The 288,358-nt window shown below is 45.1% G+C and overlaps 3 protein-coding genes and 1 long non-coding RNA gene across 6 annotated transcripts; 1 reads left to right on the top strand and 3 right to left on the bottom strand.

Annotated features, from left to right (window-relative positions):
• Nucleotides 1–64,080: 64,080 nt before the first annotated feature.
• Ptcd2 (pentatricopeptide repeat domain 2) lies at nt 64,081–91,276 on the bottom strand. Of its 3 annotated transcripts, none has more exons than XM_038323594.1 (10): nt 91,143–91,276; nt 89,825–89,917; nt 88,112–88,241; nt 83,700–83,817; nt 79,965–80,043; nt 79,500–79,591; nt 76,814–76,927; nt 75,528–75,602; nt 70,305–70,418; nt 64,081–64,868 (listed from the first exon to the last, which is right to left on the bottom strand). In XM_038323594.1, the coding sequence occupies exons 1-10, from the start codon at nt 91,246–91,248 to the stop codon at nt 64,644–64,646; spliced, it is 1,146 nt and encodes a 381-aa protein (XP_038179522.1). In that variant the 5' UTR covers nt 91,249–91,276; the 3' UTR covers nt 64,081–64,643. The 3 variants fall into 3 exon arrangements, with proteins under 3 accessions (XP_038179522.1, XP_038179524.1, XP_038179523.1); XM_038323595.1 differs by having other exon boundaries at nt 64,661–64,914; XM_038323596.1 differs by lacking the exons at nt 83,700–83,817; nt 88,112–88,241; nt 89,825–89,917; nt 91,143–91,276 and having other exon boundaries at nt 79,500–79,668.
• An 88-nt stretch (nt 91,277–91,364) lies between these two features.
• On the top strand, nt 91,365–174,583 carry Mrps27 (mitochondrial ribosomal protein S27). The gene is made up of 11 exons (XM_038322975.1): nt 91,365–91,472; nt 97,652–97,729; nt 108,192–108,262; nt 110,117–110,175; nt 150,039–150,153; nt 153,599–153,677; nt 155,849–155,964; nt 160,380–160,482; nt 162,435–162,577; nt 164,724–164,897; nt 167,059–174,583. Exons 1-11 carry the CDS (start codon nt 91,400–91,402, stop codon nt 167,296–167,298), a joined length of 1,251 nt encoding a protein of 416 aa, XP_038178903.1. The 5' UTR covers nt 91,365–91,399; the 3' UTR covers nt 167,299–174,583.
• On the bottom strand, nt 138,366–145,481 carry LOC119809825. The gene is made up of 3 exons (XR_005284674.1): nt 145,436–145,481; nt 141,310–141,363; nt 138,366–138,651 (listed from the first exon to the last, which is right to left on the bottom strand). It is a non-coding gene; the product is annotated as an uncharacterized LOC119809825 (long non-coding RNA).
• Nucleotides 174,584–175,265: 682 nt separating the features above from the next.
• Map1b (microtubule associated protein 1B) lies at nt 175,266–268,003 on the bottom strand. The gene is made up of 7 exons (XM_038322857.1): nt 267,820–268,003; nt 259,763–259,864; nt 201,497–201,579; nt 199,076–199,216; nt 184,715–191,207; nt 181,134–181,372; nt 175,266–179,615 (listed from the first exon to the last, which is right to left on the bottom strand). Exons 1-7 carry the CDS (start codon nt 268,001–268,003, stop codon nt 179,460–179,462), a joined length of 7,398 nt encoding a protein of 2,465 aa, XP_038178785.1. The 3' UTR covers nt 175,266–179,459.
• Between the last annotated feature and the right edge of the window lie 20,355 nt (nt 268,004–288,358).

Here is a 288,358-nt window from a genome sequence, read left to right as displayed (position 1 = left end):
AAGAAATGCAAGAACATGCTCTGAGCTTGACCCAAACACGCCATCCAAGCTGAAGTCCTTGTAATTCACAATGCCCCTCGTTTCAAAGCAGGTGACAGGGTGAGGGGTTGGCGGAATTATCCATAAATGATAAAGGCCACGGCAGAGGGGAGGCTGTTCTGGCATTGTACCTAAGAATCCTTTCTAACTGATGCTTGGCATATGCAGCGAGTTTTTTTTTGCATAGCGGATCTTAATGAACGAACTGTCTTTGGAAGGGAAAGAGATACATTAAGAGGCATATGGAAAAAGCACAAGGCTATTGCTTCCAGGCCAGTGATCCCTCGTAGTAAGCTGACAAATAATTTTGTTTCTTCCTCTAGAAAGTGGGAAGAGTGAAATCAGTCTCCAACCTTGCAGCAGATGCGGGGACGGATGAGGAAAAGCCCATCCGTCATTCTAGACTTGCGGAGACAACCGTGTCACTCGGGGTCCACGGAGAGCCTCCCTTCCAACCTGGAGCAAGTCTAGTGAAGAAAATGGCTTCTCTTGGACTGGCAGGTTATTCAAGTCAGGATAATATGTAAAGCACCCAGCTGTCATTTTGCAAGACGGTGTACATACAGATTCGAGTCAATTGCCACTTCTGGCACTTTAAAAACCAATTAAAAATAAAAGCAATATGAATTCTTTGGCAGTGGAAAATTCCTTCTGGGAAGGAAAAGCAAAACTCAAGGCAAGGTTATGCAGAACTTTAGAAACGTCCTCAACTGACGATGCTGTGCTCTGAAGAGAGCACAGCTGACAGAGGCCAAGACCCTCAGCAGACACCCAAAACCCCCATCTGAAGATGCAGATAATTTCCTGGGTTGTCAAGGGCTTGGGTGTCTCCCACTGCCCATCTCCCCACTTAGCTGAAGGAACTCTGGACTTTTGATCTCAGGTTTATACTCAAATGTTTTGTTTTCCTCCAGAAGTCGGCTCACTGGGCAAAGGGCTGGGCCAGGTTTTAGAGCAATTGGACTTTGGCCACAGCCACTCTCTCTGAGTCTCCCTGGGGGCATTGCGAGAACACTGACAGAGGATTTACACAAAATACTGCTACTCAAAAATACACCCCCTTTCACAGTGGTAAGTTTTTGATACAGGGTCTATTGTAGCTCAGGTGGGCCTCGAACTTCCAAATAAAGCCAAGAATGGCCTTACACTCCTGATCCTCCCACGTCTACCCCATGAATGCTGACACTAGAGTCATGCTTTACCACGCCCAGCTTACGTGGTGCTAGGATCAGATTCAGGGCTAAGCAGGCACCCTACTACATCCTTAGTCCATCAGCATGGCGAATCCAGACTTTGTGGGGTTTGGGTAAAAATCCCAGAACACTGGTATGAGGAATCTAGAAACACTGCTCCTTCTGAGACATCAAATTAAATAGGGAAAAATTTGCACAGATGTTTCATTCAAAGATCCGGTGATTGACCAAAGGGCTGAGCATAGCGTAAGAGATAGGCTTTCAATAAAATCCCTATCAACCCAGTAGGAACAGTGGGAGGCTGACATGAAGCAAGGGTTGCCTGCTTCTCACCGATCATTTCAATATTATAGAAGATGGGTTCAGTGAGCCAAGAGATAGCTCCCATCTCCCAACTCCGTAAGGAAAAAAACAATATCATGATTGAGAAGCCAGACATTGGCATTAACACCCCATCTGAAGGCCTAGCTCAACAGGAAGGAGTTGACCTGGGCAGCTCCCACCTCACCTCATTGTTGGGAAAGGCAGGTATCCTAAGTGTTACCATGTATTTGTATTGAGTTACACACACTATATTGACCATTTTTAGTGAAGAGTTCACTAGCATCAAGTATATACAATAGTGTATAACCAACACTTCTATTCATTGCCAGGAAATTTGTATCATTCTAAAGAAAAACTTTATACCCATTTATTAAGCAGTTAACTACAGCAACAGAACTGGACCTTAAATAATGATATCTAGGTAGTTCAGCCTTAGCTATCTGCACCCCAAGGGGCTGAAAACCCGCGAGCCCCTCAGTCTAAGGACCAGATGCCTCAGAAGGGAGAGTCCACACAGGTCTGCCGCAGCTCTTTCTTGCCTTCTCCTCTCACTCTGAGCCGCAGGCCTCTCCCTGCAGCAGATCACTCTTCTGAGTGACGGCAACACAAGCCTTCTTCTGCCCTGAGCCCCGTCAGCAGTGGGAGATGGATTTCTGGCTGGGCTGGCTCCAATTTGCATTCATTCCTTCCCTTTGAGATGCATCAAAGGGCATCTGCGGGGCTCGCATTTCCCCAGCTGTGACAGATAATCAAGCAGAATGGCATCGCCAGGTGCCCTTGCTGATCCTCCCAGCACAATGCTGCCGCGCACGTGAGAAGGGAGAAAGCCTCAGGTAGAAGTTGCCTCCAGTACACTCGGTACCCTCGGGTGGAGAACTCTGAACCTTTAAAGGAAGAACAAATTTAGCAGGCAGATGGCGGAAGCTTTTTAAGGTTTTCAGTACATAGGCAAACACCTGGATTATATGTCAGGCCCGTGGGTGGCATAAATAGCAATGTTTTTTGAAACAATCCATGACTCATTAAAGGACCATGAAATCAAGTGGGCTGAGAGCAACATTTTTACAAAACAAAATAGACTGCAGGAGAAAATGCCAGAAAATACCATAAGCCAAGTATTCTCAATGATGTTTGGTTTTGGATATGTGGAAATGGAGATGGATAACATTGCCAAAGTTTTTTCTTATTGTTGGCTATGGTCAAAGCAGTTTGAAAGTCTCCTGAATGCTGGCCACAGAGAAGTACACGTGATATTTTTATTGAAGCAAACAAAACCCACTCGGGATTGCATGACCGTAAGAGGCAGCTGTCACTCAATGACTTCTGTTCATATTGTGTCACGATGTCACCACAAGGTTACCCGTTGCTGCACGAAGTGAGAGGAAGGACCTCTGAAGAGTGAAGATCAGACCTGTGTCCTACCCCAGCAAGAGTTGGGGCACTTCTATTGACCTGATGTCTGTGTGGCACAGCAGTGATGGAATGTTGAGACGGAGCTAGGCTAATGTTATGTAACTTACTTGGACTGCCTTTAGGTGTTTTCTCTGAGCTTCTGCTGGATGAGTAGAGTAAATTGTCTAGAAAACTGGTAGTGAAGTCTCAGGACTTAGTTGAGAAGCAGGGTTAGGTAGACGGTGGGTAAAAGATGTGCTAACTCCTAGACATTAGTACTAGATCATGGCTGGAAAGCCTGCAACCTACGATTCTAATTCTAGTGACTTCTTGAATGCTTTTAGACACACTGACACAGATGCATGTGTATACACGTGTACTTTGAAGCATACTTTGAAATACCAAAGTAATCTAACTGTCCATCCATGGGCAATTTTCTAAATGAATCATGATGCCTACCTGCTATAGTTTAGTTCTGGAATGTTCCCTATAAGGCCTGCATGTAAAAGGTTTAGTCCTCGCCCAAGGACCATGAGGAAACGGCGCTTTCAAGTGATGGAACTTAGTGGGATAACTTAGGTCATGATAAGGCATATTATCATGGGGACAACAGGACTCCAAACCTCTCATTTTTTCCCATCCCAGCTGTGTGGTAAGTAGCGTATGCACACAGGGGGATGATATAGCTACGTCATACACAGATGACAGAACTCACGCATACTCACAAGGGCTCATGTGGCTATGTCATACATAGGTGATGCAACCATGCTGCACGTAGGTCACCCCCGAAGGCTTGTCTGCACATGCGTGGCCCTGGAACCTGGAAGTGTCGGCCATGTTGGTTTGGCTGAAATCATAACATTGCAGCTATTAAGTGCTGCCTTGCCGACAATACCAATCAGCCTTGGATGGAAAGCTCCAGAACAATGCGCCAAGTGTCTTTAGCTTTCAGATTACCTCAGGTAGTTGTTCCAGAAAGGAAGCTGACTGGCACACTAGCTCCATTCGGTGAGACGCTTCCTATTACACTTGATGTGGAAAGACTGCGGAATAGCCCACTTGGAAAACAGTAAAGAGGCTCTTGCTGTACTCATGGAATGGACGCTCACAGGGTGTCTTAGTCAGTGTCCTATTGCTTTGAAGACACGCTATGACCATGGCAACTCTCATAAAAGAAAGCATTTAACTGGAGCTTCCTTACAGTTCCAGAGGATCAGTCCATTATCTTCATGACGGAAGCATGGCAGCAGGCAGGTAGATGTGGCAGCTGAGAGTTCTGTAGCCGGATCTGAAGGCAACAGGAAATGAGAGCCACTGGGCCTGGCTTGGACATTTGAAACCTCAATGTCCACCCCTTATGACACACTTCCTCCAAAAAGGCCACACCTCCTAATCCTTTCAATCCTTTCAAATAGTGCCACTCCCTGGTGATTAGGAATTTAAATACCTGAGCCTATGGGGTCCATTCTTATTCAAACCATCATACAGAGTGAAAAGATCAAACCACTGTAGTTCTTAGAAGGATAATTATGGCTCTCCCAGGCTAACACCCTCACAGGGTCACTGGAGACTATGTCAGAGCTCAACCACTCCTTATGTCAAAACCACTTTCCCCCTATGCTCCATGGGGGTCACATTATTTACTGATAACTGTATAAAATACCGTCACAGAAAGCATTATTCCTACTCTTGTGGACTAGGGATTACAGAGTGGATGATCTTAAGGTCTCTTGTCATTCTGGTCAAGATGTGGTGTGGGAGGTCCTTCTGTCTGTGTGTTGCTTTTCTTGGTTAATGAATAAAGAAGCTGCCTTGGTCTGTTGATAGGTCAGAACTTAGGTAGGTAGGGAAGATGGAACTGAATGCTGGGAGAAAGAAGGGCAGAGTCAGAGAAACACCATGGAGCCACCAGAGACAGATGCTGGGAATTTTACCTGGTAAGCCACTGCCACATGGTGATATACAGATTAATAGAAAGGGGTTAAATTAATATAAGAGTTAGCCAATAAGAAGCTAGAGCTAATGGGCCAAGCAGTATTTTCATTAGTACAGTTTCTGTGTGATTATTTCGGGTGTAAGCTAACCAGGTGGCCAGGAAGAACAAGCAGCCCCCTTCCTGTTACAACCCCTGGGCCTCAGACACCATGCACACCATCACCTGTCTTCACCAAACCTCCATCCACACTCCACCTAGTGTGTTGGGGACAGATCTAAAGGGCATCCATGGTGTTCCTTTCCCTCTGCCCTTCTTCCTTCCGGCATTCAGTTCCATCTTCCCCACCTACCTAAGTTCTGCCCTATCAAGAGGCCAAGGCAGTTTCTTTATTCATTAACCAAGAAAAACAATAGACAGAAGGCCCTCCCACACCAGGGGATAGTGCACACATTGTTGAGGATGGGTGAAGCTGCACCAGAGCCATCTCAGAGAAAGTCCGTCTCTTCTAATTGATCACCCCTGGGAAGAAGAGTCTGTGGCCTGGCTCTGTCATCTTCCCTGTGGGCTGACTGTAGTCTGTCTTCCCTCAGTAATTCCTCTCTGGGCATGGAGAATGAGCTTTAACTCCACTCTGGGCATGGAGAATGAGCTTGCCATTCTTTCCCCATATCCCTTTTAGAAGCACACAGCATTTAGTTCCTCTCCCCTTTTCTCAACCAAGTGGAGGGATCTCATTCCTATTTCTGTGCCCTCTTCACCACTCTTCTCATTAGTTTCTAATCTCAGAGATAAAAGTAGAAGTGCAGCCTGGAAACTGAAGGCATCCTCTGGGAATAATTTTTATCTATTTTTATATTAACTGGCATCAGGTATTATGACAATGTGTTCATTTGGTTCATCCTCCATTACTATCCCACCCACCCACCCCCCGAATAAACACCACATTTTCAGGGCCTTCTCTCCATTCTTCCCAGCATGCGTTACTCATGGTTGAAGAAAAGAATTCTATTGTGAAAAACAGTGGTACAGAAGGTGGATTAGAGAGGCCCTGGTCTCTCTCTAGCATCTGATCTAATTTTCTAACAAGTGTCAAGCCATCTTAAAATAAATGCACAGTCCACCTAAATCTACTTTTAAATGGACCCCCAAAATATTGTTATCCCAGTACCAACTTATAAAAATGTCAAAGATGGCTACTGATTTGGGCTTGCATTAAGGCAGACCATGCCATTGACTTCCACTTCTGCTCTAGAGAGCACTGCTCACTGAGATTTACTCTGCTGCAGATAAAGAATGTGGAGACTGTTTCTTTGTTTGGAAACAGTAGCACTTATGTAAATTACCTGGTACCTCTAATTGAGGCTGACCTAGTCCTGACCTGATGGTCATGAGAAGACACTGACATCCCCCAGTCCTGCTCATGGCAGAAATGGCATTTCCTTATTCCTGTCTTTTCTACTCTTATGTTGTTCTTGAATCGCTGGATCATAGATTCCCCCACAATGACACTTGGCACTCTCTTAAACTGTATTTTACCCTCAGCTTTCTGTGTACCTGTAGCCTAGCTGTTGCAAGATATTTGTTTACACTGTGTGAAGATGTGTCACTGTGATTGGTTTAATAAAGAGATGAATGGCCAATAGGTAGACAGGGGAGACTAGGTGGGACTTCCAGGCAGAGAGAGGAACTGGCGATGAATCTAGGTGTGTGAGAGATGCCAGACAGACATTAAAGAAGTCGGACAAATAGTACAGAGGAGAAGTAATCGAGCCACATGGCAAAATGTAGATTAATAAAAACAGGTTTATTTAAGAGCTAAATGGGGAAAAGCCTAAGCTAAGGCCAAGCTTTCATAATTAATAGTAAGTCTCTGTGTTGTTATTTGTGAGCTGGAGGTCCAAAACAAAAGTCCGACTACACCCAGCAGGTAAAAACTATTTTGCCTAGTGAGTGCCAAAGACCAGGACCCCATTGTTGGTCTCCTGCTTGGCCAGGATTGGATCTTATAACTTCATAATAGATGGTTGAGAATAAAAACTAAATGATGAGCAAGTCTCAGATGACCACATAAGATGACTTTGAAACTTAGTGACAAATCCCTGTGTCAAGAGACTCAACCCACCCTGACACTGTGGTTTAGCCTTTGTGGGGCTGAAGACTCCTGAATACGACACTTCGGACTATTTGTGTGCTCTGCCTCATCTTCAAACTAGTACCTGGAAATCAGAAAGCTTAAAAAAATGCTCTTGCTGTTCTGATTTGTAAAACAGTAGCTCTCAAAGATGATATGAGAAAACTCATTGATAGGAAAACGTGGGCCTTGAGAGATGGCTTATCAGTTAAGAGCAATGACAGTTTTCCAGAGGGCCTGAGTTCAATTCCCAGCATTGACATGGTGACTTACAACCAGTTCTAGGGGATCTAATGCTCTCTTCTGGCCTCTGTGACCCCAAATACTCACATGGCGCAAAGGCATACTTGCAGGCAAAACACCCCTACACATAAAATAATTTTTAAAAAAATAGGAAAATTTTCAAGTAATTTATTCTTTTCTGATAACATATTCTTCCATTAATTCCATGCTTTCTACCGCCATTCCCATTAAGTCCCATTTGACTTTGAATCAGTGGTTCTGATGAGAACCTATGGATTTCTTCCAGACTAATGTAGTTTGATGGACCAAGACCCCTCTAAACTCTAAAAGTCTCTGTGAACCCCCCAAAAGAAAGCACTTTGCCCAACAAAAAGCAGGAAGCAGTTTGGAGAGAACTATGCCCAAATTCCTTAAATACTGTTTATAAATGTTTCTTTACATTTAAATGGAGATATACTATAGATATGAATACTTTACATCTATATGGATCTTGGTCTACTGATTCAAATTTAAGGTCAATTTTATTATATGTATATTTCTACTCTTAATTAAGGTATTGTGTTTGTGCAACTCATTTAAAACTGTAGTGTATAATTAAGAAATACAGGTTAATAGATAGACATGTTAGGTTTTTTAGATATATATAGATATATTTCAGTTAGATAGTTATTCTTCAAACCCTTCAAAGACTACAGAATATGGCATTTAAATGTTCTAAAAACTTAAGACTTTTCATGACAGTGAGACACATCTGCTCCTGGCAGGACCAATCTACTTCAAGAGGATGATGGACATAGAAGAGGCCCCTTATGGAGTTTGCTAGACATTTGGGCAAGAAACTGCTCTTGCCTGGACTGTTTGATGTTATGCTGTGTGAAGTGGATATGCAGAACCAACAGAGAAATGGCTGATAAACCTGTCTAAAGGTGAGATGATCCTTCAGGGTTACTGCTTCATGAGTCTGCCAGACAGAAGGATGAGGGACACAGAAGAAGTGACTGACAAATTGCCAGTATAAGTGGAACTGTCTTTGAAATGTCCTGCTTCATGGAAAGATCTGCTGGATACTGTGGGCCTGTAGGCTGAAGACTGGATACCCCAACAATACAGAAGAACTTTGGGTGATTGTCTAAGTAGCAAGATGTCTCCGTCAATTCTAGAGTTTTGGAAGTTGCTTACAATGCACTTCCTATTTACTTAGGTAATATTATATCCTCCTGGAGTCTTTGATGGAGTTGAAGAATAGATATAAGTTATAATTATAGTTTTTCTTAGTTACAATAAAAGATAAAGTAGATATAAATATTCTAACTGTAATTCTTACTTGATATCTGTTTTGTTATATGTAATTTTTCTGTGCTAAAATTAAAACCTTCCTTTTTATTTAAACAGAAAAGGGGAAATGGTGTAGGAAGTCCTTCTGTATATGTGTTACTTTTATTGGTTAATGAATAAAGAAGATGCTTTCGGTGAATGGCTTAACAGGATATAGCCAGGCTGGAAGAAATATATATATAGAGAGAGTAGGCAGAGTCAGAGAGAGACACCATATAGTTGCCAGAGGGGAAAGACATGAGCTGTCAGCTGGAAACTTGCCGGTAGGCCACAAACCTCATGGTAAAATATAAAATAATAAAAATGGGTTAATTCTAGATGTAAAAGCTAGCGAGCAGTACGCTCAAGCTACTGGCCAAACAGTATTGCCATTAATACAGATTTCAGGAGTCAGGGCAATCAACAAGCTGCCTCCTCCAACCGTGCATTGTGTGTGTGCAGGTGGCCACATGATTCCAAGAGTCAGATCTCCTGGAACTGGAGCTACAGGCAATTGTGAGCTGAATGATGGGGCAGAGGGCGAGGAACCAAATCCAGGTCTACCACATGCTCTGAGCCACTGAGCCAATATGTCCATATGAGGTAAATGCATTTGTTTTTTGATGCTCAAGGCAATAGAATTACATACCTATTATTAGAATAGGAGCCGAAGTTCCTGGTACCTGAGATTTCTCCTAGTAAGATGCCTGCAGGAAGCCTCATTCTGATAAAGGAAGTACTCATAAACTTCGGGTCTCTCATTTGTAACACTTTTTCCCAGAAGCAAACGCGTCAATAAAAGCAATACAATCCACACTTAATTCTACACAAAAAGGTAGAATTTGATAGTAAGCCAGAAATGTAGTGAAGGGAACTCTGGAAATTGTAGTGAATGTCTCTGAGTCTACAATAGTCTATCATACATCCGCTCCACCAGGAGTAACTTTATCCCAGTTCCTCCCAGGAATATAAACACTCCTCCATCACAAGTAGTTTGGGTTTTTTTTTTTTCTCCATGCAAGTTAGGGTTCCCTGCTTTTCCCTGATCAAGGGACAAATATCAGAACTAAGTCTGACCATTCAGCCTCTGTCTCACTTAGGATTTCTAATCTTGGGTAGATTGGCATGAAGACAGATTATTGCCTGTCAGCGGAGTCCTGGAGCCGTCCCTGTTCTGCTGGTGCTTGGTTCTGAGGTTTGCCATCACCATGAGGTTTTTATCATTGTAGGCGACTGTTGGGAGCAGTGAGAACCCAGATCCTGAATTTCTTGTAATCCCCTGATCTGAGTGCCTACAGCTGCTCTGAGCACGAGACCTTCAGGAGTTCCTGATGGCAGGAGAGTGGTTTCTGGTGGGTTTGGCTGGGGCATAGCTATCTCTATATAATCTGCCCCTGAACACAATAAAGGAGGCATTTTTGGGGAATTCAAGGATGACCCATGTCACTGTCTCTCTGTCTGTGTGTATTTTAACCTCCAGCCCCCTTGCCCGAAGCTCGGTAAGTGGGTAATAGCACACAGAGCGCAGACACGGGGTGGGGGGGGGGAGAGGGGGGCGCGGTGCGCGGCAGGTGACAAGCAAATGCCATTTTGATTTATCCACACTTTGTTTCTGCTGCTGTGAACCTGGTCATGGAAGCCCTGCAGTGTTCCATGATGAGATAGCCAAGAGGAAAGTAGAGAGTTCTGAGAAAGAAGAAAGAATCGAAGTATATAGAAGCATCAAAATAATATTTGGCTAGAACCGTGCAGTGAGGCTGTTTCAGAAGCTGATGGATGGCAGGCGTGAGGGGGCAGGGGTGGGGTGGAATGGGTGGTTTTCTTATACCTCCCAGTTTCTGTCTGCTCTGTGGATGGGTAAAACAATCATCATGAAGTCTGAGAGAGCAGATAGGAAGAGAGCAGGATGCCCCTGTAAAGAGCTCAGTTCTTCAGACCTGGGTAAATTCCACCCTACGGTGCTGAGGGAATTAGCTGAAGACATGCAGAATCATTGCTCTCTGGAAAATAAGAAAGAATGGGGACAAGTGCCTCAAAACTGCGGTTGGAAAATGATTATTTCTGAAAGAATTAGGGTGGTGAATAGTAGGGGCTGGGATCTATAAATAACCAACATAACATCGAACCTGGTTAGGTGAGAGTTATGGCACCGAGGGTACCATATCTGCAGGCTTCACAGTGATTATCCTGATTTAAGCAGATAGAACCCCTTGTGATGCTTTTCAGACCAGCATGGAAAATGCCTGAGCACAGCTCTGTGCGGTTCTACCTGGCTGGTAACTCCCACCCAGTGAGTGTGATGAGTCAGTAGCCTCTGGAGGGTGGAAGGTGAGCTGTGCTGCAGGAGGCTGTGCTTACCCACCCCACACAATGTTTTATCAACAACTCTCAAAGAGCGCTGAGTCGCTCTGGGGCTGACTCAACCAGAAGGAACAGCCTGTACACTGGCTATACAAACGTCACGAAATGGCCTCTATGCGTCACCCATGCACAGAAATGAATCTATTTATGGGTTACTGGAAAGCTGTTTATTGAGGTTCTGGAAAGATGGAGCATCAAAGTGTTCGTAATGATCAACACTCAGTGGGTGGATTTATAGAAATTCTAATGTTCTTTCTGCTCATCTCTCCTTTATAAACTTGTAATGAACGTGTATTCCTCTCACAACAAGAGGATACTATTTAAAAAATATATTCAAAGGAAAAACACCTCCATTGGTTGAAATATTATAAAAATAAACCAGATGAACAGTGTGGACAGTCATAAGGTCCTGGCTCAGGCAGAGTGTACTCCCATAAACATGAGCGGGAGGTGAGGTGGGCCTGGGAGGAGCATTTGGAAGTCTTTAGCCCAGTTAGTGCTTTCTAAAGGGACAGATAGAAGCAGTCACACACTCAGCAAAGTGCTTGCCTTGCAAGCATGAAGGCCTGTGTTCCAGACTCAGAACCTGTGTTTTAAAAGGCAAGGCTTGGCTAGAGAGATGGCTCCGTGGGTGAAGACACTTGCAGGTGTGCCTGACTAGCGGGTTCAGTCCTTCCACAAGACAGAGGGAGGGAACTGATGGCTGGAGTTTTCCTTTGACCTCCACAGCGCTCTCTCTCTCTCTCTCTCTCTCTCTCTCTCTCTCTCTCTCTCTCTCTCTCTCTCTCTCTCTCTCCCCCTCTGGTCTGTATCCACAGAAACATGGTAACTAACATTCGGAGAAGCATCTTATGAAGCTGACCTCTTGCCTCTATATAGCATGTGCATGCCCATGTGTGTGCACACGCATACACTCATATGCAAAAGTTTTGAAGAAAGACTACAATGATTCAATGAGATGTGATCAGAACTCATATGGACCCCTGTGACCAGTTCTGAGTGCCATATACTAATAGGGGCATTGTCAGTTCAGGGAGGGAATAGAAGGGTCATCTAAAGAGAGGTAAGTTTGAAACCCCTGTCACCTGACAGTATATGTCTTAGATGAACTGTGGTGGGGCAGAGAAAACTGAAAAAAAAAGGAAAAAATATGTGATGGCTCTCATAGGACATACTGGCCAAAATGGAGAAGGACACAGTAGGAGCCGCAGACTCGATGGTCTCACGGTGAAGTTCCTAGCATCTGAAAGCCCGGGGAAGGTGGGTAGAAAACAGGACCAACCATCTTGAAAATGTCAACAGAAGTCATGAATGCCAACCCTATTAGGTACATCTGACAACAGAGTGGGGACCCAGAAACACTGTGGAAGATCTAAAAGTGAGAGGGAACCACCCTGCCCCTATGGAGTTGGGGTACCAAACGGGCAACAAAGGAGTCTATTAAGAAGTGGGGTTCAAAAGAAAGATCCAGTGTGAGCTTGGTGGCCACACACTTTTAATTGTAGTTCTTGAATTATGGTTTCCTAACTAATACCACCACCATCACATGGTGACTAGTCAGAAATGAAAATGCCCACCCCCTTCCTTATGACCTAGGAGCCAGAGACAGCCAGCAGTTTGTCTGAGCAGACCCTCTGAAATCCTAATGCACGCTCAAGTTTGAAGACCATCAGCTTGCAGGACTCTGTTAGCTACTTTTCCATTGCTATAAGATACCATGGCCATGGCAACTTAAGGAGGAAAGAGCCTATTTGAGGCTTTATAGTTTTGGAGGGTTAGAGTCCGTGACCGTAATGGTGGGAACATGGCAGCAGGCAGGCAGGAATGGCGCTAGAGCCATAGCTGGGAGCTCACATCTTGAGACACAACTATGAGAAAGGGAGGGAGGGAGGGAAGGAGATAGAGAGACACGAATGGTACAAGTCTTTTGAAATCTCAGTGCCCACCCCCAGGGGCGCACCTCCTTCCCCAAGACCACACCTCTTAAGCTTTTTCTAACAGTTCCATGGACTAGGAACCAAATAGTCAAGTATATGAACCTGTGGGAGCCTTTCCCATTTAAACCACCACGGGGACTAAGCTCAGGGACTCTACAGCCAAAACATCTAAGTTTAAATCTCAGCTCTGCTGGCTTTGTGTTCTCAGTTTGCACATCTGCAAAGCAGGGGTTCAAATGATACCCACTTAAAAGGATAGCTATAAGGATTATTCACACACACACACCTTTAAATGGTAAGTCTGACATGTGTATGTGTAAGCTAATATGTTTTGCACCATTAGTCATTAGGGCAAGAGTATATGGGTGAAATGGAGCCTCCTATAACACGGCTTGATGTGGAAGTACAGAAGTCTGAACTTAGAACCCTTTCATCTGTGTCCCTCAGGGAGGGGTCAGCAATTCCAGCTGGGAAGGATGCGTGCTTTGAGCCAGGAGGTTCAGCGCTTTGAATCCTCCAGCAAACTGGATGAGCTGCCTTCCGAAAAAGGAGATGATATCTAGGTGAGGTGATCACAGGCAGGGCAGGTTAGAAACAGGTCTCTGGCGGGGAAAGGTGTTAGAACCCTGCTGATTCTGTCCACCTGTCTGATGTTGTCCAGCTCTTAGCACTCGGGCTGGCAGCAGGCTTGCCACAGAACTGTGAAAGCCGTGTGCATATCTCCACCCACACAGATGTTTCCCTCTCCATGGCCACCCACCATTTCCTCTTGGACACCAGCCCCTCAGCTGGGAAATCCAGGTGAGACCTGGCTTTGAACCTGGAAATCATGCAGCAGATCTGTTCTTATAACAGTGTGGTCTTTTGTGTGTTTTCTTCCCCTTGTTCTACATTTTCCCAAGAAAACAAATGGGCTCTACTCTCTGCACACAGATAAAGGGAAGGCTATGAGGTATTTTATTCTTATATTAGCAGCAGGTTTATATGCTCCAATGAAATCACGCACACATGAATACATGCACGTACATGCACACCCAAGGAGAGCTGCAGACCCCAAGAGGCCTTATTTTCAAAGGACTTGGGATTGCCTCAGTATGGAGAAACGTTCCTATTTTGAATATAAAATAGGGGAGTGTTTCTCATACGATCCCTGGTTTCCAGAATTTTAGGAGAAAGAGAAAGCTTGTAGGCTCCTGAGATTTCAAACCTTGGGACCTATGGATTCACTTTAATTTCTGAATTTCAGACCTTGAGGCTATTCATGTTCTGCTGGTCATGAAGAGCATGTCACATGGTGTTGATGCTCTGGGAAAGGAAAAGCCAGGAAGACACTGCTGCTGTCTTCTAGCAATTCACTTTCTTCGCTTTGCCCTAAGGAAATCACCGAATGCATGCAACTGAATGCAGACACAAAGAAAGAGGTAGCGCTGAGGAATACCAATGTCATATTCAGTTGAGTAGATCGAGGTATCTTCAAATAAATGAGTGTTAGCTTTTAATAAAGGTGACAGTGTGTGTCTTGACATAAAAGGGTGTTCAGAATGTGATGTTCATGCAACTTGAACAACAAAGAGAAAAGTCTAGGAGGCTACATACCAAATGTTACAGAGGTCACACGTCATGTTAGGACTACAGATTTTTTTAGTAAATTTCTTGTTTCCCTTATCTGAATTTTTTTGATGTGGTTGTAATAAACATTTCTTCCACTTATGACAAAAATGAACACTATCTACAAGAAAAATAATAACAACTTCGCTTCATGAATACAAACTCCATGGCCCCATGTCATTTCTAGCTTGGCTCCACTTTGTTCTGGTCAAGAGCAAGCCTTTGCCTACTGTGTGTGCAGCCCTGCCTCTCCTTTCTCTGGAGCCTCCACCCTGCATGTCACCTCCCCATTCTTGGGCCTCACTGACTCTCTCCTCAGCACTGGCAGGTCACAGCCTCCAGTGTGAAACACACTGACTTTGTGTCAAATCTCTCTGTGTGCCCCTTCTCCCTCCTTCATGGATGACATGTTCTCTGTCTTCTCCCCTGGTCCCTTTCCCCCTGCTGACCTCTTGCTGTTAGGGATCCCCTACATTTAGTCTGATCTTTTGTGTGTGTGTGTGTGTGTGTGTGTGTGTGTGTGTGTGCGCGCGCGCGCGCGCGCGCGCGTGCATGCATGTGTGCGTGTGTGTGTGCGAGTGTGGTGTGTTTAAGATAGTCTCACTGCCTAGCTCTGGCTGGGCTGGAACTCGCTATGTAGACCAGGCTGGTCTTAAACTCACAGAAATTTTCCTGTCTTTACCTCCCTAGGGCTGGCATTAAAACTATATGTCGCCATGCCTGGTCTTAAATAAAATCCTATTTTTACACATACACCTTCAAGCCCCAGGCTAATATCTCCAGCCTTCTAAGGTCTACTTCCTTCTCCGCATGCCTGGTTGAAGATGTAAACAATATGTTGAAGAAGTATTTTGTATCTCAGACCTGTTCTTTTAAATGAGCAAATCTTGAAAGTTCTACCTTCAGATCCCCCTGTGAATCGGTCCCTGTCTCTGCCTCTCTTACTACTACTACCTCAGTTCAAACCAGCCCGTGCATCCCTGAGGAGAGCTGCCACAGACTGGCACATCTGTGAGTCCCACTCCCTCTGGCCTCCTTGCTGCTCCTCAAACTGGCCACACTTTACTCGAGACTCAGGATCCTTGTCCTTAACCCTCTCTCTACCTAGCATGCTCTCCCCTCAGATGCCCCATGACTCATTCTCCTGCTTTCTTTTGTTTTCTACTCAAATGTCATTTAACAGAGTCTTTCCCTGCCTGTGACATCCCATCACACCCACACATCCTCATCCCGACTTACCTTACCCACAGTGCTCACTGCCATCTCACAAGAGATGAGCAAGAGCCCCCGAAACACACGATCTCAAGAAGCTGCTCCTTTGCAAACATTGCGGAAAGGTTGATCCTCCCAAAGCACAGTCTGGCAAAGCTGTTTGCTCACTGCAGGGCAGTGGAGAAATACAATCTGCTGATTGACAAACTGTCTCTCTGACATGTTAAGTCTGAGTTGTAAGGAATTTGCGATGTTCACTCTTGCACCCTCAGTACCTGAATCAAACCCTGAGCTATAGTCAGACTTCAGTAAAGATTTGAGTGGCCTGCTTGTGTAGTCTAACACTGGATTTTTTTCCCTTGCAACTCTCTTAAGTCTCGAAGCTTGGGGTTGTAGAATCAGGTTAATAATAATAGTGTCCATATAGGACAGCATGAAGAAAGGAGCCGTAGCCCTCTTCTGGATGTCTCTGTCAGCGACCGTGTTGTGGTAACAGAACAGTGGGGGACAGTGGAAGTTGGCTTGGAAATACCCCAGCACTTCCAATCTGGGCTGGGGTCTCAGTTCGTTGTGATGGGGTTTCCTTCTGAGAAGTTTAGCTTAAAAACAGAAGGAAAGCCCACTCTGCAGCAACTAGCCCTAGACCAGACTGATTCCATCAAATTAGAACTCGAAACAAGAAGAGCCCAGCATGTGTGGCTGTCAAAAGCCTGCTCTTCCCCGGCCCTTGAGAAGAGCCACATCTCTGTACCCATATCTCTCACACCTGGTCTCTTAGCTCGGCCTTGGTCCTGCAGGTGTCCTGAGTCACCCCATGTCAACATTAGTGTCTATTACTGCGCATGTCATTCACACAATAGAATATTTACAAATGACCTGGTACCTACTCCCAGGCAAGTGTTAATTTGGGAACACAGATGTGTGTATATATGCGGAAGCCAGAACTCCACTTCAAGTGTTGTTGCTTGGAGGCTGTCCACCTTGGTTTTGAGGGAGAGTCTATCATTGGCCTGAGTTTCATCAGGTGGGCTAGGCTGACTGACCAGTAGGCCCCAGTGATATTCCTACCTCCAGCTCCTCGCTGCTGGGAATACAAGTGCGTGTCATCATGCCCAGCTTTTAAAGTAAACAAACAAACAAAAATAAAAAACTGACTTTTTCTGAGCATGTCATACATGAGTACTATATTTACGTAATTTTCACCCGACCCTCTTTATCCTCCAATTCCTCCTATGTCTCCTACATTTCCTCTCAAATTCATTACCTCTTTATTATCAGCATGTGTATGTGTGGGGGAGTGGAACTCAAACTTAGTCTTTGAGCTTGCTGACTGAACTGTCCTTCCAGCTTCAGCTTCATCTATAGACTACTAATTCCAGTGTAAAACAAGGGCTATATATAAGGCTGTCACACTGCATTGTTTAGTGCATAATGACAAGTGTGTGTGTGTGTGTGTGTGTGTGTGTGTGAGGGCGAGAGGGAGAGAAAGGAAGATCAGATTTTTGTGTGAGTTCTAGAACTCAAAGTCTCCGCATAGCAGCATAATGCCTCTGGCTCCTCACAGAGTCATCAATCCTGCAGTCTGGGGAAATGAAATACAAATCAAGAGTCCGGTGGCAGGGACTTCAGAGCAGTGTCCAGCTTTGATTTGCTAGGCCTCTGATGCTGTGCTCTAAGCTTGCCTGAGCCCAGGGACTGGGGCATGGGGACAGGCTGTCCCTAATTCACTGTCACGTATGGACATAAAACTGCTTCCCCTGCTTCCTTTCCACATGCTCCTAGAACTCTTTATTTACTTAAGATGACATAGTCTTTGGTCTGACTCTACCATGTGTTAATGGATGGCTTTGTTTGAAATGTGTTTAGACACGGACTTGGGAAGAAGTGTCCCCTGGGAAGAGCACGTGCCGGCATCTGTGGCAAATTTCAGAGCTTAAGACCTAGTGTGTGTTTACTTGTTTAGGAAACCCTGGGAAACAAAACAGTAAGCTAGGGGCTAGCAATTGTTTCTGAAGAACTAGACCAACCCCGAATATTCGTCTCTATAAATATAATCTGTCTAAATAATGACATATTAATGTTAATGGGAGAGCTTTTCTGACAGCACAGGTTCCCAGACCCTGTGGGGGCTATTCTGATGCATTAGCTCTGGTGGAGCTTCTGGGAGTGTCTTCTGGAAATCATGGTGTAGTGGGATTCTCAACATCCTAGCTGGTTTCAGTTTGAACTGGACCCTGATCTTATTACCTGAAATGGGAAGGGCTTAAATGGTTTAAGGAGAATGAGCAAGCCATTTCTCTTGGATTTCATTCTCAAGTAGTTTCAGACTTTAATTGGACTCTTAATTTCTAACTAACTGACCTGTCAATCTTTCTTAGAAGAAATTAGTTGTCTTCAAAGTTGAGAATATAGCATTGAAACCTGAAAAGGTATTTCCAGTTTCCTTGCTGTCTTGGACAAGGCTCTGCCAGTTTCAAATCATAGAACCAAAGTCATACGTTTAAGTTAGCTTAAATATAAACAAGTAGGTAAGAAAGGAAAAGATGAGCAACCAGCCCGCAAGATGGCTAGACACACGTCAGCCCCAGTCATTGGCAACAACTCCAACCCTGAACTTTACTCTGTATCTCTTATCTCAAACTTGAAAAATTCTTAGAGACAAACTTGATTGGCTCCATTTATGTCAGGGGTCTCCTGCCCAAGTCAACTATGCTTAAGAAAGAAGAGGGTCATGTGTCTCAGCACCGCAAGTGAGGGCCCTGGATGTGAAGGAAATCCAATTCTCTAAGAAGAGGTGAATTTCTTAGCTTTGTTTGACTATGACCAAAACAATTAACAGAAACCAATGTGAGGGGAGATTTAATTAGTTCAGGGGGTCTCTTAGTCCATCATGGTGAATGTATTAGTTACTTTTCTATTGCTATGATAAAACCCCATGACCAAGGCAACTTCTAGAAAAAAAACATTAAATTAGGGGTTATAGTTTCAGAGGGTTAGAGTCCATTGGGCAGAACAAAGGTAAGGCACCAGGTAAAGCTGAGAATTCACATCTCAAACCACAAGCAGGAGTTAGAGGGGACAACAGGAGGCTTTTGAAACTTCAAAGCCACTCCTGTGGTACACCTCCTCCCAGGCCACACCCCCTCATCCTTCCCAAACAGTTCTACCACCTGGGGATCAAGTAGTCAGTCATATGAGCCTATGGGGTCCATTAGCATCTAAACCACCACAGTGGAGAAGCTCATGAGAGAATCTGAGTTCATGGCAGTGGAAGCATGTGCCAGAGGCCATTCACAGCAGAGAAGTAGAAAAATGGAAGGGTCCTAACAGTGGCCAACAAAAGTGCAGATTCAAAGCGTCCTTGAAACCAAGAACACTCTCAGCCATGGGTCCCTTTAAAACAAAACACCATGCTGCATCCCTATAACACACAACAGCACGGGGGCTCCATTTTTCTCAGGGAAAGTCTTTCCAATGAATTTATAATTGCACACCTACGAGCCCAGGATACTCAGAGCTTTACGGACCTCATATGGAGTCCTTGGCTTCTGGAGTCAGTGGAACACATCTAACAGGCCTGTCCCTAGTCCACAGCTTTCAACTTGCTCCTGTCGTGGGCAGACTGAACTTTTGAAAATCCTCCTGCTGTTTACTCCTGGTCCTTACTGCACACCTGGCTAAAAGCAGCAAGGCAATAACTCTGCTGCAGTCTGAATGATGCGATGCCTTGAATTTCCACCTTAATTATTAATCATTAATTATCCCTTTGCTTTTGAGTTCAGCCACAGTCAAATCTTCAAGGGCATGGGTTTGTAATGTAGACTTTTTTTTTTTAAGGGAAAGTAATACGAATGGCTTCTAGTTCCCAGCAGAGTCCTTGTTTCCATCTGAAACCGTATGATTGTAGTCTTTACTGTCTGACATTTACCTTGTGCCTACCAGAGTTACCCATTCATTTCTGGTCATAGGATGCTATGGATTCTTCTGTTTACCTGTTGCAGGGGGGGCCGCTTGGTTGTTCCTGGCTGCTTAGCCCCAAAATAACCATACAGAAACTGTATTAATTAAATCACTGCTTCTTTATTCATTAATGGTAATCACAGCACACAGAGGGAAATACCACATCATTTACCTCTCCAACTTTTCCAAACTCTCTAACCAGTTGCCAAGGCTGGTGACTGCAATGGTCAGATTCCATCTCAGCAACCACCCTATTGACACCCTGGTGTCAATTTTCTGTGTTGGTTACTTTTACACAAGTGTGGCCCAAATGCCTGCCAGGAACGTGAGAGGAACGATTTACATTGGCTATGGTTTCTAAGTGTTTCCAAGCACAGCAGTGGGAAGCCAAGGGGAGCAGCTCACTTTGTGACACGGATACTGTCTGCATCATGGCACCATGGCCTGAAGCTCTGCACCAGGCAGGAATCAGGGGCCAGGCTGTAACTGCTACGAGTCTGCCCCTAGAGACTACTTCCAGAGGCTAGCCCTTGCCTCCTAAGGAGCCCACAGACCCCCAAGACAGCACCAGCTGGTGAACAACCATTCAAAGCACAAGTCTGTGGGAAAGAGTTCACATTCAAATCTCAATGAGGGGCCTCTACTCTCCTGATTCCTTTCCTTGAGGTCTAACCTGGGAACAGATCTTTTTTTTTGGGGGGGGGGGGGGTTTCTGATTTTTCAAGACAGAGTTTCTCTGCAGTTTTGGAGCCTGTCCTGGAACTCGCTCTGTAGATCAGGCTGGCCTAGAGCTCACAGAGATTGGCCTGCCTCTACTTCCCAAGTGCTGGGATTAAAGGTATGTGCCACCAAAACCCACTTTTGGGAACAGTTCTTAAACTCACTCCCAAAATAAGCCATTCCCATCTGTCCTTCTCCGTGCTCCCGCTCCTTTACAGACCAAACCACTGCTGAAAAGCTTCCTAGGTGCCTGTACCCACAGATCTCATCCACATGGCTCTCTGACTCTCATTTGTTTGACTCACGATTTCACTTCTGTGAAATTTCCATTCTGGAGAGAACACCTTTAGGATCAATGGGATGATACTGATTTTTGTACAAATAATGCTGAGAAATCAGCTAATACATCCTGCTTTGGATTATTTTTCTAACGACAGTGATGGATCAAGGTGAGTCACTCAAACTAGTTTCCTCTGTGGCTGCTATTACAGAGTGGGGAGCAAATGACTGATACCATGTACAGGTTAACTGCTAAAGAAGGCTCTTCCTGGTGGGAGGGGCTGGCTGGCTGGCACAGGGAGAGAAAAGTTATTCTTAATGAAATCTATACCCTAAATGGAATGATTTACCAGGTTTAAAAAATCAAAGCAGTTTCTTGGTCACCTTCCTATTTTATTCTTTCTCTGAAGAAATTACATTGGTGATCGCATCATCAAACACTAAATGCAATGACACATTTTTTTTTCTCACAAAGGTCATGAGAAGATGCCACAAAACTCAGACATATTTTCCTCTGAATTGAACTAAGAGAAAACCCCGACAGATACACTTAGCTTACAATGTGTGCCGTGAATGCCTGTTATACAGCCTCCGGGTGACTGCTGTCTCACTGCCTTCCCCTCCTCCCCAGGGAGATTTTCGAGAAGATTAAGTAAATATTTAAAAGAAGAACCTAGATTAGTGACTGCCATGTAGCAAACACTTAAGACAAGTTAGCCACCAGAAGCATTTGTGACAGCCGAGGGTAATGCTTGCAAACCTCTATAAAAGCTCCCTTCGCTGTACCGTGATCATTCTCCACCATTAGACAAGGGCACTCAACTGAAGCCCTTTGTACTGTATCTCTGGTACCCGATGTGATGCTGGGTATGTGCATGAATGCTTGCCAGAAAGCCAGCCGTGTAACAGGACCAGAATGGAACAAGGAACACATGACCTCTGAGATCCTCTGGTCTGTAAGAGCAGTAAGTGCATTAGCAGAAGGGGGTGCACAGAAGGGCGTGCACAAAGGTTACAAAGGGGCGGACAGAGCTAGTTAGGGGTTTTGCGTGAGTCTGGCAAGTTGCTTAGCACCTTTGTGGTTGTCTGCTGGCATTTTTGTTTTATCAGAGAGTGTCCTTTGCAGCCCAAGGATGGCTTTGAATTCCTGGTCCTCCTGCCTCTGCCTCCCAGGTGCTGGGAGTACAGGAATGGACCACCACTCGGCAGTACTTTAACCCTTCTTCTCCAGCTGGAACATGGATACTAAGACTTACTCCAGGCATTAAATGAGAGCCAGATATAGCAAGGAAAGTCTAGTGTTTGATGTATAACAAGCATAAATGATAACTATGCAATAAAAACATTAGCTGTGTCAGAACTTCCTTATCCCAAAGTAGAATAGCTCAGTGACAAAATCTGATAATATGAGCAAGTAATGCCTCTGGGTTTGTATTTCCCTCATCAAACACTCTCTAGATAGCAGTTTGTCTTCTATACAGACACCTACAGAGATGGGCGACAGTAGGAGTCCTGATTCTTTTGAGCCTTGTTTGAAATGGACAGGGATGGGACTGGAGAGATGGCTCAGCAGTTAAGAGTGCTGGCTGCTTTTCCATAGGACCCCGGCACTTTACAATTCTCAGCACCCATATGGTGCTGACCATTTGTCACTCTGCCCAGTTCCAGGACATCTGACACCCTCCTCTGGCCTCCGTGGCACTGAGTATGCAGGTCAGTATACAGGCATACCTGCAAGCGAAACATTCATACATATAAAAAATTTAAATTAAGTAACTCGACAGGCGCCTTTAATCCCAGCACTTGGGAGGCAGCAGTGAGGCAGGCAGATCTGAGTTCAAGGCCAGCCTGGTCTACAGAGAGAGTGCCAGGACAGCTAGGGCTACACAGAGAAACCCTGTCTCAAAAAAAATAAATAATAAGCAAATAAATAATAAAATGGGTAGATGCTTGTAATTTTTTTTCGGAGTCTCTCTGAGCTGGACCAATTCCTGGTAGAAAAAGATGCAGAGGGACCTAGATCTGATGCCAGCATATGGCAGCCCCTTCTTGTTCAGATGCTGGGCCTTCACCAAAGCGTGTCTTGCAGAGGCAGCTGCTCGGTGCCCTCTCGTCCTGAGCAGCAGAACCCGGATACCTACAGAGCAGTGCTGTGCAGAGACTCCTTCTCACATTCTGACCCCGGGAACACTGTTAGAAGAACTGGCTCACATTTTCATACTGAATACTTAATTTTAATGAACAGAGAGATGTATCATTAGGTTTAAGAAATGAGGCACAGACGACTCCAAGGTCTGCTGAAAATCATAGCAAATTGTCTGAATGTGTAGGGCAGAATGTCCCCAGGAAGAAATAGATGATAAGGTGATAGCCCCAGTGACCCGGGGAGAGAGAAGGTGGGTGGCCAAGGCCAGAGAGGGAGACTTTCATGTACCCCTCTGAACTTGACCATTTTTGAGCTATGTGAATATGGTCACTTGATCAAATCTACAGTTTTTGAATATGAAGAATTTAAAAGGAACGCCTACTCCTACCACATTAATTAAGTTTGACGCGTTAGCCGACGAGCTCAAAAATTACATTTTAGGTATTCCGCTCATGAGTTCTTTTAATGTTCTTTAAAGTGAACTTGTGCCTTTGATCACTGATCTCTGTGCTTACAGTTTTTAAACTTCAATTAACTTTTTGAGGGATGAACTCTTAGATTTGAAAGGAAGCCTGTCAGTTTCTCTGCTGACCTGATATTATAGGAAGGGTGATATTAAAAACATAAAGAAAAGGGCATTCTTGCTGTGTCTCTGCCCCCCCCCCCTCTCTCTCTCTCTCTCTCTCCTGTGTGTGTGTGTGTGTGTGTGTGTGCGCGTGCGCGCGCGCACGCGGGTGCTACTGTTTCCATTCAGTGTGACGCCATTATGATACTGGGTTAAACTTGGGGATCTGCCCCAAATCTCCTGTGACTAAAGGAAAAGATGGTTAATCTGGATGTGGGAGAAACTCCTTTCTTGGCATTCCTTCGCCCCTTGGCGTGGAGTGTGTGGACTAGAGCTTGATCCTGGATCCTTCCTGGAGCTGCCACCTCCCTCTTCACTCACGGTCTCTCTGCTCAGAGTGACTTCTGCTTTGTGTTGCTTCCCAGGATCTCCCCACCCCCACCCCTGCTACACACACAGCAAAGACACACACGCACCCCCTCAGCATCTCGAGTCCAGCTGCTGCCATCAGACATGAGCACGTATTGGAATCATATGGGAGTCTTACTGAGGCCCCTATTTCAGAGCTGTACACCCAGAGTTTATGATCCAGAAGGTCTGGGGTAGGACTCAAACGTGATCATTTCTAGCAAGCCTCTGCCATGATATCAAGGACTTGAGAGACCCACTTGAGACCCTCTTGTTTATGTAATTCTTTAATCTTTGAAAAATCTGAATAACCTTTTAGAAAGGCTCTGTGGGGCTAGTGAGATTGGCTCAGCAGTTAAGAGCACTGGCTGCTGTTGCAGAGGACCTGGGTTCAGTTCCCAGCACCCACACAGCAGCTCACAACCATCCACAGTTCCAGTTCCGGGGATCTGATGCCCTCTTCTGACCTCCTTGTCCATCAGACATACACGAGGTGCACATGCACACACACACACACACACACACACACACACACACACACACACACACATGCACACACACACATACACACACGCAGGAAAGTATTCATACCCATAAATCAATCTTTTTTAAAAAAATCAGAAGGGCTCCTTATCTTATCAATAAGTTATTTCTAGAAAGTGGAAAGAGCTTGGATATTTGGGACAAGTAAAATGGGTTCACAGACAGACCTTGCCATTTGTTGCCTTGTTCAGCTGATGATAGGGAACAAGGGTTTCAGCTTCCCTCCCTCAGCCTCGCTTCCAGTTTCCTCACCTGTAAAATGGGGGCACTGGTAACGACTTCATATAATTAACACAGCAAGGGCAGAGGGTGTGGACTGTTTCTTTAGCCCTCCATTCTTTCCTGATGAGCAACAGACTGTGCTACCATTGGAATGTTTCCCCAAATTTCACATCTTGGAAACTTAACCCAAAGTCACATATTAAAGGTCTCTGAGAAGCAGGGCCTGTGGAAGGTGATTGTCAAAGTCCTCGTTGAATGGGTTAATCTCTGTTTGAGCTACTGGAATGATGGTTATATAGAGTGGATTTGTAAAAGAAGCGAAGGCCTCTGGCAGCTTGCTCCAGCTCACTCTCTGCAAAGAGGCTCCAGCAGAAGGGAGACCTCATCAGAGGACACCCTGTCCTCTAAAACTGTGACAGACAAACTTCTCTTCCTTATAAATATCTCAGGTACTCTGTTATATGAACAGAAGACAGACAAAACTGAGACACTCACCACTCAAACTATTAATCAGTCCAGGAATACCCCAATGAGAGAATTATTCAGGCATCTACACCTCTGTGCACTTACAGAAGAAGCTTGTCTACACTATTGTGTGGAGGAAATCTAATAATTAACACCTTTAATGAACCCCCAGGGTAATGTGTATATGTGTGGAGCTTGGAAGCAACTAACATCTCATCTAAAGTTCACAATGACCTGAAGAAGGGTATTATAAATCAGATTGTATGCATGAGAAAGAGATATTTGACTTGCCATATTTGCAAAGCAGGTTCCCAAGCCTCTGGCTTGTGAATTTGACTCTTCAATATGAATACAGAAATGCATAATGATGGTATTTTGAGCATGAGAGACGGGAAAGAGGGGTGGATATTTCTGCCTCCAAAGCTATTCTTGGAGTCACCTGATGATGCCCCCGCGGGTGATTTGCGGGGAAATTGGGAAGCTGTTGAGAGCGGCTTAGTATGTGACTCCTGGAGCACTATCAGCTCAGGAAGGATGCACCTGAGCAGGTGTCTTACGGCCTTTCCACTCTGAAGGGCCAACCTAATGCCAGCTGGCTCTCTGGAGTGGAACATTCAGTGATCCTGCTGACAGATAAGCTTCCCGCCCCCCTTTCCCTTCTTTCCTTTATAGTTCAAGCCTTTATAAGGGAAGAAGGCATTACTCCTAAACACGGTTTTGGAAAAATCTTAACCAAGGGAAGAGCAAATCTTGGCTTGGACCTTTGTGAGTGGAGCTGGCCCCCAGCCATCATGCTACCAGTTGGGTTATTTATACTATAAAAGGAAATCATTTAATTGCAAGCTACCCCTTTTCATCTTTTGTCAAATCCCAAACAAGCGTGTATCTGTAAACCAAAAGCAGAGGTTGAAATTAATAAAACAAAATACTTAGTGGCTAGCCACATAGCTTCCTATCCTAAACAGAAGGTCCCGTGTAATTATCTCTTTCTTCGGCTTACTGTCTAACTGGCTTGATCCTGTCTCTGTTCTGCCCACCCCAGGATGATATTTGCTTCTTAGAGATTTCCTAGCACATATGTAAGAGTGTTCATCAGGCTTCCACGGAGTTTGCTTTTTTAATTTTATTTTGAGTTAAGAGATGATTGAGTGAGAAATAGAACCTGTGGTCACGAGCATTGAAACTAGCCGAGGGAGAAATGAACTCAAGACGGCGCAGAGTTCAGCAACTGGAAATGGACCTGAGGGATAGTGACACCAAATCACGTGAGCTAAAAATGTGCATCTCCTTTCCCATCTCCAGCCTGAGACAGACCACAACTTTCCTTGATGCCAGCACGCCTAGAATGCGTAATAAGTCCCCCTGGGACTGTGACAGCTGGGATCAGGAATGAGATCTGATTAGAGAAGTGGGCTTGAATGGGGCCCGTGAAATATGCCAGGTTCGAAACCACCGTTTGCCCTCTTTCTGCAAGTGAGCGTGAGCCTCATTTGAAGTGAAAAGAAATGAACTCTTGGGGGAACCAATAACTGTGAAATGGACCATTTTTTTAGATCGTGAACATAGGGCAATTTGTGGTGCTCACAGACCGTGATTAAGTCAAATCAGAGATATTAAAACCAATTTCTGAAGTCTCATTGAAGAGCTGAGGTGAAACCCAAGTTTGTGAGGACTGTTGAAAGAATGACATGAATGGGTCTCTGGAAAAATTCCTAAGGTCATAAAAATATGAATCACAGACATTGCTGTCTCCATGTTACGATTTTCTCCAGTTGAGAGTGAGTGTTTTGGGGGAGAAAGACTGACCAGTTGAGTCATGGACATCCAAAGCACAACTTGTCTCCCGGGAATGTACAAAGCCAATTTTGTGAGCTGTCTCTAAAAGCCTGCTGTTTCCCAGCCAACTGGGATAGCATCTGCCTCTGGAATCCTCGGTCAGTAATCCACGACAAGAAATGAGCCAGACACTTCTCCGTGGCTCCGATTTTCAGTTATTGCTGGACACGCAGTGATTTGCTCTACAGAGTTCTGAACTTCAACTCTGTCTAGACTCAAACAAATCTGACACATGCCATAAATAAGGAAGACAAATGAGAGACAAACAGTACAAACAACAGGCTTGTAACACAGAATGTGGATAGCAGAGTCAAGTGGTCACGCATTCATTCATTCAGTAAACAGGGGCTCTGCGCCACCCTGGGGTATGCCTTTCACAGTGTATAAAATGCAGGAATACAAAGGACAGTCCCTGCCTTGGGGAGGGGGCACCATGAGGCAATTACAGAATAGAAACACTCAGGATGGAATGTTGGCCACCAGTGGTCCTGAGAGCTCCAGTATCCTCCCATTCTCGGGGAATCTGCATGAAAGATGCTGCACCTAAGAGAGGGACCTGGGATTTAGGAGAAAAGGGAACAGCCCAAGATCAGCTGCAGCCCATGCAAAGGAAGATGGGAGAAGAGGTGGGGTATCCAGAGCTATCCAGGGTATTTGGGACCAGCTGAATAGACAAAGGAGGGAAGAGAATTCCAAGAAAGTGAGAAGAGGAGGTTAGCTGGTCAGGAAGAGGAGGAAGGAACTGAGGAGAGCAAGCCACAGGCCCAGCTGTCTTGTTCCTCACCTCCCCTTGGCCTGGCAACCAGACTGCTAGGGTTGTTTGTGGCCTCGCTGTTCCTTACTAGGTCCAACTCCAACAGGGACTCTTGGTGTTCAACAGGCTGAAAGGCAAGTGGGCCCTTAAAAAAATCATTTAAAATGCATTTGAGAGGGGCATTGGTGACCTGTGCCTGCAGTCCTGGCTACTCAACAGGCGGGGGAGGAGTCCTTGAGCCCAGGAATTCAAGGCTAGCCTTAGCCTAAATAACTGGAAAGCAAAAATAAGATAAGATAATGAGGAATGTGGTTTGTACCCAGTAGATCAATTGGCCTTCACCACCTGCTAGTCTGAGTCCGTGTAAGTCACAGAGGACTGAAGTGGAAACAGCTCATTTTGGCCCACCACGTTACAGTATGTAGTATCCCTGTTCACTGGCCTGCATCTGCTCATTTGAGGAACGCTCGCTCTGCATTCCTGGAGTTAGCTGCTCCTTGGTGGAGCATCTATTTATAGGATAATTAGAGGAAAATGCCGACTGGTAACTTTCCTAAGCACAGTTTTAACCCAATGTTGAGATGCATTTTAGCGAAGAAAGTGTTACAAAAGAAGTCAGACAAAACAACCACGAGGACCTATGTTCTCCCAGATACTAGGCCTTTTGGTTTTACACTTGAGTGCGGGGAATGGAAATCCGGTGTGGGAAAGTCCTGGGATGGAGAAAGGAGGCCGGTTCTCTTGGCAGCTCAAAAGTCAGCTGTTAACCATTTAACAAGTCCTCTTTGCTGCAAAGTGTGAAATGAATCAGGGGAGCAGCCTGGAGCCTGTAGCTGTGGAGTCATCGCTGATCCAGCAGCAGGGTCTTCCAGCCGCCTCAAAGCCGCCTCGACTGACACCAGTAAATAGAATTAATTATCCATTCGGGGGGGCCCCCAGCTAACAAAGGCTAAACTGTAAAGTCGTGGTAGCAAACGAGATCGACTATCACAGAACAGCTGTTAGCCAGCTGCAAAGTTAAAACTGATAGCGCCAGAGCATGGTTAATAACTTCTTCCTAGGTTGGCCCAGGGAAGTGGAACAAAATGTACATGTCCGAGGATCACATGGTTCCAGGCAGAATGTGCCCAGGTCAGTAAAAGCTCTGTGGACACAGGCAATTAATTCTTTGTTAATTTTCTAGTTCACCTACCCTCCTTCCTCTTGTAAAGCGAGCTGTCATTTTCCTAGTTTCATTAAGATCCCCTTTAACATTATTCTGGTCTTCTTTGGTGTCTGGAAGGTGCTTGGAGGGTACCCCTAACCTAACCCAAGCAGGTGATCTTCCAATTTTTAGCAATACTAGTTCAGTTTGGTAGGGTTTTGTTTGTTGGGGTTTGGTTTAGTAGGGGTGGGACATGTGGCTTATGCTGTATGTGTATGGTGTACATGAGTGTTAGTGTGTGTGAATGTATGTGTAAGTGCAGATATACACATTCGTGTGCATACAGTCATGTAGAGGGGTAGAGGTCAACTCCAGGTGTCTTTCCTCAATCATTCTCCATGTTTATTTCTTGAGGCAGGGTCTCTCATGGGACCTGAAGCTCACGGACTCAGCTAGGCTGGCTGGCTAATAAGCTTCATGGATTTGCTGGTCTTCCATGTCATTGAGCTCTGCATCGCTGGGGATACTGCTTGCATTGCCAGGTCCAGCTTTTTACATGGGTTCTGGGTCTCTGAAACTCAGGTCTGAATGCACGTGGCGCTCTATCAACTCAGCCGTCTTCAAGCCTGAATAATAACTATGTAATAGCAATGGTAACGAAATAGCGAGAATCCATCTTTTCTCTCCCCCGACTTCTTCCTACTTGCTCACCACCTATCAAATTTTTTAACGCACTCAGAAACCAATAATGCAAAGTTAACCAACATAAACATCTCTCCTCTACCTCTTTCTTGCAGTTTTGTTCCTCATTTTTCTTCCCACTTCCCCTTAAAGAAGATTTCTCTGTCTCTCCTACATGGGCTGCAGCCCATAATATGAAAGTGAGCAGGACCTTGGTATCTTCTTTGCTCATGCAAATTGGCTGTAGGGCCCCAATCCCAATGCAATGCTCTCTAAAAGTACTTTTAGCTTTGGTAATCTGGGGGAAGAAGTTCAAAGAAGCCTAGTTATGAATCCCCTTAGAAGATATAACCCATGAGAAGTTGTACCCATAAATTTGAACAGTAAAAATTCCATGTGTGCAGTACTTGATAAGCATCTTGGTCTTTCTTAGCCACACCTTGTAAACATAATCATCATCTTCAACTATTAAACAGCAGCAATGTACCGTGGAAGCCATCAGCATTGCCTCTCAGGATGTTTTCTTGTCTGCCTAACATCTTGTTACTGATAGTTTTCAGCCTGTCCCACTCTTCCCTTTCCGACACTGAATAGACTGTGCCCGGCTGTGGTTACAATCCAGTACCCAGCAATGAGATCCAGCCCTTGTCCCACTGCCAGCCACAGGAGACCCTATCATGTCCAGCAGAAGCCCTCCCGGTCCCATGTGACGTGAACCACACTCTGTCTCTACTTCTCTCTGGAAGTTTCAATTCTTAAAACTTGGTAATATTGAGTCTCTTCTTAGTTTCCCCCAGCAAGTTGAATTCCTCTCTGTGGGTGCATTTCCTCTGTCCTGTTCTTCTAACCTCACCTCCTTTCCTTTCTGCTTCCCATTTTGTGAGCATCGTTCTGCATTTCAGTCCATTTTGTTTAGGTGCTATCTCTTTCTGTTCATTTTAATTGGGCAAGATATAGGTTGGCTCTCTCTCTCTCTCTCTCTCTCTCTCTCTCACACACACACACACACACACACACACACAGAAAGGAAGAGAGACAGACAGAGACACACACACAAAAAAAACCACAGAGACAGACACACAGACACACAGATAGACAGACACTCACTCACACTTTAAAAACAATGTCTTACTTATTTAGTTCTTTTTATTATATGTTTAAACAATGATTACTCTTTAGGAATGGGATTAGGATGATTTGGGGTTAAGGACTGGGAGAACTAGGGTGTTTTTACTTTCATTTAAACTATTTTTCTATTGTTTAAAGTGTTCTGTTTGTGTGTGCCTATGCAAAAACCACAGCTTTCTTCTTCTTTTTTTTTTCTTGTTTTTCAAGACAGGGTTTCCCTGTAGTTTCTAGAGCCTGTCCTGGAACTAGCTTTTGTAGACCAAGCTGGCCTCGAACTCAGAGATCTGCCTGCCTCTGCCTCCCGAGTGCTGGGATTAAAGGCGTGCGCCACCACCGCCCGTCTCACAGCTCTTTTCTTAAAGGGAACAAGACACAGTTTATTCTGGAGTCATTTTGAGTGACCATGGCCCAGGAACACAGATTTAGCTAACCCACAAATTCCATGTCCCAAAGTGGAAGCAGTTTTGGGAGGTTTCATAGTTTTATAGAACAAAGAAAGCCATAAATCAAGGCATATTTAGAAGACCCTGGTGGGTGCATCAGAGAGATGGAGGCAGTGGGACGGGGGAAGTTTCCCTACAGGCCCAAGATGCCATCTCATGCCATTCTTAGCTTTGGAGTGGGACATACTGGTCAGCTAAACCAATAGATTGCAAAACACTTTTGTTGTTGTTGTTTTTAATCTATCACAAGATGTTAATTCTGACACAGAGAGGGGCAAGGATGGCTGTTCCAGAAGGCTAGAATAACCCAAAATAAGGTGGTTAGCCTCTAACCCTGTAACACCTCTCCAGGTACTGAAGGTTTAACCAGTAGTTATCTCTCTGTGGACACAGCTGTAACGCTCCCAACTCCCCTGGTACTGAGGTTTAACCAGTAGTTATCTCTCTGCGGACACAGCTTCTTTCCAGGGATTATCATTCACATTTGGTGGGCTTGTTTTGAAATAAGACTCATACGGGCCAGACTCGTCTTGACTGACCAGCCTACATAGCTGAGCTTCCGGTCCGTCTACCTCTGCCTGCCAAGTGCCCAAGTGCTGGTGTTACAGGTCTGTGTCACCACACCTGGCATGCTTGAAGTTTTCATGGTTATGTGTTCCTCTTGTGGTGGAAGCAGTATTTTTCTTCAAGAATCCTTTTAAAGTCTTTAGAAAAGAAAGGAATTCCTGGCCAGTGCTGTAAGAACTCCTTTGAAAGTAGGCTTTTCTTTAGTAATACCTCGCTGAAGAGATGTGGGTAGACACAGACACACAGTAGTGTGTGTGTGTGTGTGTGTGTGTGTGTGTGCACTATGCCCAAGTCCTGTGACTATTACCCTTTGAAAGCTGAGTATAGAAGTAACTTAGGTTATTATGAAATAAGACAAGTTATATTACTTTGAACTGTACATGGTGGTTCAAACTTATAATTCCAGAACCAGGGAAGCTGAAGCAGGAAGATCCTGAGTTTGGGACTAGCCTTGGCAACATAACGTGATACTCCATCTTAAAAACAAACAAAACAAAACAAAAACCAAATAGGCAGTTATATTGATGAAAGACAAAGGAAAATTCTGGTTCCTAATTGCCCCCTCACACATATAGAACATTTTCAAAACCTGCATATGTTGTTATTGTAGTTACACATTCATACACACACACACACACAAAGATGAGAAGGGGAGTCTAGGATGCATTTCCAAGTGTCAACTCTGGTTTCCGGTTATCATAAGGAGTTTCCATCTTATTCAGATATGTTACCACTTGTTTCTGTGCAGACTCTTTGCAGTTTGTATATATTACACTTACTAGAATATACAACAAGACTCATTACACATGGAGAATAATCTGCAGGCAAAGAGCCATGTATGTAACACACAATACACACACACACACACAGTCACATCTGCAAACCATGTAAGACTCCTGTCCTCCTTGGAGGCTGATGAGTTTAATTGGGGTCCTTTGCTCATGCCTCTCACTAAAGTGTTGGGGACATCCCAGTCCTCACAGGAATCGAGGGGTCAATGGGTGGGCTAATGCCATCATCTCTGCAGGCCTCTTTTCTAGGGTGAGCAATAAGTGGAAGAGACAGAAAAGAAAGATCCAGCACAGGCATAGACGTCCAAGTTATTTTAGCTGCTGCTTTTTAATACACTACCGCACACGAGGATTGAAGCGTGCACTTTTAAAACTCATTGACAGCCATTGTGTATCCTCACAATAAACCTGTCTGCTGGGTCTAAGCTGGTGGGGGGCTAACAACTAGATTTGCGGGACTGGAAAATTGGAGAGGAAGCTGCTAGTGTCTAGAGATATTCTTTCAGTGGCATTTGCTCAATCATAACACGTGTGGGTCGTGGGATTGCTCCAAGCTCAGATGTCAACCCAGGGCAAGTGATCAGTTTTTCAGTCTACTTCCTGATTCTAACAAACGATTTACAATCCCTTTCTGCACTCTGCCACCTTGTATGACTTGGCCATGAAAGTTATCTGCCCCTCGCAGCTTCTACTGGGTTTCTATTTCCTTGTTCGTTTGTTTCTAACTAGGTCTCTGTAAAAGCTGTCTGCCTTCATCGTTAATTTTGTCTTTAACATTTTTTAGTGTGAGCTAGGCATGATGGCACACACCTTTCGTCCCAGTACTCAGGAGGCAGAGACAGGCGAATCTCTGAAAGCCGAGGCCAGCCTGGTCTACACAGCTAATTCCAGGACAGCCAGGTATACACAGAGACACCCTGTCTCAAAAAATCCCAACAATGACAGCAAAAATTTAATATGCGCTTTTCAGTCTGGTGGGGTCTTCAGATGGGAATTCTTTATTCCTCCTTTCTTATTTACATCACTCAACAGGCCTTCGCTCCCAGGTGCAATTTGAGCAACTTTGAATGGACAACACTGTATCTCATTAGTCACTTTTTAGTCTTTCTTAGACACTCTCCTGGTGAGGAGAGCTGTGGAATGAAATCACCCTTGTGGTGGGATCGTAAATATGAAACAGGGAGATCTCCTAGCAATGCCTTCATTTGACAAATAAAACTCTTCCAGGTTTTTTCTATTTTAATAATAGTCCCCAAATTTAAATTAACCTCTTCTGTTTGCTTCCTAGTATCCTTCTCCTTTCAACAGCTAAACTTAAAATAGGAGCAAAGCCATTCTTTCCCCCGCCCCAGCACCCCCTTGCCTCCACTCCCGATGTCACATGGTGCTGGGGTTGCCAGGATCTGGTTGCCAGGTCATTGTTTTCGTGCAAGTCTTCTGGAACCAGATGCCAGCACAAGGTAAAGCCACCTGCAGGCGCTCTAGTACAGAACTTTCCTGAATCTGTGTGGTGGATCTGCTAGATTCTTAATATGTAGCAGTACGTCAGAAGTCTCCGCTCCTGCTCCCGGTGTGAAACCGCAGTACATCAGAAGTCTCTCTCTGCGCCTGCTCCTGGTGTGGTACCGCTGTGAACCTCGGTGTGTGGAAGCCCGGGGAAGGCGTGGCAGCAGGAGCAGAAATCTGGCTGCTCTTATTTTCATCCACACACGGGATGAGCGAGAACAGGAAGTGGGGCCAGGCTCTCAGTGTTATTCTTACTCCATCAAGGTTCCACCTCCTAACCGTCCCAAGCAGTGCCAGCGACTAAGAAGGAAGTGCTTGAATAGAGGAGCCTAATGGGAGTATATTTCTCCTTCGAACACCACAAGGATGATTTGAGTGCCACCCAATAATGTGTGTGTAAAACTCCAACCCCTGTTGAGAAGCAGGCAGAGGGTGGAAATGTAACCTGAATGTGATGTTTGGAAATGGGGCTTCTGGGAGAAGATTACGATTAAATGCATTCATTGAGTGGAGACAGAATCCTGGCTTTAGCAGCTAAGGGAAAATCACTGCCATGTGAAACTGCTGCTGTCTTGGGGCACTGGACACAAGGAGTGACCACCCAGTGTAGCCGCTCTCCCTTGCACTTCCAGAACCAGGGATGACCAAACAAACCTCTTTTCTTTACAGAGTCACCCATCCCCATGTGTTTTGTTATAGCGGCAAAACCCAGACTAATACACACATCAGTGCTTGCTTTATATCACACCAAGGGTCATGGTTTTCCTCCCGTTTTATAATTTATGAACCATTCTCATTCCATACAACCTGGGGGATATAAGAATGACAGGGCCTAGGTGAGGAAATTGCAATCTGTCAACCCTCTTGGACTCAAGGTCTCCCACAAGGCAGCTGATATTTTTCAGTTATCCCCAGAAAGAACCAATAATGCTAAATGTTAGCCACATCTGTCCTTCATATGCTTGTTGGTATTAATTGAATTTTACGTTTGGGGCAGTGTTCCTTTCATAATAAATTTCATGCTGTGTTTTGGCTCCCCTGATCCCTTATCCAAAGTGAATTCTTGTCTTGTGACATCTGAAACTCTATTTTTCTTCAGCAAAATACTTTTGAGCAGCTTTGGAGATTTTTAAATCATTCATCTGGTGCTGAAACCAAGCATCAGCACATATGAGTTCCTTACCAAGGAACAGCCCCACTGGACCCAGCTTCTGATCTGACTCTCCTAATGTGTGGATGGGTCATCTGTTTCCATCGGCTCCCGCCATCCATCAAATTTGACCCCAAGTTCTAGAGTCCACCTTCTCAGCTATTTCTCACTTCCACAGGCACTAACCATTTCTCTTTCTGTCTATTCCAAAAGTGTCTCTTGACTTCCAGAGCCTTCTACACCCTCCCAAGGCACACACCTGGACACTCGTCTCACATCGTTTGGCTTTGGCCTGCTACTCCCATTTGGGTATCTCTACTAAAGACATTCACCATCTCCCCTCTGCCCTGTTCTCTCATCTCTGACTACTGGATCAGCATCACCCAGAGACCCCTGCTTTGTCAGCTGTTGCTACCAGAGCCACACTAGTGTGCCAGGAAGCTCCTCTTGCCCTACTTGGGCCCTGGTCACATGGGAAAGAAACCTTTCCTCATGATTTGGAACATTTTTCTCCTTGACAAGTCTCCCATTCTGCTTGGGGATGCTCTGGATGGAAACTCTTGTCACGAGGACACTTTACCCCCCTCAGCTCAGCCTTCTTTTTCTCGCCTCCCCCTAGGAACTGCGGTCCTACTATGCTACCTCTCTGCGCCCATCTGTAGTCCTACTATGTGACCTCTTGGCTCCCACCTGCAGGCCCCAAACCTCTGCTCTCAGCTCCCTCCTAAAGTTTCCTCTCTACCCTTGAAGCTGCCTGTTCTGCTCCCTTCCCTCCAGCAGAGTTCATTTCTGCCTTTCGTCTAGGCTCAAGCCTGTCTGGGCCACTACCCATTCTTTCTCGCTCAGCTCCCTCTTGGAACTTACAGAAATTCTCCCTTGAAGAATTTTGCTTTTCAACCCTTTCTCTCTTCCTCCATGGACTCAGATTTTATTAGTACAAACAGCTTGACCTTAACACAGATCAACAGCCAGAGATTGGCACATTCAATTTTCAGATTCTTTCATATGGTAACAACCTCTGGCACTGCACAAACAAAGGATCCCCAAATCTCTTCATCTAAACTTGCTCTGCACTCCATGTCCTCTGCTTCCCCAGTCTTAAAGTCTTTTGTCTACAGTTTCTCTGTGCTCTGCTAATAAAAATGTATAACAAAAAATTGGCTTAAAAATCTATACATAGGTAATCTTAATTTGCTACAACACACTATATATGTGATTCAATTCTTGTTTAGAATATACTGAGCCAGGTGTGGTGGCACCTCAAGAGGCAGAGGCAGGCATATCTCTGAGTTTGAGGTCAGCCCCATCTACACAGTGACTTTGAGGGTAGCCAGGGCTACAGAGCAAAACCCTGTATAGGAAAAACTGGGGGAGGTGGGAGAAAATAGGTCTACGAAGAATAGATATTTTAAAGAATAGCCACATGGCTGGCAGCTATCTTTATCAAGGTTAAAGGGTACATGCCATGCGATTTAACCATTATCTTATGATAACCACTTAGGATAAATCAACTAAGGTAACACCTATATCACTTTTCAGTCCTATTGAGCCCTCTGCCTCTCCTTTTGGACTAAGTACACAACAACAGGTCTCCAAAATATTTCAGATTGGTATGGATTTTTGTATGATGATAAAAAATTAAAGATTATAAAGGTCTACTCTGGTTAACAAAAACTGGCTTGGACATTTACACCTAACTACTTATATCTTTGCTAACTGTTCGACACCAGGCTTCTAGAAAATTTAGATCACTAACAATATATGTTGCTAAATAAGGTATATTTGATAAATAAGGTTTATAAGTTCCTAAGACTTATTCAGGCTCACAGTAATATTTGTATAGCATCTTTGTCTTTGCTCACTTTGTTAAGTTCCAGCTATTTGGATAAACTGAGTTACACAAGAAACTGAGATATTCTGTAATGGTGCACTATAAAAAGATCAGTGGACTGCTTTATGGTTTAAATTTGACTATATTTATGGTTTAAAGTTTTATTTTTATGCTAAAGGATCGTCAATTAAATCTTCAACTCAAAATTAAAAGCTCAAACCTAACAGGGACAAAGCTGTAAAATTCTTGTCTTATAAAAGCTACCAACTTGAACTGTTAAAGATAAGTAACAGATGGCCCTCAGATGCGCAGAGAGACGCTGATATGGCATTTAAAATGTTTAATAAAAGAACAATAGACAGAAATGGTCCTGGTGAGAACCCTAAGGTCTCCAAAGAAGGTAGAAGGGTAAAGCCACTCCACCTAAATTACGGTAACACTAACCACTCGGCAAAACTGTTCTGTGCTTCGCCTATTGCAGGGCTCTGCCCAAGTTGTGGCACTTTTGGGTTGACTGCCCTGCTCTGCCTCGTCCCAAGGCATTCTCCACAGGAAAATCTCTCCATATGGGGTCTGGCAGCCAAAGGCTGGTACTGCTGTATCTATGTGACGGCTGAAGACTAAACGCTATCCTGTATGAGAGCTGAAGACCTATGACCCTGGCCCCAACAAAGCCATCAAGAGCACAGGAGCCTGGGGCAACCATCTAGGGAATGGGTAAGTCTCTGCCATTTTAATTGATACGTATGCTATTTGGATTATACCACCTGCTGTAATTTATCCTTCTCAGGTCTCTGATGATATTGACTGACTGTAACTTTAACAAAGGCAAGCACACCACCAACTCCTCCCCCAAAGCTGCAGCGCCTTTTCTTTATAAGCAAAAAGCAGGCCTAATCCTCACTTTCAACGATCTCCAGCAGAGAAATTGACCTTGCTGCCAGACTCTGAAAAGAGATAAACTCACAGATTCTTCTAACCCCAAGTCATTTTGGGGTTTCCAAGCTTTTAGTATGAATCCAAGGCATGAGTCTACCGCCTTTTCTACAATATGGATTTTAGTGCAGATCACAAACAGTGAGAATGCAAACATACCTAAAACTCTTTTTGTAAATGTAAAAAAAAAACCCTGTAAGCTTCATGGAATTGATCTGAATCCATCTCTCACAGATCAAACTGACTCCAGATAAAGACTCCTGCCAACCAACAGACTGAATTTCCTGTCTACTGCTTATTCCTGAGAATGGGATTTCTCCCCCTTTCCCTGGTCTTGGGACTCCTTTCCCCCAATTACCATGGGCTTGGAAGTTTCAAACGTATACCCTAGATAAAAAAATTTTACTATAAACTCCTAAACTTTACCTTCTGTCCCTAACCTCTATCTGTTCCAACAGATTAACAACCAACCAAATACTGCAAACTGTTCCAAACTGACCGAATTCCCAACCAGCCTGAGCCCCTGCATCCTAGAGGGCCCCAGAGGGGGAGGCCAATCTCATGGTCCAGCCTGACAGACTGTTCCAGTAATCATCCCTAGCCCCAGAAGGTCCTCAGAGCCTGAACCTGGACAGCGAGTGAAACAGCCTCCTCTTCCTGGCCTTGGCCAGCATTTCAGTTTCTTGGGTTCCCAACAACTACTCCCCAGTGTCAGCAGGGAGTAGTCATAGAAAGGATTGTGTTGCCCCTTATCATTTATTATCAACAAAAAGGCTGAGACATAGGTCTCTAATCCAGGATGAATGGCTGAGGTGCCTATTTAACATATCAAAGCAGGCCTGGCTGCCAGGTTCTCCCAGGATCCCTCCTCAGTCCCTATCTGTTAAAGGGTACTACTGGCATCCCCCTGTCCTAGTACCCTAAACTTCTCCAGCCCAGTCAGACTGGGATGCCCTTCCCTCAGTTTCTATTCCCTATATAATTCAGCCCTTTTGGCTGTTTGGATACCCATCCTTTTGTCTACCCTTTACTCTCCTGGCTCTCCCTTTCCCCTCCCCTCTTCTTCTCACATGACCTGGCTCAGGGTCACGTTCCCTCTGGACTTTCCCAGATGTCCCTGCCTCTGACTGTTGTGGGAGGGGCTACTTATTCATTTCCTGGCTGCTCACCCCTGAAATAATCACACAGAAACTATATTATTTAAATCACTGCTTGGCCCATTAGTTCTAGATTCTTATTTGCTAACTCTTACATCTTAATTTAACCCATTCCTATTAATCTGTGTATTGCCACAAGGCTGTGGTTTACCAGGTAAAGTTCCAGCATCTGTGTCTGATGGAGCTACATGGCTTCTCTCTGACTCCACATTTCTTTCTCCCAGCATTCAGTTTAGTTTTCCCTGCCTACCTCTATTTCCTACGCAGGCCCAAAACAGTTTCTTTATTAACCAATGGTATTTACAGCATACAGAAGGGAATCCCACATCATCTGAATATGCTCCCTTTTATCTACAATAAACTTTGTTCTCCACCATATCTAGGAGCAGTTATGTCCTCCTTTTTTCTTTTTTTCCTTTTTTGTTTTTTCATTCAGAGATGGAACAAAGAAGACAGAGGAGAATGTCACAGCTCATGGGAGAATGGCTAGAACCATGGGTAGCTGGTCACATCAAGAGAAAATCCATAAAATGGAAATAATATTTTTAAAAATCTTTTGCATTTTAAGAGACCCTGCTAATAAAATGAAAATTCATATACTGGGAGAAAATATCTCCAAATTATATATCTAATAAGGGGCTGGTTTCAACAACATTTAAAGAACTCATAACTCAACTGTAGAAGGAATGGTGGGCTGTGTCCCACCACCCGGCTAGCTTTACCCAAAATAATTACATGGAAACTGTATTTATTTAAACACTGCCTGGCCCATTAGTTTCAGTCTCTTATTGGCTAATTCTCATATCTTGCTTTAACCTATATTTAGTAATCTGTATAGCACCACAAGGTGGTCGCTTACCAGAACAGATCTTAACCTGCATCCGACTCAGAGAGGAGAGGCATGGCGACTACCTATGGCGACTGCCTGAAGCGTCTGCCTCACTTCCCTCTTCCCAGCATTCTGTTCTGTCTACTCCGCCCACCTATGTTCTAACCTATAGGGCCAAGCAGTTTCTTTATTAATAAACCAATGAAAGTAACACATAGACACTCCTCCATCACTCAACAATAAGAAAAATACTCCAATCAAAAAGTGATCAACAGATCTAAATAAATATTTCAGTAAATAAGACATGGGAATTCCTAATAATCATAAGAACATGTACACTGAAAAATGCAAGCTAAAGTCATGACTATCTCTTTAAAAGCATTGCTTTATTTTCGTGTATATGAGGGTTTTGTCTGCATGAATATTTGTGCATTACCTGTTGCCTCTAGAGGTCAGAAGAGGTCGTCTGATTTCCTGAAACCAGAGTTATGGATGGTTGTGAGCCACCATGTGCGTGCTGGGAACTGAACTGAACGGGGTCCTCTGTAAGGGCAACAAGTGCTCCTAACCACTGGGTTACCGCTCCAGCCTCACTCATACCCATTAGCATGACCGAAGCAAAGCCATAAGAAGGCAATAGCAAGTGCTGAACAGGACTTGGAAAGAGGACAACTTCTGGACCATGTTGGTGGGGATGGAAATGGTACAACACTTGGAAAACAGTTTGAGAGTTTACAAAACAGACTAAACAAGTGCCATCCATTCTGAAGTAGCAAGAGCCTCCAAGAAATAAAACTGAGCTGCTGGGCAAGGCCTTGTATGCAGTGCACACAGAAGCCAAACACCATGCTGACTGGAAGAAGCTCAATCATAGCGGAGGCTATTGCACATTGTGTTCCATTTACATGTATGGAGACAGATACTAGACTAGTGGTTGCCTAGAGCTAAGGGTCAAATGGGAATTCACTATCAAAGAGAGGAGGTAGTTTTTATAAGTAATGATATGTTCTTAAAATCTGGCTGTGGTGCTGGCTACATAACCCTGCTATTTATTAAAAGTAGTTGAAGTAGTTAGACTTAATGTTGCATACCTTTAATCGACCTTGGGTGGCAGAGGCTCATTTTGTGAGTTCAAGACCAGCTCAGTTTACATAGTGAGTTCCAACGTAGTCGAGGCTACGTCATAAGACCCTGTCTTAAAATATAAAATAACTAAAGGGTTAGAGAGGTAACAATTGGTTAACAATGCTTGCTGCTCTTCCAGAGGACCTGCATTCACATCCGGTCAGTCACAACCCCTGGAACTCCAGCTTCAGGGGATCTGACACTCTCAGTTGGTCTCCTCAAGCACCTGCACACACATGTACATATATGCACAGGCACATTTGCATACACATAGGACACACCTGAATACATATAAATAAAAATAAAAATTTAAAAAATAATTGGACATTTACAATGGACATACAACATGTTCAAGAGCTTTTAAGTTTTACCTCTGCAGAGTATTTATCTTTAACTTGTTGAATGATGCCTGGACCTATGAGCCCACCTGAGTTTGTTACACAGGTCTTTATTTCTGAGAAAGCTCGCATCATGAAGGATAGTGTTGAAACCCTACCACTGCTTTACCCCTGACATCATTTACCCTCAATCAACAACTGAGCACCTAAAACTATGAATAGACTTTAAAGTATATACTGGCTTCCATCAGTGTCCAGCCTTAAGCTGGGCAACATTAGGCAATGTCTTCAGACTCTCATATTTCACAGGCAGATCTGGTTGAAAGGCTAACCCTTAAGCCCAAAAGAATGGCTCACTTTGGTCATTCAGTTAAAAGCTAAGTGCTAAAAAGAGATCATATATTTTAATTTTATTGTGGTCAACTTTTGCCACCAAAGCCTGGGTCCTTTTTGTCCCAGCAGAATGGGCTTCTTCCTACTAAGGGGGGCATTAGCAGACTCTGGGTTCATGTTGGCAGCAGGTCAGCAACGTCTCCCATTTGCCCTAAGACCACCCAGACATCATGTGGCCCACGGAGGGCTGTGCTATTTTAGTAATGAGAATTACCCACCTAGAAAAAGAGCCACAGTGACAAGTGACAAAGAGATAAACATCTTCCTGCGTAGGTTTCAGTAATTGGAATGAAGCTACATCCCCTTCTCAGGCTATTTACACAATTGTCTTTTCTGCACAGCCCTTCACTGAGCTCTGTGCACACGAGTATGATGAGTTTGTCCTAAGTATCTATTTCAGTCTCTCCTTTGTCGAAAAACTGAGAACAATTATTTTCAGATTCTTTTCATATGGGATCCCAGATGCAAATTAGAGCTGAAGACAACTGAGAAAGATTTGGAAATAGAGTGAGTTAGGGACCCCAAAGTCCAGCTGTGCAAAACCAACCCCTTCCTTTGCAACACGCCTTTTTATTCTGATCTGAATCCTGTCACTTCTGAGTTCATCTCCAGGACTTAATCATAGTTCACAATGTCTTTCCTATGTGGAAACTTTCTGGATTAGCCTTAAAATTGTATTCTGGCAACAAAGTATTCTTGGGGGAAAAATTGGGCCTCATGATCTCATGCATGGCCTGGAGCTCAGAGTGCTCCATGCCCCAGTGGCTTCCTCCGTGGAGACAGAGGTGCCTCCTGTTAAATGTTCCACTCACTTATTCTTGCCTCTTCCCCTGTGGATTGTCACTTTCCTGCCTCTTTTCCTTCCATTATTTTCTCCACGACAAGTTTCTTCCTCCTCCTGATGCCCTTGCCGTCCCCAGGGGACTGGAGCACTCCCTGCCTGGATCGTGAGGGGATACACCAGACTGAGAAGCGAGCGGGCCAAGCTTGATGACTTTCTTCGTGTTTCAGGCCTCTGCTCTCTACAAACCCAGGGCTTATCATTCTTTCTAAAGCATCCAAATGAAGCCTACCATAGCACACTCTGTGCATTTAAAATAACTTTCTCTGTGTTTACTCACAGGATCGTGAATGGTAAAATAAATACATTCAAAGCTTGATGGTGGTTTTATTAAAAAGCATGAGGTAGCGCCTTAATTACTGACATAGAACAATAGCCACACGATAAAGCCATTTTGTAGAACAAGATGGCCAGAGTAATCCACAGTTTTTGAACTATATGCTGTTTGACTATTGTTAAGAAAGAATCTGGAATAATTTAAGTGGCACACGGAAGCATTTGCCTTGGGAGGGAGGCAAGCTCTCCTCTGGTGTTCTGGACAGGACAACGGCTCAGCACCTCAGAGTTCCTATGTTTAGGTTTAGGGTAAGCATCCTCCCTGTCCAGATGTGGTGAGCCAGTGGAAAATGCACGTTCCATCTACGAGCCTCTGAAAGAGTGAGCCATTATTTATTCTACAGCAAGTGTGCTTCCTGGAAACAGTATGGGCCCCCAAACACTCAGTTCTCATAAATCAGAAAATGTTGGTCTCACTATGAGACATTTTTATTTATGTCTCTCCAGGTTTATCCCACCTTTCCTCCTGGGAGCTCTGCTGCTACCGGTTCCACGAAGCCATCTCCATCTTACTTTCTTTGACACTGTTTCCTGATCTGTCTCCTGCTGCATTGGCCCCTCTATACCCATGCAGATCCAATCCTAAACTTCCCATTGAGCCTCTTTGGTTATGCTCCCACCATGGACTCCCCTGCCCTGCCAGTGCCCTGACACTGTCCCTGTGCATCAGGTACCACATCCCAGCTAGACTTTCAAGACCACGCCTTGCTCACCTGCCTTGGCCCTTTGCCATGCTCTCCCTCCACCTCCTGTCAGACTTAATGTCCAGGGCTCTTCCTGGGACCTGCTTCTCTGTGATCCTCAAGTTCTCTGAGGTCCCTCCTCTCGCCACTTACGGCTCATGCTTATCATCCCTACAGGTGTTTAGCTCTGTCTCCTGTGGAGGCGGGCTCAAGGCTGGACCCCACGGAAGCCCTTCCAGCCTAGAGAGTATACCCTATCGCCAGGGCAAGTTATCATGAGTGACTTTTCAATATAGATAGTTTTCTGTTTATCTAACATACAGAAAGCAGTGGGCCTTGAGAAAAGAGGGGGAGCAGCGAACTGTCCACCAGTTTGAAGAGTACGTTACAAGCCAAGCTTTATGATGGGGAAAGAATCAGATACAATTTTAGGGCAGGGTGTAGAAGGCTCACTCCCTTCTCCCAAATCACACTATAAAAACATCATGGTGACCTCACTACTTCATTTGAAACCGTGAGAGTTCCAGCATCACCCAGAAATAGTGAGAACACTTTGATCTCTTAAACTCATTGTATAACCACACGCTTCCCTTTATATAAGAAACCAAAGTTATTTTTTTTAGTTTAGTTTAGTTTAGTTAGTTAGTTAGTTAGGTTGGTTGGTTTTTGGTTTCTCTCTGTAGCCTTGGTTGTCCTGGTGTTTGCTTTGTAGACCAGGCTGGCCTCGAACTCACAAACACCCGCCTACCTCTGCCTCCTGAGTGCTGGGATTAAAGGCATGCACCACCACAGCCCAAGCAGTTTTTAATAATAAGGATTATTTACATATTTGTGAAAATTTAATCAAATCCAGAGCTGGGACTGTTCTATGGGGACCAGGGTTTAAATCTAAGAGCTCAACGTGAAACTATTACTAGACATATTTTACTTTGGCCAAACAGTCTTGATTGCTACAGACAAAAGGGAAGGCTAGTTCAGACAGAGGCCTATCATGAATCCCGCTGCACTATCCAGACGAGCTGGCACAGGCCCTGAACCTCTGCACTGCCATAGGAAACATAGGACATGCCTCAGCCTAAAAAAAGCGCTAAATTTGGGGAAAGAGCAGCACAGGGGCTAATATGTTTTGCTCTCGTTACATTAAGCGTCTTCTGGCATTTATTGGGTGCTTACCAGTGCCAATCTTTCTGCTAGAACTCTGAGTATATATTTTGATTTCATCCTTATGACACCACTGGGTGCTTTGACTACGTGGTGATTTAACATTTCAAATAACCAAGGCTCAGAGCAGCACATGGATTGTTCCACCCATACCCAGCTGGTTAAGAGGGAGAGTTTAGGTTCTACCCAGACCTGCCTGACTGAAGGGCTTATTGCGATTCAAGCTTGATTCATTCTTCTCACCATATCCGAGGCGGGTTGTGTGGCTTTTCTCCTGCAGAGGATACACGGACTTGGGTGCCTGTCAATACAAGGCTCCACCACCTTGGAGACTTCCATCTTCAGGCATGTAAATGAGGGAGAAGTGGACAGGGAGGCTGGAGGGGCTGTTATAGGACCTCATTTCCACCTACGTCCCATTGGAGAGTCCTCAGTCATCCGCCATCATCCATCTGCAAGGGTGACAGAGAAAGAGCATCTTCCTTTTTGCCCAGGAAAGAAGCGGCCACCATGCTGGTCCATGTTAGACATCTCATGTTCACACTGCTCTCATCCCAGGAAAGTCCTTGGTCCCAGACCAACCATGATGACTAATCACCCTAGCTTCGGTGAAGAAGCAAAGGTGACAAGGGCAGACAGAGAGCCACAAGAGCCACCTTCTCCCCCATGAAGTTGGCTCCAAGAACAAAGCCTTGATCCATATCTAGTGAGGCAGAGGACACTGTCAACGCAGTGAGCCTGACTTTGGGACTCGAGAAAACCTCATTTTCTGTAAGCAGATCTGCCTCCAACAAGGAAACCGGAGCTGATCTTCCCACATTTGCTTATTTTCTCCACGTTGGCCAACAGAGAAGCCTGTCTCCCTGAGGGGAGAAACGGGAGGGTTATGAGGGTAAAGGGGTGGGCATGAAGGAAAGGCCAGGGCAGTGTACCAATGGATCTTCCCTCACAGAGAAAGAAACACCATGCAAAACAGGGTTGGGGGCAAAGCATTTTTTTATCAGCACATACTAATTACAAAAAAAGCAGGTTTGGGGGCTGGAGAGATGGCTCAGAGGTTAAGAGAACTAACTGCTGTTCTGGAGGTCCTGAGTTCAATTCGCAGCAACCACATGATGGCTCACACCCATCTATAATGAGATCTGGTGCCCAGAACACTATATACATACTAAATAAATTTTTAAAAAAAAGCAGGTTTTATTTTAACAATTCCATACATTTATCAATTTGAAAACATATATCTATATTCCATACATATATATGGTATATTTTCATGGTAAAGAATTTTAAGCACAGATGTAAAAAGTCATTGGCAGCATAGACTGTGAGGTGTATAAAGGTCTTTTTAAAAAATCACACAATTTGTAATGGAAATGTCCTTGTGACAAGAATAAATCATACTCTCTGTTTCATGAGTTCATCCCAGATAGGCAAGCGAGCTGCTGTGCTGGCCTGGCTAGCAGTGCGTGGCTGAGCTCAAACTCAGGATTCCTGACTCTGGACCCACCGTCTTCCTCCTTCTAGGTTGCCTCCTTTTCTAAACTAACTGGAAGAAGAACTTTCCTTAGAAGATCATGTTTTGGGGGTTTGTTGGGTCTTTGTTTGTTTTGTTTTTTTGTATTGTTTTAAATCCCGAAAGTGTCTTTAGTCACTGTACTCGTCAAATCCCCTACAATGAAACACCTGAAGCCGGACACTTTGAAAGCCAAGAGACTTTAGCTCAGAGTTTGAGAGGCTAAAAGTTCAAACAGCCAACTTTAGTGAGGCTGACAGCCCCAGCTGATCACCTCACAGTAGACAGTCTCCCAAGGACGGGAGAAAGTCAGCCACATGGTGGGAACAGAAGCTATGGTGCACAGAGGACACAGGAACAGCTTGATCTTTCTAGAGCTAACTTGGGGTCTCAAGAGAACTACAATAACCGCCTGCCCTCCCTGCACCCCCATGACATACTAGCAGACACCTGCGAACCTTCCCTAGGCCCTCCTTTTTACAGTAGGTTCTCACCACTGCATTAAGACCCACGCTTCCCGCACACAAACACTCAAATCAGGCATCTAGAAGGAGGAACTGAGTCTGGGGAAGATTACATTATTTGGTTGGGTGCATAGGGATAAAAGGCACATGCCAATCACAGGGCTGTCTCCCTACCCAGGCAGGCTCTTTCCGGCACATCTCTTTGAATTCCTCCCCCAAGGATGGCTGGAAGCATCCCTAAGCGTCACTGTGGACACTCTGAACAAGAGTTCCCCTCATTCCACTACAGTGTTGGTGTTCTCTGAGCTGGTAGAAGTGTCTCTAAGTGACACTGATCCCTGCACCCAGAGAAAGTGTTAGTTTGTCCTTTAAAGTAGTCTCATCATGAGTTTTTTGAATGATGGAAAAAGGTGACCCTTTGGTGCTACACGGTCTGCGAGTTCTGAAATCTTATAAAATGTTTTCAAAGTAGTTACATTTCCCCAGTGCTAAAGTTTCTCTGCTTCTCTACTGTTTCAAGTGTGAGGAACACTGACATAATTTTGTTGGAGACAGGGGCTTTTGCCTTAGAAACTGAGACAATCCAGGGCTTAGGGAACTGGTTAAATACAAGACCTGCTACCCATCTCTTTCTCAATGCTTCTTGCTTCCCATGCTGCTTCTGCTCAGTTTCCTCTCTCTGCTACCTCGTTGAGGCTGCGTGTTCGAGGTTTCTAAACTTCCTGGACTGTGGCTTTGCATAGGTTCAGCTTGCCATGTCCCCAACTGTCCCTTAGAGCACCTCCAAGGATACAGGGCAAACCAAAATGCCTCCTCTACTGTATTCCCACAACACAGCCCTCTGCCCTAATCAAATGTATAGGGGCAAGGGGTGTTGCCTTGCAATCTAACAAGCAATCAGCACGGAGGCAGGCATCAGCTCAGTTCTGATATTGTGCATGTGGACAAACCATCAGATCCCAGGCAGAAAGCACAGTCCCAAAGGACAGTCCCTTCTTTGGATGCCAGTTTTAAACCCTAGGCTGTTATGGTTGTGCTTTCAGTGGGCTATAAGTCAGCACTGGGGTTGAATATGTGCTAGAGTGGCTTACAGAACTCAGGGAAACATCTCCACTCACTGTCTGAATTGCAGAACATACCACAGAGGATGCAGATGTGGGGATGCACAGGACAAGGCAGATGGGAAGGAGCATTGAGCCCCTGGCCCTCCTTGGGGATGGGGAATGGAGGTTGACCGTTCCAATGCACTGGTCCTAAGTTGGTTTGACCTATGACTAATCCCCATCCTGAAGCTTGCTAGAAGCTGCTAGCCTATCAGTCATTTCATCAACATATAAAAGACATCACTTTGGAGAGGTCAGGATCTAAGGGGTTGGTATACCAGGAAACAAGGCTGGAGAACAAATATATGCTTCATAACATCACAGCATAGCACGTTCCTACTCCTGGTGCTATGGGCTCGTTCTTTCTTGTTTCCTTATCCCAGTTTTTGAAAGACAGGGAATCTGATTGGCTCCACTCATTGTTTTCAACAATGCATGTCATCCACGCCCTTTGGCTGCCTGTCAGTCAAGTGTCCACCTTATACCAGTCAAAGACAGTTTCCATCACACAGTAAATTAAGGGTCTACTGCCGGGGTGATTTCTTGAAAAGGGAGCAGAGACATTGTATGTACAAAGCATCTGGTTTGTTTATTTTGCTTTAATCTTCTGCATTTCTAAATTGGCATCTTTTTAACTTCTCCTGATTTTTTATACAAATGTTATTCAGGAACCCTTTATTTATTTAACCATGAGTTCCAGCAATGCTGCTCCCATCTGCGAGCTGGTTGGCACTTTCCCAAGAATCTATATTGGCTTCCACTCCCTCATGCTGCAATTTCAGTGTGACTCTGGTAGGGAGTGAATCCATGTGCTCTGGCCTCTGAGCTTTGTACTGAGGTCTGGGGACCTCTAATTTCCTATCCTGGGCCATTCTTTGATGACCTCTTTCATAGAGTCCCTTAAATATGAGCCCTAACCTTCATTCTCATGTACAAACCCTATCCGATGGCCCCTGATAGAGGCTGGTTGATTTAGGATCTTGGGGGAACACATAGAAGGTAGCAAGAGAAACAAAGGAAGGGATTTAGTATTCACTAAGCATCAACAATGGTATGAGATTCTCATCCCACAGATGGGGAAGATGAGGCCTGGAGAAGATATGGCAGTGTCCAGCAATACGCAAAGGGTACTAACTTAGATCTATCCAACTCCCAATTCCATTCTTTGCATCTTCTCTCAGACTGGATAGCAGAGAAGGGGTAAACATTCCAGGTGAAGTAAATGTAGAGTGTATCAGGCCAAGGTGCAGCGACAAGCAAATAGGAAGTGCGCAGTGACCTCTGAAGGACCAGATTCTCATTGAGGACACGGAGAGGTTAAACATCTGTGCTAGGCAGATTCTTACACAACCGACGGGACAGGCTAGAGAGTCACTGGCAGATTTGGAGGTCATGCGCAGTCACAGAAGGCAAGGCAAGAATGATGTCTCCGAGACAGCTGTTCAGATGAAAAGATTAGCCTGGCGACAGGTGTCACAAGGGTTGGGCTAGGGAAAAGCTAAAGGTGATTTTGACACGCAGTTCTGGGGGCCTTGTGATCTCAGGATGTCCCATGACTGTCTTCACACTCCCAAGCATGAAACCTGTTCCAAATCTCTTCTCTGTAACACTCATGAGCTTGGAGGTGTCAATTCTCTGGGTTAAAAAACAGAATTCTGCTAGACGGTATCACCTTTGCTAAAGAGAAATGCTGGTAATTAGTGGTGGTAGCCCACACACCTTTAAACCCAGCTCTCGGGAGGCAGAGGCAGGCAGATCTCTGAATTCGAAGCCAGCCTGGTCTACAGAGTGAGTTCCAGGACAGCCAGAGCTACACAGAGAAATCCTGACTCAACCTCCCTCCCCACCCCACCAAAATTTTTTTGATAATTTCTTATAATAAATCCTACCATATTGAGGTTTGGAAGGATATGTGGTGTGTGTGTGTGTGTGTGTGTGTGTACACGTGCGCGCATGTGTATGTACACATGTGACACTGGCGTATGTACATATGTGACCATGGAGGTCAAAGGTCAGCTAGGGATATTAATTTCTCAGGATACAACCTACCTTGTTTTTCTGGCAGTCTCTCACTGGCAAGCAGGCTGGGCTGAGGGCCAGTGAGCTCAGCCAACTGCCTGTCCCTGTCTCCCCAGAGTTGGAAGGACAGGCGAGGGCTGCCACTCCCGGCTTTTTACTTAGGATCTGGGGATCACACTCAGGTCCTCCTAGTGCCTGCATGTCAGAGATTTACCTATGGAGTCATCTCCCCAGCACCCCTCCCCACAATTGAGTTTTTGATTTTTAAAAACAGAACTATTGGGAGGGTAGCGAGTACTGAGAAGCTGAGCCTGTGGTCTAAATTTCCCCTGAAAGTCTTAACCACCAGTGTGATGCTGTCTCTGTATCAATCACACCATTTCCATCCCTGCTCTCTGTTCCTGTCACCCGTGTGAGAAGAGCGATGATTAAGCAAAGGAGAAGTTCCTAGGACTCTACCTTCTAGTTCTCCTTTTTCCTTCCAGAGTAAGATGACCAAGGAATTGTAAGAAGTTGTAGGCAGTGGCGACAGTACTTGTGGATTTGTTTAGGGATGAATGAAAGAAGCAAATTCAGGTTTGTTATTTTTCTTTCTCCATGCATTTTGCAGCTACTGAAGCTATTCATATAGTTTGGGTACGGTACACCAATAACTGAGTTAGAAGCAATATTTCTGTCATATGAGACTAAGTATGAAGTTTGGAGGTGAGTTAGTCAGCTTTCTTAGTGAGAAGAAAAAGATTTTTAACCCCAAGACCCTGAGGAAATCAATAATTATGTACCAGCAAAGCCAGTAAGTCAATGGTGACAGATTCATGTGTCCTTTCCTTCCATCCTAGGTAAAATTTGGAGCCTTTCTTCCTTGATGTATTTTAATAAACCAAACTTACAGCTTTGACAAAACCACAGGGAGGAAAAGTCTTTTGTATACAAGTTAGCTTCCACCCAATGAAGTAGTTTAATAAGACCAAACTAGAAGCCTTAATCAGCTGTCCTCAATGTGGGAGCCGCTGGGCTAGAAGCAAGCACTGCAGAATCTTTCCTAAGGAGCTCGATGCCAGTGATAACCAAACCCTGCACAGGTTACAATTTCCAACCCCATCTGAAGACTCCAAGGACACAGGCTGCCCAGTCCTTCCTTGGCAGAGTTCTAAAACCAACTCTTAGCATTCCCAGTGCCCGAAGCCTGGGCTATTATGACTCTGCATATGGGGACTCATAGGAAGGACACATGTCCAGGGACTGAGTGGATGTAAACACAAGCCCTAGCTGACAAGTTGGAGGCTCTACTGCCGGGGGGGCACATGAAGATCTGCTGTTAGTGTGCCCCATCCTGTAGCTCTGAGTGGCTTGATGATTAAGGTCATCATGTCTTCCTCTTGGCCCTGTCATGGCAGGGTTTAGCAGGCATAAGGTTTTGGAGTCTTCCGTAGGAGTTGCAGGAAACAGTAACACAGGACAGAACTGACTTGGTCAGAGTAAACTCTGCATTGTCTAGTGGTAACGAGTTCACACCCAGGAGGTTCAGCTGGGGTCTTGTGCATGCATTTGCACGACTTAGAACTTTAGAATCCAGGCAGACTAGCCCTAGGAGAACTAATAGGTATTGGTATTTAAACTCCTTGAGGGAGAAAACAAGTAAGTGACAGGAACTTAGTGATTCTTGAACAAGGAGAGGAGGTTTAGGTCTGTGTCAATCTCTCAGAGGAGGAGGAGCCCCCAGTGAGCATGGAATTCTCCCACTGGAGTAAAGAAGGGACACGGTTTATAGTATCCATACTGAAACATTTTTTTTCTCTTGACAACGAAGAGCTATATCTCTCTTCCCAGGGACTACCTATGTGATTTCCAATAAATTCCTATGTGGTGACTATGTCAAGGGACCTTAAAATTTATGGTTACTCAGGGGTCAGACAATTCAAGATTATCTACAGGAACCAAAACTGTTTGGGGTCGGCCCAGGGTCCAAGCCTTCTAGTTCTGAAAGGAATAAGGCATGTAAGGAACAGAAGGATAACTGGGGACAGCAGTCAAGAATGAAAGCAATTGTTGAGGAATAGAACACCCCAGAAGCAGTAGCAGACAGAGGTGGGTCAAGGAGTTGAGAGGAGGTGACAGCAGAGGCCGGTGAGGGAAAGGAGACATGGGTTTTAGTTACAGAAACAGCCCAGTGGGGATTCAGAGCCCAGAGCGTCAGTGCCCATCAACCAGGCTTTGAAAATCAGTACGGGATACATAGCGCCCACAGAAAAGGCTTCCTCTGAATCGCTGCTCAAATATAGGTTCCTGTGAACACACCACCATTTCCACCCGTTTGGGGACGTGAAAGGTTTGGTATGGTGAACTCAAACACGGTTAGCCTGGGAAGTCTGGCAGCTGTTGTGGTGAGGGCACACAGGGGGCACTCCAAAATGAGCTGTTGAGATCAGAACCGTCCTACTGGGTTGAGAAATTACCTACATGCCGGTCACAGCTACATAACATCAAAATGTATGATTTAGTGCTTTCTGATTCTGTCCCGTGTGGCACACAGCACTGAGCGGGTCTTCTGGCCACCCTCGGGTCAGGTCAGGAACTAGAGAAGCTATGTGACTGCAAATGTCTTCTTTAGCTACTGCTGCACACTTGAGGTTAGGAAGGTCCTAATTTGGTCACTGGCTCTCTCACCCCATAGCTTTTGTGACCTAAGACAAAACCTAGAACTTCACGGGCAAGGTCGGTCTTCTCACTGAGAGCTATCTAGTCATTCAGAATAACACAGCCACTCTTGCTTTGAAACAACTTTCATTCAAAATGAGTGACTTAAGACAAAGTAAACGTGTATCTCATACAGGTTTTGTAGGTCAGAAGTTCAGGAGGGGCTAGCTTGTGAGGTAGCAGTCGAGATATCAGCCAGGGCTACATCACTTGCAAGCCGAACTGGGACTAGAGGGGTGGCCCCCAGCATGGTATACTTACGTGCTGCTCAGCATGGTGACAAGATGCTGGCTGTGGGAGGAAACCCCCGACATGTGGAATTCTTTATAGGGCTGCTGAAGTGTCATGATATCTGGCCACCCCATATCATGGGATACCAAGAGAGAGTAAGATAGACATTTAGAAGATTTCAGGCTCTTGTCTCAGAAGCCACACTCTGGCATTTCTTCTATTGGTCACAAGGTTAGCCCCATCTGGTGTTAGGAGGGAACTACCCAAAGATATGGATGCCAGGAGGCCAAGGTTGTTGTTGGCCATCCTGAAAGCTGTCTTCCACAATCTGAAGAGCTACAGTCTTCTGGGGGGTGCGAGGCAAGTACCTTGCAATCACTGTATGTACCTTGGTTGATGTGATCTTACCATTGTAGCTTAAATGGGAAATGTCCCCCATAGGCTCATATGCTGGAGGCATGGTCCCCAGCTGCTGGAGCTATTTTGAGAAGTTCTGGAAGTTTCTAAAGATGGGACCTAGCTGAAAGAAGTAGATCACTGGGATGGGGCCCTTGGTCACTGGTGTCTTCCTGTCTCTTTCTTTGTAGTGAAGAAAACCATGCCCTCCTGCCACCATGGAGTTCTGTCCAAGCGTATGGGGTCAAGAAAATATCAAATGATCCTTTAGAAACCATGAGACAAAATAAATCCCTCCTCTCTTGATCTCCAGGGCAGGAGTAGGGAGTCCCACCAGAATCGCCAGGCATGCAGAAAACTCCCACCGGCAAGTCTAAGCTCTCAGTCTATTTGGTGAGGTCAAGTGGTACCTTACCACAGGTGGCTGAATGAAAGTGTGGGCTCTGTGATCAGAAGGCTCTGGTCCCTTCCACTCCACTCCATACACAGACTATGGCTATGGCTTCCGGAACGAGGATTAAACAAACTTGCCTGTTGTGGGAGGCGGGGAGCAGGCTGGCTGTGAGGATCAAACACGGTAACGCACGAGGACTACTGCGTTCAGAGCTTTCGCTCTGAGACGAACTGTCTCCACAGGGCCATCGCCCTGCTGCTCGTCCTTGCTCCTCTACCCACTCTCCCACAACACAGGAGAGCTGCGCTGCCGATTTCATTTTCGCGGCATATGCTCACAAAACGGGGACCGTGCCAACAGCTCCTGAGGATGCCAACGTACCAGGCTACCTCCGAGAAGTTCAGGGATGCTTCGGCTGCCCCTTTGAAACTGGGCTACTAAAAATGCTTGCACATTTTCACACAGGAAAAGAGAAAGAAGCACATTGCTCCCAGCTGGGACGTGGTGTGTGCTTTGGGTAGCTCTTTCAGGACAGCTATGGAGGGATGACACTTTAAGCCTCGGCGCTGTCCTTCAGTTTGTGCTCTGAGAAGTCAGGCGCATTCTTTTCTGAGTCGATAGTGCTATAATTCATAAGTTATTGCATAAGCAAATAAGTGGTGATTTTCTTGTAAACCGTGCTTTCTTTCATGTATGTGTAACCACAGCCTGTAGTTCCCGGGGAGACTGGAGGTCGGGGGAGGAAGTGTTTTTGTAAGATGATGAGTATATGCAAATGCCAGGTAGAGATAATAGATCCCTCCTCACCCCAGTGTTCTCACTAGCATCAGAGCAGATAACAGACGGGTGAGAGGCAAATCCCCAGGTATACCTATCAGCCTGGGACTGATGGCAGGGCTCATAGAACAATAGGTACAGGATACTGCGCTCCTGCAGCCAAGCCCCATCCTTCTGCTCTCTTACATTCCTGGTGTTCCCAGGAGCGGCAGCACCACAGGCTCCAACAGGCTCTTCCTTACCAGAGCCACAAGCCCCCTCCACCTCTACAAGAGCACCGGATGAGATCCTGAGATCCTGGCACACCTCCGAGGACCCTGGCTCAAGTGCTCCAGTGACCTCCACGTTCTGGAAATGTTTTCTCTTTTTGGGCAAGGAGGCCAAGATGGTTCTGGGGTGAAACTTGGTAACCCCGGATTGAGAAGTGAAGATCACCTTGTTCTATGGAAAGTGAAAGAGGAATTGAAGCCGGGAAACTAATGCTCTCCGTTTAGCCCCAGAATCTCAGCTTTCTTCTTCTCTTTCCTTGAGGGCCACAGTTATGGTGCAGGCCTGCAACTCTGGGTTTGGGCGATTTGTTGTGTCCAGTAGAAGACACTCGATTACTCAAAGCCCATCACCCTCTTAAAGACTACTTGGGCAGAGGGGGGGGAGGAATTGTCAATTAAAATATAGTAAAAATTAATTTTGGTGTGCATTTTGAATTTTACCCATGTATGGATTCATGAAACCAACAATACAATCAGGGTGCCCAACAGTTCTGACCACAAAGTATAGTCATGCTAATAATAATATGTTCTCTTGTAATAATATGTTCTCCTCTTATAGCCCAACCTCAGAATGCTCTTGTCTTTTCTGGGACGTTCCAGAAATGGAATCCAAGAGTCTGCATCTTCTAAGACTGCCTCCCTTTCCTTGCTGCCATGCCTCTGAGAGTCAGACATGCTTCTGTGTCTATCAATGGCTAGCTAGCTCTTTTTGATTGCTAAGTAATATTCTACTGTTCTAATATATATTTAAGATGGCATGTCTCAGTAGAACACAGATCCCATGATTCCTAGGAAGAAATAGTGCAGGGGTCACCAACTGAGGAAGTAGCTAAGGTTTGTTCTTCAGATTCTCTGGTTACTTGTCATTGTGGTGTTGGGTGATCATGTGGGGATAAAGGGGGAACAGCAGTTTTTGGCCAAGGACAAAGGAGTGCAAGAGAGCAGAGGCTGCACACTCTGGGCTCCCCACAGCCCCCTCTAGTCAGCATGTGATAATAGCAACTCCACCCGCAGGTGGCCAGTGTGGGTTTGGTGGCACTCTCTGAAGTAATGGTGCTCTGCACAGGGTGGGTGATATTGCTCCCCCACGTGACACATGACAAAGCCTGGAGAGCCTATTGGCCACGACTAAGGGATGCTACTAGCATCCAGTGGGTAGAGGCCAGGGATGCCTCTATATGAGCCACACACAACATGATCTCTTCCAGCAAAGGTTCATCTGGCCCCAAATGATAGGATACGCTACCCTATCAAAGGACACTTGGCAAAGGTCTTGTGTTGGAACTAAAGAGCCTGGTAGGAAAAAAAAAGCTGCCTTTCTGTGAAAACCTGTTTGCTTTTAAAACGAAACTGACAGTGTGTGAGGGAGAGACAGAAGATGAACTTAGGGACCACTCAAATCCCGTGACTCGTCCCAAGCCCCCTTTTCCACAACTTCCATGCTCCTCTTGTTCTCCATTGTTGCTCCCCAGAGCACTGCAGCTGCCCGCTCAGGGTGAGCAACTTTCCACTCCACCTGTAGCTTCTGCATCCTTCTCTGTCTGCCAGGCCACCATTTTAGCATGCCTGGGATAGAATCTTTCCTTATGGCTTACACTGTTGCTGACCCATACTTGTAATGTGGTGTTCTTGACCTTGTCTTGAATCTGATGTCTCTCCTACTGTGTTGTCTTCTGTCCAGAGTACAATGGTTGGCATAAAATGATGCTCGATAAGTTGTTACTGAATTAAGAAAAGCACTTTCTAGAACTATTTGACTGGATTATATGTTCATCTATTTGCTTGTTCATTTAATACATATTTATTCAACACTTACTGAATTCCAGACAACTACTTATGTGCTCGAGGTGGAAGAAGGCAAACAGAGCTTCCAGTCCAGAGGACAAACTTCATCTGTCAGATGCCAAAGACTTACAGCTTTGTGGACTGAGATAGTTATTACATGACTCAATCCTGCCTTGTACTGGTGACACCAGAGACAAGATAGTAGCTGCTGCCAGGGAAGACTTCTCTCACAAAAACAGGCAAGTGGAATTCTGAATACAGGTGGCAATAGTTCAAACCTTTTCTAGAGGAATGGCTATGAAGTTACCAGAGAGAAAATTTGAGAAACAAGTGTGATTTGATTAAGGGAGAAATAAGCAACAAAGAGTGGAGGGCAATGGAGAGCAATTGACATGGGAAGGCCTCTTGAAGAGTAAAACAAGGACAGAGGCTTGGGCATGCATGTGCTGGGGTCTTACAGGACCTGGCAGAAGGTGCCTGTGTGGTTAAAAGAAGCTGCCAAGATCAGAGAGGCCGCCTGCCTACGATATGGTCTTTGGAGTCACTGCTCAGTATGATGGAAGTCTTTGGAGGTTTTGCAAGAGTGAACAGCATGTTCCAAACATTCTCTGAGCTGGTTGATTTTTGCCAACTTGACACAAACCTAGGCATATCTGGGAAAAGGGAATTTTTTTTTTTTTTTGAGACAGGGTTTCTCTGTAGCTTTGGAGCCTGTCCTGGAACTCACTCTGTAGACCAAGCTGGCCTCAAACTTACAAAGATCCCCTTGCTTCTGCCTCCCAAGTGCTGGGATTAAAAGCGTGGGCAAAGGAATCTTAATTGAGAAAATGCTTGCATAAGCTTGTTCCATAGGCAAATCTGTAGGGCACTTTTTTTAAATTAATGATTGATGTGGAAGGATCCCACCCACTATAGGCAGTGCCATCCCTGGTCAGGTAGTCTTGAATGGTAAAGAAAGCAGGCTGAGCAAATCAGTAAGTAGTGGTCCTCCATGACCTCTGCTTCAGTTCCTGCCTTCAGGATCCTGCCTTGACTTCCCCCAGCGATGGAGTGTGACCTGAGAGCTGTAGATTGGAACAAACCCTGTCTTTTCCAAGTAGCTTTTGGTCATGGTGTTTTATCACAGCTTTAGAAACCCTGGACATACTCCATCAAATGAGACAGGAGAGGGTGGCAGTTCACAACCCCTGTGGTCTACATAGTGGATCTGGGTGACTAAGAAAGCTGCATCATGTTTTAGGTGTGGCCGTGGCTCTCAGCCTCCCCTCCTCTGCTCTGACAAATGCCCTTGGATGGGAAACACACTATACAGCTGTGCACCGTGGCCTGTGGTCTTCAGGGCTGCCAAGGTCAAACCATTCTAATGGTATTCCCAGCACCCTCTAGGGCTTTGCAATCGTGGCTTACAAACTATTGTACTATAAAGAGACTTCAGGGGTTCCAAATTAGTAGCTGAGGAAAGATGGAAAGGGATTACATCTTAGGGGTGTCCCTCACTCTGGGCCCTGAGAAGAGCTGTCAGCCCATTCCTGAGACTTTCAGCCATTAGGAACAGAGGTGTCTCTCCCACGTATAGAAACTCATGAAAAGGAACCTTACGGTGGTCATGGTGGTTTTCATTTTTATTCTTTGTGAAACTCCTGGTTACCGGGAAAACGCTGCCACAAGCTTGCAGGCAGGTTAGGTTTCTCCAGCTCCCAGCCACTGAGGTTACTAAGAGTGTGGGTAGGAAAGAGGCCTGCCCTGCGTGTCACCAGTCTGCTGTGGTCACTGCCATGGTAGCTGCTGGCACTGACAGGAATCAACCAAGTTATGAGCTCTTTCTCCATTAGTTGTTGAAGCCTTTTATTGTTTTAGATGTGTAGTATAACTAAGAGGAAAGAACGGAAGGGACTGTCACTGCTATCACGAAATCCCCATGTTTGGTGGTGAGAATGCTTCCAAAACCACTCTAGACAAGGGTGACCCTACGTGTTGTGCTTTGTTCCCTTGGGAGACATGAGCAAATATCTTCTCACCCCAGAAAGGGCACCGTCAACAGAGCTAGGAAATGATTACCCCAGGGCTAGCTTGCTGAACCAATAAGTTGGTTGCTGCATGAGCAAGGGCAAGGAGATACCTACAGGAACATGGGCACCAAGTCGGACACCAACAAAGAAAAGTCCCCTCCCCAGTCACCACCAGGCACTTCCATATTACAGATACTCGGGGAGTGGTGGGGTCCTCTTGAACAGTCCTCTGTGCCACTCATGGGCCTCTTGTAGACACACAGCGAGTCTGCTCCTTCCATCAGAGAATGTTGGTAGGCCTGACCTGGGCTCTAGTTTTGAGACAGCGATGGACATGACTAGAGGACAGCATTCCACAACACCCACACTGTCTCAGTGTGCTGTGGGAGATGGTGATACCTGCTTTCCCGGCAGTGAAGGCTTTCCCCGGAAGTGGGACCCACTGAGTCACAGTAAGTATGGACTTCATTTCTTCCCCATTATCTATAGTCTTCATTAGCTCTGCAATTTGCCCTAATCTCAGGAGCATACATTCTCCACTTCCTGCCACAGTGTGACTGAGTATCCTCTATCCATTTGCCAATTTTGAGAGCAAGTTGGATCAATTTAAAAATGGAAATTCCTCACCACCAATATAGTAATATTAATTAGGTGAAATATGAATAAGGGCAAAAGCAATCAGATAGTATGAGTGTAGATGTAAGTCAGGAGCATCTCTGAAGCTGTAAGATAGGGCACAGCCCAGAGCTGGGCACTGAATCAAGGTCTGGGGTTGTTTTGAGGAATCTGAACATCAGGCGTGGGGATGCAGGACCAACAGACACATTTCACTGTGTTTTAAATCTGTTCTTGGTGTGGTTTCCAGGTAAAAGATTGTTAAATATTCTTTGTTGAACAAATTGGGAAAGCAGAAATGTACCTCAGGTTGCAATAAAAAATAGGGGTTAGCTTTTCTTGCCTATGCCTTCCTCTGAGAGGTATAACTCATGTCACAGGGTGCACAAGATGCTGGCCTGCGAGACAGTGCTGAGGAGAAATGTGCAGCTCCAGATGGCCCTGCTACTGTCCACGGGCAGCTGGGGCGGAAGAACGGCTTTCCAGGATGTCACTTTTCTCATCTTGACCTGTTCCCTTCTTCTTTCTAATAAAGTTAGGCTAGGGGGAACACAGGGCTAAAGCAAACCTTGGGTTTCTACTAATTTCCAGTAAAGTGGCCTCTTCTCTGAGTCAGGAGAGGATGAGAACATAGGAAGCCAAGCCCTGTCACAAAACACCCCAAAAGGGGACCTAACAATGTTCTTTTTTTTTTCCCCTTAAAGACGGAAGCATTTACAAAATGATGGGAAGACAGAAAATAGAACAGAAAAAGAGAAAAGAGGAAGTAGAATTCAAGGACAAAGGAATCCAAAGAAATCTATTGACATGTAACAAGTTTCACCTGATATGCTTTAGACTGGCTTGTCACCAACCCTGCAGCTTAAAGACATAGGAGCTCATATCACCCACTGACTTAAGAGCCATCACCATGGGAGAAACTGGCACTGTGAGGGTGGCAGTGTGTTGGCCCCTTTGAGTCCCACCCTCCACCTCTCTACAGAGATCCTGCACAAGAGCATATCAGTGAAATTAGATAACTGATAACCTGAAGACCAGGTCCTTATTTGGACACTGAAATACTTAGAGAGGCAAAAAAAAAAAAAAAAATGTTTAAAAGGCTGAGGCAGGAGGATCATGAGTTAAGAGGCCGGCATGGGCTGCATAGTGAGTTGCAAGCCAGTACGGGCTACAAAGCAAGACCCTGCCTTAAAAATAAAACAGAAAAATAAATGCAGATCTGAGTACTCTACATGGAAAATAGTTTTGTGTCACTGGGCTACACCTGTGGTTCACAGAGCTCACTATTCAGTTCTGAGCAGGTGGCAAAGGCTGTGGGACCCACAGGACTAGATTTGTTTCTCTCCTTGTTCCTTTTTCAGTCCATCACAGTAGGGAAGGCACCGCGGGGCAGGGGCAGCTCTCACCTTCCCCTGGCAGTGGGACAGGGAGTAAAGAATGCAGATAGGAACTGGGGACAGGTTAACCCTCAAGTCTGGCTTAATGACCTATGTCTGCCAGACAGGCCACACCTCCTACAGGCTCTCCAGCCTTCAAAGTCCTGCTACCAGCTCAGGGCCAAATAGTCACAACAAGATTAAGGTCATTTTGAGGTGTGGGAGCCCAGAGCTGCTACTCACTCAGTGAGGTTACTGATTCTAATCTGTTCCTTTGTCAAGGAAGACCTTGGGCAAGCAGAGTGGTAGACACCTGCAATCCTGGAACTGGGCAGGCTAAGGCAGGATGACCCTGAGTTCAGACAGAGTTATAAAGGAAGACCCCCTTCTACTCCACACCCACAGAACATGTATCTTGTAGAAGTAAGCTTCATGCTACGGATCGTTACAAGAGGCCATGGGCTCAAAAAGTGACCTTCTCTCTGCACAGCACAGGAAACTTTAGGCACTCTCTTTCTCTACCTCAAGCCCTAAATACAAAAGCCTATGTAAAGCCTGCTTAACATCATATTCAAAGAGAAATAATTCTGACTTCAAATTTAATTTCAGAATTCTATAGGAGTTGGGGCAGGTGGCTATCAAACATGTGAGATTGTGAGCAACGGAGGAAGCCTCAAGTGAGTGAAGTCCTGAGTGAATGTGTATTGTTGACATGGGCACAGCCATGTCAAGAACCAAAGCCTCAGGCCCATGCGAAATGGCAGAGCCTTCCTGGGCTAGGCTCAAGGAAAGGGCGAGGCCTTCTCTCCTGGTCTGAATGCCAGTGTTGATGGTGTGTGCAGAAAATGCTCACCGTAGCTTTCTCCCTGAGGGGTTTACAGCCTTAAGACTGCTCCTTTGGAGTTAGCTGAATCTGTCTCCTTGTCAGCTTTAGAGCCTCCTTCTGGTGCATGGAAGGATTTTGAGAATTGCTCACTGATTTCTCAGTAAGTCCTCTTGATCAACAGCCTTTGTCCTTTTGCTCCTCCCTGGCATTCTGGTCTCTGGCAGGAATGCATTTCACTTGAATCCCAGTCTCATTATAATCAATATTCTACGAAGACTCAGTAAATGAGTTGGATTCATGGAATACAAACGTGACCTCTGAACAATTCTTTGAATTGGGCAGTGCTAAATTCTCCAGGATACCATGATGTTTCTCCCGTAAGTATGGAATATTCCAGGAGTGTTCCAGTGAGTCACCTAGTGTTTTCAAGTATATGAAGTGTATGAAGGCTCTCACACGCTTGCACTCATGTGTTTTCTGTGAAGGACCAACCCCAAAGGTTTCTCTCTTCTACAAACGTCCTCTCCACATTAGACAACTCTTAACCTAAATGAAAACAACATTCTGCACCTCCTAAGGTACGTGGATACCTTACCTGTGTAGCCTGCAGTGTGAATCTCTGTCTTCCAGAAGTGGAAGACATTTTTGAAAACTGGTACCCCCCAAAAAGCAAAACAAGAGACTTGGGGCGCCCTCTGCTGTCTCTGCTAAGTTCTTCTGCTGTAGGTTGGAAAAGAACAAAGCATGAATAAGTCAGCCCCCCCCCCCACTCAAGCACGCGTGAGCACACACACATGCACACACATGTGCAGGCAGTACAGACATGTAATTAAAACCATTGTTTCCCAACTGCCTTCTTCAAAATGCCATTGTCTTCCACTTGCTGGTGTCTAAAGCTCTGTGAACTCGAGCTTCTCCCAAGTAGTGGGGTCATAACTATCTCAGAGGGTTCCCCTGAGGATTCAATGAGACACCTACCCAAGGTTCTGCAGGAACCTGACAAACAGTAACCCCTGCTATATGGTGGCCACTCCTTTATTTTAATTAACTTTGGCATAAGTGGTCCTGCCTCTGTTGAATTCCCCATCACCCACATACCTAAAGAGCAGTGGTTCTCAGCCCTCCTGATGCCTTAGCCCTTTAGTGCAGTTCCTATGTGGTGGTGACCCAACCATAACATTATTTTTGTTGCTACTTCATAACTGTAATTTTGCTACTGTTATGAACCACAGCGTAAATATCTGATAGACAAAAACCTCTGTGGTCCCTGTGAAAGGTTGTTTGATCGCCATAGGGGTTGTGACCCACAGGTTGAGAACTGCTGCTATAGCTCAAAGGAACAATCCTGCTTTTTAAATTTTTAAATTTCTAATTAACACATTTTAAAGAAGTGCCCAATTATAGCAGTGCGCGTTAGTTGCCTGGGCACTAAGACTTTAAACAGTCTCACAGCTGTCTGCCAACAGTAGAGCACCAGCTGCCCCCCTCCTGCTCTCAGGGGAGAAGGGGCTAGGGAAGGTTGCTATTTATTGCCCACAAAGTTGTTTGTATTTCTTCCTTCTTGTTTTGTTAATGAACGGTTGTGACCTAGCAATCTTCACCACATTTATGTAAGACGTTACAGCCATTTAAATGCTCAGCAAGAAAAGACACAAGGTTAAGTTAGAGGACAGGAGGCAAGGTCTATTCTCAAGGCTCTGAAGGTTAGAGAAACTGCAAAGTTTTGTTGTTGTTTACAAAACACCACAAACAGAGATGTCAGTAAGCCATTGTTTTCTTTTCTTGTTTAAGATGGGGTTTCTCTGTGTAACAGCTCTGGTTGCCTGAAACTCAGACACTCGTGTTGCAGACCAGGCTGGCCTTGAACTCAGAGAGATCCACGTGCCTCTGCCGCCCGAGTGTTGGGATTAAAGATGGCCACCACAACACCTGGCTTCATTATCGTCTATGAAGACAGAGATTTTTGGGTTTTGTTTTTAAATGAGGATGTCTAATGCTTCATAGAACACAGGCAAAATCCTTCTGACAGCTGAGACGGGTTCCTGCGCACTGTCAGAGCAGGAGGAAGGGCCCCACTTGTTCACGCATTTCCTCAGAAGGTGGGGCTGCTCTGCCACCCACTAAGGTGGTAACCGATGATGTGGTACAGTGTGGTACAGTGCTTACTCTGCCGGCACAGCCTGCCTGCTTTATGTTCTCGGTGAGTTCACACTTACTCTAAGCCAGTGTGCCTGAGTTAGCCCAACTTAACCAAATGAGCCAACTGACAGCCTGAGGCCATGCAATAAGTCACGGAGTCCTTAATAGTCTGCTAAGATCTTAGGAGGAACTGTTTCAGTCAGAAGAGATAATAATATGACTCCGTGGGGAGGATACCAGACCAGGAATCTAGTGCCCTACCCTAATTAGTTCTGCCAGTAAGGCCATTTCCTTAACCTGAAAGGGAGTTAGAAGATGTGGGAAGTTTCTCTGACTCTAAAATGCCTGATTCTACAGACAATGCTTGCCTGAGAAGAACAACAAGGTGAACAGACTTTATTCTGGAAATGGCCTCAAGGACAAGTCTGAAGCCCACTGGGTCTCTGCTGCTGGGTTCGACACCTGGTTGGGCCTTCGAAAGAAGAATGAGTGAGGTGGCTCCTGGCTACCTTTTGGAAACGATCACACGTGCACAGTTCATCCAAAGCTGCATTTCAAACTGTCATAGAAACGGCCCACTGTCAAGAAAGTTTTATAATAATGGTAATGATCAAACAACAAAAATAATGTGCACAAAGAGAAGGTGCATAGCAAACACAGTGACATGCAGGATCAAGTATTTATGATATTAAATAGAAAACTAAGCATCCCATGGTTTTTTAAAATCAGAATTTGCCAATGACAAAGACAATAATCATTTTAATTCAGCATACTCAGCAATTCTGAAAGCTAAATTCTGGTTTTGTTTACATGCTGAGGAAAGAAAAACACAAGCTCGAGTCTGTGCAGGTTCCTTTTATTTCTTGTTTTGGAGAAAAATTAACTCTACCGAACCCTGAATGAAAGTGTCAGATCATCCAAGCACACACGGGCAATATTACTTTGTAGATGGGAAAATGACGGCAGAGATGAGAGAAGGCCTTGACCGTTTCCCCACATGGTAGAAGAGGGTTTCAGATCTCTCAAATTCAGCGAGGACATCGCTTGCAAGGCATCTCTCCTGTGAAGGTCACTCAAGGTTGACGAGACCACAGGAAATTCCTCCTGCAGGTACTTTCTGAGTGTCGCTCTGGTGCTGGGCTGCATTAGTGGCTGTGGCCCTTACTCTGGTGTGGCTGACATAGGGGAAGCTGCCTTTCTGTGGCAACGGTGCTTCCCTTGCTTTCCCTTGCTTGAGCTAGCTCTTCACATCTCTTTGATTGGCAAGTCACCACCCAGGGGCCTTGGACGTAGGGAGACCAGGTGTTGGCACAGTGCCACTGAAGTGAGATGCCTGGCATCTCGGAGAAGCCAATGATTCACCCATGGCAGCTCCTCCAGACCTGGGAGGTTGAAAACACAGTTACTCAGTCAGCAGGGACTGGCTGAGAGGTTGTAAGGTCCGTCGGCTGACTGTCCTCTTTTTTAATAGCACTGTGTTGGATTTCTTGTCCCGGGGGACATGGCAGAGCAGAGCATCCAGTGTGTAAGTGGTGACCAGGCCGTTAACATGCAGCATCCCATAGACCTCATCAAATCTGGCCGCGAGCGTGGGGCTGTCCTTCAGTTTGCCCCTCACCTTGGCCAGCTGGAAGAAGAGTAGTCATTACATCACTGTGAGGTCTTCCTATCCTCTAAGAAGCAGAAACAGACATGCAGAAATGTCCTGTGTACACACAAAGATGAACACCAGGGCACACAGGCAGGGTGACTGTTAAGAGCCTGTGGAAGCCACAGAGTTCAGAACTTCATAAAAGGAAGCAAAAGCATACGCAACTGGGAGAGTTCGAGTGCCAGCAGAATCAACAAAGCGTGGGTGGGAGCAGGGGGTCAGATCACACGGACTTTACATACAGTCCTGGGAAAGATGCTTGGAAAGCCAGGGGACGACAAGGGCTATGGTCTGATCGAGACTTAACAAGCTGCCCAGAGAATAAATGGAGGGGGGAACCCCCATCATAGCCCAGAGGAGGAAAAGATGGTGGTGACTGGGAAACACAGGAAAGATGGAGAGGCGAGGGTAGGTGAGGTGCACTGTGGGTGTTAGCGAGGGACTCGAGCTGAAGGAAAGGAGGTCAGCGTCACTTTCCTAACTGGGATCTTAGGATGATGGACACTGCCATTTACTGAGACAGGGAGGACAGCGAGGTCCAGAATTGGAGGGGAAATCCAGAATCTCTTCTGGAAGTGAACATCAAGGTAGGCATGCCAAGAAGACCACTGCCAGAGAGGTCTGAGACAGAGTAGAAGACCAGTTGTAGAAAAAGCAGTCACAAGTCCACGGTACTAACCCTACAAAAGCAGGTCAGCTCAGAATCAGGATCTGCACAAAGCTTACCTTTTACATAGTTCAGTTCCAACTGAGGACTCAGCCTAGCATCCCAAGGCAAGTTAAATGGGATCAAGCTTCCTAACATCCTTTGGACATCTTCTAAATAAATCCTTCCAAACATGGGCTCCTGACTGAACTGTAGATAATCAGTTTCATGTTCTGTGGAAAAGGTTTCCTTAGCACTCAAGTTCATGGTAGATGATGGCCACATTCATGTTGGGTATGGGAGGATGCTCTTGTACACTGACTACAAAGATTTGTCACTAGTATTGGTTTAATAAAATGCTGATTGGCCAGTAGCCAAGCAGGAAATATAGGTGGGGTACCAGACTAAGAGAATTCTGGGAAGAGGAAGGGCTGAGATGCAGTTGTCACCTGGACGCAGAAGAAGCAAGATGAAAATGCTGCACTGAAGCCATGTGACTAAACATAGATAAGAATTATGGGTTAATTTAAGTTGTAAGAGCTAGTTAATAATAAGCCTGAGCTAATATTCCAAATAGTTTATAATTAATATAAGCCTCTGTGTGTCTTTGGGACTGAACGGCTGCAGGACTAGGTGGGACAGAAACTTCTGTCTACAGCACAGGCTTCCCAGAGAAGCACAGCATAACAGACTGGAGGGACATTCACCCAGCTGCATAGGCCACAGTGGGTTCATCACTGAAGAAACCTTCATCAGCATCCCAACAGCCATGGGATGCAGGTAAGAAATCACATCATATTGCTGTTACTCAGTTTTCAAAAGCCAATGGGAAAACAGCTAATATTGGATCACGTTCACTAACATTACTGCAGGAAACCAGAAGCTCTTTCCTATACTCCTCTGTGGTATTCTATCTACAATAGTTGACAGACTCAACATACTTTTAATAACTATTGATATAAACATCAAGTACAGTGTTTTCAAAATATAGAGTTTGGGGCCTGGGAAGATGGCTCAGCAGTAACAAGCACTGGCTGCTTTCCAGAGGACCCAGTTTTGGTTCCCAGCACCCACATGCTGGCTCACAGCCTATCTGTAACCCCAGATTCAGAGGATCTGGCACCCTCTTCAGGCTTCCAAAGCCACCCCATGCAACAGGTGAACAGACATACATGTAGGCAAAAAACTCAAGACATGCAAAATTTAGAAAATAAAATAAAATCTTCAAAAATATAGTTTTGTAATATTAGAGTCTATATATAGTCTCTCTCTCTCTCTCTCTCTCTCTCTCTCTCTCACACACACACACACACACATACACACACACACACACACACACACACACACACACACACACAGACCTAGCTAAGCCAGGCACACGCCTGCATTTGGTGGAAATGCCAGCTCCTAAGAGGGTGATGTAGGCAGTTCCTGGGTTTCAGACCAGCCTGAACTGCATAGCAGGACCCTGCCTCAGAAAACGACAACACAACAAGAGACCAAAGAAACACATGAAAAAAAAAAAAAAAACAACTAGCTCAAAAGGTATGGAGTTGTATGATTCATTTCTCAATAAGCAATTCCCTGAAAGTCTCAGGTAATCAGGGGGACCAGGCTGGAGCCCAGGGCGAGTTTTCTAAGTGAAAGAGTCTTACGTCAGAATTTTCAGTGTGAGGCTGGTCTGTGTGCTTTAGACATAAATGGGCAACAACAGGCCATAATGATTTATTACAATTAACTACTGAGAGAAACAAAAGTTGCATCAGTATTGTTATCACATACACATATGTGTGCACATACAAGCATGCATGTGTGTATACACATGATCTCCAGCACACACAAGCACATCTGTGTACTCTAGAATCTGTTCATATCTCCATGTCCTCTGCTTTTAAAACTTAACTCCAACATGATCTGGAAAAATCACAACCCAGGCAGAGTAAAGCCCTCTAGTAGGAAGAAACTAATCCTGCCGGTAAGATTCCTGATAACTCCTTTGCCATCAGGAAGAAGCAGAAGCAAGGAAACAGGTGAGACAGCTGGGATGCGGCATGATGAAGAAAGCGGTACCTGCTCCCTGGTGCCCATCCGGCCACCTCAGCCAACAGCAGAACTGGCAAAGCACAGGAAAGTGGAACAAGGAAGGAGGACCAACCCACAGGTCACTTGGTCAGAACAAATGACAGGGTGGGCATGATTGCTAATGGCAGGGCCGCCTGGTGCTAACACATTTTCTTAGTTCTTCGCTCCCTCCCCAACCACTGCACATGTTATTGGAGGTATACAGGACTACAGTTCAGACTGGAGAGACGGCTCAGTGGTTAAGGTGCTTACTGCTCTTGAAGGGGAGCTAGCTTAAAATCTCCTCTAACTCCTTTACCAGGAGACCTGATGTCCTCTGGCCTCTGCAGGCACCTGGACACACATGACACAAAAACTCAGAGGCACACACAGGTACACATAAGTAATAAAGAAGGCTTCGAAAACAGTGACTGCATTTCAAGAGGGCAGCGGTAACTTCTGCCATGTCTCACGCCCTCGGGAGGCACAGGAGCTTACCTCTTCCACTCTGTTTCCAATTTTAGGAATTGCCGTTTCCTCTTCATTTATATTCAATTTAATTTTAATGTTTGGGAAGCACACTCAAGGAAATCCTACTTCTATTCTTTAGCCACTTTTTCATAGCTGTTTTGGTTTTCTACATTAATTTAAATGTAAATATATGAATGTATCTGGCCATGTATCTCACTTCATGATGGGGGTTCTGGGAAATTCACTGTTAAGGCTCAGAGTCTTCCCAAGGGTTCAAAGCATTCCAAGTCCTAAGTGAACCCCATCTTTGTTCAGCATTGGCTATTGGTTCTTTTCTTGTAATTTTCAAAAAAAACCTCTCCACATTAGAATTGGTCAGCTCTTTGTTGTATGAGTAAAAACCTCAAAGTATTTTCTTCAAGATTATTTACCTTTTTATTTGATATAGCGTTTCTGTCACACAAAAACACATTTTTAGGGCAAGATGACTCAACAGGCCAGGGTGCTTGCCACCAAGCCTGAGAACCTGGACTCAAAACTACATGGTGGAAGGCGAGAACCATCTTTCGAAAAAGTCTTCTGACTTCCGCATGTACTGTGGCACGTTCGTGTTCACCACACATACATCCGTCCGAATACGCACACATGCATGTACATGTACACACACCATATCTTAACACAAAATAAAGAAATATAAAAAAACAGATAAATGTGAAGACTTTATGTACAGGCTTGGGGAGACAACTTTGTCAAGTAAATATCTGTTTTGCAAAAATAAGAACTTAAAATTTGATTTCTAGAACCCATGTAAAAAGCCAAAATGATCAAAGAAGGCGGGTTTTTAATCTGGAAGCTGGGGAGGGAGAGGCAGAGCTCTGGTGCTCACTGGTCCCCACCTAGCGGGATCCATGAGTCCAGGACCTTGTGGGAGATAAGTACAGCCTCTGAGGGCTGGAGAGAGAACCACTAAGCTGCATCTTGAAGTCATTCCTTCCTTTAAAGAAGCTATTTTTCTTACTTGTTTTAAGCCAAGCCACAGAAAAAGTATAGTGGTATACTTCCTGAGGTCATTCCCTTATCACATTAACTTAGTTTTCCTAGCTAAACCCATTTGTAGGGTAACTGTTTCCTTTAGATGACAGATAGTATACACAATAATGCTGACAGGACTGGTCACAAGGAAGGACATTCTGACGAGACGTAAGTGTGACAACGTCCAGTAGCAGTGGAGATGCTAGAGAGACACATGCAGTCACCTTGGACATACAACCACAGCCAGCAGCTGACAGTGTATTAGCCATTCTCTTCCTCCCCCAAACAGGAAGCAAGGGTTAGCAGAGAGTGAGGAGCAAGGAGAAGGTACTGGATGCTACAGTGGTATATTATCTGTGTGTGTGGTTTTTTTGTTTTGTTTTGTTTTTTTGTTTTTTTGTTTTTTGTTTTTCGAGACAGAGTTTCTCTGTGGCTTTGGAGCCTGTCCTGGAACTAGCTCTTGTAGACCAGGCTGGCCTCGAACTCACAGAGATCCGTCTGCCTCTGCCTCCCAAGTGCTGGGATATTATCTGTGTTTTAATAAATAAAGCTTGCCTAAAGATCAGAGGACAAAGCAGCCACACCAGTCAGTCATATAGGCCAGGGAGTGGTGGCACACACGTTTAATCCCAGGACTTGGGAAACACAAGATTGACTCCGTCTAAAAGAGAAACAGCTCACACAAAGGTGATCCCAGCACTTGGGATCACACGCTTTTAATCCCAACACTAGGGAGGTTGAGTCAGGAGCGATAAGGCTGGGCAGAGAGAGGAATATAAAGGGGAAGAGTATGGAGTCTAAGGATTTGTGGAGACAGGCTCTCGCCCTTTCGGTCTGAAGACTTGGTAAAGGTACGAACTCTCTAGTAGTTGGCTGCTTTGCTTTTCTGATCTTCAGGTTGAACCCCAATATCTGTCTCTGGGTTTATATTATTCGTGCTATGGGAGACTTGAGAGAAAAAAGGAAAAGTACCTACAGAATAGTAGAGGGGAAGAGCAACACAAAGGAGATGGCTCCCTGGGAACCCAAAGCCATAGTACGCCAGGAGGAAGTAGTCTTCGCACTGAGCACGGGAGCCCCGAGACCACTGGAGAAACTACAGTGTCTGGCTTCTTGCTGAAGAGGCGGTCTCAGGGCTATGACGCCAGGTTAGCATAGGGTGCCCTTGCACTTAGTGCCACCTGCAGCACTGGCACACTTACCACTTCCTCTGAGAATGCGTGTCTTTTCACAAACACCGATACACTTCTGTCAACAGTGTCCTGTAAGATCTTTATCAGGTTTTCCAACCTATTTGACTGGACATGGATTAAAATCTGAATAAAAGAACAGACAAGACTGAGCTAGCAGGCTTTTCAACGTTGAGATGAGCCTGTATTGACAGACACCAATTTTTAATATTATTTCCTAATTCATTAGCTCAGATATGCTTTTTGTTTGTTTTTTAAGTGCTTTGTATGCATGTTCACAAGCAAAAGTATATTTTTCTATAGCTAATGGCATTGCTGTAGCTGGAGCCAGTGAGGTACCTCACAGAGCAGAGACACTTGCCACACAAGCCTGAGTTTGATTCCTCAATTCCACAAAAAGAACAAGACACAACTTCACAGTTATGCTCTGACCTCTGCATACACATCTACACACACACACACACACACACACACACACACACACACACACACACAGATGCCTGGCTAAAATTTTAACCCTGACAAACGCAAGCTACGTGACTCCCAGCTGCAAATTCTGCTTTTAACGTCCTCATCTGTTAAATGGGAACAGTAGTCTCGAGTCCCACATTGTGTGTTACCGTAAACATGACATGAAAAACCAGCACCCAGGAGGTACAAGTGAAAACATTCATTCCCTCCGCCCTCTTTCCCCTAGGATCAAGGGCCATGACAATCAACTGTACCCTAAGTCTGGCTGGAGGAAGGCGGCACCTTTCATCTGTTGGTTAACTGCAGCACGCACCCTGTGCCAGGTAGAGTGGAAGCTGGCTGAAGTCGCAGTGAAGCCTATCTATCTGCACTGCACCCATTAACAACCTTCAAAACTGGATGCCAAACCAAACTTGTGAAATGGCCCTGCCAACAACTTCCCATCAGCCTGGCACACCCAGCACACGGTAAAGCAAGGCTCATTTCCCTCTAATCGTCAGTACTCACCAGGACAGTTTGAGACACAAAGAAAAGGTTTTAAAAAATGAGAGTAACTGAGAAGTCACCAACCAATGTAGTCACTGTTTATAATCTGATGTGTTAGTTTCAAAATGTATTTTCCCCAAAATTGGATCTTTCCTTTGCAAGTTACTAAATAATTTTGCTTAACACTAGAAATAATTGGTCTAAAGCCACATATTGAACAAAGGCATAGCAATTATTCATGGAAACACACCATATTATATTATATTAATTGATATGTATACATTAAAATAAAAACCTAGTACTTTTTAAACTAGAAGTTATTACACCAACAGGAAGGAACACCTTTACAGCCCAGGTCCCCGGGAGAGGCAGCATCTCCTCCGCCACACTGAACCAGCTGCACCATTTCACCCCGTCGTAATGTCTGCTTGTGGAGTGTTTGCATTTTCTCTATTAGAACAGAGGGGAAGAAGGTTGTCAACTCACAGTTCTGGAGGTTCAGGGCCTGGGGCTGCCCCGAGCTCAGCCAGGGAAGGCGCTCTGCCCCGAGTCACACCATGGCACACATGAAAGCAGGGATGGCATCTCAGAGAGGAAACCAGAGGGCAAACAGTGGGGCCTGGCTAGGCTTCTACGACGTCCTTACAACTACCTTCATCCCTCCTGAGAGCACACCCCCAGTGACCTCGTAGTAATATCTATCCTCTAGGCACTACCTTTTCCTTCCAACTTCAAAAGTGTATTTTCAAAACTATTTCTTACATGTATATAATAAAGTTTGATCACACCCACCTTCCATTTCCTTCCTCTTCTCCCATGCGACTCCCTCTGGAATATGTCCTCTTCCCAACACACCCCTCCAACTTTCATGTCCTTTTAAAAACTAACCTGAGCTTAATTAGGATGGCACATGCATGGGTTGTTTGCTAGCTCCTGACGGAAAACGACTCTGCATCCCCCAGACACAGCTAATTGCCAAGAGCTCCTCACACGGGGATGGTGACTCATGCTGGCACTACATCTTAAGGTCTCCTACTTCACTCTCATCACACCATGGGCTACGTCTCCCACAGATGGACTCCCGAGAGACAAACGAGACAAACAAAATCTCAAGGGAAGCAGCTCACCAGGGTGAGGGCAGCACTGCCAAAGAGAGCTGTGGTTCTTCTGAGACTGACAGGCTAGAGTCAACATGCGTGGGTCTTGATGGGCTCACAGATCACATGAGTGCAGGACGGAGCACGCACGTGTCAGCTGGGAAATAAGAAACCAGCTCCTCTGGGTCACACAGGCAGTAGAAGTAGTTCGGATAAAAAGAAAATTAAGTTGGGGGAGGATTAAGTAAGTTCAAATTCTAATGCACAGCAGCAAAAGATTTAAATGTAAGCTATTGATTTTTAAAACAGACCAAGGAAAAGAAAACTTTCATCTATTTTTACTAATATTGACTCAACAGGCTCCCACTGCCAGCCCATTTGTCAGGCTCACAAATTGTTTAAGGATTCCAAGTAGAAGACAGCCTTGGAAATGCTGAAGCCTGTGTGTCATTTTAAAGCTCAGGCTGGTAAAAGACCTGGAATCTAAAAGCCGCCTCAGGGAATGCACACTGCCTCTTCTTCGTCATCCAAGAGTACGAAGAAACGGGCTTATAGTGTGACACAAGGAATTTAGATCGGATATCTGCAAGCTTCCCAAATGGGAATTCTTAAAGAATAAGACTGTTTCATTAAAGTTTCCAAATAATGGGTAATTCCTTGACTGCATTCACAAAGAGAATCAAATTTAACATTAGTTCAAGGTTCCTTAACTACAACACGCCGGTCCTACCCATGTGCCGGCTGGCTGTCCTCCCACATCGGAGAACAGAAGCTGCCTTGCAAGTGCATGAGCCCCACGCCCCAGCCACAGGCGTGGACACATTTCTCCCCCCTGACGACTCATGGTGTGTCTCCACCAGACCATTTTCCCATTTGGAAAAAGACATTACTACACTTCTACAACAACGTGAGAGACAGGCAGGGACAGAAATCTAAACCACAGAGCGGCAGTGGCTGTGTCTGTCAGTCCTGTGATCTCAGCGCGACTACTCAGGAGTAGTGAGTCCCAGGCCTAGACAGGCACAGCCTGCCTTCCTGTCTTCATGGGTCTCATCTCCCCAGAGAGGTGGGACACCCGGGCTTTGCAGTCATCTGTCCGTGCTCCAACCCTGGCTCCGGTGTCTACTGACTGTGAGAACTTGGCAAATCTCTCGGCCTGGACCATCCCTTTCCACATGGGCACCACTGAGTGATACTGCTCCAGCAGGACTCTACAAAACTAACAAATCACAAGGCGTCTAGTCTGGTACCTTAGCTAAAATTAAATTAAGATCTGGCTGTCTCACCCTCTTCAGCGTCCAACCCCCCAGTATCATCTCTAGGAAAAGCCTGCAGTAACTCACACCGCATCGCTGCCCGCACGCTCACGCGCAGCTCTCCTCTCTAGCACTGCAGCCACTCGGCTGGCTTTGCTGCTAGAGGGGGAGTTCCTCCCTCGTCCCAGCAACTCTCCCATCCCATCTGCAGTCACTCTCTAGGAGGCGGCTATACACCCGGACATAAGAGCTGTCCATATCTAACAGGAACCGAGAAGACAAAAGTAATGGCTGTCCCTTTGCTGTTATGGCTGAAGAATGGATCTGAAGCAGCTGGCCTGGGGCGGGGAGCACTTAGTGCTCCATACTAACTAAGTTCTTTACAGGAGTCTGTCTGTGACAAGTGTTAGAGTGGGATCTAGGCAGAGCTCCACGATCCTGAGGAAACACAGTAATTCTAACAGGTAATAACTTTCTGCTCTGTACAATGCCCCCAGGGCTTTCAGAAGTAGGTAAGCTTTCATGGTATGCTTAGAAAACTAAGATCAGACATGACATCTAAAGAATCTGTGGACTGGACCCAAGGACTCAGAGCTAGGAGGCGGCGGCTATAATCAGCAATGTGGTCTTTGCACGGAAGGCCTCACCAAGAGCAATCTGTGGAAAGCACTGTCCTTCCCGCTACAACCCATAGCCCCTCCTCCAGAACACAGCCCCATAGTTGACCTGTATTAGTTAGTTACTTTTCTTGCCATGTGACAAAATAACCAATAGAAGCAAATTAAAGGAGGAGGGCATGGAGGCGGGAAGAGGCCTGGCTGGCTGCAGAGGCTGGGGCAGAGCTCTTCCATCTGGCTGGGTCTGGATGAGCTCGGGCTGGAGCCAGAGCAGAAGGTGCCTTCAAGGTGCGCCTTACTGACTCACTTCTACTAATCGAGGCCACAGTCCTGACACAGCATAGCAGCCGGGAGCCGAACACACACACACACACACACACACACACACACACACACACACACACACGCCTACGGAAACGCTTCACCCCTGCCCTAGCAGGTCCCCTTCACTCTCCTCAGCAGCTCTGCAGCCTGGCTGTGTTCTCTGGTCACTCCCCTGTCTGGAGACACCCACTGCATGGTTGTGAACTAGCTCATGTCACACTAGTGCCATTTCTAGTCTGAAAAGAGTGTTCTTCAGCATAAGTCCTGGATTGTTTAGAAGACAAGACCTAGAGAGCTGGGGACCTGAAGGGCTCGAGAGATGGCTCAGTGGCTCAGAACACTCGTAGTTCATGCACAGAACCCAGGTTAGGTGCCTAGTGCTCACAGGCCGCTCACAAGCACCCATAACTCCAGCACTAGGGGATCTGATGTCTTCTGACCTCCACAGGCACTGGGTGCGCACGTGATGCTCAGATATTCATAGACAAAACACTGGACCTCTGGAACTGTGAGGCACCCCAATGAAATGTTTTATTTTATTAGAGTTGTGTGGTCATGGTGTCTCTTTACAGCAATAGAAACCTAAGACAGCACATAGAGCAGCTTATCAGGCACAGGCACACCACAAATCAGCCGCCACAGATGGGATGCAGTTAGCACGCAGGCTTCACCCAGGGCCTGGGAGGAGTCTGGCCAGTTCAACCACCCCTCTTCAAACCCACAGCCTTCTCACTTGTGCCTCAAACACCATGGGCGCCCTGCCACACAGCCGAGCAGACCCAGCACCCCACCATTAATAAACTCCAAGAAGCCTGTGGTGATGACTTCTCTCCCAGGAGAGGCTCTTCCCTGAGAGAGGCTTAGTAAATGACCATTCTTCTCAACTGAATGCCAAGGCTGGACAGTTAGGCCATTGCACACAGACAAAAACAGCAAGCATTGTACCACATCTCAACTCATTTAAAGTACAAGACAACCACTTACATTTAAGTTAGCGCAGGCTATATTCTCTGGATTCATGATTTGAGAAAAAATGGACATGGCTTTTTCCACCTGGTTCTGGAAGGAAAAACAAAAGTCATGACCCTAGAGCATGCAGCCATCACTCTGTCCTACATATTACTTAGAGAAAGCAGGATGCTCTTAGGCACAGGGCCTCAGAGTTTTAAATCAACAATGGGACTTTTTAAAATACAAACTTAAACAGACTATATAAAGGATTTTACCCAGCGGCATGGAATCCTATGCTTTAGCAATCTCTCTGAGTCTAGTTCCTCAGATGGAGGTATTGAACTGGCACCTTTCCTTCTCCCATTGGAACCAGCTTTGAGGAAAAATGACAATGAGAGGAAACAGAGAACAAACCTCATCCTGGCATAATCAGTGAAGCCTCAAACCAGACAAGACGTGGGTATTGTCAGAATTCTTGGATATGGAGCCCTGCAAGGTGCTACACATTAGAGAAAGAGGCTCCACATTCTAGGTTCTAGGAGGTTCTCTATCAGTACAGCCTAGGGTCCGTGACCTAAGTGCTGGCCTGCAGAGATCGGAGTCGAGGCAAGGGGCTGACTGGGGCTCCTGGGGAGGCACAGGTGAGTGGTGAGGATGTCCATGGCAACGCTGTATTTGCAGGAGGCAGCATGGCTCTATGGTAGTGACAGAGAAGAGGCTGCATCCTGAAATCCTGTTGCTACAGATGAGGGAAACAATGTGGGCATCTGTACCCAGGACTGCAGGTTACAGCAGGGAGCTATTCGACCAAGGAAAGCCTGTCCAGCTGGACTAGGGCTCTGGTGCTTCTATCTCTCTGACACAAATTTACTGTCAGTGGTGTTCGAAAAGAAATTTATATTTTTGAGGGATGAGTAATCAAAAAGAATCAGCATAAGAACTGCGCGAAGAGAGTTTTTTTAAAAAAATAAAAGAGGAAAGGGACACTGATGTAAAACACTCTCTGAGAATGCCACACAGGAAGCATGTACCATCGTTACTATAACAAGGATATTTCTCTCAAACTGCAGCTTCCTTCTTTGATTCTCCACAAGATCTTGGCCCACCCACTCTAAATAGAAATGCATGCTGGGTCTTTGGCCACAAGTAAAAATGTTCTTTGCAGCAAATCGCTGTGACAATGAAGGTATTTTTTCATTATGGGATGTCTTTATAATACAGTTAGGAGGGAAAAATAAATGAAAAACAAGAACAAATGAAAGCAGTAACGTCCTGCCCACTTCTACATCACTTACGTCTCCTCTGCCCCAAGGCCTTACCTGGTTCAGAGCTAATGCCACGGCAAAACAGGATGCTCTCCTGGAGATGACATCTCCTTTAAGTAAGGCTTCTTCTCTTAAAGTTGTGCAAATTTTAGAAGATTCCGGGCTGTTCTGTGAGGAGATGGGATTGCTCAGTCAATATCACGAACCTTCAAGTGTAACGATTAACAGAGCTTAGTATCTCGGATTTCTGCTGTAAGAATCTCCCAGAGGCTATCTGAAGTCACTTGAAAAATTAAGCTCAACAGACAGGACAGTGTGGACTGGGGAAAGATCAGGGCTTCAGCGCTTCACAGGGAACTACAGGTAACTATGTGATCTGAGAGGGAGAGAAACAGTCCTCCCCAGGGAAGAGCACACCAACTGGCTGTCCAACACCAAACAGTCAGCCCTGACAACGCGCATACAGTAACATACGGACTGAGCAGGTTGTACTGTGGAATATATGCGTATACACATACACATACATGCATGTAACAGCAATTGATGAAAGAAAGCCATGAATGTGAAAGGGAGCAAGGAGGTACACATGGGAGGGTTTAGGGGGAAGCAAAGGAAGAAGAAACGATATAATTATATTATAATCTCAAAAACAAAAAAATTAAGCTATGCAGAGACCATCTGCAACATACTAGACTATTTATATGGTAGCAGCTCAACTCTAAACAAATTTTATTGTTCAGCTTGCCTATTTCCATCGTAAGCCAGTTTTCACTCGTAAACAGGCATCTTTGTATGCCAGCAGGCTAGATTCTAGGCATAAGCCCCACAATGGGACCAGCACTGTAACATGCAGTAACACAGGGGACTCTCCTTTGGAGAAGTTCCAGCTTAAAAGTCCCCAGGTAAGTCAAATACTTGAAAACAGTAACACTAATACAACGTAGCTTATAGAAGAATCCCATGAAAACAGAGACTTAAAAAGAAACCAAGGGGGCTGACGGGATGGCCCAGCAGTCAGCAGCACTTGTTGCTATTGCAGAGGACCTGAGTTCAGTTCCCAGCTCCCACACAACTGTCTGTAACTCTAGTCCAGGTGACCTGAGGCCCTCTTCTGACCTCTGCCAACACCAGGAACACATGTGGAGCACATACGTACATAAAATAAAATAAAAACACCTAAAAAAGAAAATGTATTTTTAAATCCAAGGAAGTGATGCCCTAATCAGTCAGACAGCAATGTAAACCCAGTCCGCGCCTCTGAGCTGCCACAGGTGGATGGGCTTACAATGGCAGCAGCAGCCTGACATCTGTGTGTCTGTGAAGATCTATCTATCCCACCACTCAATCCTCTCAACAAAGCCTGAATTTTCTGTGGGGCGGTTGCCAGGGGTGACTGGGAACCCCAGCAGCTCCTTTTCCAGACTTGTCTCCACTTGATAAGACAAGTTACTCTTGGATACAACACAGGAAGAAAGATCGTTTGGCCCTTCCTAAGAAGCAGAACTAAATTCTCTATACTTCAGCATGCACCCAGCGAAGCAAACTGGGCAGGAATCACCGTTTGGAATGACCCACATTCTACTGCTGGATGACTTGAAAGTATTATCGCATCCTATGTCAGCAAACAGAGCCCTTGGGCCAACTCTAACCCGCAGCTGAAAGTGGTTTAAAGGTTTATAATGGCTTGGAAAAACAAAAGTCAGAGGTAGAGGGCTCAAGAGATGGCTAAGTGGTTGTTAGCGCCAGCTGCTCTTGTAGGACTGGGGTTCAGTTCCCAGCACCCATGATGGTTTATAACTATCCATGAGATCAGAACCCTCCTCTGGCTTCCACGGGCACCAGGCATGCATGTGGTGCACAGACGCAGGCAAAGCACTCATACACATAAGATAACAGTAATAGTTAAAAAGAATACATGACAGCCATCATATGCGGAGTCCGCCAGGAAGGATGAGATGTTTCTGAAGGAGGGGGCAACAGTGAAGGCGATCTAGTGTAGCGTAATCTACAAGGGACTCTGGAGCTCAGCAGAAACTTGTCTCTTGCTTTCACGATCCACAAGCTTGCCAATGAGGGGCGAAAGATGATTGCTTTTCTCATGATAAAAATATATGACAAGGGCCGGGCGGTGGTGGCGCACGCCTTTAATCCCAGCACTCGGGAGGCAGAGGCAGGCGGATCTCTGTGAGTTCGAGACCAGCCTGGTCTTCAAGAGCTAGTTCCAGGACAGGCTCCAAAGCTACAGAGAAACCCTGTCTCGAAAAACAAAAAAACAAAACAAAAAAAAACAAAACAAACAAAAAAAAATATCTGACAAGGCTAACTTGAGTTTTCTAAAAATGGATACATTTAAAATTAAAATATTTGTACCAGATGGAAAACAGACTTCAGAGGAACTGGAGAAAGAAAGGAAGGAAGGCAGGCAGGCAGGCAGGCAGGCAGGCAGGCAGGCAAAAAATCCTCTCTTAGGTACTACTCAATTCCCAATGGCTTGAGCATTAAGGGGAATAGTCTTTTTTTTTTTTTTAATGTTTTTTATTTTAAAGATTTATTTATTTATTAGGTATACAGTGTTCTGTCTGTATGTATGTCTGCAGGCCAGAAGAGGGCATCATATCTCATTACAGATGGTTGTGAGCCACCATGTTGTTGCTGGGAATTGAACTCTGGACCTTTGGAAGAGCAGGCAATGCTCTCAACCACTGAGCCACCTCTCCAGTCGCAAGGGAAATAGTCTTACCAGTTTGTAGCAAACTGCAAAGGCAAGGATGTAGGTGTCTCTGCTGAACTTCACATCCTGGTTTTTCATTTCAATCAATACTTCCAGGGCACCTGCCGAGTGAACAGTGGCCAGCGGGGTTAAAAGAACCTATGGGCAGCTCCCCAAATCCTAATCAGTTCAGCATCACCTACCAAAAAGCAAATTTTAGCATGATCAAAGCCATTCCTTGAAGTTAAGTGGCAATTATCTAAATGTTAAACCAAATCATCAGGTCATGCAAGAAAAACGCATAGGAAACCCGCTAAGGTTTTAGAGAATCTGAGGTGCCTCATTCCAGACATCATATGCAATTTGATGTTATAAATTTAAGGAGCAAGGTCACAGTAGGGCTCCTCAGCAGAAATCTAAGGGTCACTTCTGTAGCTCTTCCCACCCCAGCTGCTTGTCCAGTAGTTTTCCACAACCACAGACTGCAGTACTTACTTTCATATTTGCCTTTGGTAAATAACATATCCATCAAAATATTGAATGACGTGGAGTCTAAGAAGAAGCCTCGTAAATGCTAGTGAAGAGAAAAGGGAGAGTTTGGTCAGAAGTTAAACTCTTAAGGGGGGCCACATACTGTAGCCCTTTTGAGACCAGGACTCATTAGGCAGCATTGGCTATCCTATAACTCACTGTGCAGACCACAGGATGGCCTCATAGAGGTTCACCTACCTCTGCCTTCCTTGTGCTGGGATTAAAGGTGTGAACCACTTCGCAGGGCCTGTCCCTTTACAGCAGTGGTTCTTAACCTTCCTAAGGCTGCAACCCTTTAATACAGTTCCTCATGCTGTGGTGATTCCCCAATCGCAAAGTTATGTCATTGTTACTTTGTGACTGTAATTTTGCTACTGTTATGAACTGTAATGAAAATACTGGTGTTTTCTGATGGTCTTAGGCGACCCCTGTAAAAGGGTAGCTGGATCACCAGAATCGCAACATGGGTTGAGAATCTCTGCTCTCCTGGTTTATATTTAGTGGCTTCCTGAATTCCCTATTGGTCTGTTATACAAAGGATGTTTTAAAGCTTCACTTTTAAACACTGTCATAGCTTTGGGGATGGACACATTGGACAGGAAGCAAGAGAGCTCTGTTTCATAAGCAGTGTAGAATCAGGAGGGTGGTGTCCGATGGCTGCAGCAAGCTGACTTGGAATGAAGCGAGCATGTCTCATGGAGCAATAGCTGCCACAAGCACGGAACACAGAGCTGCTCACTCGGCAATCATTTGCTAAAACTGTGCCTCTCAACCTGTTCTGGACTCGCATTTAGTTTAACAGACAAAAACATCTGTGTACTGATCTCGTTGTATTTGGTTTTAAATACATTAGCAGAAGAGCTAAGTTGGGGAACACGTATTATGTCACAGAGAAACTTAAGAGCTATTCTCTTCCTAATTTTTAGAGAATATATTATTACCACGACCACCATGTTTCCCAACTGTTCAACTCTTTTACATCAATTGTACAACCTTTGACCACTACCTCTCTTTCTATATCTTCCCAGCACTTTGAGTGCCATACTGTGACATGATATTTAGATGTCAGTAACCGTTTTTCTCCTTTGCTCTTTCTACCTGCCGTAGATCCTAGATGCTGAGATTAAGGAATGAGAAATAAGGCACCAAGGTCTGCTCTAAGTGCTGGGTGCTGGTCCAGAGAGCTGAGGGACAAGTCAGGAAGGTGAACAAGGGAGTAAGAGAAATGAGAAAAACAGCCACAGTCTCCGTCAGCATTGGGGGCTGCGGAGAACAAGGACAGTGGAGGGACAGCACACGCTCGCAGAAGCGAGGTCGCCCTCAGTCCTGACTCAGGCCACTCCACCTCTATAACACGTGGGACTCCACATACCAGGCTTAAGAATTACTTACATTGTGTTTACACTGGCACAGTAATGGCTTTGACTTATAACAATCAAACGTTTAATTTAAGTGTAACATTAAAATATTTACTTAAAATATTAAAATACAAATTACATGAAAAAGTGAGGCTTTAATAATTCTAACCCTAAAGATACTGCTTATCTTCCAGGTTTATTACACACATACAAATATGTAATCACGTGTATATGTGGGTATGGGTGCACACATGCCAGTGCATGTGAAAGTCAGAGAGCATCCTTGAACGCCAATTTATAGTTACTGCTTACCCCCTTAGTTTTTTTAAGGCAGAGTCTCTCATTGACTTCAGAAAAGTTTCTATACCCCATAAGCCCCTCCGCCGACACAAAAATTCGAATTAGACCAAATCAAACCAAATTAGAAAAAGCCCAGGTTTAATGAATACCAATGCTCCTGGATGGCTTTCCAGTTCTCCAGAGGAGCTGGGGAAGGAAGATGGGAAAACCATGTGATTGTTCTCTGGGGTGCTGTAGGAATTCCTACAGCCAGTAGCCTATTTAAGTTACCCGCCCACTTAGGCGTGGCCTCTTTTACTATATATGCTGCGGTCTGGCCTCTCTTCCGGCATGATTGGGTTCCTGTTCCCTGTTTGAGCAGAGGTACTCCCAAATAAATAATCCTCTGTTATACTCAATTCTGAGCTAGGGTGAGATTTCTTTGAAGCATCCGTCTTCATCTAGGGGTCTTCACTGGGGGGCTGTTTAAATGCCCCGTGGGAGTGGTCTTGAGCATCTCTGGGGAGGTGTCATTGTTTGATGGGCTTTCTCAGGGGCGGAGTCTGGACTGAGGCAACTCTTAAGGGAAGGGGCTTGGGATGGAACCTCCACCTGATCGTTCAGACTCTTTTTTGGGTATATGGATGCCAGGGCTGGGTTGAGCTTTTAACCCAAACAGCTTCTAACTCCTAAGTGGGCCAGGCTGGTTGGCCAATGAACCCCAAGAATCCACAAGCCTCTGCTGCCCTGGAGTTGTGATTATAAGTACATACTGCCATGATTGGCTTTTTAAAAATAGGGGTTTCTGGGGAGCAAACTCAGGTTCCTTTCAAGCACTTTATCCACTGAGTATTTCCCCAGCCTCTGTATGTGCTTCTTTTTTTTTTTTTTTAAAGTAGAAGATCAAATGTTAAAACAGTTCTTAAACTACCTTTCTTCTACTTACTAATTCATTATGACCACCTTCCTAATGCATGGTGTTCTTAAAGAAGGGTAACCCTAATGCTAGGCATGGTGGTACATGTCTATCATCACACCCTCCAGAGGCTGAGGCAGGAGATTACAAATTTGAGGCCAGCCTGGGTTACTTGTCTTAAATAAAATGGTCAAGCCTAGGGTAGTTCCATCAGTACAGAACACATAAGCGAGAAAGAGTAGGAAGCAAGGGCAAATCATTGCACTCTGGAGTTCCTAAATGTACTAATCACACATGGTGGACAACGGCCCAAACAAAGGGTCTCTTGTCATTTAAGAATTTATAATGCCTCTAATGCAGTTTCACCTTTTGGGAGATAGAAATAATAATCATACCTGTGACTGTGCTGTTGTGGAAATAATAATTATATAACAACAACAACAATTGTGGGAGAGGGCAGAAGATACAATAAATATTCAGTAAATAACTAAAACATGTTTTTACAATTATTTATTATTACCATGTGTATGTGCCATGGTGCATGCATGGAAGTCGGAAGACAACCATGTAGGCCTGATTCTCCCCTTCCACATTTGCATGGGTTCCACAGATTGAACTAAAGTTGCTGAGCTTGCATGGAAAGTGCCCTTATCCACTGAATTATCTTACTGATGTGCAAAATTATGATATGTTTTAGAAAAAGAAACCAGAATATATAAAAAGCATTTTAAAACTTGACCAGCTATAAATACAGTCTACAATCGAAAATAAAAAAGAGAGAGAGAATGCAGGTGCAGGATAGGAAATCAATGGCTGGTCTGAAACTATTCACCTCTGAATTCCAGAGACAGGAGTCATGCCCTAGGGCACCACACACCCAAAGCATATACACACCAGGGCGCTGCCTCTGTACTATGCTATGCCTCCAAAGACACATGTAAGTCTCCTTGTGAGCCAACTCTATGGAAACATTTCAAACGCAGAGAGCTTATTTATTCAGCCCAATGATCTTTCCCTGAAATAATATAAAATAAAAATAAAATGACAAATAAACCCAAGGAAAAAAATACCATAAAAAATGTCTTTTGTAAGAGCACCAAGAACACGAGATCACATTGGCAGGAGAAGGAACTGGAAAACACTAACCTTATCTTTGATGAGCTCCACTGCAGAGTCCTCAAGATCCAGCTCGTAGCACAACCTCATGAAAACTGGTCCAAACTTATATTCTCCCACAGTGAAGTTTCTGTTCTCTGCATGGTACCTGGTGATCAAGATGATTCTATGAGCAAAGATAGGGTACACAGGACAGACACAGGAATCGTGGAGACCTCAACTAGCAAATAGAAGGACCCAAGTTTGGATCCCAACACCCATGTAAAAGTCAGGCTTAGTAGCATGCACCTGGAACTACAACGTGGGGGATGGAGACAGGAGGATTCTCAACACGTACTGGACAGTCAGTGTAGCCAATCACAGAGCTCCAGGTTCAGTGAAACCTAGTCTCAAAAAACAAGGTTTAGGGCAGCCAAGGAACATATTTGATTGAAACCTCTAACCCTGTGTATGCATCCTCCAATGCACATGTACACATACATGAACATATATACATACCCCACACATGCCAGACACACCGACAGGACAGACACAAACCACAGTGTGCTCTCTACTAGGTGCTGGGAACACAATAAAGAATAAGCAACTCCCAGTTCGGGAGAAACAGGGATTTGAATAAAATTAGGGGCTCCAGAGTTTAACACACTGGGCATTGAACTGAAAGTTTTGTTAGAGGCCAAAATACTCTAAGAATTAAAAGAAGTAAAACACACACTGTAATCATCCCTTAAATTACCTGCTGGGCCCAGAATGTGTACAATGTTACAGAACAGCAGGGTCTCCTTAGAATGGGTACAGAACAAAAGAAGGGCACTGGGAGTGTCCTGTGCTTCTTCCAGGTGGCTACATGACCATATAGGGTGTCACACACCAACAGGCACAGTGTAATTTACATCAACCTCTGCTTTTTAAAATTCAGATAAGGGCCTACATAATCTATTGCCACCTAGGTTAAAAAAAATTAAATGTACTTTGAAATCTTAAGTCCTGGGAGAAGGCTAATTTTAATGGCAGTGACATCTTACTATGCAGCATAAGTTCTACAGGTGGCCAGTCATCTGGAACTGCTGCTTCAGGCACTTAGGATGATGGTCTGGTGAGCACCTGACGATCACACATGTCAGACTTCTGTGATGTAAACAGCTTTAAAGTATGAGCGGGAAAAGCTGGCTTTACTAAAACCTTTTCACCTTCTGCTGAAACAGCAGAGGGAAGCTGGAGTGGCATAAACACACACTGCCAAATACGGTGACGGTGAGCATGGACACGTGCCCTGCTTCATCACAATGCTGAGAGCTGAGTTAGGAAGGACAAGAGAGTGTGGGGATTAGGGACTTCTGTCTGCTTCTGCATGCTGGCTCCAATCTAGCTCTTCTACTTAAAAATTATGCAACTGTAGGAAAATCAGTTCATCACTTGGAGCCTCAGGTTCTTCATGTGTGAAGTGAAGATAAGGACTCAAGGAGTCTGGAGAGAGCTGGGTAAGTTTTCCTTGGCATGTGGCAATTCTTTAACACTAGGTAATATGAAATGCGAGGCATCTTCATATCTATAAATGTCAGTAAATGAGGAACTGGTACTAGATTAAAAACAGAAAGCAAAAGTTTCCTTGAATTGACATCTACAATCAAAAGGAAGTTAACACCTATAAAATGGAGGATATAAAACTCCCCGTAACCTAACCAGCGCTGGAGCGAGATTTTGAGGGGGATTGCGTCACTCCCACTTGGGCTGCCATCAAGGTGAGCGTCTGTGTCAGCTCATGACCTCCTTTCCTAGCGGGGACTGCGAGTCCCAGGGAGAGCATGAGCAAGGTGGTTAGACCACAGAGGCACCAACCCGTCCAGCTGTTCACAGAGGTGACAAAGAGCAACCGGGTCGTGTCATGAGCTTGAGTGAAGAGCTCCGAGTCACTTTGATATGTATGGTGAACGTGAAAGCAGAGTTGTGTTGTTATTCTTAGAGCTATCTTCTGATTTTAGGGCAATAACAGGAAAAATAAGAGAAAAACAGCCAGAGTCAAATAACAATGTAGCATTAGTTTTGCTGACACGACCTGAAGGTTTAATGGTAGGCATGTCATGGTTTAAACTCAGTTTGCTTCTCGAGGGTTGTGTATTGCGAGTTTATTCCCCTGTGTAAAATCTAATGGGATGTCCTTAGACCAACTGAGGAAATTGCTCTCAAAAAGGATTAGGTATATCTCACGTGACCCCCCAACCCCGTGTTCTAGAGGAGTTATAAAATCTAATGGGATGTCCTTAGACCAACTGAGGATATTGCTCTCAATAAGGATTAGGTATATCTCACGTGACCCCCAACCCCGTGTTCTAGAGGAGTTATATAAAAGCCTGAGTCTGGTCCCACCCAGCTTTATGGCTTCCTGTATTGAGACAGCACTGACCAGCACAGTGTGACACAGCCAAAGACCATCAGTAGAACTTAGCTGATGCCCTAGAATGTCCGAAACTGTGAATCAAACAAATCTCCTTTTTCCATATGCAGATTATCTTGGGCATTTTGTTACAGTAATGACAATTATAGTCTTTGGTCCAAAACACAAAGAGTACGTAAGTTTTCAAGGGCTCCTCATCATGACATGAGTTGTGCTGAGGAAAAACTAGAAATAATTTATTTGTCTGATAACAGGGCGCAGTTGATTACAATACCTAACATATGGTGGAATGTTGTTAGAGAGGAAGGAGTTTTGGTTGAGGAAATGCTCCATGAGATCCAGCTGTAAGGCATTTTCTCAATTAGTGATCAATGCGGGAGGGCCCAGCTCACGGTGAGTGGTGCCATCCCTGGGTTCTATAAGAAGGTGGGCTGAGAAGGCATGGGAAGCAGGTCAGTAGGCAGTGACCCACCATGGCTTCTGCATCAGCCCCTGCCTCCAGGATCTTCCTGTCCTGTTTGAGCTCCCATCCTGACTCCCTTCAATAATGAACAGCAATACGGAAACGTAAGCCAAATAAGCCCTTTCGCACAACTGCTTTTTGGTCATGATGTTTCGCTGCAGTAATAGAACCCTAAGATAAATACTGTATTGTCACTAAAATATGGCTCCTTAAGCCGGGCGGTGGTGGCGCACGCCTTTAATCCCAGCACTCGGGAGGCAGAGGCAGGCGGATCTCTGTGAGTTCGAGACCAGCCTGGTCTACAAGAGCTAGTTCCAGGACAGGCTCCAAAGCTACAGAGAAACCCTGTCTTGAAAAACCAAAAAAAAAAAAAAAGGCTCCTTAATATATAAATATGAATAAAGTAGACTATATTGATGTAGAGAATACAGTTTCTATACAGTAATAACTAGAACTAGAAGGAGCCGAGTATGGTGACTTATGCCTGCCATCTCAACACTCAGGAAACCAAGGCAAGAGACCTGTACATTCAAGGCCAGTCCAGCCTGAGCCACAAAGCAAAACCCTGTCTCAAAAACTAACCAACAAATAAACAAAAACATCCAAGCTATATAAAGGAAAACCTACTAAAATTATTAAATATTTGCATAAAAATCTGTGAAAAATATGTAAATATTTGCAAGCGGGCCTTAAGATAATTTGCATCACTTTTATCCCTCCCCACATGAGCCTGCTGCCCCAGTCTCCAGGACTGGGCTTCCTTTCTCTACATCTAACGTTGGTATGACCAGACAAATCCCGCGGGGCGGGAGAAGCTGAGCTGTCTATAGTGCAAGGTCTGGCAGCTTCCAGTTTTGTGTGGGTTTATGCGGCTCACACCAGGCTAATTAACAGTGAGGCACTAGAGAGAGAAGGGCCAGGACACATGGATGAGCACAGAAACATCAGAAATTCAAGGAAGATCTTCTTTGACCTGCTAACCTACGGGGCGAGAACCTTTGTGGGGGGTCAAATGACCTTTTCACCATTGAAACACAGATAGTTATCAGGATTCGAAACAGTAGCAAAATTATAGTTATGAAGTAGCAACAAAAATAATTTTATGGTTGGGGGTCACCACACCATGAGGAACTCTATCAAAGGGTCACAGCATTAGGAAGGTTAAGGAACACTGGCTTAGTGCTTCCTTTCCTCTCAACTAATACCTAAGAAAAAAGATGCAGTTGGTAGAAAGGAGGGCAAGGAGGCCACTGGTAGTAGGGAAAGAGGAGGTCACAGACTCCGTATCCTATCCAGGACAAGAGGCTCCTGTGTGAATGGGGGCTATCAGAGGAGCACTGGGGTGTGCTGAGGAGCTAGGGGACAGTAACTGGAGGGACCAGCCAGTCTGTTGGTAGGGTGTGAGCTGCTTTCCTATGCTCGGTCCCTTCAGTGTCCGAGGTCGAAGGCAGGCATCAGGACAAGATGTCTGGAAGTCATCTGCGTAGAGGGGACAACGTACGTCTTGAGAGTGGACACGACTACTCTGGGAAGGGCTGGGTGGGAAGCGATGAAGGCTGGCAGGGGTCTCAGGGGACGCCTCACCTGTAAATGACACTTTTCACCAGTTCCACATCTTCCCGGGACTGGCACAAGTGGAGCACGGTTTTCAATTCTTCCTTCAAGATGAGCTTGTTCTGGGTCAATTTCTCCTCCAAGTTTCTGAAATAGATTGCTGAAAGAAAGCACAAGGTGGTAGTGACCACTCAGGATGGGTGGGACTGTGAGCAGGCTGGCCTCAGGGAGAAGCCCAAGCACAGCTCACTGCAAGCAGGTACTGAGGGACCTCTCGTGTGGCGGCGGCCCTCACTGGCCATCACCTCCAGAGGAGTGAGTGCTGAAGACAGTCAATAAGGCGCATTTGTGCCATGGGGAATTCAGGGCCACAGTCCACCCCAGTCTCTGAAAATCACAAACTGAGGGGGGTAGGAGTGCCTTTGGAATGCTTCAGGTGACACTCACGCACACACAAGTTTAACAACTACTACTGCAGCCCTAATAAGAAAAACCACAGGTGACTCACAAGAAGAGGAGAACGTGCAGCCAGACACTCAGACCATCAGTGAGCAGGATCAAGAAGGGAAGTAAAAGGAAATGCAATTTCATCATGGATTTAGCCAGTGGTCAGACCATGTAATTCAGGAATATTTTGTGTTCTTGCAATTGGTTTAGCTTTTCCTCTCTCATGCCCATGGCCCGTCCTTACTGTAAACCAGACGACCATAGGATGGGCAGAGGGGAAAAAACAACCAAACAAACCAGTTCTCTAAACAATAGGGCTCTTCAGTGACAGAATCATTTTCAGGTCATCACGATCTATTTTGGTCCCCGTCTTTGCATTGATGGAAACCTCCAGAGTTGCCCTTCTATGGAACAAACACCAAAGGGAGCAGGGCTTCTGTGGATTACTTTCCTCAGTACTGTTGGGAAACAGCGCAAGAGGCAACAAACAGACAGCGCTATTCTCATTTTAGTAGTTCCAGAAGTATCTCAGGATTGGTTACAAGTCCAGAGCTTTGAAGGAAAGCTGCTGAAGTAGCCGCACAACGTCCATTTGCAAGGCAAAGACCAGAAGAGGACATTGGACCACCTGGAGCAAGGGTTCTAAGCAGATGTGAGCCTCCCCATATGGGTGCTAGGAACCAAACTCAGGTTCTCTGGAACAGCAACAAACACTCCTAGCTCCTGACCTATCTCTCAAAAGTAGGAAAGAACAATATAATGACCTTCAAGTGCCAATCAGCCTCAACAAATATCAACAGTTTGCTCATTTTTATTCTTCTATAAACTCTAAACACAATGAACTTTTCAAAGCAAATCCCAGATTTTACGATGTAAAAATGCCAAAATGCACTCTCACAAGGGGGTCTCATTTACCTACAAGTAGATCATAAAGTCTATGTATCACCAAGGATTACTCAACATTTGAAAGCCAGTCACCTGGATTCTTTAACTATACACTGTATACAAATCATCTGTGATCCTTCCATTTGTATCTCCATCCGTCTCCCAATTGATGCTGATTCTGGTCCTCAAATCATATTCTGAGTGGCACAGACTAGACAACTGGGCACAGGGCTAATTTCACTGGGATCCTGGGGGCAGGGCTAATATGAAATGAAAGGCAGACTAGGAAACTAAGCAAATGTTCACTTTTTTTTTCCCTCCATGAGATAGTTCTAGAAAGAAAGAAATAGAGAAAAACAGGAAATCTGAATGACAAACGGATCAAAGAGTCAACAAAACATATACTACTACCTTTGGTGCTGGGAAGGTTATATGCAATAGCCACTTTCTTCTGTTGGAATTCCTTCAGTTTCACAATGCTGTCTGTGAGTAGGTATCTTTTAGCTAAAGAACAGGAAAAGAAAATAAGTGAAATTATTTTGATTGTTTTTTCCCCCTTAAGAAATAACATAGTGCTTGGTTGACTCCAATGAACTCATCTTTACCTATTATATCAACAAATGATCCATCCAGATAGATACAAATATTATAGTATTCCCGGTGGGGAAACAAACATTCCAGTCTACTACTGAATTCAAATCTTGGCAAAAGTCTTACGTTTGAAAGTAGGTAATGATTAACGGAGTGTGAAGACTAGTTGACACAAAAGAAGTAAAAAGAACAAATGGGCATTTGCCATCTAGGTAAGGGCTAGTAACTGCATAGACACCACACACACACACTTTTTTTTCTATTTGGTTTATCTTGGTTTGAGAAGCATGGGATATTGAAAGAAGCTACACCGAGGCTTCTGGTTTTGTAACTTCTGAATTGAAGATGGCCTTTTAGACCTGGACTCAAGTAGCCTTAAATCAGAAATCACTGACTACAGCTTAGCAAGTCTGGAATGTACCCTTCTTCATTATCTTTGGCTGTGCATGAGATAAATACATATGAAGCTTAGCCAAAAAAACAAAACAAAACAAAAAAAAACAAAAAAAAACGTGCACTGAGTTCTGCTAAGATACGGTAATAATAAAAATAGCTATTTATGAAAAGGGAATCCTGTGAAGCTGTCAGACCCAGGTGTTTTGTTCAAATACTCCCTCTGCCAGCTTTTTGTGTCCTTGGGCAAGTGACAGTCTTGCCTGTTTCCTGTTTTGTGAAGGTACAACCTCTGTCATTGGATGCTGACTGAAGGAAAGGAATTCATGTATGTAAAATACAAAACAACGTACTTTTTATTAACATTCAGTAGCCGTCTCACGTTTAATATTTTCAGAAAGGCAGTAAGGAATAACTTGGGGGATGAGGAAGCCTGTCTCTGTAAGGAGCACAGCTGGGGTTCTCGTCTCTTAAACTCTGTACCAAAACCTTACAGAAAAGGAAACCCAATGAGTAAGGAATGTTCTCCAAGAGCAACGTGGACCATTCCGAGTCCAGACCCTAGCTGTCCTTTGCTTTCCAGGCACCAACTGGGGGTGTTCGCGGTCCCCAGCCAACCGGGCTGCACACACGTGCAGTCAGAGGGAAAGGTCGCCCGAGCCTTCTCCAAAGAGAGATGCTGCTGGGGTCTCACGCTCCCTTCTCTTCCACCCTCCCTTCCTCCACATCGTGAGGACGCGGGTACCTCCAAGAGTGCAGCGGCCGCAGGCGGAGCCTGAGCCCGTCACCCCGGGATGCAGCGAAGGACGCGGTGCCCACAACCTTTCCAGGGGCCGAAACACCGTAGCCATGTTGTCCCGGCCCGGACTGCACCAACTGCGGCACCCGGACAGGGGGGAAGCGCCCCAAGCGGTCCACTTCCGGCGGAGGCGGGCTCTGCCCCCGCCCCGCCCATCTCTGGCTCTGACCCCCGGGCCGGCGTTCCACTTGGTACGCTTCAAGATGGCGGCCCCCATGGTGCGGTGTGGGATGCTCTTGGCTCGGAGAATAGCTACGGCTCGCCTTTCCCTGGCAGGTTGGTGGCTGCTGCCTTGGAGGGGCAGCTCCATTGGGCCCCTCAATACTCTCTTCACTGAATTAAGGGAACGATAAGCTTTCAAGAAGGACGTAAATGCTTCTGGGATCCGGTTGCTAGAGAAGCCGTTTAGGTTGTCGGTAGCGTAGAAAGGAAAAGGAACTCATTTCCTTTAAGGATTAGTACCTGCCAGTTCAAAATTATGTGAAGTAAAGGAAGCCTATAGCATGAGAGATTTTGAGTATGTCTTGCAGGTTTAATGTGTTAAGCCAGTAGACATTTTGCTTACCATGAAAAATCCAAATTATGTTCACGCCTGGGGCCAGAATAGCCTTCTTCCACCTGAGAATTCTTTGGAGGGCCATTAGGCTAAAGTTTTCTTTGCCTGATCACTGTCTCGTACTTGATGGGCCGGATCCCTGTTCTTCACCTCGTGAAAGAATATTTCTTTACTAACTTCGCTTTCCCCAGTGACCTTGGTCACAACTTCTGCCACACATTTCATTTTTACCGTCTCCCACGTGTAGGTGAACAAGTGTTAATGGTTGTCCTTAGAGCACTTTGCTGTCTGAGTTGAGTTGTGCGCCACTCAAAGCCTTTATAGTGGATTTGATGATGAAAACACATTTTAAAGTATTTAAAGAAGCCAAGTTTGCAATGGTTACAATTTCATAATCCTTGAAGATATGCCGGATTATAGGAGTTAAATGTACTAACCACACTTGGATGTTTCCAGTGCTGCTAATCTCCTCTTTTCAGTCAACCTCCCTTAACACTAGCTTTTGAAAAAAGCTATACACACTTGCTCACACTGCTTAATGTACACCCCTTAAGAAACTTCATAGTTGACCTCAAGAGTTTTCTGAAGATTAGGAGGTTGAACTACCTAGTAAAAAAAAAGTTGCTTATCACACATTTGGCAAATTGGTACGAACAATACTTGGTACTAACGTAAGAATTTTCTGTAGAGCTACTTACCATATTTAATTAGGATTTCTAGTAAGTTCTCTGAAATCTACTAAGACCCTGTCTAGTAGATAAGGGAGAGTATGTTGGTTGCTTATAATGTTTGGGGCAGCCATTCTAACAAGGGAATGGAAAGTACATGGAGCAACATTGAGAGAACCTTTAGCCTAGTGGCTTGATTTCAGTTTAAACTAGCAAATTTATACTGCACCTGTGCCATTCCAACATGGTAGTTGCTAGTACATGTAGCTATTTAAATTTAAGTTGAAGATACATATTTAAAAACTAAGTTTTTTAGTGGTAGAAAGTGTTTTTAAGTGTTCAGTGGATCTATGTAGCTGGTGGCTTTTGTCTCAGAATAGACATTTAGAATAGAACATTTCCATTACTACAGTATGTTATATCGGACAAACACTACATTGGGCCATAGATGGAGGCTATAGGGAGACAATATAAGTTCACAGGACTCAAGATTTGGGTGTGTGGATAAATACCTTGACTTATAATGAAATGTTTGATATGGAAAAGTACTCTCTGCTTTGTACAAACTCATAACAGGCCAGTTAGCATATGAAACATTGAGACTTCTATCTAGTCTACTTAAAATACGATGAGAAACAGCTAAAATCATCAAAAAGACAGAAGAAAAGTTAACTGAGAACAACAAAGACAAGTAATGGAAAAGATAGAAGATGGACCTTTACTACCATTGATAGGATTCTGCTTGCAAAAAGACTGGTGGGTGAGAGCCTGGAGGCCTCATGGTGAGCGAGAGACAAATATCCCTTACAGACAGTGCTTAAGTGGGGAGTTTTATTAGATAAAGGGGGAAGGGGACAGAAGAGACTGAGGGGGGGGAGTAGGCGGAGTTTAGCCTTTTAAAGTGACAGGATACTGCCTGCCCTGACGTGTTCTGCTAGGTCCTCAAGGGCATGGCCAGGTTCATCTGAATGCTGACAACCATTGTTTAGTAGACATTAAGAGACTGAATCCTGGGGCTGGAGAGATGGCTCAGCGGTTAAGAGCATTGCCTGCTCTTCCAAAGATCCTGAGTTCAATTCCCAGCAACCACATGGTGGCTTACAACCATCTGTAATGAGGTCTGGTGCCCTCTTCTGGCCTGCAGGCATACATGTAGACAGAATATTGTATACATAATAAATAAATAAATATAAAAAAAGAGAGACTGAATCCTCAACTACCATGCTGAAATAGGTAGTATTCCCTCATTCTGTGTATGATGAAAGACAGTCAGAGGTGCTGTGTGATTTGATCAGTTTTTCGTAGCATTTATTATTGGCAAGCCAAGGATTAGAAGTTAACTTGTGACTCTAAAGCTTGTCTGTTTCCACAGTCACATTATTGGCATCTTTCAACAGCAGCAAACACTTGGAGACACTCAATTAAAGGCCCAGATAATGAGCCAGGCGTGGTGACACACGCCTTTAATCCTAGCACCGGGGAGGTAGGGGTAGGTGGATCTCTGAGTTCAAGGCCAGCCTGGTCTACTAAGTAACTTCTAGGACAGCCAGGGCTGAAACAGAGAAATCCTGTCTCGAAATAATAAAAACAAACAGTAAAGGCTGAAATAACAATAACATGTATAAGGAACAGATGTTTTATTCTCCAAATTTTGAGGTTCTGGTCCTTAAAAGTATTACAGAATTCAAAGGAGAAAATATATATATATATATTATTGAGGATACTTATTTTAAAGAGTATTGTTGCCTAAAGGAGAGTGATCTAAGGATAGTAGGCATGAGAAGATTCTCTAGTTCTTTGAGATAGAATCCCACTATGTAGGGTTGGTTGCTTTGAAACTCTGCATAGGGCAGGTAGGCCTTGAACATGCAGGTGCACCCACCTTTGCCTCAGCCTAGCTAAGTAAACATTTTGAGTGGCCCGGATTGGGCAGGCTGAGCCCTAAGCCTGTGAGTCTGAAGTCTGTCCTCTGACTCATTCAAATGTGGTCTGAGGACTTCCATTGTCATCACCCAGTTACTTGTTAGATATGCAGAATCTGTCTGCCCTCTCGACCTGCAGAACTACTGTCTGCATCTTAATGAGATTCATATGCATAGTAAAGTGTAGAGTCCTATCCAGGTTTTCCACTTTGCTTCTGGCTGACTTCCTTTAATCTTTTGCCCCTGGCTGTAGAAATTCTTTGGCTATAACATTAATATACAAGCTCTCAGTGTATAGTGATGGAAAGACTTTCATAAAGCAGCACAGAAAGATGAGTGTGCTGTTTTATTTTTTTAAATGTGTGTGTTTGTATGTGTGAGCGTGCATGCTTGTATGTATGCATGTATGTAGAGGTCAGATGTTATCTTCAGTCACTATATAAGCTCAGGTTGTAACGTCCATGTGATCTATTGTGATCTCTGCACTGCTGCCATGTATTTTGGAGTTCTTCTTTCCCTTTGAGATGGAATTCACATGCTGTACAACTCACTCTGAAAGTACACAGTTCTGACTTTCAGTAGAGTTGTGCGAGCATCTGCACAGCCAACTTAGGATATTTTTATCACACCCCCAAAGAAATCTATATTCATTAGCAGTTACTTTCATTTTCCCAGACCCCATTCCCAGGTCTAGGCAACGAGTAACCTCCTTGCTCTCTAGATTAGCCTATTCTGATGTTTCATGGAAGTGGATTACGGTATGTGCTCTTTTGAGACTGATATCTTTTTCACTTGAATATTTTCAATATTCTTATTTTTAAATTGCTCAATAATGTTTCCTTATAACCTGTGGATATTCTGGCTTCTGCTTTTTTTTTGTGTGTGTTTGTTTTTTTTTTGTTTTTCGAGACAGGGTTTCCCTGTAGTTTCTAAAGCCTGTCCTGGAACTAGCTCTTTATCCATTATTAACAATGCTTCCAAGAACACTGGTATATAAATTTGATGTAAATTTAAGTTTTCATTCTTATATCTACCTAGTAGGAGAATTACTAGGTCACTTGGCTATTGTGATAACACTTGGGTGCTGCCTGTTTTCCCAAGCACTTGCACCCCAGTATAGTCTTAACAGAGATGTATAAAGTTCTGATTTCACCTGTAGCTGTATTTTTTTGCTTTATGATTGTGATCTTCATAGTGGGCAGCTTTGCTTTGTATTTTCCTAGTGGCCAGTGATGGTAACCATCTTTGCTTGTGCCTCTGTTTGTGTGTGTTGTGTTCATGTATTCAACTGTCCATAATGGTTCTGCATTTTTTTTTTAATTCAGCCAATCACAAATCAAAAATACTTTTTAAAAAAATTGCATCTGGGGCCTGGAGAGTGCTTACTGCTCTGGCTGAGGACCAGAGTGTGCTTCCCAGCACCCATGGGTAGCTAATGATTGCCTATAACCCCATCTTAGGGAACCCAAGGTTCTTTTCTGACCTTCATGGGCATATGCACTTACACACCAACACATACATGCACGCATGCACGCGCGCGCGTGTGCAAATAAAGTTTCACTTGGACTGACCATGTAGTTATTTTTTTCCTTTCTTGTCACTATCCCCTAAATATTAAATAAAACAACTCTTTGCATAGTTGTTCTCATGAAATTGAGTACTATAAGTAATATAGCAGAGAATCTAAAAATTTAGAAAGGTGTACTTCAGTAATATTCAAATTCTACATCATTTTATGTCAGTTTTAATTTGGTTTGGTTTTTTGAGACAGGGTTTCTCTGTGTAGCCCTGGCTGGCCTGGAACTTGCTTTGTAGACCAGGCTGGCCTCAAACTTACAGAGATTCACCTGCCTCTGCCTCCCGAGTGCTAGGATTAAAGGCGTGCACCACCATGCCCCACTTTTTTTTTTAAAAAAAAAAAATATCATTTTATGTCAGAACTTGTGTGTCTATGGGAAATCCTGGAACTAATTCCTCAGACATGGGGGAACAGTGATATATGGGGGAGGGGAGACCGTGAATTTGTGTGTGGTGTGTGTGTGGTGTGTATATGTGCATGTGTGTGAGTATGAAGTGTGTGTGAGTGGGTGTATATGTGTGTAGTGAGTGAGTGTGTGTGTGGTGTAGTGTGTGTGATATTAGGAATTGAACACAAGGCCTCACATATGCTGGGTTGACTTTCGATCACTAATAGCCCCAGACCCTTTTGTACTGTTGTAATTTTTAAATTAGAGAGAATAACTTTCAGGAGTCAGTTCTCCCCTACTGTGTGAGGTCCCAACATTGAACTCGGGTTGCCAGTTTTAACAGCAGTCCCCTAACCCCCTGCCCCATCACACTGGCCCAGTACTTGCTGGTTTTGAGACTAAGTTACTTAGGCTGGCCTTGAACTCACTCTATAGCCCAGAAAGACACTGAGCTTGGAACCCTTCTGCTTCAGTTTCCTCAGTGACTAGGATTATAAGCTTGTGTTACCAGGTCCAGCATGTGTGTGTGTGTGTGTGTGTGTGTGTGTGTGTGTGTGTTTAAAATGTATGTATATATACGTACATTTTTTTGAGAACTCTCTGCTCAAATCCTTTGCCCACCTTTCAGTTGGGTTGTCCTGTATTATTAAATTATAAAGGTGTTTTATGTTCCTGATGAAAGTTACTTATTTTTTTCCCATGTTGTAGGATTCTATCACTTTCCTGAGAGTATCCTTGTAGGTACAGAAGGTTTTCCTTTTGCTGAGACTGTCATCAGGCCCTTCTCATTTGTTCCAAGAGGTCGTGTATTGAGTACTGTTGATGCCGGGCACTTGCCGGCCGCCAGGAGTCCAGCTCTGTCCCCTGTGAGGCTTCCAGTTTAGCTTTCAGGCTTCTTTCCTCTCCTTGGGTTCTGGGACTGATCTGATACTTCTCTTTTCGTTATGGAAAATAAGGGCAGATTTGCTAATCAGAATCAAATGGAAATGTTTCCAGGATTGATAGCATATAACATCCAGTTAATGACTTAGCAATAGTTCAGCAGGTTATTTGGAGATAATGAAGAATTTTAGAACCCTGAAAACCTGGGCTGTAATTTGATAGTATAAATGACTTTCAGTTTTAACATAAAAGATTAAGATGACCGGCAATTTTGCCTATGAAACTGTTGAGGTTTTCAGACTTTCCTGCGATTTGTTGTGAACTGTGTGGCATCCATTGTGGTACCACGTTCGAGTTTAAGTGCCTAAGCTGGAGGCTGCAAATACAAGGGAAGCCGTGTTCAGTAAAGCACATCCTTTGAACTGCACTCCTGCTGAGACGCTTGTCTTTCTTTCCCCAGGTAAAAGATGCCTACTTTCTGCAGCATACGTGGACAGCCGCCAGTGGGAAGCCAGAGAGAAGGAGCAGTGCCACCTGGGTAGGTGCTGATTCTGCCACTGTAGTCATTCCTTGTGTCTCGCATCGTGCTCACATGAAACATGCATGGAAAGATAGTTTTACCATGACTCAGCTCACAGAAGTACGTTTTACGTCCTGAAAGGAATCACCTTTGCTGACCCTGCATCCCTCGTACTGCCTTTATTATTTGCTGAGCCTGTGTAAGCAATTCTTTCTTGCTTTTCATTCATTGTGTCATGTAGTTTTCACACAGCCTGTCCATTTTACAGAACTTTATACTTTGTACTATTTTTTTTTAATTTTTAATTTCATTGTTTTCTTAACTACTATATCATTGCCAAGTGACAGATGTGGGAGAAAGTTTGCTGTCTCCTGGAGGCCATGAAAAGACAGTGTCTTCCAGGAGTAAGCTCACACTTTACCCTCTGCTCCCCTTCTTCCTTTGTCATAGTTCACAGATGGTGGCCTTTCATGTAAATGCTACCAAGGCCTAAAAGAAGCCACTGACCCCACAAGCGCGTTTTACAGTTGTACTAGCATACTTGTGACTGCCCTGCCACGCACAGGCCTTCGCCAGGACACTGTGGGGTGAACAGATAGGTGGGGGATGAGACTGTTGGTGTGCGCGTGAATCCCACCCCTGTGCTTGTGTCAGACAGAGCAAAGGGCGGGGACATAGCTGTCAGCCCTGGCCGCCTTTTGGATGTTTCAGAATGGTCATGGTCTCCCCTGAGCATGTGAGTTGCAGAGTTGGCCAGCAGCTCTGGAAAGGGTGCGTGGGCAGGGCCAGCCAAAGCAGAGCTGGTCAGGGTGTGAAGGTGAGTGTTCGAGTCCTCCATAGGGAACTTACAGTCTGACTCTCGCTTTAAAGGATTGGCACAGGCTTTCAAATCAGCATTGTTTACTCTCTTGAAATTAAATTCAAAGCAAACATGTTTCCTTACATAACACTTTCAAATTTATATAATTACCATGATAGAAAAAAGAAAAACGAAGTAATTTGGCATATAGTATTATTTGGAAATGTAATGAGATATTTAGGCCTCGCCAAGGATTCGGAAGTAGCCATGTCCTTGCATTCTCCATGCAAGGCCATTGACACAGTGGACAATGGCATGGGCACGGCAAGTGGCCGTAGAGTGACAATTTTGTTTATAAAGTGAGCGGTTTTTGGTAAAACTCTGGGTAGCACAAAAGTCTGTCTTCAGTCAGTTTGCATTGAAGATGCATTAATGAAAAATGCAGCTTACCTTTATTTATGAAAGAAGTACTTTGTGTTTATCTGTAAAACGAAATTAGTTTGCTAATTAGAAACAGGTCTCTCACTCAACTTAGAGGTGAGTTGATGACCAGCAAACTTCCCATCTGTACCCCAACCCCCCAGGAATGGTTCTAGACCTGCACGCAGCCGCTGGGGCTTTTTCTATGGGTGTTGGGGATTCACACTCTAGTTTTCATGCGTATACAGCAAGCACTCTTACTTGCTGAGCCATATCCTAGCCCCTGGGAATAATTTTCAACTTACAGAAAATTAGCAAGTTTCTCCCTACCCTTTGCCCATTTTGTTACCATTTTGATGTATTTGTTTTTGCTTTCTCATTCTGTCGTGTGTGTGTGTGTGTGTGCGCGCGACCTATTGTGTCCCTGTCAGAGAGGTGTGCACTGCTATCTCTTAATTATCTGATTTTGTTTCACATATTATATAGCCATCTTAAATTCTTCAGCATGTATTACCCAACATGTTATATACCATAGTACATTTTTTTACTTCATTAATTAATGCTGTTTTTTTTCCTATCTTTTCTGTCACTTGACTCCAAAAATGTCCTTTCCCACATTTTTCGTCCTCTAATACCGGATCCATTTCAGGTTCACATTGTATTTAAATCAAGTCTCCTTTAATTTGAAATTATTCCTTCTCCTTTTTAATTGCTTATGCTGTTCTTACCTTTTTTTAATAGTTAAGCTCCAGTCTGCCTCCCCAGGCGCACTACCCTTTGCTGCTGTGACCCTGTCGGTGTGTCATCTGGATGTCTGTGTGCCTGCACTAGCCGTGTGAGCTTCCGTCTCCTGGTCACTGTGTCTGATTTCTCCACTGCAGCCTTGGCTGGTTTTTCTCCCTCTTGCCTCGCAGCCTAGAAGCAGGGGGACATTCACATAGTGCTGATAGCCTGAGTCTGTACCGTGAAGGCTGCAAGGTGGTGGTTTCCCGACTCCACCCCCTTCCATACTACTGCTCAGCTCCGTCTTCTGAGGCAGCAGACCTTGCTTTTGTGCTTCTTTCTCGGTTATCTATCATTGACATTTTGTTGGTTTATGGTTTTTTAATGGTGCACTGCTGTCATGAATTATTTGGAAGGCCGGTGTCCCAGCTTGCCTGGCTGGTAGTGTGAGTGCTCTCCAGCCAGTTTCCATGTTCTCCTTCTCGCTCAGTGCGCTGTGGGCCATTGCACCTCCCTTCCCTGGCCCTGCACCCCTCCCTTCCCTGGCCCTGCACCCCTCCCTTCCCTGGCCCTGCACCCGGTCCCTTTAGTGGGGAGTGCTATTAGAAGCAGGATCTGGGTGTTAGATGTCTCTTGATCCTTACCCAGAAATAAGTTTCGCACCAATACCTTGCTCTCCACCCATCTGCATGGGATTTTCCCGGGCCTTGCTGTAGTCTCCCTTATATTCTTAGATCTTGGCTCCAGGCAGAGGCAGGGTTTCGTGGGGAGAGTCCACAGCATTGCACGGTGTACCAGTTCTCTGTCTTCTATCCAAAAAGTACCAGCTGTGCCTTCCAGTCATCGTGAAAGTCATAAGTAACCTACACATTATGTGAAGGCGCCCTCCGAAGTCAGTCTCACGAAGTCAGGGAATTATCACTGTTGTAGTGATAATTCCAGTCAGTGTAGCTTCAGATAATTATATAGCAAAGATTGTTCTCATGTGCCATACATGAATAATCCACAGTGCTACGGAAATACAAGTAAAGGAATGATGTATTCTGGGAAGGCTTTTTAAACGTTTTCCCAGGTGTGGAGGAAAGATAAGGAAGAGGAGACAGCCACTGTATATGCCTTGTGTTAGGGATAGTTAATAGATCTATTATGGGACACAAATCCAGGGATCTTTGTCCTGGCTACATGAATAAACGATTTGCTTGCAAAGAATGAGGCTGATAATCTGTAACACATAAACATCATGGGGCAGTTGTCTCTTCTCTGTTAAAAGCAATACTTGGGAAAGTAGAGTAAATTACTATTTACTGAACACCTCCAGGCATTGTTGCCCCTCCCACTCTGCCTTTAGTACCTTCCTACACCCAGTCAGAACTGTTTTCCTACCTTTTTTTAAGAAATAGTTTCTTTGTGTAGCCCAGGTTATCCTGGAACTAGTTCTGCAGACCAGGCTGGCCTCGTACTCAATAGAGATTCCCCTGCCTCTGCCTCCCTAGTGCTGGGATCAAAGGCATGTGCCACCACCGCCTGGCATGTTATCTGGCCGTGTTGCCTTCCTTAAGAAGTGTGATGTGGGTTGTGCACCCAAGAGGCTGGCATCTGGGTTTGTGTCTCAGTTTTACCACTTTCAGCTGTCACTGTCCATGTCTGTAGCCATAAATCGAGGGTGTGTGCTGTCTGCCTTAGTTCCTAAACATTCATCTTAGAAATATGTGTAATGAATAAGTCCCTGGGTCCCTTGTGTCTGACCCATGTTTATTATTTGATGTAAAGTTTGAATTCAGACTGTTTGGAAGAAAAAAGAACCTTCGGAGACCGTATTTTCCCATTGTGTAACTGCTCCCACCTCTGATTCATATAGGCACATTTTTCTGTGTGTCATGACTTTTTGCTTTTAACAAGGTTGAAATCTGATTCGGCCTGCTGCCTGCTCCGGGTGCTCCTGTGGCTGCATCCCCGCTGATCAGGCAGTAGATGGCAGTGTGGTCCTTGAGAGAAATGCTCTTCCTTCTGCGCTGGGCGCGGACCTATCGGGGTGCGTGCGTTCATGTGGAGCGCCGTGATTGGACAGCGCGATGGGAGGGCCGTGAGGTGGTGGGTTCGGGCTCGCTAATTGGAGGAGGGAGGAGGGCCGATATGAGGCATTTGTTCCTGTGGCCTCCCATTGGCGCGGCAGCCGGTGTGTGGCGTCTTTGGCGCTGCCCGCTGGTCCTGGAGAGGTCCTTGGAGGAGTGTCCTTGAGCGTCTCTTTTCTTGACGGTTGCTTATTGCTTTGCCTTGTGCATTCCAAAAGATGCACAGATCGTAAGCAGCGAATTAGCACAAAGTGAGCACACCCGAGTAGAAGATGGAGCATTTGTCTTGCTTTCCTTGGAAACACCTGAGCTCCTGACTTGTCTAGGCTACCTTATAAGAGTTTGAAATGAGAAAGTGTAAAACAGAAAAGATAATAATGTAACTCCCGTTACCCGCTGTTTCAGCAATTATAAGCGCTGAGCCTTTTTTCTCTTTCTGCACCCCTACCTAATCCTTTGAATTACTTTAAGACAAGCCCAAGGAAACAAATGGTGGAGAGAGGAATATGTTTTGTGTATTTCAAAAGATGTTTTTAAAGCCATTGTTATATATATAAAGCATTCATGTGAATATGAAATAACCAGTTTTCAATATTCCTTGCTGTGAACTCAGGGAACCTCTGCCTCCCAAGTGCTGGGACTGGATGTGTGCACCACCATGCCCATCAGTTTCTGGTATTTTTGTTTGTTTGTTTGCTTTTCAGAGACAGGGTTTCTCTGTAGCTTTGGAGCCTGTCCTGGAACTAGCTCTTAGAGACCAGGCTGTCCTTGAACTCACAGAGGTCCTAAGGCTGCCCCTGCCTCCCGAGCGCTGGAATTAAAGGCGTGTACCACCACCACCCGGCTCAGTTTCTGGTATTCTTATAAGTACATTGAACAAGGACCCAACTGAAGCATGGCAGTAAAGTTGGTTGTCCTTTTCTTGATTATTTAATAAAATCTGTTTGTAGAAACATGAAGGTGAACATGATCCAACAGTTAACAATTAGACTTCATCTATATTCTATTCCCTTTCTTCAGTCTGCTTAAGTAAATCAGCTACCTAATCATTTCACATGTATTTGATACATACCTCCAAAAGATGAGTATTTTAAGGATAACTGATGCCATCATTAAATATTATACATTCACATTTCCTCATATCTTTAATATGTTTACTTCATTTACAGAGGACTTCCTGTGGCACACTTGTGCAGACTGGCCCTTTGTAGCTTATCTCACATTCTAGGTTTGCTGACGTCATCTTCGTGGTGCTGTGTGATTTCTCTGGTTTCCATCTGTCCTGTATAAACAGTGGTTGTAAATCACCAGGATTGTCAGATTCGGGGCTTGTTCTGTGGTTTTGGTTTCCTTTTGTCTTAAGTACACCACAGTAACTGTTTCCCTCTGTCAGGACACACAGGCATTTGTCTGTCCCTCTGCCAGGTGAAGACCCTGGTGATCCTGTCTGCTCCATTATTTCCTTAGGAGGGCAAACCATTACTGTTGTATTTCTGTCATTTGTTCCTTGTTTACTACCAAGAAAAATGCTGTATGTTTTTCCTTCTTTAGCATTTCAATTATCCATGATAGAATTTGTACCTAAGAGGCAATTTCAAAATATCCTCCAAAGGTGATTGCTATTATAAACTTAGATTTGTTTTTGTTTTGTTTTTTTCAGACAGAGTTTCTCTGTGTAGCTCTGGCTGTCTTAGAATTTACTATGTAGATCTGGCTGGCCTTGAACTCAGATCTGCAGCCTCTGCCTCCCCAATGCTAGGATCAAAGGCAGAGGCCACTTTTGTTCTTGGTAACTGTTGTTTCTGCAGAGGCCTTATAACTGAGCATGTTACAGCTGAGTGCTGTTGGCTTTGACTGTTGTCTGTGGAGGCCTTTGGCTCCAGACTGCTGTCCATACAGGTCTAGGACAAGGTTGGCTAGGTTACGTTGTTACCTCAGCTGGCAGTTCAGAGGTGAGTCTGACTTGACCGTATCGTCCTTCTCATTTCCAGATGTGTGAATGTGCAGCTCTCTAGTGCATTTGTCCTTTAGTGATCTGTTTGCTTAACCCAGGAGCACAAATAGAAGGAAATCTGAAAGTCTATACAATTGGTTCCCTTCTGTTTTGCTGTTTCTGCTTCCTTTAGTAACTTCTATGTTTGGGTGTCTGTGTTCTGTCCTTGTTTGTCTTTAAAATGGGAGAAACAGAAACACAGTTGCAGCCTATTTCCTGAGATGCTGTCCTCTCTGGTGAGTACAGTAGCAGCCTGTGTCCATTCTTTAGGAGAAAAGGGCTGCTGTTGCTCACATAGGGAGAAACCACAGGTAATAGGAATCCCTCTGGGTTGGTAGCTTCCTTCCTTTCTTCACCGTCTTTCCTTAGCACTAAAACCACGCCTCATAGTGGCTCCTTTTCTAGTCTCTCTGACTGGCTTTGTGATCACTGAGAAGCTTGCCACAGTCTTCTCAGAATTCTGTTTACTGTGAAACTATGGTACTTTGACATGTGCTGGATTAAAATTAATTTCCTGGTAAAGTCATGTAATGACCCGCCTTTCAAAGCCCTGCATTTTGTCTGTAGCCTTTTGCATCTGATAGTGTCTTACAGTTCTGTCTGTAGCCTTTTGCATCTGATAGTGTCTTACAGTTCTGTCTGTAGCCTTTTGGCTGCTGTTCTCCTAGTAAATTTTTTTGCATTTATTGCCAGTTTTTCTGTGCTTCTATGATTTATACACCTAGATTTTTGGTCGTGACCAATCTGGCATTCATTTCCTGATTGGTGGTATATCTGGACTTATTTTTGGCCATGTTTTGTGGTTAGTATTATCTCTTGTCTTTTGTTGCTATAGCTTTTGCTTTTATTTTTGTTTGTCTTGGGTTGGAAGAATCCATAATGTTATATATTTCTGCAATGCAAAAGGCCAAATCAGACCAGATTAAAAACAGATAAATGCAGGTTTCTTGGGTGTTGCTCCTGGGTGGATTACCTGTCCTCAAGAACCAGGCCAGAGAAGTCACGTGCCTGGGCTAAGTAAGGCAGGGAGGTTTTATAGATCTTAGACAAAGGGTGAGGGTGTGCAGGCTCTAGCCCAATGAGAGACCCTGCATAGAGAAAACAGTGTGGACAGTGCCTGGGAGGATCCGAATAACACTGGTGCTGCCTGTGACCACCACACACATTGCTAGGCCGTGCACAGGAGAACATGGACACACAGACACACAAAACCCTCGGCACACGAGAACATGGACACACAGACACACAAAACCCTCGGCACACGAGAACATGGACACACAGACACACAAAACCCTCGGCACACGAGAACATGGACACACAGACACACAAAACCCTCGGCACACGAGAACATGGACACACAGATACACAAAACCCTCGGCACACGAGAACATGGACACACAGACACACAGACCCTTGGCTGTTTTCCCATCGCATGTCATCTCACCTCATTCTCTTCATTTACTTTTTTGGACATTAAATTAAATTTATTTCAGAAATTGTTCTGTTTTCAGTGTCTCTTAATAGCATCCTTATTGCATTCTGTGTAATTTTGCCCCAGTCTGATTTTCAATTCACTGGTCCTCATGTATGTCTAACCTGCTCCTCAGCTCACCGTTCGCTTGCTCGCTTGCTCCTGCAGGCTGTCCTCAAACTTGCGCTCCTTTTGCTTCTGACTTTGGGGTGCTTTGTAGACAGACAGCAGTATGCCTGTTTTTATGTCCTGTTCTGTCCCAGCTATCCCTTTCTTTTGAGATTTCTTGCAGTATTTACATAAAAACAAGCCGTGCCTAAAGCACACAGTTTAATAAATTTTGGCAGATGTGAGCTCTGTATGACCTTACACACCACAGTCCTGCCAGCCTTCAAAGGCAGTTTTCTCTAGTCCCTGAAAACCCTTCCCTCCTTTCTGCTCCATACCCAGACTCCCAGGAAATGATTGATGTGCTTCTTGTCATTTAAATTAGCAATTTTTAGATTTTTGTGTAAAAGGACACCCCTTTGAATAAAATCCTTAGCTTGGCATGTTTTGAAGGCTTCAGAGGCACCAGAGCCGACTTGTGCTCGGGGACCAGCAGTCCTTGTTTATAGGGGCATTATTTTCCAGTTTCTCTTCAGTACAAATGCAGCTCCAGCCTGACTGTACAGCAGCCCACAACCAGCCTCACCTTTTACAGAGGCTTGGTTATTACCCTCGGATGCTGCCCATTATTAAAACCAGGGCTCCATGCCACAGGGTCTCCCTGTGCCCTGGGGTGACTGCCATTGATTACTTCCTCAAGCCCTCCAAGTGTGAGTTTCCATGTGCCCTCTGGCAATTGTATCTACCTTTTTCAAAGCTCAGTTTTATATGTGAAAAATAATTACTATTGAAGTGTTTTATTTTTATGATAAGAAGGGTGGTTAAAACAATATTGTTCATTTTATTTCAGAAATAGAATTTCTTAGCATTTTATTTGAGCTTAGACAGCACATCCAGAGCCTGCCTCCCTCCTTCCATGGTAGTTCTCACATGTCTCAGTCATCTCAGCCGGCTGTACTACCAGCTGCTGGCTCTGTTGCTATTAGACTTGATGGCCCTGGTTTACTGCAAGCCTATAGAATATGGGGGGAGGCCTGGAAATTCACAGGTTTGTTTCTGGTTTTGTTTTTATGTCTTTCCCCTACTCCCACCCCCAGACAGGTTTCTCAGTATAGCCCTGGCAGTCCTGGAACTCACTTTGTAGAGCAGGCTGGCCTCGAACTCAGAGATCTGCCTGCCTCCACCTCCCAGTGCTGGGATTAAAGGTGTGAGCCACTACCATTCTGCTTAAAGTTTTAGGGAGTTCACTCCATCATTATAAAAAGTCAGTTTCCTCACTAAAACCTTTTATGTTCTTAGATCCTCAGTGCTATTGCTGTCTTTAAATAAGAACACTTTACTACTATCTTATGTTCCGTCTTCTAAATCTAGTTCCACATTGTGTAGTTGAAATTCTGCTAAATGAAGAATTCTTATTTCAGGTCTATTTCCCCATAGTCTACAATGTTCACAACCACCAGCTTCAGTGTATATTTCTGGGGAGCTAAGAACCTAGCAAAACAATGTCTTTGGCACAGCCCATTGAACAGAACTTGGGCATCTGTTGGCCCCTCACTAATGCATAAAGTGTGACTTTGGCTGTGGAAGGCCACAGTCCAGAAGCCTGTGGTGCTGGCCCTCCATGCGCTGCAGCTGTCCCACTTTCCCGGCCCTCCCGCCCTTTGCTGTTTTCTGCCTCATTCATCACACCAGCACTGTAACGCGAGGTGATTGGTCACATCGTGTGTTGCAGCGAACCTTTCTGACTGCAGTATGTAAATGTTATGCATCAGATGCGGGCTCTGCAGCTGTTGCCTTTATTGAAGCCCTGGCCAATTCCCCTTGACTGAAGATGCCTGGGTGTGAAGGCTTCAGATAGGCTCTGGTTACCATGCTTGGAGGTGATCAGCGAAGCTGTCTCATCTCAGTCCTGGGATGGGTGAGATGCTGCGTGTACTGTGAAAAGGACGTGGGAAGGGGACTTGCCAGCATTTCAGTTAGGCCACTAGCTCTTGATCCTGGCTTTGCTTGCTTGCTTGTTTGAATACAGTATATTGATCATTAATGTAACAGTAATCATAATTACAGACATGGTAACATAAGAGAGCTGTTTGGTATCTAATTATGAGCAAGTTCACTTGATAGTATTGATTCTCCTGATAGGAAGGGGTTTAAGGACCTGTTTGAAGGTTTTATAGATGCTATAATCACCTGTTTCAATATTTTTTCTTTTAAATCTCTAAATTTTTCAGTGAAATGGGATTGAATCATGAGCAGAGAATGAGGGGAGCTAGGAATACTGTAAATTTGAGAAGCAGTGGTGTGCAGTGACATAAACCATTTGGAGCGTGTTGACTAGGATCGCAGGTGATCTTAGGGTCTGAGATGAATGTGACAGCACACGTTATAAGCGTTCTTGTTATGTTCTGTTGAGAGGAGCCAACTCCTGGGTAGTGGAGGCTACTAATCAGGAAGGATAGTCAAAGGAACTCTACTTTGTTAGGGAATATCTGCAAGGCCCTTGGTTAATGACCATTACAAAACCTCTGAAGTTGCTAACATTTGACTGCTGGGGAGTAATGGTGGCAGGTCCCCATGCCTGCCCCCACATCTAGTTTCTTCTCATGGAGTTGGACAGACATGATACTCTGCCTTTCCTTACAGAAGTACCTTATTGGTCCATTTTTTAAGAGCTAAATTTGTATTTTTTAATTATTTTGCATTCTCTAGTTGAATAAATTATTTAAAACTGTGACTAACGTCAGTTGTCCTCAGTTTCTGAAAAAGAGCAAGCGTGAGCCTGTTTTGATACTGACTTTGTCATGTTCGCAGCCATCTGGCAGGAGTCGAGTCTGGTGGATTTTCCTGGAGAAATGTGCATATTTAACACGGTTTTTTCTCCTTTGTCTTCACAGCTGATCTTGCATTGTTAATGGACAAAGCATATGAAAGGAAGTTGCCTGTTAGTTCTTTGTCAATATCTCGGGTAAGACCACTTTAAAAGAAAGTAGCCTGTTAATTTTTTAGCAGTAAGTTAATTCTTTAGCAGGTAAGAACATTTCAAACGTGTTTTCAAAGAAGGAGACAAGAAGGCTGTAGACAAGGCAGTGTTGTGGAAGTAGTGGTCACCATGGGAACTGTCTTCCCACAGTGCAGTGTGTTTTTATAATTACAACAGATATTGTATGATGTAGTGGCTGAAACAAAAGGAAATAAACACACCAGACTCAAGTTAGCAATCGCTGATTTGTTTTTTTGTCTGGTTACATTATCCCGTGTTTTTAAAGCTACTATGTCATTTAGTGTGGGAGCAGAAAACACGCGTTCAGTAGCTGACCACCATCTATGGAAGAATGGCTGCTGACATTAAACTGCCTGCTGCTAGATAGCGGGGAGGAGGAGATCAGGCCGGCAGTCGGGACGAGTCATGGTGGAGCCACTCTGGAGCCCTTCCGTGGTGCTCGCTCTTCTAGTTCTTGCCATGCATCATGTATGTTCATTTGCACAGGAGCTTCTAAGCAGAAAGGCAGAAACATCAGAGTCCACTTCTGTTCCCCCATCAGATGTGCTGGTCCCGTCTCTATGGTGACTCCAGGTTACCAGGCTGGAAGTGGCAGGCTCCTCCAGTGGGAGGCTTTACATCTAGAGGGGGAAGGAGAGCTCTTGCCTTCCAGTCCTTTCCTTCCTCTGTGCCTTTGACCCTCTTCATAGGTAGGCAGTTCCACTGTCATCACTTGGGTTTAAGGGACTCCTGTCTGTCAGAGTGGAGAACTGGGAAACCATGGTTTTGAGGGTGGCACCTGTCTGGACTGTAATGTCTGGGTTTTGTTCAGGCAACACTTGGAACTTCAACGAGCTTTTGTGTAAGTGCATGCTCCAGCCTGAGACTCAAACTTCTCAGGGCGGAAGCCTGTAGCTGTTTATACAGATGGAGCAAGCAAGTCCCAGAGGGGCTGTGCCATCTGTTTGTGTCACAGCAAGCTCTCAGGAGAGCTGGTTCTCCAGCACAGGGCCTGTGTTTGGACCACATGTTATCTGCCCTTTAATGGATTTCTAAATCAAACCCACACAGGTCCTGATTCTTTTTAGAAAGTCTCCCTTTTTCCTCCCTCTCTCTCTTTATGAGGTTCTGGTTATACTCTCAGTTGTCCCTGGGCTCTTCCTCTGTCTTCCTGCTTCTGATTGCCCACTTGAGAGCAGAATCCATCCTTGGATAATAGTTTCTGCTCATTCAGATCGTAGGTGAGGAACATACTCACAGATTTTTCCACTTTTTCTTCTCAAGTGCTGGAGATTGAACCTAGAGCCTCATAAACGTTAGTCAAGTGCTCTTTACCAGTGAGCTGCATCCCCAGGCCCAACGCTTAGTAGATTTTATAGCCTGAAGGGAGCCTCCAGTCCTAAAGCGATTGTTCCATATCAACTCTAAAGTCAGAGTCTAAGTGGTTACACACCGAATTCTCTACACTTAGATGATATGTTCTGAACAGTATTGTTCCAGCCTTTAACGGCCCCACCATTTCAACTACGTATTCCATGTGTTTAGAGGACAGGGACAAAGGTGATATAGCTATGAACATTACTGTGCAAAGCTCTCCTCCGGTGTGAGCAAGGGCGGGTTTGGCTTTTCCTGGGTGCTTTCCTGTTGTTGGTTTTGTTTTGGACCAATGTTGTTGTCCAAATCTGATTTGTTTTCACCAGTGTGACGGGTTTTCAGAAAGGATCCATACCATGGGACCATCATCCCAATAAAAAGAGTACATGTCTTTAAAGATCAGCATATGAACTGACCAGATGTGGCGTGATTTGTATTTAACAAAGGTTTCCTTTTTTCCTTTAGTTTGTGGACAACATTTCATCTCGAGAAGATATAGATTCTGCAGAATACTATCTTTACAAGTAAGCTCCCTGCCTACCTCTGCTTCACACCTACTTCTAACACTGTGTGTGTTTCTTCTTTTGTAGTACTGAGAAAAGTGTGTGTGTGTGTGTGTGTGTGTGTGTGTGTGTGTGTGATTGAACCCAGTTACATATGGTCTAGAGCATTAACAGAAGATTCATGTAGTTGCGTATAGCAAGGAACCGCTTGTTCTTCCCGGCTGCCCAGAACCAAAATAACCACACAGAAACTATATTCATTAAATTACTGCTTAGCCCATTAGCTGTAACTTCTTATTAGCTAATCCTTACATATTAGTTTAACCAATTTCTATTAATTTGTGTATTGCCATGAGGCAGGGTACCAGAGATCTTTATAGAAGGGCTACTTTTGAGGCAGCAGGAGGGACAACAAATATCTTGACATTTGCTGTGGGCCGTGCACCGCTCTTGGGAGCCAGGCACACTGGGATCCTCTGCTCATGGTAGAAAAGGAGTGGGTGCTCTCGTTACCACAGCAAACTGGGGTGTTTAAGGCAGCCTGTGTGTAGACAGAAACCCGAAAACAGTGGTACTCTGCCACTGACGGGAAAGTCAGCAAGAATAGAAGTGATTCAGACAGTGGGAAGGCTAAAGCTAAGTGAGAGCCAACACTCGGAAAATAGGCCGTGCCAAGAGCACCTACAGTGGCTGGTGTGGTAGAGACTTCAGCTCATGTATGGCCTGGGGACACCTGACACAGTAGAACCTGAGGCAGAGGCTCAGGGCACTCAGAGTGGATGTGGTTTGGCTGGGAGGCTGGGGAAACCGGCCTGAGAGTATGCACACACCACACTCTTCTGGGAGTGGTCTTGGGACCCTCTGAGACACCTGGGGCGTGGGTGGGAAAATGAGAACCGTGAGAGGCCCCACTGTGCTGCCACAGGCCCTGCTACTCTGTGGCTTCTGCCAGAGAAGCCATACCTCCTGCTACTTTCTATATTGGTGTCTACAGAGAGCATTTTATAGAGATCTGCAAATTGGGTAAGCATAAAAATCACATTTTCGTCTCTCAATAATGCTTAGCATTTTCTTTGACTATGAGTATAGATGACAGATGCCGGCACTATTTGAAGCATTTGTCTTTCTCACCAGTTAAAGTCATTGACTTCTTTTTTTAATCCTATCACATTTGTAGCAGAATTCCAAAAGCTGTGCTCATCACAGCTCAGAAGCCGGTCATCAGGCTGCTCTGGCTCTGGGGTCCCAGCACTAATGGTCACAGCAGTGCATGTGTTGCCTTACCTGGGAACTTCTTATTGTCTTGATAACTGTATCTCAGTGTAATTGGGTTCAGTTGTGAAAAAAACCCATTTGGAGAAAGGGTCCACACCTGCCAGAGGGCTCACAGTGTAAAATAAGAAAGGTTGAGGGCCTCCTCAGAGAGCTTGTGAGCCATAGGTTCTTTTGCTGGTCTTCGTCCTGCTTCTTCCTGCAGGCCTTTTGAGATATTCTATCTTTGTTTTCTTTTCATACAAATACTTTCTTTTCTTATTCCACCTTGCCCTATGAAGGAAGGCAAGTGCATGACTGATAGGTACCCTGTCTCCAAATGAAAGGTTGGGTATAGTCCGTCCCTTAGAGTTCCCATCAAGATGAGGTGGGTGAGAAGACTCTGCAGGCCCCAGCAGGCTGTCTGCAGAGCTGGGGTGCGGTGAGTAGGAGCATTTCTGTTTGGTTTTTGTGTCACCAGCGCCCAGTGTGTGGTGAGGTCAGAAAGCAGCAGCAGCGAAGGCGGTGACGCAGGGGCAGTCAGCAGCACTCAGCGGCCGACACAAGGGCTGTTCCGTGGTCGGTGTCTGGGCAGGGCATTTATTCTTTCCACTTAAGAACTTTCATATCCTCTGCTGATAAGCTCCATATATTTTTTTCTTCCGGGCAGAAGATTTTTGTTTTCGACTTACTGTTCTGCTGTCGTTTGAGACTTCCTGCCTTTACTGTCACCTACTGTCACGGAGGCTAAGAGAGATTGCCTGGGCTGTGAGGATGATCTGTGAAGCTGGGTGCTGCCTGCCCTGAGCTGGGAAGCCACACGCTCCAGTAGACAGCTCTGTGAGGACAGCCTGGGCTTGCCCAGAGCAGACTGTTGTGAAGGACCCAGGCAGGGTTGTGATTGCTCCCAAGGGTGCTACGGCAGAAGGCTTCAAGAGAGAGCCTGGCACAGAGTGCAGTGTGGTGGGGAAATTGGGATTATAAATCGAAGGGAATCCCTGGAAAGCCTTGCCATCTGTGGACTGTTCCTCTGTTGAGAGACTGTCAGCTCTTTACCCCTTTTGGAGCGCTACCTTCCTGGGGCCAGTGTTATTGTATGGTGACCGTCCATAAGCTTCATACAGTGAACACCTCTTTTCCATTTTGGAGACAACCTTCCCTGGCCCGCTAGTCAGGTTCTGAGTATACCCATCCATGTATACTGTCCACACTTAGAGTGAACCTGAAGGCTGACTGTGTCTCCATACTCAGGAGAAAACACTGCAGGTCATCACTACACGTCATTATCCGTGTGGCCATAGCAAGCTTTACCAGCTCCCGTGTTAGCATTTGATGACCTTAGTAATGGTGTGCAGCTCCAGCTGTCACACTGCTGCCCTCCCTTTTGGTGTCCTCTATACTGAGGGTGCTTGCACGTTGCAGTTGGAAGGGCTTATTGCCTTCTGCATCATTGGGGACTGTGGTTTACAAAGCATGTCATTAAACTTGCTCCCTCCCCCTCAAGGCGGCAGTCATCAGAACTGGCTGTCTAATCTGCAACAGATCCTTCCTGAAGAGTGACAGGCCTCTCCAGCTATACAACTTATTCTCTGTTGAGAATTTTACAGTTCTAAAGTGGCCTGTGGTTTCTAGAAAAAGTGTGGTGAATGTTGAATCCATTGTCACACAGTAGAAACGGCTCTAGAGCTTTGGGGATGGATCTTTCCCAGAGTCAGGCTCCTGTGTTGTCATGGAGAGCAGCATGCCGCCCAGTAGTGAGGGGAAGGCTAAGCCGGAGGCTGGCTATGGTGGGGTCGCACGTCCATCCATCTGCGTCGTGGCCTCCAGCGTCCTTCAGCAGCTGCTCAGCTGACCTGGCAGATAGCAGGCGACAGGTCAGACAGCTGGGGTGAGGCAGATGGCCTGCGTGTCTCCAGGTCCTAGGTTGGCAGCGACGGCTCCTTCGAAGGCCGTGTTGGAGGAACCTGTGCCTACGGGGACAGGGAGGGAGGGCTCGCTAGGAGTGAGCTGCGTGCGAAGTCACGCAGTCGCAGCTTTCCTCTGTGGGCTGCTTAGGTCTCTTAAGTTTCTCTGCTAATGTAATACTTCGTCTCTGAAACTCAAACTTGTTTTTAAGTCTACAAGTCGCTGGGCAGCAAGCAAACAGAGCTTTTTTAGAAACAGTTCCCTGCTTTAACTCTGTTGTAGTTGTTTTTATTTGCCAATCCTTACCCCACGCCTGAGAGATAGTCAATTATTATTAATGCTTTGTATCAGACAGTAGCGAATTGACAAATTTGGTTCCTGTCTGACCAGAGATTCATGGGGCTTGGTGATGAGAATGTGAGCCTTTGGCCCCTGCTCCTGCAGTTTGTACTTTCCCCTCTCATCTAGTTAACAAAAATAGTGTGTCAAGTTCCTGTACATCGCTTACGCTTCCCATTATGGCTTATGTTCCCGTGATCTGAGATGACTACTGTCTTTACTACAGTGGGAGGTGATTCCGCATCTGTAGAGTCTCCAGCATAACAGCCCAGGCTACTAAGAATACCTACAAATTATCCATCTTGTATAGACGTGTCTTTTTCTTTCCTCTGGGGTGAATTTGTAGTAGAATAGCTGGAACATATAGAAGATGGATGTTTAACTTTTAAAGAACTTGACTCCTGTTTTACAAAGTACTTATCCCATTTTATAATCTTAGTGGAATCTCATTCCTCTGCACTTTACCTGACAGATTAAGCTGGATCAATGTGTATTTATTTTGGCTTAAATTTGTAATTGCCTGATGATTCCTCCTTTGGCAAATTGTTCAAAATTTTCAGCCTGTTCTGGGGGTTATTTTCTTTTTACTGAATTTGAAAATTCCTTTTTCTCAGTCTTGTGTTTTCATTCACTTAATATATTTTTCAAAGTATGGTTTCAACTTCAATGGAAATCCAAGTCTTCATGTTTTTTTTTCTTTTGTTTTTGGTTTTATCTAAGGAATCTTTGCCCAATTCAACACCATAGATATTTTTCTGATATTTGCTTTAGAATTTTGTAATTTTAGGTTCTAGAGTTAGATCTATAATCAAGTATGAAGATTTTTGTTTGTTTACATAGGATAGAAGATCGGGCTCAGTTTTGTTACTGAAAACACCTGACTTTATCTAGGCCATTCACTGTGGACATAGCGTTCTTTTCACATTGCCTGGATCCTACGGTGATAATTTCTTCAGTGACTTTTTGTTCTGTTGGTCTCCGCTTTGCTCTATTTGGTAATAGTTTTTAATGTCTTTTCGTTAGATAACATGGCTCCTCTACCCTGGCACTGCTTCATCAGAGTTCTTCCGGATAGTCGGGTCTTTTCCAGTCAGTGTTTATCTACGCATGTACACATGTTTACATCTGTCTTTTTAAGATTTATTTTTATTTTGTGTATGAATGCTTTGCTTGCACAAATGTATGTCCATAATGCACATGTCTGGTGCCCGTGGAGGACATGAGAGGGCATCAGATTACCTGAAACTGGAGTTATGGGTGGGTGTGAGCTACCATGTGGTGCTGTGAACCAAACCTTTGTCTTCTGCAAGAGGGGCCAGTGTTTGTAACTGCTGATTCATCTTTTCAGCCCACACATACATTCTTTCTTCTCGTTTGTTTGGTTTGGTTTGGTTTGTTGATACAGGGTCTTAATATGTAGCCTTGACTGGCCTGGCGCTCACTATGTAGACCAGGCTGGCATCAAACTTCTAGAGATCCACCTACCTCTGCCTCCTGAGTGCTGGGATTAAAAAACCTGCCACCATGCCTGGTATGTACCCATAATGTTGAGAAACTAGGAACAAACAACTCAAGCAATATGTATTGAATGTCTAATTTATATTTAGAAGAAAATGGAAAGGAATGAAAATAGAGAACAAGAGGGGAAAGATTAATTTTGTGAATCAGCTAGTCTTTTTTCCAATGACACAGATAAACTCCTCTGACAGTGGAAATTCCTCTGAGAGGAAAATACAGGAGGACAGTGCCAATTACTGTGTCCATAAGATGGATCAACTCTGTGTAAGGGAAGTTCTAAAGCCAATAGGAGATAGAAGAGCATTTTCCTAATTCACCAAAACTGTGGTGTGTTCTAAGGAAGGAAGTACTAATATCACTACAGGTCAAAAAAGACTGTAAATTGTTAAGGATGTATATGTGAAACAGTTCAAAGTCCAGACAAACCCCAAATAGAACAGGTAAACTCATTATATATATATAACAAAGTCTTAAGTTTTAAGGCATGTTTGGGCAGACTAGAGGGATTGATGACGTCATCAGCAAATCTGCATCGAAAAGGTAGCGCTTGAGTGGGAAAGCTGCAGTAAGCTCTGCCTCTATGGGGCCTGACATCGTGGTGGGGGAGACGGGGAGGACCGAGAAATAAGATTGAGAGATGGAGGACAGAGAGAAAGTGTTATCTGTCCTGATTGGATACTGATACTAAATTCCTAAGTCGGTCCATCGTCCAAGATGGGCATAGTAGCACATGCCTGTCATCTCAGCACTCAGGAGGCTGAGGCAAGAGGATCTTGAATTCAAGGCTAGCCTAGGCTATCTGGTGAGATCCTGTCTCAAAAACAAACACAAGTTCGTAGAGTTTCTGCAGAGAGAACTTCGGCAACATAAAAGTATAAATGCATGTATTCTTTAATCCAGTGCTGGTTTCAGATATTTAACCTAATGTTGCCCCATACATGTGAAACCGTGTCCATTGCCAAAAGTAAAACTTTGCCTATTAGCAGATGCATGCTGAAATTAATTATTCTCTACCATTTAGCAAATGTTAATGCAGTGACTGAAAAGACCGAGGACTTAATGTATATTTATATTTCCTAAGGAGTAAGTTACAGAATTGTTAGGTAAAAAGTTACGGCTTGAGTGGAGTATGCTGTGATGCGTGTGTGTGTGTGTGTGTGTGTGTGTAATATGGGTATGTGCATAACATGTTGTGGAGTGGTAAGTACTGTCATACAAAAACTGTTAACAATAATTTCTTTCAGAAAATACTCCTGGGTAACTTTTCATTGAATTCTCTCTTGGACTTTTTGAATTTTATGTTGTGACTGTGTATTACTTTGTCAAGAAGGATTTTTTTTAATGATCCACGAGATAATTGATTATGATTAGACTCTTCAGAAATGTCCATCATAATGAAGGTATTCCATGAAGGGTAATAACTATTTTTTATAATGGATAACTGTATGAGGGAAATTAGTTTTCCCTGCTTGCAGTGCTAAAAGACCTGGCCTGTGGTAATCAGCAGTAGAAATAGAGAGATGTACTATACACAGGAGGAGACAATCAGCAGAGCTAAGACAAGGCTGAAAGCAAAGAGGCTTGAGAACGGCGCGCTGGCTGGTGGGAAGATGGCTAGTACACTGGCTGGTGGGAAGATGGCTAGTACGCTGGTGAAGTACCGACCTGGAAGAAACTCAGGAGGTGGCAGGAGGCTGACTGGACATTTCTCCTTTTATGCTCCTCATGTATATTTCTCAGTTGTCTCTTTTCTGCCTGCTCACCATACTTAGGCTTTAAGGAAGAGCTGGCCACAGACCTTTGGAGGAAGAACAATTGCCAAAACATACCATCAGGTTTTCCTAGCATTCTGGCACCAGCTGGGAAGTCGGATTCCAGGTGGCCTCTGTGGCTTGTCAGCTTTGGAATCTGAAGTTGAAGTGATGTCTGTAAAGTCTGTGGGAGTCAAGTTCTCACAGCTGGGGTGGGGACCTGACTCAGTCCCTAGGCTTGCCATGCAGGCCAATGTGTCTGCCTGTGCGTGGTCTCTTCAGAGGCAGTCTCAGTAGTAGCCAGGACAGAGACGTAATTGATACAGTGACAGTCAGCTTGAAGAAAGCCTGACATACAAAGAGGTCAACAGTAAAAGTCCACTGTGTTGTGGAAGATAAGTGCCTAAAAACCCTGATAATGTCAGAATGGTGGGACCAGTTTAAACTGTAGAGGGAACCTTTTATGTTGACTGTAGATACCGGCTATCCAGAGGAACGCCTGGCCTTCCCTCGTTAAAATTGTAGCCTCCCATAGTGATGGTGCATGTCTTTAATCTCAGTACGTAGGAGGCAGAGGCAGGAGAATCTCTGGGTTTGAGGCCAACTTAGTCTACAGAGTGAGTTCCAGGACAGCCATGGCTACATAGTGAGATCTTGTCAGAGAGAGTCGGGGGAGAGGGAGAGGAAAGATGGGAGTTTCAGACTTTGTGAGCATGAGGGTCTAGTCTGCTTAGCTTCTCAGAAACTCTGCTCTGTTAAATGATTATCAACATTTTAGCCAGTTCTTGCATGATTATCAAAAGAAAACACAGTACATGTAAGACTAGATCACAGAAAGGATGGGGTTTCTGATCTGCTGTGGATCTTAGTCGTAAATTGCTGTGCTACTCCCTGTTTACTTAGACAGCTAATTTCTCTGCCATATTTGTCTTCATATTACCTATCTCTGAAAAGTACATGAAGTGCATTTTGGATGACCTGAACATAAATGGGGAAGAGAAGGACTAAAGTATATCTGTTCAATAGTTAGCTGCCAAAACTTTTAAGGGTGAATCTTAAGGGAAAAAAATTTAAGATTTTGTGTAAAAGGTATTCTCTGAGTTCTGTTTTTGCAGTGTAGTCCTGGGGTCAACACCACTTTCTGCTAGCTGTTGTCATGATTGTAACATAGTCAGGGTCTCTGGAACATGGCTTGTGGACACAGAGATGTAGCTAAACTCCTCTGTGGATTGTGCACATGGCTTTTACACACAGAGATAGCTAAACTGCTCTATCCGTGTGCAGCCCTCCTTTGGTAGTGTTTCTCCTGTGAGCTTGCAGATAGCCCTCAGGAGCTGGCAGTGTTTAAAGGAGAGCGGACTAGATAAACAGAGGCTTCGGGGAGATCTCTGGGAGCAGAAGTTGCAGTTGATTGCATCATGATTTTTAAGGCCAAAAGCAAATAAATTCTTAAGTATTTCCAGATGCTCCGTGTCTAGGGAAGTGGACACTTAGGAGCTTTGATGTGATTTCCCTTCACTGATGGTGGCTGCTGTCGTTTTCATGATAGGTTCCTCTTATGTTTGTTTTAACCAGGCGGAATTTTGAAGCCTACTCTGTTCCTTCTAATATTGCTGCTGGTTTAAGACAGCACCTCCATCTCCTAGCTTGGAACTTAAAACTTGGGCTATGAACTCTAGACTAAGTAACACTATCTCCTGTTTACATGTTCCATCCTCGGGGGTGGGAGGAGGTCGCTAGTCTTCGTTGCTAAAAGCCTTGCCTCAGTCAATGGGGAAGACTTGGGAGGCATTCGTTAAAGTGAGAGTCAGGGGTCTCATAGGCAGCGGTCACTCTAGTTCTCCACATGCTGAGTTAATGGCAGGTAGTGAGAGGTATAGTGTCGGACACACATATACATGCTCTCAGAGCACGGCCACAGTGGCCTGCTGTCCCTAGAGTGACCTGGGCTTCTGTCTTTGCCTGTGTCCTGTCTCCCAATTCTGCCTCATCCGTACTTCCCTGACTTTTATTGTAATTTATGACCTTAAAATTATGCTTCAGGTATTTATTGACTCACCAAAAATCTGATTTTCTTTACTTGAGAAGCAGTTTTGGAGAGTAGGTTCGAGCATGGACTCTGCAGAGCCATAGAGTCAGGTGTGCCGTATGCTGGCAGTGTGGGCTAGTTACAGGCCCCGTCCCTCTTTCTTCACTAATATAATGGACATTAAAATAGAACTCCTGCCTCGGGGTAGGTTGGAGACTTGGAGAAGCTGTTTAAAATCTGCTCCAAGGATTTGGAGCACAGTGCTTAGATTTAACTTTAATATTGGCTGTGCTTTGTAATTTAGATTTTGGTTTTTAAACCTATTATTCCCCAGTGATCTTTACCAGTTCTCACTGAGAGGCATCACAGTCCAGATGTCGTTGGAGTCATGAAAAATACTAGCTTAGCACCCAGAGGGAAAGGATGTCACATTTAGGGGAAGTGTTCTTCTGATTTAGCTACTTGAAGCTGCCTTGTCGTTGTAAGCTTATGGCAGCTAGTAGCCAATAGGGGGCAGCAGAGAGTCGTCTGCTTCCTGTCTGGGGAAGGAATGTATCAAGTGATTCCCGGGGTAGGAAAAGCCTGCCCAGACCCAGCCTTGGCCTTGTGTTAGGAGTAGGTAAAGTACTGAGTAGATATGAGTAGTTCAGGACTGGGGTTATTCACATGGCTGAGAGAAAGCCTGTGTGTCTGTTCTGATGACAGGGTCGAGCAGCAGCTTCGTGTGGCTGAATCTGCTGGCTGTTGTCAGCACTCTTCCCCATGGAGAAACTGAGTGACCTGTTTGTGTAGCCCATGGGAGATTGGTCTGCTGTGACTTTGAAGGTTATGCTGAAACAGACAGCTTTTTCCATATTTTAAAAATGATGAGCTTTAATTTAATTTAACTGGATTAAAGTGCACACACCTTTAATCCAAGCACTCCGTGAGTTCGAGGTCAGCCTGGTCTACAGAGTGAGTTCCAGAGAAACCTTGTCTCGAAAAGCCAAAAAAAGAAAAAAAAAATATGAAAAAGGTGATTCTTTTAACTTGTAAAAAAAAAAAAAAAAACCTGCATTTTAATATTTTCTGGAAAGGTTTTTATTACCTCTCCATATATCTGTTTTAGGCTAATTGAAATATTCAGATTTTATCTATAAAGTTAATGCAATTTTTGCCGAATTATTTGAGAACTAAGATGATAATCTTAAAATCAAATGAAAGAATAAAGGGCCAAGAATAGCTACAACTGAAAGCTGGTGGAAGGCCCTGTAAGAAAGCTAACACGCTTATTAGAGTGCTGGGGTAGAAGAAGATTGATGCCCTGGCCCAGGTCTGAGGAAGGCACAGCCCAGCAGGGCAGGGCAGAGGGAAACCAGAAACAGATCTACACACCCATGGAAACTTGAGGCACTTGATGTGTCAAAGGGAGAGACTTGTAGTGAGGTCATAAATGCTACTCGGACAGCGGGTTACATGAAGAAATGTGTATGGGTGAACACATTATTTTTTTTTAAGGTAGAGCAACAATCTAAATCAGAAAAGCAAGCTATACTTCTATCTGGAAACATGGGAGACACTAACATGATGGTGAAGGTGGGTTTTGAGCATGCTGCAGGAAAAATTGTAACTGGTTAAAGACTGGTAATTTCAGTGTATGAAAACTTAAGCGCACCATAAAAGAGAATATTAACACGCTAAAGAAATTCTCAGATATGTAGCCACACATCTCAAATAGCCATTAGGGTGTTTTTCTAGTAATAATCATAATCAACATTATAAAACCTTCTTACAGACAGAAAACTAAGAGGAAAGGCACCCTTGTATCTCAGCACATAACTGCCAGTGGCCGATTTAGTTCCTGTCTGCACCTCTGGGCTCTGCTCAGAGTAAACAACTGTTTGATGTAGCCAAGAGAAAGGACTGCCTGGGAAGCCAGGCATATATCCTCTTCCCTAATAGCGTTTACTCCCCTAGGTGGGAGCAGAAGAGACTGCTCACATTAGCTCTGTCCTTGAGGGTACCCAGTCAGATAGCTGAGACCCCTTAGACCTCCAACCCCCGGCTGGCTGCACAGCAACTGGAGTTAGACCGTGTGCCATCAGATAAATGCCAAACGCTGACAGTTATTTATATCTGTACAAAAGTCATTGTCCTCTCATCTTCATCCTGCTCATAGAAGAGCCTACAGCTTCCAAGGGGAGGCATTAAGTCTCCCTCTCTTTTGAGATGAAGGTTATAAACAAAAGAAACCTTCCAAGGCCAGACAGCCAAAGACTGACCAGAGACCTCATCCTAGTTCTGTGGCTTCTTCCTCTAAGCCTGAAGGAGCAGTTGTTTCTGTATCTCTTCAGTCTCATAAAAACATCGTTTACCAGCTCCGCAGATGTCCAGTCAGGTTAACGCTCCACCATCTCGGTAGTGTGCCGCTCCCGAAAGCACACTGGTGTTTCTGGTGGAGTTATGTCACCTTATCTAGCTGCGTCAAACACTGCTTCCTATCCAGGAACACTCACGGTGCAAAGAGAAATAATACATTTTTTAAAAGAGGCAGAAATGCCTGGATCTGTTTTCACATGTCAGGAGAGGTCTATAAACCTCTGACTTTTAGAAGATGTTTTAAAAGAGGATGATTTTTCAAGTTAAGGCTGTATTCTGATAGTAGTGCTGTAAGTTTATCAGATTTATGATTCCCAGGTTTTAGTTTAAAGAGTTGACTGAAGACTTTTGAGGAGCATTCTTTCCCTATCGCAAAGCAAAGTTAGCTTTCACTTTGGGACAGAGTGTGGATTTGAAGCCAAGGGCAGCCCCTTGGCGCTGATGTAATGTACACGTTTATTGAGTGGGCCTCTCTGAGGGTGCTCCAATGCCAAATCCTCCACCCCTCCATTTACCCTCCTCCTCTTGGTTTTTGTTTCTGTGTATCACCTTTCTTTGTAGACAATAATCATTTGGGCTCTGCTCTCCGATTTTTCAAGCCAGTATTTGTGGTGACTTGGAGTTCCCTAGACATTTATTTGGAAAGCAACATTGGAGTGCTTTATTTCTTAGGATCTTGACATCTTAGTATGGTAAGATAGTGGAGTCTCTTTCATTTGTTTTGATATCATCATCTTTGGCAGCAGTAAGTCTGACCCCAAGCCCCTTGGACAGGGTGTATTGTATTCCTGGAGAATTGCCAACTAAGGTTCACTTTTTCAGGATGATGATGTCTTAGTGACTGTATTCTCAGTACCTGGCCATGCTGGGAACAGTGCTGATCTCCAGTAAATATCTGTTGGCTGACTGATGGAATGAGATTTACAAACCAGTGAATATTTAAAATTCTGATTGTATTCATGTTGTTTTTCTCTGTTCATACATCATTTGAACTCCTTTAATGAGCAAATAAGGATAATTTGGAGGGCACAATTTCAAAGAAATTGCATAGTGAAGCATAGAATATCAATCTAGGATGATAGTGTGGTTAGCAGTTAAGCGCTGGGCTGAACCCAAAAGATCCATGCGGTTCCACCAACATAATCACAGTCTGATTTTTGTCAGACTACTTAAGGCTTGCTGATCTCAGCTTCTCCATCATTAAAGTAAATAGAGAAAACTGTAGAAGCCACTCTCCCCTGGCCCCAGCATGTGGGAGTTCTCTGGAAAGGCCAAAGCCTGGCACACATACAGAAGAACCGTGTTCTCTGGGGAGCTGTCTCCGCTTTGGGGAGACATAGAGACTCTTCGGCTATAAAGCCCAGCATATTTCCTAGGGTGAGAGAAGGCTCATGGACCCAGTGGTAGCACATTGTTGGCTCCATGAGTATGTTCCATCCTCAGCTCAGTTCTGTTTTCCTTGTCAATTCTGCCTGTAGTTATAAGTTCCGCCCACTGCAGATTCATAGAGCTTGGGGAAATGCAGGACTGTTTGGGGATCTTCTTTTCTACTCAGTAAAGGTCCCAGGAGTGTTGCTCTTGGATTTCTTCGCTCGGTTGGGTACAGGAAAACCATATGTATGCCGTATCTTGAGGACCTTAGGGAACTTCTGTGGTCGCTCTTCCTCGCTGGGTTTAGAATTGTTCAGACAGAGCATGTGGGTCTTTAGAGGAGGGCACAGAGGCTGTGGGCATATCTGCCTGTGAGTCTGGCTCACCAGGTCCTGCTGCTTTTCTGTTTTCTGTCCACCCATGGTGGGAAACCATCTAAGCCAAGTGCCAAACTATTTTCTGATTTTTGTTTCTACTGTCTGCATTTGTTTTACTTATAGCACCTTCAAAGACAAGAATAACAGATAATGTCATTAGGCAGTGTATCAGGGCCATGTGTGGTAGTGTACAGCTTTAATCCCAGTGTGGAGAAGACAAGCGTTCAAGGACAGTCTGGTCTACAGAGAGCACTGGTACATAGTGCTGCCTTGTAAGATCCTGTCTCAGTTAATAAGTACATTTGTTTGAAGTCATAAGCTTGATTTTCCTGACAGAACCACCCTCCCATTGCACTTAGGACATAGTTATCACAAGTGATGGTTTCCTGGATTTGCGTTCCCAGTTATAGAACAGCAGATGAGCATCATTGCCTGGTTATTTTATAACTGTGGGACATCTGTCCGAGAAAACTGCTTATGGAGCTAGCAGAGCCGTGTGACTCATCAGTAGCTCCACTGCTGGTCACTACAAGTTAGAAGAGCAGTAAAGTGATTAATTATCCAGCCCCAGATCCCCCAGGCTGTCCCTTTCTTGGTGCCATCTCTTTCAGAAAGAGCATAAACTGTGTAATATGTTTCCAACCAACTTCTCTAGCCAGGTATCTCTAATCCCTAAAATAATCCCTACACTTAGCGAATCATCTCTCCCGGCTCCTCTATTATTACTCAGCAAGTATTAATTGTACTTTCTGTCTAAACTGAGCAGTGCTGTGGCCATGGGAATTCATTCCTTTGAAAAGTCTGCCAGATCTTAAATGAACACCCCACCCAGGCCGTGGCACCATCCCACATCGCTCATCCAGCAGTGGTCTTCGGGTTTGCACAGTTGCCACATGGGCCTGGCATTGTGACATTATCAAGTCCTGAGAGTAGCAGCGTTTTGAGAAAACTTTGTTGACTAAAACCTCAGAATTTGTATAGGGTCTTCTATCTTCAAATACTGCAGGTGGTAAGCATCCCGTGACTGTAGGTGAGTATGCGCCACTCGGCTTTCCTGAAGTCCCGCTGCCACTGAGCTCAGACGGATTTCCTGCAGTTCTTCTCATGGAAGTGCTCTCTGCCTTTCATGTCTGAGCTCCCCTCAGGCTAGTAGCTTCTCACACTTGCCTCCTCGAAGCCTCCTGCCAACTTTATTTTTCCATTGTACACTAACTCCCTAAGGCTGCAGCTACAAACTGCCACAGACTGGTGGCTTAAAAACTGAAGAACTTTATTTTCTTGCAGTTTGGACCAAATGTATGAGCTCAGAGTGTCATGGGGCAGGACTCTCTCTAATGTCTCCAGGGGACAACCTGTTCCATAGGAACCTTCTGGCTTAAAGATGCATCGTTCTATCTCTGTCACCACCCAGCACTCTCTTGTGTGTGTGTGTATGGGTCTCTTTTAAGGACACCGTTGTAATAAAATTAGGACATGGACACACACGCACACATATCCCAGTAACCTCATCTAACTTGATCGTCAAATTTCCTAACAAAGTCATGTTCATAGGTACTGGAGATCAGGATTTCAGGATATCGTCTCAAGAGGTATAATTCAACCTATAATTACGATGAAATACATGTAACAAAACTCACGATTTTAAAAGTACATTCACGATTTTGTGCAATAATTACCTGTATCTAAAGTGTTTTCATCACTCCCAAGGAAAGCCATTGATTGCAGCTAGTCCTAGTCACTCCTCTGCCGTTTGGCAGAGACCAAGTGGAACGTATTTCCTCCTTTGTGTCTGGCTTCTTCAGCATTATGTTTTCAAAGTTCATTTTTATTGTAGCATTTTTGCTTCTTTTTGTATCTTAAAAATATTGTACTCCCATCTGCCAATCAGTCCATCTTTGACTTTTGTGACGAGTGCTGCTGTGGGCGCATGTGCACATGTGTCTGTTTGATTCCCTGTTCAGTTGTGGCAGGTACATACCTGGAATAAGCGACTGTGTTCTGTGACAGTTCTGTGCTTAGCTGTTGTTTTTCATAGTAGCTAAACCATATCACCACTGACAATATACAGAAGTAGTCTAGTTTTTCCATAGTCTTGCCAACATTGCTCTATTTTGGGGTATTATAGTAGCTGTCTTAGTGATATGTGTGTGTGTGTGTTTATATATAATTTGAAATCACAATATTTAATATATTTAATATATTTATATATAATTTATATGTGTATTAAATCTCATTGTGATTTCAAATTGTATTTCTCTGTGATATTAAGCATTCTTGAGTTCTTGGGGACTTGGTATATATTCTTTGAAAAAATAACTTTAAAGTGTTTTGCCATATTTTGTTTAGATTGTTTGTTTTTGTTGATAATTTGTAAAAACTCTTTTTGTATTCTCCGTGCTAAACCCTTACCAAATGTATAATTTGCAGATTTTTCAACTTATACCTCCTTTATAGGTTCCCCCTTCATAATGATAATGTCTTTTAATATTACAAATGTTTTAAATTTGGATAAATTCTAATTAATCTGTTTTTCTTTCATTATTTCTTGGACTTCTTTGCTAAACCACATAATGAGAAGACTTAACCTGTCTTTCCTCTGAGGGCTTTATGACTTTGAGCTTGGGATTAGGTCATGGACCACATTTGGATCTATGGTACTGCTGTGCACATTACTAGATACCATGCCCTGATACTAGAAATGCCTGCCCTCAGTAATACGTTTTTTTAAAACTTACTTTGTAAATGTCAGGGAAGCCTAGGAGACAGCCGGGAATGATTCCTTTCACTGTGCTTTAAAGTCTGCCTTTCACTTAGCGCTCAGTCCTCAGGGTTTCAGGAGCAGGAAGCCCTGTTCTGTACTGTACTGAGTACTCAGTGCGGCAACCAGAACCAGCCATGACCTACAACTACAATTTGTTCTACTTGTCTTCTGGCGATAGTAGAAGGTGGAGTACTGACAAGGGAAAGAAGTGATGGCTCATGATCCCAGTCACTTCATTCCAGGGAGTGTTCTTCTCAAGTATCTGCTCTCACATCTGTAATACGGAGCTTTGTGTCTTCCTTTCTCTTCCCACTGCTTGCTTCCATTGCCCCAGTCATATGGAGAATCAGTTCATTATTGTCCATGATGGTGCAGATGTTTTGCATAACCCTTGGCTGTCCTCTCCTATTGTCTAGCAACAGTCCAGAGGTGGCCCTGTGGTGTTTATCTTTGTATCTTTAGCATTCAGTACCCAATACATATTGAGTATTTATTGCTTGCTGAGCTGTTCCTGCTGAATTCTGTAATGCCTTTTTAGGTTTGTTTGTTTATGGGTATGTTGGAGGTTGTGGAATGCCACAGATAAAAGGCCTTATAAAAAGCCTCTCTGGCTCGAGATTTTACCAGTCGCAGCAGCTTTGCCGAGCGCTGGCCACATGGTAATATGTTCTTAGCCAAGTCTCCACACCACCTCTCAGAGTACACACTTTGATTTATAGATAAGAAAACCATATATCAGAAAAAAAATGTAGCTTGCCTAAATTCATGCAGCTAGAAATAGCTGGAGGGTTGAAGGCCATATTTTAGGAATTACCCACATTAACTATCCCAGCTAGAGGTTGGGGTGGGTCATACAGTTGGTTTATGTGCTAGTACTCGCTGACTAGGGTGGGCTTGGGGCCAGAGGGGATAAGTATAACTTGAGTTCCCGCTTTCGTAGCTGACGTCCACTGTGGCAGACATCTTTGATAATAAGACTTGTGTTGGCAGCTGCACTTGGAACTCTGCTCTGTGCTCTGCTGAGTGCTTGGTGCGGCAGCCAGCACCGCATGGAGCAGAGACACTGACAGCACAGGGAAGGAGTGACGGATACTGACACCGTCCTTGTCGGCCTTCACGATGTGCACATTCCATACGTCACCCCGTGGGGACCCTTGCTGCCCAGGAGTAGTCCAGTTTCTTAAAGCTCCTGCTCTTGAGCCAATAAGATGGCTCTGGGTAAAAGTGCAAGGACCCGAGTCCAGTCTCCAGGACCCACGTGGTAGAAGGAGAAAACCGACTTCCTCAAGCTGCCCCTGGTATGCTATGGTATGCCTGTGAACATGGCCACATACGTGTAAATAAATACATGCAGCAAACATATTTTTAATAACTCCTGTTCTTAACTTGCTGTAATATAGTACAGAAAATGTAATGCAGCTTCCTGGCACACTCAGTTCTTGTGGTTGGGTTTGGGGGGGTTGTTTTGTCATTTTTATTTTTCATGAATCTCTAGCAGTTTTTTCCATTGTTTTAGCTTCTGCTCAGCATCATTATCTCATGAGTAAAGTGTTTATTTTTTCAGAATCAAATGCAAGATGCCACCCAAATGTAAAGTATTTAGATAATTACGGCAGAAAATAGCTTGAAACTTGCATTTAGTTGCCCTAGAAACAGCCCAGTGTCCCATGCGTAGTTTGAGTGACCTAATTACTTAGAATATTCTGAGTTCTAACATTTAAACATTATTAGTTCCAATGCTTTTGTACCTAATAATTTTTTTATTATGTAATGAATTTTACTTTCTTTCTAACCAATACTCATTTTACTCAATGCAGTTTTTAACACAAAAAAAAGATAGGTAAACTAAACCGTGGCCCTCCTCTTCAGTTACAGGTGGTGAGCTTTCTCCCCTGCTCCGTGCAGTGCGCTTTCACCCAGAACACAGCAGCTAAACAGTAAATGTGATTATCTTGAAGTTATGGATCTGTAAATGGGAAGAAGAACAAACCATCGGGAAAACATGCCGATGTCTGAAAGACAAGAAGTGTGAGAGAGTTACAGTGGAGAGAAGTTTTTAAGGGCGGGTTTCATCTCCCAGAATATGTAACATTTGGACGAAAGATTTAGATTGTTTTGTTTTTTCGAGACAGGGTTTCTCTGTAGCTTTGGAGCCTGTCCTGGCCCTTGCTCTGTAGACCAGGCTGGCCTTGAACTCACAGAGATCCACTCGCCTCTGCCTTCCTAGTGCTAGGATTAAAGGTGAGCGCCACCACCGCCTGGCTGCAAAGATTTAGATTTGAAAAGTAAAATCATCCAAATATATGAAAATGCAACAAGAAAATATTTATTTATAATCTTGAAGCATGGGCTTTTTAAACATGTGAATGTCAAAAATCACATTAGCAAAAACTGGATTTGTCTTAGGAATTATAAATTCAAATGTAACAAAATCAAGTCAAATGATATTTAAAGGATGAGAAACTAGTTAATTATAGTATTAGCTTTTCATTAACAACCTTAAGAAACAGTTCTAAATTATTAATCATAGGAATAGAAACATTGCAATAGGGAAAAAAAAACAAAAAAAAGCAATTCTAAAGAAAGGCAAGTAGCCAATAAACATAGAAAGTAGGTTCAGCCTTGTCAGTGAATATGCAAATAAATAATAGTAAAAAATTTAAAAATTAATAGTCCTGTTCTCATAGAAACAAACACCCCACACATGCTGGCTAAAAATTTAAATCAGTAATTTTTAAAAGGAGTTTGTCCTATAAAAAATATGCATCACTCAAGAAAATTAATTGTAGTTTTGTTTACAGTAATAAAAAATGTTAACACCTTAAATCATTAAATAACTGCTTAAGTGAGCAATGTAATACCAGCTCTAAATGAATCCCAATTATTTTTACTTCTCTACAGTTTACATAAAATCACTAGATTTATGTCAGAAAAGAAAGCTTTCAAATGGAAGCTGTGAGAACTGTATTTTTAGAGTGAACAGATTATCAGGTAAGGTTTTCAGCCGTCTGGTTAGGAGATTCATGGAGTTTTCTGAACTTAGTTTAAGTGTTCTTACTCCAATGGAGTGCAGTAGCATAGAAGAAGGTACATTTGAGAGATCTTGGGCTATGGTATTTGAAGACCTGGGTGAAGGACAAAGGAGATGGCCCTGAGGCGACATGCTGCAGCCCGCCACTGCTGTGGGTGCTTGGGCTGCAGACGTGGTGCAGTAGTTGTCCGCGGTTAAACTATGTCATTGCCTATTATGTGCCTCCATATTGTTCTGCTTCAGCAGAATTCTTGAGAACATATCCCCTAGTTCTAGAGGCTACGAAGTATGAGAACAAGGCACCCAATTGTGTTGTTAAAGACCCCATGTCTACTCTCACGGTGGCACCTTCAAAGCTCTGTCCCCAGTGTGCTGCCCCTCACCAGGCACAAGAACAGAAGAACCGACTCCAAGCCCTCTTCGTGATGCTGTTAGCCCATTGGTCAGGCCCTGCCCTGCTGACCTCAGCCTTCTATTAGGCCCCACCTTCCTGAAACACCTCCAAGAGTTGAGTTCCAAGCCAGGCGGGGTAGTGCACACTTTTACTCCCAGCATTTGTGATGCAGAGGCTGGTGGATCTCTGAGTTTGAGGCCAACCTATCTACAGCATGAGTTTCAGGACAGCCAGGGCTACACAGAGAAACCCCGTTGAGTTACAGTTTGAGATTTAGAAAAGAGTGTGTTTGGTCATTGAAATAATGACAAAATGGTTCATTTATTCTGCCCAAATCAATGAGAGCACAAAATTTTTTGTTGCATTTTGCTTGATAAGTTTCTAAAACTAACAAAAAAAATCAGAGAACATAATACAACATTCTCTTTTTTCATATTAGATGGGACAGAATGCTGATTCATTCTCTTAGGTTTATGGGCTCACCTGGCAGCCCTTCTTGATAGTTCTATGATGCCTCCCTCTCTTGGACTCCTCCCTGAAAGCTCAGTTAATGCTAAGTTTTTGTCAGTCTTAAAGACGTAAGTCCTTGACTAGATGAGTAGTGACTTCTGAATCCCACATCAACCGAGGTAGCCATCTTTAAAATCCTTGTTTTTTTCCCTCTGCTATGTCAACCCATAGCAGTTTGTTTTCTGAACAAAGAAAGCAAAGGTACAGAAGTCTAGCTCATATTCTTTATTCCCACCACAGCTTGGAGTACGAAATGTTTATCTGAAACAATTTTCTTAAAACCCGTGTCAGTGAATCTCCATGGGAGCAGTGGCGCTATTGCAGGCCAAGGCCACTTGATTCAGGATTGTAGGCGACTATAGCAACCACAGTGCCACTTTCTCACTAGTGTCACTCATTGAGAAGAGTCAGGTTCACCACCATGGATAGGGGATGCTCATATTATTGTAGGGAGGGTAACAATCCAAGCATCTGCAGACCTCACAAGGCAGGGCTTTAGAACAGATTCTTAGTCTCCTCAAAATCATCCTGTTTAGCTTCATTTCATAGAGCTCAAACTATAGTGGAGAAGGAATAAAAGTCTATTTTGTTAAAGGTACAAATCTATAAGACTGATGTATATAGAGCTAAGAATATTCCACCAAGAAACAGTAAGATAATAAAAATGATGCAGAAGGCTGGAGATGCAGTTCCGAGGAAGAGCACTTGCTTATTATGCTGGCCCTGGGTTTAATTTCCAGTACTGAAAACAAAAACAAAGTGTGGGGGTGGGGAGAGGATCAAAGCCATGGTTTCAGGTGTCCAGGGCTCCTTAGCTGTAATTCTTTCCTGGCACATGGCACACTTATTCTTTGTTATTTCAGAAGATGAACAGGCTACCTGGCTCTTATAGCCTTTGATCATCAGCAATAACCTTCACAGAATAAATAAAGCCATTCTTTATTTATCCATGCCATTACATTATTAATATTTGATAATTTTACGCATGTATGTAATATATTTTAATATGTTTACTTATATATACCATTTCTCTCTTATCTGTGCCCCCACCCCAAGCCCTTCATCCTAACAAGTCTTGGATGTCATTTCCTTCTTTGACATCTTTTCTTTTTACTATATAACCTACTAACTTTAATTGAGGTTGTTTTGCATGTACATGAGTGTGGGTGTTCTACTAGATGGGGCCACATTCTTCCCCATAGCTCCTCAGCTCGGGTGGGGCCTGCTGTGCTCCTCTCACACTGTACTCTTGCAATCCTTTTGTTTAACAAGTTATCCTGGAGACTTTCTTACCCCACCTTATAGATCATGGCGCATAGGTCGTTCTGTGTAAACACTGGTGGCGATCGGAGGGTCCATGAATTAATTAGGGTGGAAGACATGGAATTGGTTCATCTTATTATGAAAATCTGGCAACATGATTCAGCAGAGAGGCTGCGAGAAATAGGAGAATAGCAGGCCTATTGTTTTAAAGCTCACTTAGGTGAGTGACTAAAATCAGATCACACAGTAATTCCTTGGTTTTGATGAGTCATCCTGTGGCTTCTCCATCTGGCCTGTGTATTTCTGCAGTTCCAGTCATTGTGTTTTCACTGGGCAAAAACAGTGTTCAGTTAATATATTTATATAAAAAGATTGTGGAAGTGCTCATGGTCAAAGCTGAGCTCACTGGTTTATTACTGCAGAAAGTGAAGGCACCCGGTAGATAGTATGAAGATAGTCCCAGGTCTCCTGTGTTGTCATAGCGCCCGGTAGATAGTATGAAGATGGTCCCAGGTCTCCTGAGTTCAGTCACTGCGTGCTCTGCAGTTGACTCCGCCTACATCCCTTCCCCATCATCCCTTCCTTAGATTTTACTTATCTTTTTATTAATTCCTGTAAGGATTTAAAATTGGGGGGTGGCTCCACCCATTCTTAATTCTCTGGTGCTGTTATTCCATTTAATAGCAGTTTCTTTTGTATGACTTTGTCTACAGACCTGTAAGGAAATACATAATGCATAGAATACGTGAGACATGTACCAATAAGTACATCTGTGGCATCCTTAGGATGAAGATTCACTATGATACTTGATTGTTATTAGTGAATCATAATGGGAATTCTAGAGCTGAAGTGAGGTGACTTGCTCATCAGCCTATTAATAATACTGTATTCTGGGACCAGGAGAAGAACAAGATAATGCCTCTCGTTCTTTATCCTTGAATCCATTTGATGTTATTTTCAACCTCTGAAATGACAAATAAGATTTTTCTTGCCAAATGTCCCTCTTCTACAGAGTAATTTAATTAGAGTATAACCTCATGGTTCGTAGCTGCTACTCTGGCTGGGCCATGCAAAGCCCAGCTACTAGTGGAAAGCTGACAGAGACTTTGTCACCCCCACCTTAGCCAAACCACCTAACTTTAGCACCAAGCAATTCACGGCTGAAGCTCCAGAACCCAGTTCCGAGTTTGAAGTCTACCTTGTTTCGTATTGACTGTATGACCTTGGGAAAGTTTTGGTTTTGAGGTTCCTTGTCTGTGAAATGGGCCTATTGCAGAGATGGCTCAGAGGTTAAGAGCACTGCCTGCTCTTCCAGAGGTCCTGAGTTCAATTCCCAGCAACCACATGGTGGCTCACAACCATCTGTAATGAGATCTGGCGCCCTCTTCTGGTCTGGTGGCATACATGCAGACAGAACACTGTATACATAATAAATAAATAAATAAATCTTTTTAAAAAAAAGCCTACTTTAACAAGTAAACGACAGTCTTCAGAGATGAGTGCCATGGCTGTGGTGCTGTGCGAGGTAGAAAGTGGTGACGCGTTGGTTGTCGTGCTTGTGCCTCAGGAGGAGCAGATTTTGTGAGACACGGGTATGCGCAGTGATTGGCTGTGATGAGCACCCCATTGGGTTAGAACTGACTTCAAATAGCTCGTGATTCATCTGAGTATCTGTTAGTGCTAGTTAATGGTGTTCAGCCCGGCCTCAGAGTCCTAGGCTCGCCCCCTCAGCTCCACTGCCTCTGCTTATGCTCTTAGCTCTTGGTCCGTTCCTGCTGTTCTTTCAGAGGCATTTATGTATATTAGATGGATGTCAAAAATATATCACATTTTAGATGTGACAGGTAAGGTCTGAATAGAACAACTAAATCTTGCATTTTACGTTATTTCAGTGAAGAAAATGGCATTTCTGTTTCTTAACAGCAGGCACTCCTCTAAGGAAAAGCATGATGGGAACGGGAAAGCAAAAGACCATTATGCCTTTCTAACAGCAGTCCTGACTCAGATTTGAATGACCTAAATTCACTAACTCAACCTTGGAGGCGTTTTAATCCCTTTAATTGGTACAAAATAAAAGTACCTGATGGCATGGCTTGTGTATAATGTCAGTCCCACGTGACATCTGCAAGGAGTGAACAGGAAGCAGGTGCTGTTATACCCATAGCTTCATGGGAATAAGGACGTGCGACCCCTGTTCCCTGTTCTAGTATGCGTCTGAATTCACTAAATTCTCAAGTCCTCTGCCCAATGTCTGCATTCGTAATTCCAGGATCAGGGAAAGGAATTTCCCTTTCCGTCAACCTTGAGGATTTCAAGGAAGGACGGCTCCCTTCCCTGTTACTCTTCTGTTTTTTCTCTTTTCCCTCATTTCTTCCTTCTCTCCCTTCAGTAAACACACACACACACAGAGTCTGCACTAATGCACACAACATGCTAGTCAAAGCTAGGCAACGGCCTCCCTCATTCCTGAGGTCATGCAGCCTTCTGTAAGAAGTTGCCCCACAAGGTGTTCTAGGCTTCCTTGTAGGTAGATGTTGTTTTCTTAATCTTGTAAGAGTCATCCTCTAGCTTCTTGGCCCTTCTAATACAAATAACATATTTAATTTAAATATACACGTATATGTGTATGTGTGGAAACAGGTCCTATGAATATGTCTAAAGTTTCACCATTTTAAATTAAGAAGCCATGCTAGGTGTTTTGGCTTAAACCTAAAATTTCAGTACCTGGGTTAAGACAGGATGGTCTCTAAAGTACAAGGCTACATAGTGAGCACCAAGCCAGTCTGAGTTACATAGCAAGACTTCTAAAAAGCAAATGAGTGGATAAATGATTACCATATTACATAATTTGCTGTACATTTAAGAGAGATGTGATTAAGGTAGGTATAGCAGCTTGTACCTATAATCTTGCACTTAGGAGACTGAGGCAGGATACCTTTCCATGGTGTGTTCTTGCCCCCTGCTGTGCAGGACCTGGGATCAAACTCAGGTTTGTCAAGCCTGGCAGCAGGCCCCTTCACCTGTATAGCTGGCTGGCTGCCTGGCCTTTAGGCTAGATTGCTATCTGCAGTTTCAGTTTCCTAGACTGTGAAGGGGAGCTGGGGAAGGCATGGAGGCGTGAATGTCATGCCTGGCATTTCGGAAGGATCCGGGCCATCTGAGTTAACAGTGTTATTTAGCACCATTGCCATTGTCATTCTCAGTCATAGTAAATATCACCAGGTGATGAGGGCAAGGCAGCTGTCATTCTCCTGTGTTACCTGCCTATTTATTTTGTTTTTAGAGATTTAAGTGTTGAAGAGAGAAACCCAGGAGCTCCCAAGTATATGATACCCTTTTGTAAGTTCCATTCACCCACACATTCTGAGGAATAAACTCAGAACTGACTTGCCAACAGACTTGACTTAGCATTGCACAGGGTTGCAGGAATGCCCCAGACATTCAGTTCTGTCGTCGGTCACCCACCATAGCAGCTCACACCGACGTTCTTGCATTTTTTAAGATCTACCTTAACATAGCGTCCTAAAACACAATTAGTGGTTATTTATGGATTAGTAGATGTATTTATATATCTATAATTTTTTTCAAAACAACAAACCCATTCTGTATTTGTTTTTATAGATATTCTATTAAGCCAGCAGCCCTTTGCTGTCCTGTGACTGGTGTCTACATATGTTCTCGTGTGCTGCCCCCCCACCTCCATATCACCACAGCCCAGGGTCCCCTCAAACTCACTGTGTAGCCTGAACTCCCCTCTAGTGCCCTAGTGCTGGGATTGGAGGCGTGTGCCAGTATACACAGCTACTGTCCACACTGTCTGAAAGAGTTGGTGACTCCTGTGAAGTAGGAATAGACACCTGAGCTTTCAGCTCTGAGCAGTTTCGTGTTGCCTGTGGTGGGGAGAGGTGAGAATGCGTATTCTTGGCTACATGGAGAGCAGAAGCCCAGGCTGGGCCATTGGCTTGTGCAGCAGGAAATGCTTTGCCTGTTTTTCATTTCCTCTTTTTCGACCTTGGGTAGTAGTATGTTCTACACTCTCCTGAGATCTTGCCTCTAGCCCCGTGCCAACTCCTGAGTAGTGTTTGGTAGCTCCTCTTTCGAGTGGTTCAGTGCGTCTGCTCTGGGCATTGTTGTCTAGTCCCCACAGAAACTGGTGAGGACTGATCTACCCCAGGACTCCAGGTAGAGGCTCTGTGGTACTATAACTGTCTTGCCAAGCTTGTAGATACGAGTCCAAAGGAAGGAGGACACTCATGGGTAATAACTTCCTGTTGGGTCACCCCACTCTGAATCCCTTGTCCTTTGTAACTGTCCCCTGCCGTAACCCCACTATCTTACTAGTCTGGGTGGCACACACCTGCTCTGGTTGGCATGAGCCTTTGTGACTGTGAAAAGCCTCTCTGTTCTCTCTGTTTCACCTTGTAGCTCTTTAAGACTGTCTTTGGAGGAATGAGGGGAAAGGGACTTGTCACTGACCCTGTACTTACCCCATGCCAACTGCTCTGGCTGCTGGCAGCCACATGTTTGCCTCACATGTGCCCTGAGCATATGTTGGATGTGGCTAGAAATACTCCTAAGAGCTCACATTTTATTCATTGACCTGTTGGATTGGCTGCTATTGGATGCTCTGTCTGGGGTCCCTGAAAATACCATGCAGCGAGCACTGTGCTCAGCTTACTTAATCTTCATTATCAATCCAGAGTTCTACCCTTGCTTTATAGATTAAGGTCCTGAATTAGTTTCCTAAACTCATAGGAAAAAATTCTTGTCTAATGTCATGTCTTGTATCTTAGCTTCTCTACTGCCAAGAGCAGCTATGCCACAGTTCTTAGTGCTGTGGTTGCATAAATGTCTTGCACGATCCGTTTGTAAAAGCTTGATCCTCAAGGTAGTGCTAGTGGGAGATGCTGTGTGCCTTTAATAGGTGGGATCCAAAGAAAGGTCCTTGGGTGCCATCAGAAGGGATCTGGGGCTGGATTGCTAGATTATATTTGTGGGTCTCTGGGTCAGTGTTCAGCACCATTACAAAAGGAAAAAGTTTAGATGTTGTAGCCAGTCTCTGTCTCTCTCTCCTTCGTGGCTTGGGACATGAGTGGTGTGTCTACCATGCTGATTGAGTTTCTTTTCCTTTTCTTATGATAAAATACTCTTACAAAGCCACTTAAGAGGGAAGGAATTTATTTATTCTCTCAATTACAGTTTATAGTCCATTGTGGTAGGTCAGTCACAGCAGTAAGATCTTGAAGCACATGGCTTTCATAGGCAAGAACCTGAGGGCAGGGGCTGGAGAGATAGCTTAGCAGTTAAAAGCACTTGCTGAGGCTGAGGCCCTGGATTCAGTTTCCAGAACCCAAATGACAGTTTACAACCGTCCATAACTCCATTTCCAGGGAATCCAACGCCTTCTTCTGACCTCCCCAGGCACCAGGCATGCGTAGAGTGCACACCACACTCACACATGCAGTCAAACACTCATACACGGAGAATTAAACTAAAATCTTAGGAGGAAGAGGAGAAGTATGCAATGAGTGCTTGCTGTTGCTCAGCTCCCTTTCTCCACTGAGCAACCTCCTAGTCCAGGATCCCAGCACCCACAGTGGTTGAGTCTTCTCATCTCAGTTAATGTAGATAACCCCCCACAGGTGTGCCCAGAGGCCCAGCTCCCAGATTCTACATCCTGTCGGCAAGAAACACTCACCACCTCACGTGCATTCTTGCCACAATGTGCTGCCTCAGAGACTCAAACCACAATCTGAACTTGATCCTCCAGAGCCATGAGCAAAAGTAACCCCTCCCTTACAAACGACTGTGCCAGGTATTCCACCGCAGTCTCAGAAAGCTAGCTGGCTAGTGTACTTAGCACTAATGAGGATTTTGGTAAGCAGTACCGAGCGCAGTGCCATCAAGTGCCTAATGAAGTAGGCTGTAATCATAATACTGCGTGGATGTGTACATATTTGTACTCTGCTGCTTCCAGCTGTCAAACACATGCCTAATTCTCTTTTGATTTTCATAGTAACCCAGTGGTTACAGCATTATCACCTCTGCTTTATAAATGACAAGACTAACTCTCAGGGTAAGTGACTTAAGCCGGCAGTGGGCGGGGCCTGTTCTCACCAGACACAGAGCAGCGTCTCTCAGGCAGCTCCTGGTGCAATGCCAGTGGTTTTTCATTGTACAGTGGTTTGGTCCTCCCATGTGCCTGAGTGAATTTTGTTGGTTCCCTCCCCACCCTGCACTTGTTTGGTTTACCTCTCTATGTAACCAGCCCTTGTTACCATGTTCCCTCTCTGCACCTTCAAATGCTCAGTACAGGACACAGTCCAGGGGTTGTCAAGATTAAAAACTTGCATGAGAAAGGAGGACCCTGTTGTATGAATTTTTTACTCTTTTGACTTTCTGTGGGGCCTGCCACCCAGTTCCCAAATAAATCACTCAGAGGCTGATTCCTAGTTATGAATGCCCAGCCTTAGCTTGGCTTGTTTCTAGCCAGATATTCTTAAATTATCCTGACTACCCTTTGCTTCTGGGCTTTTATCTTTCTCTATTTCTGTATACCTTTCTTCTTTCTCTGCAGCTTGCTGTGTAGCTGGGTGGCTGGCCCCTGATATCCCCCTCTCCTTGTTCTCTTGCTCCTAATGTTCCTCATTTTTCCTTTTATACTCTCTGCCCACTTAGCCCTGATTGTCCTTACTTCTGCCTCTCTATTGGCTGTCCACTTTTTATATTAGGACCATCAGGTGTTGTAGACAGGCAAACAACCACAGCTTCACAGTTAATCAAATGCAGCTTAAACAAAAGTCAGATCACATACCTGAAAATAATATTCCCCAACAGGACCCTGTCTCATCTGCATTTCTAATAAAGAAGATTATCATGAAGAGAACAGTTGGGTTTCCTTTCCTATTGAAAGCTGTAGCTCAAATATACATACATACAAACTTACATACACGTATACACACACATGTATAATTTGTTTTTGATATCCAGATCAAGCCTCATTCCAGGCAAGGAATATGTTTATTCATCTTTATCAGGTGGTCCTTCGTGTAAATATTGTGGCTGCTAAGTGTTCAAGTGCAGAAGATAGAAGATTTGTTCTCACCAAATGCTCCAGAAAGCCACATTAAGTAATTCCAAATAGGTTCAGAAACTGAATTCTTTTTTACATTCAGTTTTTACTTAATTGAAATAAAATTAAAAATTTGAAAGAATGACCTGAAACCAAAAAAAAAAAAAAAAAAAAACCTCCCACTTTTTGGTACCAGTTCCCAGAGCTTCCTTCATTGTGACAGACATATACATGTGAGCAGCTTTCCTAGCGTTGTGCTTGAGATGCCACTTCACATATGTTCATGCAGGACATGCCCAGTGCTTCCTGCCCAGTGGTTGTCCTGTATATGAGCTGACGATATCAGGAAACTTAGGAAGAAGAGGTGTTTGCATGGCCCATTTCTCCGCCCTCACCTGTGTGTAGCCGTGACCAACAGGCTGTCCATCTTCAGGATACGGAGGATGCTTTGAGGACTACAGTGCACAGTGACAAGCAGTAAACGTTTTTGCAGTGGCATTCTGTCCCCAAGCTGGTCTGACTTCCCTGGTAAGGTCTTTCTGGAATCTGTTTATTGCCCACCAAAGCCTTTAAAAAAAAATAAAATAAAAGAGGGGGAGGAGTTAGGGCCAGGAAGGAAAGATGAAACTTTTGCTGTGTTCTCACTCCTTCCCTATGACTCACACTTAGCGAAGCAGAAGGCCTTGGAAGGCTGCCTGAGTCACAGTCGAGCTGCTCTCCTGGCCCTTGCCGGCACTGTTCTAATTTTCCCAGGCAGTAAAAGATGTTTTTCAGATTGTTCATCCACTCACTCCGGGCCAGCTTAGAGCTTTTTCTTTGCTAAAGCGTGGTATTTTTATGGAAGGTCAGCCAGAACAGTGAACTCAGACTTTGGTATTCGGTGTATCACTCAAGAAACGCTCTTCTGCATTCAAAACTTGCACCGTTCTTTCTCATGGTTGTCCTAGTACCAAGAGGAGTTGTAGGTGGCCTTTAGCCTTCCCATGAGGTCAAGTTTGCTTTTGGTCATTCTTAAGAATGTTATTAGCATTTTATGTTTCTGTGTTTTAGATATTCAGTTTTTTAAATGCTTGGTTTTGATATAGAAGCTGACTTGAGTTAAATAGAGTTAAATTTAATATGTCTATTAAATGTCCATATCTAGATCTGACCATTGGCAGTCCAAGAAAGAAGCAGGTTAATGAGCTTTCCACCATCATAAGGGATAAACTTACAAAGAAAAAGGAGCTACTTTTGGCCGACAGCGATAGAAGCTTGAGTCTTTAGTGTGTAGGCCCATTGTATTTCATCCTCTGGTAGGGCTCCTGGTGATGACAGCAGGGAACATGGTGACAGAGTAAAACCACCTACTGCATGGCTGGGAATGAAAAAGATGCAAGGACCTGGGCAGGATCTCACAACCCCCATCAGTGGCACTGCTCCATGGCCCTGGGCCACCACTTCCCAGCAGTACCTCCAACAGAGTGGGAGATACACAAGATCTAAAAATGGGGCTGGAGACATGACTCAGTGGTTCAGAACATTTGCTGCTTTTCCAAGGGACCCGAGTTTGGTTCCCGGCATACATGTGAGACAGTTCACAATGGCCTATAATTCCAGCTCTGGATGATCTGACACCCTTTGGGGGCCTTTGTGGTCACCCATACACATGTGAGTATACTGACACAGAAGCATCAAAACAAAAATAAAAGCTATAGTGGTCACCTTTATTTTCCTGCTTTTATATATAAATACCTACTTTTGAATTTTTTTGAAAACTGACAAAATAAAACTAATTGGACTGACAATTGCAGATCTCAGCATGCAAACTTGCTTTTTTTAAACTTAAGACAATGGTTATATCCTTTTTATGGTTCCAGAAACTGTCAAGTAAGTTCTTACTAACTTTATGCCCACACCATCTTGAGACTTTTTTTTTAAAGAGAAGTCAAGCGTTTCTGCTGTAGGAATTTCCAGTGGGAATTCCCAGATAACAGGCGTTTCATACCAAAATAAGTGATGGCGGATGATTACGACCGCTTATGAGCGGTGTACTTACAGAGTAAAAGCTGTAAGAGATTCAGGGCCTGGCTCAGACCAGACCAAGGCTGTTCTCAGCCTTGCAGAAGCCCCTCCTTGGAGATGGAGAGAAAGGCAACAGCCCGTGGCTGCACAAGATGCTAAGAATAAAGGGCGGTTGGGGTAAACCTCAGGTAAGGTATTTCTACAACCCCTTTATGGCTCAGGCAACATTTTGGGATAGGGTGCAGCAAGAGTGTAAGCGCCTCAGAATGGGGAGGGCTTGTGAAGTTCCATTTCCTAATCAGGACACAGACACGGGAACCAGAAATTCACAGCACTCCGCACACTAGTGGTGAGTCTACAGAAGTCAGGCCTTCTTAACAGCCAGGGGTGGTGGGTCAGGGGCCCTTAGCGGCCATACCACACACTGCTGATACGTTGGCGGTCAACAGACCTAAGAGACAGAAGACATGGTAGCCGGTTGTGAACCCACTGTGGAGCCCACCACGCTCTGATGGTTAGTTCTAAACTCAGGATCACACAGAGGGTCCTCATTAAACTCTGTGGGACACAGACTAAGAGTAGGGGAAAGAGAGTTAGAGGGATATGGGGGAGCTTTATGGGCAGGAAAGGATGGGAGAAGATAGCTCCCAAAATACACAGTATATATGACATTGGAGAAGAACAAAATTTACTAATAAAAAATTTAAATACTGGGGCTGGAGAGATGGCTCATCGGTTAAGAGCACTGACTGCTCTTCCAGAGGTCCTGAGTTCAATTCCCAGCAACCACATGGTGGCTCACGACCACCTATAAGGAGATCTGGGGTGCTCTCTTCTGGCCTACAGCCAGGATACTGTATAAATAAATCTTAAAAAAAATTTAAATACTAGCAGTATATGAAACAGTGATTTATTTTTCATAAAAGAATCACTTTGGTTAAGTCTTTATTATATTTAAATTGAACATAGTAAATAGACAGTTGAATAGAAAGTGCTTTGCTCATGAAGAATTAATTGTTGAAATTTTTATTTTCTACAAAACTTGAGCTTGAGTTAAAATGTACTTGGGGGGAGCCAGCTAGTGGAGGAATATTAACTCTTCTTTGAATGTCTGGTAGAATTCTGCACTAAAACTGTCGAGACCCTGGGCTCTTTTTGGTTGGGAGACTTAATTATTGCTTATATTTCAGCAGGGATTATAAATCTGTTAAAATTGCTTACCTTATCTTGATTAACTTCCGTAGGTGGTATATAATAATCCACCATATAAAGCAACTGCAAGACAAAACCACATGATAATACATTAGATGCAGAAAAGGCCTTTGACAAAATCCAACATCCCTTCATGGCAAAAGTCCTGGAGAGAATAGAAACACATGGTACTCACCTCAACATAATAAAGGCAGTTTACAGCAAGTCTATAACCAACATCAACTTAGTTGTTGAGAAACTCAAAGCAATTCCACTAAAATCAGAAAGAAGATGAGGCTCTTGGTGTGGGAACCTTGTGCATGCCAGGCAGATGCTTAGTCCCTGAGGAATACCCTCAACCCACCAGCAGATATGATGGGGATGCCAGAGCCTGCAAGCTGGCATCTAAAACTTCAAAATAAAATGATATAATCATGAAAGTTAAGCTCAAGATCCCCCAAGCACACGTTATTTTATTTATTTATTTATTTATTTATTTATTTATTTTCAGAACAGGGTTTCTCTGTAGCTTTGGAGCCTGTCCTGGAACTAGCTCTTGTAGACCAGGCTGGCCTCGAACTCACAGAGATCCACCTACCTCTGCTTCCTGAGTGCTGGGATTAAAGGCGTGCGCCACCACCGCCTGGCCTCTCTTTTGTTTTAGATTTCCCTTTTTAAAGCATCACTCAGTGTTGAAGACTGAGCAGTTTTGTTTTTAATTAAAATCTTTTAGGAGTCTTTGAACCCTTGAACCCCATCTTCTGCCAACATTCTTGTTACTTTCCCTCCTATCCGCACCTCTTTCTAGGGCAGAGTCCGTGTCATCCTTCAGTCTGTAGATTGGACAAAGGAAGCAGAGGGAGGAAGGATATGATCGGTGGTTTCCTGCTAGTCCCCTTCCTCTGCTCCTGCTTTGTAGGGAAGGCAGTGTTTCCTCCTGGCTTCAACTCTATTTATAGGCAGGGTGATACTCAAAATTGGCAGTGGATGGCTGTTTCTATGTAAAGAAAGCTCACAAATGTCAGCATATATATATATTGGCATTAGTAAATCTTAGTGGGCCTAGTGAGAGCCTAGCTTAGTTGGGGTCAGTAACAGAAATAGAACCTGGCTCTGGCTGGATTGTGCATCCTTTTCGTGATAAACAGAAGTCCTCGGGGATCTGACTTTGTCATACTCTAGGAGAGTCAATGCTGACAGTTCCAAGGGTGCTTTTCTTCTTCCTTTGAGAAAAAAAATCTGATTCTTAAGAAATCCAGATTAGTGCTGAGCCTCTCGGTGATGGCCCGGGGCCTCTGTAATTCCACAGCAGACAAGTAAGATGTGCTCATGCTGGCTGGCTTCCTTCTCTGCCTCTCCTGGGCCTGCTCACTTCTCTTGTGGCAAACAGAATCCTGCCTGCTTTGGTAAACCTAGAGTATTCTGGAAACACTGACTCTTATTCAGTCCGACCAATACCCTATTGATTTTCTTCCCTGTCTGTCTCCCTTCCCCTTCCTCGGAGTTATTCCAGTGGGGCCATGACTAATCAGTGTGTGGTTTTCCTGCCTTAGTTAGCGTATTCATGGCTTTGTAATTTCGTCTTAGCTTTATAAGACACCAGGAGACATTTGTATCTTTTTGAACTCGCGTGCGTCTTGTCTGTAGGTTTCATATTCAAAACTGAAAAATCTTCCCGTATCTCTGCCTCAAACCAAGCCAGTTCCCACAACTTGTATGTTTTTATAAAGTAGGTAAGTTCTAGAATCCAGTTTTGTTTCTCAGCTTTCTGCCTCTCCTAGCCAGAGGCCCTCTCCTGTTTGTGACCCTCAGGCTTCCGTGGTTCTTAGAGCTAGCCTGTGAGCCTGGGGATGAGCAGTGTTCTTCTGGGTGCAGTCTCACCAGCCGCCAAGTGATGGGGCCATTACCAGGAGAACATTGGCGATCACTGTAATATTCCTTCTCTCTTTCTCTCCCCATAGTACTCCCCTCTAGCTGTACACACTGCCTTGGAAGCAGATAAACTAGTGTTCTCAGCAGCAAAGAACACAGGCTTTGTTCTGACTGGCTCCCTTAGGACCCCTGAATGAAGGAGCCAAAAGACCATATGGTCTGTCCAAAGTTCTTTTTTTGTTCCCTGCACCAGAATAAAAAAGAGGTTTCATCTCCAGACTAGAGTCTGGGATTGCAATTTGGGTCATTGTATCTGACACAGGACTGCTGTCAATTCATGGCTGTAGTCTCTCTCCTGGATTGAGAAATGCAGATCTGGCAAAACAGCAGCCAGCTCCAACCAAAGAGACAGAACAATATAGGACATGGTGACACATGTCCCACTTGTCTTGCTTACTCGTGCAGTAGGGTCCAGTATGTCTTACAGCATCGTGCTTCCCAGTGAAATGCCAGGGGCCTCATTTTTAAGCTTTGGGTAGAACAGGTTCAGACTCTGATAATTAAGAAGTCCCTCTGGCATGCGACTTCATTTTCGAAATGTGTTATTATGCTACATTAGTTTAGCACTACATATTGTAGAATTTTGTACCGTGTTATTCTACCGAAAGCCTCCTTGCTTGTCCTTTGAGGCTGGCCAGCAGAGTGCCCGGGGACTGGGCTGTGGAGCTTACAGGAAGCTGCTTCCAAACCGTGTTGCAGGGTTTTTTTCCAAGTTCTTTTTGGAAATTGACAGAATACAAATTATAAACCAACCAACAGATGCAAATGTGGCTCCTGTTTGTTTGTTTGAGATGGAGGCTTTCTATGTGACTCTGGCTGTCCTGGAACTCACTTTGCAAGTAAGGTTGGCCTAGATCTCACTGACATCCCCCTGCCTCTGTCTCTGCACTGGGAGTAAAGGCGTGCGCCACCACACCCAGCTTTTGTAGTTCTTCTTATAAAGTAATACTTTCAGTTCTGGAAGGAGACCCAAGGAAATGATCTGCATAAGTCTTGCAAGTGACCAGAAAGTCCTTCAAGGTTGACTTCAAAGGGAACATGGGGGAACTTCTGGGCAACCCAGACTCTCCTTGTGCCTTCATTGTGGGGGCAGTTGTACGGCTGTCATCTGTAAAGTGTGCAGTGGTAGAACTGGAATATTGGAACTTCAGGATTTGAGCGTCACAGCTCTATAAACCCAACTCAGAAAACTGCCTAGATGTTTAATCAAAGGCATTTCATCTCCACTGGGGTAGCTAGTGAACTCTAAGTGTTCAGACACAACTCTGTATTAGCCTTTGGGGATGAAATAGGAAAACATCTTTTAAAATATATATATATGTATATATATATATATATATAATATATATTTTAAATATATATATGTTTCAATATATGTTTATTGAAAGTTAAAATTAACTGAAACTTCTTTAAACATAAAAATATGGGATCTAGAGCAGCAAAGATATTTTAATCTGTGATATTTCCATTTTGTATTTGTGGTAATTGAAGGAACTGAAGAGTATGGGTTCTGAAATGAACAGTTCTAAAAGCAGACTTGCCTGCAGGATGGAAAAGAAGTAATTATCTTTCTAATTACCTTTTTCGGATGAGAAACTGGGCAGCAACAATGGAATCAGTCTGGTTTCGTCACACAATGCTCTCTTGCTTTTTGGTAGGAGGAAGCGTTTGACCCTATTGATAATTGCAAACTTGGCTTCATGGGTTTGATTCACACTGCACATGCAGCCATGGAAGCAGCTGCATTTTCTCCTTGGCAGTCTTCTCTACTGCCCCTCCTCCATGCCCACCTCACTCGGTGGCTGAGGTTCCCATCTGGAAAGCCTGTTGCCACAGGGTACAGAATCCTCTGGGAAAGATGGAAAGCTGTGTGTATGGTTAGGCTTGGCTGGTGGCTCATATAATCAGGGAAACCAAGTGGAAAGCTTGCTCATTCGTGTGCAAGAGGCTGTGCTGTAGCTAGGTGGTAGGGCCGCTGTGGGACTGTGGCCCTGACATTGTGCATGAAGCCTGCAGCACTTGGATTTGTAACCCTCAGTCCTGGTGAGTGTGGCCACTTCTGTTGTTCAGCAGTGAGGAGATGTGCATTTGGCTCCCATGGAAGAGCAGCCATAGCCCATTCTTTTTTATTGTTTTTGACTAAATGATTCAGTTGGTCACAAATAACTATAGAGTTGCTGTCTGGTATTTTCCCTTTTACGCTCTTTTAAATGCCTTCTCTTACCTTCTAAGCAGTCTGAGGTGACCAGGCCTTTGGATCCATGTCTGCTTGGCAGGCTGTGACTCCACCTGCTGCCCTCCAGGTGTTGTCCGCCTCCAGTAAGCCCTGAAGTGGGCAGTTCCGGATGTGGCCTGAGGGAACCAGAAGCTTCTCAGTTCCTGCTGTTGGCTCAACCATGGTTTGGCTTCCTCAAAAGCTCTGGAAACCCCAGCTAGCACTGGGAACAGAGATCTTGTCTCCCACAGGTGCCAGCTTAGAACCAGAATGGACACTTGACAGCTCCCTCCCATCCCTCGTGTGTTCATTCCTCCCACCTCTAAGAAGTGCATGTCCACAGAGCTGAGCTGCAGATGTCTCCTGCCTTCTTGAGCACAGCATTGTTGGTGTTGTTTGGGCTTCATTTCTTCATCTTTTCTACACTCACACGGTTTGCTAGTCGCGGCAGCCTGCTGCTTCTGCTGTAGTAAAGTGTCTGTTGAGATGTGGCCCCAGCTGATGGCTCCAGGTAGAGAAGGGTGTCCTCTAGTGTCTGTAATCGCTAGTGTGCAGCAGAAGAGGGCAAAGGTCAGGCTGTTCACAGGCCAATTGGAAATCAGTGTGTCGGTTTGTGTTTTCTTTGTCCTTTCTGGTTGCCATGCTGGCCAGCAGTCCACAGGGTCTTCTAGGTGAGGCCCATTCCAGAGCCTGACCAGCTCGGCACAAGAATCCCCACCAAGCTGCTTGTGAAATTGGCTGAGATATCTCTCTCATACTATCCACGTAGTTCTTTTTTAGCCGAGTGTGTTGACTCCTTCATGGTCTAGAAATTCTGCACTAATTCTGCACTTCTCTCCCTTTCTCTTTCCTTCCTTTCCTCCCTCCCTCCCTCCCCTCCTTCCTTCCTTGTAACTGGAAGTTTCTTTCCCATTTTCCAGTTCCTGAATAAACACTCTGAGGTTTATATTAATTATAAAAGTTTGACCAATGGCTCGGACCCATTTATATAAGTTTATATAATTTATAAGTTAAATTAACCTGTTTCTACTATTCTATATTTTATCACGAGGCTCATGGTTTGTTACCTCACATCTTATTTCTCCGGCGGCTGTTGGCATCTCCCTGACTCTGCCTTCTTTCTCCTTGTATCTGTTTGGATTTCCCGCCTAACTATATTCTGCCCTGTCATAGGCCAAAGCAGCTTCTTTATTAACCAATAGTAATAAAACATATACAGCATATGGAAGGGCATCCCACATCCCTTCTTCTTTCTTTCCTTCCTTCCTTCCTTCCTTTTTTTTACCTTTTTAGTTTTAACACTGATGGGGCTAGAAAGGGGTCCACCTGCTGCCTGTATGGGAAGACTGGGGTTGCACTTTGCACAGTGTATTTCATGTGAGTGTTGCACTGCTGTTCCTGAAGTGGTGGATGTGGCAGTCAGCTGAGTGTCCTGGACGTTTGTGATGCACGGGGACTGTTAGGCCTATAGGCAGACTCTTCTCTCCCTCCCACCAGTTCCCAAATAACTGACACAGAGACTTAATATTAATTATAAATGTTTGGCTGATCGCTTGGGTTTATTACTAACTAGCTCTTACAATTTATGTTAATCTACATCTGCCATGTGGCATTACCTCTCTTTCATCTTGCACCTCCTGTTTCCTCTCTGTCTCTGGCTGGTGACTCCTGACTCCGCCCTTCTTCCCAGTGTCCTTAGTCTGGTTCTCTGGCCCAGCCTATCCTGTCCAGCTATTGGCCAGTCAGCTTTTTTATTAAACCAATCACAGCGACATGTATTTACCCAGAGTAAAGGAATATTCTACACAGGCCTTGCAGTTCAGGGGTCTCATTGACCTGACCTCTCCAGGAGCTGTAATACTTCCTTAGGCTTTTAAAAGCAGCCTGAAAAAGAAAGACTTCCCTTTTCTTCTAGGTGAGCCTTAGAATGTTAGCAAACAGCTTGAAATAAATGTTGATTTAAGCTATAAAGGTCCATAGATAAAGCTCCATTCTCGGTCTTCAAAGTCTCAGAGTCACTTGCTGATCATAAAGAAGAAAAAAGGCGCTTGCTTGGATGTGGTCATGAATATAGCCACCAATGTGGTTTAAAGTCTGTCAACAGCAGCAAAAAAGCCAAAACCTCTGGCCATCCAAGATGTTCTAAGGTGGGAGGTTAAAATGGAAATTAAGTTTAAAGTGCTCTTGGATGAAGAGGTGGTTGGCATTAAGATGAGAATAGATAAAACCACCAAAGCCACAAACTGTGTACCTAGCAACCCTTTGGCCATGCTCTCCTTATACTGTTATTAGAGACGTGGTAATGAGGCTGTACTGCCCCAGGCAAAGGGGTCACCGCTCTTTTCACGTGCAATGGGTGTTACCAGTGTAATAGTGTACGCAATATTGTAGCCTTTAATAAATATCTTGACTGAAGCTCTGCTTTTATTTTCTGAAAACCTTTATGAGCCAAGAAGTGTCAGGCACCAAGGAATCATATGGAATAAGTGGGTCCCAGTGTATCCCAGGAGTTTCTACCAAATAGGGACCATGTTCATCATCGAGACGATACACCTGCTATTTTACTTGGTGTTTTTTGTTTGTTTTTGTTTTTAAAAATAAAAGTTGCCTAGGGTGTGTAGCTTAGTAGCAGAGGCTTCACCTAGCACGTATACTGTCTTGGGTCCAATCTTCAGTACCCCTAAAATTAAATAAAAACAAAAGTGGCTGTTAATTGGCTACATTTTAAATCTCATGGTTTTGTTTGTTTTGGAGTAGAAAGGAGAGGTTCTTAAGTAGCCTAACTGTTGATTTGAAAATGTGTGGGAACATGTGGAATACTAAAACGTATGTTTTTTTCTCTATGCAAAGAGTTTGTGAGGTGGCTGTGCATTACCTTTCTGCGGCCAGATCACTGTCAACCTGAACTTAGTTTGACAGTTTTGTGTTTCTCATTTTTTGAGCTAATTTTACAAACAAACTAAAATAAGAAACATTTTCATGTCAAATCTAGGATGGAAGATAGATAGATAGATAGATAGATAGATAGATAGATAGATAGATAGATAGATAGATGAAACAAACTGAATATGTAAATTTGGTAGTGCATGACTTGAACACTCAGAGGCAGAGGCAGGAGGATGATGAGCTCAGAGCTAGCCTGTGCTACATGGCAAGATCCTCCCTGTCTCTAAAAAGGGTGTTGGAGAGAGCAACATGACTCCAAGTCTGTAAAAGATTTTCAGATTTTGTTTTAGCACGTCTCTCCCAGAACACTAACTACCCAAATTAAACACTATCCTGTCCCTCCTCTCCAAAGCTTTTCCCTTGTCACCCAAAGAAAGGAAACCAGCCTAAAGCACATGGCTGGAACTAGCTGGTGGCACATTGAAGAATCACCTCTAGAACAGTATTAGCATGTGCCCATGGCTCTAAATGGCAGAAAGGCTTTACCTCTAAGTTTCTGTCTCCTGTCTTTTTTTTTTTCCTAAATAAGAGTTTAACCTTTATGGGGCCCAGAGACTAGTGGTTAAAGAAAGTTGATACTTTGAAAATGAAGTCAAACAGACAAAGAAAAGAAAGCCAGAGCAGCACAGAGCTCTGGGGGAAACCAGCTTTGAGTTACACCAGCACTTCTTACATATTCAGGAATAACTGGGATACTACTCAGTCAAGAAACAAACACACAAACGAAAAGCTGACCAAGATCTCACATTCATGCCTCTCGGGAACCACTGGGCTTTCTGAGTGGTTAAAGAAAATGTGGGGGTTTCTGTTGTCTGAATAGACATGCCCAGATAATTCCACCTCCTCCACAGCCCTGGGGAGGTGAGAAGTGCCGTCCAGCCCAGTCTCTAGCCATGTGAGGAATCAGGCCAGAGCATCGTCCAGGAGCCATTCTTCCCAGTGACTCCATTTCAGGCCGCCTGTGACAGAGGGACCACAGTGGAGCTGTGAAGGAGGCAGCAGGGCTGTGGTTCCCGAGAGGCATGAATGTGAGATCTTGGTCAGCTTTTCGTTTGTGTGTTTGTTTCTTGACTGAGTAGTATCCCAGTTATTCCTGAATATGTAAGAAGTGCTGGTGTAACTCAAAGCTGGTTTCCCCCAGAGCTCTGTGCTGCTCTGGCTTTCTTTTCTTTGTCTGTTTGACTTCATTTTCAAAGTATCAACTTCAGTTTCACACATCCCTTCTGATGAGCTATGTATTTGCATAATGTTGTGATTAATATGTCCCCGAATAAGTTCCATAAATCTCACTAAAGCAAGATGTTGAGGCACGGGGTAGTAAGTAAATAATAAAGCTGGGTGTGGTAACACATACCTTTAGTTGGAACACTTTGGAGGTAGAGTCTGATCTGTAACTTCTAGACCAGCCAGGACTACATAGAGAATCTATCTTAAAACAAACAAATAAATAAATAGGTTTATATTTTTCTTTTATTATTTTGCCTTTCGTTTCAAACTTCCAGTTAAGAGTTTCACTTCAAGTGTTCACCAGTGTCAGCTCTCAGGGCTTTCGAGCACACTGACTGCACCAAATACTGTTTCAGTAGAAGGACCCGCTGAGGGAAGATGTTTGGGTTTTAATGTTAAGAGAAAACGCCAGTATTGTCTCTTCTTGTGTCTTATTTAGATTTCGACACAGTCCCAACTGTTGGTACCTGAGAGACTGGACCATCCACACCTGGATTAGGCAGTGTCTGAAATACGGTGCACAGGACAAAGCCTTGTATACCATTGTTAATAAGGTGAGGGTTTCCCGCATGCTTCCAGGTGTATGTGATCTGCTGTTTGTACCCGTGATGGTACCAAAGAGAAGTACCAAAAGCTACTTTTCTTAAGTTGTCCTCTCAGGGTCCTTCTGCTGTCTTCAGACTGGAATTGGTTGTAAACTAACCAACAAACTGAAAACCTGAAGCTCCTGTCGCTGCCGCTTTTCCAGTGGTCAGAGAAGGACAGGCGAGAGCGGAATGTGGTCCAGTCAGAACTCTGCACTGGTGGTCACTTAGTTTTCATCCTTAGGCCTGGGATCTCTTGCCTGCTTCCCTTTCATAAATTTGAGTGAGTGGTGACCATTTCTGATGGAGTGTCATCTCCAGCTTGTTAGGACTGTCTTACATTTTTTTCAGAAGATGGTATTCCCATGGCTGGCTCTTCCTTCCCACAAGCCCCAGAGTTCCCAGAATTCAGGTCCTTCTGATGTTACACTCCACCCAGCACTTCAGTCTTCATTGACTTCATGGCACGAAGTAGATACAAGATAAGCACAAGCTGCAGAGTGTTACTATTGCCAGAGCCAACCTAAATACCATTATGCGCCCTTAAAGAATTTTAACAGGGCTGGAGAGAGAACTTAGTGCACTCACTGGCTTAAGAGCACTGGCTGCTCTTCCAGAGGACTCAGGTTCAATTCCCAGCATCCTCATGGCAGCTCACAATTGTCTGCAACCCCAGTTCCAGGGTATTTGATACCCTCACATGGACATACATGCAGACAGAGCACCAGTGCACAAAAAATAAAAATAAATGAATAGCTTTACATTGAAAACACACCATGAAGTTTTAAGCTGGGCAGTGGTGGCACAGGCCTTTAATCCCAGGATTTGGGAGGCAGAAGCAGGAGGATCTCTGTGAGTTCGAGGCCTGCCTGGTCTACAAATCGAGTTCCAGGACAGTCAAGACTATTACATAGAGAATAATTTTAACAACATTTTACACAGCATATATATTTATGAAAATTTATTATTTTCATAGTGTCATTGGACCTTGAAAATTAGAGTTAAAATGAAATGCTGATTTTATCTTTGACTCTTCTCCTGCAAAAATGATTTTCACCTGTAACTTAGGCTCAAGTCAAATCAAAATATTCTCTACATATTGTTTGTGTGAGATGATGAACTGATTCAATAAATGAAGACGGAAGTAAAACAGATATCCCTGTCACTGATAAGCTCACTTAGAGGATCCTAAGTGCTGCCCCAAGAGGAATTTGGAAGATGGCATCCAGCTGGAAGGAAGGAAGTCGAGGGCAGGAGAGCCATTAAGCTGTCTTCAAAGTGCACCCGGAGCAGCATGTGCCGCCTCCAGCCTGCAGTGACGGCAGATCTCAAGGGGACAGCTGAGTCAGAGGAGAGCCGAAACTAGATCCTAGATACAGATGGTCAAGGTTCAGGCTTCAGTCTCGTGAAGGAAAGGACAGCCCCAGGGGACAGAAGAGATGAAATCTTGTGCTCTTCATTCCAGAAATTATACTTAGAGATGAAGATCCCTGTGGAAACAGATCCAGAAAGGTCTAGAAAAATAGAGCAAAGGATCTCTTTTCTGTTGCTTCCAGGCCTTTAGAAGAAAAAGTCACCGGGTGAAGGGACAGGAGAACCAGCTTGTAACCTCTTAGCTTCTGTCAATTACCTGGAACATCAGGCAAATAATTTTTTCCTTGTGGTTCCTGGTTTTCTCAACTCCAACTTGAGTTATATGGATAGTTAGATCAGTGGTTGACAGCCTTAGCGTCCCACTAGAGTTACCCAAGGTTTTTAGATTTACAGGTGCTTCCCTGTAGAGAGACAGCTGAGTTGATGTTTTGCGTTTGGATCCCTAGCACCCATGTAAAAAGTTGAGCGGGGCACCCCTTGCCTGTATGTGCACGCACAGACACAACTGCATACAAAAATAATAAACAGATACTTGTATTTACCCCTTATATTTTAATTTACTTGGTCTTGCTGGGCCTAGGCATTTGGGTTCAAGGCACCATGAGTGGAAAGCATAGAGATTCTCGTGTCTCCCAGCACACACACAGCCTTCCCTAACCAGCATCCTGCTCTGGGGACATCTGCTGAGGCTGATGCACTTAGAACGCAGCATTAGCGCCCAGAGCCCACAGTTTACTGGTTCCTTCTTGCTGTGTGCGTCCTGTGGGGCGGATGGAATGACATGAGTCTACGTCATTGTGGTCGCCTTTTCATCTTCCTCAGGGGCTTTTTCTTTAGGCTTCTCTTGACCCATGGTCAAGGATGAGAATCCTGGACTGGATGATTTCTTTTCCTTTGTTCTACAAGCTTTATCCTGTAGTCCAGATTGCCCCAGAACCCACCTCGCTTCTGCCTCAGCCTTTTGAGGGATTATAGGTGTTTGGCACCACACTCGGCTTGAACCAGTTAATTTCAAAGGTCCTTTCTAGCTCCAGTGACTTAGAGTCTAAAATGTTTTGGCTTTAACCTGCCATGGATTCGCGCTGCTGTGGGTGAGTTCTCTGAGAATCCCAGGCCCGCCCCAAGCCACAGCCTTCCCTACAGTATCCCCTTGAACACACCTCAGGCTTCCTGTGCTGCTGCCATGAGTCAGTTCGGGTGGCTCACCGCTGAGGCTTTGGAACCTCCCAAGGGAGTAGGTGGCACAGGAGAGGTTCCCCAGGTGTCTAGTAGTTAGTGACACTATGGAACAGGGAGGTTAATCCTATTGAAATAAACATTGAGGGTGAAATTGTAGCCATGATCTAAGCAGTAGGGAGTCCAGGCTCACGAGTATATGAAAATCAGAAGCATGCTAAAACTTCTAGGCTTCGTCCCGGATCTGAGGCTGTGGGCCTGAGGCTTCAAGTTCTGAGTCACTAATGTGCTCCTACTACACCCTGGAGCAGAGACTGCATCATCTTTATTTATCCCTAAAATATTATTCCTAAATTCTGGCATCTTAAATATGCAGGTAAACAGAATCCAAGGAGCTGGGTTCATAACAAAGCGTTGGCATATTTCTTGCGTATTTTATTTATTTATATATGCTGTATAATTCGTGCTTTTTTCCTTATGATCTCTTTCTGCATTTTCATTCATACCTGTGAGAAGAATCGCTGGAGCAGCGATGTGTGAGGAAGGGATGGTCCTTGCTGTTGCTGCTGTGTCTGGCTGTGGCGAGCTGTTAGAACAGCCCCATCACCCGTCAGTTGTCATCTGTGAGACCCGCTCACAGCTCTCACCCTGACCAGGGTTCCAGTTCCCAAACCTCATGAGTCACAGCTTCAGCTTCACTGTCACAGATGCTGCGGAATGATCGCACATCGTTTAACTCGACTGGGGCCAAGTTTTATCCTGAATAATAGATAGGCATGTGTTACAGACTGAACTAAAGAGGGTTTCTCTCTCTCTCTCTCTCTCTCTCTCTCTCTCTCTCTCTTTATTTTCCTTTTTCTTACAGGTTCAGTATGGAATTTTTCCAGATAATTTTACATTCAACTTACTGATGGATTATTTCATAAAGAAAGAAAATTACAAAGGTAAGAAACCAGATCACCATTCAGTTAATACAGGACATTCGGCTCCCAAATGAAAGTGTCCAAATGCAGACAACTTCCTCCTTCTTTATATCTTAATTATGGCTCTTTACATTAGTCTTTTAGTCACAAAAATTTACATGAAGATTATTATCATTTATGCAAAAATTCCAGGTATTACCCTTTTATTGCTGGGATATAAAAAAAAATCAAAGTATATAAGTGATTATAAAGGAAAAGTTAATTATATGGACCAATCTGATTCCACTTCCCAAACTGATTAAAATGCAGAATAAAAAGAATAAAGTAAAAATTGATTTCATTTTCATGTGTAATTTTGTAATCCATAATGAATAGTTGGCAGAATTAGATTTACAAACAAAGAAAGGCCTGTGAAATGGCTCAGTGGGTAATGGCACCTACTGCCAAGCCTGAGGACCTCAGGTAGATACCTGGAATCTACAAGGTAGAAGGGGAGAACCGACTCCAGCTTGTTGTCCTCTGACCTTCACACACACACACATGTACACGCACACACACATGCACACTCACATGAAATAAATAGTAAATAAAATTATAAAGTAATAAAATTAATAAACAAATGTGTGATTTCAGAAGGAAAAAAAGTGGGGACTTAGACCTGGAAAGTGGGCTCAGCATGTCCAAGTACCATTTGCTCCTGCGTGGCACACACTCACGCAGCCAGCAGCCGTCCACCACTCCACCGCTGGAGGACTTGACGTCCTCATCTTGCCTCCCCAGGCACTACACATGGATTGCACAGACAAGCATACAGCCAGCACCCACACACATAAAGTTAAAACTAAATAAGTCTTAACAACAGCAGCAAAATGGGCCTTCATCCTTGTTGAAAATATTGATGTGATTATTTAAAAGAAAATCTCACCCAGCGTGGTGGTGCACATCTTTAATCCCAGCACTTGGGAAGCAGAAGCTGGCCCATCTCTGTGAGTTCAAGTCTGGCCTGTCTACATAGTGAGTTTTAGACTCATCTGTGCTACATAATGAGACCAAATCTCAAAAAAGAAAAGAAAATTTCTTCCAGGTCCTTATTTTGCTAGCTTTACTAGATGCTTTGTTCTGTCTGTCTCAGTTTCCTGCAAAAAGAGCAAGAAATTGATGCCTCTCAGCCTCCTGCAAAACCATTGCAGCATTTGCAAAACCAGCTAGCCATAAACAGCTGTACATCATGATAACTCATCTGTAATTATGCGTGTATGCTAAGTGAGCAGAAGAGCACATGCATTCAGTTGAAAGCATTGTGCTTGTGGCATGTGCTGCAAGCATTATGTTTCAGTGTTAGCATTAACATCTCTACCTTGGCCACAACTTACTGACGGAAAGATATTGCTTGAGTGATACTCTTAGCATTTATCTGTGTTGTAGAATATCATGGGAAAATCGGAGTCATCCGGGGCCTGTTCTATGACTAGCATTCATGTAAGAATAAATAACATATGCTGTATGTTACACTCGGGGGCTTATGAAGGAACATCTTCCTCTCCCTTCTTTCAGTTCTTTTAAACTGATCTTTATTATCCCTGTTTCCATCTTTGAAATAATTGCCGAGGTTTGGGAGTTCCTCTAGCCTTTGTCTTGTCTTGCCTCAACAGTGAGACAGTATCCTAACGGAGAGAAGCAGGCAGCCTGCATGCTTGTCAGGGTGACTTTGCCAGTGATGTGCCTCTTTCCGCTGCCTTAGCTCTTCTGGCTGATGGACAGTGTGTGAGGCATTAGCTTGTTGAAGTAAATAGAGCAAGCAGTATTTGATCATTATGAAGATGCTACTCACTGGGAGCCAAAGACATGCATTTTGAAGTCAGTGATGCACAAGCCCCAATTCAGCGTGCATGCACGTGTGCATGGTAGGTGTGAATAGTCAGTGATGCACAAGCCCCAGTTCAGTGTGCATGCACGTGTGCATAGTAGGTGTGAATAGTCAGTGATGCACAAGCCCCAGTTCAGCATGCATGCACTGTGTATAGTAGACGTAAATGGCTCAGAAAGGACCTGCTTCGTCAAAGGCCATGTTTCCTCCTTGATTCTGCTTATTTTCCCACTGCACTGCACTTTGAAAGTGTTTTTATATTTAGAGATTTACGATGTTACCTACAACTGATTTCCTCTTGTCTTTACCTTCATCTTCTTGCCAGATGCTTTATCTGTGGTTTTTGAGATCATGATGCAAGAAGCCTTTGAAGTGCCGTCCACCCAGTTCCTCTCCCTCTATGTGTTATACCATTGCCTGGCAGAGAAGACAGACCTCACAGTAAGTGATGTGCCCTGCCATGGAACTGAGAGCTAGAGGAAAGTTGAGCAGTGACTGCCAGGGAAGGTAGAGGAGAGCAGAAGAAGCCTTGCCCTTAGAATCTGGAGAAAAATATCCATGTATAGTCAGAAATGAATGTTCATTCAGTGTGTTCTGTTTCTACAAAGTGGAATTGGACAATTCCCAAGCGAAAGCCCTTACACACATTTGCAGGGGTAGGAGAGATTGTTTTTGTTTTGATATTGGGGGATTTGAACCCAGGGCGCCTTGCATGCTAGGTGAGCATTTTACTACTGAGATACAGCCCTAGCCCCTTGTGCACAGTTTGAAACTTGAGCCAAGTCAGGTGACCTCAGACGTTCTGCAGTGAGTCATTGATAATCACTGACAGCCAGACATGGCAGGCTAAAGAAGCAGGTGGGCAGCCAACTTTAACCCTGAGCTGGCGTATTTAACACTGACCGTTTTGTTTGTGTCGGGGTTTCCTACAGTTGCTGCATGCCAGTTGTGTTCCAGAATGTACAGCATGCCACGCTTTGGCTTCAGCTCTTGAGTAGGACATTTACTTATGGTTTACTTTTATCCCTACGTAAATATGGCGGTGAGAAAGCAGTGGCTGATAGAAGCAGCTCGTGTGCCATACTGCACTGCATTCTTCGGTTTAGCTGTATTAATGCTTTAATCTTCACAATAGCTCTGCAGAGAGAGGGAGAGTGAGGCATAGAGATACTACAGAATAACCATGGCACCAGGAGATGATGTGAGGCGTTGTGGCCCTGTGGTCTACCCTTAATTTCAGTACCAGATCAGAAAATCTCAGTTTGGATAGGAGTTGAAATGTCATCAGCCCAGGCCTCATTCTGCATACCTGAAATGTTTTGCTTTACTGAGTGTCATGACCTGTGATATAGCTTATATTCATAATTAAGTTATTAAGTATATATTGAGCCTATTTTTTTAATCGGTTGCCAAGTACTGTGTATTTAGCAGTCAAACAGACATCTGCTTATAGCCTAGCACAAAACAAAGGGCTAGGGAGATGGCTTGATACTTAAGAGCACCTATTGCACTTGCAGAAGAACTGGGTGCAGATCCCAGCACCCACATGGTGCCTCACAACCATCTAAAACTTGAGTTCCAGAGGATTCGGTACCCTGTTTTAACCTCCACAGACCCCAGGCATGGTGCACATACACACATGTAGGCAAAACAAGCATGCAGCTGTAAACTTATAAACTGTTGGATACTATACAAGAGAAGTCAATGAAAAGCTCTTATTGAAGAGTTTTCTTGTATTTCAAATTTGAGTTTATTAGGAAGGGAAAATACATTTACAAGGCATTTACAAGGTTAATATTTGAAAATTGAATCATCATTAGCTAGTTAAAGAGGAAACTGGCAGGAAAGGTGCTAAAGGAAGCTGAGCACAGTGGTATATGTTTATAAGCCCTGCTCGTGGAGAGCTGAAACAGGAGGTTTGCTTGAGTTCCCAGAATGGAGGCGTGTACCTGGACAGAATAGTGAGATCCAGATGTGGTGGGGGGCAATAGGCTGGAGGAAGATGGGCCGTGTCACATGGGCATACCTGGTAGGGGAGATACCATGATCATGATGGTGATGGCCCTGCAACAAAGAGGGTGTCAGGGCCTGGGGTATGAGTGAGTTCAGACTGAAGAGCACGGACCATGCTAAGGCCATTTTGCTGTCATCCAAAAATAGTGAGGAGTTCGCTTCAATGTTAAATGGGGTATTATAATCAGGTTTGCGTTTCGAAGCCATCCCTGAGCTGTAAGGTGGGATGAGTCAGAGCAGGGGAGGGCTAGCTGTGGGCAGACCAGTTTAGAGAATCTTATGGAGTCTGAGAGAGCTAATGATGGAGGAGCAGCCACAGTGAGGTGAACCTAGAGTGCCCACTCAGTACTTGGAGAGGTGACTATCAGGTGAGGAGAAGCTGCATACAGAGACGCAGGTGGGAGTGGATGTCAGAGCCTCAGTTTCGAACTGTTTGTATAAGGGAACTCTGGGGAAAAGAGAGGTATGTGAGGAAATGACTAATTTGGCTCTGACCACACAGCAAACTCGGGAGACTTTGAAGCAGTCCAAAGATTTCTCGGTTGAACTGCAGGACACTCTTGTAGCTTTGCATCCGTATGTAAATGTGTGCACATGATCTAGAGAGACAAGCAATGGAAATCAGCATCATACGCATATCAGATGTCAGCATACACACGTCAATCACAAGTTAAGGAAAATTTGGAGCATGTTGGACCATACAAACCATGGAAAGAATGGCCTAGGAGAAAGAGTAGTATAAAGTGGGAATAATGAAGGGTCATTTATTTAGTGACATCAGAGCGATAGGTGGTCCATTTTGTCTCCATAGAGAAACAGCAGGAGGCCAGATTGGAATGGATTAGTGGGGGATCTAGAAGTGTGCAGACAAAACAGCAAGTATAGGTGACTTGGTGTGTCTAGTTTGTGAAGAGAAAGGAGGAGGAGGAGAGAAGGAGAAGGTGAAGGCTTGCTTTGCGCCAGTAGACAAGGCATGGCATAACGATCCACACTGCCAGTAGAGTATGCTGTTAAGTGTTCAGGGCCAAAACTATTTTGGAATTCAGATTTGTTTAAATTGTAGAATATTTGTGTAGTAAGATACATTGGAGATAGAACCAATCTTCATCCATATTTTATGTGTACTTTAGACACATACACTAAAGGTGATATTTATGCATTATGTTTAATTTGTACATGAAATGTTCCATGTAGTGTGGATTTTTTTGCTTGCAGGATCATTTCAGAGTTAAGGAGTTTTAGAGCTCAGAACATTGTGGATTTTCAGATTTGGGATGCTCATCTCAGACGCTGTCAACTCTGACTGGTCCCAGCATGTCGCTGAGAGCTATTGCTTGTACATTTGCTGTTCATTCAGCTTCTGTTACCTGTTGGAATCCTAAGCCTTTTAGCTCATCTTTTCTGCACAGGAAAGGAAAAGGTTTAGATGGTGAGATGGTTCAGTGGGTAGGATGCTCCGCATCAAACCTGATGACCTGATCAGATCCCTAAGATCCATATGGTGCAAGGAGAGAGTTGACTCATGCACACCATTGTCCCATTCCACCCCCCCACATACAGACATGCACACACACACACACACACACACACACACACACACACACACACACACTAAAACAAGTAAGTATTTGAAGTCAGCCTGATCTGCATAGTAGCAAGTTCCAGGCTAGCCGTAACTAAATAAAATTGAAAAATAAGTGTAAGAAAATGTTTTCAGGCTTCTTATTTATTCTGAACTGGACCCACTTTTCAGGCTCTCAGTGGGAGAAGCAAACTTGCCTAGATTATATTGGTGGCTTTGGGAAATGTAGTTTAGTGGTATATTAATAGGCATAAGACCCTGGGCTTACGCTCCAGCACAAGTACAAAAGCCAGAGTGGTTTGCACTGGGAAAGTGAGCAGCTCTTCTTTATCTGCACTGTGGAAGCCCACGTGGAGTTTCCCTTTTCCAAGATGTAGGAAAACCTCGAGAACTGGGGCTTGTGCTTCACGAAGCATGGGCAGGAAATCTTTAATACCGCAGAGCCTTGCTCCATGCAGCAGTTTCAGCTGCAGACCTCATCCCTTCTCTGCCTCTCCCCAGCTCCTGTGCATGTGTGCTGCGGGGGAAGGGCTAGGTCTGCAGGGTCACAGCTGCTGCTGTCTGGATTGTTGCCATACCTCCTCCTCTGAGCTCTGCTCTCCAAGGAGCGCCCCAGTCACATCTGTTACTGGTGTGTGGCAGGCTCAGTGAAGCTTGTGGCTTTGCCCTTTTTTTTTCTTTTCATGTCTCAAAAGGCTTCTATTTTATTGAAGTACAGTTTTACACCCTAGGTTGAAAGACATAGTTACTAAGTGTTTCTGATTGCCTAATTTGTTTTCAAGAGGCACAAATCTTTCTAAAAGCAACTTAATGGTGGTACTTATTCTAACACCGGAGAAGTCTTATCGCTGCTGTGCTGTTAGTGTGTGCCCTCCCTCTGGAGCGGTGTAGTATGAAGCCTGCAGCCTGTGGGGCCTCTTTGACGCTCTCAAGTCAGCGGGGTCCAGAGTGTACTCTATTTTCTTTTATTTTTTCTGACTGCAAAAGGCACCAAAAGTAGGGAAAATAATGAGGAGCACAAAGAATAAAACCAAAATGACTTCATGATTTCACCACCCAGGAATCTTTTAGCTATATATAGGGCATTTCTGTTCTGATTTTTTTCTAATATGAATACCTTTTATTTTTAGTATTGGGATAACTTTTATACAACTGTTATTTTCATAAGCTTAATACATGCTGTTTAGTGTCACCAAAAAGACTCATATGTGTGAAGTATCCATGGCTTTAACAGACAATGGTCTTTTGTCTTTGGTTGCAGTGGGAAGAGGAGAGGAACTTTGGTGCGTCCCTGTTGCTTCCAGGCCTAAAGCAAAAGAACACAGTGGGCTTGAGTTCCCAGCTGTATGGCTATGCACTTCTTGGTAAGCTAAGTGAGCCTTATTAATACTGTTCTTTGTGGAAAGATGTGGCTCAACTTTTTGGCTCATAAATAAAGCTTCGTTTAAATTTGCTAGTGAAGTTCCAGTTATAACCTACATGTATAGATAACAAAATAAGTCTCAGTGTGGCCTTACAGTTATGGACAGTCGAGAGATATCATAAGACCTGTCACCAGTAACAGGGGCAGACTCACTCTGCTAGCTGTAGTAGAATTCACTCCTGATCAGCATGAAGGAAGTTCTGGCACTCTGTCTAGCAGAGGGCAGCCTCAGCACCTGGGGTGTGTGGAATCTGGGCAAACCCCCAGCTCAGAGGGATTCATGGGTGTATGCTATTCCATATCCCCACCCCCTCTTCTCTCAGAAGTCAGGCCTCCATGAAAGTGCCTTTTCTTTGCTCCTTGCTTCTGCCTGTCTCTCTGCCGAAACTTTGCCAACAAAATATAGTGTGGATTCTAATATAAACGATTAAGAGACTGGTCTCCTCTCAGCTTGTCAGACTGGCTAGCAGACTAACACGAGAGTGTTCACTCTTTTTGTTGTTTAGTTTGAGTGGAGAGTTTTGTTGTTTTATTTGGAGAGTTTGGTTGTGGTTTTTGGTTGGTTGGTTGGTTGGTTGGTTGGTTGGTTGGTTGGTTGGTTGGTTGGTTGAGACAAAGTTTCATGCACCCCAGCTGACCTTGAACTCACTATGTATCCTTTGAGCTTCTTATCCTCCAGCCACTACCTCTTAACTGCTAGAATTACAGACGTTCCTGATTTGTGTGATGCTATAAATTGAACCCAAGATTTAAGCATGTCCTTTACCAACTGATCTATATCCTCAGCCTTGGTTTTTGGTCTTCAGAGACAAGTTCTTGCTCTAGTCCAAGCTAGCCTCCAACTTGAGTCTTCCTGTGTCCACTCGCTAGGTGCTTTGGCTTGGCTGCAGGTGTATGACCCACACCCAGCCTGCAGTTCTTGTTTAAAATCACATTTCACTTATTTGCTTCCTATTTAGATACTGATTTGCATCAGAGTATTGTTCAGGACTGCTATACTGTGTGGATCATTCAGAAAGTTGGCAAGGCTTGGAAAATACACTTGGCTGTTGTTTATGGCCCTGGTCCCCTGTGATAGGCAGCCGTGCCATCAGACACCCCTGCCCCCTGCTTTCATTGTGTCCTGCCCTGCAGCCTCGCTCAGAGTGATCCCTGTCCAGCCCAAGCACCTTACAGGTCTAAAATTAGCCATCTCCTGATGAGCTTTGTCTGCTGGTATCCTCCTACAGCTTCCCAAATCCTCCTTCCTGGGAAAGATGAGTGGAGGCCAACTAAGACCCAGCTGCTCAAGGTGACATTGCTCCCCAGTGTGGAAAGGCTCTGCTTCCTGGTGCCGAGGGCCCTGTACTTCCCGGGCCTTGCTGTCCCACCACAGCCTGTGTGACAGTTTGAGGGGCCCAGGGGATATTCAGGCCCTGTGAGCCAGAAAGTTGCTAGGACTCTGATTTAAGAACTGATAATGCTTAATGAAAAGAAGATTTGAGTTGTCTGTTTGTTTGGTTGGTTTTTCTTCTGTCTTTTCATAAAGACAATAGACTGGATTTTGACATTTTTTGAAAAACATATTTCCTTGCAGGGGAAAGCCATCAGATGTTCACGGGGTTTTCACTGTATGAAAATTGTGAAAGTCTCTTTTTCTCGGGAAGGTTTTGAACTTGAAACAAAAATAGTACTTCCATTTCTTCTGTCTTAAGGGCAGCCTTCTGGAGAGAGCTCTGTCAGTCTCAGAATTCTTCAGCCAGTGATTCACGGGCTCTGGTGGATCTATTGAAACACGTTCACCAAGCTTGCATTTACAATGTGCAGGTTGGTGTTTGCGGGTACTGTGGCCTCAGGCTGCAGACATGCCGGGGACACACAACTGAGAGGTCTTTGTGGGTCTCTTGGCCACAGGGAAGGTGGAACTGCAGCGTGGACTGCAGGCTGTGTACCGCGACATGCCTCTGATATGGAAACCAGGCTACCTCGACAGAGCCCTTCAAGTGATGGAGAAGGTGGCCTCCTCCCCTGCAGACCTCAAGCTGTGTAGAGAAGCGGTATGTTCCTGCACCTCCATTCAGATGGAGCCATCACTGTTCGTCTGGGTGGTGTGAATTTTTCCTGTTGTCTTTCCCCTTCCCCAGCTTTCTGTATTTGTGTAGAATTGGTATTTATTCAGTTGAAAAGGATGAAAAGAAACCACAAACATTTTCAATATTGCTGACAGAAAGGCAATGGAAAATAAGATTATTGTTGATTCCTACCTCATTATGTAAGAGGAAAGCTGTCTCCTCTCCTGAAATTCAAACCCAGCTCAATAAATACCATCCCCACCCCCATCCAAAAGGAATTAAAGGTGGCATAAAAGAAAGATTAAATAATTTTGATGAATTTATCCCTCATGCAGTCTGGAAAAATTAGACAACAATTTTCTTTAATATCCTGGCTGTTGGTATTTGCCTCACAAGTATAAGTACCTCAGTTCAGATCCCCAGAGCAACCTAAAATGCCAGGCACAGCAGTGCATGTTGCAGGGTGGGAAGCAGAGAGACATGGCTCACTGGAGACATATTAGCTAGGTAGCTAACCTAGACTACTAGGTAAGGTTCCAAGCCAAGAGCCCCCATCTCAAATGAAAAAAACAGAAAGTGCCCAAGAGTGACTCCTGAGGTTGTCTTCTATAGTCCACGTGCAGACACATGAACAGCCACTCAGTCTTCATCAGCCACACAGAGCATGGATGCTGGAGAAGACTTCTTCCTTCCCATTGGACTGGCTGTGGTGCATGAAGGATGCGGAATCTATGTCCTGTGGTCCTGCCAGCGGTCTAAGGTGTTCACGTGGCCTGTCTCAGTGTCCTCCTACCTGTGCCAAAGTTCATTTCAGTTACTTAAACCCCTGACAGTGAGGTCACTAGGCATAGTCAGACGGGGAAACATCGCGGGCTTTACAGGGACACTGAGCTGTAGTGTCCCACCCGGCCCTGCTGCTCTATCCAGAGTCCCAGACGCTGTCTCACCAAAAGGAAAGGTTGTCTTGGAGCTACTCGTGTGTGCATTTGACCCTGAATACATGAGGCTCACCTGAAGCTTTCATTTCAGCCAGGAGACACTAGGCCCAGTGCCCACTGTGGCACCGTATGCTGACTGAACCCTTTCCGTTCTTTCCCGGCCGTTAGACCCGAGGACACACACTTCTAAGTGTGCTTGAAGACGGCTGTATTCAGTGTTGGTAATTGAAAACAAACTTACATACAGATCCTTCACCAGGGAGAATTCCTTCTAATTTCAGCCAACTTTGCATTCTTTTCACTCTAATGTCAGCAAGAATGTGATGTATATCGTTTGTCCGTAGAGTATTAAGAACAATAAAGCCTTGGAGTGGCGCTGGTGCTTTGTTCCGCTGTGACACTGATGAGGTCAGCTGGGGCCCAAGCAGGGGCTTATGGGCCTTGCTACTGTCTCCTCCCGCCTCCGATGACCAAGCCCTGCACGGGTTAAGGAGGTGTGCCACACAGTGGAGGTGGAGGAGTAAGAGAGCCAAACAAAAAGGATCACCGTGTTTTCAGTTGTTTACTGTTTAAGTCCCAGAAACCCCCTCGTTAGGATGAATTTCCTGTGTGCATCTCTGGCCACGGCCAGCAGCTTACGTGGATTAGACAGATCCCTAATTTGTACTGCTCCGTGAGCTGGAATCTTCTTGGGGTGAGGGGATGCCTGTAGCCCGTGGCTTTAATGTGCATTCAGAGTGGCCTTTTGTTCTTTGTGGTCTGTGGTGGTCTTTTCTTTCTCTTTGTCCCAGTTCCAGACTGACTCCAAAGACATGAAAGTGGGGGCGGTCCTTTAATGCCCATCAAATGTAATTCCTGCCTCTCTACCTGGTTAATTAAAAACATACTTAATTTACCATTGCGCTGATTCACTCCTACAGATAATTCTTAGCGCATGTCTGTAGCTTTTGTTATATACTGAGTTCCTCGTGCTGTCTGAGAGGTGTTGCTATTGTATAAGAATATAATTGTTGTGTTTCCTTCTTCTTCCTTGTTTGCAGCACTGGGGATTGCACTCAGCACTTCATGCTTGGTCAGCCGTTCCAATAACCCCTGGCTGTTACCATCCTCAGTCTTGGGGTCTCCCTTTTCCTCTTTCTTTGTCTCTGGCTTTCACAAAGTCAAGCCCATAACGAATGATGTCATTCTGACAGCTCAGTGTGCTGGACGGAGTCCTGAAGGTGGTGACATCTCCAGCTGACCAGCCCCAGGAAGAGACACAGCCCCAGGAAGGTGAAGGTAGCTTGGGCTCAGCAGACCTGGTGGAGCAGCTGGACATCGAGGAACCAGAACATTCAAAGCTTCCCCGATACCTGGAGCGATTTAAGGTGATTGAGAGCAGAAATTGAGCCTCTCTCAGCCGTGCATGAGCATGCTTCTCTGGTGATGGACAGGCAGTCTTCTCCTGCATCGGTCCCACACAAAGGCATCAAAACTCACATCAAGAACTGCATTTGTGTTGCTCCCCTCAGGCCGTGGCCTTAAGAGAAACAGGTGGAATTTTTGTGAGTTTGCCCTAATTAGTGACAGCATGCACTAAGGCAGCATGCAACCCCAGTGATCCCTCATGTGTCTGACGGGTGGATAATGCCTTACCTCCTCTTAACAGTGGCCTGATTCCTTCCCAGTATGGAAGTGTCCGGTCATTTCTCTCCACTGCACCCCATGTGCTCCATCGGAAACCCAGCTAGACATCAGTCACATTTTCAGCATGCAGCGATAAGACTCAGGCTTCCTTTGTGTCTCATGGCAGCTTTGTGCTTTCAGGGGGCATTAGAGGCACTGCCTGACACTATACGCATATGGAAACAGGTTTCCCGAACAGCACTGAGCACTCAAGCTGGCCTTGAACTCTGTGTCCTGAAATGCTCACCGTCAGTGTCAGGGAAGAAAACCCATGCCCCACCCCCCAAAGAAATTATAATTATAAAATCATGACATAAGCAGAAAAATTTTCCATCCGTGCCAGTTGGCCAGCTGTACCTTTTCACGCTGGGTAGGGAGAAATGTTGCTGAACTCTGACACTTGAGTCTGTGTCTTCTGAAGCAGCCGTGGGTAGCCTTTCCTCTTATCATAGCAGGATCCCATTTCACAGTAGGCAGTTGTTTCTCCCGGTACTTTTTTAAGGAAGTCATTGCCCAGCTTCTCTCCTCTGTAACCTGAAAGTGGGAATTAAAAAAAAATAGTGTTCCCATCATACCCTGAGAACAAAGCAAAGAGAGAATTTATACACAGCCCTTCCCTCTTAACTTTGCCTGCCAATGTACAAAGCTTAAAGAAAAAAGTCTCCTTCACCCTACGGTTCTCATTCACCATGTTCTCGTTAACGGTTCCATCAAAGGATGGAGAGCTGTGCCTTTGTTAACTTCTCAGCCCTCGTACCTCCACAGGACGCCTCGTGACCATTCAGAAAGAGCAGAAGTGAGTGTTTGTGGCCTGCTAGCTGTGACCTCAGCCATGTTAGCCCCACTGCCCTCCCTTTGTCCTCACAGGACTCCTGGGGAGACAACACGGAACCTGTCTGCAGCTGAAGTTGACTTTGGACAAGACTCTGCTCCTCACGGTTGAGATTCTGTTCTGTGTCCCTGGCCATCTCTTTGGCTTCAGACTCCTGGGAAATAATGTCAGAGAGAAATCACATTCGGTTTACATTTCCTTCCTTCCTGTTACCTGATGTTCATTACTTGGGACTTACTTCTCTGTAATTAGACCTGCTTGCCCCTTGGAGCTCATGGGCCGTCCCTCCTCCCACCATTCTTGGTGGCCAGGCCTTATCCTGTGCACTACATCACCTCAGGTTGAGAACATGGACATCTGCCTCTAAACTGCAGCTGGGGCCCTACAAGGCACTCTTTGCTGATGTACATCTTGAAGCACTTAAGTAGATTAATGCTTTTTAGTACTTCAGCGGGAACACTGCGCTGACCCAACCGGGCTGCCATCTCAGATGGAGCTGTAAGCAGGCGGGAGGTAAGGGCCATCTGCAGGGAAGCCCAGCAGGTGGAGGCCTGCCCTGCGCACGCACTCGTGAGAAATCGCTGAAATGAATCCCATCTGTTGAAAGTAGGGACTGAAGTCACGTAAACAAAAAGACAGGGATGAGCCGGCTGTGGCTTCAGAAGTCTCTGCCATCTTGTTAGCATCCAAGAATCCTGTTACCTGGAGCTCCCTGCTTGGTTAGGGGCAGGCCCCAGTGGACCTGTGGATTGCACCTCTGCTGTGCGCTCAGGGAGTAGGGGCAGTGGAGTTGTGCTTTGTGAGAAGGTGGTGTAATCGTGATTGCACGTGCTGCTGCCCTGGCTTTGTGTAACTGCTGAGCTGGAAAAACCTGCTGCACCTGGAGGAGAGGCCTGGGAGCTTCCTGCAAAGCAGCTTTCCTACAGCAGATTGTGTGGCTGCTTAGCAGAGGACTTAATTGCTTCTCATTTCCTCTTTTTCTCTCACCTGCTCCCTTATCTTTTCTTTTTCTTTTTTTCTGTTTTCTACAGGCCTCTCAGTCTAAACTGCAGGAGTTGGGCAGGATTGAGTCAGAAGATCTTTTGACTCTGACCACTCAGCTTATGAGAGAGAAACTCCCCGCATGTGAGGCTGAGGACCTAGCCACTTATGAGCAGAAATTGCGTGAGTGGCACCTAGAGCGGATGCAGTTGATCCAGCGGGAACAGGAGCAGAGGGAGAGAGCAAAGCAAGAATACCAGTCGCTGAATGCAGCAAAGACTGCAGCCTAAAGGGCCCCACACTGGCCCTGCTCAAGGACTGTGTGGGCCACCCCAGCTTTCTGCTTGGACAGAGTGGGAGTCAGGACTGTGTGGGCCACCCCAGCGTTCTGCACTGACAGACGGGACTCAGACTTTGCTGTCCAGCTTCCCCTTTTTCACAGCAAGCCATGCACAGCCTGAAAGCCACAGAGTGCTGCTGACTGTCAGGGCACTGTCTGCCCATCCAGATGTCAAGGGCCAGGAAACTAAGAAAGTGGCGAGTGACTGGGCTGAAACCACCAGCTGAATCTCTAATGGGCTTTCAGGGCTCACAGTGGAGTCCTGGGCACAGTGTGAAAAGTTCCTCGTATCTGGTGCGGGTGATGGAAGACGCTCCAGCTGAGGCTGCAGCACGGGGTCTGAGTGGCACATGCTGCCTGTTCTGAGACCTTGTGTCGTATTGTCCTCTGGCTAGTGCAGATAGCCTGGTGATTGGGCCCTGGGTGCTCAGACATCCTACTGCCTCTTCCCCCCCACACTCTGCCCTCCTCTTTCTCCTCTGAGAGAAGCCCAGCTTGGTCTCCAGACCACAGCCTCACTAGATGTCTGATTATAGGAACCCATGGTGACCCTTACAGAATGCAGGGACTTTGGAGAAGAAACTTGGCCCTGGGTGAGGTCCTTGTGCCTGGCTTCTTCAGCATGTTAGACTAACTTTTCCCCACACATTGTCAGAAATAAAAAATGAACCTTTGGTATATGTGTGTGCACATGTGCATACACAGACAACTTTAGGGCAAACCTTTCTAGTAAAGGATGGGACTTGGAGTGTGTAGGGATGGAATCAGTGCGGACTGTCAGAAGGTGGAACAGTAATATTTCCGGGAGCCTTCCTAGGAGAGGCTCAGGGGACTTTGCCTGCTGTGGAATGCTGCCCTTAAGTGCAGTGGTGCGTCTGTGTTCACGGTTGTATTCTTCTGTCAAACACAGAAAATTTATCTTTGGTGAAAAGGAAGGAGAGAGGGGATCCGGCCCTTAATTGTGCTGTCTTGAACAGCACATTTTAGCCCTCATCCGTCAGACTACAACAGTGTAATAATAAGTCATTACAGTCCTCAGAGACCTGCGGTGCGGTAGCACCATTATCCCCATGCGGTAAGGAAGGAGGTGAAGCAGCTGCTGCTGCCCCAACCCACACGGTGTCCCCCATGTGTGACCTCCAGGGTCCTCCAGGCTAGCAGCACTGACTTGGGTCATCCCCAGAAGTCAGGGCTGGATTCTGGTTGATCAAAGGCAGGGTTTTCTCGGCCGTTCCTTTATAGATTCAGGATAGATCCAGTGGCAGCCAAGGAATGACTTGCTATTGAAGCATCTTGTTCATTCTTCTTCCCCTGGCCCCCCATTGCAGTTCGAGTCCCCTGTGACTGTGTCCTCATCCTGGAGCCCGCAAAGTCCCCTCCTTAGATTCCCCTGTGACTGTGTCCTCATCCTGGGAACTCTTCTCTCGCCTTCGCACATCCGTCTCCTAAACTCAGATGTCGTCCTGTTTGACTTGACAACTGAGGCTTCTAGCTGTAGTTGTCCTCTGCCCCTGGTGTCTTCTGTGCAGTGGACAAACCTCTTGATAACGTAGCCCACCACAGGCTCTCCTCCGAGCTCGGGCTGGGAGAACCTGGGGCCAGCTAGCCAAGGTCTTGGTTTCGAGATGCCTGTCTCAGCTTTTTCTCATACCATGGCCCCTGCTGAGCCAGCTTTCTCTGTCCCTCCACCTGCAGCCCTTTGATCTGTACTCTCAACCAACCTTGATCCTCACGGTCTGCTCTGGATCCTTACTTGCCTCTCGCCAACCCGGGCAATTCCTTATGTTGTGGTGACCCCCGCCTGTAAAATCATTTTGCTATCCCTTCACAACTAATTTTGCTACGGTTATGAATCACAATTTGTAAATATCTGATATGCAGACTAGCTGAGATGTCCTCCTCCTCCCACCCCAGAGTGAGCATCTTTCCCTCTGTTTATTTGGACCCACTTAGCTTCCATGGACCTAAGCGGCCATAATTGTATTCCATAAAATTACCTGTTGAGGCCCCAGTCCCCAGTACCTTGGAATCTAGCCTTAGTTGGGAATAAGGTCTTTTGTGGAGGGAATTAGATTAAAATGAGATTACTAACCCCTGAAGACTGGTGTTCTTTAAAGGGGAGTGTGATACAGAGACAAGCAGTGTGGAAGGAAGGCCTCATGGAAACAGGTAGGGTGTAAGTGGACCAGCGATGGATGACCTCGGAGGCACACCAACTTCCTCATGGAAGAGGAAGGGCGGAGTTTCCCTCAGCCCTACCATGGCTGGATTTTTGAGCCTCCAGAATGTTCTGTCAGTTTTTAAGCCCCTCGATGTTTGGTCTTTTTGTGAGAGTGCTGTAGGAGTAATTGATATGTCATAATTGGTTTTCTTTCTGTCTGCTTCTGAGCCAGTGTCAGTGCATAGTGATAATTTGCTAATTAAGTTCCTCTGCACAGTTACGGCTGTGCTCTGAAATCGTTGCTCGTTTTGTTTAGCGACAGACTCATTTTGACTTCAGTAGTCCCGCCACTCTGGGTGAGCCCAAGACCCTTAGTGTGAGAACTGAGGAGATGCTTTCTACTTTGTCAGGAAAATGGGGTCACATCACATAGCCTTGCTCTCTCCTTTCGCCCTCAATGGTACCCTAATCATACCATTTCTCTCCACCATCTCTCCTCTTTCAAGTGATAACTTACTATCCTCTTCCTCCTATTTGTAGTGTTGATCCATGCTTGGATGCTCTGGGGACGGTTGAGAATTCCTTTCTACATGGCATCGTTTCTAGTGATGTCTTCCATCTAGGTCATAGAAGTCTGAGTTAAATGCCCTCCATCCTATCCTGTTAATAGTAATATAATATTAACCTATGGGTTAATACCAAGCTCATTCCTCTCCTTATCTCAACATGGACGCCGACCAGCTGGTGGTTTATTGATTAGACCTGGGGAGTTTGGCTTTCAGCCCTATCAGTTCATTGGCGCGAGTTGGCTTTCAACTACAGCTAATTATCTCTTCATGAGCTCCTGCCCTTGGCCTCTCCAGCCACCACCTGATGAACTTGTGCTCTTCATCACATACATTCTATGCAGCACCATTCTAAAGCTGTGGAACAGACAGTGTGATACAGATCTACCTTCAGATAACGTAGGTTCCAGGGGCCGGAGAGATGGCTTAGTGGTCAAGAGCACTGGCTGTGCACCCAGAGGATCAGTGTTCAGTACCCAGCACCCACTTGATCTGGTGTCCTCACTTGGCCTGTTTGAGCAGTCAGGCACACATGTACGCAAACATACAATGCAGGTAAAACACTCATACACTTAAAACTAAAAATAACTAAATCTTTAAAAATAATAACATTTCAGGGGCCGAGGAGGTTGGCTGTCCCCATCAGTCAAGACAGCTGAGAGGTGTCAGACACAGGTAAAGTGATGGGGAGCTTCAGAAGAGCTGGGCAGGCAAGGAGACAGCACCAGTGAGGGGAAAAACCTGCTTTGGGCTTTAATTACCCCCCCATGTGCCACAAGCTGGCATCTGTAGATGGCCCTCATGAACACAGTCAGCGCAGAGTAAATGTTCTGGGGGGGAGGGGGGAGAGGCATTTTAAATCGAGTGAAAATGAACAGTTCCAGCCCATAACCTACTCACCTTACTAAAAAGGCAAATAGAAAACAACAGTGAGATACAAATGCTTTGTGTCCTTCCCTTGGGGCTTTGTGGGTACCGACCTTTGCACTGTTTTGTCTGCTTTTACTGGGCCATCAGTACCCCATGGGAAGATTGTAGGTTGGGAGTGTGGATGTGTGTGTCATACATGTACCCATTCACATAGGTGTGCACACATGTGTGTATGGAAACCAGAAGCTGATGTTGGGTGTCTTTCTCTACCGTGCCCTTCCTCACTGGGTATGGATTCAGCTAGACTGCTGGCCAATGAACTCCAAGAATCCATGTCTACACAGACACACAGCACTGGGGTTATAGGTGTGGACTGTGTTGATTTGGATTGTAACTCAGGTCTTGTTGCACAGCGGGCTCTCTCCCCCTTGCTCATTGGGTGAGCCTGAGGCTGTAGATTCTGTGAGAAATCGCCAATGGCCTTGAAAATGAACAGATTACACCTCCTTTTCTTACTGATGGCAAACCTCCAGCCCTGCCTGACAGCATCCTGGTTTTGCTTTCCATACTGATAACTCATCATGCCATGTTTTTGTCTTTTACCACGGCCGTGGTGCCCTTTGGGGAATCTTTAATCGCTGCAGAAAATAAGTATATATAAATGGCTTCTGAGGTGGAACAAGGAATCAGTACTGGGTATAAGGAACATTTTTAGAAGCCCCGTGTCCTTCGGGCCGAGTGGATGCAGTCTGAGGTTCAGGTGGAAGCAAGCCTCCTGCCTGTGTAAGAACAAGGATGCAGAAGTGGGCCTGGCAGAGACGTACCCCACGAGGACTATCACCACCTGCTTCTCTTGCCTAGAGATGCTTGAGGCTCTCGTAACCAATGCCAACAAACTGGGGTTTGGACTATCCTGTGAGCTCTGAGCTACCCCTTAAGGGCCCTCTCCCTGCTATATTCTGATGACATTGGGTGGTATGCGTCCTCTACCTCTGTGGAATATGACCCTCTACTGGCTCTCCTGGCTTCCTGACACGTGTAGTGTCCTCCATCGGGGACATATGCATCACTCTGGCAGGCCTGTTTTCCTGAGGCTGTATGTAGCTCCTGATATACCAGAGCGAGTCAGGAGTCTCAGCTTTGCTCTGTGTCGGTCTCTCTCAGCTATTTTGTTCTGTTTTGGTAGTTAAGGCAGGGTCTTGCTATGTAGACCAGGCTAGCCTCGTGCTTAAGATCATCCATCCTCTGCCTCCGAATACTGAGATTGTAGGTGTGTGCCCTGGAGAAGTGGACACCATTTGGAACCAGTGAAGAGAAGTGAATACTCGTTTTGATTTCCTCCTCGCCTGGCTTCCCACAGCCACGGATTGGAAAGATTGACCCAGGAGCCCACCCCTGTTCCTCTTGGCATATTTGCAGTACCCCTTCTATCCATTTTATGAATTCCAAATGACTTCTAAACCCATCTTGAGAGTGTCACCAAACTTTAAACTTCATGAAGACAGAAGTTCTTGCCTTCTAAATTACTGTGTCTAGAGAACAGTCATTACCGCCAGGAAAGCATTTACATTTACTGAGTAAAATTTCCTCTAAGGTTGAAAGTCTGAGTACTGACATGTATTTTCCCATGAGAACTGACACACAGCCATATATATATATAATCTCAAGCAAGGAACTTTGAGGCCTTAACCACAAGGAAACTTGTGAATAATTCAGGCCAAGTGAAATTTGTCAGAGGTTTTATAGGGAGGGAGAGCATTATCATTGGCTTACTTCTACTGGCTCACTTATATCCTACTTACTTGCTTACCTACCTAGAAGCCTGCACCACCACACCCAGCAAAAGCTAATATTTATTGAACATCCCTAACCAAATGGCACAGTAAACCCTTTATTTGCATTATAGTATTTAGTCCATGAGAATACAACGAGTATTGTCGCAGCTGTGATTAGTGCAGATATGAAAACAAAGTCTCAGAAAAATAGGGCAGCACCAAGGCCTCCCTCAATGGGCTGGAGAGCCAAGTCAAGACTTAGCAGGTCATTGTCTAAGAATATGCTCTCCACCTCCGCGGTGCGCGCACAGCAGGATAGAAGACAAGGTCTCAATTGGAGTGACGACATGAAAGGAGGGAGAAATTCAACAGGGAAAGAAGGGAAACCAACTGCGAGCGCACAGTTAAGTGGGGGCAGGGCAGGTTCACTCGTGTTGGGGACCCTCCAAGAGTCTTCTGGTACACAGCTCGGCAGCTTGCACCAAGGTCCTTGGCAGTCAAGTACATATGTGTGAGCCCCATTCTTTCATTGGCTGGTGGCACTGTTGGCCTCCTAGCATACTGCCACAACCAGCAAATATCCCTGGATGAAACCAGGAGCCATCCATCACCGGTGGCGGCTCCCTGCAGGAGCCTGGCACAAACTCGAGGCAGTGCTTCTCAAACAGGAATAGTTCCTTCTGGGGCACCTTTACTAATGTTTGTTGGTATTTGGACACTTCAGCAGAGGGGTGATCTTCTGAATAAAGGCCAGAACTGCTAAAACCATCTCAGAGGGCACAGGAGAGCGGAGAGCCCCCCTACCACACCCCTCAAGAACTCCCCAGTCTAAAATACTAACAGTTCAAAACTCCTGGCCTAAGACCTATGAGGAGAGCGCCCAAGAGACTTCCTGTGGTGACATTAACTGGGCGAGCAATGTGGCTTGTTTCCTTTCTGGCCAAATATGCGTATGAAATATATACTGAAGGGTGGATCATTATTCTTTCTAAACACTGTTCCTCAGGGAAAGGGGCAAACGGTGACTTGTTTGAATTTGATACCAGATAAAAAGGCCAGAAGTCTGGAGTCCCTGAAAGAAGACACTGTGACATGGTGTGACATGACCATGGGAGTCAGGGGGCTGTGGTTCTGTTGACACCCAATAGCCTCACTGGGTATGGAGAAGAGCTAGCGAAATGGGCTCAGTTTCTTTCAGCTTAGTGAATTATAATACCAGAAAATGGGAGGTGAACATGAACTTTTCAGTGCTGAAAATTATACATATTGTAAAACCCCACTTTGTAAAGGAGGGCTGTGAGGAGGGCTTTCCAACAGTAACATCTGGAAGCTTGCCTTGTACTCTAATGATTTCTACCAAAAAAAAAAAAAAAACTTTTCTTTCCTATGATTTGGCCTTTGCTAATGGCCATGAAGATGCTATTTCCTGTACAAAAATGAGGAAGCTTAAAAATAGTCGCTATGGGATAATCCTTCTGTTGCTGTGAATATACAGTACTCTCATTGGTTAATAATAAAGCTAATTGGCCTATAGCAAGGCAGGATAAAGTTTAGGCAGGACTGAAGACTTGGATGAAGAAGAGCAGAGTCTGGAGAGATGCCAGTGAGCCACCCAAGAAATAAGATGCTAGAGGACAGGTAAAGTCACAAGCCATGTGGCAATACACAGATTAATAGAAATGGGTTAATTTAAATGTAAGAGCTAGTTAGTAATAAGCCTGAGCTATCTGCCAAGCATTTACATTTCATACAAGACTCTGGTTATTTGGGAACAGGCAAGTGGGAGAGAAATGTTCGTTTACAAAAAATAGTGGCAATGTCCCTTTCATGTGAATAAAATGTTTAAATATTTGTTTAAAGCAAGATCATTACTGAGTCTGTGTGCTTCTTGAGACTGAATATGCACAACAGAGTCTAGATCTGTCCTTGACATGTTCAGAAGACAGGGATTTTATTCTTGTGACCCATCAGAAAATAAATTCCATTATGAAATTTAATTGCCAGATCAAGGGCTATGGAGAAATTTATATATATATATATATATATAATATATACACACATACATACATATATGTGTGTACACATATGATTTAAAAACAGAAACTATTTTTGATTAACTAATGGTATGAAGGCATTTTTTTTTTTATTTCTTCATCCCTAGAGTTCAAACTACTAACCCTTAACATGCACTCAGAAGTTATCCACCGTGTATTGTGCTCCAGTGTGCTGGGCACTGCTGGGGTGCATGTTCCCCAGGCTGTGCTTCACTGTCAAATGCCCACTGGATTACAAAATTCATATTCAGAAGCCTCTTCCCTATGGGCACAAAGCCCCTCCTCTGTGGAACTATGGGCCATAGGCAGGGAGCCCAGCATGAAATGCCTCATCACGGTGGCATAGTCCAGGTGACACGGAAGCCAAAGACGTCTCAGCACACGAATGAACTTTTGCCACTTTGTATTTTATTGTGGAACAGAGTTTGTTTTTTTGATTTTTTTCCTTTACATCAAATATCCTCAGTGGAAGAGGGGATATTGCACACAAATATCATAAAAGCACTACATATTACTTTCACTGGAAACTAATTTTCTACATTAGATATGACTGGATAGGATGGAATGATGCAGGATTAGAAGACATAATACCATACACAGCTTCAGACCGACACAAACACCATTCAGAACAAGAGAGAGGAGCGAGCTGCTTCTCCACAGCGGGGGCTCAGGACTGCACGCTGCCTGCGCTGCGGTGCGGGAAAGCAAGACTCCAAAGTCGCTGGGGTGAGGGCAGCTGAGCAGTCACTTCCCCAGGGCTCCGTGTAGGGCTCCAGTGTCAGGAGCTCCACGCATGCGCGCGGAGGAGCCAGTTCTTAGCTGCTGTCGTTTTCCTTCCTTTTCAGTTTTTGATGCTGCCTTTGAAATGAATTCATAAAGTCACAGGTTTTTTTTTGTTGTTGTTTTGTGGAGTGAATCATTTGCACACCAGGTGAAGAAAACCTAATTGCTATCAAAGCGGTGCTCATCCCTAGGCTGCTTTTTATGTGTTGTTCAGCCGGTTAAATGATAAAAGCTTACAGTTCCTTTCACACGGAAACAGAATCTTTTCTCCTAAATCTGAAGTACAAAAGGAAAACAGAAAGAGAAGTCTTTATCCTAACTCACAAGTACCATTGCCGAGCAGGAGCCTCTTGTGACAGGAGACAGAAGAGGCAAGAAAAGCAACTCCAGAGTTGTAGCGCTGCTGCCAGGAGCTGAGATTAGTAACAGAAATGGAAGGTGGTAAAATTTCCATTAGCAAATAATTAAATTTATAAAATAAGTATTAGAAGGCTCCTAAATTTCATAAGCTATTGGAAACACTTAAAACATCCATAGACACGGGGGGGAGGGGGGGGAGACCATTCACTAAGATATGTAACGTTAAGAAAAAAACTTTTTTTCTTTTGAATTCCATGGAAAATGGTGTTTGGGGTGAGAGGTCGGTCACTGTATCCAGTCCCACCACAAGACTGAGAAAGCATGCATGGGGGTTGGGGTTTGGAAAAAGAGGAAGAATTGGTTAAAATTGAAATGGAGGATTATCTCTAAGATTTAGTCGCTGTGGAATTTTGTTTACAAACACTACCGAAAAGGTCATGGTCAGGAGTGCTAGCTCAATAGAATCCCGTCATTTAAAGAGGGTGGAAATCCCTTCCCCTCAAATATTCAATCTATACAATCGGATTAAGAATCATATGCACGAATCTTCTAAAAGTCTGTGTCGGTTCTTAGCTCTCATCACAAATGTACATGGTCCACTGTGATGGCTACTTCTAAACTAACTGTGTATGTATGGAACAAGTAAAGTCAGATTAGCCACACAGGTAGGAGAGGTGCCTGGGACATCAGGAGTCACCGGTAACGCAAATGTAGTTCACCCTGGTGTCCTCAGCTCCATGGTCATCACTGAGCACAGGGGCGATTGTGTAGGAAATCGGAGTCAGTGGATGGGTGACAGTTTTGGAAAGTATTGTCCCCATTAAATTCTGTAGAAATAACAAGTGTGGGGTAGAGTCATAACTGAAGGCTGGCTATGGCTCTTCTTGGATATTTATATTTTTAAAACAAAATAATATGTAGGCTAAATAAGTTTAATGTGGGAAACAGGAAAGTAACTCCATCTCAATGAAAGAAAAGTCAATCAGAGGTCTGGATTCGGCAAGAAGACTAGACACTGCTTCTTTTCTCGTGTGTTATGCGGACCAACCCAAGAGCTACCATTAATTATCTAATTTGCATGAATTCAGCTTGTTTCATGAAGTGTGAAGCAAATGAGTTTATAGTCAATGAAGTCTGTTTTCATCACAATGACTTTTCCATCGTATATGACAGTTCTGTACCTTTAATGTGTTACTTTTATGGGTTCGAAAGAAATAAATAAAAACTGCATTCCTAGAGACACCTAACAAAAATAGAATATTAATTTTCTTTAAAAAATTAAACATTTGGAAAATGTGATTCACAGCATTAAGTAGACTGCATGGGTCCTCAGTGAGGGGACCCCGGAGAAGCATTGTTTAAACCCTTGGAGTCATAGCAGTGCGAAACATAATTCACAGACGAAAATAAACTAAAATGTAAATTCTGAAATAAATAACTAACATAGAAAATAAAATGAGGTCATTGTTCACTACTCCGTAGATCTTGAGAGTCTGCAGGAAATGAAGTGTGACAGAGCACAGCGCAGCTGCCACCGAGAAGCGTGCCACCTCTGAACCCTGGCACGGGGATCTGCCACTTGAGACCGCAGCAGTTCGAATCAGGATCTGGCTTCACAGGTTTGCGCCTCAGTGATGACAATGACGGACATCATGTCTGAACTCTACATGGTGCACTTAGGACTTGAGAATTATTCATTCTTTTTCAATCTATCGTTTCTTTCATTGAATGTTTTCCAGAAAAGAAAGCCCCAAGCGAAGCGGTGCTGGGGTTCTTCTGAACTTGGCTCTTTTAACCTCATAGTGGACAATCTTGAAAGGAGTAGGTGGGACAGCACTGGGTGATGCACTTAAGGCCCTAACCAATAGCCTACCCTGCCATCCACCCACTCTCAAACAGAACATTCTCAGACTTTCATGATATGAGAGTCAAAGGGTGGGAGGTATCACCATTTCTGGTAGTTAGAGGTTTTTAATAAATATTATGACTTCAATATCAGACTTCAAATCTTGCCAGAACCTCAAAAAAAAAACCTTCCATTTTTGTCTTATAAAACATTTAAAATAAAAAAGACCATCTCTTGAAATTTTTTCTTTGCATTTTCCTGTAAATGAAAACATTAAAAAGTTCATTTATGAAAACATCTCAGGTATCTTAAAAAAAAAATCTTCTGTACATGTGTTTCCATAATTGTGTTGAAATTAATGGCAAATTAAAATGGCCAATGCAAGACAAAGAGAGGCAAATACTGTACACTTGCTGGGAACCTCTTCCACCATAAGATTCACTGTGCTCCCAGCTTTGATCACAGAAGCCATTTCGACCTTGAACTTGAAGCAGTTAAAGAAGATGGGAAAATGCCAGGCGCTTGGCTGGGGGACCACCGGGTGCATCAGAACTGGTGGCTTTCAACAAGCATGACTCAGCACTAAACTGTTGGACCAATCAGATGAGCTTCTAGTACCTTCCCTCCCCACACGCTCCTTTACCCAGAGTATCTACAATCCTACATGGGTGTTTTAAAAACTTGCTGTCTCACATTAAAAAATAAGTGCATCAAGAGTCTTTGTACATTCAAGTCACTTCCTAAGGCAAAATGTCTCCCGTATGTACTCCCAACTGCTTTGGTATTTGCTTCAGTTAATAACTGGGGTGGACTTGGGTGTTGCCGCATGCAGGTTGACTTGGTGTGGACTAAGTGGGTGGACAAAAGCTGGGAGCATGCCTTAGATCAACCTACTTATAGTGTTGGAAAAGTCTGAGAGTTCTGAATGGGGATCAAGCCACTCGCACGTCCAGGCTACATTTGCTACATTATGCCGTGGGCAGCCTTTATAGTAAAGGCATTTAATTAAGGCGTGAAAAATCTCATGCCCTCATAATAGGCTCCGTTCTTTTTGTTCTTTAGAAACGTGCTCTAGGAGATTAAGACTCTTTCTGATGACTCTGATGAAAATGAAAACTTCACCAGTGTAGACCACACAATAGCTGCTGTCAGAGAAAATGCAGACCTAGTTGCTGGTGTCTTCTCAATACCCCATCCTGCCCACTCTTTCTCCCTGGGCATCACATCAGAACTCTCCACCGTTACATCTCCTTCTCTTGCATCCTTTTTCTTTCTCATTCTTTCTCTCTCATTCTCTCTCTCCTGCATTCTCTATGTCCCTCGCTCCCCCCTCTCTCCCTCCCCTCCCTCTACCGCTCTTTCCCTCTCTCTTTCTCTCTCTAAGACAAATGCCAATACCTAGCAGAAGTCAGTTGGGTGCGCGAGTGCATGGCTTCCAAATGTTCAGCAGAGATGAACGGGGGTAGGTAATTTTGCAGTAACTTGAATCCTATTGTGGGAATATGGTTACTTCCCTTAGCGATCAGCAAAAATTGAGAAATATTAGTGACTTGCATCACCGTGACACAGTATAGCATTTGGCAGGTAATTGTTCAGTGACTTAATTGGATGAGTGGACGTTTTAGAAAAGGTAGTTTCAAATTCAAGAATTTCTGGAAACAAAGTTCAAATCCTGTGGTGTGGCCGGCTGCGGTTTCTACAGTTCTATCTTGCATGCAGGGAAGGACTCATCTTGCATGACCACTGTACTGCTGCTTGCTAAAACCATGATGTTGAGGTCTTGCTGCTTCTCGTGGGTCTCCTGGTACCATTCCCTCATCACCTCTGAGTCATGTGTCGGGATCAGTGTCACCTATGGAGGGGGAGAAAAGCAGACATTTAAAGGTCATAGATGCCAGAAGTAAAACCAAGAGCAAGGTGGTGGTTGGGTCACTTGAATAAGGGGACAAAAGAAAAATGCTGTTTTCCTAAAAAAAACAAAATAAAACCCACAAATGAAGTCTTCAACTGTAAAAATCAAAAGGTTTGCTTCATTGAGGGGAGGTGATGGAAAGGAGAATCTCAATCAGTTAGAGACTTTCGGTTCACTCAGCCCAATTTCACTGTTGGTCTTCCTTCCTTCCTTCCTTCCTTCCTTCCTTCCTTCCTTCCTTCCTCCTTCCCTCCCTCCCTCCCTCCCTCCTTCCTTTTCTCCCTCCCTCCCTCCCTTTTTTTGTTTTTGTTTTCTAAGACAGGGCTTCTCTGTGTAGCCCCGGCTGTCCTGGAACTCGCTCTGTAGACAAGGCTGGTCTCAGACTCACAGAGATCCACCTGCCTCTGCCTCCCGAGTGCTGGGATTAAAGGTCACTGCTGATTTTTCAATGCTGTAGTATTAAGAAGTGCTTGGATTAGGTACAGCTTCTCATATTTCCCTTAACATGGGGGGAATGTTGTATAGACTATACTCCATATTTAACACAAGAAGTTTTAGTTATCCCAGCTCCAACTCTCAGAAGCCCACCCGTTGGCCTGAAAACAAAGATCATGCGATATAAGAGTAAGGTGCTGATTGGTGCTTCTCATATGAATACTATGGGAATATTATCAATTAATCTTATTTAAGATGTGAATACAGGTTGCTAGGTGATTATATGCAAAGAAACACAAATCAGATAACCAGTAATCACAGCCCCATAGAAACACAGAGTGGGTGCTTCATGGCCAGATCTTAGGGTCTGGCATTGAATAAACAATGGCACCACTCTGGAACTCCACCTGGAGGCTGGCTCCCCATGTCCCTAGCCTAATGACCTTGCTCCCAGTTAGTCTACTGGTAAAACACCAATGAGTAGAAGCAATTCCTTAGCAGCAACTCCACAGCCACAGGACAACTCCGATTCACACATACAACACTCAATGCGCTGGAGGAGGAACACCAGTTCTTCTCTGGTCACCTTACAGAGGCCTGAGCTCTGTCTTAGGTGAGGCGGTTCTCCCCCACTGCTGCTGACAGTGGGCCTCTCAAGAAATTTACTGTGGGTCAGGCGTGGTAGCACATACCTTTAATCCCAGCATTCAGGAGGCAGAGGCAGGCAGATCTCTGTGAGTTCAAGGCCAGCCTAGTCTACAAAGTGAGTTCCAGGACAGCTAGAGGTCTTACAAAGAGAAACCCAGTCTCTAAAAAACAAACAAAGAAAGAATTCTACTTTTGGGCCATCTTCTGTATGTCAAAGTGACTTTCTGTGCAGTACATTTCACGTGTTACATTCAAAAGGCACCACGCGAGCACCCACAATCGCAACAATGCCTGTTCAAACTCAAACACGCTTCCGTCTCTTTGCCACTAGACTTAGTTCAAACGCAGCTCAGATGGGGGGCTTTGTGCTCTTACCTGCATGTTGCTTCCCCACTGAGCCTTCCCTTCCAATAAGGCATCCAGGACAGCCCGGCTGGGCTCCTCGGCAGCAGGGTCATTCCCACTCACCACGTAGTAAGATGACCTCACTCTCTTGAAAAATTCCACGTCAACATTCTTACTGTTGCTGTGGTTGGGGATATAGCACAGGTCCAGATACACGGGAAGGCCTGGAGGCACGGTGGATGACTTGGCAGTCTTAGTGGTTCCTGGTCCTTCGGTAACAAAGACAAAGCAAGGGTCATAGCAGTGGGAAGACACCGATAAATCTACTTGTCCCCAACTGGGTCCTCTGGGACATGGAAAGGCTGGTAGTATTCCCATAGGGATTTGACAAAATGTACCATAGTTGTTTATCATCTCCCTAAGAAAAATTGAGGATGAGATGGCTTCCCTTTAACAGACAACCCATTAGGAAGTAAAAAGAGTTTCAGGGTTTTTCAAAGGAAGGAGTTAGATAGTAGCACGCTCCACCCAAGGATCTACGAATGTGCGTTTTAATTTGAAAAGCTCTATAAGATGGTGGCTTAAACCATGGGTTCTGATGCCACATGGATTGAACAACCAGACATGGATGTATCAATAACAATTTTTTTCACACAACTTCACCTGCAGCCTTGGCTCTAGACCAAAGCATTGCCCACTGTGCACTGTGTGGTGTCAATGGATGATGCCTGAAACACACTGCTCGTATAGAAATATAACAGTTTAGCTATGGAAAGACAGACTTTTCATAGTTTCCTACCATCGCCTCAGCATGTATTAAATGAGTCTACCTTTGGGTTGGCTTGTGCTAGAATGTTTGATGGCTAGATGAATTCGTATCAGTAAATATTTGATTTGCATACCAATTTGTATGCCTGGATACCCAGGGTTATATAAAAATTTCTTGGGCAAAAGGCAAACACTTTAAGAAGCCCTAATTAATAAACATTTTAAAAATCCAAAGGAACCATTCATATTTAGCAAATCATAGTTTAGTGACCTTAATAATTCTTTTTAGGGTCTCTTAAAAGTAATTTACCCACAGTTCAATGAGATTCCCTAACGGGAAGTAGTTTAGACCTTAACCCCATATGATCCTTTGCAACTCAAGATTACCTAGTAAGTGATGAGCTAGCCCACTGTCCTTAGACAATGGAAATGTCTCTCCCTAGACAGGGTTGGACACTAGCCATTGGCAAAAGAGGGTCCAGAAAGACTAGGCTTTAGCTAACCAGCCAGGCCAGGTCAGCTTAGGGAAACATCTGGCAGCCAAAATTTCCAGTCTAAATCAGATAGAGCTAGGGAAAGCCAAAGTTTGGATGAGCCCCCAAAGTGTCTGGGCACGACACTGGAAGGAAGGAACAGCCTGGGTTGGCCGTGCTGCACTCTGCCACATAATCAGAGTCATCTCAGATGCCCAGTGACACAGGCCTCATTAGAGTCTAAGATAACTGTTACAGGGCCTGGACACCGTGATCTGCTCTTACCAGCTCATTCAAGTGATAGGGGCTTAGAGGACATGGTGGCGAAGCCATTGAAAACAGCTAGATTCTATATGGTGATTCTTTCCTTTCTCCATGGGAAGTTTAAAAACTGCCATCCCAAAGTCAAAGCAACTAGTAAATTCCATCAATGATCCCATTTTACTTTGTGGGGGTGAGGGGGTGGGGTGGGAGATGGTGAGAATGGTCCAGACTTTTATAAGTAGGTTGGAAGATGGTGTGTGTGTGTGTGTGTGTGTGTGTGTGTGTGTCTGAGAGAGAGAGAGAGAAACAGAGAGAGGCTCTGCACTGAAAACCCTCAGCATATCCATCTGAGGACCCCCTAAGAAATTTTGACTTACAAGCCTGCTGTGGTAACACACACCTACAACCACAGAACTTGAGCAGAGGCAGGGGGAGGACCACGTGCTCAGAGTCGTCCTCTATTACATAATCAATCAGCAGCCAGCAATGTCTACAATTTTCCCTTGACCATGAAAACCTTTATCATCACATAGTGAGCATTTCACACAAATACCCCAACCAAAGCTATCACATGCCCACCCTGGTTTGCTTTCAAAGTCAACTTAGGATTCATTTTGCCTGCTTTAGAAATCTGAGTGTGAATGAGTGCGGGGTACACGCATGTCAGAATACACGTGGGGGTCACAGGGGACAATGCTCCCCACTGGCACCCAGAGTTTGAACTCGGGTCGTCAGGCTTGTGTGGCAAGTGCTTTTACCCACAAACCATCTCAACTGCACTGTCCTTCCCTCTTTAAACGTCAAAAGACAAAACAATTCATTACCTTCATGAGCTAGTGTTTTGGCAAATTTCAGCTGTTTTTTTTTTTTTTCTTTTACACGTATTTAGATCCTGTTTAGATGAATTCCATGCTTTCTTCTAAGTGTAAGATAGTTGTCAACTCTTCTAAAACAGGGAGTTATTACCTGGTGGTTTAATGTTTAATCTGATCATGAGCAAATTCAATTTGTTTTCTATGTGAGTTGCGAGGCTAATATGTCCTAAACTGAAAGCCCCAGAAGCTGGTCTCTTAAATTTTTCCCTCATACATCAAAGAAATGCTTAAATTAAGTTTTTGTTTTACACATTTGGATAAATGCATATTGCTTTGTGAATGAAGATCTCTGGGTAATTGGGTGAAGCAAACAAAATGTATTACTATAGATTATTAAAATGACAGGAAGAAATCGTGCTGCCAAGGAGTTATTCTGTCAAAAGCTTGATCACACAACCTCTGGTGGGGCACTCCTGCGATCTCAGAACAGGTTGAGGCCTAAGGAACACAAGATCAAAACCAGCCAGGGCGCAAAGGTTTGGAAGCCTCAAGTCACCACTAAGAAATGGAGAAGGCTGTGTATCACTGGCAATCGGGAGTCCTCAGATATCTCTACTTAGCTCCTGTTGAGTTGAATTCCAGTCTGAAAAGGCACTGTTAGTGAGAACGTAGTAGGAAGAAGAAACAGCCTTTAATGTGTCCATCTGTCTGTACTGGACACTATCAACTGGAATTACACAGTTCATGAGCAGGTAAGAAAACACAGCACATGTTTTCAGTGGGCACAGATTGCCCAAATGATGGCTTTAAAAAAATTGTAAATTACAGTTTTACACTTAAAATTTTTTCATAAGAAATAAATATTATATCTAGACTGGACATTCCAAGTTTGCTGGGGAACCTCTGGTTTGCTATAGGTCTTTGGGAGATCCTGGCCTATTACCTCAGTGTGATTTTACGGCCAGTGTGCCTGAAGTCTCCCTGAACAGTCTGAGACATATTTCCTTACTTCTGAAGGTTTGCAACAGGCTTGCAGCTGTGTCCAGAATGATACCAACCCAGCAATCCCACCTGATGGATCCCAGCAGCACTGGGCTGTATGCTCTGCTATCTCTAAGCCTGGGAGCCACAGCGGGCCAAGAGGTGTACCTTTAGGCAGAAGAGGAAGGCAGAGGGAAGGTGAAGCACCAGTCCCTGCTCCCTGGTCCTCCCAGCAAAACACCAAACAGAGAAGCAGACAGGTTTCAAGAGTAAAGGCAGCCGCGGTCTGTAAAGGGACACGCCCACGTACCTGCTGTTGCGGTCTTCGCTGACTTGGACGCGGAAGCGTTTGCAGCGTTCTTAGTCTCCTTGTCTTTCTCTTCCCCGCGAGTGGCTTTGACCTCAGGGGTGGTGGTGGTCTTCGTAGCCTTTTCCACGGATTCTTTCTTCTTGGGAGAAGCCACTCTGGACACCTTGTCAGAGGATTCCTTCAAAGCTCCTGGTTTGGGGGATGCAGCCAAGGGCTTGGACTTCCCATCAGCCTTCTTCACGGGAGAAGAAGACTTGGTTTTCGTGCCTGGCTTCTTGGTTTTCGTCTTCTCTTTCAGGTCCTTCTTCAGAGCTTTGCCTAAGTTCTGTTCAATGGCCAAGGCCTCTGGGTCCACCATGGACACATCAGGGTGGCGAGGAGAAGGGCTTCGGTCTTGCATGGGGGCTGGAGGTGGGTCCATGTGTTTGTATGTGACCGTTTTGTCGGTGGGGATGGTTTCTGACTCATCTTCAGAGTCAATGTTGGCATCGGCTGTGATGGAGGGGCACTCTTCCGTCTCTGGGGGAACATCAGAGTCGGTCTGGGATGGGGCTGACTCACTGACGGAGGTGGGTGGAGTTTCATCGCATTGCCGGCTCTGTTGCTTTCCTCCTGACGGTGGAGGGGCTCCTCCGGACTGAGTGAGGGGCTTCTCAGGATCTTCGGCGGACTCTTCGCTGGCAAACCACTCGAGAGGATTTGGATTAATGAAGGAAGGTGAGAGCTCCGTCTTTGGGTGCTTGTACTCACAGGAGGACACGAGGCACAAATCAACATCCTGGCGCGCCTCTGAGGGGGACTTCTTTTCTGTGGAGTAGTATCGGTCTGAAGTCTCATAGGAGCATGAGGATGCCTGTGGGGTCTTGGTGATTTTCTCCATGGTCTCGTAACAGTATGTGGAGGTATCTGGACTCCGCGTTGTTTTCGTAGATGTCTCATAGGAATAGCTTTCAGACTCAGGAAAGCTGCTGATTTTCTCAGTGGTTTCATAGGAGTAGCTACAGTCTCCGAGTGTGTGGCCGCCGTCCTCAGAGTCGTCATAGCCATTACTAATGTCATCTAGGAGCCTTCTAGATCTCTCCGTCTTTTCATAGGTGTAGCCACTCACTTCAGGGGTCCGCGTTATCTTCTCGCTGATCTCATACGAATACCCACCCTCTTCAGGGGTCCTTGTGGTCTTCTCAGTAATTTCACAGGCATAGCCACCGTCTTCTGAGGGCTTGGTGGTCTTCTCAGTGGTCTCATAGGAGTATCCACTGTCACATGGGGACTTTACGGTTCTCTCTGTCTTCTCATAGTAGTAGCCACCCACATCAGGGGTCCGGGAGGTTTTCTCATACGATTCATAGTCATAATCTTCTTCATCTGGGGATCTGGTGGTTTCCTCGGGCTTTTGATAGGCATAGCTGAAGTCGCCGGGTGTCTTCCCTCCGCTGTCCTTCTCCACGCTAGATGTGGTCAAGTCTTTATCCAAGGCCAGATGATGTTGCATTGTATCAAATAGCATTGAGGCACGGAAGCCATAGGGCTCTGCAGAGGCAGCATCCATGGGTGGGGAGGCAGTTTGGCGACCTGCTGCATTCTCTGCAGCGGCAGAAGTGGAATCAGAAAAGCCAGGTGAATACAAAGGTGAGGACTCCCGGGGGGTGAGTGGAGAGATATCGGACTTGGGAGAGAGCTTCTCGCCTTCTAGACTTTGCACTTTCTCGGAGGTGAGTGAGGCATATAAGGCCATATCTCTGGGAGGGACAACATCAGAAAGAGTGTCTTCCTGAAGAGGAGAGGCTATCTGAGAAGGGGTATGAGCAGACGAGGTGGATGGGGAGGCCTCCACCTGTGACACAGAGATGAGCTCAGACAGATCGTTATCTTGGGTGTAGGATGGCTCCTCCGTCGGTGGGATCTTGTGGGACAAGCTGGAGTCCTGGATGTCAGAAGGACTATAGTCCACTTCCGTTGGCCCATTTTCAGTGATGTGAAGCATACTCGCACCCACAGCAGGGTGATCTGGAGACTGCCTACTAAAGTCCATAGCAAGGGAGTGCTCTGGTGATTCCTGGCCAAACTCAATAGACATCGAAGACTGTTCAGATCGGTGATCTTGAACTGGTGTCCTGGACTTGGCGGTCTTAGGGGAGAAGTCTGGAGGAGAGATCGACATCGGTCTTGGGCATTCTTCTTTAGACGGAGACATTTCCGTTTCCTGGAAAGTGGTAGGTGTTTGCACAACAGATACTGACAGGGAGTCGTCTACTTCTGTGGAATGTGGGGAGCCCACTTCAGCATGGAGAGAAGGAGACACGTCATCTGTGGTTGGCTCTGGGAATGAGCTGGTGGCCACAGAGGCAGTAGAGACCGAGGCCACACCCTCCATGTGAGAGTAAGTGTCTTCTGCCACACCCTCATCCACGGGAGTGGCTGATTTGTCTGATACAGTGCCTTCTGAGATGGACATCTTGGTGTCTTCTTTGAAAGAACCAAACTGACTGACATCTATTTGTGTTGGAGAAACATCTCCTCCCAATTTCCTTTCATCCAAAGCCAGAGCTGATTGAGAACCCATGATTTCAGCATCACTGGCTTTCTTTTCTGGACCGAAGTCTTCCTTTATCGGTATGAAGCCTGTGGTTTTCTCTTCCTGTTTGTCTTGGTAAAGGCCAGTGGAAGTCACGTCAGACACTGGGCTTTCTTTGTCTGGGAAGTCTTGCTTTCCATTCTCTCCTTCAAAGGGGCTTCCGGTACCTCTGCCAGGAGCCTTGCCATCAACACTGAGAAAGTCTTCATATGCAGACTCAGATCCAATAAGAGGAGGGCTACGTAGAGGAGACAGAACTTTCTCAACAGGAGACGCTGAGTCAGGCACAGGCTCGTCCATGGGGCTTATGGAAGCTCTCTCATTCTCATCTTTGGCCTCGCTGAATTCAAAACTCACTGGAACGGCCTGTGGCTTCTCAGTGGCTTCGGGAGGTAGGTGACTGGCCTTCTCATCGGTGGGAGATTGGTAGTAAGGCGTGTGGCCCGCACTGCCAGTCACAGACTGAGACGGTGAGGCTACTTCCAGGGTCTTCTCCTCAGGGCTGGCACAGTGTTCTTCGACTACTGCTTGGGTCACTCCAGGAGACACTGACGTCACTTCAGCTTCTGCAGAGACTTTAATCTCATTGGGTGTCAGAGAGAAATTCACGCTACGTTCACCCAGAGGAGTCTTCTCTATGGGTGACGGCGGAGAAGGACTCAGGGATGGACTCCTGGTTGGGCTAAGTCTCTCATCGGAAACATCTTTGATGTCCAGCATGGCACTGGCTTTCACGTCTTTCTCTTCTGAGCAGTAAGCGTCACGTAGAGCGGACTTGCTGAATTTGTCTTCTTCCATGGAGGAAGGTGGAGATATGGTGGAGGCGGAAGCATTGTAATCCTTGCCATCAGTGGCATCTGTTTTTGACCCTTCTGACAGTCCATTGAATGATGCAACAACGGGTTTGGAGTATTCCTGAGAATACAGCGAAGACTCATATTTGGTAATGTTTACGAACTCCTGAGATGGGGACTCCGTCTCCTCGTTGTTGGTCTCGTCGCTCATCACGTCGCGAGGAGTAGACATCTCATCCATTGGAGTAGGCTCACTAGATATCTCAATGGTGGACTGAGTATACCCAGAGGTAGCAGTGAATTCCTCAGGCTGGTCTTCCCTATTCTCCTCATCAGAAGCGGTGGCCTCACTCTCGGAGCCTCCAGGTAGCGTCTCGTCATGAATTGAAGAGGCGGGTTCTCGGCTAGGAGACTGGGCTCCGGGTTGCTTGGTTGGCGTGCTCAGGAATCCATACTGTTCCTCAGCAACACCGGCCTCTGCAGCCTTGTCAACCACGGCCATCACATAATCTTCAGCCTCCATTTTTTCAGGCTCATAATCTTCCTCTCTGGCATCCTCTGCTTTGTCCTCCTCTTCACCCTCCTCCTCAGACTGCTCGGCTTCTCCTTTCTCAAGCACCTCGTCCATGTCTTCCTCTGCGCGGTCATCACCGCTGGTCACCGACTCCCTCTTCTCCTTGATGTGCACGTCTGCCTCAGCTTTGGCGCTTTCGTCGTCTTCTGTGGGGCTGTGCTTTGAGGCACTCCCACTCACATTGTCGTCCCCATCCTCTTCTGGCTCCTCAGCCTCCTCAGTCTCTGCCTTCTCTTCATAGTCTCCGGTCTCTGAGGATTCTTCAAAACCAGCGCCTTCGTCTTCAAATTTCTCAATGTCCTCCACTCCCTGCTTCTCAACTGGCTCCAGCTCCTCGGGGGTTTGTTCACACTCCCCCTCCCCTTCAGTGGTAGTGATCCCCTCATCAGGTGACTCAGCAGAACCTTTGATGACTTCGGTCTCTTTCTGGATGACGTAGGCTTCCACCGGCTCCGTCTCCTTCAGTTTCTCTTCGTCTTCAGTGAGCTCAAGCTGAGGCTTGATTTCCTTTGCCAAGTCAATCTCCTCAGCCTTTAGCTCCTCAAAGTCCTTGGTCAGATCCTCGGGGGAGGACATAAGGGACCGCTCAGCTTCGAGTTCTTTGGCAGGGCCACTGGCCGCTATTCCGGCCGCTGCTACTGCAGCAGCCGCGGTGGCCGCCGTGCCAACGGCCGTGGCAGCCGCCTCTGTGGTCTTGCCTTCCTTCTTAACGACTTTGACTTTGCCTTTGTCCTTGAGCTTGCTAGCGGCAGCAGGCTCCTTCTTTGTGGGCTCTTCCTTCTTTGCTACTTTTGGTTTTAATGCAGCTGGTTTTTTGGTTTCTGACACAGGAGTGGATTTCTTTATGTCTTTGGAAATCTTCTTGATTTCCTTTTTGGGTTCCTTCTCTTCCTTTTTAACTTCTTTCTTTTCCTCTTTCTTCACTTCCTTCTTGGCTTCCTTCAGGGGTGTCTCCTTCTTAACCTCTTTCTTCAGCTCTTTTTTCTCTTCTTTTTTGATCTCTTTTTTAACCTCCTTTTTCACCTCTTCCTTTTTCGGTTTCTCGTCTTTCTTGATCGGCGTCTTGTCTTCCTTTTTAGCCACTTCTTTCTTGGGCTTCTCCTTCTCCTCTTTCTTTTCTTCAGGTTTTGCCTTTATTTCTTTTTTGACCACTTTCTCTTTGGTGACTTTAGGTTTGCTCTCAGTGGCTTGCTTCTCTGCCACCTCGGCTTTCACAGGGGACTGCTCCTCTTTGCTGGGCACCTCCTTTTCTGTCACTGAAGGTTTGGCTTCTGGCTTTACCGGCTTGTCTTTTTTCACTATTACTTTCTCCTTGCTTTCAACTTTGGGTGTTTTTTCCACTTGGCTAGCTTTTGCGACTTCAGGAGCTTCTTCTTTGGACTCCTTCCTCACCGATTTACTGGGAACTGGTTTTGTAGCCGGCTTCAGGTTTTCTCGGCTGTCAGCCCTCTGTTTCAGTTTGACTTGTTTTACTGTGGGGGTGGGCACCTGGCCAGTGAGATCTTTTTGGGTAGCCAGTGGCTGCTTTAGGAAGTCTAGGTGTTTGAGTTTTTCCAGTCCTTCCAGGATGTTGTATTGGGTGCTGTTTCCAGGAAACAGAACTCGGATGATTTTCTCAGCGGGGTTGGCAGGATGCCACACAATCAAAGATGAGACTGAAGTTAAGTAGGAAATCGGGATATCTACTTCTTGACCATTGGGCAGGATTAGTTCAGCCTTGTCTTTGTTGGTGCCTGTCCACTGTTGCATAAAATATTGCATTTCCTTGCTACTCTTGACGGGATTAAGCACGTACATCTCAAGTTTGCCCACTCCCATTTTCTGGAACAGGATAACAGGCTCAATGGTATTGCCTATGCTTCTAAATAGAGGCTCTGGTTTCATGGACAGTTTGTTGAGATACTGGAGGGTGAAGCAAGCTTCTTCTATGCTCCTCTTCATCTTGATGTTGGGCTCTGGGTTTTTCAGATTTTCAGGTACGTTGAGAAACACAACCCCCAAGTCAGGGGAGATGAGGTTTTTCATCCAGTCACTGTTGCTGGTGGAACCCTGCGACCGTTCCTCTTCCAGCTCTGCAATCTTCCGCTGCAGCATGCTGTTGATGCCAGGCAAATTGTCATCCCCAATGTGGGTGAGCAGGATGGAGTCCACACGATCCAAGTGCCGAATGAGCTTCCAGAAGCAAGATTTTCTTTCCGATCCTCCGTTAATGAGCATATTGAATCCGTTCACTGCAAACAGGGCCGAATCGCCCCGGCCCCCTGGGAAAATGTAACAGCAGGGTTTGGAGAGCTTGAGGAACCCGCCCGAGGTCGGCGGCTCCAGGATGTCGAAGGGAGAAGGGACTTCCACAGACTCAGAGAGATACTCGGTAAATTCAGAAAGCCCCTCCATCTCTGGCAAGATAGAAGCTGAGTTGAGCTTAATGTTAATGAAGTCTTGGAGGTTGTGTCTGTCGAGGTTGGAGTTCTTCCAGTCTCCCTCCTCGGGGCAGAAGAGGGTGAGGCTGGCTTTGTTGGCTGGGTGGGTGGTGCTCAGGAGCTCCCCAATCTGGGTTTGTCAAAAAAAGAAAGAAAGGAAGAAAAGGGTTAAGGGGCATCATCACTGACCCATCCCTCCATCTATTATTAGTTACTGTAGAATCACTGACTTTACCTAGGTCACAGTTCTGATTAAAATACTGATAAACTTGCAGTTCAGAAGGTGGACAGCCTCTGTTCTGAGTCCCCTAAGTACCCTCTGCCACCCCCTGACTTCTGCTCTAGAAACTTCTTCCTGTAAGTCCTTGCCCCAGAGCCCTGCTCAGGTTCCAAAACTGGGCACTATCTGAGTGATGGGCGCTTACGTCACAGTAGTTATGAAGTCATCTGATTACTGCCTCTGGGTGTGTTGCCATGTAAAGATGTTCGTTAATAAACTCTAGGCTATCACAGGAGAACGCTGTATCCATCATTTGACCATGCTTTAGAAACTTTTACTTTAGCCTAAACCAGACAAAATGCCAGCATAGAAAGGAGGTTAGGTGTGAAGTCCTACTGCTAGCTAAGAAGCTATTGCAATTGATAGCTGCTAGAAAAGGGGTTGCCAGTTCTCTTTAAGGGTGTGGCCCTTGGTCGGTCATACCTAGTGGTACGCTACACATCAAAGAATATATGGGCAGCATAAATTGGGGAAAGTGGGTTTAAGAAAACAAAACAGAGGACACAGTGTTAATTGGCAGGGGAAAGGGGCAGATCTGGGAGAGTTATGAGGGGTAAATATGATCTAAATACATACAAAACTCTCAAAGAACTAATGAAAATATAAAACCTTACTTTTCTTAACCCACTGGACTTGATAAAAAAAGGGCCTGAGCTGGTGCATTTGAGGACTTCAGATAATAGTGTGTTTCTTACTGTCTCCTTTCAGAATTCAATAGGCACAAGAGAAAAAAAAAATGGGTTTTTTTGTTTGTTTTTTTGTTCTGTTTGTTTGTTTTGCTCTAAGAGACAGGAAGTTATTAATTGACCACTACAACAAAGTGCTGGGTTCAGGCACCCACACTCACTAAGTGCCTGGCCCAGCAAATCCTCTGCAAATATAAATGCTCTTAACTGAAGCCATGACGACCAAGTGGCCTGGCAATTATATAAACCAGTGTCCACATTCATTCCTCCATTTAAGTTTAACTCCAAGGTGAAAAAAAAATCAAAATAAATAATTCCAAGGGGAGACTTCCGGGTCTCTCCGTGATCTCAATGGATTTTGAATAAGCTGTCAGTGAACAAGATCTCATCTGGCTTAAACATTTTTCAACATGTCACACATTATTTCCCAAGGAAGGGAATACGGAAAACTGAATCAAGACCAAGACAAGTATGGTTTACGGAAACGGTTTTCTTTTTCAATATCTAGGACATGTGTTTCTTGACCTTGGCTCAGCAAATGCAAATCATGCCAAAAGCTCCAAACTTCTGTTTCAGTAAATCTCACACATCAGTTCAAAGCTTCAAATGACAAGGGCTCTACATCCAGATGCAAATGATTCAGGGCCAAAACAAATGGCCATTCTTCAGCCGTCAGTTCTGACCTCTTGCCCTTGGTTTCTTGTCTCAATGAATTCCAGAATCCCATCACTCCAAGGCTATGAGGGTGAAGTTATGTATGCAGAAGTAATGTATAGAAGCCGACCTTTCCCTTATTAGATTGTAGGATTTCCTATACTGGATTGTTTGGTTAGACTATCAATCCTGAGCGTAACAGCTGACGTCACAAAATACCAAAAATAGCAATGCTTTGCTACTTTCCTTTGACTTAACTTAATAATGTTCCATACAACTCTTAAGAATCAACTACTGTTTTAGGAACTAAGAAAACTAACACAGCAAATGGCAAGTATCCCTGGGGGTAAAGGGCATCATTGATCAAATCATTTCTTATAAATGCCAGCCATCCTTGGGGCAATCTTTGTTCAGATTCTTTGCAGACCAAAGCAAACATGAATAAGGTTTCATTTTTATTGCATTCATTCATTCATCTGTTCGTTCGTCTGTTTATTGGGTACATATGTGTCATGGTGTATGTGTGTGATCAGAGGGAAACTTTCTGGAGTTGGTTTTTTCTTTATAACATGTGATCCTGGGAAGAGGTGAGGGGGGAACCAAACCCAGGTCAACAGGCTGTGGTCGTAAGTGCCTTTACCCATGGAACCATTTCATTGGTCCTTTAAGTTTTTTTTCTCACCCCATTTTATTTATTTATCTTAAATATGGTTTCTTGTCCAATAATTGACATAGACCCTTGTCACCATAATTTCAGCACAATAAAGGTTCCCTCCTTCCTAACTTTCACACAGAGTATATGAGAACTAATCATATTTACATTTCGGGGGCAAGTCAAGGATAATTCACACTGCTGTGTCTTTTACAGTGGAAATGTAAAACTAAGTTCGGTTCATTTTAATCTTTGAGATCCAGTCTAGCTGAGCTGAAGCAAACTGAAGGTAGAGTCCAGTTGTGTGTGTCTGGGAGTATTCAATTATTAACTTACGTTAATGATCTAAATGTGTTTTAGATGTATTTATTTTTCTTTTATATGCATGAGTGTTTTGTCTGCACGTATGTATGTACACCACATGCGTGTCTAGTGCTTATGAAGGGCAGAAAATGGCGAGAACCACCATGCAGCTGCTGGGAACAGAACCGAGCCGGTTCCTCTGAAAGAGCTGTCAGCTCTCTGAGCCATTTCATAACTGCTGAGCCATTTCTTCAGCCCCCATTTGTAACTTTTTAAATGAAATATGCAGTCACCTAATTCAAGGGAAAAGTATAAAGGCTTGAGGATATTATCCTACTTTCCAGCCCCTCACCTGTCCCCAGGGAGTTCCTATGAAATGCAGGAAATGACTTAAAAATCAAATAAGACTGCGGAGAATTCTGAGGAAGTGGGAGAGCATGAAAGACAGCCAGCGGTCATCACTGGATAGAAAACTAAGATTTAATGAGATCAGGAAAGCAATCCAGAGAGCGAAAATCTAATCATTCTGGGAAAACATCAGCATGCTGTACCCGCAGAGACAAGAACATAAGGACAAGAATTAGAGAGAGCCAATCAAGGAGATAGATGGGATAGGGCAGGAGACAGGAGGCCATCACAGTGTCCTTGGGGCTGCCCAACAGAACTGAAGCCCCTGTGTTTCTCCATAACCCAGCTCCAGGCTTGTGCAACAAGTATCACGATGAGGACTGGATTAAAGGGCAACAGGTAACTTTAAATACCCAGTCCGTGGTGGATGCTTATTCAGTGAATGGTGGGATCAGTAGGAATGATTTGAGGATGCTGGCAGTAGGAAGGAAATGAGGACTCGTTCTTTGAAACCAGGGCTGCTTCCAAATGAACTGGAAGTCAGGTGAATAGTAATAAACATCATTCAGCAAATGCTTTTACAATGAAAGCTTCTAGTTATCAAAACATTTTCCCTACCTTTGTATTTTAGGTATCATTGTTTCCCCAGTATATAAAGAGACTCAGTACACTAGGTTATACTGCACTTAATTTGGTCAATTCAATACATGCTGTCTTTGTCTTTGGTTGTGACAAGTGCCTGCTGAGGCTTATCAAACAGAGTCTGTTACCATGTCTTACAAAGATGGATGGCAGACATGAGTGGGAGAATGCTTTGGAGAAAATCATCTCTTTTTGTCAATCACCTTTTTTATTAAATGCAGGCACTCAGAGAGGAAGGAGGATAAAGGAATAAGTGGCTTTACTAGAGATAAACAAGACAAGATTTTAATTCAAAACCACAGATTTCTAATTGTAGTTCCTTTTTTGACTAAGTGACTTACTTAGCTGAAGGAACTATTATAGACAGTTATCTCTGGGTTTTGGCAAGACATTTAACAGGGTTTTGGAACAGTGTGATAGCAGAATTAGGTGGATTTATAGGCAGCCACGTAAGTAGTGTTCCTTAGTGTCACCCTGGAGGAAGGTCTGTGATAGGCGGCATCAAGGCTCACGTCTGTCCTACTGAGTACTGACTAGCATGAAAATGGAGCAGGATGCGTGTCAAATCTGTGCATGGCTCCAAAATGAGAGGCGTAACAGAATGAGCGATGGTAAAACTGAAGTGTTTATGAAAGCTTTGGACTTGAGGACATAATGCCAAGGCAACTGGGAACAGGGCGGCATTCTAAAGAGATAAATGTAAGGTTCAACAAGCCAGTAAAGTAAAGGATGGGACTGGAAGACGTGGCTTAATGATAATCTCCCTGGAAAACCTCAGGGGATTTTAGCTGACAATCAAATGGATTTACATGAAGCCAAAGAAGCTTAAACTTCAAGGTCCCTCACTAGCTTGGTCTGCTATTGAAGTGCTGTACTTTAAAAGTGTATTAATAATGGGCTTTCTTATTCTTAATGGGAATCTCCATATTATGTTAAGTTGCAGAATGCCTCAAAGCCTTGGACTGGAAACTGTACAAATTACTGACTTGACTTGAAAGACCCTAATCTGGTCACATGACTTTCTGGAATATGATGGTGTCTAGGTTAGGTCAGTATACCCAACAATTCGTATGTATGTATGTATGTATGTATGTATGTATGTATGTATGTATTTGTGTTCTCTCTCTCTCTCTCTCTCTCTCTCTCTCTCTCTCTCTCTCTCTCTCTCTCTCTCTGTGTGTGTTGATGCTGATTGTCAAACCCAAGAGCTTGGGAATGCTAGGCAGGTGCTCTACCATGGAGCTACAGCCCCTACCCAGACTGTGATATTTTAGAACAACCTAATTAAACAAGCGAAACTTCTGAAACAAGTCCCTCTTACCGGATCCTTCTCTTTGACTTTAACGTCTAGAGTTCTGGATGCTTCTCTCTTAGAGTACAGCATCTGTCTTCTGGGCTTTAAACATGCATATCACACAAATGGATTACAAATGAGTATCTCTAGACGAGTCAACATTTCTTAGCTCTGGGCTCAAATATCCACCTGTCTGAAAATTCCAAGGTCTCTAAGAGTGACCAGTGCTAGACGCTTGAATTTCCTCCATTCCCACTGTGAGAGGGGACACATAGGACCTTCTGCATTTGAGGGATAACTCAGAGTAAAGCCAAAGATGATTAATCCAGGGAATAAGCGGAAAGTGCAGGTGGACACGGAACCAAAAATCTTTCCTATGGAGAGGTTGAAAAATCCTAGAAATGTTGGCTTTTCTAATGTTTCTGGTTCTTTTTCAGTTGACTAGTATGTTTCAAGGGTTGGAGAAATGCAGCAAGACTGGACAGCAAATAACCTCACTGAGTCATTCTGCAAGCCTTCTTCCAAGGCCACAGCAAGTCATCATAGCTCCAAACAGGAATATCCCTTGGTCTAGTCTAGTCATTTTTAAAAATTTTTATGACTTTTCCTCCATGCCGGTCTGTCTGTGTAGCAAGTACACACAATGCCCTAGGAGGCAAGAAGAAGGTATTGGGTCCCCTGACACTGGAGTCTCACAGAAAGTTGTCAGCTGTCCATGTGGGTACTGAGAATTGAACCTCGGTCCTCTGAAAGAGCAGCCAGTGCTCGTAAGCACTGAACCATCTCTCCAGCCACTAGTCTAGTAATTTTTAATCCCCTTTAGCTGTGGAATCCTTTCTTCAATGTTGAGGTAAAAGAAACACAGACTGAGTTCCATTGGTTTAGCAGGAAGGCAAGCATAAAATCGACATTCCCCCCCATGCCTCACCGTCCCCCATCACCCTAATATTAATAATCTAGCCTATGGGAAAAAGCTCTGCTGGTCCTTTTATGTGCACTGAGCATGACTTCCTACGGAGAAGGTGGGGTAGGAGAGGAGAATATGAGCATCCGGGGCCTTAGTGATGGTTACCCAGCTGTAATAAGGTTAGCAGCCAACTTTATGATTACAGACCCTAGAAAAGTTGCCCCTTCTATCGAATGTGAATTCTTTAGATAAGGCTTTCTTTTTATTTACAATTAATGGTAAAATTGGGCATATGCAAAGCCCATTTTAAAAAAACCTCCATTTCCACAACTTTTAGAAGTGATTTAAGCAGATTTAATTAAATAATTTTATTTAATTAATAAAATTATTCCTTATTTTAAAAGGGAGGATTACTTGGGGGCCCAGATGAGAGGCACGTGATACCTCCTATGTAAAATCTTGGCAATGAGAAAATGCTTTTCCTTACACATTTCCCTTGTTCGGTTCTCATGGTAAAAAAAAAAAAAAAAAAAAACCCATGATATGGTCAGAAAGCAAACACTAGGAAGGAACTGCAGAACCGAAAAGAAATGCAAGAAGGCCCACGTGCATGTAAAGTAAGCCCAGGCCTCAGAACGAGCTGAGCTTACCAGCAGAGCCCAATGTGAAACTGGGGCCACTTCCAGGTCTCTACCACCCACTCCCCTCCCTGGGACAAGATGCTGACATCTGAAATGCCAGACAAAGGCCCGAGTGCCCTTTGTAGCGCATGATCTAAGAACATGATCTCGAAGAAGATCTGGCATTGTGGTGACTATTCACCAATTTCAGGGCAGTCCAAATAGGAAAACTCGGAGCTCTTTCTCTCAGCATTTCAGGGCAATTGAGCAATGTGGGTGCGATACATCAGGGTGTTTGGCTTAGCCCCGGAGGAAGAGAGAACACAGCGCGGGAGAAAGACACAGACAAAGCTCCCTCCTTGAAGAGGGAAGACAGGCCAGCTGTGAGCCCAGAGGCCTCTGCACAAGGAGCCGCTTGCCAGCCAGGGATCTTTCTCACTCCACTGAGCTGGTGCTATGTGCCTCCAGGTATTGATGACCTCACACCCTCTGAAAGAGCTGCTAAGTAAAAAAACGTTCCTTTTCCCAGTTCTGTACTGTCCACCCGCTCCCGGTGTGTGCAGAGGGGGAACTGTTGTGTCATTTACCAGGGCCTCCGGGAGAACCAAATGAAGCTGAGCACTTTGCTGAGAGGCGGACAAGCTCACAGAGACCTCTCTGTGAGGTGTGGTGCCGAGGAAGCTTAAATGCAGGAAGACAAAGCACACGGCCCCTCCCAGCGCAAGTGAGACACCAAGGCCCAGGGAGACCTAGCTAAATGGTTGGGGTAACTCCTGCCAGCACATCCCTCAGCCCACCACCCCCCTCCACCCTACTCCCTCCCCCCAGCTTTTCACACTGCATCACCCTAAACATAGGGTCCAGTCATGAGAAGTAAGAGAAATCAGAAGGAACCAGGCAGGGAAAAGTGGCACAAGTCCTAACAGAGATAAAGGTAGGGACATCCTGGAGAAGTCTCTCAGAAAACAGCAAAGCTGGGTTTCCTCTGGAGTGCTAGCCTTTCCACCGTCTCCAGCACTTCTGCCATCTGTAGATGTTGATCATTCCCATGCTCCCACTGCCCAGCTATGTCTCCAGCACCCCAGCAATGGTTCCCACTGCCCACCTGTCTCCAGCACCCCAGCAATGGTTCCCACTGCCCACCTATGTCCCCAGCACATCAGCAATGGCTCCCACTGCCCACGTATGTCCCCAGCACCCTGGCAATGGCTCCCACTGCCCACGTACGTCCCCAGCACCCCGGCAATGGCTCCCACTGCCCACCTACGTCTCCAGCACCCCGGCAATGGCTCCCACTACCCCCTGTCTCCAGCACCCTGGCAATGGCTCCCACTGCCCCCCTGTCTCCAGCACCCTGGCAATGGCTCCCACTGCCCACCTGCGTCCCCAGCACCCTGGCAATGGCTCCCACTGCCCACCTACGTCCCCAGCACCCAGACAATGGCTCCCACTGCCCACCTGTCTCCAGCACACTGGCAGTGTTTCCAACCATCCGCCGATTGGAACTGTGATCTAGACCAGGCCCAAGTCATTTTGGATCATAGTTTTGCTTATTTCAAAGAGGCCCCTCCTACCTTCCCACACACATCTGGACACGCTGTGCGGAACTCACCTCTTGATCGGTGAAAATCTCTATGAAGTTCTGGAAGGAGAAAGAGCCTGACTGCAGAATGAGCTCTCCGGTGTTCTCAAAGCACTGTCCCGTGAGCACCAGCAGTTTATGGCGGGCGGCGTCAGTGATCATCAAGCGCACCTGAAACACAGCGCGCAGGCGCAGAGCGTAAGTGAGGGTGCAGAGAGTGAGCGCCAGTTCCTGCGTCCCAACACCAAGACCATGCCTGAAGCTTATTACCAGTCGAACACACTCATTTCAAGAGTCTAATTTCTTCAGCAAAGAGTGGGGGCAAGTAGTGTTGGACAGAGCCTTGGCTGTAGGAGTTCTTCATAAAATTAATCATTGTGGTTATTAGTGAGCCCACAGAAGTGGGTGTTGACTTTCTCCCCCGAGTTTCCTCCTCTTTTCAAAGCAGTCTTCACAGCTGGCCAGCATTTGTTCCAAAGCTGTTGCAAAGTGTCTGCTAGCAGCCTGCAGCCTCTGAGGCCAGGAGAGACTTGTATGTCACTCCAGGTCCCCCAGCTTTCCTCAGAAAAGACATGTTTCCAAGCAGGGCCTCAAAGTCATCCATCTCTACCCGGGATTCAAGCCACAGTGCAAGCACGCCACGCCAAATGCAGACTCCAGAAGTGGCAGCAAGGTGCTTGGCATTGGAACACAAAGAAAAGGCGACCCCGGGATGGCAAGCTGGGCGACTGAATTGAAAAGAGTCTGTGCTAAAGAACTCTCAGGGAGCTTTGGGTGGCAGGAAGCCAGTGTTCTCTGGAGAAACAGCACCCTCGGTACCAAGGTTCTGAACCCAGTCTGTGAATATTTACCCACATCATGTTCTGCACTGGCGAGAATTCAAAACTAAACAGACCACGACCCTGGCCCAAGACCCCTACAGGCCACTTCTGGAAAAAGAGGCATATCTAAATAATTGTTTCTCTCAGCTTCATCTGATCCACAGACCAGCCTGGATTTGCCCCACCCCCACCCCCAGCTTTCTTTTTTATTTTATTTTTCCTTTTCTCAGGGTTATTCTAAGTAGTCTGCCTGGGCATATACTAATCCTCCAGCTCTTCTTTTTTTGTGTGACAGAAATTGCCATCCCAATGCTTAACACAATTTCATGCCTTAATGGATTGTCAGAGCTTTTGCAGGCAGAAGTAGGTCAAATCAGGCTGGTTATGATAGCCTCCAAGTGGAAGCCACCTATGTGCCAGCAGCTAAGACATGAAGAATCAGATGTGGTATATGTACTCAAGAGGGTTCTACACAACCATCAAAAGGGGTGCAGAGCTGACACATGCTACCACCACACTGAATCTTGAAGCAATTAAGCTAAGTAAGCTAAGCTGAACATATAAGGCTACATGTTTGTGTGATGCCACATATATGAAATGTCTGAAATAGAAAAATCTGGAGAGAAAAATAGGGGTGTCCAGAAGCCAAGGGGCAGTGGAGTGACCAATAGTGTGTTATGGACATTTTAGGAAGTAACCGACATGTTTTAGAGTTAGATTGTGATTGTTTATCTGTTCAAGTTTGTTAAACTGTTAAAAAAAATCACAAAATTACATACTTTCAGTAGATGGATTCTATGGCTTATGAGTCATGTCCCACTTTGAAAAACCGTACAGTCAGAGTTGCTAAAGCGTGGGCAAAAGATACCACAGCAATGATCCTGCCAGGACCTTTGGCTACTTTAATGTTCAAGAAGCAACTACATCTCCAAGGAGGTAGGAAGGCGCTCTATCAACGCTTGGCCTGAGGGACGAAATTCTTATGTCACAATGGGCCCTGAAATTCCCCAGTTACTCTCTCTAGCAATCATTTCACGTGAATTCTAATGATAGAATACATGTAGATTCTAGCCACTGCATGCTGCTCTGGCTGAGCCCCGAGCACTTCAAAACACAACAAGGAGGGACATTTAATGCAGGGGCTGTTATGACCTCCTCTGCACAGAGGTGTGAGCCAAAGCAGCAGGATAACTTGACAGAGGCCGTAAGGGGCAGACCTTGGCTGATGAAGGCAGGTGATCTGGCCTGGGCTAGAGACCATGTTCCTGATGCATGCACTTCTAATTGTGGCTGAGGGCTGCCTGGATAGCTCTGAACAGGGAGCTCCTAGGATACTAGTCTTCCGAGTTCCATCCCTGCGACATTCCTGCTCCCTCCCATCCTGGCAACAACATATCCAATGCATGTCCCCAATTCTACTACACCCGTCCACCAACACGCTTCCAGCCGGCACTGCCCAGTGTGTCCCTGATATTAGGTGCAGAGAACCGAACTCTGGGTATCAGGGGAGACTGGAACCTGGGACTTCCCCCACATGCATTCCCCTCCAGCCGCCTACCCAGACCCCCTGGTCAGCCAAACCTCCATCCTGTGAGGTTCTAACAAAGACCTCACAGAACTGAATGCTCACCTCGGTGCTGACTGCTTCATCCGAAGGGTTGATCAGGACGACTGTTTCTAAGATGTCACTGCGGTGATGGAGAATCTTTTGTCCTGAAGGCACAAACACACACACACAAAGAAGAGCCCGTTAGCTTTTCCAGACGGAAGCTGTTCGCCTGCTTTTGGGACAGCAGAGGAATTTCCAACTCAGATGTGGCCCTGGAAACTGGGAAACCCAGTGGGTGTTGCTGAGCAGGAGGGTGTACACACGTACACGCTACAGGCTGAACTGGAGGCTGTATTGGTGTAGCCTAGGGCCCCCAGGCTCTCACACTGAGTCTTTCATGGTGCATAGCTAGTCAGCCTCCTGACCCAATGGCAGGGGTTTTCATCAGAGACCAGGGAGGGATGCCAGGAAAACTCAACGGGGCTCTTGACATTTCCTTTCTCATGGTAATTGGGGATGTTTCTCCCTAACGGCCTTTCTTCTGGTGAGAACTGCGTGGAGATTAATTAGGAGCCTCATTGTGAGATGAATGACGGCCAGAAACCCGGCTCACAATGAGCCCAGCAGCCAGAATGGCCGTCTGAGGCAGGCTCACAGGCTGTTGGGGTATTCACTGATTAATTCACTTGCTTGGAGAAAAGTGAAGAAACTGTGGGCAAATGAGAAGTGGAGAACCAGCCCTCCACAGGCCAGGGTGGCCGAATTGCCCGCCAGGACAAACTGGGTGGAGAACAAAAAAAGCAAGGTGTGGTTTGGGATGAGAGAGCCTGTTTGAGGAAGCACTCTGCCGGGCCTTTGATCTCCTACTCCTTATAGGGCCATCCTGAAGCTGGCCAGCCTCCGCCTTAAGTCAGCAGAGACCTATGGCTTTCTACAAATACTACCCTGCCTCGACAGGGAGATGAAAGACATGAGGGGATGTAGCCAGCCTCGCTGATGCACGCTCTATCAGCAAACAAGGGACAGAGAGGGCAGTCCCTCAGAAATGTGGGAGGAGGCCACGTGGTTGGGAGGGGAAACATGCCTGTTGTTTGGAAGCACAATGAAGCTTGAAAGATGGGGGGAAAAGAAGAAAATCCGAGGAAGACACCAACAAAGAAAAACAACAACAACAAAAAAATGAAGGAAATGGGAAATATGCCTAGGGTCCATCAATAGAATCACGGGTGACCTAGCCATTCCATTTGTTGCAATTTGAAAGCAGAAACTTGAACAAATACTTTTACGCTAATGTTAGTTACAGCTTTATTTTAGTAGCCAGAAGGTAAAAGCAACCTAAGCATCTGTCCATAGGTGGCTGGATGAAGTGTGGTTTACTCACACTCGCCAGGCATAGGAAAAATGAAGCTCTGATAATGTTACAAGGATGAGCCTAGGGCATACTACACTACAATGCAAAGAGCTGGACACAACAAGCAAATAAAACATGATTTCGTTTCCAGCAAATGTCCAGAGTAGGTAAATTCAAACTCTAAGGGGAGATTAGTAGACACCAGAGACCAAAGGAGGGGAAATCAGGGAGCTTAATGGGTATTATTTCATGGGGTAATAAAAACATCTTGAAATGGAAGTGATGGTTTATATAACATTGTGGGTGTAATGGTCACTCCTGAGTTGTACATTAAAAAGAAAGAGTTAAATGGCAAAGTTTTCTTTATGCATATCTTATCACAAGATGAAAAATGAATGTGGCAGACAAGTCCCTGGAGAGAACACTTCACATGGGTGAGTGGCATGGTCTGAACACTAGTCCCATGCACAGCTTGGCTAGAGTTCTCCCCTTGTATCATCAAGGATCAGAGAAAACAGAAGCGTTTTCTGCACAGCGACATTCTTATCATCTCATTATTATTGGTCATTCTTGCTTTTCCTACCAGTAATATTTACCAGTGAACTCTAACGGGGCAGAGGAGCAGTCCACACTAAGTAACAATGGTGCCAAGCACAGTTCTGAGACAGGCACAATTCCATCTAATCCCCTCAAGAGCGCTCCCACGTGGCACCAGGACCATCACCCGCTAGTGCTGAAGGCCAAGAGTAGTAGCTCAAGGCTCCACAACAAGCAAATGGTCAAGCCAAAATTTGGCCCCAGGTTGCCGGACTCGAGATCCCTTCTGGATTACCACACCCTATGATGCCAAGTATAGAACGGGGATTTGACAAATGGGACATCATCAAGCGCTGAAGAAGAGCTCGGAGAAGGACCAGCAGAAGAAAACCGGAGATGTGCCAAAAGAAGCAAGAAGTCATCAGAGACTACTCAGCGGCCAGGTGGGGCAGAGCAACTAGACACAGCAAAGTAAGATTAAGTGGGAACATGCAATGTCTGACCCCGAAGGACTGGTGACAAGGAACTCCAAATAAGAACAGCGTTAACAGCTTGGGCAAGCAAAGACCTGAGGCTCAGGAAAAAGACGCTAAACCATGGAAAACGAAGTTCCTTTAGTACGAATGCTAGACTTTGTAATTAATTTAAAAATTGCTTTTTTAGCTTTTTGGTTGTTTTCCCTTTTGACAACCATGCACCCTTAAAGCTAAAGCAAAGATAATTCAAATAAGCAGATGATAAAGTTAAAAAAAATCACACAAATCTATCTTTGATCAATGGTTCCTAAGTCCTTCCCTCTGTGGCCTCCTTGGAACAAAGACTTCAGGATCTTTGAAGACATGAACCTGAGGCAACATGAAGCTGACACTTCAAACCAAGATGTGAAAGGTTATTTCTTCATCCCATCTCTGATGTGAGTACCCAGAGCACCAGACAGCACGAGTCTAGGTATTAACTGTGCTCTGTAGGAAGACACAGCAACAAACCAAAGCAAGGTTTGCAGAATCAACCCCTTCCCCAGAGCCCCCTAATGGAGCCCCCTTTCTCTGCTGCTCACAATGCTGCTGACTGTACCCTTCCAAAGAGACAGCAGGCGACACAGCCACACTCCTGCCCTCCCTGAGCTCTCCCGAGAGGTCTCCAGCCGCTCCCTGCAGGGAACTTCTTACCGTCCACAAGGAAGAACTTTCTCTTCCTCCTTGACTTCCTCGCTTGCAAACAAAACAAATGCCAAGAAACAGTTGATGGCCACCTCCACTCTTCCTAAGTCATTTTCAGAGCAGTCTGCGCAGGAATTCAGCTAATGATCGTCTCCCCATCTTTGCAAGTACTCGGGGACAAACTGACAATGCCTGTGCCCCAAGACGCCTCTTTCTAGAATTGATCCGAATGCAGAATGGGATATAAAGGCAGCCGGAGAAGCTTCCAACTCTTGTCTTGGCTGGAATGTTGTCCAGATTTATCAAGACTCTTACGCAGAGGTCAGGCCTCCCCAGCATTTGGCAAGGCCAGGGCCCTGGCTGAGGAACCTGTCAGGCCCCCACACCCAGCATCCCGTGGGTGCCCGCTCTCTGGCAGCAGGCGGCTGTCTGCCCTGGCAGCTGAGACGCTCACAAAGCCGCATATTTGGGGAATGTCTCACACTGGGAAGAGGGCCAGGCATTCTGAGGGAGAAGCCACCACCCTTGCCTGTGAAGGTCCCATTCAGTTGCTTCAGAAAAGAAGTTCCCAGCCTCTCTCCTCACCCTCTTGTCTGCCTTCCCCATAGACACCTCATAAAGAAACCAAGGGGCACCCCATGAATAGCTAACCCTCCTCAGCTTTGTGGCGGCTGGGCATGAAGTGATGGGTTGTATCACTCAGTTTCCATACATGTCTTTGAAGTCTTCCCTCCCCAAAATCCCACATAGCCATGAGGCTCGAACTGTTAAGGTGGGGGCAGCAGGGAAGGTCACTGTGTGACAAAGGGTCTGCTTCACTTCGGCATCAAAAGAGGATGAGGACCCCTTGCAGCAGCGGGGCCCTTCAGACAATGGGGCTTTTGTCTGTGGTCTCCTAGAGCTGTATTTGAAATTCAAACCAGCCATACTTTCCAGTTATTGCTGGTTTTTTTTTTCCATTTTGAAAATCTGATCGATTAATTGAATCTATGTGTCTTTTAAAGTTGGGTTGTTCTGGGTACTTTGTTTTACTACAGCTAGGCAATTTTTTTTTAATCTCTTAAGCTAAAAATGACATTTCTGTGCTTCTACGATACTTAGGTATCTCTTCAGGGAGTTTAAGATTTTCCTCTCAGCACGAGTGTAACATGCAAAGCAGAGGCTCTCTCCTGGGTTTCAGAGGCTGACTATGGCGAAATTCAGGCAGATTCATCACTGAGGACAGCCACACAGAGCCTGGGCTGGGATGTAGCTCAGCTGATAGAATGCTTGTCTATCATACACTAACAGCCTAGGTTTGATCATCAGCACTGCATAAACTGGATCATGATGGTGCATGACTGCAATCTCATCACTTCGGAGGTGGAGGCTGGATGACCAGAAATTCAAGATCCTCCTTGACTACCTGTTGGATTCAAAGCCACTTGGTACCACACAAGACCCTGTCGAAAGAAAGAAAGAAAGAAAGAAAGAAAGAAAGAAAGAAAGAAAGAAAGAAAGAAAGAAAGAAAGAAAGAAAGAAAGAAAGAAAGAAAGAAAGAAAGAAAGAAGGGAGAGAGGGAGGGAGGGAGGGGGAGATAGATTGAGGAGAGCTAGGCGTTGGGGTCTTGATGGCGGGGTTCGGAGGTAGTGCTCAGACGAAGCGAGAAAGAAAGAAAGAAGAAAGAAAGAAAGAAAGAAAGAAAGAAAGAAAGAAAGAAAGAAAGAAAGAAAGAAAAAGAAATCTAGAACCATCTTTTATACAGGGGTAGGTCTTCTCTCCCACACACAGAGCCCAAAACATAATAACTGGGAGACTGTAGCATCCTTGATGGAGGCAGAGCAACCCCACAGCATCCTCAGTCTAGGCCAGAGCATCAAGGTAGCTGAGAAACCTCCTGATGGATACAGAACTGCTAAAAGCGTCTAAGTTGTTCTTATGAGCACAAGACCCATCCTGAATTTCCTTTCAATGATTATAAACCAGAACTTTATTTGAACAACTTCAATATATTAAATTGCACGACAGGAAAAAGATGAGGAGGGTCCTGAATCACCAACAGTCAAGATGGCGGTCAGGAGTCTCCAGCAAGGAAAAAGCCCTGTTGCCTTTTCCTTCCCTTCCTCTGCCAGTTCCCCCCATTGCCATGCCTTTGCCAGCTAAAAACTAGAGTGACTCTTTTTGGGAAAGGCACCTAGCCTTGTGAACCACACTAGATAGACCCCCCATCATAAAGAAAATCCCAGGGTTACACTGGGACATACGTGAGCTAAAGGCCTGAGAGTGTTTAGTTAAACATAAGGTCTAATCACTCAAGGACCATGACTACCCATGGATGTTAACGCAGGGAGGGAGGTACGGAGAAAGCGCTTCCAGCCTTTCACCCCACCTATCTATCACAGCAGGGCTGTGGAGAGAAAGCCTCTCACCTCAAACCCTTGCCCTAAAAATACTATGCCAGTCAAGTTTAGTTAAATAGATAAAGGCAAGAAACAAGAGGTGTATTTCACAGGCATGGTAATGACAGACCTGTGGTCGGTAGTTACCTACAGGTCTCTAGGCAGCTTTTACTAACAGCTTCTTATTTAAAACCATAACCAGGCCTCCTTACTTGAGGAACCCACATAATATGCAGGGCAAATGTGTGGTCAGTTTAAAGAGACACGGAGTTGGTATGGAAGGAATTAACTCTGGGCAGAGAGCAAGCCCTGGCTCAGCAGGAACTGTCTCTAAACATCCCTCACAGGGAAGAGGTGGTGCTGGCAAGCCAGGAAGCCACGCAGGAAGTTGTGAAGGGTCCAAGGTGGGCCCCTGAGGACTTCTGCCCAACATGTGTTTCTGAACAGGAAAACAAGAGAGAGTGGGTGAACACGGGGGTTACCCAGTAACAGTGGACTTCTGAGAGGCTACAATTAGCAGATCCCATTCCCCCGCACTCAAGGTTAGAGACGGGAAGACATATCTAGAGGAGACACTGAGACATCCTGGGAATAAGCAATGCTACCTTGTTCCCTAGAGTAAGAAATCGCCTCAGCCTAGAGACACATGACCACAAGGCAGGGCAGACACGAAATCTTTATGACTGCTTCTGAGGAACTTGGGAAAACAAAGATGCTGGGGGACTTGGTATCTCCTGATTGCCAGGATCCCCAAAGACCAAAGGCTCTAGCATAGAAAACAGAAAGCCAACTGTTACCAGGAAATGATGCAGCTTCCCTCTGGGGAGACAAAACCTCTTACCCCGTAGGGAGTCTGATTTCTCCAGGGCCCTTTCACATCAACTTGTCCATCTCTTCTAATTCTCCCGTTCAGCTTTAGGCATGGCAAAGGAACCTTTTCTAGCCTGGTATCTCAGAGGGAATGGGGACCCAGGTAAAGAACAGCACAGCATAATCCAATGGACAGGCTGACGTCATAGTCATGGTTGACTAAGAGAACCTTCCATGTGGTAGGTGTCAATCTACCTGGGTCAAAGGGGCTGAAAGTCTATCCCAAGAACACAGCAATCAAACCTTAAACATGGAGAGTGATGTAGGAGAGCTAAGCATTTGGTCTTGGCGTGTGTGTGTGTGTGTGTGTGTGTGTGTGTGTGTGTGTAAGTCTCCTAACACCCCTAAGACATCCTAAGTGCAAATATTCTCTCCTCTTCATGGACCACAAGCCTGGGGTCTAACGACTTGCCCAACATCTCACTCCTGGCCAAGGTCAGGGATGTGACAGTATTCTGTTCCTTCATTCTCCTAATTCATTTGCCCAAAATAAAGGTTGCCCAAGTGTAATGCCAAGATTTCCTTTTGTAAGAGGTTAACACACAGCGTGGGCCAGTTGACAGTTGTCCAAGGCCTGCTGGATGCCTTGATCAATCTTCCTACCGGGTTATTTCTGCTGAATGGTAAGCCAAGTTCTCTCCCACCCTCCCCCTCTGATACTCCCAGAAATGACTACTTTTTTTCTTTTGGTTGTTGAAAATGAATTTTTTTTGTTTCTGATGTTTCAGCTCTGAGGTATAGTCTTTAGAACCATATTGCTCTTCAAATTCTGGCCATTTGCTTTTCAAGAGAATTAAAACTTAAACAAATAAAAACCCATTGTACACAAATTCAGGGCACATTTTTTTAATGTAAGAGAGCTGATCAGTGCTTGGGAGTAATGTCACTTAATTTCATCACCTTGGTTTTTGGAGTTGCAGACCATTCAATGATTTGAGTCTATATCTCATTCTCCCTACACTCCCTTACTGCTGTTTTCCTTCCTCGCTATCATTTGCTTTGGTCTTGGTTTCCATGGCTGCTGGGGCCTCAAACCATTCTTCCCTTGAGTGCTCTGCCTTCATTGACTCTTTGTGTCCCCAACATGGAGACAAATAACTAAAGCCTCTGAATCCCAAGGTTCTCTGTCCCAAGCTAGTCCAAGTAGATAGAAACCACCCAGCCTTCTGGATACAACAGGCTGGCTTTTCGCCTGCTGGAAAGAGAATCCTCGTTTGACATTCTACATTACCTCGTGTCTCAACTGAGCACCAAAAGCGGAACTTGCCAGGGTAGGATGCATGGTAGTGGCATCTATTCCCTTTACTTTCACAATCCTCCGCCATGTTCTTTCTCCCACCTCTGTCCTTTTCCTGGGTTCTTCTTTTGCTTTTTAATTTCTTCCTCCCATCACCTCCCCTAAACTGTCTTTTCTTTTCTTATTTATGGGTATGTATGCATATGTGCATGTCTGCACACATTTATGCACAGGTATGTGTGCATGGCTGTGGCAGTCAGAAGAGGGCAGTGGCTCTCCTGGGGCTGGAGTTGTAGGTGGCTGTGAGCTGCCTGACTTGGGTGCTGGGAACCAAACTCTGGTCCTCTGCACGAAGAGCTAGCACTCTTCCCCACTGACTCCTCTCTCTAGCTTTCTGGTTTTAGAGCCAGAGTTTCGCCATGTAGCTCAAGCTAGCCTCTAACTCATGATCCTCCTGTCTTAGCCTCTTGAATACTTAAGGTCGCAGGCATTTGCCATGTCCAGAACATCTAGGTTTTCTTTCATTTTATTTTGTGGGTTTTTTTTTTTTTGAGACAGAGTTTCTTTGTGTATCCCTGGCACTAGGTTTTCCAAGCCTCAAGGCAAATTGTCAAGCATTAGAAGTGAACAACTGGCAGAAAGAAGAAATAAAAATTCAACCAAGTAGATGAAATCAGCTCCCTGGAGATCACCTAAAGGAGAATAAACAACACTCACGATGGGCACTAGCTGAGACAGACAGGACAACCCCCGAGTCCTATCACCAGTAGCGCATGGATAGTACGGATATTCTGAGGCACATCTATTACAGATATGTCTACCATGTTCAGGTTCATTAGAACGATGTTGGGCTCACTAAAACATATCAACAGTCATGGCGCACTGCAGCACTCCCAATGTGCTTTCGTCTGTGTTCACCGGGGTAAGTCTGTTCCAAGCCTCTGAGCCTACTTCCCAGGGCTGCATATGTGGGGCCTGTGAGCTCTAGCCCTCTAAAAACAAACAAAATGAAACCACCTAGCTCCTCCTGCAAGCATGGAGTCCTTTCCTTTTTCTTGAAGATGGGAGGTATCCTTCCCATGAGTTAAACTGTGAATGGGCATTGCTTCTGTCTTGAGGGGCATACAGCTTCACGGGGAGACTGGGCATTCTGAGCACCTCTTCACTCAGGAAACCTAACTCTGAAACAGTGTCTCATACGCAGCAGGAATTCAATCAATATTTGATAAAGGGATAAATAATAACAGTGGCCATGATGTATGGAATACCTGCCCTAGGTCGAACACTGAGTTACGCTCTTTAGTCTATCATCTCTATCGATGGCACTTGAACCTGCTGGGAAGTCACACCTACCATTTTATAGGTGAAGGTGAGGAATTTAAAACCTAGAGCTGTGATGTCCATGGTGTGAGGACCAGAACCCAGGCCAGGCCAGGAACTGGGTTACCACTTTATCATTTCATTTCATTTTTTTTATTTTTATTTATTCATTTATTTACTTATTTGGTTTTTCAAGACAGGATTTCTCTGTAACTTTGGAGCCTATCCTGGAACTTGCTCTTGTAGGGCAGGCTAGCCTTGAACTCACAGAGATCTACCTGCCTCTGCCTCCCGAGTACTGGGTTAAAGGCTTGCGCCATCACCACACAGCTCATTTCATTTGGGGGGCTGGTTTTTACTATACCTAGCCCAGGATAGCCTCAAACATTTAGGCCACTTGGTTCTTAAACTCACAATCTTCTCACCTCATTAGTGTCCTGAGTGCTTCAGATTATGGGTCAAGTTCAACTGTGAGACACCATCTTAAAAGTGTTGGGTTTGGGGAGGGATGGGGAGAGAGTTTTAGGGGGAGGAAAGGAGGGAGGGAGGGAGGGAGAGAGCAAAGGCAGACCGTCAGTTTCACACGCCCTGTGCTGCGTTTGACAGCCCCAATGGTGGCTATGTCCAGCAGCAGATAGAAACCTGGATGGGAAGCTTGGGTCACAGACGGAGCCAGATCTGGGTCTATTTCTAGTTGATGCTGTTGCCGAGTGCTACATGCCGCTCCCTGATTACAGTCTTGAGAAATGCCCATAATTAAAGGGCAGGCAAAGGCAGGAAAGGGCTGATGGAGGCACTGGAGAAAACAAAGGGGCCATGAACTCCCAGGCTCTTCTCTTCACCCTCACCCCACACAAGGTAACCTGTAAGTGCAGCCTGTTCTAAGGCCGAACTCAAGCCTGCTCAAAAGCACAGCATTGAGGCAGAGCATTCCGGACACCAAGGAACCTGCTGAGAACTCATATCTGACATTCAGATTCAACCCCAAATCCTCTTGGTTTGACCGCCATAAACACTCTGATATGTTAATACACAGGCCTGCCGAAATGGGGCAGCCACCGATGAGTTTCATAAGATTCTCCTATGCACGGCCCACCCTGAGGCATTCTGATTCAGGAGGCTGGAGTTCTACCCTTCTGCAATCTCACAGGTAGATTCAGATGGACCTGTGCCCCTTCTTAGGGAAACCCGACGCTGCGACAACAGCTGCTCTGGTGATCAGTAAGAACGCAGTGGACAGCCCCATTAAAACCATCTTTATGTTGTTTCCTGTGCTATTTTCTTATTGTCTGAACACACTGCTAGAATTATTTTCCTTGGACAAAATATGATCATTAAAGGCTCAATTAACTTTTCACACCACCTATTGATTCTTTAATAGGTTTATCTGACATTTAATTTGCCATCCAAAACTCCAGCCATTGATTAAATCCAAGGAAACGGCTGACCTCTCGAAATCCTCTTCTGTTTGTTCTCAAAACCAAATTAACATGAAGCTACCCATCTGCCTTTAAAACAAAAATTGTGTTAGTCCTTGTTAGTATTTGGCAGTTGAAGAGGAAAAAAAGAAAAAGGAAAAACACAGATAGGGAACAGAACACACATTAAACCTAGAATCTAACAATTACCCATCCTGGGCAAGTCTTTGGTTCTTGACCATGGAGAAATAGTATGATCTGGATTTGGTTTGCTTGTTTCTGTTCTGTTTTGAGACAGGATCTAATATATGCCAGGCTAACCTCCAAGTCACTAGGCAGCTGAGGATGACCTTGAACTCTTGGTTCTCCTGCCTCTTCCTTCTGAGTGTGTCAGGCGAGCACTCTATTCACTGACTCACATCACTAACCTCATGAGCCAGATTTCTTTCTCCTAGTAAAGACCAAGTGAGTAAAACCCCCTGAAATGGCAGCAACCCATCCCGTGGTCCATCAGGAAGGGCCATTTGGACTCAAGATCTTGACCTAGAAGGGTGAGACTCAAAAGACTGGAGAACTTTATAAGTGAGGTCCCAGGGGCCACCGTCTGTAACAAGTGACATACAGGTGCCTCCTGGGTCCATCCATACCTAAATCTGACCATCTCTACAGATATTTCACACACAGTCTCTGTCCATGTCTTAGTTAGGGTTTGCTTGGGATCAGGGCACTGAGCAGCACAACGGAAGCCATCTTGCAAACCCGGATCCTCTAGTTCTCTTTGTTTCTCCTTTGAGTCCTCTAAACTCTACATTTTGGCATTTCTGTTTTGCTCGTTGGTTTTGGAGCTTTCATACTGAGCATTTCCCTTGGATACAAATTAAGAAGAAAAAAAAGGAAATCTAGCAATTAGCATGCATTATGGGGCTGAACCAATCAGACAGACTCACAAACATGTCTGCATGGCAGAGCAGAGAGGCCCTGTTTTGTCTTGTTTCCTAGCCTGCCCCGCCCAGCTCACAGCCTGCCATTTACCAACTGGAGACACTCGCCCCTTCCCTTCCTCAGCTTGCAGCTTCCCAGGCAGCCACTACACAGCCTTCCTTACTAAGTACTTAATGAGGTTTTAATTCAGTTTTGGGTCTGGAACAAGGCCAGCCCCTGCTGCCGAGGCTCAAATTTCCCTTTAAACATCATCTGAGAATAGTCCTAGAGACAAGCTGGGTCACCACTAGCTTCCTGGGGGGCTGGCTCTAGGGAAGGGCTCACGGGGCTTTACGTTATCACCAAGTCTTGCCGGCATTAGATGACAAAATGTTAGCTGGGAGGTGAAGGAAATGACTGTTGAGGTGACGTCTTGGACCTTTCTAAAGGTGACACAGCTCTGGGTATCAGCAGACCTTGGTTCAGTTGGAAGAGAGAGAGAACAGAGCATGCAACATACTTTGGATCAAAATCATATGCATTTTTACAAAAGCATGCCTATCATATAACAGGGTTGTGGAATATTCCTCTTGCCTGTAACTATCAGATGCCAGAAGGGGCCTGAGTGCTTTTTTGTTTTTTAAATCTTCTTACTCTCTGGTGTAGAACACGAAAAGCTCACTGAGGCCTGATGTGCTGAGAGAGACCTCTAGATGCTGCAGTTTTTCTTCTATTTTCCCAGCCATAGCCAGGCTGTTGTAGTCTAGGATTTCAGAGCCTGGGACTGCAGCCAGCAAACCTCGGTTAAAGTCCCCTTGCTAGCTCTGCGAACCTTGGATCTTGAAACAAGTGAGCTTGAGCCATACAGAATACCGTCCATAATAATGCCTGTCTCTAACAGTTGGTGGGACATCAGAGTTATGGAAAGGATTCCCAATACCATGACCTCCTGCCCAGGTCCACTGGTGGCCACTTAGAAAACCCCCTCTGTGGCACTTCTTGGCATGCTCGGTCACCTCATCTTCCAACAGGCACATGCTTTCTTGGCAGTGTGCATCACGCATGCAGCTAGAAGGGCTCTCGGAAGACAGTTATTGGATCACCCTGCAGCTGGAGTCACAGGTTATTGCAAACAATCAAACCCAGTCATCTGCAGGAGCAATGCATGCTCTCGAACACGGAGCCATCTTTCCGGCCCCATCCCTGCTTTTTACGTGGACGCTAATGACCCAAACTCAGCACTTTGCCAACTGAGCCAGTAACCTGATACACATCCTTTTGAAATCCTGGTTTGTTATAGATGCTTGATCTGATGACTTGACCGAAACATGATCTAATCATTATGCTTTAAAAAATCTATTCAGCAGTTTGTACATTAATATGTATATACTAAGAAGTTCTATGTGCCAAGAAATGAGGGTATATCAGCAAGACTCCAGCTACAATGGGTGTAAAAAGGCAAAAACAATCAAATCAGTGGGAGAAAATTATCAGTTGGTGATTGACAAAGAATTAAAATAGGGCATATGACTATTTCTTTAATAAAGGAGCCAAGGCAGATTACATTGAAAAGTCATTAAGTTGTTAAAAAGTCATTACCTGACCAAATGTCATTTTAGTTCTAAAGAGTTAGCTTCCTTGGTTCCTATTCTTTGGTTTAAACCTATCAAGGTTCTCTCATGGTATTCAAAACCCAACAATAGCAGTATATGGTCCATGACATATGTACCAAATTGCTGAAAAAAGAGGACTTTAAAATAAAAGGAAAGACGGGGTAGTGGTGGCACATGCCTTTAATCCCAGCACTCAGGAGGCAGAAGCAGAGGCAGGTGTATCTCCATGAGTTCAAGGCCAGCCTGGCCTCAGGACAGCTTCAAAAAGGCTCCAAAGCTATACAAAGAAACTCTCTTTCAACCTCCCCCTCCCCGCCCCCAATAAAGAGAGGGAGAGAGAGAGAGAGAGAGAGAGAGAGAGAGAGGGAGGAGGGAGGAAGGAGGGAGGGAGGGAGGGAGGGAGGGAGGGAGGGAGGGAGGGAGGGAGGGAGGGAGGGCCGGGTGGTGGTTGTGGCACAGGCTTTTAATTCCAACGTGTGGAAGGCAGAGGCAGGTGGATCTCTTGAGTTTGAGGCCAACAACCTGGTCTACACAATGAGTTCCAGGACAGCCAGGAACTACACAGTGAAACCCTGTCTTGGGGGAAAAGAAAAAGGAAAATCCTCCAAGAAAAATATTAATAAGTATCCTTAAAAGACAAGACTCTACACCAAATAATAAAGTAGTTGGAAAACAATATCCTTACCATCCCAGTAGTCAGGGAAAAACAAAGGTTCCCCCAATGGACTGAGGGCTCTCAGTCCACGAGCACAATGCTCACTCTGTAGACCAGAAGACCCCTGAACATGTGTATAAGGGATAAATTTGGCCCCTCCCACATCAGGGTCAGAGCTTTCTTCTTTTCTATTATCCTTTGAGATCCTTCCACCTCAGCTTCCTGCTGTCTGTGGTTGTGGGCGTTCACCACCATGCTGGTTCTGAAAGTCTTCAGACACCTGCTTCAGGCACCTGCGCTAGCTCCCTGGCTACCCTACGTGAGATTCAATAAGACTGCCTTGTCCAGTGGCCCACTATACGATAACGGCAGAGCCTGCAAGTCCGCCTGCATATCCAGAGCCTCATGGTGCCCAGCACAACCACTTCAGAGGCTAAGGTCACCTCTACATGATCTGGAAACCTTTACCCTCTATGATGGGACACCTCCCTCCTACCCCTGCCTTCTGTCCTGTGGTAATGGGAGCATTCTATCAAGCGATAGCATCCCAAACCGCATGAAAGATGTCTTTGATTCTTAATCTAGATATTTCTCAAATTCCTCCCTGGAAGCCACAGCTTGGGCAGCAAGAGAAGTTCAAATTCAATTCTTAGGTTACTGATTTGGGTCGCTGAGGGCAAAAGCATGGAATCTTGTCCACTTGGCTAAAGCTGCTGGCTTCGATCTGCCCTTCTTTTGGAAAAGGAACAGCTAGAAAACGTAACTGCCTACTTTATAAATTATTTCAAGGGCCTGGAGAGATGGCTCAGCAGCTAAGAGCGCTTACAGCTCGCGCAGGGGACCAAAGTTTGGTTTCCAGCATCCACATTAGGCAACTCACAACCATCTGCAACCCCAGTTCAAAGAGATCCGATACTTTCTCCTGGCCTCCAAGGGCCCTGCACACGCACACGGTTCATTCACAAAGATGCAGGCACAACACTAATTTTATACATATAAAATAAAAACAGCTGGACAGTGAGTGGTGGTGCACGCCTTTAATCCCAGCACTCGGGAGGCAGAGACGGGTGGATCTCTGTGAGTTCGAGGCCAGCCTGGTCTACAAGAGCTAGTTCCAGCAGAGGTTCTACAAACTGAGGAACCCAGTCTTGAAAAACAAAACAAAACAAAACAAAACGGGGGGGGGGGGAGCTAAGCTATTTCAAAGGAGACAGGGAGATCTTAACAATCAACTTCAGTGTCTTTATGTGACTCTCCCAGCTCTGGTTATAGTCTTCAGAGACTCCTTGTGGAGATTGGCGTGTAATGGATGAAAAAGCCTCACGTAACACACAGAAGGCTTCAAACTGGGCGGTACAGTCTCCCCTTCACAGCACGCACTGTATGATGATTAATATTCTACCCATGTGCATTCATAAAACAGAAGGGGTTCTTAGTGAAGAGGGGAGGAAACGGCCATGAGTTCATATTTGGTTTTTCTGTGTCAGATCTCTTAGCCTGCATACAAACAGCTAATATCCTGAGGCTTTCAGAGGTGAGAGGATCTATTCAATCAAGCAAAAATTCTATAAACATCATTGCATTTCCTTAGAAATACTTCCAAATAACACCATAAGCATTGTGTGTAGCTGCAAGGAACAGGTGCTTTTCTCTCTCTCTTCAGCATGTTTTTCTCTAAACCCATTTTATTTTCCTCTCAAAGAGTGAGAGGAAATGGAGAGAAAAGGGAAAAATCCACCCCAAAGCTCTCAGGGCCCTTGCTTCGAAGATTTTCATGTTAGTACCTTTGCAGTAAGGTGCAGGGAAACCGAGCGAGTTGCCCGAGGGATCAGATACACCTGGCCTTTCCTCCTCACACACAGAACCACTGGGTCAAATGCTTTGACTGACTGGAAGCTGGCTCTCCTCTGTCCCCTAGCCTCGGTTCCTAAATGTGGATGTATAAACACCTCAGGGGACAGCAATAGGTTCCCTTCTACAGCCAGGGTGTTGCCGGGCCCACGGGCATCTCTCAACAGTAATATGATATAAATAATATTCAGCAGTTAAACTGAAGGGAACTATGATCTGGGTTTTCTGACCTGAAAAAAAAATCCCCCATCTCTCTTTGGGCCAAGGCTAAAGCCACACCCTCATGTAGGTGACACTGTGAGGTTCCCTGACAAGAGGGCCATCACTGATGTTCAAGGTCAGTCTGGTTTGCTCTTTAATATCCGAGACAAAAGTTCTTTCAGCCTCTCCCAAGTCACATGATCTTGTAGTAGGAAGGGTGGTAGCGTTACTGTTTGCCTTAGTCTCTGCCTTCAGAGAGTTAATAAAGTCTTCACAGGTCACTTTGGGGGTGGGGAGTACTGACACAGGATCTTGCCGTGTGGCCTAAACTGGCCTTGAACTCACAACAATGCTCCTCCCTTAGCCCCCCAAGTGTCAGCATTACAGGCGAGCATCACCACGCCCAGCTTCTTGAGTGTTTGATGCTCTCTCTATCTCAAGGAATAGGACTAGCCCTATTCACCCTACAAAAGGCTTTAAATGATATAGAATAAAATGATTATATCTTTAGACTACTACATTGATATAAAGAGAAGACACAATGGAACAATCACAGGGACATTTGTGAACCCTTCCTACCTCAAAAGAGTGCAATATATATATATATATATATATATATATATATATATATATATATATATATATATACACTTTATTTCTAAACAGTGTAATCAGCGAGTCTATTCCCAGCCTATACTCGTTGGTTAGGTAATAGTCATGATTGTGTAAATAACTTCAGCTATTTCTAGCTGGGCAAATAAGTATAGGCTCACAGAAAAGTACAACGTGTAGTAAAAGACGTGATGCTACCTACCACTGCTCTTGATTAAAGATGTTTTTGGCTTTTTGAAAATAGCCAGGAAGTAGCTACAGGAAGTGTTTGGGTCTGGGAGGATTTGTTTAGCTCCTAACATGCTGAGACCCTTCCTTTACGTTCCGTCCCTAATCCACAATAAGAAAGAATTTTCCAGCTGTTTCCAGATTCTCATTTATATTGAAACTGAAAATGGAAACACAAAGAAGGGGAAAGGAAGAAAGAGCTAAACGCCTTCCCTTATTCAATTCAAAGACACATTTTACTTCCACCCACTAAAAACACAGAAAGCCATAGTGTGCTATAAAAGATCCCAGATAAAGACAGGTGGTGGAGAAAGAGCCCTTTGGGCTTAATTCTGGTGGAGCCCCATCCTCCCCTAGCTGAAAACAAGTTTCTAGCAGATAGAGACTCCTTCCCACATCACAAGTTAAAACCTTCATGAGTCGGTCCTGTACCTCACCCTAGTTAGTCTCAGGAAAGTGAGCCCCTTATAATTGGACTCCGGTGTGAATGTAATGTAGCATGCTTTAGAGTTCCTTTGCCCCTGAAGCTCCTGGCGGATCTTTGCAAAGGTCCCCTCCTTCACTTTCATCATCTGATGTGTTGAATGCTTTCTCTAAAAACCCATCAATGGCAACTTTCCCTGACCATTAGGAGAACAAGATGACCCTTTTCTCTGGGGCACAAAAGTTAAATCACGGGTGTGATCGCTTTTACCAACAATATAACACCACATGGCCAATGCCCAACAGATAATTGTACACACACACAACCCAGCAGAAAGATGGCCTGAGCCAATGATGTGCCAGTCCACACAAGTCAGTGGCCAATGGCACTTCTCAGAGGCTGCTGGATCCTGGACAGTTCTGTTCTTTCTAAAGAGTCCAAAGAGGTTGCAAAGGACTCCTAAGAAGAAAGCGGGCACAACTGACCCAACAACACTCCGTTCTGGCTAATCTCTAACCTCTCTTGGAAGTTCACCTCTCAGCAATCTTTTATCAAGAAGCGATTTACTTGTTGCAGTTCTGACTGTAGAAGGTTCCTAGGAGGAGGGAAACCATCTTTGGAAACTGGCTGTTCTCGGTTCACATCCCAGTGCCACAACTTGCTAGCTATGACGGTGGGTGGGTTATTTTATCTTTCTGGCCCTCAGGTTCCCCATTGGTCAATGGGAATGGTGTCACTCATACTTCCTAGGGCTGCTGAGGGGACTGAGATCTGCTCCATAAGGAGCCTTGCACGTGGAGGCTCAATACAATGGGTTGGCTCCAACGGCTGTGGTAACTAGACCTGTGTGTAGTGTCCCACTCTCTAACTTTCTGCAGGAATAAGCCCTTCCGGTCCCAAATATACATTTTTATATGACTTCATTGAGTAGAGCTGGCAAGATGACTCAGCAGGTAAAGAAACCTGGCACCAAGTCTGATGACCTGAGTTTGACCCCAAGGCCTACATGCTAGAAAGAAAGAACTGATTCCCAAAAGTCATTCCCTGGCCTCTTGCACAAGTGTACACTTGTGCCCACACAAACACCCACAATGAATTATAGATAGATAGATAGATAGATAGATAGATAGATAGATAGATAGATAGATCTTCCTTGGATCTAGTTCCTCTATCTTCCCTTAGGAAGGCCCCATCGTCACTTAGCACACTCTACACACTAGCCTCCCACCCATGAGCCCTTACTTCTAAACCAGTTAGAGCAATGGGCCAAAACCAGCAGCAGCAGAACTTACCGATTTCACCTGGTGCTTACTTCCACGGAGCACCAGTTCTGCACCTCACTTGGCAACCACCAAAATCCCAAGCTGCCTTTATTTTTCCAACCCACAAATCAGTAGGACTTATAACCACGACCAGCAAAGAAATGAGGAAGAGCGAGCTGGCACTAACTGCTTCCAGCATGCAAGGCGGCACGGCAGGTGCTTTGCACACTTGATTTCCTTCGCCACTATCCATTCCTCCTTGTTCATCTGGAAGCAATTACGGGAAGGCTGGGAATGGCTTTACCGCACTCTTTAGGGCATGGCTACAAATGCTATCAGGAAGGTGAGGCTGGCTAGGCATTGGCGGCTCCTCGGGGACTGGATCAATACTTTCTCTAGTTCTGCTGCCCACTTGCCCAGAGAAAGCCACTCCCTTCCCTGTAGTGCAAAGTATCCTCCCTAGACCTCAGCTGGCTGTTCCCAGCATTCCATTTCCATCCCTGGCTCCCACAGGGCTTCAGCAACTCCAGCAACTCCAGCTGCTGACCTGTGTCTTGCTGCCATTTGCATCCCAAATAAGTGCATAAAAACAACAAGCATAATAGCAGGTCGGAGATTTGTGGTTAACAGCAACCACACAGCCTTTGATAGGAAAGCAGCTCAATGCCTCACGGCTGGCCCTTCACAGACTCGGAGAACCTGTCAGCGGACTGCCTAATCTGGGATTTCCCAACTAAGTAGAAACAACATCTCTGGGTAGGAAAAGTGGGCCAAGACGAAGAAAAGGAAATATGTTGCTTTGCATACAGCTTCAATTAAAGTCAGGCAGCCAGCCCCCCATCTGTTTAACACACATTCACTAAGTCCTGGCTAAGTATGCTCCCAACCGGTTGGGTTATTTTGGGGGTGCTGATTCTACTCCCTTCTACAAATAAACCAGCAATGGGATGGGAGGAAAAGCCCGAGGTCTGCCCCCACAGTGTGCTGCCTTTGCCCCCACAGTGTGCTGCCTTTGACTTGTGACTTATGAGGCCCTTTAGGCTGTGTTCTCATCTGAAAAGTGGTTGAGGAACATGGGACAGAAGTTTGGGCTGGCCACTCTGAGAGTCCCTTTCATGCTTTGACAGTCAGCTGGAGCTATGGGGTCCTAGGTTCTTGCCCTGTGTTTCTGTGTACGTCAGAGAAAGTGCTGCACCCATACTGTGCACTGACATTAATGAAATTCAGAATCATACATGCCTGTCCCTAAACCCTACCAGGTCTTGGTTTCTTTGTATTCAAACGGGAATACTGGCCGTTCTTACCTATGCAGAAGATGCAATCTAAATGAGATAACCTACAAAAATTCCATTGCACCATACAGATGTGCGTTATCACCAACACCTCTGAGACCTAATAGCCTCTTCAGGATCAAAAGTCAACAGCTTGTTCCTCTGCTGTCCCTAAGCATCTCTATTTATGCTTTGTTTGATAGAAAAAAAAAGATTTATTTAAGTGGATAAGTGTTTTTCCTGCATGTATACATGTGTACTACAAGGTGCTCTTGGAAATCAGAAGAGGTCCCAAGATCCCTTAAAAATGGAGTTACAGATGGCTGGGAACTGAACCAGGTCCTCTGTAAGAAGAGCAAGTGCTCTTCACCACTCCAGCTCCTGGGGTCATGCTTGTCTTGCCAACTAGCATCCAGTGTCTGTTATGCACCATGCCGCTGCAGTTGCAAGTTACGGCTTTAGAGGACTTTTTTGTTTGCTTTTTTTTTTTTAAAAAAAAAAAAAGAATAAGATTTAGAAATATCTTGGCTCTTTTGACTGAGGCCTTTTGGACCACAATCAATGCAGCATTGAATCAGAACAACTCTGTTTTCTCTTTTTCAAGAGAAGGTTGAAGAAGTTTGGCACGTAAGGAGCTGAGGCTGAAGAGCAGGTCGGTGTGTGTCACAGGCCTGGTCTGCCATGCTTCGTGGGACTCCCCTGGCGCCTTTAGTGTTATGCAAGGGATGAGGAAAATCAGTGCTTCATAAACAAAGGAAGGGAAAAGCAAGGGACGAAAATGCTGAGGCAGAAGCCTCCTAGGGTCAGACATGAGCTCAAGGCGAAAGCCCTTCAACGACCTCTTGAGCGCTGCCCATGAAGGCGACTCAAAGGTGGAAAGAAAAGCAAACACACTGCTTTATAAAACTTTTCTAACCAATCACGGTGGGTAGGCCAGAATACCGCAGTCTCTGGGAGTGTGATAGGGAGAGGCCCGGAATGAGGTTGTGCGTGCCTGACGTGACGGCTGCAGCCTTTACCAAGAATATCACCGTGGTACAGATGAGCGCTCTGCCCAGTTTACCAATTTTCACATATTTCATCACTTATGTACCAGATACTTCCCCAGGACAGGAACCCACCAAAGCGCGGCCCGCCAGGTCACTTTCCTCACGCCAAGACATTCTCACGGAGCCACACCCTCAATCACTGCCCAGTGGTGCTCTAGTCCTATGGACTAAATCCAAAGTTCCTGGCCTACGCTATTTCACCATCTTGGAAGCTCCTAGAAGCAAAACGTGAAACAAACAAACAAACAAACAGAACATGGGATTATGACACTCGAGGAGATTAACGAGTAAGTCTGCGAGGTCAGTCGCGGCATACAAACTATTTAGAAAATAGTATATCCCGCTCCACAGTCAAGTACTGAGCCCCTGACGAAGTACGGTAAAAGGAAGACATGGTGCGGATACACTTCCAGTTACCAGAACGTTCAGGCTTCCTTCAGTAGCGAATACACTCTTCATGAAAACATCCAATCCACTTGCTCCGCCTCCCCTCTAGAATAATCTGCACTTCCCAGCACACGGCTGACATTCCCAGACTGTGGGAGGCACCTGTGTAGTGATGGTTACCTTGAAGGGGGGGGGACTTTCCTGTGTTATGGACTAACGGGGGTGGGGGGAGAAGTTGGTGCGTCTGAGGGTTTCCTAAAGAGGCTGCTATGTGTGCTAGTGGACAGAGTGGGTTAGATCTTCCCTCAGTGTGGGAGGCACCAACCTGTTAGCTGGGGTCCTCCACAGAACAAGCCAGAGAAAAGGTGAATGTGTTCTTTGACTACTGGACCTGGGACATTCTTCTTCCACCCTGGCTTTCTGTCTTTATTATTATTAATTCTATTAATTAACTGTTAAATTAATTCTTTTAATTATTAAAATTAATTAATTTTATGTGCATGGATTTTTACCTGCATATATGTCTGTATACCACATACATTTTTGGTACCTACAGAAACCGGGTGTTGGATCCCCTAGAGCAGTGGTTCTCAATCTGTGGGTCACGACACCTTCGGCTAACCTCTATCTCCAAAAATATTTACACTGCAACTCATAACAGTATCAAAATTACAGTTATGAAGTAGCAACAAAAATAATTTTATGGTCGGGGGTCACTACAACGTGAGGAACTGTATTAAAGGGTCTCAGCATTAGGAAGGTTGAGAACCATCGCCCTAGAGCGTGTCAGATCCCCTAACATTGAGGTTACTGAGGGGTGTGAGCCTCCATGTAGATGATGGGAATTGAGCTCAGGTCCTTTAGAATGGCAGCCAGTAATCTTAACCACTGAGCCATTTCTCCAGACTTTTTCTCACCTTTTGAATTCTAAGACAGCAGGGATGGCTCCTAGGTTCTTAAACTTTCTGACTTGTTAAATTCTCTAATTCCAAAGTCTTCAGATCTGGACTAACCCATAATCATTCCAGCGTCTCTAGCTTGTAGAACCACTTAGCCTTCACCATCATGCTAGCCAATTTCCCTAGTAAATCCCCTCTTATATTAAGCAAATATTTTCACAAATATAAACATGCATAATCCACATCCCTAATCGGTTCTGTCTCTCTGGGGATCCCTGACGAATACATCATGGATTTCTCAGACAAAAGCTTCCCAAACAAGGGACACCTAGCTTACACCTATGGCAGCACAGCCATCATCAGGACTTGGTAGGTGGCTTGTTTACAGCAGAGGGAAGGTTGCTCAAAAAAGGGATGAATGAGACAGCTCAGTCCCAGGGAAGTCCCAGAAGTAGCAGACTTGGGGGAAGAGAGGCCCTGGTGAATACAGAGCAGCAGCTAAGTCCGGTCTTACCCAGCGGCTCTGATCGCCAAGCCCAGAGGTCTCATCCCTAGCTCGCCACCATCTGGTTGGAGACCAGCTTGTTTACTCAGGGAAACTCATGTCGACAAAGTTCGTGAGCTCAGCTGGGCAGGATGCTGGATGCAGCCGAATGGTAGGCTTCCTTCTTCCAGGGTTTTGCTCCGACTCTGCCCTGCTCGTTTGTGGCCATCTGTACTGACCAAATTAACTACAACTTGTCAAATCCCCCTTCTTCTCGTGGAGACACTACCTCTGTGTCTGTTTATAAATAGATGAAGTTGTTAACAGCACACTGGAAAAGGACCAAGACCAAAACATTCAATTGGTCCAAAAATGTGTCAGACTAGCATCCCCCTGGAGGAAAATCCCTCAGCGTGGGTGGCATTGTACATGGGCACTAGGACCATCCCAATCCCCTGGGCCTAAACTGTCATGTTCCCTTTGGTCATGAAAACACTTCACATACATTTCAAGAAATCTGATAGTGTGTTGCAAGATGACAGAGGGGGAAGAAGGGGACAGGAAACAGAAATGCAGCAATTGAATCCCCCAGTTAGAAGCAAAATGAAAAATTAACAAAAATTCTACACAAACAGAATTTTGTTTATGCTTTTTTTCAATATACAAGTGGTTTTTAAACATACTGATGAACATATATACAAGTTCTAACCTGCAGACTGTGGTCAGAAATGTTTTTTATTTTTCAAGTTTTTTTTTTTTTAATTGAGACATTATGGGGTATTTGTTGGTTTTTGAGACAGATTCTCACTGTAGCCCAGGATGAGACAATGGGGGGGGGGGGGAGTGAGCCACCAGGCTGTGTGAGCCTCAGGAGTGAGCCACCAGGCTGGGTTATTTATTACTGTTGAAAAAGCATGTATTGAAGGTCATCTTGTCAGCTTCTCTGGAAAAAGTATTGTTATTTTTCCTGTTGTTTTATTGGACATCATAAAAACAAAACAAAGCAGTAGCATGGGGCTGTGGGAGAGCAGAGTGTCTCTGGAAAGGGCTGGGCTCAAGGATCTCAGCTCAGAATGGAGCTGTTTCCATCAATTTCCTTCTTTGTTGTTATTCAAAGTCCAGCAATCCCCAAGCAAATGGGAGAGGATTCCCTTTCTCTCCTTGAGCAACAGAAGTGATCCACGGACGTAGAGAAGGAAGGAGACCCCTCTATATTCTCTACCGCCATCAGCCAGGGAACACTCAGCTCTTTTCCATGGTCATTATAAATAATCCCCACACGACTCTAGGCTTCAGGTCTACTTGTGGTTGATTTACCTCGGGTAAGATGATCGCGAAAACTGGTTTCCGCAGATACTGAAAGCATACGACCTTCTCTAACAAACTGGCCATAAACGCTAGCCAATGAAAAGACCTCACACCTGTACCTGATTCAGTAAATGATTCTAATCAAGTTCAATGTGACCCCTGAATATCTGTGAAAGAGATTCCTGAGGGGAGGATGCCATGGGCTTGGCACACCCATACCCTCACTTCCAGGCTCTCCTGTGAGAACGCTGGTCAGGCAAGCAACGCAGCCTGTTGCTAGGTAACAGGGCACAGCTAGCATGTTGCCTCATGTTTGTAAATGGCAAGGAAAGAAAGACAAACCTGTGCAAAAAGACTCAGCAAACACAGATGGAGGGCAAATACCAGGCAGCTCAGCAAATCTCTGACTATACGTCTGCTCAGAATCCACAGACCCAGACACCAGATATACCCACGGTGCAGTTTCCTGACTGTGTTTTGCTTCTTACGTTCACTCCTGGGGCCTTAGACAAGCTTTCTTCTCAGACTTTAGAAGGCCTTGGTTTCCTTGTGGTTCCCCCGATGAAACCATGTTACCACTTCCTGTTCAAGCAAGATCAGCAAGTGGGTCCTGCGGGCTAGTGATGGTGGGGGGATGGGACTGAGCCCAACCTCACCTCCACGGGCATAGCTCTATGGTAAATGCTATCTTCACTCAAAATGTTATTTCGAGGCTAAAGTTAGAAACTTTTCATTCACAGATTTGCTACTGGCCAACCTAAGGTTCAAGGGTAAGGAAGAAAAGAAACAGGGCCATAGTCTTGGGTTTGTAGAAGAAGAAAGACTGTTTCCAGAATCAAGAGACCAATTGTGTCATTCGTCATTGGCTCCACTCCCAGAGGAAAACCAGGTCGTCTTTATGTAGATATAACAGTCAGACATAGGGTAACTGACACACACTGATTTGTACATTTAAGAAATGTCATCTAGGGGAGGCAAGCAGTTCTCAGTGAGTTCAAGGCCAGCCTGATCTACAAAGTGAATTCCAGGACAGCCAGAGCTACACAGAGAAACCCTGTCTCAAAAGATCAAAAGAAAAGGAAAAGGAAAGAAAGGAAGGAAGGAAGGAAGGAAGGAAGGAAGGAAGAAAGAAAGAAAGAAAGAAAGAAAGAAAGAAAGAAAGAAAGAAAGAAAGGTCACATAAACATGTGGACCCTGCAATGGGCTAAGAAAATTTCATGGGCCGGGCGATGGTGGCGCACGCCTTTAATCCCAGCACTCGGGAGGCAAAGGCAGGCAGATCTCTGTGAGTTTGAGACCAGCCTGGTCTACAAGAGCTAGTTCCAGGACAGGCTCCAAAGCTACAGAGAAACCCTGTCTCGAAAAACCAAAAAAAAAAAAAAAAAAAAAAAAAAAAAAAAAAAAAAAAAAAATTTCATGGGCAAAGCTGGGGAAATCTGTACTTTAATAGTATTCTTTTTTTTTTAAATATTTATTTATTTATTTATTTATTTATTTATTATGTATACAATATTCTGTCTGTGTGTATGCCTGCACGCCAGAAGAGGGCACCAGACCCCATTAGAGATGGTTGTGAGCCACCATGTGGTTGCTGGGAATCGAACTCAGGACCTTTGGAAGAGCAGGCAATGCTCTTAACCTCTGAGCCATCTCTCCAGCCCCTTTAATAGCATTCTATGAGTGTTGATTTCTTTGTTTAACAAAAAGCAGCATGGAGGGGCCAACTGCAACAGGAGGCAAAAGAGATAGTGGAGGATACAAAATGCGCATTGTCTTTGCCACTGTCTCATAATCGAAAGTTACTCAGAAACAAGACTTTAAAAAAGAGTCTCCCTGAAGAGTCAAAAGTAGTCAATTACCAAATCTCCTAAGTAAATCGGGAGTATGGGGGCCATGGGAGAGAGTAGGAGGGGATGGAAGTGGAAGGGAGAGGAGCAGAGAAAAAAATATAGCTCAGTAAAAACAATTTAAAAAAAAAAGTGGTCAATTACACAATCAAATATGGTAGTTGTTTATTATCTAAAAAAATATAAAACACAAATGGGGAGGGACTTAGAAAAACCACAGAGACAGAAATCCTGGGTTTCACTCCTTCAGCACCGCCAGCTTGATACCATATTTCTTTCAGCCTCACAGCTAAGAAGTTCCCTTAAACTCTTGAAAAGTGCTCATTGTGGTCAGTCAAGTGCCCCAGGTAAGCAGCAGCTGCAGCGGGTGTGGTCACTTACCCAGGAGTGGTCACGGCCCACCTTTGACCTGGTCCATCACTTCTCCACAAGGGCAGTTTTCACACAGTGGGGAGCCACGTTTCCTGGGCTTTCCGTCTTTCCTTAACGTCTCCGGTCAATGGCTTCCCTGCATTAACCCAGTACCTTTGTCACAGCGACCTACCTGCTCTACCAAGCACCAATCCGAAGGTGACCTAACCCGGTGCCAACTGTCACACAGTTAAAACTCACCGAGTTATGAAGCCACGTTGTTATTACAGAGATAGCTGAAGGGATAAAGCCGCCCTGTGTCTACTTTTCTCTGGGCTTAGTTCCCGCTCACTGGTAAAAACAGGCAGGACGTGGCCATCCCACAAGGTTTGCGGCCATGTCCACTTCTAGCCAGTTGGTGACCCTTACAATAAAGCACACCATTACCAGAGAAAAGAGTAGACCAAATGAGAAGAAACTGAAAATCGTTTTCTGTAATAATGAGGTGAAAATATTGGATGACTCTTGCATTCGTAACTGACATATAACAACAACAAAAACCAAGAGTCCTAGGTAGCCGTGATGCTGTCCTGCACAAGACAAGCTGTTTATACTGACACCACGTCATAGCATTCACTTCGGTCAAAACTAAGTGGGAATAAATTTCAGCTCAATTTCACGAGAGTGGTTTTGACAAGCTAGATATGTAAAAGAGGCAGAATGGCCCAGATCCAGCTCTTATTGCAGAAAGTGAAAAATAAGATGCCAGTATGCTCACACACAGAGCCTGAAACCAAGATTATGAACTTAATATTTAGTAAGATTACGTGGTTACATCAATATTTAGGAAGAAAAGCTAAACCCAAAGAGGTCAGCTGCTTCTTCAAGGGATAAATTTCAGTTTGTACTTGTCTCGCTCCCTTCGCCAACTACGCGGATGGAACACAAGCCACCCCTGCGGTGCCTATCTCTTGCCCCTCTCCCATCCTCTTTTCTATTCCAGCAATCATTCCGCTGTCTCTGTGGTTCCAATTAAAGTCCAGAGCAGGCCCCAGGCAGGCCCCTGAACCTTCTGGTTCTCTGTGGACAGCTCCCTGGAGACTTAGAGAATCTGGCCGGAAAACCAAGTTCTTCATTCTTAGGGTTCTGAAGTCTCATCAAGGAGATAAGCATCTCACCATCAGAGCCAGCTAATCACCAACCACTTCCTGTGAAATTCAGGGCTCTTCAGACAGACACCGAGAGTCCACCACAGAAACAAAGGGCTGTTTCGGAAAAGTGGAAATCTGAGACTTTTGCATGCCACCCCTCCAAGCTCTCAACTGGTCATCCCCCCCCTCCCGCCCCCAAGGAGGAAAATTGGTTGGTCAAAATCAGAACATTCCTTTCCGAGTTACTTTGAAGGAACACTGACACTTAGGATTTCAGCAGCCCACTACATTCTCAGCCTTGCAGCTTTGTGAAGTCTACAGAGAACAACAACAACAAACAAACAAACAAACAAACAACAAAAAAAAACAATGCCGAGAATTCCAGAGCATTCAACCAAAAGACAACGTGTCAGACGTGTCATGAGCATCTACTAAGGGCCAGACACTGCCGTGAGTGCTGGTGGCAAACAAGACACAGCCTCTGTCCCTGTAAGGGATGACGCAACAATCAGATAATCCCAGTAGTGTGTCAGAGCGGGTGAGAATGCCTGACCAGAAAGCCCCAGGAAGGCAGGCTGCTGAAGATAGGATTCCTTGCTAAGTTAAAACAAGGGAAAGACACCCAGGTACCAGTTCTAAATGTCCCCACTTGGAGACTGACAGATGGGTTTACCTTGGCACATCCCCTGTTAGGTACTCTTCTCAGAGTCTTTTTCTCTATCACCACAAGTCCTCCTGCTTGCCTTTTGGTTTTATGCCTATCTCAGCATCTCATGGGTGCATCCCCAACAGGATGAAGCTTAGGACATAAACCAGAAAAGTCACCCGGTGGTGGGAATAATCTGGAGAGCAATTACAATGCAGACTCCTGGCTCCTGTGCTGAGACACAGAGTGTCATGTAGCCTCGGAATGAAATGGGAAAGTCCATAGGATAAAGTTATTAAGAGTCTTGGATGAACTAAGTAGTTCTGTGAAATACACATTTGAATAGGATTCCCATTTTAGAAACTTTATTTTCCTTGTAACTACTCTACAGTTTATAGTGAATTAATGTGGAGTCTTTGCTATTAACACCTTTGTAGCCAACTGGTCTTTCATTTGGGAAGAGAATGGGTCCTCTAATTTGGGGTGGTTTCCCCTCCTCTGTAAGGAAAGGGAGCTTTGGAGACCAAAGTTGGACTCTGCAGACACAATGGAGTCTCGTGCTAACTTCTTCTTCTTTTTATATGTATGTATTTATTTATTTATACATGTCAGAAGAGGGCACCAAGTCTTGTTATACAGATGGTTGTGAGCTACCACGTGGTTGCTGGGAATTGAACTCAGGACCTCTGGAAGAGCAGTCAGTGCTCTTAACCAACGAGTCATCTCTCCAGCCCTCATGCAAACTTATTACTTGAGCTGGCTAGAGGCTTTGTCTCTAGCACATGACTCTGTCAGAGATGACAGTAACAGGGGCCTCCTCTGGTGCATTTTGTCATCGACATGCTACCCAGGCAGCATACCAGCTCCCTTCCATGGAGTGATCCCTCAGTTTTCTTCTCTGACATGACTTTTAAGGCCTCCCTTCCCACCTGGCCACCAGAGTGTACCACTAGTCCTCTACCTGTGGTAGAAGAATGGGCAGGGACAGACAGACAGCCGTGTCCTCTGCTAGGCTTCAGAACCTTGCTAAGAGCTTGCTGATCTTTTCCAGCCACTCCCCTCCCTTTTGGTAATTGATGAAAATAACCCACACCTGAAGTCTTATTTCCTGGAAGACAGGTCATGGGGCACAAAGAATGAGGCACAGGTGAGCTTTGAGATGTTAGCCCACTGAGAAAACCAGACCTTTCAACCCAGCTTTCTTAAAAATAATACTGGGGGCTGGAGAGATGGCTCCACAGTTAAGAGCATTGTCTGCTTTACCAGGGGACCCGGGTTCAATTCCAGCAACTCACAACTATAACCCCAGCTCCAGGGGATTTGACACCTTCACACAGACATACATAGAGGCAAAATACCAATGCACACAAAATAAAAATAAGTAAATCATTAAAAAAAATAATAGTGGAAGCTGGGCAGTGGTGGTGCATGCCTTTAATCCCAGCACTTGGGAGGTAGAGGTAGAAGGATCTCAGTGAGTTGAAGGACAACCTGGTCTACAAAGCAAGTTCCAGGACAGTCAGGACTTTTACACAGAGAAACCCTGTCTCAAAAAACTAATAATGATGATGATGATATTGGAAGCTTGATTATAAACTTGGGACAGTGATTCAAACTATAGGTAACCCAGGCTGGCCTTGAACTTGAAGCAATCTTCAATCCTCATGCCTTGGCCTCTCAATATTGAGATTGGGAGTTCCCAACAAAAGATACCAGAGGTCTCTGAGGGGCTTTAGAACTGAGATCTCCAGAGCCTGAACCTCATCTCTGCTCCTTGATTGTGTGGCCTTGGACCTGCTGCTTACACTCTGTGCCTCAGGTTCCTCAGTCAAACACAACCACACCTTGTGAGCTCTTGGTGAAAGCCACAAAAGTTTAGTCCTAGCTCTCGGCAATTAAGGCTGAGGACACGGCTCAGTTAGATCACTTGGTCGATATGTCCCGGCTTTGATTCTTGGCGCTAATCAGCTTGGCGTAGTGGCACATATCTGTAATCAAGAAATAGAGGTGGGGGGGGGGAGGAAATCAGGAGTTTGAGATTATCCTTGGTTATATAGTAAGTTTCAGGTCAGCCTAGGCTACTCATGAGACCCTCTCTTTAAAAAGTAAAATATCACGTAGCATGGCAGTGGTGGCACATGCCTTTAATCCCAGCACTTGAGAGGCAGAGGCAGGAGGATTTTTGTGAGTTTGAGGCCAGCCTGGTCTATAAAGCTAGTTCCAGGACAGGCTCCAAAGCTACAGAGAAACCCTGTCTCGAAAAACCCAAAAAATAAAAATTAAATTAAATAAAGATCACAAAGCTGAGGAGGCTGGCACAGGCTTCTAGACCCAGCCCTAGAGGGACTGAGGCAGGTAGGAGGCTTGGGAGCCGCCGGCCCCTCTGGGCTGCATAGTGAGACAAGCCAAAAAGACGACAAGGATCCTCAAAGCACCTATGAAGGCTGACAGCTTCACGAAGCGAAGTAACAACCAAAATGGCACCGCACAGGCACTATCTGAGGAAGACAAACCTCTTCCCCAGGATATGATCCCCTCCCGGAAATCCCTAGAAAGACGGCCTGCCTGGAATTATTTTTAGATTTAATGAAAAAGGCAATCTACTTCAAATTAGGTGAGCCGGGTGGCTGTGCGCTCCAGCCCTGGGGCACTATTCGGATCCCTGACTCGGTTATCACGCTGGGCTGAAAGAAATTGATTTAAATGAGCTAATGAAAAATTCAGCCCTCGCCCCCCCACAACTGGCATCGCGGGGCTCCAATAGCTCAGGCGAACAAACCGCTTTCTCGTGAGAGCGACTCTGTGACTCTGAGAAAGAAGAGAATAGATTTAGGGCAGGTAGCTCCCCCCAAGTCTCCCAGTGAGTTTCCTGTTCGGCACAGCTTTATCCAATTTCAGGTGTTCTGCGGACTCCTCCCCTGCACCCCCCATTTCCAGGTCTCCCCAGACTCCTGAGTATCCCTTAATGGATGTGTTTTGTGGGTCAGCACTGGACCCAGAAGGAACAGTACACTTCACGCATGGCAAATGGATGACATTCTGAAACAACAGGGATGGATATGATCCAAGACCTAGAACAGGACTCTCTGCGGGTACCACCAGGAATCCACTGGATCAGCGAACGATTGTTTCGCCCCTTCACTGGTACTCCCCTGCTCCCCTGTGAGGAGACGCCTGGAGTCAGGTGACTCGAGGCCACTTCTGAGTTGTGCAGCATTTCCCTTCGGAATCTCGCTGATTGTACAAACGCTGGATAATTACCCTGGTTCGTGTATCTGCTCTATCAGAGCGACAGCACATTAGCCCTGCCACCTCGCTGATGAAAACCAGCAAGCTTTCAAGACCACCATCTACCACCATCTATCGGGAGAGAAAAAGACCTCATTCAGCATCATGACAGGTGCACAACAATGGAAACAGGGTTGGTTTTTTTTTTAAAGTGTGTGGACAGATGCCAGAGATTAAAATCATTCCGTGTTTAATATCATTCTCTTTGCGCTCCTCCAATGTTTAGTATTTCCTTTTAACAAAGAAATACAAAAGTTGATACAAGAGAGCTCAACTCTCTGAGACCCTTTCTATAATTTCATACTGAGTTGGTAAACACTTCTCACTGGAATTTCTATGGCTTTCTTTAGAGGCCAATGTCGCCCCCTGCAACAAACCGGGGGGGGGGGGTCTGAGTTGGCACAAAAGTAATTCTCAAAAAACACTAATAAATTGAACTGAGAAGAGAGTTGGTGCCAAACGGTGCCAAACTGTACAGAGAGTGACTTTCACCCCAACAATATAATTCACAGGGAACACCAGAGATAGGCAGGGACAGGCCCTTCAGCACCACACACAAGCCTCAACAGTCTCCAGCAGCTCCAGTGGCTGAGAAGAGAGAGATCTGTGTCTGACCCAGAAGAAGGGATCCATTCTGGCGCCCCTCTCACGGAGTCTAGCTAAGGTCCAGACCACCTCTCTGAGCATCCCGTGCCTTCAACTCCCCCAGCATCCACAAATCCTCTATGGGAAAGACCCAAGTCTAAGAGTGTATCAGAAACTCCTTCTTCTAGCTGCCCCAGCTGCAAGAAGCTCAGTTTAGAATCTAGTTACAGAACCATGTGCCAGGGTGAAGGCTTAGAGCAGGCCAGAATACAGCCCACTCAGCTAAAGCATGTGAAGTTCAAGGGCTTCACGGCAGGGAGACCCACTCCTCGCAGCTCAACAGCGAGCTCAAATCTCACTCTCTTTTCTCTACTTCTTTATTCTGGAGTCCTAATGAGCTGAGTCATCTCCTGGGTTCTGTGATCGACAGCAGACTCAAGAGAAGGTCACAGAAGGAAAGTGCATTGAACTGACTGGCTTAGACCCTCAGCCTATATCCTCTGCTCAAAGTAAGAGATTGCACAAGGCTAGGGGGAGCCTTAACCCAATGGCTGGTGTGCTGATGTGAAGGGACAATAGAGGACTTCGGAGATGACTTGGTGATTGAGAGAGCTCCTTGCTTTTCCAGGGGATCCAAGTTCAGTTCCCAGCACCCACACTGGGCAATGTATACCTGCTAACTCCAGCTCCAGAAGATCTGACATCCTCTTCTGGACTCCACAGGCACCCATACACTGGGATATTCCCTCGCACAGACACACATATGCACATGTAAATAAAAGCAAGTCTTTAAAAAATAAGAGGACACAGGCAGACCCAGGGAGAAGATGGCATGTAACACTGGAGGCAGGCAAAGAGGAACTGCTGTGTGACCAAAGAGTCAATGAAACTGCCCGCAAGAGGAGCCCAGGGACAGTCTCCCTCAGAACCTGAAGGAATCACCCTCACCAACAACCCCAGACAGGAGCTCCCTGTTCTTGTAAGCCGCCTGGTTTGTGACATTCTGTTACGGTACTTTGAGGACACGTGGAGGAGGTTCAGAACAAAACTTCTGCAGCATGGTTCCCAGGGGAAGCCAATTGGGAGATGTTTCAAAAGACAAATGAGTTGAAGAGCTAGAGCTAGGACCATTCTGTCTGGTGGCAAGCCAGCAGGTCCTCCGAGGGTATAATGACATTATCCAGTTGCCATAGCCAGGCCAACTTGGTGATGGTCGTTGAAAGACTGGCTTTGGTGCAGTGTTCCAGCAAGATATCAGTGTGCTACCTCACTCTCCCTCCTAAAAAGAAAGCGCTTGTTTCTGTCTCCCACCTCAACAAACACTCTCTTATACTTGGCATCTCAACAGGGCAGTGTATTTATTCCTTTGTTACTAAATTCTTGAGACTGAAATTTCATGTTTTCTTTGAAGGGTGAGGATCCCAACCAAGTCATACAGATTATCTATGGTACATGTGAAGATTTCTCTAGACTTTACCAAGACCACAGCGATCCACATTCCACTGTGGATTTCATCTTAGAAAAGCCTTATTTCTGGCGGGTGAACTAGGACATCAGAATAATTAGAAGTTGGCCTCAAATCACTTACAAACTCTATGCCTCCACTACCCATCTAGTAAGAAAGAAAACAGGTAGCTGCTACAGCGGTGCACAACTGTAATCCCAGCACCTCGGGAGGCTGAGGCAGGAGAATTGTCATGAGTTTGAGGCCAGTCTGGGTTATATAAGGAGTCTATGGCCTTATATATGAATCTAGACCCTGTCTCAAAAACGAAAACAAAATCGCAGCAGAAAATGTTTCAGTGTGAACTGGATTCCGTGTGAGATGGTCCCAGCAGTTCTGCATTGCTCCCTGATTCTTCCCTCCGCAGCCTGTACCGAGCTTAGCTGGTACCACCTATTCACAATGCCTTTAAATTACACTAAAATTTCATTTTCTTCTTTTTTTTTATGTGTAGGAGTGTTTTTTCTTGCATGTACCTCTGCATGCCTGCTGTCTATAGAGGCCAGAAGTTGACATCAGTTAGTTCCCCTGGTACTGGAGTTACAGATAGTTGTGATCACCATGCAAATGCTGGGCGTCAAACCCAGTCCTTTGGAAGAACAGCCAGTGCTCCTAACCACAGAGCTGTCGCTTTATTTATTTTCTGGGAGGGAGTAAGTATGTTGTGGCACATCTGTGGAGGTTAGAGGACAACTTGCAGGAATAGGCTCTCTCATTTCCCCCATGTGGGTCCTAGGACCGAACTCAGAACATTACGCTTGGGAGCAGGTTCCTTTCCCTGCTGAACTATCTCAATGGACTCAGTTGATCTTTTTTTTTATTAACTCAAACTTATGCTTGCCACCTCCTATGAGAGGTGGAAGGGTCACGGGGTCATACAGGCAGAGTAGCCCACTCGCTAAGCCCATCACTGCTGCTGCCCCTTAGCCCCTTCAGACAGTTGAGCTGGGCACAGAACCAAGGTGGGTAGGGCCATCAGCCTCTCGCTGGGTAGGGTCTCCTTTGCTTTGCCTTGTCAGCATTTTAGGATTTAGGACTCGGGATTGAGCTCCTGGAATAACAAAAAGCAGCCAGTACAGAAGAATGTGGCACGGCACCCCAGCCTTTGCAGGGCTGTACTGGGAGAAGCAGGTAGGTCTGTCACTGAGAGTTCCTGGTCTGAAGGCACATGGCACAGAGGAAGGTCAGCCCAAAGCAGGGGATAGATGGCAAGCTGCCACCTTGATGCAGAAGAGTGGGAAGGCCTGGACAGAGTGTTTTCTTCTTCATCCAAGCCTCTTAGTAACACGATACCCACGGCCTCAGGCTTTTCTTTCGTTTCTCTGTTTTTAAAAATGTAATCTTCTTACATGCACAAAAATAGCCTCAGAACCTCTCCTTATAAGGCATCTCCAGACAGATGGATTCTGAACCCTCCTTGGGTTCAGTGGAAGAAGTCATTCTGGGATCTGGTCAGACTTTCTGAATGTGATATGGGGACAGACCTGGTGGCTCACATAGGACAGGGTCTGGTCTTTCAGAACTATAGCAGGTCAGCAACAGCAAAGGTCACTCTCTGCTTACTTGTCCCTGGGCAGTGTTCATGATTTCCAAATAAACCCTCATCCCAGAGGCTAGGTGCAACTGTTGGAACCGATCCTGGATAGTGACTCTGAAGTCGTGACTCTTGTCTATCTCTAATTGAGCAACAGAAGCCGTGACAATCCTGCTGACGGGTGTCGTGCTACCAAGTTCTACTTATGTTCGGTAGCCCCAGTAACCACTGCTCAGCTCCACCAGCCATGCTCAGAGGTGGCGACGCTGGCGCCACAATGAACAGACAAAGGCACTGGAAACGCTGCATCAGTTTCCATTGAGTCAAACCAACAATAATAGAGAAGGAATGTGTTAAGAGACCAGGTAAGAGGGGTTAGTGGAAGACTGGTGGTAAGATGTTTGCTTAGCATGCATGACGCCTTGGGTTCAATGTCCAGCCCCCAAAAGAGAAGAAAGGTCTATCCAATATTTTCGAATAAAAGCAATACCAATGCCTCTGAAACAAGGTGAAATTGTGCTTCTGGAAGCAATCATTCACCACCTGTGTAGATGAAGGAAATCACCATCACCTTTAGCCTCGTGGGGAAAAACAAAAAGCTGAGATCTAAGAGGTTGCGGGGTTTTGTTTTGAGTGTCCATCTTGGACTTTCCTTTTCCAAGTCAATCCCAGTGACGGTATATGAGTCACTGTGAACAAAGGGTGACCAGCGAGCTAATCAGCTCCAGGCAGGAAGCCCTGGGAGGAGGTAGGCAATGCATGCCTTCACTGTCAGCTACCTGCATGGCTGCGAGCCAGAAGCCCCTTAGTGACTGCACGTGCCCAGCAGCCTGCCATGTTCAAAGGACTTGGTACACCTTTTCCGATGATTGTCTGAGACTTCCAAAGCATGGGGCGAGGCACAGAGGGTGCAGGATCTTGCACCCCAAGCTTCACTCTTATTGTGCCCTGTTCTAACTCCTCATGATCTCTTCTCACACTCTCATTTGCCAAAGCCATGCCTTTTCCACTTCCTTTCTGATTCTCTGCAACCGAAATTTGCAAGTTCTATTCAAAGATTATCCCAATATGTAGATCTCTCTCTCTCTTCCTCTCTCTCTCTCTCCATCTAAGACATCTTTTCCAAAAGCTCTTTGCCAGCATCTTTCAAAATGTGTACTGCAATACTTTGACATAGCATAAACAGAACTAGTGGATAAAATCACAGTAATTCTAACAGGCTAAAATAAAATTAACTGCAAATGTCATGTTGCATTACAGATAGCAGGAACAGGCACTGCTAATGTTTACTTAAGCTTTTGCCTCAATTTATGTAAGTATGAGTCACCATATGTTTTATATATTGGGGCCTAGGTAAAATGAAGTTTATAAGACAGTCTTATATAATTCCAAATGTTTGTCTTTAAGAGTAAAAAAATCTCCTGTGTGGTAGTTTGAATGCAATTGCTCCCATAAGCTCACAGAGAATGACACTATTAGGAGGTGTGGTTTTGTGGGAGTAGGCATGGCTTTATTCAAGGAAGTGCGTCACTGCAGGGGGGGGGGGGGGACTTTGAAGTCTCCTATGCTCAAGCTATGCTCACTGTGACACTCAGTGCACTTCCTGTTGCCTGTGGATCAAGATATAGGACTCTCAGCTCCTTCTCCAGCACCATGTCTGCCTGAATGTCACCGTGTTGCACCATGATAATAATGAACCTATGAAACTGTAAGCTACCCACAGTTAAATGTTTTCTTTATAAGAGTAACTATGGTCATGGTGTCTCTTCACAGCAATAGAAACTCTAAGACACTCAACAGTGGCAGCACACGCCTTTAATCCCAGCACTTAGGAAACAGAGGCGGGCAGATCACTGTGAGTTTGAGGCCAGCCTGATTTACAGAGCAAGTTCCAGGACAGCCAGAGCTACACACAGAGAAACTCTGTCTTCAAAAACCAAAAACTAAAACAAACAAACAAACAAACAAACGAACAAAAGAACAAGCAAGAAAGAAACTCTAAGACACCCTGAACAGAGCCCTTCTCAGGGACCACCTACAATAGATGAATATTAAGTCTCAATTTTTATAATGCCTCCCTCCACTGCAGATGAATGCAAATTAGCCTGATCTCTATAAAGAAACAAATAGTGTTAAAGCACACATCAGGCTTGCCCATGTTCTGTGACTCTGCTTTCATCTTGTGGTCCCCTAGCGAGAACTAAACTGCCTGTCTTACTGTCAACTGCAGCCCTTTGCAAGGACGCATGTCCCCGCGCTTGATTAGTCAAGAATGACGGGCCCTTGGGTGAGGCGGTGCTCACCTTCAATCCCAGTGCCCCCTTCCTCCCAGCTCTCTGGAGGCAGCACCAGGCGGATCTCTGCGAAGCTGTGACAACCTGTTCTACATATCCAATTCCAGATCTGCCAAAACTACTAAGACTGGGGACCATACGCCCTCATATACCAACGTGTGATGACCCCAGAGTGTGATGGGGAAGGAGTCTCCGTCTGCCGTGGCACTGGCCAGTCATCTTTAGAGTCATACCTCACTATGCGGGCTAGAAACAGCACCAGAACACCAAATATTACAAATTCCAAGCAACAATAATCATCCAACACTGGGAAGAAACTCAGAGCCCAGAGAATCTGGTGACAAGCCCAACAAGTACAAAAGGTACCAACAAGCATCTGGAGCAGAAACCGGGGTTCCTCGGTGCCAGACCCTGCACCATCTGTTCTGACACAGATTTACTATGGAGGCAGCACAATCCCACATTCCGAGATCTCACGGAACGACGTTTTCTGTCACGGCTGTTTTCTCTATCTACTCGAATCTCCTTAACTCAGATTGACATCGTGGCTTTCCGTGCTGTGTCATTACACAAGTCTGAGGTTTCTGAGGTTAGGGTCTGAAGAACTTTTCAACCTCTGACTCAAACGAGTTCTGTTTCCCCTAGACACAGAGCTTACTACTGAATCTCATTTCCATGAGAAAAACAAAGGCGGTAGTGATTCATGCCTCAAACGCTAGGCTTTATCATTTAAAAAACAATGCCAATGCCTATGCCTCTTCCTGATTGCAAAGTGACACAAGACTACTGCTCAAAATGATTTGTAATGTGGTCTGAACATTGCGTCTTGTTGCCCAACCATCACCAATCACTCCTATCAAGAACATTGCGTCTTCTTGCCCAACCATCACTAACCACACCAGTCACTCCTATCAAGAATTTCAGGGTTTTCTCAGGGGTCGTCATACACACACACACACACACACACACACAATGTGTATATATATGTATACACACATATATATGTATGTATATATATTTGCATAATTTTATGCATGTCTTCTCTGCTTATTCCAATAGGACAAATGTCTGGTTGGAAACAACCAAGTAAAATGCTTGTGCACTTTTACGACCTGATTTTGACAGAAATTTCCATTTCAGAAAGGTTGTCCGGAGCCAGGAGCAAAGCAGGAGAGGTTTGGCCTGTGCTCTTTGCCTACACAATCAGTACCGTTTTCAAAGTTTGCAGGGAAACAAGAAGATACGGTTACCTGTGTCTTCACTCCTATTTCTTTATCCATAGAGGTTGTGTGCTTTTCAGAGGTGTGCTGGCCATGTTCTGTGTATGTGTCGCTCTCTCTGCCAGTCACCTGTGTGTATGTAAACTGAATATACATATCCTATGCCTATTTTTTTTTAAAAAGATTTATTTATTTATTATGTAGACAGTGTTCTGGGGCACAAGATCTCATTACAGATGGTTGTGAGCCACCATGTGGTTGCTAGGAATTGAACTCAGGACCTCTGGAAGAGTAGTCAGTGCTCTTAACCTCTGAGCCACCTATGCCCATTTTTTAATGTTTTATTTAGTTATCTGTAAGAGCTCTTTATAAAACAAGGATATTAAATTTTTGACTATGAAACATGGAACAAATTCTTTCAGAATCACTTCTAATTGTATGGCAATTTAGAGTAATAAGGCTTTTTTTTTTCTTTTACATTTTCACCAGCGTAGAAATAAGTCATGCCATCTGCTGGTAAAAAAGCAGAATAGTTGGTATCTACTTATGTGTCTAACGTAGTATGTGTATCCGTGCTTTTCCCATGCCCATTAATTTATATTAGATACCAAAGATGAACAGCTAATTTAGGGTTTTAATGGCATTCTGGAAGTGTGCATACCTCTATGACTACGGATCTTCAATCACATTCAAATATTAAGGCTACTTTAGTTGGTCAGGAGAGGGGAAGGAAAGACTTCGGGATGTTAGACACGAAGGGGAGAGCTAAATTCTAATCCCTATTATGACTACTTCTGGGGTGAACTTTTGACATAGTTAAGCCCTGTTTAAAGGAATCACACTAACTCAAACTCTGAATTTTCTGAGACAAATGAGGAAAGGAGCCTTTAGCAGCTTTAAATGAGATTTTTTTTTAAAACCAATGCTTGCAGATGGCATAGGAGAAGCTGCTGCCATCTTATTCTGGATGAAGATGATCTTACCAGCTAAAGAGCATAAGGCTTTCATGGGATTCAAGCAGAAAATACAACTTAATGCAAGCCTCACACTCAACACGAACGGTGGTTCTGGTTTAGCGGCTACAAGGCTCTTGTTTACTGGGAGTGTCCCTTGTGAGCAGATCTAGGAAAAGCAGCGTGTTCAAAGGCCCTGTGGAAACCGGCTCTGCCAAGACATCAGCTGACTACAGGAAGAGGACCAATTGGTCGCTGATTGCACTCGGATGCATGCAGATCCACAGCTGAGCCCCAGAGCCAGCACTGACCTGTCAGGACAGCCAGCAATCAGGCAGCTACTCTCTTTACAGGAAGCAGCCCTAAGTGCACTCAACTGATCTTTAGGGACTGGAGTTCTGATGGAAACCAAAACACAAACTATCCCAAGAAGCCCTTCAATTTAGTGCCATGGACACAGCCCTCAGTAGCAGGGAGAGGCACTTGATCCTCAGGTAGCAGACACACAAATCTGAACTTCCCTATAACTGGAAATGAGCAAACACAGCTACTCTCAACCGAGCACAGAGATTTTTAACAATAAAACTAATGTGGGTAACTCGATAATGTAGCTCAGTGGTACAAGCATGGAGTCCCGGAGTCAACCCTCAGTACTGAAAACGATTAACTTTGATTCTGGGGGAGAAAAAAATAGCAAGTTCCAGACAAAATTTTCCCCATTGAGATTGTTAGCTTGGCAAAATGAGAAAATAAAAATGAAGATTGCAGTTCATTTTTTTAAATATCCAGGGGTATGTGGAGATGCACACCTATAATCCCAGAGCTCTGGAGGCAGGGGCAGAGAGAGGGAGAGTCAGGCCAGGTTGGGCAGCATAGCAAGACTTTGTCTCAAAGGCAAAAAATACAAAGAAAAAACGTTGAAAACCAAGCCTGGACACGCCCTGATCAGGAAGCTCGTCTGGCCAGCAACTGAGTAAATGGAACAAAACTGCAGGCCAGGCTGGCTTGGAGCAGGGTCTGGCAGAAGGCGGGAGTAAATGATCTCGAAAAGCAACTGAGACTATTGCCCTCTTCCCACCATCCAGGCTACGGCAGACTCAACATTATCCCAGAGACCCAAGCCAGGGAGGAGTCAGATGATGGCCATTTTGAGAGCTTGGAGGGGCCATGAGTGGGGTAGCAGGGAAGATGACCCTACCGTCCCTTCAGCAACCTGGAAGAGGAGGATGTGGCCATCTCCAGACAGTAATTTCAGCTCTCCAGAGCAAGTAATGACTACTTGTCTGCCACGGTCTTACAGTGGTGACAAGGTAGGAAAGCTATCTTGTATTCCAAGGGACCCAAGGAGTACCAACCATCCGAGCGGAAGCAACGTTGTATCAACCAAGAAGAAAGTTCGGGGAAAATCCAGATGAGAGCCCACGTCTGAAGTCAGATTTGTTAAACCCCAACTCTGCATGAAGTAATTACAGAGCTGGTACACAGCTGTGGGCATCTCCCGTCTTCCCATACAGGGGCAGCATGACAGGTGACCTTGAGAGTACAGTGTTTCTAGAAGCCTCAAACTGGGCATGGCACACCCTTGGGTCTTTCCAAACTAAGAGCCACCCTAGACCTTACAGAACTGCAACGGAAGACTTTCGGTCAAATTAATATCACACCACTCATATAAACAAAGGCAGCTAGAGAAACACCTGGAATAAAGGAGGGTGGGGAGAAGTAGCTCACCAGCCACCCCTCCAGACAGAACAAGAAGAGGAACGGGCAAGTGGGCGATGTGTATGCAGTGTCATTCTTGGTAAGGAAATCTGACCTGCACCCAAAAAAACTAAATGCTAAGAAGGGTCTGGCTTTACAAATACAGAGGCCTGAGCGAGATCATCTAGGCGAGTAAGTCACTGTGGACCTCTTCCTTTCAATGCTTTGGAAAAGGTTTTTTAAAACGAAGGTTTCCAAACAAACGAAACCCCCTGTGATTGCAAAGGCTCTCTAATGCAGGCGGCCCTGGATCTCAGAGTCCCTGTGTCTTCTCCACAGGGAGAGGGGCTAGACAGGCTGGATTTGTTCCCTCGCCTGATTCTGCAAAAGCCTTGCAGAAGTGGGGGAGGAAGGCAGGAGAGGGGCCTCTAAAGAGAAGTGGCATCTTTTCAGAACGCTAGCCTGTTATCTGAAAGGAAATGATCATAGGAGGTGAAAATAACCTCTGATAATCACCAGACTCAGCCTGTGGGGTGTAGCTACTGGGGCTGGTCAACACCACTGCACAGGGGAGCAGGGCAGCTTGCTTAGCTGTCCAGGGTCACACAGCTAATCGAAAGCCAGGCTCTACTGGAACCTGACTTTTCCAACTTAGACCTATCTGACTGCTCGGAACAAGAAAACGACTCCTCTTCCCCCACATTGGAAAATGATTTTCTTCTCATTTTTTAAAATCTATTTGATGTTATTTATTTTCCCCCAAGTCTATGTTTACTGTTGTTGGACGTGAAAATTGTTGACAAACGCCAATCTGGGCACAGAGACTCTGACACCTGACCCTGGCTTATTTGTTTGGACGAGAAGGGAATGAAGAGCTCTACCCAGAAACATAACAAATAAGGCCTCAAAGACATCCTCCATCAATGCCAATCGTGAAAAACACCAACATTTCAGAGGCGGATGGGACCAGCTGCCTGCGTCCCCTTTCCACCCCCGTGCCTTCGCTTTTCAGAGCCATTTTTCTGCAGCAGGGCCTAGGGCCATTGTGGGTTTTGAGAAGGACACTCTGCTTTTGTAAGGCAAGGAGGCGATTTCCCAGGCACGCTTTGTGTGCCCGCGCTTTCACTAATTGATAGGCGGAGCTGCGGTCATCTCTGTTCCTGTGGTCTGTGTGTGTGTGTGTGTGTGTGTGTGCGCGCGCGCGCGCGCGCGCGCACGCGCACACACACACGTGCTCGTGCACAAGATAAAGTGCACACTTTTCCAAGTTTTGATTGATTTTTTTTTTCTCTCCTTTTTAAAAACTTCTATGAAGTACGACAATAGCCATCGGTAGCAAGATTTATTAAAACCAAATTCTTAGTGGAAATGAAAAAAAAACTCGTCAGTAGAATTTCTCTGCCCATGCTAATCCCCTGTTTGACATGCAATGACATCATCCTACAGGGAGGGTGGGTGTGCACAGAAGACAATGGAATGTCTGCTATAATTACAGGGCTTACTATGCAGGATCAGGGAGGTGACTGAGCAGCCGGCAAGCCCTTCTCACCGGGCCTTCCTGGCGAATACAATGGGACACAGTACCACAGTGCGGGTGGGCGGGGTCTGGCCCTGGCAACACTGAAAGGAGCAGAAATCAAAGGACTGCACTGACCAGCCTTCATTTTCTGATGAAAAAAACATCTCCAAGAGACCGCTGAAGTAAAGCTGCATCCCCCCACCACTGAGACAAGATGAACTGCAGCCTCACAGAAGGCAACGTGTGCACATAAAACATCAACAGACACGCAAACACAGGAAAGCACTTTTCAAAGCATTGCCATGCTGTACACTCACAACACTGAATATCTACTCCGCGCTTGGCATGAGGACATTGTGCTGATTTATATGAAGCAATTAACCTTACCAGAGGATACTGTTTTCCTTTGTAAAAATAACATTTATACGTTCCCTTTAAAAACATAGGTTTTACCAGGTGGTGGTAGCAAATGCCTTTAATCCTAGCACTCAGGAGTCAGAGGCAGGTGGGTCTCTTTGAATCAGCATGGTGAACAGAGAGAGAGAGTTCCAGGGCAGCCAAGGCAACACAAAGAAACCCTGCCTCAGAAAAAAAAAAAGGTTTTAGCAGGGTGGTGATGGGGTATGCCTTTAATCCCAGCACTTGGAAGGCAGAGGCAGACAGATCTCTTGAGTTCAAGGCCAGCCTGCTCTACAAGAGCTAGTTCAAGGACAGGCTCCAAAGCTACAGAGAAACCTTGTCTTGAAAAACCAATTTAAAAAAAAAAAGAAGAGCCGGGCGGTGGTGGCGCACACCTTTAATCCCAGCACTCTGGGAGGCAGAGGCAGGCGGATCTCTGTGAGTTCGAGGCCAGCCTGGTCTACAAGAGCTAGTTCCAGGACAGGCTCTAAAAAAGCTGCAGAGAAACCCTGTCTCGAAAAAACAAAAAAAGAAAAAAGCAAAAAAAAGAAAAGAAAAAGAAAAAGAAAAAAAGAAAACGGGTTTTGAAGTGTATCAAAAATGGCAAGACAGTAGCTAGCACATTCTCTAACGATGAGGAATTCTTAAAGAAGCCAGTGGGATGACACGCCAGCAGACTTGAACAGTCTAATGTGCTTTGTCCAGATTTATGCATTTTCAAGCAATTCATAAACAGCAACTTCTAGACTGACACTAAGAGCAAATGTGACACTCCTGTTGGTAGGGACCGGGGCGACGGGCATTGTTAGGAAGACAGAGATCTCAGTTTCAACCCATGAAGGACACTGATGAGACAAAGAGAGGTGAAAAGGCTTGACTCTAGAGATCTTCGGGCTGATAATGGGAGGAAATGATAAACTCAAAGCAACCACTTATACGAGTGTTGCTATAAACCTCTTCGCAGTGGCCAACGGGACAGCGAGTTTGAGCAGAGTCAAGAGGAAGCAGCTTTCCTAACATTTCCTAGCATTTCCCCGAAGGGTTAAAAGCGCCACTCATCACTAGAGATATTTCCCTGTTAAGAACGTGAATCCAAAAACCTGAAAGACAGAAGACAACATGCATGGTGAAATACTTGTTTACAGTTCAAAATATCTGCATATCACTTAGAAAAAAAGAATACCATGCCAGAGTTCAACCTAGTGCCACGCGCCTGTGGTCCCAGCACTGGGGAGGAAGGCGGAGAGAATCAGTGGGAGTGAAAGGCCAGCCGGGTGTATGTGGTGAGACTTGCCTCAGAAGAACAAAACACAAACAAAAAGAGGATGCTCTGCTAATTACCGCGGAGCCGTCAACCTCACGACAGCACGTTTCAATAAATGAAAACAAATGAAATGAATGAAAACAAAATATGTACGTAACTCACTCTCGCAATTACGGCTTTTGGATTAACTTCAAAGATTAGGGCACAGCGACAGCTTTGAGTGGCAGATGCCCACAAACAGACTCTATTATACAATGACTGCTTCAGCTTAGGCTGAGTTGAAGTGGGTGACGTGGGGACAGGCAAGAATATGCTCTATTTCGAATTTATGGGTCTTTGAAAAATTAGTGAAAACACACGACCAACGACAAACATTGCCCACGATGATAAAATTAAAACGATTTCACCTAAGGAAAAAAGTAACAGGTCACAGGTAACGTTCATGGATCGGTTAGTATGATCTCACCATTCCCACCCTTCCTATGGCCTGTAGCCTCTGCATATGCATGCATCCTCAGTAGGACAGGATCATCGGGAAGGAAACTGAGGCACAGAGATCTGAAACATGATGTGGAGCTTGCATTTGAACCTGGGTACTCCAGCACCAAGTGTTCCGTCGGACTCAAGGAGGCTAGACAGGCTTGGAGTTTAGTCCGTCACTCCTGTCCTCAAATCTAGCCTGCAAGTCACACTTCAGCAGAAACTAGTAGCCATTTCGTGAGGCTTCTCCTGCCCTTAAGAACCAGACAGAGCTGGGGATAGAGGAGGCTGCTGTGGGCATGGCAACCTGAGCTGAGCTGAGTGGCATTTCAGGAAAAGTCCCTGTAAGGGGAGGCAGCATTTGGGTGAAAACTCAGGACTCTAGTGGGATACAGTGAGATTGCCCAAGGAGGCTGTGCATGTGTTGAGCCTAAACAGACATTTCCATGTCCAGGGAGAGGACAAACAGAACTCAAAATGGAACCTTTGGAAAAGGTCTATAGTACAAGATAAAAATGAGGATTGGCCTGAGAGTTGGTGGAAAACTTTATCTCAAAAAATGACTTTCTCTAAGGAACAAAGTGAAGTTCTGGGAAAATAACTGGTATCCATATATATATATGGCAGACATCTATGAAATGATGGAGAACCATCCAAGTAGGATGAGTCATGAAGCAAGGAAGCAGCAGGATGCTGACCTACGCAAAGCAAACAGTGGAGATAACCGGCCTGGCAGAGACTGGACCAGCACCACCTCCTAAGCATCCTGTAAGCAAATGCAGGCAAGAAGATGCAAAGTAACTTATTCACAAGAGCACAAATCTACTTAGCAGAGATGGTTAAAGCCAAGGTTATCTGTCCCAGCCCCACCTATCTATCTGCTAAGGGCTCTCTGCCTACTGCTCTTAGCGGCTGGCTATTTGCCATCTGCCTCTGTCAAGTCTCTGAAAGCTGATAGTTTGTAAATAAATATCCTCCTACACCTTAGTGTTATAAAGGAAATCTATAACGAAGAAATTGCATATAATGTGAGCAATGACTGCTTATTTTCATTTTGTAATATAGCGTCTTTTCTGTTCTGTAAGGTGATGCTAGTTTCTTGAGCCTGTGACACCTCATGACTCCTCCTTGTGCCCTTGTAGGCCTAGTTCTTAACATTACCCTAAGGCTCTTTAACCTAAAGCCTCTTTGTCTCCATGGTTAAGAGATAACCGCATTCTTTCTTTCTTACAAGTTTGCTGCAACTGGGAAAAAGAGCCACATCTTATTTAGAATCATGCAAGATTTTTGCTCTGAAATCTGTTCTGGGATTAATTTAAGTTCTCTGTTCCTTTTTTGTATTCAAAGTATGTTTTTGTTTATTTCTTTTCTTTCTTTCTTCTGGAATTGTAAATTGGAATTTTCTGTCATTTTTGTTACTAACTAGTTTCAAATTTGTCAGGAGCCTACTTACCAGGCATAGAAAATCCATTTGCTGGGTATAGTTGGCCAGCAGTGAAGATTCTAAGGATAGAATCCTATTTCGAGATGACCCCATGGAGTGAGTTACTTTGACGCATTATTTCATTTATATTTATATTTATTTATATGCTGGAATGATATTCCAAAGGCTCTAAATAGTCTCTGCTCTATGTATAAAACAAAACAAAAACAGACAGGGTATAATAGCATATCTAACTGACCACGAGGTAAAGCTTATTTAAAAAACAAACACTGACCTCATGCTAGGCGTCTAAAAATAACCCAGACCAATATTTGTAGAGGACATGGTTGTGATTGGAGAGTGGGGAGACATGCTCTTCAAAAAAAAAAAAATGAATGAGAGATGGAAACAGATGACATCAGAGGAGGGATGAGTGACATTTGCGAAGGCCTAATGGAAGAGCAAGAAACAACTGGGATGACAGGTGGGGCTGTCACTGTTTGCACCTGACATACTCCACCAGAAAACATTCCTCTCATAAGTAGGAGCGTATTCTAAAATCCCAACTAGAAGCATATTTTAGCAGACACATTAATCAGTGGTAGTTGATTATCATTACGAAGCATGATGTATTGCCACAGTAGTGTGTGCTACACGTTGACACAGCTGGCAGTACGGGTATTTACATCAGCGTGGATGGAAACCCAGAACATTTCATGTGATGTTATAGCATCCCTAAACAATAGGAGTTTCCTAGCTCTGTTGTGACCTTATGGAACCACACACACACACACACACACACACACACACACACACAAAATGATTCACAAACACCTAAGTAGCTGCAAAATGTAGCCTTAAGATTGCAATTTAAAGGTATTTTGGGCAATAAGCATTTTAAAATAATTTAATTTTTCATTCGTTTTAGATTAGTGGTTCTCAGCTGGTGGGTCGAGACCCCTTTGGGGTGTGTATCAGATATCCTGAATATCAGATATTTACATTATGATCATAACAGTAGCAAAATTACAGTTATGAAGTAGCAACCATGAGGGACTGTACTAAGGGGTGGCAGCATTAGGTAGGTCGAGAACTATGTTGTGGGTCCTGGCTGGTTTTGTGTTGAGTGGCTTCTTAAAGGATCACAAAATGGAGAAAACAACTACGTGCTTTTAATATTGTGCTTTCATAGAGAAGGCATGCGTGAAGGAGGAGGGCATGGCTGAGACTTGGTGAACGTGCCTAGGGACATGGGTCAGAACAACACGGATGCACCACACTGGGGCACATTCTGAACATGGGTCAGAACAGCACGGACGCAACACACGGGGGCACATCCTTCAAACTCTGTGAGTTTCAAGCTAAGTAAAAGACAGATATGGTCTCCTCTCCACCCACCCATCCCCTCGGCAACAGTTTTGGGTTCTTCTGCATCATGCAGAACCAGTGTTTCCTCAGAAGCAGTATCAGATCCAGAGAGAGCCGAAGCTCACACTGAGACAATCACATTAGTGCTGTAGTGGCCGTTCACTAAAGCCAAGCCACTTGCCATGTGGTAGAATTAGCACCGAGACTCACACTGAGGTTCTGAAGGCACCTGGGGAAGGATAAGCAGGTTGGTCTGAGCCTGGATTCCAAACTGGAAGCAAGGTGTGTTCTCCCCTCGTGTGAGGAGGGCATCCTTTGGCCCGTGTTTCCAATAAATGACAATATTTGTTTAAAGGGTGAACCAAAGAAGAGAAAGGTAGAGAAATCTGTCCTTGTCTCCTCTCTCTGTCTCTCTCTGTGTCTCTCTCTGTTTCTCTCTGTCTCTCTGTTTCTGTCTCTCTCTCTCTCTCTCTCTCAAATCATCCTAGAAAGGAGAAGAAATAATGAATTTCCAAATTCATATTTACTACAAATAGTTTAAATATATTTAGCATGCTATCTATGGTTTTCTGTGTACACACAAAAATGTTATTTAGAAGTAAATAAGTAAATTAAAATAAACTTTTAGAAAAAGGGATCAGATTAGAGATGGGACAAATTGAACCAGCACCTTAAAGGTCTCAGTTGTAAGCTGGGCGTGGTGGTGCATGCCTTTAATGCCAGCACTCACTTGGGAAGCATTGGCAAGTAGATCTCAGAGTTTGAGGACAGCCTGGTTTACAGAGTTCCAAGACAGTCAGAGCTAAGCAGGAAAACTCTGTCTCAAAAAAGTCAAAACAAACAACAAACAAACAAACAAACAAATAAATAAATAAATAAATAAGGTCTCAAATGTCAATAGCCAGTCATAAGTCACATTACCATAAAATAATCACTTTTCCATTTGGCTAATCATGGCTTTCTGGTGATAATCACCTGAATGCACATTGTTGGTAATAATCTGATTTGAGCATGGCTCCCCAAGGGTATTCATATCTGCATGTCCTGACTTGTTAAATTATGCTATGCTAATTGATGGTTCGCATGACAAGACATGCATAGCTGGTCATGAGCATTAAAATGCAGGCCGTTCTCAATTATGTACAACGGACGAAGTGCCTGGGACTTCGGACACACTCAAACTACGGTCAGTTCCCAAGTTGATGTGTCGCAGTCCTTCAGCCCCTTTCCAAACCCTTGTAAACAAGTCGCTAGTCTGAGGTGCAAAGCAGCCCCGAGCGCCAACGTGCAAGTTCTCCTTCTAAGGGGAGAAGACAATGAAGTTATTTCCGATTTGGCATCGTGTAGATAAAACACCCACTATCTGACTTCTGAAATACTTTGCACACAGGTGTCCGCCATTGTTCTGGTTTGCACTTTCTACAAAGAGAGATAGGAAATGACAAGGGCCAAGAGTCTCCATCCTGGGAAGTCAATGTTCTGAGCATGTCAAGGCTGTGGCTCTTTCCTGCTTGACAGTCCTAGTAGAGGGGACAGGCAGATTTTCTCAATAAATTGTTTTTCCTAGGCTTCTTAAACTTAGTTTTAAAAACATTAAACTGTAGAGAGGACAAGCATTTCAATGTATAGAGGTCTGATTTCAATGCTGAGGCATTGTGGTAGCATTCATGGTGCCCTGTGTTAAAGGGCCAGGAAGTGGGCTCAGCAATCAGCTCCACCTTTTGACAAACTGTGTTCTGCAGATGCTGGATCCACAGTGGAAGGGACAGGCCAAACTTATGCTTCAATAAAACTGAAGCAGTTATTCAGAGTAGCTTATGCAGCTACAAAAAATAAAAAAACAAACAAACAAAAAACAAGCAGGGAAAGCTTGCCACAGAATCCCGCCTTATTTGTTTGTTTGTTTGTTTGTTTGTTTATCACCCGACTGTGCTGCAGGTCATTTGCATGGACCTAATGGAGTTTAAACCCCCTCTATTTTCAGGAAAGGATACAGCAACCTTCCAGAAAGCTTCAGGGCTGACAGGAGATAAGATAGGCTCCTTTGCAGCTAGGGCTGCTGCCCAGGGTCAGGCTTTTAGGAGGAAGGGAGCAGGCCCAACCTGCTTTCCCAGACAAAGGAGCAGGCCCTTTCCGAGGTGAGGTGTCCACTCTAGCTTCAGGGCAGTGAACCGGCTAATTCACATTTATTTCCAAGGAACTCCACTCTGTCACAACCACCCCTCATGTCTCAGTCTGGAAACTAAGCAGCTACGTCCAGCCAGAGTTTGTGTCATTTCAGAGGTCATGAATCCTTCAAAACGCTATTTCCATCCGTGAACTGAAGGACTTGGCTCTAAAACAAAGTTCCAAACTAGGAAATACTTGAGTTTGGGTTCCAAATTTCCCAGACCACAAAGAGATGTTAACATCTATGTCTCAAATCGCATAGAGCATATATTTTTGTTTGAAGCATATTCTATGCACACGTACTTTTAAAAGCATATCCTCAATTTAAAGAATTTGTAGGGCTCTCTCACAAATTTCTGATTTGTACACATTGTAAACTTAGTTGTCTTGTTTATGAAAATAATTACAACCAACTCCCAGGCTAGGATTTATCAGTAAGTTGTCTAGGTCTTACTATGCCTGCAGGATTCCAAACTGAATTGTGCTTTCTGCCCATGTTTTTAATTTTAATGACATACTGCCTGACAATGGGCAGTGTCTCAAAAGACAAACCACAAAACATAAGGAGCTTGTCTCCTTCCCAGTGGATCGGAATAAAACTGCTTCTCCCCCACAACTCACTCTCTCTCTCTCTCTCTCTCTCTCTCTCTCTCTCTCTCTCTCTCTCTCTCCTCTCTCTCCTTTCTCCTCTCTCTCTTTCACACACACACACACAGACACACACACAGACATACACACGCACACACACGCAAGCACGTGTGCATGTGCACTATATTAAACAAGTTACACAATGCTTGAACACCTTGTAAGGCCCATGGAGCATCACACAAAAATCCTTTTCCGACTGAACTGCAACACCAAAATTCTGAATTTTGCACTGAGAAACGACTTGGGATTCTAGTTGTGAAAAAGTCCCTCCTTATCTAAGCAGGCCTCCAGTGTAATTAACAAGAGGTTTGCACAGGTGTTCCGCAGGCCCCTATCTTCCAGGTGCTACAGACTACAAGATGGCTGCAGAGCTGTTCGTCCCTCGTGATGGTGTTGTTCACGGGCAGCAGGGTGTATCAACCCATCTTTAATCTTTTGCTATCAGATTTTTTGTTTGTTTGTTTGCTTGCTTGCTTGTTTGTTTTGTTTTGCCAAACATGATCTTTTTTTTTTTTTTTTTTTTTTTTTTTGCTGAATTTCAGGAACGGGAAAGCAACACCACAGGCGGCTCAGCTACTCCTACTCCCCGTGAGGCTCCCACAGGAATCTGTGAATTCGGGCCAGAGGCTACTCAGTGACTGCTCTTGCGACTACCGAAACCCCACCTTATTAAGGAGAGTCTGGCTTAAGGCAAAGGGCCGGGGGAGGGGCTTTCCTCCTAGACAAGCAAGGTCGTCCCTGGGATTCTGTATTTCATCCCAGTCCCTGCAAACCGGGTGGGAGCAAACTCCACTTGAGTCTTTTACACTGAGGTCTGGTGCTTGCTTTTAATCACATACTTCTCCTCTCAAATCACATATGGAGTCTCCTGTTTCATTTTCTGTGGGCATTCATCTCACTACGCCTAAGCAAAGGCAGTCCTTTAAGCCCTGGATGAGTTGATTAAAGTCACGTTATTTTTGTCTTGTTTGTGTTAGCTGCCCAGGCCCTGCAGTTCACTTTTAAGGTGAATCCCCAGGCGGGGGCACTTCTTACTTTCCCACACGTCTCCGGGACCAAGGAAACATGACTTCACACAACAGCATGTGTGTTACCTCAGACCGCAGGGAGAAAACAAAAGCGGTGAACCGTGGAGTGTGATGTTTGAAGATACCCGAGAGTTGCCGAGGTAGCAGTTAATTAGTCTTGGGTTGCTGCTGGGGGCGGAGCGCTGGTACCTGGCAACCTTTGTCAACAGGACTAGACCCAGGTTTGAACGATCAAACCACAGGGCTTGTTCGGCTTTCCACCTTCGCTCCTGATTTTTAGGAATTAGAGTAAATCATCCCCCCTTGCCACCCCATACACAATTTGAAAATTGAGAAAGCGCTTTCTTTGTCAAACAGCGCTGTTTTAAAGGAATGGATGGTGTCTTTTTCTAACTAAATTATGAACGGTGGGGCTTCTCCCACATTTTCTTTCACACTCCTTTGTTTACTAATGAGTACTCAATATTATTTGCCTGAGTTTGAGACACAATCAGTCTTCTCTGCCATTCTCTCTGGCAGTATTACCACAAACGCAGAACGCACAAATGTGGCCCACAAAGACCCCAAAGATGGCCGTGAGCAAGTACAGAACTGGGGCTGCCTGGCCGTCCACGACTGTTGTGTGCTTTTAAAACCCGGGTAAAATCATGGGCACTTTAGTCCCTGAAAGGGAAGAAAAGGGCATGGAGGTCACCCGCAATGCCACCCTTGGTGAGCAGTGACAGCAGCTGCTCTGGGCTGCACTTAGCTGGACTTAATGGACAGTTATTGGTGTTCCCTAACACAGTTCCTGAGCCCAGGCAGCCCACTTCCTGCCACCTCCCTACCTAGGCCGGTCTGTATGGAGCACTTCCACAGTGGCCATTAGGAGCCCTTGAGAGCCATTACTGTCAGCAGACTAAAACACCCTTTCTACTCAGGCTTAAAAAAAAAAGTGAGATGTATAGTTATTTCTAGGTGGTCTCAATGAGGCATCATTAACTCCCCGCGGAAGGAAGGCGCCTGAGCACAGCAAGGACACGGTGTTTTTTCCTTCATGTTGGCCACACCTGTACTGAAGGAGGGAACCACCTAGTGTGTTGGGATGTGGGTGAAAAGAGCCCCCGAAATGTCAAAGCTGAGAGGAACGCAGATCTCGCAGGAACTGAGTCTTGTGCTATACGCTCCGCCAGATTCTGAAGAGCTTGGCTCTTGAGCGGTTTTGGAAATTGCAGGCTATCATCTGCAGTCTGAACCCTGAGTCTGAAGGGAAACAGGAGGGCAGGAGCAGGTAGGAGGGAGGGGTACTAAACACACAGCCCTCCCAGAGAGTGGGCTGGGCAGGCTTGAGCAGGAGGGCCCGGGAGGGGGGAGGGGACGGGCGGAACCTAGGGCTTTGCTTTAAAATAACTCTTTCCCTGGCAGGCACCATTTACTTCTGTGAGTATTAAACAGAAGTCCAGTTATTCCATGAAAAATAAGACTTGTCATTTTAATATCAGAGTTCTTCCTGTCATCTTGGACAATGACATAATGAAAAAGAACGAGGAAGCCAAGGGAGCATGGGGACAGGGACCCTGCCCTGTCTCTGTACCTAGGACAAAGGAAGCAGCAGGGTGAAGCCTTGGCTTTCAGGAGGTCACAGGTTCCCTGAGCGATAAGTCTGTCCTTTGAATGCAATGGGAACATGTATTTGTGTGCTTCGTTGCTTCAAGGCTGAGAGCAAGGCTGACAATATACCCACAACTCACCATCGCGGAGCAGTGGGTGGACTGTGAGCACACACCACCAAGCCATCACCCTACATAACGCCTAAACAAACAGGACTGGACTCAGAAACACGGCAAGCACATCTGAAAGAAATGCCGTTATCTTTCCTGTGACCGCGCAGGCAAATGTTCATGAGACCTCGACTCATTCATGTGAAAGGAAGGAAGGGACTCGCCTGCCTGAAACTGCAAAGCTGGGTTTTAATTCCCTACCCACACCAGGCTCCGGAAAGGATATATTCAGCAGTCACTGAGCACAAACCTAGAAACGCTCACCTGCAGGCTGTTTGTGTTTCCTCCTCTAACAGGAAAGACATGAGTCCTTAAACAGAACGGCCCAGGGACCCATCACAACCGTAGAAGGCTTTTGTAAACGTGATCTAGTAGCTAGCCGTGATAAAAGTAGGCCCAGAGTGTAAATACGCCAAGGTTGTACTATTTACTCAGCTGAGTGAGAAAATAAACCACAGGAAATCCAAGATTCTTCAGCTTGGCAGAGACTCTAGCCGCTGGTGTGCTGGAGAGAGAAGAGGAAACGGTGGTGGGAAGGAAAGGATGAGGTGGGGACGGGTGGGTCAACTGCAGTAAGGGAGACAGCTAGGGCTCTCCCCAACATCACCACCCTTGTTTCCCGTGTGGTAGGCCATGTTGCAAACGGTCTAACCTCGGCTCTACTCTTCAGGACTCTAGCACATTGCCTTCGTTTTGCTTTAGTGCCCAAAGGACTAAGCACTGCTGGGAATCTATCTGTGACTAATTCAGAGGCTCTTGCTGTCTCTACACCAAAGGAGCAGTGGCATGCCTTCGGAGAATGCCAAAGGCAACTGTTTCTGAGGAGCATTCGTATACCTTAAAAACTTTCACAGGAAGGAAGACAGCCATATATCTGAACCTGGCATTTCCCACAGACATTTGGAATCACCACACAGAGAAGATGCACAGAATTTCTTTGTGAAGACGGGAGATGGCTACTCATTTATATTTCCGTTCCCAGAAGAAAGGTCTCAATGTGCTTATACACATTAACTCAACTGATCTTCACAGAAATTCTATAAAGTAGAGTGAGGTAATCCAAACCCAGAAAGACAAACATGGTATGTGCTCACTCATAAGTGGATATTAGACGTAAATCAAAGGATAGCCAGCCTATAGTCCACGACCACAGAGAAGCTAGGTAACAAGGAGAGCCCTAAGAGAGACATACATGGATCCCCCTGGGGAGGGGAAATAGACAGGATCTCCGGAGAAAATTGGGAACATAGTGTGTGTGGAGGGGATGTAAGAAGAGGGGGAGGGAAAGAGGGGTGAGGGGAGGAGAACATAAGGGAATGGGATGGTTGACATGGGGGAAGGACAGAGAGGGAGAACAAGGAAAGAGATATCTTGATTGGGGCTAGCAAGAAACCTGGCCTAGAGAAAGTCCCAGGAATCCACAAGACTGACCCCAACCCTAAGCAATAATGGAGTAGATGCCTGAACTGGCCTTCCTCTATAATTAGATTGATGACTACCGTAATTGTCATCATAGAACCTACACCCAGAAACTGACGGAAGCAGAGGCAGAGATCCACAGCTAAGCACTGGACTGAGCTCCCAGAGTCCAGTCAAAGAGAGGGAGGAGCAATAATATGAGCACAGGGGTCAAGACCCACAGAAACACCTGACCTGAGCAAGTGGGAGCTCACTGACTCTGGACCGACAATGGGGGACGCTGCATAGGACCGAACTAGGCCCTCTGAATGTGGGTGACAGTTCTGTCACTTGGGCAGTATGTGGGAACACTGGCAGTGGGACCAGGATTTATCCCTAGTGCATGAACTGGCTTTTTGTAGCTCATTGCCTATGGATGGATTCCTTGCTCAGTCTAGATATAGGGGGGAAGGGCCTTGGTCCTGCCTCAAAGTGTTGTGACAGACTTTGTTGACTCCCCATGGGAAGCCTCACCTTCTCTGAGGAGTGGACGGGAGGAGTGGAGTGGGTGGAAGGTGGGGGAGCAGGAGGAGGAAAGGGAGTGGGAACTGGGATTGGTATATAAAATGAGAAAAGACTGTTTTAAATAAAATTTTAAAAATTCGGAAAGCAAGTTAGAGAAAATTTCAAGTTCCTATCAACAACCATTAAAAAAAAAACCCTCTCTGAAGTAGAAGTAAGCATTCTGGCTTACTTGCCAGGAGAGTGAGAAGCGAAACGAATGTCCAAGGTCATTCAGAAAACAATCCATGACAGGGCTAAGAACAAATGTGGGGAGCTGGCTCGAGAACCTGTAACTGTTACATTGTGCTGATGGCAAGGAACTGGGCTATCAAAAAAATTAACTATGTTAAAGAACAGATAAAAAGGGACAAAGGGCAAGAAAAGAGAAAACTAAATGAAATGGTGGTGCCCTTTTCCTTTGTTTGGGGAATGACTTTCTTCCTTTCTTTTCTTCCTCCCTCCCTCCCTCCCTTCCCCCCTCTCTTTCTTTCTTCCTTCCTTTCTTCCTTCCTTCCTTCCTTCCTTCCTTCCTTCCTTCCTTCCTTTCTCCCTCCCTCCCCCTTTCTTTCTTCTTTTTTGTATGAAAGGGGAGTCTCCCCATCCCAACCATGGGATACTTCCCATGCCCTCAGGAGATAACCTCCCCTGTAACTATATGCACCAAGGTCTACAGTTAAACCTGGGAAAGAAACAGTAGAAATGGAAGTGAACAGAATTCTATGCATCAGGGCAAGCCTGAGCTCCTGTAGAAAGTCTTGCTGATTCTTACTCCTGGAGACCTGCAACAATGACTCAAACCCAACATCATTAAGGCACAAAAATCATATGTACACAAACAACAGCTTTATGATAGCGTGGGGACTCAGAAATGACATGTTTCTCTATGCTGCAAAGACTCAGCTGCTGAGCTGTCTCTTGAGTCAAAGACAAGGCTGTTCTTTCAGGACCATTGTGCCGACTAGTCCAGTTCTCACATGGCCAGAAAGCTTCAGACAGGGAAAGTCCACAGGGAATGGCCTTGGTACACAGCATAGGTGTGCTCAGAGATGTGAGCCAATTCCACACTTGGCTGGTTTGAAACACTGGTGTAGACTTCAGTGGCTGACCAGCGCCAAAATTATATAGTCTGCCAATGCTATAGGACATCAAGACCTCTGCACTGACGTTCTGAAGGAGTCACACTATGCCAGTCCACCCAGTGTACAGAAGGCCACTTACATCCCAGGTCTCAAATGACAATTCAGACTGATTTTGAGTGAGACAGTGATTGACTCCCCAAAGCCACAGTACAAAGTCTAAAGTAGTATGAGAGCGAGGGCCTCATTCCACCCACATGGTTTGCCCTTTGCAATTAAGGCAACCACCAAATTTTCATATATAACTTCTGACTCTTAAAAACAATAAAGGAAATAACAATCAACATAAATGTGCAATGGACCTGACTTCCACAAGACCCTTTGTCTACAGGGCCACAAATTGTAACATATATCTTACTGTAAGGCTGGTAGGTAAAAACTCACCAAACCAAATCAACCAACCAACAAACAACAACGAAATTTTTTTGTGGGGTGTTGATGTTATGAATCAGTGTTTCTCTCTATACCCTCGGCTGTCCTGGAACTAGCTCTTGTAGACCAGGCTGGCCTCAAACTCACAGAGATCCACCTGCCACTACCTCCAGGGTGCTGGGACTCTAAATGAGGAGGCTCAACTGATCCCGCTGTGCCTGAGAAACAAAGCTCGGCTTTCAGTGAGTCTCCAGTGTGTGGGGAAGAGGCCACTAGACGTGAATGCACCTAGAACCAGACTAAACTTCTCCAGGGTCTTCAGGAAGCTTCGCTAAAGGTTTCCTTGAGCTCAAAGTAAGGATCGTCTTGATCTCTCCAGCCACCCAATCTGTGTTCTTGCCCCTTCATCTCCTTCTGCAACATACCTGAGATTCAATATGAATTGAGCTTTATCATGGACAGATTTTAGGCTTTAAATTAAAAATTTTTAGATTTGTGGTAAAGGATGCAAAGGCCCTAAAACCCAGATCTCCAAAAATCTTAGACTTTTCTGGTGCCAAACATTTTAATAAAGAATATTTAACCTGTATTAGAGTCTTGGTTAGAACACTTCATGCCGCCACAGGAGCACCATGCCTTGGCTTTGCTCAGTGGGAAGCTGGAACACTGAGGGACAGTCCTAATATTAACTCATTCTGCAGCTGGCCAGAATGCTAAGGGCACTGTGCTGACACTGCTAGATAGGTGACCTGTTATAGCAGGTGACAGCAGGAGGGAGAAGGGGCAGGGTATGTCATAACATGGCAATCTGGAGAGCATTCCCTCTCTAGTCTCCAGGAGTAGTCCAAGCTAGACCTTTAGTCCGGAAAGCGTTAATTCTTCTGCAGTATTTGCAGTCTTTCATTTGGCAATACACATCTGTCGTCATATAAAGGCAATCCAAGTATGAACGTATACAATGAAAGCCACATGTTTATAAGAGAAAGAAGGAAGTCTTACAAAGCAGGAAGCCAGAAGAACCTACAGAGAATCAACAGGCGCTTGGCTTTTACTTGTTGAAACAAACGTACTTGTTGTCAAAGGGCACTCATCTCTTGTGAGATCGTTACAGAGATTTGCAAGACATAAAAATAAAACACAATAATGAGAAAATACCTTAAGCTATACCTAGCCTTCAGCAAAGTACTTGCTGATGGTCCCTAAACAGCGCCTTCCCCACCCCCACCCACCTTGCCCACCATATTCTCTATGTTTTTATTAACACATTCAGTTCTGTGTTTGAAAGCTGTAGTTCAGGGTCACTGGAATGTATGGGGCTTTATTCTAAGCTCAAATTCAAGAGGAAAAGCAGGGGACAGTCCCATGACTATATTACTGAGTTAAGAATGACTCACGAAGGCATTAATATTCCGCACAAGCGGTTTCAAATCTCAGTTACATGGGCTAATGGAATATGATCTAATCATCTCAGAAACTCCAACCTTCATTCCTGATGTTCTGTCAATGCCAATAAGAAATCAGAGCAGAGAAGCAGAGATAGAAAACTCTTGATGTTATGTAAGATTCAAATAATAGTCAAGAAATAAAATGTAGTATCATTTTTGACAGACACGCCTGGGTTTAGAAAGTCCCTGAGCCAGAAAACTGTTTTATAATGCCCCAGTGGGAGCAGCTGGGAGAAATGGAAGAAGAGATGAAGCTGCATAAACCATCACCCAAACCCAGAGACGTGGGCGAGGCACATCCTCATGGAGAGGACTGTCAGGGAACGGCTTCCTCTCTGCCCAATGTTTGTGTCCTTACCTTCGATTCTCTTACTGTGCTCTTTTTATTCTGAAAGAAAGGCCGTTTCTACAGCAGCTTGGATGAGCAGACTCTTCCCCACACTGAGGAAGATCTCTGAGCTGAAAAACATCTTTTGTGCCTGAAACGCCATGTGTCCCTTTTCTTTCTAGAGAAGGGAGCTGGAGGATCATAGGCGCATCTGATTTGTATTCTTGGCTTTGAGTAAAATTAATACTGAAGTAGTCTTGAGGTCAGAGACATCGAAACCAAAAAGGGAAATAGCCTGGACTTTGAAACCTCTCACCTAGAATCCACACCATAAATAACTCGCATGACAACCTCTTAAATTCTACTTCCTTAGGTTGTGGCTACTGGCTAAAGTCATTGACACAAACAGAATACAAAAAACCTCGAAGCAATGAGAGGAAGGTTGTTTGTTTTTCTCCCATGCTAGGCAAAGTTTCCCCAGACAATGTCATGCCCCTCATTCTTCCAAGTTCTAGGCTCACACTAACAGAAGCCTCACCTGGAACTTCAGGAGAGAATCGTGCAGAGTGTCGAGATACAAAAAGTTTGAGTTCTTGGTCCAAGTTGCATTCAATCAGGTTTGTGTCCCATGATCGGATTCCTGTGGAGGAAAAGGGAGATAGTTGGCAAGCTTCCAGGGAGGCATCTCTGAGTGAGTTTGGAGAACATTCCTACAAAGATTTCTCAGGCCTTTTTCTAGAGAGTTCCTTGGCTAGCAGTGGGTGCCCACAAATGGAGAAGGGGAGGTCCCTCCACTGAGACACACAAGGAGGGAGACCTGATGGAGGGGCTGAGGTTCTACCCTTCATAAAATGGAGATGCAGCGCTGCTGGAGGCTGGAAAGAAGAGTTATCAGGGAAATGGCAGGCTGGAGGAAAGAGCGAACGGGCAGAAGATGCCAGTTCTGGCTAAAAGGCTGCAGACAGCATCAGCTTCTTCAGGATCCGGGACTGGGAGGCCAGTGTCAGATGAACCATTCAATGGCAGCCACCATTCAAGCCCAGGCCTCTGGTTTCCAAAGAATGCTCTTGCAGTGTGTTTGTGTGGTTTCTTCTTTACTCATTTCTCGCATTAGTTTGCTAATCATGTGATCTTTAATAAGCATGATTTGGCCTAGGATTCCTAGTGTGTTGTGCTAATTTTTTTTTAATCCAGAAGGAGAAAAAATAGAAAAGTGGCACCTTTTTACACTTGATAAGACTCTGATGGAATTGAGAGTAGGTATGAACGTCCTTGCATTGGCCTGGAAGGAACAATTAGGGGTCAGAGTAACCCACAATCAAGAATGAGAATGATTGTAGTTTCTGGTTCTGGTCACACCTCTGAAGTCTCTTCCTTACTTCCGGCTCCCCCTCCTCATCCCAAATGGGATGCCTTGGAGGGAAACACAGAGAGTACCAAGTCAGGAGTATACTGGACAAAAGCCAGGAAGAGCTGAGAACCCAAGAACCCGAGACAACATATGTGTATATCTGTTCATGTGTATGTGTCTTCACATGTATGTATCTTCACATATATGTGCTTAGACTTTCCCCCAACAGATTGTTCATGATAGAACCAGTCCACAGTACTAAGACTGTACACTGGTGTGAGTGTCCTCAACTGCCAGGGATCAATGTCTGAACCAACAAATATTTATTATCCAACTCCTAAAAGAGGAGCTCAAGCCCATAGGTATAACTCTGCAAGTAAACTATGTTTAACCAAATGGCCAATGACTGATTGATTGATTGATTGATTGGTATTTCTGCCATCAGCCCAGAGGGTTCAAATGGCAGTGCATGAAATCCACCTCTAAATCCTTAATGCCTATATTTACCAACATTTGCAATTGATTAAATGTTCTTATCTTAGGAATAATTATGTGCAATATACATAAAATAGATATATAACACATATATTAATTATATGTAATATCTTAGCTAAGATATATTATATTTTATCTTTTAAAAGATTGTGGAGCTCAGTTCACTGTACATGTAAAGGTATCTTCAAATTCATTCTCTCTCATTTTTGCTTTTTTTTTGTTTCTTTGTTTTGAGACAGGATCTTACTACTAAGCCAAACCAACCTCAAACTTACTCTATCTATTCCTGGCTGCCCTTGACATTGTAGTTCTGATACCTGAGCATCTAGATTGTTGGACAAAGACTGTCTCCATCAGAGGAAGATTTTTCAAGCAGCCGTGTGCCCCTTAGTTGGAGGCAGAGTCCTTCTCAAGAATAACAGGTGTTCAGATAAGAAAGGGTTAACATTCCCAAGGAGCATTCCTAAGGAGAAGCTAAATTATAAGGGACATTTTATGAGTCTCCCTGGAAACATTAAAGGCCTCAGTTTGCATTTGTGCTAATGGAATATTTAAATTTTAACAAGAAAGGCATGTTGAGAGTTTGTGGGTCTTTTTAGTGGAGCAATGATAAATGGCTTCTTTTTGTTCCCCGCGGCGCTTGACAGGTTGAGAGGTCTGAATTCATTAGAATATTTCACTTCAACATATACACTCTATACTAGCCCCGTGTGGAAAGCCATTGAGTTCCCGTCTGGGCGGCTAAATTGGGGCTGTTGACAGAGATCCACTTTGTCTTCTGGCTTGTCAAGCTGGGTCAATAAGTTAATAATGAGACATATGTATTAAAATCAAATTCATACTATTTTTCCATCTTTGTTCTAAGTAGCATCTAAATGGCTACATTATCGGAATAGCTGCATCTGGGGTTAGGCACCCGCTTGCTCCTGCACTGTTGTTTGTCATGTCCTCCTCGCCGCAGCACAAGTGATGTGACGCTCACTTTATATCCACTCATGGGTTTTACATTCCTAATTTGACAACAAAAAAAATGCTAAGCCTTAAGAAATCCATTGAGTTAATTTTTAAATTAAACCAGGAGACAGATGATAAAAAAAAATAACTTCCTGTGTGTAAACGCCCAAGGAAGTGAAAACTTCAGGGTTCTTTCTTTCGAGACAGCAATTTCCAGCCAAAGTATTTCTTAAACGACACGCAATCGTGGCTGCAGTTTATAAAATAAAGATTGCAACGGATGCCCTGGTTACTTTAGGGGGAAGTGAACATTTTTGGAGTCATATTGAATTCAGAAATAAAAGACTTACTAATGACTTGGCACCTTATGCTGAATAGTATTAATAAAGAGAAACCAATTCTTGATAAAGATTGGTTGCTTTTTACTAAGCTTTTAGAGCTCCCCTTTTTGCCTAACTGAGAGCCAAAGTTGGAGCCCCTGATGTTGATAAGCCCTTACCATGTTTTCCCTCTGGACTCCATAGTCAGAGGGGATGCCCGGGCGTCGGTGGGAGGTTCTGAAGAGATTGGGAAGTAGGGAACCCAAGCTACATTCCTGACCCTTTTTTTCCCTGATGATCCTCTATTTCTAAGGACAAACTCTTGATTGATGCTTTGATTATGTAGCAATAAGAGGACTTCACCCTGAGTGGATTACCCAGGGGCTAACAACTGGAGCCGCTGGAGGTAGTAAGCCTCTGCGTTTCAAATGCCAGGGCTCAAGGGACATCTGGCACTCGAGAATGCTCCTGGCTGCTCCAGGATCCTGGCCAGACCCAGGAAGCAAGTACTATCACTGTGTCCATCCCAGGTGAAGAGAAAGCATCTAAGCATCTTTTCTTTTCCGTTCTCTCACCCCATGCGGTAGCAGTGCACAAAGACGCCAACAGGCACGTGGTTCTTAACAGATGGAAAAAGAAGGAGAAGGGCATCTCAGAGGAAGGCGAGGCGGAGAAGGAAGACGAGCATCAGACCCTAGGTCTGCAGGCTGGATTGTGTCAAGTGTACTCTGATGATGGAGGAATTTGGGGTTTAATAAAACCAAAAAAGCTCCTCTCCTTTAATGGATGAAAACTGTATATTTCTAATAGAAGCAGCAGACCAAAGAAAGGAAAGTGAACGGATCACACAGTGCCTGCCAATACTCAGAGGTTCGATGTGGCAGTTCCTTGGGCCTTTCACAAGCTGTTTTCATCAATGGGTCCAATTTAATTGTTCCCTTTGAGAAAACAGCTTTGGATTATTTCCTGTGAATATCTGAATGGGTCAGCCTGTAACTCTATGATTCTGTTTGGAAAACGACACTAAAAGGTATAACCTGAACCTAGAACAGGAAATGTTAAGCGGCTCTTTAGAGAAGAGATTTCCCAGTTTTCTTTTGACCCAACCTTTGGTTTGCTGTTCTCTTTCCAAAACCTGTAATCTGATGTCCGACACATATTCACGTGTAATGCAAATGGCATCTTATAGACCGTCACTTCAAACCTCTCGCCGTGACAAACGCACTGTCTTCGATAGCATCTTACTACAGAAGCAAGCAGTGACTTTTAAGAATTTATTTCTTAACCTAAAAATTAAAAATTACTTTGAGAAGTAAGCTCTTAAGGAAGATGAACAGTAAAGCATCTATTTAATGACCTTCCACTTGGGGACTGATGGGCTTGTGTTTCAGCCTACATCACAGAGCCCTTGGTGGGTAACACCATTTAGGCAGCGCAAGCAAAAACCCATCTGCCTTCTGACTTTGGGAGTGCAAAGACGAATATAATAAATGTAACACATTCTAGAGTCTCTTTAACTCCCACTGTATATGGTTTTCACTCTTTTTTTGTTCTTGCTAGAAGAAAAGGAAAATTAAGCTCCAAAACGTTCCCAGGTTCTTCATTTTCTGGCCTACCATTTTGGACAGAACATAATGGGTAAAGCAGCATCGGGCTGTTACAATGTAACCAGCTCAACTCACATTTGAAGATCCAAGGCAGTGGATAGTACAGCTATCTGTCTTGCCATGAGAACATCTTATTTCCAATGTCACCTAGAGGGACAGTTGCCTTATAATAGCAACTAAAAGCATTAAACTGACACTTAGCATTTGTTAGGTGGTTTGGGTTCTTTAAAAAGAATGGCATGAATCAATGAAAAAAATCTTTGCACCAAGCTTTAAAATTCAGGTTGCTAGGTATTGTATAGAACCTAGATAATTAAAATATATCCAAACGCCAGCATTTTGCTAAACTTAAGGGTATCAGGCTAACTCCACATTGGGGCCAATTGGGAGGGGGCAAATGACTCCGCCGGTGGTGGCCACGATGGTTTGGAATCGAGTCCTGTATAATTACATCAGTGTAGCTGGACCAATGCAAGGAAGCACTGTTGTCTGAAGCTCTGGAGAAGAAACGATCAACCCTGACTTTGACTTTGTGCTTTTCGAACACAGCTGAGGAAATAAGACTGACCATTTTTCTCCCTTGGTCTCAAGAAGCACTTAGCATCCACACTGAGGTGTTTCAGGCCAATTGCTTTACTGTGTTATCTACTATCCCTCCGCAGGGGTCCAGACTTTTCCCCCTTTCCAGAGTGCCCTGGGTAATCAATCAGATGGCAAATATGCCCGTCTCCAGGGTCTCCAACTGCACGGTGCCTGAGTTTGGATGGGAAAGGAAGAGGAAATAAGAAAGGCTAACAGATGAGAAGCTGTTTTCCCAGCCTGCAGGCAGCTCACAATCAGAGCTGAGCCCCCTGGAGCAGCGCCATCTTGCTTCACATAATGTAGCCCGCAGTCACCAGCAACAATAGCAGTGGCATCGGAGTGACCTCTGGAGGAGGCCCAGCTGGGATCTGCCAGCTGAAGCAGCAGCGTGTCATGCCAAGGAAACCGAGCCTACCTCCCTGTTGCTAAGTCATCTCAGACTGTCTGAAAAGCTGGGAAGCAGGACTTTTACTTATCCTTGAAAGGCAGGGCCATGTGAGCTGCATCGGAGACCCCAGGACCCAGGAGAGCATTCTCCAGAGGCTGAGCAACATCTGTTACTACCCTGGAGGAAACCGTTGGGCTCACACACTTGGTTGATTCTTAATGAGATCGATATAACCATTTCAGGGATCCATGCAAAAAACCTGACCAAATTAGGGAATTGAAAATTAGAAAAGCATGGTGATTGCTAAGTGAACATTGGGGTTGGTGGGTGGAGTGGCTTCTGGGATGATAGTGATGGCTATTTCTCGTCTGGACAGCACAGGTGTGCCCAATCCATGAAAATTCAGTGAACTGCTAGCCTATGCTTTGTGCTTTTCCTCTCTCACTGATACTTTAAATTAAACTTTTTTTATGTTAGGAAGACAAATCTGGATTTTTTTTTTTTTTTTTAGCACTAAATGCTAGCCGTGCAAAGTGAAGTAAAGCTAGGAACGAGCATCACAAAATTCCTTGGCTGCCTATTTTCTCCTCCAACAGAAAGAGGCTTGAATAAACCACGGAGCGGAACACCTCAAGGATGATCAGCCCAGTAACAAAGCAGGAAGATAATTGTAGTGGGAAGGTGATGGCCGAGCGCCTCCCTGCACAGAGCGCTGCCCACAAGTGGATGGCAGTACAAAGACTGGGCCTGAAAACTGCCGGCCGAATCCTTCTCTGATGTTAGTCTGCCGCACTGCCATCTGACCTGGTCAAGGAAGGAGTGACGACGCTGCGGTACCGGTCCTCCTGTCACCGCTTGGCAACGTGACCTTGAGTCTGTCCCTCACTCTTTCTGCCTCTCTGGGTCCCTAACCTCTAAAAATGGGCGTAATGAGTCCTCTCCCGGCACCACAATGGGTGATCCTGAAAATTCTGGGAGTGAGAAGGCACTTCTTAATGTGTTATTCCCCAGCAATGCTACATAAAGAAAATGATTTTAAAACACCCAGCCATTAATTCCCACAATAGCCACACCCAAAGTCAGTACGCGTGAGTTTTTCCAAGGAGAAAAATGTGCAAATAAACTAAGTTTGAGAAGCAGATCAAAGGCTTATAGTCTGAAAACGAAGGATTACTGAGACATTCAGATAAAGCATTCCACTTCTAAAATCTCTTATTCTTGATTTTTTTTTCCGTATGAAAAATCATGACTGGCTTTCTGCTCACTTTTGTTTGTTTTGTTCTTTTTCTTTTTAGCTGTAAGGGAAAAATCTGTGCTTTAAAGTTAAACAAAAGAACCGGGTCTGCAACCCCAGTCCCCACCCTGCAGCCTTTTGTTCTGGGGACAAGTGGCTATTTCCAAATGCAGAGGCAGGTGACAAGCTTTTGTTTATTTATTTATTCATCTAAACCAAAATCATTTCGTCCTTCTTTTATTGGAGTGTGTGGGAGCGGGAAAGGAGGGCTGAGTGAACGCCCTTTGTCCGCCTCGGGCTGCCGTAGAGACCGCAGTGCGGACTGCACCACGCCCACCAGCCCGTGTCTCCTGACAGAAACGTTTCAGCACCACCCCGAGAGAATAGAGCGCTCAGGCTGGCGCTGTACCGGGACCTGGCGACCTCTGCCAGGGATGAAGGGAAGGGAAGGATGCGGAGTGGGGGCGGAATAAGGCAGAGGCCAGAGCTGCCCACCGGGGGAGGGGCGGCTGGGAAAGCAACAAAGCCGCTCACAGCCAAAGGTGGGCGCAAGGCCCCCCCGACCGCGCGAAGCTCGGGCAGAGCGAGCTCCGGGCCAGCCGGGGGCGCCGCAGTGCGGGGGCAGGTGCGACTGCCCGGTGCGGGCACTGCGGCAGGCCGGGTGGGGCTGAAGGGCGGGCCGATCGTTCCTCGCCCGAGACTGCGCCCTCCTGGACCCTCCCAGCCCCGCCCAGGGTTCCCCGGGAACCGCTATTCGGCCTCTGAAGAGCCCGCTCCTGGTGCGCGCAGCAGCCCAGGAGCTGGCCCTACCCTGCCACCCCCTCCTCCCATTCAAGCTATGGTTCCTGAAGCTGAGACTTTTCAAAGAAGCCCACCCCACAACCTGGGGTCCCATTGTCCTTTCTGAAAGCTGAAGCCAGGACTTCAGGGGCAGGAGCGCAGCCAGGCTTCGTCTGGGAAGAGCGCAGACGGGTTAGTTAGGTTCCACGCCTGTGTCCTCGGGGGGTGGGGGGGGACCGGGCGTGGCACTAGGACTAGCCTAGTCATCCCAGAAAAAAAAAAAGGATCGGGAAGTTTTAAGCCAGAAAGGCCATTCTCCATTCTCAGAATGTGGCGTGTGTGTGTGTGTGTGTGTGTGTGTGTGTGTGTGTGTGTGTTTGTGTCAGGGGCGGGTGGCACGAGGTAGCTATGATGAGGACGATTCCCATGCGGGCCTTGGCACATGGTATTTCGACCCCAGGTTTTCGGGTAAGGGGAAGAGGGTCCCAGCCTTTGACTAGGGCGGAGGGGGCGTGAAAAGAGAGGTTCTGAAAAACAAGGTCCACCCCACCCTTTCTCCGCCTGCGGTTGCGGTTTTATTATGGCCACCGCTCCTCTGACACCTGCATTTTACTGAGCACGAGAGGAGGTAGCCAAGTCGAAGGTGGCCGCAGACCCAGCCAGGTGACCCATTCCTCGGGGCTATTAAAGATTCTCTCTATGGGTCTCAAGTAGAATAATTTGGAAATTAGCTCGGAAAAAGGGTCCAGATGGAGTATGGGAGGTGGCCTGGAGAGGCGTGGGTGCGGGGCGCGCGGGAGAACAAGGTGGCCATCGCGCCCTGGGTGGGGTCGTTCTGGCGCATCTCCCTACGCACGTCCCTGGGGGCCCGCGGGACTGCTTACCCAGCTCGATGTTGCCGATGGCACGCCTCAGGTGCTCTTCGGTCACCGTCTCGCCGACCACCACCAGCAAGTAGAACTTGCTGTCTAGGAAGCGGTGCGACAGGCTGGGCGAGGTGGACGCCGCCGGGTTGGCGATGGTGCCCGATGGCTCCGGCTCGGTGGCTTCCACCACCACGGTCGCCATCGTGCCGGCTCTGCTAAAGCCTGGGCGAAGTGTTCCTCTCCCGCCGCTCCTCTGCTCTGCGGCAGGAGAAAAGATTATCTCCGAAGGTGCTGTCTCCGCTCCGCCCCCTGCGTCCCCCCCCTCCTCCCGGCGCGCGTCGCCTCCCCCCCCCCCTCCGCCCTCTCCCGGCTCGGAAGAGAGGAGCGGGGAGTGAGAGGCCGGGGAGGCGGTGCCGTTTATATGGAGACTAGGCTTGGAGCCTGGGAGGAGGAGGAGGAAGAGGAGGAGGAAAGGACCACCCGGCACATCCTCGTGGTGGCTGCCTCCACTCTCCAGCCCTTGGCCCAGGGCTGATGTCATCCGCAGCAAATCATTTCGCCGGCGGCCCGGAAGCTGAAGGGACGAGGTGTGTGGACAATGGTCTGGGCAGGGCCAGGAGACAGGCTCTAAGGAACCCAAAGAACTCTGCTCTAGCCCTGAGGGTTGTCCGCACCACTGCCGTTACAGACACACACCTTCCTTGCTCCAAACCGTCAACCTTCCTATAACGGAGAGTGGGGATGACTTCCTGTTTCAGAGTGAGAGTATGCCCCGAGTCCCGAGTGCACATCAGGCCTGTGCCTGTGTCCCATCCACCATGGAAGTCGGGATTTGAGTACCTGCAACAGTCACAGTGGGCGCTGGGGGTACCCCACTCAAGAAGGCTGGAACCTGTCTTTTTGACCTTGTAGATTTAGAAAGGCGTATTTGTCTTTTTTTTTTTTTTTTCCTTAAACAGGAATATTTATCCCCTTCACTTAAAGGGTACTTTGCAAGCCCTAAACCTAATTTGTTCCGACTTTGGAGTCTAATCTAGAAAGACTAATGCTGAAAAAGAACTGGCCTTTGGTGCTCATGGGAAATGAATGAGGGGGAGGCGGACCTATTATGTTAGATACAGATTTCTTTTTTTAATATGCTGAACAGATAGCATCAGACATAACAAAGGATAGAGAAGATACTGTCTCTGCCCAGCAGGGTTACAGTGACTATAATGTGCTTTTCAGTTCCTTGGGGATACACAGGCAGAATTATTTTGTGTGACAATGATGTCTTTTAAGATACACATAGCTTTGGGAGTTTTTATTGCCTTTGTCTATATTTAGAAGAACTCATAATAATGTTTCTAAAGGCCACCATATACATCCATCTCTCACAAATCTAATGAATAGGTTTCTGTCTTAGGACAGGAGGGGAGGGCAGACACAGCATCATCATAAAAAGAGTATTAGGGAAGCAAGTTAGATGGAAGTAGGAGTAGTCAATACCCTTGATACTGGAGTGTCTACTAGTTTTAAAATGCCAGCTAGAACTGCTGAAGCTCAGCTGGTAGAATGCATGCCCATGCAAGCATCATGACCACTGGGTAGTGTAGTCCCAGCACTCAGGCTGTGTAGGCAAGGAGAGTCAGAAATTCAAGGTTATCCTCAGCTACTGATGAGTTCAAGATCAGTCTGGGATGCATAAGACCCTGTCTAAAAGCAAAACAAAACAATAAAACACCCATTGTAAGATTTTTCAAAACACCCCAGTGTCTTCAGTGTTCTTGGTCAATACTTACTAGTTAGATGCCTTTTGCCCTATTTCTTTCTTGAAGCCTGGATAGGCTATCCGGTGGGCAGTCAAGACTATGCTAGTCTGGTCAATGGAGACAAAAGAGAATGTGTGACTAGGACATTAGGGGTCTGCAACAAGCTTGCTGCAGAGATTTGGCCACCAGTGAACAGAAACCATATATTTCTGTGGGAAGCCGATGGATATTTGGTGAAGACAGACAGTTACTCTTAACTAAGGGCAGTGGGGTGGTCCATGGTGAGGGTGAGGAGGTGAAGAACATCTTCCCAGAGGTCAGCAATAGGAATGACTTCATCTGCTGAGTTACCTCCATTCCTCTAAACTATATTACTCCTGTGTGTATAAGAGTGTTTATGTTATCGCAAAGTCCTGTGGGAAACTGTTTGGTGATAGGAAGATTTATTTCTGCTCACAGGTTCCTAAGTTTCTGGCCTTGGTCTGTTACTTCCATTTCTTTGGGCCTGAGGTAAGGCAGAACACTGGGGAGCGGGGGTTGGGGAGTGTGTAATGGAAGGGCTGCTCACCTCCCTGCAGCCAGGAAGCAGAGACACTGCTTCTCCTTTTTTCCATCTGTGTCCAGCCTAAGGGATGGTGCTGCCCACTCATCCTATTGGTGAACCCTCTCTGGAAACCCCCAACAGGCACACCTAAAGGTGTGTTTTACTAAGAGCCTAGTTGTCTCTCGACCCAATCAAATTAATAATCAAGTTAATATCAGTACTCTTTTACCTCGTTGATTTCACCTAAATTTATTGGGGGAAAAAGTCTGTTTCTTTGTACATGGAAACACTAATATCACAAATGCATAAGGAGGTAGCCCTCAAAATATACAGATTGAAAATAAGATACTAATTAAAATTTTGCTATACACTGTTACTGTTTGCTTAAGATTGAGCCTGAAGTATATACTATCTCAGACAAAAACAGAGCAGTGTTGAAACATACTAACACATGAGAATTGTTCCATATGTTGCAATAGAATGTTGAATGAGGAGTACAACAGGAGGTCAATAAGATGACCCTGTGGGTAAAGGATTTGTTGCCAAACCTGGGAAACTAGTTAAATTCAGTCCCCAGGATTTACACAATAAAAGGAGAGAGCAGACTACCATAAATGTCCTCTGGCCTCCACACACACACACACACACACACACACACACACATTAATCAATCAATCAATCAATCAATCAATTAATTAATTATTTTAAAAAGTGCAACCGCTATAGTGGTTTGTACAACAAAGCATGACCACCAACCACTCCAGTCTTCACCCACACTTGCAAACCAGAGACGTGATGGCAGAACACAGACTGGCAATGGGTACAAACTGCCAGTTTATACCTCTGTGACTTCAGGCAAGTAACTTGGCTCCTTTTTTATGTTCAGCCCCTTTGTTGCGAAAGTGGAACAAATCGGAACTTTGTGACTGTGTTAGGGGAGAGTGAGCGATAGAGACTTCAGAAGCTCTTAACCCAGTGGATGGAGCACAATAAGCAGTCAAGGTCTGGATGATTTAATGCCATCCCCACCCCCATCTGCTTAGGCAAGGGAGTGAAAGTAGCTTTACAAAGTGTATAGGTGACTCCTCCACCAATACTTCCTGGAGAAAAGAAATAAAACTCAACACATTCAGCCACTCTTCTAACCTAGAAAAGTCCCCATCCCCAAGAAAAAGGAGGCAGTTATAAAGACAAAGAAAGCTAACCTCTAAGGGAGCTGCCTGTATCACTAGCTACTTGGTGACCTCCCCCAAAGTGTCCAAAAAGCACTTCACACTGAGCATGCTCCACACACAAATCATCTTTACCTTCCAGACCTGAGCAATCATGTCTTCTATTCCACTGAACAGTAGCACCATCCATGCCACTGTGTAAGCCTGAGACCTCACAGACATCTTGGACTCTTCCCTGAACCTTTCTTAGCCGCCTGTTCAGCCAGCCAGCCCTGCGCGGAGTCTGGTCAGTTTCACCTTCACCTTCTAGATGCTTCCTCCGCAATCCACTTCTCTCTGTTATCACAGCCCTAGCCCTCACCGTTATGAGAGGTACTATATATAGGTTAAAAAAAAGTTCTGGAATAAAAGTTCCCCTTGTCCAAACATGTTGTCGATAAACCCATGGCTCAGAGTATATACTCTGCTACTTTTTCCCTGAGATCAAACTTTATTAGCTGTGTGACCTTGGGCAAGGTGCTCACACACTCTGTCCTGGTTTCTTCTTGTATGTAGTGGCAATGGCCACCAGCTTCTTGGCAGGGTGCTAATAGAGTTGTTCATTTGTTGCCATGCTGGGGGTGACATCCAGAGTTATGTAGGTGGTGGGCAGGCGTTCTCACCAGTTTAGGCCCCACCCCCACCCAAGAGGATAGTTTAAACAAGTGCTTAAAAGTATCTTGTATGTATGTAGTAAGCACTCATATATATAGGTTAACTGATGTTTTATTGCTATTTACCATTCAGTATGGACAATTTCAAACATGTATGAATTAGATAAGATCATGTAATAATATTATTGTTTAAGTCAAGGTCAGAATAAGTTTGGTGTATTTAAACTAACCAGTTGTTTGTTTGCTCGTTTTGAGACAGGGTCTTTCTACACAGCCCTGGCTGTTCTAGAACTCACTATGTAGACTAGGGTGGCCTTGAGCTCACAACAACCTGCCTGCCTCTACCTCTAGAGTGCTTGGATTAAAGGCATGCACCACCAGGCCCTGTTCCAAGCATTAATCTTTGCTCTGCGTGCCCCGACTCTTCTTGCTTTCCTTGTAATGTTCTTGTTGAAACACTTACCATCAAGAGTTTCATAAAGCCTGAATTTTGCTGGGTGTGTGAATGTTTTGTCAGTGACAACCTCTCTGTCTCCTGAAATGTCTGCATCCTAATAGGGAGATCTGAGAGCTTGATCAGAGCGCTGGGGGAGCACTACCCTACCATGAATGAGGCTCTGGATTGGATCCCTACAATCCTAGCTCTTGGGAGGTAGAAGAAAGAGACTCAGAAGGCCAAGGTCATCCGCAGCTATGCAAGTCAGAGGCCAGCCTGACCTTGTCTCTAAGTCATTTAGTTAATTAAAAGATTCGCCAGATTTGGGTTTTTGCAACTATACTTCATAGATGATAGTAGTTTCTTCGTATGATTTTTATGTCATTACCTAATCCATTATTTATTAAGAATTTGAAAATTCCAATATTTTATTATTTATTTGACAGCAAGAAGGCATCAATTAGAAGAATTCTTACCTTGTCAATTGGTTAACCTGAGATACAGTCTGTACAGGAAAACAAAAGACAAACACATGGCTCTTTGCTCATTTTCAACATCCATTCATCTACACCATTCTCCCAAAGTGACCGATATTTTTCTCTCACTGAGATCTAACATGGATCTGTTATTCACATTGATATTTTCATTTCCCTTCTTGGCCAGGAGTATGCAGAATACTTCCCACCTACCTCGTATTTATCCACAGAACCAGGATTTATATGGTTCTCTAAGAAATCGATATTACTTAAGTAAAAAATAGCATTGAGAGACCATAATCTTGACTGAAGGTCGCAACCATGTTGGTCATTGTTTCTAGATATTTTCAGTAAACACAAATGAAGGATTTTTTTTTCTCAGAATGAAATACACTATGGGTTGACAAGTAGTAACTCAGGTCAAGGCCACAGGGATTTTTCTTGTCCTTTGTCTTTGTTCCAGTTCTCAAAGACAAGGACAGGATTAGAGCAGAGAGTGGCTCATTTTCTCCGCCATACCCTCCAGTAGCTATGTAATAAAAATGCAACACTTTAGCCAACTATATGGTTACTAAAAGACCATTTAACTCTTTTTGCAATTACTTCTGTTCTTAGCTTGTATCACACTAGAAGACTAAAACTCTCAGTCACCAGGCACTGGGGATGGTGGTTCCTTTGCGCTCTCCATCACTGTGAGCACAGCACTGTTGGGACAGCAGCAAGATAGCAATAGCAACAGGATTACAGAAAACAGCTTGCCATGCCTTTTTGTAATTTCTTTCTCCAGTAGCTGTCTCCCCAAGGCATACAGCTTTATGCAGTCAAATTAATTAATTCCTTTTTATAGGATGATGCCATTAACTCAATGCATAGATTCATTGGTTTCATTTGTGGTATTTCTGAGTTGATTTTTAAATTTAATTTTGCCTTATAATTATGAATGTATGGTTTCAAGGTCAAAATTATGAGACTTTTTTTTATCAAGATGACTTCAGTCTCTACTTATACTCCCTCCATCATGCTCCCTGACTTTCCTTAGAAGCACACCCCATCCCCCACCCTCCACCCATTGCCTGAGCTTATTTAGTATTTCCTTTTAAAAAGACATATACGGGACTGAGGATGTAGCTCCTTGGCAGAGCTCACACTCAGCATGCAGTAGGCCCTGGGTTCAGTCCCCAGCACCAAAAAGAAACAGTAGACACATGCTACCTAATAATATATCCTGGCAAGAGCTCTATAATGATATAAATGTATAATCTTCATTCTTTTTTAATTGCTGCATGTTAGACCATTAAGTTTATCTATAACATATTGCTAGTGGACATTTGAGCTATTTCTAACTTGATTTATATTATAAAGAATACTTTTCTTAGTTACTTTTCTCCTTGCTGTGATGAAAGCAGCTTGAGGAAGGAAGAGCTTCGCGTTGGCTCACTGTTTGAAGTGTCTGGTCCCTCACTCTGGGGAAGGTGTGGCAAACAAGAGCAGCCCAGCCGTGGTGGCAAGAGCCTGAGCTAGCCCGCCTGTGTGTCGCAGTGAGGAAAGAAAGAGTAGGGATTGCTCAAACTCTGTTCCGCTTTTCTGTTTTCCTTTTTCTTCTGTTGTGGGACCCCCACCAGTGAGATGGTACTGTCCACATTCAAGGAAAGACCTGTTCCACTAAAACTCCACTAAAGTGCCCGTGGAGTCACACCAAAGATGTCATCAAAGGGATTCAGAGTCCTGTCAAGCTAACAGTGAAGATCGGGCACCGCAGTAGTTACACAGCATTGTTTTGTTCCTTGGTAACACCTGGGCCAACTGACAGGCTCCCACAAGTTTGTCTGACCCTCAGCCGGTTTGTGACTCACACCCCAGGGAGAATGATCTTACCAGATTGGTCACTTTACCTCAGTGTCCCACTTGAAGTCTCGTATTGTCTTCAGGATAAAGACCAAACTACTACTACTGCTGCTATTTCTCCTTCCTCCTCTTCTTCCTCCTCCACCTCTTCTTCTTCTGGTTTTGTTCCTTTTTTTTTCAGAGTCTTACTATGTGGCCCTGGCTATCATAACCCCCTACGTCTACTAGGCTGGTCTCAAACTCAGAGATCCACCTGTCTTTGCCTCCGGAGTGCTGGGATTGAAGGCCTGTGACACCATGCTCAGCCCAAGACCAAACTTCCTAACATGGCCTACAAGGCCCCTAGAAGAGTCTAGCCCTGCTTATTTCCCCTGGGCAATCCCTAACTCAGCTGACTCTTACCTTTCAGCCTCAGCCACAATAGCCCACGCTCAGCCTCTCCTTCCTCCTTATGTAGACTCTCCTCCCCTTCTTTCCCTGGCACCGACTAGGTCACTCTCCTAGTTAATATGGTCTAATCCTACAGATGGCACCTCAGCTGTCACTTCTGTGGGAAGGCCTCTCATCCTAATCTTTTTATAGGCACTGTGTCTCCAACCTCAGTTATCTTTGGTACTTATCATTGTAGCCTGCAGAAGTGATTCCTAAGATCTGTTTGTCCTCTCTATTAGGCTCTGTGTTCTATACACTGAAGGCCACGTCTTCCCTCCCAGTGCACTCGCGTGCACACACGTGCACACCAGCTCACTTCAGTATTTGTTGTGCCTCATATAGGTTCTGTGTACATTTAGTAGCTTAAAAGCCTCTCTGATGGCAAAATGATGGTCTCTGTGAGTTGTGTCTCTGTGAGAAGCATTTCGATTGCATGGCCTTGAGTTAAATGCCACCAACTTCCTAAGCACTTGGCAATGTGGGTTTTTGTCATTGCTTTGTGTTTTTAAGAAGGAATACAAAGTTGGGTGAAGAGGAAAATGAGGAAGGAACTGGGAAAACTTGGAAGAAGGAAAAGAATATTATCCAATATGTTTTGATGCAATTCTCAAAGAATAAATAAAAGCATCGTTTTAAGTTAAAATGATTCTAGCATGTACTTTAAGGCCACTTTTAGCTGTAAGGATGTAGCCTGTGTTTATTCAGCATTAATTTGCCTTGCCTTTCCACTTTCTAAGTTAACTATAGAAAACAGCAAAGTTTGGAAAGAAATAAGAAATTAGGGAGATGATTTATAATGTATAAGCTATTAGAGACAATTTTAATAGTACTATGTGCTGTGTCTTTGGTGGGGTACTGTTCTCTCAGGACCATTTAATTATTTCTGCAGAGCATTTCTGTAAATTCAGTGCTTGTAACCTCAGCTTCAGGGAAGTATCTTATACTCACCTCTGATCATGCTTGCTTGAGAAATTGCCTCTTCTTTTGGTAAAATACTGGGGGATGGGGTATATCACCTTAGGAGGCAACTGTGGAAAAAAAAACCCTTCTAGCTTCATGAACTGGTCCCTCCCATCACTCTTCAACAGCAAACGAATGAACAATATAAAACCCTGCAACTGGAGAGAGCACCAAGTGCAAGTTCCCCCACTGTTAGTCAGCAACTACGTGTGTCTGCATGTATGCATGTAAACATATATGTACTTTTACACACACATACAAGTTTATACACACATATACACAGCTCATCCCCCCAACTCAATACTACTTTACACATGGTTCTTCAAATAGCATTTTTCTCTTTTGACGCTCTCCTCAGATGTGTGAAGACTGACCTCGTTTTCAAACTTGTGCACAGGATCCCACATCTGAATTCACTCTTCACCGTTCGTTCATGCTTCCCCCTCTTGGCAACCCTCCAGCTGATGTGGTGGTGGCCATGTTTTTATGTGTGTTCGACTCTCTGGGCACAGATGACTGGAGTAGAGTAGATGGTCCGAGCGTGCTATCATGTGTGAACATGGGCTGCCTCCTGCCTAAGGACTCTCCCAAGAGAAGCCAGCGGCTGCTACTCTGGCTACATCATCACCTCTTCCCCCAGATCACAGTATGAGTTTCGGTGAGTTTTCCTCATAACAGAATTAAAAATCCAGGTGTGTGTGTGTGTGTGTGTGTGTGTGTAAGGGGAGGATTGGTTTTGTGTTTTTGAGACAGGGTTTCTCTCTGTAGCCCTGGCTGTCTTGGAACTTACTATGTACCAGGCTGACTTCGAATTCACAGAGATCTGCCTGCCTCTCTCCGGTGCTGGGATTAAAGAAGTGTGTGCTGCCACCTCCCAGCTAAAATTGAGAATCCCCCCCCACACACAAAGAATCTTTTAAATGACATTTCTCCTCCTATATCAACTAAGCACATGTGTTCTTTTTTTTTTTTTTTTTTTTGGTTTTTCGAGGCAGGGTTTCTCTGTGGCTTTGGAGCCTGTCCTGGAACTAGCTCTTGTAGACCAGGCTGGTCTCGAACTCACAGAGATCCACCTGCCTCTGCCTCCCGAGTGCTGGGATTAAAGGCGTGTGCCACCACCGCCCGGCTAGCACATGTGTTCTTAAATGGTTTTTTCCCCTTTAGGATTGTTAGCTTTTTGTGTTGTTACTGTTGTTTTATGTTTTTTTAAATTTCTTAATCTTTACCTGTGTGTATGTGTATCAGTGGCAGGAGGGGCTGAGTGTGTGCGCTGGTCCCAGGTATTGAACTCAGGTCGTCCGGCTTGGCAGCATCAGGCTGCTGAGCCATCTTGCTGGCTTGTTTTGTTTTTGTTTTTGAAACAGAGTTTGACACAAATTAGGCTGACTTAGAACTCACTACGTAGCAGAAGGTGACCTTGAACTCCTAGCTCTGCAGCAGCAGCAGCAGCTGCTGCCTTTCAAATGCTGATGTCACTGGCTTGCGCTGCCATGCTCCTCTGACGATGGGTTTTATTGTGGGGCTCTCAATACATCCAGATAAATAAGCTCTGTCATCGACATGTGCTGCAAATGTTTCCTCTCTGTGACAGGTTTTGAGGTTTTGATCCATTTCTGTCAACTTCGACCACATTAACCATTCCTTCCAAGGTCAGCCTACCTTATAAAGAAGAAATTTCTTCATTTATTAACTATTAGGATTTATCTTCTCCCAAACCTTAGCATTCTAATAATTTTACAGACATGTCAATTGAGAGAGTATCAGCAAAGGGTTATAAAGGAAGAAATATTTGAAATTGCCCTAGAAGAATATTTTTTTTTCTACCAGGCATAGAGAGAGGACAACCTCCATGAAGGGACAGCTTGTGCAACAACAGCTGGCAGGAACAAACACTCTGAGCTCACTCCTGAAAATAGCTGGCATTCCCTCCTTTCTTTTATATACGAAGCAATGGTGGTGTGCTCAACAAACTGTCCTGTGTCTTGCGGAGGGCTCTTCTCCACACGCCCTCATCCTCACGAGGGCAGGCATCCCTGTTGCTTTCAGCCAATGCAGAGAGTTCCTTTGTGTGTGCAAGCCTTCCTGCATCACGGCTGTCTTGATGACGACTCTTGTCATCAAAATAACAGTGCTACCGTTAGAAACTAATCAGATAATGCAAACAGCACTGCAGCTGATGTCGTTTCTCCTACGTTAGACGCTGGGGGGGGGGGGGTGGGGAGGCTTCAGAAATTGCTGAGTCAGGAGAAGCACATTTGTGCTATGGAAAGATGTTGAAAATTTGCCTCTACATTTTGTGCCAGTGTGTGCTCCACAAGTAACAAATGACTGCACTGCTCCCCACAATGTGAGGGGTTTGCTTGTTTGTTTTTCGAGACAGGGTTTCTCTGTAGCTTTGGAGCCTGTCCTAGAACTAGCTCTTGTAGACCAAGCTGCCACGCTGGCCTGGAACTCACAGAAATTGGCCTGCCTCTGCCTCCCGAGTGCTAGAATTAAAGGCGTGTACCACCACCACCTAGCCAATGTGAGAATTTTTAAACTTTATTTGTTCCAGTGTTAAAGACAATAAATGATATCTCTATGATTTTAGTAGTGTTGTCTGTGTGTGTGCACATGTGTGTGTGTGCGCACATGCGTGTGTGCTTGCTGGTGCAGTGTGCATGTGGATGGGAGGCCTGAGGCATCCCATGGCTTTCTTTGATCACTTTCCACTTTATGTTTTTGAGGCAGAGTCTCTCACAGACCCTGAAGCCCATCCATTTGGCTAGACTGCCTGGAGCTTCGGCTCCACTTGTCTGCTGGATCCCTGCCCCAGTGGGGGTTATGGGCACACTCCACCGCACCAGGCTTCTGACATGTTCTTGTGATCTGAACTCAGGTCTCTGTCTGCCACAGCCATCTCCCCAGCCCTGCTGCACTGTCACATAAGTGAGGCTGAGCGGGTTTTCATTTCAGTGAGCTGTGTGCTTTGTCCTTTACCTACATTTTGACGGATGACTCGTGTTTTTATTGATTTCTGTGTACTCTTTCTATATTAGGGGAGTTAGCCTTCTTGTGGTATGACTTGCAAATATTTTTCCCCAGGTTGGCATCTGTTGTTTTGACTATCTTGCAGATCTTACCATAGGGAATATCTTTATGCAGCTGTTTCATTTATGGCTTCTGGGTCCTCTATTGTACTTGGGCCTTAAAATGGCTTTGCAATTCTTAGATTGTACAAGAAGAATTTCCCCAGGTTTTGTCCAGTGCTTTGAAGACTTAAATATTTAATATTTTTGATTTATCCAGATAAGCTCAGATAGACTGAGATCTATCATTTGTTCCTAAGTTCCTTAGCGCTTTGCTGATGCAAGATTTTACAACATGGTGTAATCATTTTGGTATCTTCTCTCTCTCTCCTCCATTGACTTTGGGGTCTATGCGGGTGGGTGCTTTGGTTTTATGCTTTTATTCCCTCACTCACCTTGCCTTCTGCTCACTTCAACCCAGCCTGAGCTTCTGGAGTCAGCAACTGGGCAGCTTGGACTTGCTGCTCTCTGCTGCCAGGGAGGTAAAATTCCACCTGCGTTGGGATGAAGCTGGGGGCGTGCGGGGTGGGGGGGTGGTGCGTGTTGCTGAGATGAGACTGGGAAGTTCTCATCCAGTGCCTTTTCATTAAACTCTACCTCTTACCGCGTCCAAATGCCAAGTGAGTCATTCTGACACACCATGGGACCGCATGCCAAGAGGCAGAGAATTGTGTTGGAAATCGCCAAGCCTGCTTCTTCAGCTGGCCGTGCAGACAAGCAGCTGCCCTGCTCAGGGCAGAGCAATGGCCGTCCGTCCACCCTGTGTGCAGCTCCAGTGCAGTTCAAAGCTGCAGGTACAAATGTGGCTCCCTCTCCAGGGTACCAGCAGCCTGGGGACAGTCCCCCCAGTTCACAGTCAGGATGGGGCACTCTAGCTAAGGTAAGAGGTGTGCCTTGAGACTCTAAGGGAAGCATCTCGATGGCAGGAGGCCAGGGAGAAGTGCTAGTGTCCCCTGGAGAGCACGAATGCAGCAAGAACTCTGGTGATCTGTTCCCCCCGTAATGTCACCCCTCAGGAAGGTGGCCACACAGTTGAATCTTTCTCAAGAAAGTAACAGATGCACAGAAACATGGGGTCAGGCCTATCTACTCATGAAGCACTGACTACATTCCCATGGGGAGTCAGATATGAGGGCAGTTGCTGAGGACACAGGATATTTAACTACCTGACATTCTTTTTTTTTTTCTTTTCTTTTTCTTTTTTTTTTTTTTTTTTTTTTTTTTTGTTTTTCGAGACAGGGTTTCTCTGTAGCTTTTTTTAAAGCCTGTCCTGGAACTAGCTCTTGTAGACCAGGCTGGCCTCGAACTCACAGAGATCTGCCTGCCTCTGCCTCCCGAGTGCTGGGATTAAAGGCGTGCGCCACCACCGCCCAGCACTACCTGACATTCTTAACGTCTACTAAAAGATACAAGCCATGATGTCCACAGTGCCGGAACAGATCTTAGTTTTAGGAAAGTTTGACTGGTTCTGACCTTTGCTGCTTTAATTTTGTTGTTTGTTTGCAAATGACTTAAAATAAGATATGATAGATTTCCCTTTTTATGTACCTGTTGCTTTTTTCATTCTTTGTTCTAAGGAGCCATTAAAAACACAAGCATGATGTGGAAGACAGTCCAGCCAAGCGGCCCAGACGCAGACTTAGAGTTTGCAGGTACTGAGCTTATGCAGTGTTGTCTGTAGAGCCTTATATGCCTTCTGTAAGTGACATAGAAACCATTCCCAACTCTTCTGCTCCCCTTATTAATACTATGTATACTTTAAGACCAGAGTCGACTCTCAACCCTTTGTCATACATAAGTGCCTGTTCCGCAGAGATGTTTATGCAATCAGTACAAACTCATTCACCACATGCTACTTCCTGCAAATCCCCAGTGCCCGTGGTATAGCCATGTTCTTCCCGCTGGACCCTAGACAGTCTTCCCTCTTCAGCATCTCATCCCTCTCGGCACAACCCATTTCTCACTATGGGATGCAAGCTTCCAAATCCCCAGTCTAAGGGTGCCTCCCTTCTAGGGGAGGGGACATGCAGGGAATACACCTGGCTTTTGTGTTGCCATGACTGCAGCACCAAACAGAGACAGCTTCAGGGAAGAAGGTTCCATTTTAGCTCATGGTTTCAGGGGTCTTAAGTCCATCCCAGAGGGGAAGAAAAGGCGCAGTGTTCTGCTCATGGCTGTGGGGATGTGAAGCAGGGGCTGCTCATATCGCCGCTGAACAGGACGCAGGAAGCACAAAGGAGCCAGGGGCTGGACCACAGCCTTCAGAGTCCTTCCCAGGCGAACCGCTTTACCAGCTTGGCCCTGTCTCCAAAGGTTCCTTAGTCTTCTACACAGCACCGCCAGCTGGGGTCTGAAGCATTCAAAATATGAACACCTGGGGAAAATTTCAGATCCAAACCATAACGAGTGTGTGATGTTTCCAACTAATAGACAGTATGAATTCTCTCCTATATGGCAAGTGTTGTGCCAGCCACTGGGGCATCACTGTGACTTAACAAATGTGAAACCTGCTGTGGTTTCGTGAGCTCATGTCTCTTTGCTCTGAGTCTGCAAACAGGCATAAACATACAAGATGGTTTCCAAGGACAGTTTGTGAAATAATAGAACAAAGGGGTTGGCTTGTGTCGGGGGAGAAGGTGCTGGAGATCGTTTGGCCAAGGAAGACATTTGGGAAATGGACATTGGAATGACCCACTTGAAGAGTAGAAGCCAGCCACACTTCGGAGACTCTTCTAGATGAGGCTGGGAGGAGTCCAGGTTGGGCGTGTTTGGAGATGGACAGCTGAACTTGCGGGTGCCTTAATTTTCTGGTCTCTAAAATGGGTGAAAGCAGTGCTTACTCAAATGAGTATTGAAGGGCATTAACAAACACTTATGGTGCTTAGGACAGGGAATGGGGAGCTTAACTGCCCTCTGGGCTGATGCTGCGAGTGTCTTCTTTGTGTGTGGTGGGTCCAGTGCCCAGGGTCACCAAGTCTCCAGTGTAACTTCACGACGTGGTCTCCTCGGAGTGTCCATCTAGGCTTCCTGGCCTTTCCCCATCTCTCTCCTGTGCTCGGAAGCCCTTTGTAGGTTGCGGCTGTGGGAAGAGCATGCAGAGAACTATTTCCTCCCCAGCCCTGCAGATGCAGCCTAAGCAGCCAGCCAGTCTGTGTCGACTTGGTTCACTGGAGCCTGACCTATGCTATCAATCTGAAACCACCTTCGGTTTCTTACGGTTTCCATATGTGGCGCTTTCACTAAACCCGCTGCTCTCAGTAATCATAGAGTTTCCCCTTGAAATAACCCCAACTTATCCCCACTCGGTTTTGCTCCACCCCCATTTTTTGCCCACAGTGTTTTTCTTGCGTTTTGGGTGAGCTTTTCAACACAACAGAAATTCAGTCAGAAGGATTTGCTACTTTTCAGGACAGTTTCTACCCCACTAAATGCAAAAAGTATCCTTTATATCCATGATTTACTTGTATTCTAAATCAAACTAGATTTTAAAATGGGATCTGAGTGAACCTATTTATCTTGTCTGTCCAAAAAAACCCCGTAATAATACTAATTATTGTAACTGAAAACAGGACGAAAGGTTATTTGTCTGGGTATAGTGGTATAGCCTTAGACCAATCCAGTACTTAGGAGACTCAGATAGGATCAGGTGCTCAAGGCTAGCCTGGGCTAACTACCAAGCCTTAAAGTCCAGACCTCTGCCTGTCCCGTGAGTGCTTGTGTTTTGGGTCTCTATTGTCTGTGTGCGGTTTGTGTCAGATGATGTTTGCTGAGTGAATGTGTAAACTTTAAAAGAATAAAATCCTGCACCCGGGTATGTTATATCATTTAGGGCTTTAGGGACCCTGCTACCTAAGAATGGACAAGAAACAGTTTTGGATGTGGTAAAGTTGCTGCCCAGAGGAGCAGTGATTTCCAGGCACAGAGCTGGCCAGGGCTAATTCTTCCTTCTGTCATGACTTCTAGCCCGCCTGATTTATTGAACATCAGATACATGCTCACCGGGGAAATAATTCACTGCAGAAATGGTCGAAGCTATAAATACACAGCTGCTAATCAAACCCAGAGGAATCGAAGCCTAGCATGGGCTGAGCTGAGCCCCCACTGGAGAGCCAATCCGTTCATTAGAAACACTTATAAGATGGTAGGAAAGATGACTAAATCTGAGCTAATCACAGGTTTGGCATTTTCATAGAAATACTCCGTGTACAAGGCAAAGAGTTCACTGGTTTTATTAACCTCGTTACTCGTTGTGTTGAATTTACGAAAATCTAGAAAGTGGATAACAGTAATTAAGCTTGGGAATGCAACAAACCGGTGAACCTGTGAGCCTGCGGGCATGGGGCCAAGGGCTTTTAACCACCTGGCGGGGTGGTTTTCTGAAAAGAAAGAAGAAAGTAACAGGACAGGGGAGGGAGGAGGGGAAGCAAGGACAGGAAGGGAATGATTTGATTTGCTCCCAGCCTTGGCGTTAGTTATCCATCCTCACTCCTACGCCTATGCCTCTGCCTCTGTGCCGGGGACTGTTTGATTACATTGAAACATTTCAGCTGCCGGTTTCCTGGGTTCAGTGACAGGGCTGATGGACAGGAGCTGCCCTGGCCACTTAGCCCTTCCTCATTCTCTTCAGAGGCCCTCCAGGCTCCTCCTGCCAGAAAGCAAAGCAAACCAAACCTGAGAAGGCGGGGATGGGGAAAACCCACCTTAGGGCTTGGTCCACACTCTCTCCGGTTGTCTTTCTTGGAGTATATTGTAGGAGGCACCCATCCCCCAAGGATCCTCACCAAAGGAAGGTGTCTATCATCAATGTCCGGGGTGCGGAGGTACTGGCAGTATCTCTAAGCACAGGGAGGAGATGCCCCTTCTGTAGCAGAGCTGAAGTGGGGGAGGCGTTCTAGTTTTTTTTCTGGAGTGTCTTTTAAGTAGCTCGATTTTATCACAGCTTAGTGCAGTTCATCACTGTATGAGCATCCCCACCACAGCTGTGTGTGGAGGCTACTATAGCAGTAGAAGCTAGGAAGACACTCCCTACTTCCTAGAGTTGTGACCCAGTGTGCAGGAGCAGGCCTATGCATTGGAGTGGCAGAAGCAGCTCGGAGAAAATGCAATTTGAAGGCCTGAGGCAGCAAAGTCAACTTACTGTGAGTCTAAAAATGGCTTCCTTGAAGAAGCCCGTCTGACTTGGCCTGACTTAGCTGGGGAGCTCAAAGAGGGCTTGGAAAGCCTGGGAGCATCTGCAAGCATGCAATTCCAGAGGCCTGGACACAGGGACCTACGGAGGGGAGTAAGGGGGGGATCCCAGGTGGGTAGGCTCAGGATCACCATGACGCTTTCAGGCCACATGGAGAAAACTGGGCGAATTCTGTGGGCAGTGATTAGCCATGAACAGTTAGAGTAAGAAATGGTTACGGTGGCAGACATATTCCAAGTGTCCACCCCAACTGGGACACGGTAGAGGACAGGAAGGGAAAGCAGAGAGGCCACATACTATTTTAGCAGCCGTCACAGGAGGATGTTACTGAGGCTTTGACTTCAGGCTAGGTGGAAGGAGGTGATGACTGGTCAGTAACGCCTCTGGACAAAGCCCGACCTCGTTAGCATATGTGTTGGTTTTTTTCTCACCAATGGGCTCTTCCCATTGTGAGACAACAGGAAGCAGAGAGCCTGAGCCAGAAGCTTAGCCGGCCCTCACCCCTGGCCCTCTGTCTGCCAGCTAGGTCCACTCCCAAAAGGCTCCACAATCTCCCCAAACCTCTTATCAACAGGGTTTAACAGTCCAGGCGCACGATGCTAGGAGGGACAGTTTGTATTCAAACCTGCAGGACTCAGGAGGCCTCTGTCCATCTCTCCACTGTCTCTAAATCAGTGTCTCAGGCCTTCATCTCCCAGAAGCTGCTTGGAGCTCAAGTATGTCGAACTTTCCAAGCCTATGTATGCACTGTTGTTCCCCTTTGCTTTTGCCTGGTCATGATGATGATGATGATGATGATGATCATGATCATGATGATGGCTGATACATAGAGTACCAGATATGAGCCCGTCCCTGTTGCAAGTGTTTGTTCTTTCTCACTCTTTTCCTGAAGAAGCTTCAGGGTCTAAAGTGGTGCTGAGTTCATCTTCCACGAGAGGCTGGTACCATGCCTCAAGTTTAGATTTAAGATTGCAAGCTGGGGGTCGGGGGTGGCCCATGATAGTATTCGTAAGACACACACTTGTTTTATAATGATATTTTAGATTTTTAAATTTCATTTTACATTCCAACCACAGTTCTCCCTCTCACACCCCCACCCTGTCTTCCCCCAGCCCATTCCCCATCTACTCCTCCCAAAGGGTAATGGCTCCCATGGGGAGTCAACAAAGTCTGCCCCATTGAGGCAGGACTAAGTGCCTCTTCCCTGTATTAAGACTAAGCATGGAATCCCACCATAGGAAATGGGCTCTGACAAGCTACCTCATGCACCAGGGATAGAGCCTGATCCTACTGCCAAGTGCCCCTCAGATAGTCCAAGACACACCACTGTCTCCCGCATGCAGAGGGTCTAGTTTGGTCCCTCGGAGTCTCAATAGCTGTGGGTCTAGAGTTTATGAGTTCCCATGAGCTTGGTTCAGCTGTCTCTAGATTCTTTCATCATGATCTTGACCTCTCTTGCTCATCTCCTCTCTTTGACTGGATTCCCAGAGCCTGCCTGGTGCTTGGTTATGGCTCCTGCATCTGGTTCTATTAATTACTGGGTGAAGGCACTGTGATGACAGTTGGGGTGTTCACTAATCTGATTACAGGGGAGGGCTAGTTCAGGCACCCTCTCCACTATTGCTAGGAGTCTTAGCTGGGATCATCCTTGTGGATTCCTGGGAATTTCCCTAGTACCAGGTTTCTCCCTAACCCAAAAATGTCTCTCTCTATCAAGATATCTCTTTCATTGCTCTCCCACTCTGTTCATCCCCCAACTTGACCTCTTGGTTCCCTCATGTTCTCATCCCCCCTTCCCTCCCCTTTACTGCTCTCTGTCCTTGCCCCCAGTTTACCCAGGAGATCTCATCTAATTCCCCTTCCCAGGGCGATCCGTGCCTCTCTCTTAGGGTCCTCCTTGTTTCCTAGCTTCTCTGGTGCTGGAGGCACACATTTAATTGTAACTGAACATTATTATAAAGCTCTAAGACTGCTATTTTCTACCTCGGGTGCATGTTTCTGTATCTGTGTATTAGGAAAATTAAAACGATACTAACAATGACTAGGAAATGACTTCAGCATATTGTGCGTTCATAAAAGCAAGCTAATTTTGTTCACCACTGAATGTGTCCACAGCATATGAAGCAACTTCCTGGCACACAGAAGAGCATGATATAAATTTATTAGGTGACTCAGTGAATCCATGAATTAATGAAATGCCCGTGAAGGAATGCTGTTTTCCAAGTCATCGTCTTTACGCTTGCCTCTGCTCTTCTTCACACGGTCACCCCTGCCAAGATGACAGTCTTGCTTTCTCAATGTGTCCTTTCCTGCCCGTGCTTGGTCTTCATGGCAGGTCACAAAGGACACAGCAAGGTAAGAGAAATGAATCTAAATGCCGCTGCTTCCTTAGCATGCTGGTTGCCAGTCTTCCACTCAGGGTGCGATGGGACAGGTGAGTGCTCTCAAGAAAGATGTCGCCAAGGTCCAGGCTCCAGAGCAAGGCCATGGTAAACGAGAAAGAACTCCTCCACCATTTGTCTTCCCTTCTCGATGATGAAGGCAGTTCCAAGCATCTCAGAGCGTGCCGAGGACTGGAATTCAGGAGTCACCAGGCCTACCGTGACTTGGAGTTTGAGGACAAAGTCCCGAAGATCAATGGTCTTTACAATCTGAGAGTTTTCAGAGTTCATCTTCTTGCAGGTGGTAGTGAGGGGCAGGAACCAGCATGGCTAAGGTAGGTAGTTGGGTACAGCCATGTGGGTGAGGAGGCAGAAGACATGAATGGTCCTTAGAGATGGAACCAAGGCACATAGATAGCAGACTCTCCTGCTTGCTTTATGGACCTGAAGAGACACTGAATCTACATCCTTCAGGGACCAGAGTGTCACTCAGGAGGAACCGGCTCTGCTCACATATTATCTCCTCCAGGTTAAGGATTAGAATTACAGGGGAGGGGGAAGCCAATTAGTGACAGACAGGAAGAAATAAGACACCGATCAAATGGAAATAAAAACTGGGAAAAGAGAAGTAACTTCAAATGGATATTTCTTTACACAGGGAAAAAAAATGCAAGTTTTGTTATGGCACAAATGGATCCTTTTAGGAAAACAGAAAATTGAGATCAGCAAATGGAATAGCCGCTCAGAGAAAATTGGTTTTGTGTGTTACACAGTACCCTCCCTGACTTGGGAGTGTGGACTGTGTCTTTGTTCTTCTGTTTTTGAAAGTGGCACCATGCTTACACGCTGCTTGGGGGCCCAGAGTGGATGTAAATTTTGTGACTCTAAAGCTTTAAACGTTGGGAGTCTTTAAGAAAATATTTTAAGGTTATGAATGCAAACACACTAGGGAAGCGCTGTGCGAGTGGAGGGCTCTGGAATTCAAGCTTCATTACTGTGTTGTGCAGTAAATTCCTTTTCACACCCCAGTTTGGTTTATTCACTCATTTGTTCACTTGTTTTCTATTTGTGTATTAATACATAATAGACATCCGTCTACCGTTCCTACAAACTCCTTTCCCCTCTCATTTTCATAAGATAACATCTATAGTGGTATATTGTTTGTGCTTTAATAATTAAAGCTTTCCTGAAGATCAGAGGGCAAAGCAGCTACACTTGTCAGCCCTATAGGCCAAGGACTAGTGGCACACCTTTAATCCCAGGGCTTGGGGGACAGAGGCAGACAGAGCTCTGTGAGTTCGAGTCCACCCTGGGCTAGGCAAGATTGAATCTATTTAAAAGAGAAATGGAGCTCACACAGAGATGATTCCCAGCACTTGGGATCACCCACCTTTAATCCCAGAACTAGGGAGGTAGAGACAGGAGTGATGTAGCTGGATGGAGAGAGGAATATAAAGGGGAAGAGACAGGAATTCTTCCTGGGGATTTGTGGAGACAGGATCTCCCCGCTTTTGGTCTGAAGATTTGGCAAAGGTAAAAGGTCTCTCTAGAGCTTGGCTTCTTTGCTTTTCTGATCTTCAGGCTGAACCCCAATAACTGTCTCTGGGTTTTTACTATTTGTGTTATAGACATCTGAGAAATTAAAATTCAG

This window comes from Arvicola amphibius, chromosome 3 (genome assembly GCF_903992535.2).
Source record: "Arvicola amphibius chromosome 3, mArvAmp1.2, whole genome shotgun sequence".
NCBI lineage: Eukaryota > Metazoa > Chordata > Mammalia > Rodentia > Cricetidae > Arvicola > Arvicola amphibius.
Note: the sequence above shows the minus strand (reverse complement) of the source record. Positions and strands in the feature narration are given on the sequence as shown.

What these genes read in the sequence shown, in the direction of transcription:
- Map1b (XM_038322857.1), bottom strand. Translation starts at nt 268,003, where the DNA reads ATGGCGACCGTGGTGGTGGAAGCCACCGAGCCGGAGCCATCGGGCACC. An exon ending in CATCGGCAACATCGAGCTGG is followed by an intron (nt 259,865 to 267,819) that starts GTAAGCAGTCCC and finishes TTTCCTCCACAG; the next exon opens with GAATCCGATCATGGGACACA. An exon ending in ATTCTCTCCTGAAGTTCCAG is followed by an intron (nt 201,580 to 259,762) that starts GTGAGGCTTCTG and finishes TTGTGCCTTCAG; the next exon opens with GACAAAAGATTCTCCATCAC.
- Mrps27 (XM_038322975.1), top strand. Translation starts at nt 91,400, where the DNA reads ATGGCGGCCCCCATGGTGCGGTGTGGGATGCTCTTGGCTCGGAGAATA. An exon ending in GCAGAATACTATCTTTACAA is followed by an intron (nt 110,176 to 150,038) that starts GTAAGCTCCCTG and finishes TGTCTTATTTAG; the next exon opens with ATTTCGACACAGTCCCAACT. An exon ending in TCAAGCTGTGTAGAGAAGCG is followed by an intron (nt 162,578 to 164,723) that starts GTATGTTCCTGC and finishes TCATTCTGACAG; the next exon opens with CTCAGTGTGCTGGACGGAGT.
- Ptcd2 (XM_038323594.1), bottom strand. Translation starts at nt 91,248, where the DNA reads ATGGCTACGGTGTTTCGGCCCCTGGAAAGGTTGTGGGCACCGCGTCCT. An exon ending in CGGCCGCTGCACTCTTGGAG is followed by an intron (nt 89,918 to 91,142) that starts GTACCCGCGTCC and finishes CCTGTTCTTTAG; the next exon opens with CTAAAAGATACCTACTCACA. An exon ending in TAGCCTGCGCTAACTTAAAT is followed by an intron (nt 70,419 to 75,527) that starts GTAAGTGGTTGT and finishes TCTTTTATTCAG; the next exon opens with ATTTTAATCCATGTCCAGTC.